General features: G+C 44.0%; 10 protein-coding genes and 1 long non-coding RNA gene across 26 annotated transcripts; 7 read left to right on the top strand and 4 right to left on the bottom strand.

Moving 5' to 3' along the window:
* The first annotated feature begins 1,937 nt into the window (after positions 1 to 1,937).
* On the top strand, positions 1,938 to 33,429 carry KNL1 (kinetochore scaffold 1). Its single transcript, XM_083453272.1, has 26 exons — positions 1,938 to 2,364; positions 4,156 to 4,207; positions 4,485 to 4,524; positions 6,565 to 6,624; positions 8,432 to 8,493; positions 10,011 to 10,057; positions 10,167 to 10,203; positions 11,046 to 11,083; positions 12,830 to 12,882; positions 14,219 to 17,812; positions 18,163 to 18,301; positions 19,885 to 19,952; positions 20,277 to 20,372; positions 20,801 to 20,916; positions 22,892 to 22,982; positions 24,370 to 24,486; positions 25,457 to 25,544; positions 26,199 to 26,282; positions 26,754 to 26,793; positions 26,907 to 27,008; positions 27,741 to 27,841; positions 28,943 to 29,011; positions 29,347 to 29,456; positions 30,466 to 30,584; positions 32,340 to 32,462; positions 32,569 to 33,429. The coding sequence occupies exons 2-26, from the start codon at positions 4,173 to 4,175 to the stop codon at positions 32,681 to 32,683; spliced, it is 5,544 nt and encodes a 1,847-aa protein (XP_083309398.1). The 5' UTR covers positions 1,938 to 2,364; positions 4,156 to 4,172; the 3' UTR covers positions 32,684 to 33,429.
* A 3,736-nt stretch (positions 33,430 to 37,165) lies between these two features.
* On the top strand, positions 37,166 to 48,543 carry RAD51 (RAD51 recombinase). Of its 4 annotated transcripts, none has more exons than XM_083450924.1 (10): positions 37,166 to 37,305; positions 37,974 to 38,087; positions 38,587 to 38,724; positions 38,952 to 39,069; positions 39,747 to 39,838; positions 40,827 to 40,921; positions 41,794 to 41,907; positions 44,658 to 44,787; positions 44,948 to 45,069; positions 47,723 to 48,543. In XM_083450924.1, exons 2-10 carry the CDS (start codon positions 37,986 to 37,988, stop codon positions 47,844 to 47,846), a joined length of 1,035 nt encoding a protein of 344 aa, XP_083307050.1. In that variant the 5' UTR covers positions 37,166 to 37,305; positions 37,974 to 37,985; the 3' UTR covers positions 47,847 to 48,543. The 4 variants fall into 4 exon arrangements, with proteins under 4 accessions (XP_083307050.1, XP_083307053.1, XP_083307052.1 ...); XM_083450927.1 differs by having other exon boundaries at positions 37,170 to 37,305; positions 37,955 to 38,087; XM_083450926.1 differs by having other exon boundaries at positions 37,173 to 37,305; positions 37,977 to 38,087.
* A 44,689-nt stretch (positions 48,544 to 93,232) lies between these two features.
* On the top strand, positions 93,233 to 102,843 carry LOC310682125 (cytochrome P450 1B1-like). The gene has a single exon (XM_083450541.1). The coding sequence runs from the start codon at positions 94,855 to 94,857 to the stop codon at positions 96,460 to 96,462; it is 1,608 nt and encodes a 535-aa protein (XP_083306667.1). The 5' UTR covers positions 93,233 to 94,854; the 3' UTR covers positions 96,463 to 102,843.
* A 4,624-nt stretch (positions 102,844 to 107,467) lies between these two features.
* On the bottom strand, positions 107,468 to 137,374 carry RMDN3 (regulator of microtubule dynamics 3). 5 transcript variants are annotated; one of them, XM_083450631.1, is made up of 13 exons: positions 137,253 to 137,373; positions 135,450 to 135,652; positions 134,510 to 134,705; positions 133,307 to 133,453; positions 129,374 to 129,638; positions 127,703 to 127,805; positions 126,475 to 126,535; positions 118,558 to 118,633; positions 117,694 to 117,771; positions 114,652 to 114,750; positions 113,669 to 113,722; positions 111,380 to 111,460; positions 107,468 to 107,653 (listed from the first exon to the last, which is right to left on the bottom strand). In XM_083450631.1, exons 1-13 carry the CDS (start codon positions 137,282 to 137,284, stop codon positions 107,600 to 107,602), a joined length of 1,449 nt encoding a protein of 482 aa, XP_083306757.1. In that variant the 5' UTR covers positions 137,285 to 137,373; the 3' UTR covers positions 107,468 to 107,599. The 5 variants fall into 5 exon arrangements, with proteins under 5 accessions (XP_083306757.1, XP_083306758.1, XP_083306760.1 ...); XM_083450632.1 differs by having other exon boundaries at positions 137,176 to 137,320; XM_083450634.1 differs by lacking the exon at positions 137,253 to 137,373 and adding an exon at positions 136,870 to 136,942.
* An 8,287-nt stretch (positions 137,375 to 145,661) lies between these two features.
* On the top strand, positions 145,662 to 158,327 carry GCHFR (GTP cyclohydrolase I feedback regulator). The gene is made up of 3 exons (XM_083451351.1): positions 145,662 to 146,051; positions 152,870 to 152,964; positions 157,560 to 158,327. Exons 1-3 carry the CDS (start codon positions 146,016 to 146,018, stop codon positions 157,738 to 157,740), a joined length of 312 nt encoding a protein of 103 aa, XP_083307477.1. The 5' UTR covers positions 145,662 to 146,015; the 3' UTR covers positions 157,741 to 158,327.
* Positions 158,328 to 159,356: 1,029 nt separating this feature from the next.
* Positions 159,357 to 178,264, bottom strand: DNAJC17 (DnaJ heat shock protein family (Hsp40) member C17). Its single transcript, XM_083451033.1, has 11 exons — positions 178,043 to 178,264; positions 175,919 to 175,988; positions 174,920 to 174,978; positions 173,403 to 173,490; positions 172,950 to 173,032; positions 172,238 to 172,334; positions 171,260 to 171,309; positions 170,688 to 170,765; positions 169,868 to 169,948; positions 168,732 to 168,854; positions 159,357 to 159,554 (listed from the first exon to the last, which is right to left on the bottom strand). The coding sequence occupies exons 1-11, from the start codon at positions 178,118 to 178,120 to the stop codon at positions 159,432 to 159,434; spliced, it is 930 nt and encodes a 309-aa protein (XP_083307159.1). The 5' UTR covers positions 178,121 to 178,264; the 3' UTR covers positions 159,357 to 159,431.
* LOC310682420 (uncharacterized protein C15orf62, mitochondrial) lies at positions 159,562 to 163,734 on the top strand. Its single transcript, XM_083451294.1, has 2 exons — positions 159,562 to 161,311; positions 162,501 to 163,734. The coding sequence occupies exon 2, from the start codon at positions 162,616 to 162,618 to the stop codon at positions 163,156 to 163,158; it is 543 nt and encodes a 180-aa protein (XP_083307420.1). The 5' UTR covers positions 159,562 to 161,311; positions 162,501 to 162,615; the 3' UTR covers positions 163,159 to 163,734.
* A 128-nt stretch (positions 178,265 to 178,392) lies between the features above and the next one.
* Positions 178,393 to 199,829, top strand: ZFYVE19 (zinc finger FYVE-type containing 19). Of its 6 annotated transcripts, none has more exons than XM_083450741.1 (12): positions 178,393 to 178,823; positions 179,787 to 179,930; positions 181,168 to 181,289; positions 182,273 to 182,326; positions 184,428 to 184,588; positions 185,827 to 185,972; positions 188,185 to 188,299; positions 192,034 to 192,240; positions 194,225 to 194,304; positions 195,303 to 195,410; positions 197,273 to 197,415; positions 199,418 to 199,829. In XM_083450741.1, the coding sequence occupies exons 2-12, from the start codon at positions 179,874 to 179,876 to the stop codon at positions 199,488 to 199,490; spliced, it is 1,266 nt and encodes a 421-aa protein (XP_083306867.1). In that variant the 5' UTR covers positions 178,393 to 178,823; positions 179,787 to 179,873; the 3' UTR covers positions 199,491 to 199,829. The 6 variants fall into 6 exon arrangements, with proteins under 6 accessions (XP_083306867.1, XP_083306869.1, XP_083306865.1 ...); XM_083450743.1 differs by having other exon boundaries at positions 178,397 to 178,510; positions 192,037 to 192,240; XM_083450739.1 differs by having other exon boundaries at positions 178,397 to 178,510.
* LOC310682549 lies at positions 179,597 to 192,026 on the bottom strand. The gene is made up of 3 exons (XR_014513980.1): positions 189,631 to 192,026; positions 183,133 to 183,213; positions 179,597 to 179,779 (listed from the first exon to the last, which is right to left on the bottom strand). It is a non-coding gene; the product is annotated as an uncharacterized lncRNA (long non-coding RNA).
* A 1,672-nt stretch (positions 199,830 to 201,501) lies between the features above and the next one.
* PPP1R14D (protein phosphatase 1 regulatory inhibitor subunit 14D) lies at positions 201,502 to 215,540 on the bottom strand. Of its 3 annotated transcripts, XR_014513902.1 has the most exons (5): positions 214,872 to 215,540; positions 210,793 to 210,891; positions 210,035 to 210,067; positions 207,576 to 207,668; positions 201,502 to 205,879 (listed from the first exon to the last, which is right to left on the bottom strand). XR_014513902.1 is itself a non-coding variant. In XM_083451317.1 (4 exons), the coding sequence occupies exons 1-4, from the start codon at positions 215,112 to 215,114 to the stop codon at positions 205,849 to 205,851; spliced, it is 393 nt and encodes a 130-aa protein (XP_083307443.1). In that variant the 5' UTR covers positions 215,115 to 215,537; the 3' UTR covers positions 201,502 to 205,848. The 3 variants fall into 3 exon arrangements, 2 of the variants coding, with proteins under 2 accessions (XP_083307443.1, XP_083307442.1); XM_083451317.1 differs by lacking the exon at positions 207,576 to 207,668 and having other exon boundaries at positions 201,502 to 205,866; positions 214,872 to 215,537; XM_083451316.1 differs by lacking the exon at positions 207,576 to 207,668 and having other exon boundaries at positions 214,872 to 215,531.
* A 12,068-nt stretch (positions 215,541 to 227,608) lies between these two features.
* SPINT1 (serine peptidase inhibitor, Kunitz type 1) lies at positions 227,609 to 262,231 on the top strand. Of its 2 annotated transcripts, XM_083450593.1 has the most exons (10): positions 227,616 to 229,457; positions 245,387 to 245,538; positions 250,120 to 250,255; positions 250,469 to 250,639; positions 251,673 to 251,699; positions 252,548 to 252,673; positions 255,085 to 255,135; positions 256,131 to 256,301; positions 257,509 to 257,565; positions 259,584 to 262,231. In XM_083450593.1, exons 1-10 carry the CDS (start codon positions 229,013 to 229,015, stop codon positions 259,790 to 259,792), a joined length of 1,545 nt encoding a protein of 514 aa, XP_083306719.1. In that variant the 5' UTR covers positions 227,616 to 229,012; the 3' UTR covers positions 259,793 to 262,231. The 2 variants fall into 2 exon arrangements, with proteins under 2 accessions (XP_083306720.1, XP_083306719.1); XM_083450594.1 differs by lacking the exon at positions 252,548 to 252,673 and having other exon boundaries at positions 227,609 to 229,457.
* The last annotated feature ends 17,234 nt before the right edge of the window (positions 262,232 to 279,465 follow it).

Here is a 279,465-nt window from a genome sequence, read left to right as displayed (position 1 = left end):
CGTTCACAACCAGAGGTACCACTGTATAGGACTACAGAAGCATTCTGCTTGGATGTGCTTCTACAATTTCCACTGCCCCCAACCCTACCTTCTGTATTTTCCTGAATTCTGTGCAAGACACTCTCATCCATCAAAGTGCACAGTGTGGTCATTGGTGCATGGTGATGAGGAAGTTAGAGTAGACTACCTACCTATTGGAGCAGCTACCTACCTATTGGAGAAATGCACCATCACCCCTTTACAAGGTTTGAGAGAAAGTTTATGGGCATAGCAGGGGCAGGAACTGTATGTTAGGGAATGCTGAGTGATTAAATCTGGGACATCCAACACAGTGCATTCCAGGTTTGCTGGGATTCAGGGGTGCCAACTTGAATAAAATATTTGGGGGGGGGAGCTCTTCTCACCATTTGGGAATTTCCCTCAACTTGGGGGGGAGTCCAGCCCCCTCAAATATTTTATTGTGGGGCAGAAGGGACCTCAGCCCCTAGCTGGTTCCTATGGTGGAATTATTATTATTAATAATAACAATTTATACCTCGCCCATCTGGCTGAGTTTCCCCAGCCACTCTGGGCGGCTCCCAATCGAGTGTTAAAAACAATACAGCATTAAATATTAAAAACTTCCCTAAAGAGGGCTGCCTTCAGATGTCTTTTAAAAATAAGATAGCTGCTTATTATTAGAGCTCCCGTGAGGAGAGCTGCAGTCTCAGACTCACAATGAGGCATCGGACTCAAATAAGGCACCCAAAGTGCTCCTTAGCTACTTAATAAAATATTAAATCTTTAAGATAATCTTTAAATACAATCTTTAAGATAATAGTTTAGTTTTGTGTTACGTTGCTTTGACTGTATACTCTATATTTGACTTTCTTCAGATTGTTTTATGTTTTATCGATTTAACATGCTGTACTGTAAACCGCTTTGAGATTTAGCTTAAAAATACAAAGCGGTATAGAAATTTAAAAAATAAATAAATGAAAATATTTTTTTAAAAATCAGCAGTTGCTATCCTTTCTCTGCAAAGGGTAGTTAGCCTGTTGCAACATAAACAGCTAAGAGATTTGTGCCACCTACATACTTAAGGCTGCCTTATCCAACGCTGGTCATATGCAGCGCAAATCTATTGAAATCAGTTGGCAAATTATGTGGACCCTTAAGTTCAATATGGGACTAACATTGGATGTCACCTTGTCTTCTTTGGGTGGGGGGCGTGAGCTCTTTTGGGGGGCTAGAATGAAGCTCATTCAGCACAGTTGTCATCCTGACTTTTACGATTTCGGGGTAACGCTTCCTAGGAAGAGAGAAAATTGCCTTCCTTCGCATTCAGAAGTTCCGGGGAAAGCTGTGGCCATCCTCCCAAGCACAGTACAATGATAATGATCATAATTGCATTACTGTTGTTTCTTTCCCCCCAATTTTTTTAAATTGATTTTCACAAAATTAAAAACACTAACAAATAAACAAACATAAATCATAACCTTATTAAAACTAATCTTCTTAACATTGTTAAGTGACTTCCTCGTATCCCCCTAGTTGAATTTCAATGCATATCATTTTAACTGTTTTCCAAATGTATTACTATTGTTTCTATTGCACAGCGGCGGTGAAACGGTTTTCCATTTTGCTTCTGAACTGAAGTTTCCCCACCCCAAATAAAGAGTTTTCTGAAGTAAACCTCACTAGTGGATGAATAAGTCGAGATTCAGATTCTCACCCCCGACACACTTGGCTTTGCATTACTGCGTGTCCCGCACATATTAAAGAATTTGCCCGCTTAGTAAATAAAGATCAGAAGCAGCCACGCCGAATTGTTTTACGTTAAACAAAAAACTTCCGACGAGGATGGGATTCGAACCCACGCGTGCAGAGCACAATGGATTAGCAGTCCATCGCCTTAACCACTCGGCCACCTCGTCACAGAAACCTCCACTCTCTCCAAGCCTATAAGGAACTGTTCCAACCGTAAACCTTTCTCTCGCCATCCGCCGGCTAAGATGAATATACCGTCGCCCCTGAGCAAACGCTATGCCGTGTGCGGTACAACGAATGTCCTGAAGAATGACAACAACTCTCCCGAGAAGCCACAGAACGTTTCGTGGGCTCCTGCCTATCCCTTTCCCGGCGGTGGCTCCGTAGGCCTCACTGCACGGAGGCCGCCATGTTGTACGGAACGAGGGCGCTGCCGCGACGCCAATCCGCAACCGCCATTTAGGCCTTGAAGCGAGGTTGGCACTTGGAGGCGCATGCGCGCGGTCTGGCGGTTATTTTGAATCCCGCCGTCGGAGCCTAGTCGGGCGCTGTGCCTTCAGTCGCGGGGAGGCCTCAAAGGAGACGGGTGTGCGGCTGAAGACCGGACCCGGGAAGGTGAGCGGGGAGCGAGGGCGTCGCGCCAGAAGCGTCGGCGTGAGAAGGGAGCGAGGCTTAATCTGGCAAGTGGGGCGGGGGGGCGCTTCGCGGCCTCCCCAAATCTCCTTCCTCGCGTGGCTCTGGGCTCGGCGCTGGCGATCCTGAAGCGGCTGCTCCCTCCCTCGCCCGCCTGCTCTCCACCCCCGCCGAGTTGCTTTAACCCTGGTTTCTTTTTCTTTTTAAAAATTATTTAATTTTCACCTTTTGAAATTTACAACCAACTAAAATAAAATGAGATTTCCATGCATTCCCCTGAACTTTCTCTCCTCCCCTTTGTGTATGTTACCTTTTCCCTCCTGTATCTTCTCTATTAAATCTCCATGACAACCGTTAAACTACAAGTCTCATTCTAATCCTACTAATATTTTTCATTGTTTGCAATGATTTTTAAGGTAAATTATATATTTTTCCCTATTCCTTATTTGGTCTTCCTGGTTTCTAATTCTTCCGGTCATTTTTGCTATTTCGGCATAATCCATCCGTTTAATCTGCCACTCTCCTCTCTGGTAGGAATTGTGTCTTCTTTCAATCTCTGGTCTAACAACATCTGAGCAGCTTTCCCCTAATTTCTTTCCCGCCTTGACCCATTTCTAGCGCGCGACGTTGACTTAAGTGGGGCTTACTTCCGAGTAAACCGTGCACTGCGGGGCAACCTCGAGTTAGCGCATTTCTGCTGGCCCCTTTGTTGGAAGTAAGGAAAAGGCAAGCGAGGTAACTTATATAGTACTGCCAGATGTTCCTGCTTCTGGCTCGCTAGATTTAGGCTGGAGGCCCACTTTCCTGGGAGTAAGCTCCCTTGCTTTTGAGTAGACGTTTATAGGAGTGTGCTGCTAAAGGCCCAGTTTAAAGAGTCATTTGTGATAATTGAATTACATCATGGTGGTTCCCCCCCCCCCCCGAGATGCGCTTTGAAGAAGGAATACTTTAAAACTAACTCACCTGATCATGGGGGGGTGGTAGAAAAAACTAAATGACAGCAGAAACTGGAGAAGTTTACTGGAAAGATGACAGCTGGCTTAAGATTTTATGTTGTGAACCATGGTATATACTACTACTACTATTTTTTATTATTATTTATACCCCGCCCATCTGGCTGGGTTTCCCTAGCCACTCTGGGCGGCTTCCAACAAACTATTAAAAATACAATCAAACATTAAAAACGTCCCTAAACAGGGCAGCCTTCAGATGTCTTCTAAAAGTCAGATAGTTGTTTCTTTAAATACAAATTCAATAAATAAATAATAATAAAGACTAGGGGGGGGAGCGGTCCTGTGAAGTTAAGTGGGTGGCTAAATTGGAAGTTATGGAATAGCTTCTCCAGAGAGGCTAGCCTGGCATCTTCTTTATGGTCTTCCCACCAATTGAAGATCATTTTATTCACTCACACTTATGAATTTGTGTTTTAAAACCAATCCAAGTCTTTCAGTATTTAAATGTGGTTATAACTAAACTATACACTTTTGCTCCTTCAGTATGATTTTTATTCTGGCCTGCAAATTGTGTTATTCTGTAGTAGAAGGAACATCTTATTGTTTTTATTGGGTTCTTTTTTAAAATTACTGTATTTTTTAGGTTTAATATTTTATAATGTGTGGTTTTGCTTTATAAGCTGTCTAGAGTTTTATTGATGGTAGCCAAATACTGTAGTGTCCATCATTTTTCATTTAATTTTGTCTCAAAAAACACCTGTGGTAGCTTGTTGTACTGTGCTTTCACACAGTTTTAAGACTAATTTTGCACTTGTTGTAGGAAACGAGTCTCCCAAAATGGACAAGATTTATTCCGAAATGAGTGATGAAAAGTAAGTTGTGCTTTCAGTGCATGCCTTTTCTATGATGACAATTTGTTGTTTTTTATTTGCTGATTGTTATGTCTATTAGCTGATGGCCTGTGAGATTACAATGCGTGTGCTTTGTATTTGAGTAATGACTGTTTACTTTCATAAAAGTTCTGAAATTTTAAACCCGTATTTTACTTTTCAGAAAGTTCCTTGCTTTTCACTGTAAACAATTTTGCATAAGGTGTGTTGAGGAGGATTGAGGTTTAACTTTCACAGAGTTTTACTTTTTCTTTTTTAGTGACTTCACAGAGGGCAGAAAGAAAAGAAGGATTTCCTCAGTAAGTGTAACTTTGAATAAGATCTATATATATATATATTTTATTTTAGAAGAAATGTAGCAATTGACTAGGCCAGTCAAATGACCACGCAGCAGTCAGAGAAATAAAGCAAGAAAGTTTTAATTATTTGCCGTCAGCAAGCAATGGTGCAGAGGAATAAGTTCCAAGTCCGGCCCCTCCAAACAGGGGAGGCTTCCCTTTATACGGTACATTCTTAAATCAGGTCTTTATCCAATCAAAAGTTACAGCATTACACATACTGTACAGTACTCAGATAGATACATTAGGTTCCGCCTGGAGACAAGAACTGCTTTGCCTAGAGATTGTGTTCCAGATGGATACATTAGGTTCTGCCTAGAGTTAAGGCATGAGGAGTTGGACATTCATGTCTTCCATGTCCTTATGTGGTAATCTTTATCAGCCTATCTCTGTGTGTCTCTGGGTAGTGGATGTCTGAGTGTATTTACTGGATATGGGGGCCTGGCCAGATCAACAGAATGGCTTCCTTGCTTAACATTTTAACTCAAAATGGCTTCCCTGAGCACGTTGCCACAGTAGATAGTAGTAATCCTGACTTCACTCGCTTGTACAGAGAGAAATTAGTTCATTGGTCTTATCCTCCTGTTAGTGATTTTGTATTTGTTGTGCTAACGATTATAGTTGGCCTGATTACATCCTACATTTTGTCATTTTATTGTGTAACCCACCTGATGAACAGTGGGAAATAAATGAATAAAATAAATAAAATGAAAACAAATGCAATGCAAAACCTTTGCAATTATCTATGTATTATCCACATTATTCCTGTCCTAGGGATAACTTTATTCCTGACCTGCAGCTACATACATACATAATTTTATTTGTGTGCCACCTTTCCGCAGTTAAAACCATGCTCAAGGTGGCTTACAACATGAAAAATAAATAATTACAAATATAACAAAAGTAGTCATAAAGAATAAAACATCAAAAGGTATACAACCAAATTGAAACAATTTCTGCATAAATCATAACATCCAACATAAAGATACAAAAAATTAATAACAGCAACACCCCTGCTTCCAAAATGGTGTCCCCGCCCCCAAATAATGTAGCAGCTGGAGTCAATCAGGTCCGCACTCTCCTAGGCCAGGTAGAAAAAGGCCTGCAAGGCAGTGAGCCGGACTTCCCAAACTCAAAGAACGTATCATAATGAAATTCTGAATATTCTGTTCTGCAATCAAGACTCTAAACATTACATATATATTGTGCCTCTTTCTGTAATGGTGGCAAAAAAGAGAGAGCTAATTTTCTGATACCAAATGTACTCTGCTCTTAGAGAGCTTCATGATCTAAAACTCTGCATTTTGTGACAATTCTGTCAATAATTGGCTAAAACTTATTTTTTTAACAATAGTTTAAGCTGTCATGTGAACCTATATTTAATACATATGCCAGGTTTCCTGCTTTCTGAGTTATCGTGCAAAGTGAAACTTCTAGAACAATCTGTAGACTGAATCTTAAGCCATTTGTGCGTAGGGAAGGGGAAAAGCCTCAGCCAGATTTTATAGAAATTCTTGCTACTGCAGCTCTGCAGACAAAAATGCAAGCAACTGTTTAGTTCCAAGTGTCTTGCAGTGTTATCTATGGAAATAATGCTACAACAGTGTATGAAGTTCATTTCCATACATGAAAATGTTTATTTGGATTGCAGACATAGTAAATACATTTGGTAATTTTCTTTAGGACAGTTCCATTCTTCTTTTCAGTTGGAGTGTGTTCATCTGCCTTTGACTTGAAATATTCAGACTGCCAGTCTTGGTTATTAAAAATTACAAGGATAGTAAGGAATGAATTACTATCCTGAGTGACAATTTAGAAATCTGCTTTAAGTGCATTAGTGCATCTTGGAGATATATGCATACAGTACTACTATTTTGAATAGCAGAAGTTGTTCCACAAACCAGAAATCTGTTTACTGTGTAATATGCAATGTTGCTTTAATAAATAGTTTTGTAGCTGCTTCAGAAATTGTTTTCTCAATGATGCCTATTTCCTTTGTAGATTTTAAAAGCTCCCCAGACCCCTCTCCGTGACTTAGGGAGTGGAAATGAATTAACTCAGGTAGGCATTACATTACATGGAGTGAGGTCATCTCCAAATGTAAGTCAGTGTCTGTAACCTACCACTGGTTAATTTTTTTAAAAAAAGATGTCTTGGTTGACCACAAACTTGACATGAGCCAACAGTGTGACGCGGCAGCTAAAAAAGCCAATGCAATTCTGGGCTGCATCAATAGGAGTATAGCATCTAGATCAAGGGAAGTTATAGTGCCACTGTATTCTGCTCTGGTCAGACCTCACCTGGAGTACTGTGTCCAGTTCTGGGCACCACAGTTCAAGAAGGACACTGACAAACTGGAACGTGTCCAGAGGAGGGCAACCAAAATGGTCAAAGGCCTGGAAACAATGCCTTATGAGGATCGGCTAAGGGAGCTGGGCATGTTTAGCCTGGAGAAGAGGAGGTTAAGGGGTGATATGATAGCCATGTTCAAATATATAAAAGGATGTCACATAGAGGAGGGAGAAAGGTTGTTTTCTGCTGCTCCAGAGAAGCGGACACGGAGCAATGGATACAAACTACAAGAAAGAAGATTCCACCTAAACATTAGGAAGAACTTCCTGACAGTAAGAGCTGTTCGACAGTGGAATTTGCTGCCAAGGAGTGTGGTGGAGTCTCCTTCTTTGGAGGTCTTTAAGCAGAGGCTTGACAACCATATGTCAGGAGTGCTCTGATGGTGTTTCCTGCTTGGCAGGGGGTTGGACTCGATGACCCTTGTGGTCTCTTCCAACTCTATGATTCTATTCTATTCTATGTCTATATTTTAAAAAGTGTATAACTTCTTGACATATTTATTTTGAAGTAGCCTTGTCTCAAGTTAGTGGGTGAACCTCACTGCTGCCATCCCACTTGAGGAGCAGCTTTCAATGCAGTGGAGTAGCCTGGTAATGTAATGTTGGGGAACCTCTGGTCTGCATGCCTAATTAAGCCTGTTAGGGGACCTAATTTGGCCAATAAGGCCCAGCCTACCAGTGCTACATCTGACATCATATACTACCTTCTCGGTAGTGGCGCCCGCCCTGTGGAACGCCCTCCCATCAGGTGTCAAAGAGATAAAAAACTACCTGAAATTTAGAAGACATCTGAAGGCAGCCCTGTTTAGGGAAGTTTTTAATGTGTGACATTTTAATGTATTTTTAATCTTTGTTGGAAGCCGCCCAGAGTGGCTGGGGAAACCCAGCCAGATGGGTGGGGTGCAAATAAATTATTATTATTATTATTATTATTAATATTATTATTATTATTATTATTATTATTATTATTATTATATGCCTGTGCAAGAGCCATCTATCAGTTTATTGGCTTCAGTGAAGAAGCCCACTTCCTTTGCCCATAAAGTTTGATTTCATTTCCAGTGGACAAAAGAAAATGGCATGTTGGAGGAGGTTTCTTCCACTTCCCCATTCCTGCTACAGCTCCTTAAATCTGCTTGGGGAACCTTTCAAAGCAGCATGAAAAATGTGTGGATGTGTTGCAAAGGGACCAAGGAATCAGAGAAAATTGCCTCCCTTCATTTTACATTTGCAGATTGCTGTGCTGGATCAAAAGCATTGGATTTCACCCAACGGGTTAATTTGCATGTATGGGTGCAATCCAAACTGTCTATGCCACTGGGTGACTTGAAAACCAGCTCCATGAGCATTGGATATTTAGCATGTTTGCAATTTAAATGTGTTCAGGTACCATAGATATATAAGTCTGTTCCTAAAGGTTAATTTTCAATAATAACACTTAATATCAGGTATCCTGGTTGAAAGCTTTCATATAAAAGTTGCTGCCTATGCATTTAATTTCTGTGTTGCATATTCAGGACTGCAATGTTGAAAAACGTCAGAGAAACTCCAGGCGTGTCAGTTTTGCAGCTACTATCAGGTAAGCTTATTCTTAAAGTAGCAGATCTATAAAACTGGTCTTGAATGCAAACAGCCCCAAACTCCACACTAAAAAGCTATAGATCCTTATCAGCTGTCTACATTCTCTCTTAGATTGATGAGTGAAATGCTTGTTAAGGCAAGATTTAAAAATATCAATTTAGCTGCTCTTTACTTAATGGAATATGGGGTATTTAAAAATCCCAGCATACTGTTCTGACGGTCCTAAACAATATGCACTGTTATTCTACAGACTAATATTACCACTTTTTAACACATTTGGAAACAAGTTTGGAAGATGGATCATTGCTTGTGGTGTGTACTGACATCCCATTTGGTCTCATTGCATTGCAGATTTTTTGCTATTGTCAGAATATACTAAATACAGTGGTGCCTCGCAAGATGAAAAGAATCCGTTCCGTGAGTCTCTTCGTCTAGCGGCTTTTTTCGTCTTGCGAAGCAAGCCCATTAGTGGATTAGCGCTATTAGCGGTTTAGCGGCTATTAGCGGCTATTAAAGGCTTAAGGGATTAGCGGATTAGCTGCTAAAAGGCTATTAGCAGCTTAGTGCCTTAGAAAAAGGGGGTGGGGAGCAGAAAAAAACCCCCAGGAATCGCAAGACATTTTCGTCTTGCAAAGCAAGCCCATAGAGAAATTCGTCTTGCGAAGCACCTCCAAAACGGAAAACCCTTTCGTCTAGCGGGTTTTCCGTCTTGCGAGGCATTCGTCTTGCGGGGCACCACTGTAGTGCTATTTGTGGAATGGAGACAGTTTCTAAGCACAAAAATAGAAACACAATTTTATTATTTTATGCTAGCATGGCTTAGTGATTAGGGTCAGCCTAGGACTGGGAGACCCAGGTTCATACTGTGCCATTCATTCTCGCGTTTAGCATGATCCATCTCCCAGGGTTGTGAGAAGCAAGGGGAGAGAACTGTTTTTAATTATTTAAAACATTTATGTACTGCTCTTCATTTAAATCATAACAGACCAGTTCACAATATATGAATATAATGCATTTTAATATGTGGATTGTAGTGTAAGAAAACACACCAAGATACAAATGACTGAATCCAACAATACATTACAACCAAGCTAGGAATTAAAAGCAAATGAATGGATACGTTTTAAGAAAGGGCCAAAAACTCAGCCTGTCAATTATAAAAGGTTAAATCAAGTTTTAAAACTTTTATGTTATAAAAGCTAACTGCTCTATCCACAATTAACTTGTGCACTCTCCCAATAGCATACTTTAGTTCCAACTTTGCATGAATGCAAGGGACTCCTTGTATCCTGAGCTGTGACAAAATCAAAGTCGGTGCACATATAGGGTTTTATTTAGGGTGGTTTTTTTTATTGGGTTGTTGTATTTTGATTTTATGTATTTGAACTGCCCTGAGACCTTCGGGTATAGGACGGTATAGAAATTAAATAAATAAATAATATGAATGTTTGTTTTCTTTACAGCAAATATTTCCAAGTTAGTAAAATTGTAATTCCCTTTGTCTGTGTGTTTTAGCATCTTCCCATCAGATCCTCCAACCACTGAGGTATCGGACCATACCGGTGAGAACTTTTGATCATTTTTATGTTTTGGGATGATAACGAGAGCCTTATTACATTCACCAACATCAATGTTGATGTTTCTTTCATGATGTTTTTTGTTTAATTTTAGGAACAGCAACAGCGAAGAACCAAGACACATTTAATCAGTAAGCCTGAAATGAATTGCCTAATTGAACAGATTTCTCCGTTTTAAAGTACAGTGGTACCTTGGTTTAAGAACAGCTTAGTTTATGAACAACTTGGATTAAGAACACTGCAAACCCGGAAGTAGGTGTTTTGGTTTGTGAACTTTGCCTTGGAATAAGAACGTTTCGCTTCCTGTTGAGTGTGTTCGATTTGTAAATTGAGTCCCCTGCTGGTATGGGAAAGCACGCCTTGGTTTAAGAACACTTTGGTTTAAGAACGGACTTCCGGAACGGATTAAGTTTAAGTACCAAGGTACCACTGTAGTCTGAGACATGATTTCCAGTCATATAATACTTCTACCAGTGTTGATTGCTTAATGCAGTGTATCCTAAACTTCTGGTAAATGGGAAATCATTTTTCATGGACTGAAATTCCACCTGATAGGGTTTGTTCCTAGAGTGTGCAAGATGGCAATAGTCAGCCTCCTCTGAGGGCGTAAATTCTACCTCTGGAGTGATTGGGCTACTCAGTCTATTGCTTTCTCATGGCATGCTGGTATATTCCAATAGACAATGTGAGAATGATTGACTTGACAATGTGAGAAGGATTGACTCCTACTGCATAGGAAACTTTATTACATGCCTTTAGAGCTGGAAGAGTGATTTAACTGATAACTACATTTGTAATTGATCTTAATGGTGCCTTGGATTTCAATTAAAGTGCATGTAACAGGGTCATAGTATAATAGAAGTAGTGCTATAATTCCAGCAGTTATAGTTCTGTTAATTGCTAGTTTTCCTGTTGAGATAATCTTTGATATAAATTAAATCAAGTTATGATTTATTGTTACTGCCTTTTTAAGGAATGCAGAACTGGAGGCTGACCTGTGTAATATCACTGGTACGTATGAAAACAGCAATTACCTTTAAATATCCGCTGCTTTTTAATAATATATTAAAATTTTGTATGATATGGTTTTGTAAATATATTTGCTACTTGGAAGTGACATAGATCGTACTTAATTTGTGCAGTAAAGCCTCAGATCCCATGTGGTGACATAGAAAGTTTGATTGCTGGGAGAACTAAACAGTCCAGCTGCTGTGAAGGATGAAGACATTGTCGATTTTGGATTAGAACAGCAATCCAACACCAGTGCCCCTTTTACCAGACTGTGAAAGATTTGGATTGGGTGGAAGTGTACCTTCGCTACTGGCAGTATCCCTGTTGGTGGGGGCCAGCAGAAAGTCTCAAAACCAGATAGTCTGAGAGAGAAGGTGGGTTTGACCTGGCCCAGGTTCCAATGGGTCCTGAGCTGGTTTTGCTGCCATCATGTGATGGCATTGGGCCTGATAAGACCTTACTGATGCACAAGCCTGGAGCTGACACAAGGATCAGACCTGATCCTGCCCTTCCTTTCACCATGGCCACTGAGAGCAGACTAGGTGGGTGTGGATGCAGCAGTGACTCTACTTCTCTGTAAAACCACACCAGTGGGAAGTTGGTTTGCACCCTGAAGCAGTGGTTTTCAACCTTTTTGAGTCCACAGCTCCCTTGACCACCTTCTTTCTGCAGCTCTCCTGTGTGTGATACAAGTGAGTCCTCATTTATGTGGGGGTTCCATTCTGGACCACTGTTCACATCACCTAAACACATAAGTGGGGATTCCCCTGTTCTGCTCCTGCCCCGCAGCTGAGCAAGTCCCGATGTCCCTGCTGCTTGCGAGCAGGAGGGACCTCAGGGCTTCTTTGCGAGGCTTAGCTGGGGGGTGGCAGGGCCCTCCAGCTGAGTGAGCTCCACGCCTCTCCAGCTCGCACTGGGGCTCACTCAGCTGGGGGGGGGGGTGCGATAGCAGCCCAAAGAAGCCGAGAAAGGAACAAGCTGTATTGTCCCAGTGATACTCCTTTCTCTGCAGTGTGAGGGGCAGAGCGATGGCAGCTTCACCTGGCAGTATATCACAGGTGAAACTGCAGCTGCTTGAGTCCCTCTGCTACCAGCGGCCGAATGTTGAAAGCGGTGCTGGTAGCAGAGGGACTCAGAAGTGGTGTCAGTGTCACCCGCAATATACTGCTGGGTAAAGCAGTAAAAAGCCATCACAGTCTGCTCCTCATACCAGTCCTGCTCAATGTATCTCTACATCGCCCAGGCCTAGGCAGACATGAAGTAGCTGGGAGGGGCGTGTTAGGGCTACTAGGGCTAACCTTTTCCAGGTCATGGTAAATTCTCCAAGGGCCAAAGTGAAAATGGCCAGTTTTTACTTTGCGCAAAGTTTTTGTGATCTTTTTCATCAGTAAAAGAAATATTTTTTTAAAAAAATGGACGAAATTATGTGGCTCTGAGGTAGAGTTAGGCCAAAAAAAGTTTGGATTCACAGCATGGGAATAATTGGTTCTTTAAAAAAAATGGACAAACCTTGATGGAGGCACACACAAGATCTCTTGGTCAGCCACCCCAGTCTGGAGTCTGATAGAATAATTGTGGCAGTTATGGCTCCTATGACCTAGCAACCCCCAGGTGGCAAGAAAAGCCAGGAAGCATGGTAGGTCTGAAATTCATGCATTAATTTGAACTAACCAGCCAATACTTTGGCTTCAGAATGTCTGTTGCGCAAATAAACAATTTTTTGATATTTTTTTTCCTTCTCAAAAGGGATGAACACCTTACTTCATGCTCCCATCAGGACACCTTTGCAACAATTGGAGGTAAAAATACATTTGTTCCTCTAACATAATACCATATATACTCGAGTATAAGCTGATCCGAATATAAGCCGAGGCACCTAATTTTAGCACAAAAAACTGGGAAAACTTAATGACTCGAGTATAAGCTGGTTCACCACACCACAAACCTGGTGGTGGCGGCGGCAGTGGCAGAGGAAGAACAAGCAGCCCAAAGGGGCTGCTTTCAGGCTGCTCGTTTCTCCACCACCACCTCTGCCGCTCGCAAGGGCAGGCATAGGAGCCGCGGTTGAGAGCACCACAGTGTCCTTGTGAGAAGCGGGCGGTGGCAGGGGGACCAGCAGCGAGAAAGGGCTCCTTTCAGGCCTGTCATGCCGCCGCCCGCCTCACTCAAGTATAAAATTCTGTATGCTAGCTTTCATCAATCAGATGTTCTTGGGCCTGCCCACCCCCCATGTTGTTCAACTACAACTTCAATGATGCCATGGTGGCTGAGGTTGATGGGCCTTCTGGTCTAACATCTGGAGGACACCAGGTTGGCAAAGACTGCTGTTAGCAAAATGAAGAGCAACACACTGAAGAATACAGTGGATGCGAACGGGGTCTGTTCCAGAGCCCCGTTTGCATCCTGAAGCGAACGCAGCCCATGGGTCGCGATTCGCTGCTTCCGTGCATGCACGTGATGTCATTTTGAGCGTCTGCACGAGCGGCAAAACCAGGAAGTAACACGGTCCGTTACTTCCGGGTCGCCGCGGAGCGCAACCTGAAAATACTTATCCCGAAGCTACTTCAACCTGAGGTATGACTGTGCTTATTTACTTTAGAAGACCTGGTTCCTCCCTGCCCCCAATCTTTGCATTGTTTGTTTAACTAGTCAGTAGTGTAAGCTGGCCTTACCATTTTGGTATCTGAAAGTTAGGTTAAATGTGCTTAGAAGTTAAATACAGTGGTACCTCGGGTTACATACGCTTCAGGTTACAGACTCCGCTAACCCAGAAATAGTGCTTCAGGTTAAGAACTTTGCTTCAGGATGAGAACAGAAATTGTGCTCCGGCGGCGCAGCAGCAGCAGGAGGCCCCATTAGCTAAAGTGGTGCTTCAGGTTAAGAACGGACCTCCGGAACGAATTGAGTACTTAACCTGAGGTACCACTGTATAGGCAGCAACCATTTTGCATGGGGGCTTCATTCCTGGCCCCCACACCCATCAGTGGAACATGCATAAGCCCGTTCCACCCCCATTCCTCCCCTCCAAAAGGATGTGCGTTTTGGCAGTCACATGTCAGTTGGACGTGCCTAAAGTGGTCACTGCCTGTACATCAGTTTCAGTAAACAGTTTGTTTCTTTTTCTTTTTTTTATAGGATAACGTAAACAACAAGCAAGAATGGAGCAAAATGGATAGGACGCTCCTCTTCTCAGATGAAAATGAAATGGATATGACGTCTGGTCACACTATAATAATTAAGCATGCCACTGAATTGAAACAAGAAGTTATACAAATGAATGATCTCAGTTTTAATAGCTGCGCTACAAAGGGGAATGAGTCCTGTTTGTCTCAACAGAAGACAAACACTGAAAACACAAACAAAATAAATTTTGATGATTTCTTGAAAAGCTTGAAGTCCACTAAACTATTTCCTTCACCCATTGCTTCAGAGGCTTCAGAAAGAAATGTGTGCCCTTCAAAGGAGAATGTATATACCTACTTAGAAGGTGGAAATAGCAAGAACACAGATTTTGGAAGACCCGCTAACAGGCAGAACTATGCAAACGTTAATGAAGGAGGTGTTAGCATAAAAAATGCTAGCAGTGATGCCTCAGTGTCTTGTTATCAGGGAACTATTCCATTTTCTATGCCCTTTGGATCTGTTACTTCTATGCCTGTTCTGCATGGTAACACTAATAGAAAAAGTGGGGTTTTAAACAATGCAGCATCCTTAAATTCTGCAGATAAAACTTCTATATTTGGATTTGGTGAGGACATGGAAATAACTAAACCCACATACTTAATAGATAATCCTACAAATGCTGCTGGATTCCAAGATATGCCATCTCAAGAAATGGGAATTGGTAAGAAAGGTATAACTCTATTAGATAAGACAGTTTTATTTTCCCTGAGTGAAGACAATGAAATGGAGTTTACCAAGAGCTGTACAGTAGCAGCGCAGTATGATATACAGCAGTGTGAAAGAACATCTCAAGTGCCCTCCTTACAACCTTTGGATAAAACTGTTTATCATAACAACATGGATGAGACTAAAGCCATAACAACCATAATAGATCAACCTGTAAAAGCTGCTGGTGCCCAAGCTATGCAAAAACAAAGTGAGGAGGGATCAACTAATGTAACCGGACCAGCTTGTGACAAAACTCTTGTATTTCCCCAGAGTGAAGACAATGAAATGGAGTTTACCAAGAGCCTTACAATGGCAGTAGAGGAAGCTCCTCTAGTACAATCACGGATACCTGCAGGGAGTACCAACATGTCTGTATTTAGCAGTAACATGGCAATAAGCAAGTCCACAGCTTTTCCAGAAGGTAAAACGATTATGTATATGCACAATGACGGCATGGAAGTAACTAAGCCTATAAGTCACATAATCAGTACATCTCAAGAAGATACTGGTTTCAACCCTTTGCGGTTGAAGAAAAAAGAGATGGACAAGGTGATTCGATCAAGTTCAGCCAAGGAAGAGACCATGTGTTGCTTGGATAAAGACAATGAGATGACGTTTATGAGGAGCCATACAGTGTCAGTAAATAGTGATATTATTATCCCATGGGCCAAGGTAGCTACTCAAGTACTGTCCTCAGCTCCGGTAGATAAAAACAGTATGTCCACACACAGCAGTGATGCAGCAATAACGAAATCCACTACTTTTGTTCCTGCAAATAAAACGATAATGTGTAATAACTCAATGGAAATAACAAAACCCATATCGAGTGCATTTTTAAACAGATGTTTCAAGTCTTTGCCGCAGCAAGAGATGAGCAATACCACAATACCGGGCTCAGTTACAGATAATACTGTTCTTGCCCTACATGATAATGAAATGGAGATGACAAAGTGCCATACAATAACTGTAAATGTTGATAACATCTCCCAGTCAGAAAACTCCCCCCATGTACAATTTCATCAGGATGATATGAACATTGCAGGATCTTATGCCATTACTAAAAACCCTAAGGGAAACTTGCCTTGGAATGTGATGAAGCTGGAAATGGATGCTGGAAGGGAACCCTCGTCAGATCAAATTGCAACATTAGGTGTGGCTGGCACAGAAATGATTAAAAGGCAGACAATGCCATTTGACAGCAGAACATCCATGTACTGCCAGCCAGCTAGCCAAGCTAAGCTCTTAGGCCATCCCAATAAGACTGATGCATTTGCATTTTACCAGGATGGCACAGAAGTCACAATCCTGCCACCTAGTGCTGTTAATGGGAGCCTGGAGGCACCTGAGAAACAAGAAATGCTAACTAAAAACTTAAGACAGAATTTAGGTAATGTACCTTTCCCTACATGTAGGGGGACATTGCAAGATATAGAAGCTACTAGAAATCAAGCAGTTATCACTTACGACCCTAACTATCCATGTGATGCTGAGAAACAAAGACCAAAGTCCTCCACAAGGTCAGAAGAAAAGGCTTTTGGATTTTTAGGCAGTGAGAACATGGAGGTGAATGGTGTTAAAAATCAATGTTTTCATTCTCGGACAAAATCTAGCTCTGAATTTCCCCATTTCAGTTATGGGGGGAAACACGATGCCCAAATTGACAATGATATCTCTCAAAAATGCAATTCACCTGCCAGTGTGACGTTACCTATAGCTCTGGAAATTGACCCAGAACAGCAGAACTTTTTGAAAACCCAAGAGAAACAGCTGGAATCCCGCACATTTAACGCTGATTTTGCAAAAGAATCTACACTGAATGATGGATATTGTGAAAAAAATGATTTTACATTTCCAGTTAAAATGTCTGCGTCATATACAAAGTTACATGAGGAAACTGCTGTTGAATCAAACACAGAGAGAATGTGCATGTCAACTGCTGAATTCAAGAGCCTGAATGATGATCCAAGAAAGTTGTCTCAGTCAAGACAGGTTGGTAGGTTTGCTGGAGAAACAGAGGCTTTTCCAGTTGATAAAATAACTAAAAAATGTGATACTGTGTTGTATGACTGGAGTAGCACTGCAAAAGATAATAACATGGACCCTCCTCCCATCAATAACGTTACTTCAGAGGAGGAACCAATCCTTCTGTCTAAACTATCTGATGTTGTCAGTGATTGTTCAAAGCTTAATGATAATGGGAAGAAGTCTGAACTTTTCCTACCCTCTCAAGACATTGGGAAAGAATTGCCCCAAATGGCAGTGAAGCCAGCTGATCATTTGGAGTTGAGAGAAGATGTAAAAAAAGTATCTAATATTCCTACTGCTTCTAATGAGTGGACCAACAATGATTTTACAGATGTTGCTCCTCTCTCTGTGCCCTTAAATGCCATGTGGAACGATAGCTGTAAGATGAAAAAATCAGCCCTGGGTATCTTCCCACCTAAACTGCCAAATAAAAGGAAGCCTACTGTTTCTAATGTAGAATATATTGGTGCCAGATCAGAAGAGAAGGTAGAAACTCAAGGTTCAAAAATCACTCAGTTTCTCAGGAGATCCCTGGACAAAGTTACCCCCAACTTGAGTCCATCTCATTATATAGATGAAGAACTGCTTCCTGCATGTGTAGGTGAAATGGATTTTGATGAGTCTTTAGGTTGTGAAGTGCCAGAAAAGCTGATGAATGAAAAGGAGCTTGCTGATAATGAGGGCTGTCTGCTTGGAGTATTTGAAACAAGTAACAGGAAGAGAAGATCTTGGAATCAAGATGATGAGAAACTTCAGCAGGAAAAGAAGCGCAAGACGGACGAGGGCTGGAATGATGCAGTAGAGTTAAAGCAGGTGGGTTTAAGATGATTCTTTGGCACTTGGTCACATTTTCTTGAGTCTGTAAAATCACCTATGAATTAATGAACAAAGTACATATTTAACAGTGGGTTTTATCCTAAAGGAAGCTGAAATGGTATAGTAGCTATAAATTCATTAAGTGGCTTGGGGCAACTGATTATTCTTTCAGTTGTAGTGCTGTGCTCCTGAAGGGTGGGTAAGAAATAACATTTTTAAAAAATCAGCTGGTCTTTCAAATATTTGGTGATCCACAGCAAACAAAGAAATAGTTGAGTTGCTGTATCAACAAAATAATCTTGCTAATTTAACTTTTATTGAATAATTTTTTTTAATTATTATTTTAGCCCCTCTCCAGCACAATGTTAGCTCATGAAACACAGGAAGGTGAAAATGTTGCCCACCTATTAGCTACAAATATGGAAAAGAAGCAAAGCATCAACAGCAGCTCTTTGGATTCGGTTAAGGCTGATACAGACTTCTCTAGTAAGAATTCCTTCTTATCTGATTATATTGATTTCAACTAATTCAATCAGTAAAGAACACTACAGTATCTTGTATGTAATAGAGGTATTCAGGAATGAATGACTTCACAAGCACACCTATGCAAATAGGATAGATAAGCGTCTAAATGAGACACTTTTTTGTATTTAGTGTCATCTAAGGGTTTCAATGGAATTTCTCAAAATAACTTGTCAAAAGATTATACCTGATTTGTGCCCATATGCATAGTCTTGCTTCTTCAGGTTACTGTTCTACTTTTGCAAGTCCAGGTAGACTCTCCCCCCCCCCCCCCCCCGCATTTCAACAATATCTTAGAGCAAGAAGCTGCTGGAGGAAAGGACAGTGAATTGAGGTCTACTTAGTTTGGGGCAATTTTCCTTTCTCAGCAGCCCTGTATCCCTGCCCCACCCACTCCAACCCTCTGGTGAAACTTTTGAGTGGGTGCAGATAGCTGTCGTGGTGAATTAAGCCAGTAAAAAAATATCCTGTAAACTTACTTAACCTACTTGGAATCCAAACCATCACCTCTGATTAGAGTCTCCTCTGAGATGCTTCTTCAAGGTGGGAAGCTGTAATTGAAAAAAGTGCCAGGTCCTCTGCTCTCATACAGTTTTCAGTCATGCTCTTACCACAATTTACCCTTTCTTCCTATGGCACTGCTAAGAAGACAGTTGCCTTGCTGACTAAGACTAGAAGTCCATCTCCTTCAGTGTTCTGTTTTCAAAAAGAGCCAGCAAGCCCACACACAGGGTATGATGAATATAGATAGGCTATTTGCCCCAGTATTTATGGAAGTCTATTGACACTAATAAGAAGCTTATGTTCTTAGCTTTTAGGGTTAATCACTATTGATAGATTGATCCTTAACTGATGGTTGATCCACCCTAAACTTGTCCGGTGCTGTTGAAAACTCTCTGGCATTGCTGCATATTGTTTTGGTAAACTCTAGAAGATACCCATGTATTAAACTGTCTGCAGAAGGCTATTGGATGGTGCCTCCTCTCTCTGCCAGGAGGAACATAATGGCAAGGGGGAAACTAGCCTGGCTCTGGCTATTGGTCAGAAATGAGCAACTGCAAAGAGCTGCTCTTCTCTCCCCTCCCCCGGAAAAAACTGTTCCAACTGCCAATTGCCCTGAGATTTAGAACCAAAGGAAAAGGCACCCTGTTCTCAGCATTGGTCAGAGCATCAGGAGCTGCTGCGTGTAATCTGCCTTCAATAGTATTTGAATCATCTAAAGATTTTACATAACATTTTTAATGCTTCTAGTATTTTGAGAACAGCATTTTGTTATTAACTACACTATTTGTATTTTTTTTATTTTATAAACCTCCATATTTTGAATTGGGGGTGCAGATCTACTCGGTTACAGGCACTTCATTATTAAGATCTCAAAGATCACCAGGACTTGATCTAACAAAGATCACAATCCTAAATCAAATATAATAAATCACTTCAGACCACTAGTCTAGACTGAAGTGGCCTTTACTTAACATTGATATGTTGTGGGTTCTGTATATAATTGGGACAAAATTTCTTGTTTAGCATGTCTGTTTTTCTCCTAGTTCAGCAAAATAGTGAAATGGAGATTCCGCTTCTCACGAACATTATTTGTGACCAAAATTTGAAGGAGGTATGTAAGAAGCTTAAAGCCCTTTAATTCTCTTTTCTGTGAACATTGTGTTTATTGCTGCAGTTATAGAATAACACCCCTAGTGAGATCCAGCTGGCTTCCATTTTAGATGTGTAATTTAAGACATATTCAGATAGTCTTATCTCCATTACCAGACGCCTCTGAATGTTACTGCTGTTTGTTGTGTTTGTGTTGTTTCTGCTGAGGCTGCTTTTTATTTATCATTTTAATCTTGGCATTATGATTTGTGTTTGTTTTTGATCTAGAACCTCAGGCAATACTAAGACTATTTTAAGTAGCTATGTGTGAACACTTCATTTTCAGAAACTGCAGGATGGTACTATCACAGTCGGTGAATTTTTCACACTCCTCCAAGTTGATGTGATACACTCTCCTCACCAGAGTTTGGTCTCGCCCAAAGTAAGTATACAAACATACAGATCTACATTTAATGACATATGTAAAATATGTGGTTGGAAATTGTTACAAGACCCACACTATATAGACTCATCAACTCTTCTTGACTTTTTGCTTCAGTTTCAGAATGAGCTTGGTGATGACTTGTACCATATGTTAACTGAGATCCATTAGTACTTGTATGTGCGTTTGTAACTCTTCATACAACCGTTACAGTCGGCGACAGCTTCATTAACCATGAGCTTGGCCAAAGTTTGCTTTTGTCTTTCTTGCTCTTGGGCAATTTAAAAAGCCTCTGGTCTTTTCAGAACCCCTGCAGCAATAAAGACACACTTAACAACTGGCTGTAATTCTTCTATTTGAATATACGTCATGTCTTTTGGACTCTTAAATATATGAACCCCTGTTGACTTTTATTTTCCTCTCTATAGCATGCAGTTAACACAGCTCTTACCCCGGAAGATGAGTTTTTGAACGAGTACATTTACTGTCCCAAGTTCCAAATTTACAAAGAAGATTGCCAAGCTCTCTACAAGATAATAGAAGAGTAAGATGCTTGCAAATTTTGTTCATAGAGTATATTTTTGATTACTGCAACTTCTGTCAGATGTGTGTTATCATTGATATAAGCTGATCTCTTCAATAGGGTTTGCATGACATTTTTGCTGGGAATTTCACAAGCTCTTTTAAATGCGGATATTGAAGTTGTCTGTGCGCCTTACAAGTATGCTGGAGAATGCAAGCACATTTTTGCATGACATTTTTGCTCTTCCATATTTAGCCTTTCCTCCCTCCCACCCTTTGTTCCCAATTTTCTGGGATACAGTGGCCATATGTGTTATCTGAACCCTCTTATTAACTGGAAGAGATTGAAATTGGTGATAAAAAACCAGGCAACTATAAATGGTTATCTCCCCGCCCGCCCGCCCCAGTAGAAACGCTTCCACAATTGTTTTATTGTTTACATATGTATACAGAAAAGAAGTGAATGAAGAACGATGTGATCTAGGTAGAGATGCTGGAGGATTTAATTTACTCTACCTTTTAGAACAAACTTGGCTGATTCACTATACTTCAAGAAATGCTCTAAGAAGCAACTGAATGTCATTCATTAAATGTTGCCTCTTCCAGGGTAATTGTACAGAAAAAAGGAGGCTGTCAACATTGGTACCACTGTTACACTTACACGCACACGCGCGCACACACACACACACACACACCACTACAATTATTTAGGAATAATTATACACATAATAATATATGGCTGCTTCCTGGAGCATTTTCACAAATATTTTCAACCTGTGTAGAAGGAGCTGTGTTTTCTAGCTGTTCAAATTAGAATAAAACTGAACAAGAAAAGAACTAAGAGGCATCCCTCAGTTCACCATATTACAAACCTAACATTTGTTTATTTACTAAAATGTTGTTGTTTTTAGTTATGAAACAAATTAAGGTTTTAAATTTTCACGGAAATGGGGCTTAATGGTGAACATGTGCAGAACAAAGACAGATGTGATAAAGTACATTACTTCCATCTCTAGATATAAGGTGCCTTTGATTATGATGAAGGGAGCCCAGTAGTTAAATATGATTGGAGGTCAAAGTGAGCTGAATTAAATGTAGGTGAAATATGTGGCTAGGTAGTAGATCATCATGTTCTACAGCAGCTAAACCTCATTGAGGTATATTTTCCTGTAAGAGCTTGTAAGGGTTCATACAGATAGCTCAAAAACCCTTAAGCAGTGAGAGTGAAAGGCCCATATGAGGTGCTGCTACGTCTGCATTAGGGCACCTCAGGCCCCTTTTTAGAGACACCTGAAAACCCTCCAGTGACCTCTGACACAGCAGAATTAGCTGGAGTCAGAAAAAGAAACAGAGGATATCCAAGTGACACAGATGGGGCTTTTTGGATCCTAGCCAATGTGTTCCTGCGTAGTTTAAAGTTCTGGATTGGATTGGATGCTGTCAACAGCATACTGTACTCCAGTGCACATAATCTCTAAATAGGACAAATCCTGCTGGATGAGACAAAAGGACCATCTAGTCCAGTATTCTGTCGCTAAAGTGTCGAGGAGTTCATAGAATCATAGAGTTGGAAGAGGCCACAAGGGCCATCGAGTCCAACCCCCTGCCAAGCAGGAAACACCAAGTTGGTCACAAGTGCTTGCCCAATGAAATTATGTTCTCAGAAATGTTAGCTTAGAATAGTTTCAACATTAAAATCTATGAAGAGCAGAATATATTCCATGCCAGAATCACAGGTCATTTGAAGGCGCTGCTTATTCTCTTAAGATAGAAGCACATCAGAATGCTAATATTATAATATATTAAAATGTTATATATAACCAGGGCTTTTTTTCAAGCCGGAACTCACTCGAACTCAGTTCTGGCACCTCTTAGGTGGGCACCATTGCCATTCTAAGAGAACAAGGGAGGCATTCATGGTGAGTTCTGGCACCTCTTTTTCTAGAAAAATTGCACAATATAATTATTACAATCATTATTTATAATTAATATTTCAGATTAAAATTGTATGCAGAATACCAGCATAAACTTCTGGTGAATGTGAACAAAAGTCTATGGGGAGTAATGAGAACCTGTTCGGATGAGGAGGTATGGGAAGCTGACTCATTCTGAATAATTAAATGTTTGCTTGTTTGTTTGTTTGTTTGTTTGTTTGTTTGTTTAGAAAGCACAGACTTCTAATGCATTTGCATCTCTCATGGCAGTTTGCAACAATTAAAAATAACAATCCCATACAGTGGTACCTCGGTTCTCAAACGTAATCTGTTTAGGAAGTTCAACTTCGAAAACTGAGGCACAAAGGGCTGGCTGCAAGTTCAATTGGAAAAATTGGGAAACATGCAGTGGAAGCCGTTCAACTTCCGAGGTGCATTTGAAAACAGAAGCAATTACTTCCGGGTTTTTGGCATTCGAAAACTGAAATGTTCGGCTTCTGAGACCCTCGAAAACTGAGGTACCACTGCACAGTGGTACCTCGGGTTACATACGCTTCAGGTTACAGACGCTACAGGTTACAGACTCTGCTAACCCAGAAATAGTACCTCGGGTTAAGAACTTTGCTTCAGGATGAGAACAGAAATCGGGCGGCGGCAGGAGGCCCCATTAGCTAAAGTGGTGCTTCAGGTTCAGAAAGGACCTCCGGAACGAATTAAGTACTTAACCCGACGTACAACTGTAATAGAAATAAAACAATGTAAAGGCAGAAGCAGGCTTGGCAGATCAAAACATTACAAAATGAAAGACCAATGGTTGCCAGAAAAGTAAACTTTCAGTCAGTTAGTGGAAAGGAGCCAATTGGATCTCACAGGAAGGGTATACCACAATTTGGGCATTGGAAGCTGCTCTTTTGTCTCATCAACCATACCGTGGTCACCAGTGGGATACAGTATAGGCCTCTGCAATATATTGTACAAAGTGGTCAGGCTAATGTAAGAGGAGATGGTATAGGCCTCTGCAATATATTGTACAAAGTGGTCAGGCTAATGTAAGAGGAGATGGTTTCTCAGTGATGTTTCTAAATCAGTATAATAAAACACTGAAAAAATGGCTGTTTAGTTGGTGGAGGGAGGAATAATGCAATAAAATCTAGATCTGTGGCATTGAAGAGTACTTTTAATCAAATGGGGTGTTGTCTGCATAAACTAGTTTTGTGGTATATTCTTATACAAATAATGAGCACACACAGAGAGAGATCTGTTGCAGACATGCACCAAGGGCCAAACTACACATTGCAAATGAAGGGTGAATCAACTTACTCTAGGGACACCTCCATAAAGAACTTAAATTTGCAGTTGGTGAACAGACAAGCAACACATGAGGGTGGGGAAAGAAGGTGTTTCCTGGGACAACTTGCCTTTGAGGTGCTTCCCACTGCCAACCAAGGTGCACTTGAGGTTCTGTCATTAAAAAATAAAATAAAACTATCATGTTCACTTCCAGTTCCCTTATTCTGCTAATGTATTCCATTTCACTGCAGCTGAAACGCTTTGGAGAAGGGCTACGCGAAATGAAATCCAGTTTCCTCAAGAAGAGTAAAGTTCTTGCTCACAAAGGAAAAGCAACATTATATAGAAAACTGGTGCAAAATGGACAGGTAAATTTTTGAGGTAACCAGTGAGGTAATACTTGGCTGCCTTTCCATGTATAGAGATGTCTTCCTTTTTGCATCCTGCTCTCCTTCCAATGAGTTCTGGGCATTCTACAAAGGACTATCCTGATTTTTTTCCTCACAACAACTATGAGATATGTTAGGCTGAGAGATGAGGGCTCGCCCAAGGTGAGCTTCATGCCTAAACAAGGATTTGTACCAAAGTGTCTCTGTTTAAAAGTCCAACACTGTAACTGCTGCATATGAGAGAGGTTGTCTTATTTCCTCATGTCCTTAAACACAGTTTGGTTCCTGGATTTAGCTTCACATTTATATTATGGAATAAAATGGGGAAATAGCATGGGTGCTAGAGGAGTTGTGTATCTTAGTTTGGAAAGCAGCGGGAAAAGATAGTTTCAATGTAACTTTTAGCTCTATGGCTAAAACATATAATCCTGTTCGGTGGATCTGCTTGTTTGTAGTATTCTTTATAATTCTTATTTTTGTTTACTAACGTATAGGTTTAGACTTTGAGATAAAGGCTACATAGTGAGCGGATTCCCTACTTGAACAAGACCCTGCATCAAAATATAGCAGTTCATCTAGTGTACTAAACTGTCTCTATTCTAGTCCTTCTCCCCTACAAATCAGTAAAAAGGCATAGTCACTCTGGTGTTCTCTCCTGCGTGTTTTAATCTGATACTGTAAACTGATTTCATTTGGGGCCCAATAAAAAGTCTGGGATACCTACTTTTGTCATGTTGCTGAAACAGCTTCTGTGGGCCAGAGCCCATCCTTTGGTGAAAAGACCATTAGGAAATATATGTAATAGATAAATGTTTTTTAAAAAACTGGTTTTATTTAGTAGCCAGAAATGCCCTTTAATAATATTTGCTTGCTAAAATAGAATCTAACCATATTTTACATATTATATTACTACTAATAATAAACAATTAACCACATTTTTACCTTTAAGCTTCAGTGGGAAAAACTACAGTCAAGACTGGCTAAAGTAGAAGAACTTATAAAGGAAATGGACAGCTGTCTTCTTGCTCTGGAAACAGGTACAGTCTCAAAAATTACTTTTCCAGTTAAGCCGATTTCTTTGCAGACTAAAGAAAGCAAAAAATAAAAAACAACACCCCTGTTGACATAATTTGGGCATACTTTGGTGTCAAAAAGAAATCAACATTCTTATACACATTAAGATCATAGGACTAATAAGCTAAGAGCCATGCAGAGAAACAGGCGACTTAGAAGAAGTCCTCTTAGACAATGGAAATTATTTGGCTTCTGAAGCTTTTGTGGATACAGTCAGCATGTTATTAGTCTATATGTAAATGGATGAACTGCTTTTTTTAGAAAATTGAGCCTCACAGGAAGTAAAATGTTCTACTGTGGTGATTTACAATGTCCACTGGCCTTTGTTGTAGGATGTCTGTAGAAAGATAACTAATATAGAGTTTTCTCTTTTTCTCACTATCCTGTCAAATCAGTGAGCATGACTTGAAACAATAAGTCTTTGAATGTTCTCAACTGTGTACCAAAAGCGTAGAGCAAAGCCAATCTCAAACCACAAATATATCATTTTTGGGAATATACCTGAAACTCAAAGTTGGGAGCATAATTTCAAAGGTTGTATTTCCTGCTAAGTTGACCGGAGTATATGTATAGCATTTTTGAAGTGAATGTTCTTATAAAACACTGCTTAATTTTAGAAACTTCTGCATTGGAAGAGTCTGAGCCAGATGTCAATGGTGCCATGGCAGAATACAAGTCTAAGATGAGAGACACTGAGAGAGGTACTGGAGCTGTTTTGAGCTGCATGATACAGAAGGCTGTTAGGACACTGAAATTGCTGTGGCTGTGTTTATTATATAGTCTCCAGATCTTTTTACTAACCTGAGTTGTAGAATGCATCTTTCCGCCCTGCCATTTCTGACAGATATTTTCCTGTACTTGGGGCTGTTTTGACTGATCTACTACATGTATGAGCTCTGGAAAGCTTTGATTGGCTGCATCTTTTCAGTGCATGTACTGTACATGCTGTGAACGGAACACCTATAGGTTCTTCATATACAATATCCTATATGTAGAATTCACTCAATCCTATACAAATTACATCCACGTAGGAATTTCATAGAACACCATTTGGCCTTGGAGAATAAACCTAATAGCGTGTTGAGGACTAGACCTGCTTAATCAGACAGAATAAACAGTTAATGCTTTTCATCAACATTTTGACTCTTACTGTGTATTTTCTCATTTCTTAGAGCTGGAAAACTACAGAGCCAAAGAGGAGGCACTTCAAAGGTAGAATTAAGCATTAGTGTTTGACATGTATTTATGTGTTATGAAAAACTCTTGGCTTTAATACTATTCAGGGTATTTAGCAAATGCGTTGCACTTTTGTTGTACTCCTTCAGAGAGCAATCGAATATCAGAGATAAAAAGAAACAGAGAGCTTCTGAAATAAGCCATCTCAAGGAGTATGCAAACAGATGTCAGGAACTTATGAAGAAATACAAGTAAGTAAATTCAGTCAATTAATATCTTGCTGTGAAGGGAATCCAATTCAAGTAATATATTGTCTATGTTTATGTGACATCAGTGGTATCTTCTAATTTTGTCCCCATGAGCTGGCAATCAGAGCAGGAGTGGGAAAACCATGGTTTCCAGATGCTGGCCATGTTGGTTGGGGCTGATGAGAGTTGTAGTCCCAGAAAATCTGGAGGGCCACAGGTTTCCTATCCTTGCTCTAGAGTATAACCAAATTGTTTCAACATTCCTTTTCACCTTCAAACAGGATAGCATGGTCCTTATAGGAATGACTGCTTGGGGAAAGCATTTACAAGTAATTACATTTAACATCTATATTCTAAGTAAAAAGAACAAGTGGGCACACACAAGCATAGTTTCCCCCTTTCCTTCTTTAATCCTTTGTTGCGTATGGTCTGTGTGGCTCAAAAAGATTAAGAAATGGGTCCCTAAATACATGTTTTGTTTAAAAGTGGGTCCGAGGTCTGAAAAGGTTGAAGGTACCTGCTCTAGTCAGCTTAGTGTGAGAGGGAAAAATATATAGGTTTTTCAACTTGCAAAGGGGACAGATGTTTTAGATAAAGTAGTTCATGACTACTGAACCCCAATTAAAAAAAAATAATTAAGGTAGTATTCTTACGAAGTGCCCAATAACTGTACATGCACTATCCTTCCCATTGTCTTTTGGTGAATTCATTTTTTATAACTTTTTCTGTTTGTAGTTTCTCTGAGTGGGCAATAAAAGAGTGGAATGATCACCAGGCTGTTTTCACCTTCCTTTATGATTCTGTTGAGCTCACTCTCAGCCTTGGGTGCCCTGTAGGTGAGTTGCAAAAATACTAAAAACTGTATCTGCTATATGAAGCACTATAAAAGCACCACTACCTACTCTAGATGTGTTTTTTGATATTTTACTCCTGCCAAGAGGTCCCAAAAGAACTCAGGTCTGCTCACAAACATCATAACGTGATTTTTTTTAAAAGCTAGAAAAACACTAAAGCAGACTACAGGCAAAACTGATTAATTTGATAAGAACTGAGCTGTAAAAAAAAAAGCATGCAGACTGAAAAGGCATTTGGTCTTCAATTTTATCGAGTGACATAAATTTAGCTCTCTAAAGTGGTAAACCAGTGTTTGGGCTACCTAGATTACAGGTATTTAATATTTATTACAATTATTCCTACAACTATTCAGGATCCAAATTCTTCCAAGCCAGTTTACAACATAACAAAATTTAAATATTAAAATAAATCTGATTCCTTCCCACAGTTGGTGGTAGATAACCAAGTGAAGCACAGTAGGGAGTATAGTGTAGAAGGAACAGACAGTGATCTCTTCACTAGCTTCTGTCCCTTGTCTGAAATCCTCCATACAGAGCTGCTGGCTCTAATCACCTTACAAAATTGTGTTACCATTCACTGCTCCAAATTTGGGTCAGTAACTCTTTGCCATGTCACTGTACAGGGAACTTTCCTCAATGTTTGAGGAGTTTGCAGGGGTAGAGCTTGGGAGCAGGACCTCATATAGATGACTAGGGGTCACTAGGTCTCATCCTAGCAGTTCCCACTCTTGGTGACTGCAAAATCAGATCATCAAGCAGATCAGTGAGAAATGGAGCGTGGATCTTTGCACAAAAGTCTGCAGAATTGTATCTTCGGTACAATGGTATTGTAAGCAGCAGGGAGGGACTTGCATGGTTGAATATTCCACTATACAAAAAAGTATTTATATATATACATCTCCCCACACTGAATCCTGCACATCATGGCAAAGGCTGGACCCTGACATGCAGGTTTTTTGTGCAGAATGATTTATTTATTTGAATTCTGACCTATATGAAGACACAGGTTGACCATCTCAGTGAAAACTAGACATCATTCTGAAATAGAATCATAGAACTTATATTGCGTCTGCTTTCTCACAGATGGTGCTGTTTTCAGCAACAGGTTCTGCGTGAATATTGTTGGTGTGAACCTCGAATCACTGTTGGATGGTAAGGCTTTGAAGCATTTTGCTTCTGTGATATTTTTTTTCTGGAAGGAGATCTGCATTTTCCAGCTTCTCTTGTGAAAAGTATTGCTAAACTTCAAGAAAATATGGAAAGCAGTCTTCTGTGAAGAACCTTCCTTTTTCTCAAATAAAATTTTCAACTAACAATGAAATTCCCAGTGTGAAGCAAAAAGCAAAGCAATTAAATCAAACTAAGCATCAAATGCCTTCAAGATTTTGAAGGCATTCAAAATCATCCATGAGTTGAATAGAATGAAATGACTTGAATATAACTTAAACCTAAGACAGAGTTTGTTGTTTCTTTGTTGTCCTATACAGAAGCAAAGGCTTTGCCATCTTCAAAACTAGTACATAGACTCATCTTCCAGTTTATAAACAGTCAGAGTTCATTGAAGGAAAAATGCTCAACAGTGCATCATCTTTATCAGGTAACTTAACAATGAAAAGCAAAAAAGGTTTTTTAAAATGTTGCTATAATTTGTTCTATGCTGCTTTTATTGCTTGGAAGAGTCAACAAAGAAGATCCAGAAGTACAGGAAAGTCTATACATTTTGGAGCAATTCTAGGTGGAAGTAGCTTCCCAGCAGAACTTTTTCACCTGCTTTAGTGACACTGTAGTGACACTTAATGGAGGCTGTGAAGAATGAATGGAATTCAGCACCACACTCTTCCAATCATTGCAGCTTGCCAGATGGAACAATCCCCCCCTCCTCCCCCTGTGCGCAGTTCTGGGAGTTCTCCCAACCCCTCCCCACAAGCCAATTGCGGAGGAAGAAGGGGGAAGCCCTGTTGTGTAAGCAAAAGTCCTTGCAGAGTTTCCACTGATAAGGCTGATTAGGTGAATCGTGCCCAAAGAATTTGTGTTGTGATTTGCTTTATTGTTTTTCTGCATTTGATGGCCCTTTTCTAGGGTAGAAAAGCAATTTATAAAGTGATTACATTGAGTGTAACTTTAAAAGTATAGGAATGCAAATAAATGACAAAATTATAGAATAGGTAAAAGTCAATGGTCTAGTTCAGGGGTAGGCAGCCTAAGGCCCGGGGGCCATATGCAGCCCAATCACCTTCTCAATCCGGCCTGTGTACGGTCCGGGAATCAGTGTGTTTTTACATGAGTAGAATGTGTCCTTTTATTTAAAATGTATCTCTGGGTTATTTGTGGGGCATAGGAATTCGTTCACCACCACCACCACCCCAAAAAAAAATGGTCTGGCCCCACCACATGGTCTGAGGGACAGTGGATTGGCCCACAGCTGGAAAAGGTTGCTGACCCCTGGTCTAGTTAATGTTGCTTTGTGTCCGGAGAAGGTTTGCACACATCCTCCTTCTTGCTGCAAAGAAAATGTAGAAGAGGAGTGGCATACCTTTCTTCCCATCCTATCTCAGGAAATCTGGGACCTAAGTTGTCATCATTACTTACTCTAATTCTCCAATCAGGTGCTGCGTGACATTTCTCTTGTGGTGAGTCGTTGTGAACTTCTAGGAGAAGAGATCGATTATCTAAACAGATGGGGTGGAAAATTCAATCTGCTGAAGACAGATGTGAACGATACAAAGTAAATGCTTAAAAAAGTCTATTCTAGTTCTCTAAATGTATTTCTTTGGTGTACAAGTTAGGATTGGTGTAAAAGTTAGGATTGGTAGAGGGTGTGTTACAATCCTTCCAAAATCTTTCTGGCAAGAATTTAATACTTATAGCACAAAATTCTGGTGTGTTTCACCTCAGCAGGATTTTAAAAAGCCATTTCCCCCTATATAGTACTCAAGATAGCAAGCAAGGAATGAAGTATCTTAAAATATACAGTGCAGTGGTACCTCTGGTTGTGAACAGGATTCATTCCGGAGGCCCGTTCACAACATGAGCAGAACGCAACCCGCAGCGGCACGTCTGCGCAGGCGCAGGTTGCGATTCGCTGCACATGCGTGCGCAGCGAAACCCGAAAGTAACCGGGTCGCCGTGGGACACAACCTGAAAAAACGTATCATGAAGCAAATGTAACATGAGGTATGACTGTATTTAAAATGCATTGCATGAACAGCAGTTCAGCTAAAACATGATAAATAAAAGAGCAGAACCAAATTAAAACATTGTACTTCCAGAGCGAAAGATGAAACAAAACCAAGTTAAAGCAACTTCTAAACAAAAAAGAGCCTTGTCAAAACAAGATGGGCTGCCTGACACCTAAAAGATAACAAGAAAGAGTGGATCTCCCTGACAGGGGGTTCTGCAGGCTGGGTGCAATCATAAAAAGGGTCCCCTCTGTAGTAGCTAGCCACCTAATCTCAGAGGGCAGGGGTACCCAGAAAATGGCCTTAAATGAAGGTAGATTCACGGAGGGAGCAAACAGTCATCCAGGTGGCTTGGACTAGGTGTTTTAGGCCTTTACAAGTCAAAACCCAGCTGCTTCAATTGGCCTTGGCAGCAAGCAGGGGCTCTATGAAGGTCTTTAAGAGCTGATGTAATGTTTGCAATGGAAGGTCCCTGTTCACAATCTAGCTGCTGTATTCTGGACCACTTAAAGTTCTGAAGACTTTTCAAAGTCAGCCTGAATTGTTACTAATCAAGCCTGAATTTTTATTGAAGCATAGGTAGATAGGAAGGTCGTTTTATTCCAGGAGGCGGCACAGGCATAATCTGGAATTGGAAAAAGGAAGTCAAAGGCAAAACTATCGCATTGTGATCCCAACAGCAAAGCTGGATTCAAATACTGTATATCCCTGAGTTACCAACCTGAATGCCTCCACCATGGTCCATTCCATCTACCCACAGTACTTCAACCCTGTCTGTGTTCATCATCAGTTTATTAGCTCTCACTGTGCCCTTTAAATAACTGTTTAAATATCAGTGCATCACCTAGATTTGATGAAAGGGAGAAATAGAACATAAATATCATGCAAACTGATTACCTCTCCCAACTGTTTCATGTAGAATACTTATGTGTGCATGCACACGAAAGCTTATACCCAGAGCAAACTTAGCTGGTCTCTGAGGTGCTACTGGACAATTTTTTAAAACATTCAACAGTTACTGAGGCACAACACAAATAATTCTTTGGACAGTGGAACCTCGTGTTATGCACGGGATCCATTCTGGAGGCCTGTCCGTAACATGGAACTGACGTAAGCCGAAGTGCCGCATCTGCGCACATGCACAGTGCGATTTAGTGCTTCTGTGCATGCGCGAGTGGCGAAACCTGGAAGTAACCCGTTCTGGTACTTCCGGGTTGCTGCGGGACGCAACACGAAAACATGTAACTTGAAGCGGATGCAACATGAGGTATGACTGTATCTATATTTTGTTTTCTACGTAGAGTGAAGCTCTTATTCTCCAGTTCTGTATCATTTGCAAAGTTTGAAGTTGAACTGTCTTTATCTGCCAGCTATCCTTCGTCCCCAATAGCTTTCACCATTCCAAAATGCACCGGCAAACTTAAGTGAGTAAAATAAAACAGAAGGTGTGAGAGCAATAATTTTTACTATAGTTTTATGGGAAGGTTTTCCTTTATTTGATCCTCATATGTATGCATTTTCTCTTCACAGCCAAGAGGAAATTTCTGTTGTTTTATCCAGTGTTCCAGTGGGAGCCAACTACTTGAAGAGAATGGTCAATCACATTCATCGTAATCTGCTCCAGGGTCCTTCAGTCCAAAGATAGCAGAGCAGCGGGGAGGTGGGGTGGAATGAGCAATCATTCAGTAGTCAAATCTTTGCTTATTTTCTTAGTAAGGATCACCACTTAGTCCTTTTTGCCTACTGAAAAGTGTATAGCTAAGGGATATTGCATAGTTCTGTTGTTGTTTTCTAGCACTTTTTAAGGCTACTCTTAATTTCTGATAAATTAATTTTACTGCAAAACTGATGTTGTAATTCTGCTGCAGTCGTTAGTTCAATTTCATAGGTCAAGTACTGCAGTGATGTGTATCTTCCAAGGCCTACATGTGTATTAATGGCTAGCAGTAGCTTTTGACCCCTACAAAAATAAAGAAGTTCTATTTTTAGAAAGTTGCTCCAAGATTGATTAATTACAACTACAAAAATTAAAACATTTCACATAGAAAAGTAGGTGTGCCACCCAATGTTTCGGACTTGTAATGAAGTGAGTATTGGTGCATCCATGCTTCTGTTGACTGAATTATTTGGCTGCCATCGTCACTAGTCCAGTCTGACTGTTAAGATTTTTAAATTATTCAGATAGATGTGGTTGAATCTCATATCTACAAAGCTTATATTATTATAATAAGGCATTCATATTTTCTCCACTGTGATCTCTAGTTTCTGGACGATGTATGTATATGTGTAAAGTATAGCATTTTTATTGCTTTTTGAATTGTTTAGGTTTTTTAATTTTGTTACTCTTTGTTAATGGGGGAAGTATAATAAACCCACCTACACTAAAAAAAATTGTCTTAGTGGTGACTTGTAAGTTAAAGTAATGCTGCCAACACTAAATCCACTATTTACTTTGGTGTTGTGTGTGTGTGTTTTAAATCCTTTAAACTGTTGGGACAATTTTGTTTTTGCTGTTTGTCTTTCCTCTCCTTCAAAAATGGTTTCATATAAAAAGACTGAAAAAACAAATTACTCATTAGAAAACATCAATGGAATAAATGCAAAATATTACACATTCAGTTCTAAGAAGATTTCTAAAAAGATTGTAAGTTATATTAATCATGGTATTGTGCTCATTTCTCCCTGCTTTTCCTTTCTATAATGTGGTGGTTGTGGTAAAATAACTTGTTTTGACAACCTATTCCTTGTTTAACTTTCTAGAACTGTTTCAGAAAAATTCTGAATTTTTTGGATGAAAAGATTCATTCTACTCTCCCTTTCAATTTAATAACCTCACAAAATAAGAAAAATAAATGTTATTTCACAGACAAGATGAGGCCAAAGTGTATGCTTAAAAAGAACAGCATGCAGTGGTACTTCAGGTTAAGTACTTAATTCGTTCTGGAGGTCCGTTCTTAACCTGACACTGTTCTTAACCTGAAGCACCACTTTAGCTAATGGGGCCTCCTGCTGCCGCTGCGCCGCCGGAGCACGATTTCTGTTCTTATCCTGAAGCAAAGTTCTTAACCTGAAGCACTATTTCTGGGTTAGCGGAGTCTGTAACCTGAAGCGTATGTAACCTGAGGTACCACTGTATACCATTTTATACTGCCCATTAACAATTAGGTATCTGAACACCATAAACCAGACTAGCAACCACTTGCTCAAGCTCCTTGCTCAGAAAGGAGAGGTTAGCAACCAGCTATCATTTATATTTTCTGGGTCCAGCTAGGTTTTTTTAGGAGTGCTTAATTACCATTTTGTTTAAGGAGGTTAACACCACTTCTCTGAAGGAGGTGCTTACAACTCTTGGCCAGACATCCCCTTCTTATTAGATGAAATAAGCTGCAAATGCCTGGTTTTTGACAGGTGGTCAGCTGGTGTTTGCCAAGCACCTTGTCTGCATCCTTGGTCTTCAGCAACTGAAAGTTGCCCTGTTGCTCTGTATACCTCTACTAGCACAAAGGCATTAATTGTGGAGTCCAAGTCATGACTGTTCCAACTGACAATCAACTGAGGCTGCAAAACCAAAGAGAAGCAGACCAGCCTCTAACCAGCTAGGGATCACTGGAATATTACACTGCTTGCCTCCCAGAGACAAGCCAAAGCAACTGCACCTTCTGGTCCTCTGCTTTCTTGACTACTGAGCCTTGCTGGGGTTGCACTGGGCTGAGCAGATGAAAGGGGGGTTCCTGGCTCTGCCTCATTAATTTCTGCATCTATCAAATTTACTCAATCAGTAATCACTTGATAACATTTATTAATGAAAGTAGAACAGATATCTCGTTGCTTCAGTTCATTTTTAAAGAAGTTTGCAGTTGATTAATAATTGCCTCAAGTTAGCACTATGCTGTTATAAAAGTTCCCCAACCTGTAGCTGCTTTTTCAGTGCTATAGTGGCTGTTCTACGTAGTTAGCTTTTTCTGACGAAACAATTACTATTGGTAGAAGAGCCATGTAGAATTGAATAAAGCAAATGCCAACCACCTTAGGCCCATGGGTTCACTGAGATTTTTGAGCGAGTGCTCTTGGTACCACCTCCTCTGGTTCCTTCTTGTGTCACTCCCATGGATCAGCCCCCTACTCGGAAGGTAGAGAGTACATGCATACACTATTGCACAGATCCCTTAGGAAAGCAAATGTCATTGGGAGGGCCTTAGAGGCTTCTTGTGCACCAGGATAAGACATAAAGGGTTCCTATGGGGGTTACATGGGACTAGGAAACCCTACTGTTTTGATGTTATGGCTGTGCTTCACCGTCAGAGGGCACTCCTGCTGCAAGTTTTTGACAGCTTTCAAATTCCCATTTGTTTTACTGGCTAATTAAAATGGAAAGTTGTTGGTTGGAACTGTAGTGTATATTTGTTTATTAGAGTAGCCCATTGCATCTGCTTGGCTATCTGTTCCAGATGATAGCAGGGTGGATTGGTTTAAATTGGCAGTTTAAAAAAATCCAGTGTAAATCAAGTTTCCCGTTAATAAAAAGGTAAAGGTACCCCTGCCCGTATGGGCCAGTCTTGACAGACTCTAGGGTTGTGCGCCCATCTCACTCAAAGAGGCCGGGGGCCAGCGCTGTCCGAAGACACTTCCGGGTCACGTGGCCAGCGTGATATCGCTGCTCTGGCGAGCCAGAGCCGCACACGGAAACGCCGTTTACCTTCCCGCTAGTAAGCGGTCCCTATTTATCTACTTGCACCCGAGAGTGCTTTCGAACTGCTAGGTTGGCAGGCGCTGGGACCGAACAACGGGAGCGCACCCCGCCGCGGGGATTCGAACCGCCGACCTTTCGATCGGCAAGCCCTAGGCGCTGAGGCTTTAACCCACAGCGCCACCCATGTCCCATTAATAAGTCTCTCTATATACCCTCACTGCAAAATTTGGATCTCACAGCAATCCCACCACCATTGTTGTCACCTGGCAAGAGTCGATCAGGATGAATGTTGGCATCCATTTGTCTGGAAAGACAATGGAGTGTGTCTCTGGGGGTGAAGTCAAACTGCTGTATTAGCAGCACCGAAGTGACTTCCCCAGGGCGCAAGCCTGGGCAATGCATACAGAGGTCCTGGGCTGCTCATACAAGACCCCCATTCTCAGCCTGTCTTCACATGCAGGGAAGTCTAACTAACTGAGGTTTTGATACCCATTGGCTACTCTCACCTGGTTTAGCTGGCCAGTCGAAGCCATTCTGAGGTGTGGGTGCTATCTATCCCATGCTGACAGCATCTAGGATGCACATCTGCATCTAGATGAATGCAGGGTCGGGACCAAAGGTGGACAAACTCATAGGAGCCAACTCCTAGGGGCCGAGGGGTCTTTGCCCCACAATAAAAAATATCAGAGGGAGCTGGGCCTCCCAACGTTGATGGGTATTGCCATTCAAATCATAGCTGTTAACGTTTCCCTTTTTTAAAGGGAAATTCCCTTATTCTGAATAGGATTCCTTGCAAGAAAAGGGAAAAGTTGACAGCTATGATTCAAATGGTGTGCATGCACTGCATCGTGTGATTATGTAGGGCAGGGCTTACCTCCCCCCCATATTTTGTTCAAGATGGCCCTCCTAGACAAATTACCCCAGAAGGAGCATGATGTGTGCCCCACCAGAGGTGCTACCCCTCCTTTAACACCCCATATACTATATTTTAAAGCCACGTGTGCATGCATGCGCCTGTGCGTCAACATTCCAAGAGTGAATTGTGTGAGGAGAAATGACCAGGGGTAGTGTTTGAGTTTCAAGTTCCTCTCTTCCCCAATATGTGTTCCGCAGATGCGGCCACCAAGTCCAAACCTCTTCAGCCTGCTGTGAATACAAGGTCTAGACTACTACCCTGAGTGGACCACCACCCCGCCCCTTGAAATCTACCAACACCCCCAGATGATGTTGGACTACAACTCCCATCATCCCTGAGCTCTGGCCTTGCTAGCTAGGGTTGATGGGAGTTGTAGTTCAACAACATCTGGCGACCCACAGGTTGAGAAAGGCTGCCTCAGAACTTTTGAAGGGAGCGGGGCGTGGCATAAGAGGAAGGCACGCGTAGGCCCCGCCCCGCTACAATCCGCTAACGAACCCCAGCCGACGGACGAGGCCAAATCCGGGAAAGGGAGCATGCGCGCTGGAGGCCTCCGCCCTTACGGGACGTCGCTGCGCGCGTGCGCGTCGGTTGCGTCACGCAGTGGCGGGCTCGTCTGAATCCGGAACGGGGACGGAGGGACCGGAGTGGGTGAGCGGAGGTGAGTCCGTGGGCCGCTCGTCTCGTCCTCCTCCCGTTCGCCCTCGCGGGACGTGGAGACGGCCCTTCTCCGCCATCCCGCTTCCGAATGGCGTCCGTCGTTGCTGGGTCACTGAAAGGCCCAGGGAGCGGGTCGAGAGTTGGTCTCGGGCTTCCCGGCCTACCTGAGAGAGAGGGAGAGGCTAAGGAATAAGGAGCTGCTCGCTAGGACTCTGTTCTTGCGGTCTCCGTATGCTTTGCCTCTGCTGTTTGCTTATTGCGGTTTATACGCCGCCTTTCTTCCCCGAGCAGCCCAGGGAAAGCGCAGTTAGAAAAGCAAAAACACCCTGAAAAGGTTTAGGCGCTCTAAAAACAGAGGCAAGGTTAAAAACAAACACGTGAAAGCAGTTACGTGGCAGTTCGCCAAAAACAGAGGCAAGGTTAAAAACAAACACGTGAAAACTCTTACGTGGCAGTTCGCCAATAAAATGTGAATACAAAATGGGGGGAGGTGAGTTAAGCGCAAGCCCACTCCAAAGCGAGTGAGCGAACCTCTTTGTTGTTACAGTAGTGGTGGTAGCGTCCTGTGTGACCATAAGGTTGTAGCAGTAAGATGAAATCGTTGTTTACCAAAAAATTACATCACTGAAATTGCATAACTCCTGCATTAGGTACTTCCTATTTTGATAGGAGCATTGACTGATGTGCGCCATGGCCATGCAATTGCAACGTGAGGAAGATGAAAGTCTAGAAACATCAACAGAGGAGGGACGCTTTGGTCCTCAGCCCATTTCACGGCTAGAGGTATGTGACCAATGGGGAACTTAAGGTTATAAAATGTATGCTTGCGATTAAATGTCTAAAGTGGCCCAAACTTTCTGTAACTCAATCTTTAAAATGTTAAAGTACAAGATTCATGGCAATTGCTCATATCATTTTTAATAAAATATACACAGGCACAGATATACACAGCAATATGTACCTCAGAGACCTGCTTTTTGCCAGTGACAGCTTTATTAAAACTTTACTGAAAGTTGTTTATCTGATCAGTCTTTGAAGGAATGAAAATATAGCAATTTTAAAATCAATTATATCCAACTCTAAAATGTAATGTTTTTAGAAGCAATATTTTGCATGAAGTGAGATCGCTAACACTTAAAGCAGAACCCCATGTGTGTCTACTGCACCAGTTGAGTTCAATGCTACTTACTGCCAGAGAAGTACAAAATTATGTTAAATTTGATAAGCTGCAACTGAAGTGATTTGTTTAAGAATCTAATGTAATATATATTGTTTTGTATAGCAATGTGGTATTAATGCCAATGATGTGAAGAAGTTAGAAGAAGCTGGATTTCACACAGTTGAAGCTGTTGCCTATGCACCAAAGAAGGAATTGCTCAATATTAAAGGCATAAGTGAAGCTAAAGCAGATAAAATCCTGGTAATTATACTTAACTCTGTTATAATATATATTTATTATTTTCAAGAGGCTATGGGAATACAATGCTCTTTGAAAGTTTTTCAAGTAAGAGATGAATGCATACTTTTTCTAAGTCTTATTATAGTATAGTTTGGAATAAACAATCCTAGCAACAAAAAGAGTGGGAGTTTTAATATAGGGATGCAGCTGTTTATTACTCAGTCTTTTGATCTTACCGTGTTTCTCAGGCAGAAGCAGCAAAATTGGTACCAATGGGATTCACCACAGCAACAGAGTTTCACCAGCAGAGGTCAGAGATCATTCAAATCACGACTGGGTCCAAAGAACTTGATAAGCTGCTTCAAGGTATATAACTTGGTGTAATCCTTGATTTTTTTAACGTAATTTTGTCACGTGTTATAAATACAAAACCAAATATGGAATAGTTGCTATAGGGGTACATATAAAATGCATATTTAAGTGTTTAAGGGCTGCCTTTCAAGGCATAGCCTTCATAAGTTGATGTAGAGAGCTAGCTAATATATATAAAGGTTCATTATAAAGATCATAACAAACGCTCAGGCAGCAGCTTATAAAGTAAGATATGCACATAGCTCACTTATATAGCTTCAAAGTGCTATGTAGGCTGGATCCTTATAGATACTTCACCTGAGAGTATGTCCTGTTGAAATCAATTGAATTTCTGAGTAAACATACCTCCTTAAAGACTAGGGTGATCTGTATCCCTGCTTCACAAAACATTTTTAATTTGTTCATCATACATCACATTCCATAGCTGGGAAACCAGTTCAAAAATAATTTCAATAGTAACTTCACAAAGAAATGTACATTTAGTTGTTGAATAGTACTAAATACTTTTTCTTCCCATTTTATTATTAAAAAGTGGCTGTTATATAATTTACTTGTCATTTAAGAACTTTAATCTAAATTCTGTCCTCAAGAGTTCTGTGATATTCTGATATCTGCTGTTTATATGATTATTGATAAGAATCTGAAGTATGTTGCATTTCTTTCTTGTAAAGGAGGAATAGAAACTGGGTCTATTACGGAGATGTTTGGGGAATTCCGCACGGGAAAGACTCAATTGTGTCTCACACTGGCAGTAACCTGCCAGGTAAGTGGCTTACATAAGTACTGGACAAAAAAATTAACACACACACCCCGTTTCATGCATTTTTTAATGAATTGAAGTATAATTTGCACAATTAGAAAGACAGTGCATGAGATCTTGTGATACCGAAGGCTGAGCTAGACATTTAGCAGACCTAGATTTGAAACTTTAGGCACCCCTGAGCAAAGGCACCCTGCAAAGAGGATAGGAGGATGTGCAGTCTGCAGAAAGAGAATGCTTGATTAACTCTTCTTAAAACTTCTGTTCACTGTGATGTGGCAAATGCATCCAGCACACTTTTAGATAAAGCAGCTGATAGGAATGAGGATTATTGGGGGGGGGGGGGTTTCCAGGGTGCAAAACACACCCTTCCCTCACTTCCTTGCAGTGTTTCCTAATCACAGAAACTTCCAGGTCTTGATCTTTCTTCAAATGGATAGTTCAGCTTTCAACTTCCAGGATAAGCACACCCTAACACTATTCCTATCCCCTGGAGATGATACCTCTCAAATAAGGGTTGTGGAGCAGGGCTTCTTAACCAATGTTAATCAATGTGTGAGTTTACCTGGTTAAGTCTGTCCCATAAGTTTTGTTAAATAGCTTATTTAAGGTTGAAAATTGACTGTTCATATATTGGGTTTATTTTTTATTTGCAGCTTTGTCGTCCTCTAATCAATGTTTCCCTTAGACCTGCCTCTCATATGCGTTCATCTTCTAATATACCTTTTTCCTCACTATCTTTCTCACTGTCCTTGTAAAAAATAAAAAAAATCTAAGCATTGCTGGCAAAATCACCAATCTTTACTTTTGTCTCCCAGATGTTCTAGAATTGCAGACATGTTTTTTCCCTGTTCCTGCATGATCCTGAGATAATACGTTAATTAAACATATTAAGCTGTATGCACATTATAGAAAGATGCTCTTAGGTTTAAGTTTCCCAGAGATCAAAAGGTTGTTGTGACTAACTGGATTCCCACCCTTTTTTTGTTAGCTCCCTGTTGATCGAGGCGGTGCTGAAGGGAAAGCCATGTACATTGACACAGAGGGCACATTTCGTCCAGAACGATTGCTTGCTGTGGCTGAAAGGTCTGTAGTTGGAATAATTGAGGTTGCATCCAGGGTTCTGTAGAAGATTGTATAACAATACTGCCATCTACTGACAGTTGATGAAATAAATGCCTGGTACTCGGTATCAAGTCCGTAGTGAACTTGATTTATTGTTCAACATTTCCCACTGAAAGTGACATACCATTTGCTCCGGTCAAGCCTGTTTAATAGATTTTTGTTCCATTTTTCAGATGAATCTCATCACAAAGGGACAAGCATAACACTAACAATACAAAAGCACAATTCAAACCTTTTAAAACACCTCAGAACATTACAAATAGCCACTACATTAAAACCACAGTCTACCAAGCACAGTCATATAAACAGAATTAATTAGATTAAATGTGAGACTATGCTATTTGAAAAGAAAACACAGGGCATCAGATTTGGCTACATGCTTCTACAAAAATGGACTTGGAGAAGTGATAGTTAATTATTAATTAACATGACAGTTACATTGCTCCCTGGGCAAACTTCAAAAGCTTGAGTTTTCTTTAAAAGGGATTGAATGAAAGTGCACATTGTAAGCTTGAATGCAACAAAGCAGAGAAATCTGACAAAATTATCTCTGGTACGTCACTTGCAGAGAGCAGCAGGAAGGGTAATAAAGAAAAGCTATTCAATAGAAATGGAACATATAACATGGGCGTACTTTTTTTAAAAGCAAAGTTTGCTTTATTAAGAGTTCTTTTTATCCAAAGTACAATATGGTGGAAATGGTGTGGGGGAGAAGTAGGAATAGATACTCTTTGTCAAGCAAGCTTTGATTAGATTTATTTAAAAGGTGTCTTATAATGCCTCCCACTTTGTTAGACAGAATCACATTCTCTTTTGTTTGGTTTATTTCCTAGGTATGGCTTATCCGGCAGTGATGTGCTTGATAATGTGGCATACGCACGAGGATTTAACACAGACCATCAGACCCAGCTTCTTTACCAAGCATCTGCTATGATGACTGAATCAAGGTAACCTCAGTAGAGGGGACTTTATTCTTTAAGAAAGTGTATCCGCTAAGCCGAACTCCAACTGACAGAGCAGAAGAATACCATGGTAAAGGCAATGACCAATTTACTTGCAACTGCACACATCGCGGCAACCCGGATATGGCCAGAAGAGGGGGTGGGGTGGGCTTATGTGTCCTGCCAACACACACAGGGCTCAGGAATGTAACCCCCATGCAAATTCACCATTGCCTGTAGTATCAGAAGCTGCTGATTGGGGCTGAACTAATAGTGTTGAGTAGAACTAATAGAATTGCACTCTCACCATCCAGATGCAGTCATGTACCAGAGGCACTCAAGGTTGTGTTTCTATTTTAAAACAGGGTAGGGTCCAGACTAGAATGGGTCTGAGGCAGAGGTTTTCAACCTTTTTGAGTCCACAGCTCCCTTGACCAACTACATTTGTTCTGTGGCGCCCCAGTGGGGCTCAAGAACCCACTTATATCAAGCCTTGCCTGCAGAGCTAGCAGACCCTCACCGCTTTTCAAACACCCTCTCTTGTGGAGTGTTGCTTCTCCTTGGGAGTCCTCCGGGCAGTCACTGCTGTCCTCCCCCCCACCCCGCCCCAAAGAGAGGTGCTTCCTCACACTGCCCCACAGGGGCTTGGGACTTCGTCTGTCCATTCCCAACAGCAAGGGCTGGCGGACTGGCTGGCTGGGCTCCCTAGTCTGCTTGCTTGCTTACTCCGAGGCTACCTCAGCTCCTGGCAACCAGCACTTCAACCAGCCCCAGAGGCACCATTCACCTGGGGGGCTTGTAGCCAGGGCTGCTGCAACAAACAGCTGTGCAAGCCTTTGGGAGGCAGAGACGTGATAGGGCATCAGAGGGAAGGAAAGAGGGACTGAGGCCATTGTTACCCACAGCACCCCTGACCATCATTCAAGGCATCCCAAGGTGCAGTGGGATACTGGTTGAAAACCACTGGTCTAAGAAATCAGTTGAGGACCCTCTGGAACAGCATAGAAAGTAGTACTGGGGGCTGCATGAGGAAAGGGGGAGAATTGGCAAAATCCATTTGGATAACCAATTTTCTTCACAAATGAAAGAAGTTGTGTATTATCCAATAACAAAATTAACTGGCAAACAAAACTTTTAGAATAACTAAGAACCAAAGCAGTTTCTAGTAAATAAGATTATTGAAGGCATACTTTGGTGGAGACACACAGTTACTGAACTCCCTCTCCCTAAAATGGAGTTCCACAAGTGTTCTTCTCCTCTGCCCCCATTTTTCTTTGACATGTAACTGCATCTATTTTTTAAGCTGGCTTTTAAGATCTGATCTGCATTTCTTCTTAAACCTAGTGTATTTGTTGTATTTTTATTGCCCTGATTTATTATTATTGTTTCCATTTTTAATTAAATGATTTTTACTCTGGTTTTATTGTATTTTTGTTATAAGATTCTTTAGTTATAAATAGAAGAGTTCAGTCTGCATTAAATAAGGGTAAATACAAAGTTAGAAAGCTGTTTTTATGGGGGTTAATACTTAATAACACTTACATTTGCTTTCTAAATAACTATTTTAACTAAGTGGCTCACTTGCACGAAAAACCTCTTCTCATGCAAATGTGATTCCCCTTACTCCCCCCCCCCCCTCCATCACCACCTCACCTTTTCCAGAGGGTTGGGGGACTCGGGAGCAAATTGCTGGGGGAGAAAGAGGAAGTCCCAACACATCCATTAGTGTGGCACTGGATCTCACAGGACGTACTGTATTTGGTTAAAATAGTTATTTAGTTAAGCGGGAGGCAGTGGAAGATAGAAGTGCCTGGCGTGCTCTGGTCCATGGGGTCACGAAGAGTCGGACACGACTAAACAACAACAAAGTTATTTAGAACGTTGCCAGCTGATTTGTCAGTAAACCACATTCTAAGCAGCAAAATAGATAACACCCCTTACTACCACTGACAAGATGAATTCCAAGTTGGCCGTTTCCTTCTCTCCCAAATATTTCATGGAACAATGATACCTTTTTTACAGAAAGAAAACTACAGTGGTGCCTCGCAAGACGAAAAGAATCCGTTCCGCGAGTCTTTTCGTCTTGCGGTTTTTTCGTCTTGCGAAGCAAGCCCATTGGCGGATTATTGGCAGTTTAAGGGTTAAAAACGGCTTTTTAAGGCTTAAGGGATTAGCGGTTTTGCTGCTAAAATGCTTTTAGCAGCTTAGCGCTTCAGAAAAAGGGGTTTTGGAGCGGGGAAAAAAAAATCAAAATTTTTCGTCAATTTTCGTCTTGCGAAGCAAGCCCATAGGGAAATTCGTCTTGCGAAGCGCCTCTGCAAACGGAAAACCCTTTCGTCTTGCGGACTTTCCGTCTTGCAAGGCATTCGTCTTGCGGGGCACCTATGTACAGGTACTGATCCTGGTATTGCTTAGCCAATTACAAGAACTTGTTTCATGTTTTATAGTTTTAAAGTAGTATTACCGTGAGGGAAGATGATGGGTTGTCATCAGTAAGAATTTCTGCCAAACAGTAAGGTTTTAGAATTTAGTGAATACAAAGAGAGAAAACCAGATGGCATTTGAGCTTGAGTTTGTTTCAACCAAATAGGTAAAGATTTGTGTGGTTACAGATACATCTTTTCTGTGAAAGATAATTAGTTGTTCAATTGAATTTGCTTAAGACAGGCCAAGCTGCACACAAAAGTAAGATTAATCTCTTCCAGCCAGGAGTAGAAGTCTATGCATAGTAATGCCCACCTGTTGCCTTCTTTCAGGTATGCATTGCTGATAGTGGACAGTGCTACAGCCCTTTACCGGACAGATTACTCTGGCCGTGGTGAACTGTCAGCCAGACAGATGCATTTGGCCAGATTTCTACGTATGTTGCTTCGAATTGCAGATGAGGTAAATTAATAATCTGACCTACCTGTCATTTTTGTTCCAGTTGCAAAGTTCAGGGCAAGTGTTTCTGGACACGCTTATACTGGTGAAAGGGACAGACCACTGGAAAATATTTTTACATCAAAGAAATTAAAAATGATCACATGTTTCTTTTCTATGGCAGTTTGGTGTGGCAGTAGTAATCACGAACCAGGTGGTAGCACAAGTAGATGGAGCTGCAATGTTTGCTGCAGATCCCAAGAAACCTATTGGAGGAAACATCATTGCACATGCTTCAACAACTAGGTAAAATGTCAGATTATTTGTCTCTTGTCTGCATTACTTTTTCAGGTCATCCTTTGACCAGGTGTGAAATGTTTATATGGTTGGAGGTCTATATGTGGAGCTTAGTAGTTTCATTCTTGGAGCAAGAACAGATTTTGTTCTTCAGACAGCATTCGAAGGTTGATATGCTCATCATTTTCAGTTTGTGCCGTAGCTCAAAGCAGCTGACAGCTTTAACAAAATGTAAGATACATTGAAACATGATGGCTTAAAGGTATAAAGATACAAATTCCTAAAAATGGCCAGATTTGTATCACGTGTACCTTAAAAAAATAAGTTCCCAAGCTCAAGGATAGCCAGAATTGAGTGACTTTGTGCCAACCAGCCATCTCAATAGGTTTATAGAGGATATCAGCTGAGAACTGGTTGATGGACAGTTATGATAGGAAAATAAGGGAGCGGCACACTCTTCAAACAGTGTTGAAGAAGAAGAAGAGGAGTTTGGATTTGATATCCCACCTTTCACTCCCTTTAAGGAGTCTCAAAGTGGCTCACATTCTCCTTTCCCTTCCTCCCCCACAACAAACACTCTGTGAGGTGAGTGGGGCTGAGAGACTTCAGAGAAGTGTGACTGGCCCAAGGTCACCCAGCAGCTGCATGTGGAGGAGCGGAGACGCAAACCCGGTTCCCCAGATTGTGAGACTACCACTCTTAACCACTACACCACACTGGCTCTGTTAAACTGATTTATGATGAAACTTGATGGTAGGGATTGTGAATAGTAGTAGAAAGATGCAGTGCAAACTAGAAGCACTGGCAGTCATGTGCTTCCAGTAACCCTTTCTCATCAGTAGGTGGCCTGTGTTAGTCTTTTCTCACTATGTCTCTAAAACAGCTTTCAGAGAGCACTTTGCAGATATAGCCTCAAGATTATGTAGACAGAAAAGCAGTTGCGGAGTGTGAATGGGATAGAAAGGCCTCACAGTTGATACCGCATTGCCAGGTGGTATTGGTGAAGGCGTTTATGAGAAATTAATATACACATAAATGCAATTATCACTAGGAAGTTGCTCCACCATGCCACCTGATGCAAGCTAGGGTGGTCCTATGATTTGGAAGCAAACAGGGCCACCCAAAATGAAGGTAGTGGTTTTTGCATTCTTGAGGCAACTCCCTAAGTATGCAGAAGTATATTTGCCAATTAAAAGAAATATTTGTAAACATAAACCAATGAACAGTTTTTAGGGCCTATAGAATGTTGAGGGCAATTGAATTATGAAAGTGACCATTGAAATGCAGTGGTACCTCGGGTTAAGTACTTAATTCGTTCCGGATGTCCGTTCTTAACCTGAAACTGTTCTTAACCTGAAGCACCACTTTAGTTAATGGGGTCTCCTGGTGCTGCTGCGCCGCCGGAGCACAATTTCTGTTCTCATCCTGAAGCAAAGTTCTTAACCTGAAGCACTATTTCTGGGTTAGCGGAGTCTGTAACCTGAAGCGTATGTAACCTGAGGTACCACTGTAGATACAAGTAAAAGAAATATGGAGGGAAGGAATTGATCTGCTTCAGCCCTTAGGACTGCAGGAGGAGAATATATGTCATGTCATTCTTGCACTAAAAGGGGAAGCAAGGCAAAAGAACATCTACACCACACCCCGCCAATCTCATTCCCCAGAACCCCTCAGCAATAAAACACTGGTTTCATGCTGGCTGCCAGCCTTGAACCAGAGTTCTTCAGCACATTATAGCGCAACAAGAGAAGGTTTCAGAAAAGTGGAGGAGAAAAAAAGTGTCCTTTTTCCTTTTACACATCATGAAAGCCTCCAACCGGCCACCCTAAAGCACTATGAGGTTCCTGTTCCAGGCTGAAGGAGTTCTCCTGTAAGTGGCTGGAGATGCACTGTAACAGTCTACTGTGAATCCCCATTTGCGTGTCTGAGGTTGGGAGGAGCTACCTTTCATGGTCTCCTTAACTGTCCTGTTCCAAAATAACTTCTGATTAAGTTATTATGAAGCAGGCTAGCTGACCAGGGAGCAGTGAGACACAAACTGCTGTGGATTATTGAATATGATAAAACTGCACAGTTGGATGCTGCGTCATATATCAATCTCTACTTGAAAGATAAAATTTGCTTGTTGAATGTACATGCCTGCAAATTGCCCCTCACCTAACTGCCTGTGGAAAGAAAGAATTGTCCCCCGTTCTGTTTTCTAGCCTTAAGTTCTAGAAGACTGTACATCAGGTTGCTTCTCCCTCTCAAAGCGGAAAGAAATAGACCTGAGTATATAGACCTCAAGTCCTGTTGTTCCTCTGTGAGAGAGTACTGCTCAGTTGGGGGGGCGGGGGGGGGGAAGAGGAGGAAGGAAGTAGAGAACAAGGAATCCTCACAACTCAGCAGGTGAGTTGTTATATTAATAGTCATACCTGTTGGTTTGCCTGCCTGCTTGCCTTCCCACTCAGAAAGGAATGCTGCAACCATTTTCAACCTGCTGTGAGAATAAGCTCTTTGCCTCACTTACCCATTCTCACCCCCTTAATTCACAATAATTTATCACAGGTGGGGAGAATTAACTTGTAGATAATTGATCTGGAGTCGCATGGCTGCTAAGTATTTTTACTTTAAATAGATAAACAGTTGCAATTGAATAAATGCATTAATTTCTTCCTGCCAGGCTGTACTTGAGAAAAGGTCGGGGTGAAACTAGAATATGCAAAATCTATGATTCGCCTTGCCTCCCTGAAGCAGAAGCCATGTTTGCTATTAATCCTGATGGAATAGGAGATGCTAAAGACTGAAGAATACCATATTTCAATTTGCAAGAAGAGAGTGGTCAAAAAAGGCTCGCCTTTCCATATGATCCTTCAAGATGATTCTTCCACCATAGCTTTAGGCTTCAGACTGCCAGAGAAAGCTTCCATACACTATACTTGGACTGACTACTCCTGCTGGTGTTGCTGCAACTAGTTGCAAAACAAACCTCAAGGACTGTTTGTCCTGCTGACCCACATCTGATGTTTGTCGGCGTGATGGATCCCTCCATTGTTTAATACAGTAATGTGGTGAGAAACAACTTAAACATTTACAAAATGTGTGCAAAGCTTATGGATACAGAAAGTATGAAATACTGAACGTTTCCTGGTTATAGTGACTGATGCCAAAGCAGAATGGAACAAGTATGTTCAGTAAAGGAGATTTGCTTATCCTAAAATTCAGGCAGCTGCCAGTTCAGATTAGAGGCTTTTTAATAAAGGCATTAGCAGAGAACCTGTTTGAACTGATAGCTCTACATCTTTAGAACAGAAACTGAAATTAATGTTTTTTTTATTACTCTGTTTGCACTGCTGTAAATTGAGATGTTATTTGCATCAACCCAGAAAAGCTTGGCATCTTTCTATGTAACAGCATTGCTGAGATGTGCTCTGCATCTTTATCTTCTGCCTGTAAATACTTTCTAGACAATTTGATTTAATTAAAGTTAATCATATACATCTAGCAGTTTGACTTTAGCAATGGGTGCCTGTTGTGTTCTTACTCTTATTCATTGCTCTGTGGCAAACACAAATGTACAGGAAAGCATATTTAAACTCCTGTAAGCCCCAACTAATATGGCCTAACAGTCAGGGAAGATGGGAAGTGTAGTTCAACAGTATCTGGAGAGCACCATGTTGGCAACCTCTGACATAGATTACATGTGGATCCCAATGAAAGAATAATGTAGGCAGAGTTTGCTATGCTTTGCAACAGAAAAATCAAAATTCTAATGCAGACATTTCATTTGTATGCTTTGGATTAGAAATGTTGGAAGCTACTTTATACTGAGTCAAACCATTGGTCCCTCTAGCTCAGTATTGTCTACACAATACTGAGCTAGAGCTTTGGACATAGAGTCTCTCTTAGATGCCAGGGGTTGAACCCAGGCACATCTGCATGCAAAACAAATGCTCTGCTCCAGAGCTCTCATCTTTCCCTGGAGCACTGAGTTGCATTGTTTTAGCTTCTACAAATTCAGTGGATTTTCACAAAGGTCTAGTGGGTGAAAAGCAAGCAAGGTAGACATGAGCTGCCCAGAGCACAAACAAAAGCCCATTTAGCATTATTTACCAGAGCTTTAAACAAGCACTTAAGATTCATATCTCCTCCCTACAAGAATGACACTTTTGCTGAGGTGCTTGTATCATTAAAAATGCTGTTACATAATGGGTAAGCAAAATGTCAATACTGCAATATGCATAGCATATAAGCACATAAGACTTGCATTTTTGTTATTGCTTCTCACATTGGTTTTTTTTTTCTTACTTGCATCTTAAAAACAGAGGAAAACAACCACAGTGTTAATGAGAGCCTTAGTAAAACAGCACACAAAGTTCTTCCTGAGCTTCTCTACTATCTGTGCAATAACAACTACACATCTAAGTGTTCCAGCCAATACCCTACACCTGTTTTAAGCATGCAGGCATTCACAGAGTAGTGTAAAAGAGAGACTGACTCATTAATAACACTAACTTTTAGAATCTCATGTGAACTGCATTACTACACCTAGTGAACACCAACCCTATCATAACTAATTGCATCAGTAAAGAGTTTGTTGAAACAACTGGCTTTCTTTTAAAAAACTGAATTCAAAGGTTTACACAATTCATACAACACTATCTCCAGTCTTATAAGGTCTAGCTGAAATACTGTGGCAATGTAAACAAATGATAAATGCAGCAGTAAATTAAAGCTTTGCTGGAATTTTCAGGTACAGAAAGCATGTAGAATGGAAAGGGAATGACATTTTTTATTTCCTAAAATGGTGTTAAGCAAATTCTATGTTGTATGCCAGTGGGCCTGTTTTGACTATTTAAGTTTTAAGTTACATTCAAGTTTCATATATTTCAGTGGGCCATGTTTTCAGGGGTCAAATATGTTTGCAGTTCATCTGATGCCAACTAGCTAAATACTACATAATGTGCATTTTATCTCTGCTTATCACAGGGTTGTACAGCCATGTGCCTGCACTGTAGATGAAGGCAATCACAAAGACAACAGAAGCTTCCCTTGGGTGCCTCCTAGAGGCATCCGGTTCGCTATTCGATGAGAAACGGAAGCTAGAGTAGATGGGTCTTTAGTCTTAATCCTCTTCTTACATTACGTTCCTCTGTACCACATTGTTTTTGTCTTTTGGAAAACTTATTTCCTATGCTTCCAGTTTAGTGCCGAGTCTCCTATCACATGGCAAGGTGATCAGCAGTTGAATTGCTCACTATTTTTCTGCCCCATGTGCCTGATTATGGGCAAAGGCTACACAATGTGCAGGTAGTGCTTTTTAATGGCAACTCAGATATTTCACTAGAACCTAAACGGATGTTTAGATGTAACTTACTTTAAAAATCAGAAATTCGCCGATATACAAATAGTCTGAAACCCTAAATGTATTGTACCAGTTCTTAAGGACTGCACGGGTTTTAAAGAAATTTGACTAATCAAAACTCCATGTGTTGAACATGAGTTTCTGGTTTTGTGTTTTTCTCCCGAGGATGGTTTGACAGCTGGAGAAGAGGCTAGGCATCCTGCTGCCTAAACTGACCCAAACTGTTTGAGTACACTGGTTTAGTTACCAGTCACGAACATCCTGCTGCCACTCTTTGGAGGTCTAACACATCTGCTCTACATATCCAAGAAAACTGGCAACACCATGGGGTATACAATTAGCATGTTGTACACAAATTAAACTGCTGCCTAATATATGTGAGATGTCGAGGAACCACAGAGCCAGAGGAACTGAGCCAGCATCTCCGTTGGATGAAGAAATAGGGAGTTAGCGTTGAGAAATCTGTTCTATAATTTCTGGAAAGAAAATCCACATCTTGTAACAAGTTTGCGGGCAGAGAGCTGGCTGAATTTGACACTGTGTGTGGTCAGAGAAGTCTAGTTCTTTGCCCAGCTTTTCAGAAGCATATGATAATTTTTTCCATATGTTGGCTTAATTGGCCTAAAAATAGGGAGATTGATGGCATGAATTAGAAATCTCTTAATTTTTGCGAACATTTTTATATAAGCAGTACCCAGTATTAGGGATACTCCGAGAAGACCCAATGAAATCAATGGGCTTAGTTACTTAAGCTCACTGACTTCAGTTGGTCTAGTCTTGAGTGTGACTTACCATGTGAGATGTCACCAATGCATTATACAGTAGTTGCATGCTACACCCACTATGAATATTGATTTCCAGGGCACAGATGTATCTTTGAAATGTAGTGTGGGTGATAGAAGTATCCAGTTAAATAGCACAATGGAAGTGGTGGCACCTTCTGTTAATCTACCTGGAAAAAAATGCAGGCTGAAGGGGATGATCCTGCAACCTTTCCTTCCATATTCTGTGCACATGTTTCTCCCGGTGAAAGTACGGTTGGTGCCTACCTGAAGCAACACTTTCCACGACCCTCAGTTGATTGAAAGGGAGTTGGGTTCAGATCTCAGTGTCTGAAGTGATGGAGGTGGGTGCTAAGAGATTCCATTTCAGTAACACGGCCAATCCCAGAGAAGCCAGCAGGAGCCCCTGGGAGAGTTTTCTTTGTGAAGGTCAGGGTTGCCCTGGAATGGGTTCGCCCAGAGAGAGAGGTCCGAGCCTTGGAAAGCAGCATGGTTACAGCAGTGTCCGGCAAGATCTCAGTGGCCCTTGAAAATCTGAGGGAGAGGGTCTAAATCTCGTACCCATAGCCACAGCAAGTCTCCAAGGTGAACAGCCTCTGGCATGGTAAGAATTTATACAACTTGATGTTGGCAGGGGTCCTGCTAAATGAAATAGCTTTGTGCAGTAGTCTATATTATGATAGTTTGCGAAACTTTTCTTTCCTGTGCGGACAAACTGAGAACTTCAATATTGTGCTGTTGGGTTCAGCTGTCACTAACAGGACAATCCTTTCTCAATTGTCTTCCTTGTCATAACTGCACCTGCTTTGTTGTTGGCATCCGTCTGTCTCGAGAGACAATGGAGTGTGCAGCTCCAAAGTGACCTCCTAGGACGCAAGCCTGGGCAGTGTATATGGAGGTCCTGGGCTGCCCAGTCGAAAAGACTCCCACTCTCAGCCTCACTGATGTGGTCCATAGGAAAGCAGAGCAATACATTCGGCACTGGTGTGGCTGCAGGAGTTGCTGGAAGGAGGCTTACAAGGAGCCATCCAACCATCTTAGGGACTCCACTCCAGATTTGTGTAGAGTTTACTCCTTAGCCTTTTCTTCTCCCAAAGATATCCCACAAGGCAGCAGAGGTTTAGGATCAGTTTTTCTTCTCCTAGATGGGCTACCTTCTCAGGTTGACGAACCCTACCTGCCATTGGACTCACTATTGGTCTCATCCATTCAATCTACCTGTATTCACATGCAGAAGAAGTTCTTAACTTACTGAGGGTTGAGACCCATTGGTTACCCTCACCTGGTTTAGCTAGCCAGCTGAAGCTGTTTCCAGGGGTGTGGCTGCTGTTGGATGCTGACAGCTTCTGGGGGCCACAGGTGAGAGCTGGGTACGGGGAGGGGTGGACAAACTACCCAGAAGGAGCATGACATGTTCCCCAGCAGAGGTACTACCCCTCCCCTAACACCCCATTCCCCCACAACTGCTTTGTAGTACTAAATAAAATACAACAGTTGCTCTGGAAGAATCATTGTCCAAGAACTATAGATTTCATTCGCTTTTTAATGGAAATGTGTCTTTATTTATTTCACAAGATTTATATACCACTTGATTGTAAGAAAACTTCAAAGTGGTTTGTGAAAAGAATAAACCTACAAAATTATCAATAAAAACAAGTTAAAAATCAGCAATAAGCTAAAAACCAGACTGAAACACATGTTAACATTCTACATGTCTGGTTAGGTTTGCCTAAACAAAAATGTTTTTGGCAGGTACCAAAATGAGTAGTGAAGGTGCCTGCCGGATGTCATTAAGTAGGGAGTTGACATCTTACAAATGCTGAACAAGTGTTATGTAGCACCTATCTTGCGTCTCAGGAAAAGTGAGTTGGTTTCACATTGTTAAGTTAACTGTAATCTTCCAGTATAGTCAGTATCTATAAATGCACATATGGATATCATACCTGTACAAAGGAAAACATATAGTTATCCATGCATGCACACATTATTTGCACAGCATATGATCTGCACCTAGCATAGGGTGGGAGTTATGCTCTGAGAGAGTTCTACACTGCAAATACTTAGGGTGGTATTCAGCTAAGTTTTACTCAGATTAAATGTGTCGAATTCAATAAACATGGCCCATTCCAGTGGATCTACTCGAGTACAACTCAGTTGACTATCACCCATTCTCTCAAGAGTTTGTGGTCCTTGGAGGTTCCATATTACATAAGAACATACAGAGAGTCTGCTGGATTAGGCCAATGGCCCATTTTATCCAGCATCCTATTCTCACAGTGGCCAGCCAGATGCTTGTGGGAAGCAGACAAGCAGAACCTGAGTGTAATGGCCCTCTGCCCACCTGCCATTCCCAGCAATGCATTCAGAGGTATGTGGCCTCTGGCGAGGGAAAGTGGAACATGGCTATTGTGGCCTTTGGTAGCCTCATCCTCCATGAATTTGTCTAATCCTCTTTTAAAGCCATCCAGGTTGACGGCCGCCTCTGCCTCTTGTGGGAGCGAGTTTATATGCTAGGTGAAAAAGTACTTTTGCTTTTATCTGCCCTGAGTCTCCCAACATTCAGCTTAATTTTCAGCTTTTGTGCCTCATTTTATAAACTCCCATCGTGTCTTACTTGCCTTTCCACTAAACTGAAAAATCCCAAATGCTGCAACCTTTCCTCCTAGGAGAGTCGATCAGGGGAGGCCTGGTGGGCTTTCTGGGGCTGACGGCAGGCAGCGTTTCCCTTCGGCCCTCCGCCCTCCCTCCACAATCTTGTGGATGGGAAATGAAGAGTTAAGGGGAGGCTGTCACAAGGTGAAAGCGGCTGGAAGGGAGAAGGGAGGCAGTCACGCAATGAAAACAGCGCTTGCTCAAAGGGGGCAGGGTTCTCACGCATTGCCGTGTAACCCTGTCATCTATCTTGTCACGGTCCAGGCCCTCCTGTCAGCATTAATCCACCCCGACAGTGGATTAATCTTCCCCTCACACACACTTCCCTCCCAAGGGTGAGACGGGGAGGGGGGCCGAGTTGAGAGAGAGTCTGTTCTTCGGCCAAGAAGCCTCCACTCCTCTGGCTCGCACCCGTCCTGAAATAACAGCTAGTTAGGGAGAGCGGTGATTATGTCTCGATTTTGCACGCCAGAAGGAACTTTTTCATTTCAATTCCTCCTTTTCATTGGCAAGATATCCTGACAGCTAGCCCTCCCTCCCTCCCTCTCACCGCCCCCCTCCCTCCACTAAGCACACAAACATACTGAGGGGAATTCATTAGAGGAATGGAAGGCCCATTATTATATTCCAGGCAGAAGCCTTCTTCCATCAGACTTAGGTGCAGGTGCTCAGGGTCGGGCAGGGAAAACCCCCCAAAAATACTCTCTGCCATTCTTTGTACATTAAATGTAAGCTGGAATGGGACGAGAACAGTGTTTGAGCAAAGCACTTGGATAACCTTTGCCTGTTGGTTTAACCTGGAATGTATACAGAGGCACTTGTGCTTCTGAAATATTTGACAGAAAGTAACGGGGCAGAAGGAACTCTTCTTGAATCTTGGCTGGAGTAGGTTTGCTGCAAAATGTTACTAGGTCTCCCACACTGCATGTGGATTTGGAAAATCTGTTTGGAATATGGCTCTGCAAACACTACAGTGGAAGCCCAGTGCAAATACGACATTCACTTTAAGAAGGATTGGCCTGGTTGCTTATTCCCTTGCTGGCATGAATGTCATGTTTCCCGCTTGAATGGTGTATTTAAAATCATATGAATATTTGGCATCTAACAATATTTGAGGTTTCATATTGCTTATTATTCAATAATGATACGCAATGGTATTTAATGCCTGACTGTGTGAGAGTTCTGATGTATGGTGGCATTTGCTATTGGACAACTATTGGCAGAAAACCAACAGTAAGTTACTGTTGATAGCATTGGTATTTGATATTTTAAATTTAAATTGAGGTTAAATTTCAATAGACTGGTGGTCAGAGGGAGTGAAGGGCTGGATGTGGGACAATAAACTGAATTCTGAAATAACCGAGGCATTATGTGTCCCGAGTTCTCAAGTCTGGGAGGTGGGGAGACAATCTGTCTTGGATGAGGCTGCACTCCCCTTGAAGCAGCAGACCCACAACTTGGGAGTATTCCTACATTCAACATTGTCACTGGAGGCTCAGTGGCTAGAATGGCTAGGAGTCCCTTTTCCCAGCTCTGTCTACTTTGCCAACCACAGTCTCTTTTGGACAAAATTGACTTGTACTTCCAGGTTGGATTATTCCAGTACGTTCTGTGTGGGGCTGCCCTGGAGGACGACTTGGAAACTTAAATCGGTCCAAAATGCAGTGGCTGGGGTTCCATTTAGATCTCATGTAAGTTCTGATTTAAAACAGCTTCATTGGTTGCCACTTTGTTTCCGGGCCCAAATTCTGGGTTCATGTTAGTGTTTAAAACCCTAAATGACTTAGGCTCCAAAAACCTGCCTCCTTCCCTACAGATCCTCTCAGTAGTTGGGTCGTTTTGATACTTCTGACCCCCTCAGAAGTGTTTTTTTTTTTTTGAGGGGGAGGTCCCAGGTGAGGGCACTCTGTGGTGGCCAGTAAGTTGTGGAACTCTCTCCCCACAGAAGTATCTCTAACACCTTCACTGTACAGTTTTTGGTGAATGCTGAAGATGCACGTTAAGTCCCTTTGATCTGAGATGCGTATTTTCAGGACTCACTTTGTGACTCTGATTTGTTTTAAACTGTGTTCAATGTTCTGCTTTCAATTTTTGTGACCCACCCTGGGACACTAGGGTGAGGGGCAGGTATCCATTCAGATTTTTGTTGATAATGATGATTTCTTACATTTCAAAAAGTTGGATTGTTTTGATTCCCCCCCCAAAAAAAAGATTCTCTTCTTGCCTGCTTCTCATATGGTGCATTCCTAATCCTTTATTATTGCACTCAGTACAACCTTGAGCACAAAGAGGTTTGTGATGGACAAAATTCTATGTTTTCTCTTTCATAATTTGAGATGAGCCCCACACTGTGCCAAGCAACAAGAAAGCCATACACATCATGCTAATGGATCTTTTACGAGCTGCTGAGGTCATGGGTAAGAAAAAGTTCAGTGGTGAGGATGGGGGAGTAGGGGAAGACAGGTAAGGAGTTCAGGTTTAGTTAGTAGAGCAGAAGCAGTTCACCAGAGGAAAAATTAGAGAATGGAAAAGGCACTGAATCAGCTACAGGAAAATGCAAGGTAACACAGAGTACAGTTATTCATTCAGTTCCCTTCTGACTTGTAAAATGGTAGCTGCTTGCATTTTACATTTACATCTCCCCTTTTTCTCCATGGAACTCATGGTAGCCAACTTCCTCCTCACTTAATCCCCACAAGAAATCTAGTTAAGGCACATCCTGACTCACAATATGCAACACACACATCCCAATACGTCTCACACTCAAAATCCATCCTGTGTCTGCACAAATCATACCATAACTTGCTGTGCAACCCATTCTACTCACACACATCCACCAATTGCTCCTTTCACTCTACTGAAAACACCAGGAGACAATGAAACCATTTTCACCGAATCATGGCAATTTTGTGTGGAATTAAGTTTCACCGAACTCAGTGGGACTTTATTTTGCACTAAATGCCTGGCTAAAGTGCCAGACAGGACAATAACAAATCAACAGGACTTAATTCAGATATGTAATGTAAGGGAGTTCCAAAACATAGGTGCTGCCATACTTAAACATTGAATGGGAAAGACTTTCCATTCAGTATACAAAGCACAAAATTATATTTTAAGCATTGTGGTCCTTGGCTGTATAAAGCTTTGTATACTAGTACCAAGACCTTGAACTTCACCCAACAGTTAATTAGCAGCCAGTGCAATTATTTCAGCAGCGGTATAACATGACAGTGATTTTCTGCCCTACTGAGCAGTCAAACCACCACATTTTGCATTAGCTGCAGCTCCCAGGTCAACCTCGAGGGCAGTCCTACATAGAGCACATTGCAGTAGTCCAGGAAGTCACCAGAGGATGAACAACAGTAGTCAAGCTGTTCCAGTCCAGAAACTGTTCTGGCAATTTTACCAGAGAAGCTGATAGAAGGCACTCCTAGCCACTGAGGTCACCTGGACTTTAAACAGTATGAAAAGTTTTAGCAATAAATTACTTTGGCTCAGCTTATTTTGAAAATACGAAAAGTAAAGGTGAAGCAAGTTATGGCTAAAACCTAGAAACTCCCATAAGGCTTGGAGACACTATATAGCTACCAAGAATGGAAAAATTATAACTGGAAGCATCTGCAGAGAGGAATCTCTCCTCACTGGCCAGAGTTTACCCAGGAGAACTGCTGCTTCATTCACCCTGCTGCATTGACAGCAAAAAGGTCAAGAAATTCCTCCAAATGTTACCTGAACCTAGAGTGTTCTTTAGTTGTTAAATGTCAGCTGCTCTTTGGGTTGTTGATGGAGTGGAAAATCTGTACATGATGGGGATGAAATAATCATGAAATCGTATCCATCCAATTACACAGTTCATTTATGATCCTGGCTGTATGACAGAACTGCGTGCAACAGGGGACATGTTTGGGACAGAGAACAAGAAGCCGAGAGTGAAACACACACTCAGCTATTCCTGCTGAAAAGGAGCTTGACGCTTTAGCAGAAATAGTAGTTAGTAAATGTAAGTAACTATACATAGGCACATACACACACAGAGAGTTTTTATAACAGTTTGAGTTAAGCATACTTAACAAAACATCTTAAGTCTTCTTAGGATCACTACAGAAGTGAGGCTGCTTGAGTATTTATTTATTATCCCGTCCCCAACTACCAAAGGATCCCACTGTGTGTGTGTGCTAAGCTTGGGCAGCAAAAGAGCATAAATAAGAATTCTCAGTGGGTCCCCCACAATGGCCCATTTAAAGTAATTCATTTAAAACTGCCTGTTCTCTCAAAGGAAACCCTCCCACCCGCATTCCCTCTTCCTATCCTTCTCTCTAAAACCCCAGGAAACACACACTACAGGGTGGCCAACATCAAAGTCCTGATTCCTGAAGCTTCTTGGATTCAGTTTCGTAAAGGGAAATCCAGCTGTTTTCAGCGCTCAACAACCTGCGGCTCAAAGCTAGTGCAGTGGCTTCTAGGGGCCCTGTGTCAAGAGGCCAAAGGAAGAGAGCTCTTTTAAGATGCAGCGTCATCATGTCAAAGACCACTTTGGCCAAAATTTGAGTGAGCATCTTTGTCAGTGGTCTGGCTGCATAGAAACATGAAAGATGGCCTGGTTGGAAGCAATATGGTACAGTGGTACCTCGGGTTAAGTACTTAATTCGTTCTGAAGCTCCGTTCTTAACCTGAAACTGTTCTTAACCTGAAGCACCACTTTAGCTAATGGGGTCTCCTGCCGCCGCCGCACTGCCGGAGCACAATTTCTGTTCTCATCCTGAAGCAAAGTTCTTAACCCGAGGTACTATTTCTGGGTTAGTGGAGTCTGTAACCTGAAGCGTATGTAACCTGAGGTACCACTGTACAAAGAACATTGGGGATGTTTGTTAATTAGACAAACTTCTGAGTTGCAGGAAATAGCTTGGGGAGGGGATTGGACACAGCGAATAGCAGGTGGGAAAGGGTTAAGTGCACACACATGCACACTGTTCCTTCTTTGTTCATAGTCACTCTCAGCTGAAGTGGCTGTAGGTGTAAAAAGGACCATGGGGTTAAAGATACACAGTGTGGTCCTCTGTGCTTTGCCCACTGGAGTGCCTTTTCCACTTAAAATAATCACAGCCGGCCGAGGAGGAAAATACTTCTCCCTGGTACTCTGGGGGTGGGGTTCTGCTGGTGGGGTTAGCTAGTCTTGGGCTCAATTAATAAAAGGCCTGACTCTCAATATAAGGCCATTTTCTATGTCTGCTTTCTTTGCATTTCCAGTTTCTGAATTTTACCCCGTCAAACTAGCTCCTCTTTAAAGAGTCACGTTTACATAAGAAGAGGCTTCTGGATCAGGCCAGTGGCCCATCTAGTCCAGCATCCTGTTTTCACAGTGGCCGGCCACATGCCTGTGGGAAGCCTGCAAGCTGGGCATGAGCACGAGAGCACTCTGTCCACCTGCGATTCCCAGCAACTGGTATTGAGAGGCGTTTCACAGCAAACTTGGATCTAGATCACACCCTCTGTCTGCTTTCGTTTCTGCTGCAGGGCTCATATGACATTAATTTCACCAAAGTTTTAATGGGTTCTTGCTTGCAGTTTGGGCAAGGTCTAAAGAAAAATTGGAAAGCGTGAAATATAGCTTCCATTTCCCCTGTGTGCTGGAAGCACTGAATATTGCCTCTTAAGTTTATATAACAGACACAAATACATATTTACACTGTCAGCTAACTTTGTTTTTCCTTCTAGTCTTGTTGAAATGGTTTTGTTTTCATCTGTCCTGGTTTAGCCACAGATTCCCGAATCACTCAGCACTTGCAAAACGATGAAGTATTTCTGTGTATCTTCTATACAGTGTATGGAAGAGAGGCGACAATCCTCCTAACTCTGGAGTAATTTATATGTAACAAAATAGATGGGATGTGGGAGTTCCAGGGCTGGATTACCCAACCCTTTATAAACAAAAACCTTTAAAACAGATGCACTGCAGGGCATCTGATTTTGATTGAAGTAGATGCACTGAAGGATTTGTTTATGTGCTCTAAACTAGTCCTCCTTAAAGCTGTTAAGGCTACTAGCTCTTGCTGAAGAAAACCACAGGCACTTTGTAGTGCAGAGGCAGCCAAGGTGGAATATCCTCCAGATATTGTCAGACTACAACACCCATCATCCCTGACCATTGACAATGCTGGCTGAGGCTGATGGGAGTTGGAGTCCCCTGGCATAGTGCTTCTATATATTCCCTCACCCTCAGTTTGACAAACAGCAGCTTCGAGGAGGGAGGACAGTTAGATAGCAAAAGGGTCAAACAGTTCCTCCCTCAGACCCACTTTAAAACATAAAAGCATCCCTTGGACTAGGCACATTTACATATAAAATGGGCCTTCATGGTAAAACTGAGGCAGAGAAGAGGTGGGAGTGCTTAACCCTTCTTCTGCCAACCATTCCCCCCCCCCCCAAAAAAGCTCCCTCCCATTGGATGGTGCAGTTAGCCAACTCTGGACTTAATGGTATTATGGGGGGGGGGGGAGAGAACCATCTTTGTGTTTTACTTCACTCACTTCAAAATGTGGTGAGCTGGCCCTTGCTGCATTTGGGAGCCCCCCTCCTCATTCTGCTGTGTGTGTGTGTGTGCACGCATGTGTGTGTCGTGGAAAGTCCTGCCCCCAAAACACTGCTCCTACCATCACCCAGGGGCTTCTTCTCAACCCTCAAGTGTTTTGGACCAATATTTACCTCACAAACATGGGTTGATGAGGTGCAACCGTATGTGGGGTTGACAGGAAGCCCTTTTCTGATGCCACACACCCTTCATGTGGGCACTTCACAATGGAGAAAGAGTTGTTGGGTTAACAGTGGCTGTGCAACGTTGCTTATTCCTGAATGGGATTTTGGAAGCTAGGGATCTCCATCCAGCCCCAACCAGCATTCTGCTTACTGAATTAAGTTATACACATGTAATGAAAGAACCCATATTTGAACCACAGCAGAAAATTCCTTATTATCCCAAATTACTCAGTCCCAAACTTTAGTTTACCAGGACAGTGGAGAATGTCAACCTGACGCCATTTGGCCACAATAACTTGTACTGGATGGTATGTTCTTTCTGTGTCGAACTCACATGTTGTGTATTTAATATTACACATGGCATGAGCTATTGCAAAAGACTTCTAATAACTGAGCATTATAGGAGCCATACGTTCAGAACTGAGAAAATGCTGTCTGGCGTACTTTCAGTTTACTCACCATATGCTTGTTCCTGGCTGATTCAACATGTAGATTCATAGCCAGTTATAACCACATTGTTTTATTACTTGCACACACGGGAACATGTCTAAAAGTATTCCCCCCCCCCCCACCTTGAAGAAGAATGTGTCTGTTTATGTGTCTTATTGCTTATAGCAAATCTGTGTTTCTTTTCCATTCATCATGCTAGCTGTGTTCATATAAATTTTTTGCTTCTGTATCCTTGCAGATCTGGGGCAAATGAGTTTAATGCTGCTGTGGTAACAATGTTCACCATTGCGCAGGTTCCCATTTAGAATAAATAATATGGGTTAATTGTTGTTGTTGTTTAGTTGTTTAGTCGTGTCCGACTCTTCATGACCCCATGGACCAGAGCACGCCAGGCACTCCTGATTTCCACGGGTTAATTGTATCCAGTGTGAAACGTACACAGAATAGACCCACTAAAATTAATCAGCATGACAACTTAGGCCCGTTACTTTCCATAGGTCCTTCGTAAACTTTGCTGGAAACAACTCAGTATCTCTTCCTGAGATGAAAAGAAAATTTAACAATGTTCCCCATGCTGACTTGGCTTTATGAATTGATAAATTAAGGTTGCAGGGGCAAAAAGGCACTTGAGATCACATCCACATTCCTTGATTCCCCCCTCTCCTGAAATGCCTATAAGGAGAGCCCGGTGTCTCCTGAAGCATGAGCTTCAAGTACCTCACTTGCCCTCACAGTTACGCATTACCTCAAACTGACTTTTTCCTTTTACATGCACTAAGCAACCGAATTTGTGCAGGTCTCTGAGGAAATAGCTGTGAGAGTTTCTATGAGGGAAATAAACGCAGGCCAGAATTTTGCTGCCATTATAAAACATTTTAGCTCTCTTGAAACTGGCTCTTGTCTGGGGGTTTTGTGAGACAATGCAGGCCTTACACAAGTAAATTAAAGCCATCTGTGCTGGAAAAGAGTGCATCTTGAATACCTCTTTCCAGGCCCTGGTCATGACCCAGAGCTTAGAAATTTAGCATTGATTTAGTTGAGAATAATTATTACTGTGTTTTAAAGCTCAGCATTGGAGAAGCAGCCAGGTTTACAACCCTGGAGATAATCTATTCTCAGGTGTTCTCAGGATAAACACCCACACAAGCCTCGGTCCTGATTCTAGCACTGACTCTGGAGGCAAGTGAATTGTTCCTGAATCCCACTCTGAATTCTATGCTGCCTTTTATTACAAAAGTGCAAGAACAAAGCTGAAGATGAGAGCAAATGAAGTATTTTGTCTCTAAGACTGGGACTATGTGAAGAAAACAATCATGAGGTTGCCATAAACTGGCAACGCTAATGTAGGTATATTGGGGGGGGGGGGGAGGCATTTGCAGGAGATAATCAGTAGCTGAGGAATGCCCTTTTCCTACCCATTGCCCCCCCAAAAAAACACACAGACAGCTCCTTCCCTAGCATTCCACTTTCAAAAGGTTTTTATCTGTAGCCAAGCTGCAAGAACCTCCTGATTTGAAGTGGGGAGAATGCTCTGGAGAGTGAAGGCAGAGGGAAAACAATGGATTTGGGAAGGGGTTAGGTCATCGCTGTCAACCTTCCCTTTTTTTGCGGGAAATTCCCTTATTCCAGTGCTGCTTCCTGCTGCTATCCCTGATTGTTAGATATCCCATAGACTGTCCCCGGGACAGGTGAGGCTGCTGATCCCTTATTTTCCAATCTGAAAGTTGACAGCTATGGGTTAAGTACCTTCCCCTTTCATCCACTGATTCTCCTCTGCCATCTCCCCCCTCTACATAAGGGTTGCGCAGCAGATGCCTGTTTACCAAGATGGCATGTAGTTCCAGTGTAAGCCACCACCACCAAGAGAAATGCTGCTTGCTTTGAATGTGTTAATTCTTCGCTTGTAGGTGCTGTTAGCCACATCCTTCCTTCCTTGGCGGAAACAGTAATTCCCCATGAGCAACCAGATGCAAAACAGCACCTGCCCACGCCCCTGTATAGGCTAAGTAGGCTGAAAGGGATGCGGGTGGCGCTGTGGGTTAAACCACAGAGCCTAGGGCTTGCCGATCAGAAGGTCAGCAGTTCGAATCCCTGCAACGGGGTGAGCTCCCATTGCTCAGTCCCAGCTCCTGCCTACCTAGCAGTTCAAAAGCATGCCAAAGTGCAAGTAGATAAATAGGTACCGCTCCAGCGGGAAGGTAAACGGCGTTTCCGTGCGCTGCTCTGGTTCGCCAGAAGCAGCTTAGTCATCCTGGCCACATGACCCGGAAGCTGTACACCGGTTCCCTCAGCCAATAAAGCAAGATGAGTGCCGCAACCCCAGAGTCGGCCATGACTGGACCTGATGGTCAGGGGTCCCTTTACCTTTACCTTAAGTAGGCTGAAGCCTAGGGCCTCTAAATCTAGGGCGCCTCCCTAGCCCGCCCAACCCCTCAGCGGGCAGTCTCCCCTCTGCCAAAATTGCAAACCCAAGACTTCATGCGAGGGCAGGACAATTCGGACCCAGCAACTATAAGACTCAGAGCCAGCCAGTGGGGCCCAATTTGAAACTATGGGGCCCAACTTGAACTATTTTTGTGGGGCCCCAGTTCACAGCCAAAGTCTGCAGAATCTCAGGGATATAAATAAAATCCATCTAGATTGCCCTGCTGCAGGGGGCCCCTTAGGAGTGGCCCACGGGGCCCAATTTGGCCAAATTGCTCCAATTGCCTTAAGGCCATCCCTGATGAGACTGTGCAGGGGTTGGACTGACAAGCCCTGCCCCTCTTAGATCCCTGGTTTTTCCACCCAACCTATGATGCTCTTTCTCCTCTCTGCTTATAGCTCAGAAGTTGAGGACAGGCTATAGGTGCCCCAGACTATCACTGTTTTATGGGAAGGATTCAAGGGTTGTTTGCAACAACAACATTTGTGCCCCACCCATGTGACTGTGTTGCCCCAGCCACTCTGGGTGACTTCCAACACAGTGAGACATCAAGCGTTAAAACAGGCCCTCCAGATGTTTTTGGCCTACAACTCCCATGATCCCTAGCTAGCAGGATCAGTGGTCAGGGATGGTGGGAATTGTTGTCTCAAAACATCTGGAGGGCCGAGGTTGATGAAACCTGCATTAAAAACTTCCCTGTACAGGGCTGCCTTCAGATGCCTTCTAAAAGTCGTCCTGTTGTTTATTTCCATCTGATGGGAGGGTGTTCCACAGGGTGGGTGCCACTACTGATAAGGCCTTCTGCCTGGTCCCCCGTAACCTCACCTTTTGCAGCGAGGCAATCACCAGAAGGCCCTAGAAGCTGGACCTCGGTTTTCAGGCTGAATGATGGGGGTGGAGATGCTTCAGATGTTCAGAGCCAAAGCTGTTTAGGGCTTTAAAGGTCAGCACCAACACTGAATTGTGCTCAGAAATGTACGGGGAGCCAATGCAGGCCCATGAAAGTGAATTAAAAGGCTGTGTTGCAAATCCAGTTTTAAAAATGAATTGGAGTTTTCTGCCATTGGTTTGGGAAATGATAGGGGAATGCATTGAAAAGTGCGGGATGAATGGCTGATGAATGGGAAGAGGTATAAACACACTGCAAGAAATAAGGGTGAATGCAGGGTAAATGTTCCATAACACAAACACACCACCTCATGCAAATCAGAACAAATGCTCATTAAATACTGGATATACGGTACTCTAACTTCTGCACAAGCTTTGTGCAAGCAAATCTGGATGATTGCTCAACAGACTGGTCCCTTGGAGGGGCTCAAGTTAGGATGGCTGAGCTTGGCTTGTGCCCCTAGCTGTGAGTAGCTGCTCTCTTTTCTTTCTCAAGCCTCCTTGCTTTCAGCGACTGGAGGACAGTAGTGTTAGGTTTGTTTATGCAAAGGCTTCTTGAGAACAAGTTGATGATTGAGGGAACTTATTAAAAGACTGCGCACTTGGCAACAGAGGGAAGCAACAGACTTGGCAACAGACTGCAGGACTTTGGAGCCTTGAGCCTGACAGCTTGCTTATAAGCTATCTTTATCCCTCTCCATCCCTCACTTTCACTATTCTGGACTCAGACTGAAGGGAGAGGGGAACGGTTAATCATTAATATTATCTACACATAGTAAATTCCGGCACTCTGCTAGGATGGTTACACAAGCTCAAACCCAAAAATGCAGTTATTTGCAAAGTCTAAATCAGACAGGTCAGGAGGCCGTTTCCTGTCTAACCAGCTATCTGAAACTGCTGATGTTAGTTACAGGTCAGAAGGTCGTTTCCTGCCTAGCCAAAAACTGCTGTCAACTAAAAACCACTAGCAAGATGTTTCCTGCTTTGCTTCTGCTTTAAGTAATGCAAGATAAGAAGAGATACGAAGGGAATGCTTAGCTAGCAAAAGAATACACGTGTACAAGGAGGTGGGAGGGGGTGCTTACTGAGCAGAGAAAATGCTTAACCAGCAGAAGAAGTGCTTAGCTAGCAGCCTTAGCCAGCAAATATAGATGTGCCATATAAGGAATAAGTTGGAAACTTGCCAGCTGATTGGGGAAGTTTTGGGGGGAGGTCTGGGAGGTGGGTAAATACTCTAAAGTATAAGAAGGCTTGCAGATGCGTATTGCTGGACAGTCAGATTTCAGAAACTATATTCTGCTGACTGTCTCTGTGCACAGATTTGCAATAAAACTCTTTTCTCCAAAGAAGAAACTTTCCTGGAATTTTTTTATTCTCTTCTCGGTCCTGGGGACGCGGGTAAGCAATTCTCTGGCAAAGTAAAGGGCATAAGCCTACAGCTTGGTGCGTTGGCCGGGAATTGCCCCACCCCAAGGGGGCCGGGAAGAGCCAGGCTCGACCAGGTGAACAGCTCGGACCGGAGTTTGCAGGCTTCAGCGCGCACCCTACTGATTCGTGGGGGAAACCGGCCACACCGCTCCTGAGTAGGGACCTCGGTCGAGGGAGGAAAGAGGACTGGCCAGGAGGGAATCCGCAGCGGAAAACGGTAAGCCCAAGGGACAGGGCGTGGGCCCCAAGGAAAAGGGGGGCGAGGTCTGATCAAGCCTCACCTGGTTGTGCAGAGGGCCGCCAGTAAGGTTGGGTACAAGGGAAACAGAGGGGAGAACTGGCCGATTGCAGTAGTTTGCCGCCAGTAAGGTTGGGTAAAAGGGAAACAGAGGGGAAGTTGTATTGGTGTGTTTTGTGTGTTGCATGTTGAAATTATAATGGTGTGATTTGTATGTTATATGTTGCATGTCAGATACTCCAGTGACTGAATTGTTGTCAAGTGTGGGTCGGGGCCTAGCGTTCCCCTTGGCCGAGCGATTGCAGGGTTGTGCGTTTTCTGCCAGGGCGACCTCGTGCAGACCACAATCTGTATCGTGTGAACTGTGAAAGAATTTACAGCCCAGTCAGGTGCGGAGTATCTGAAAAAAAAAAAAAAAAAAAAAAAAAAAATGGGGTCTGGGGCAAGCCAATGTAGTCCTCTGGAATGTTTTTTAAAGAACTGGAAAGCGGCCACAAAGCATGATGATTGGGGAATCAGATTGCGAAAACAGAGAATGAGGACATTATGTGAAGTTGACTGGCCCGCACAAACTAATTGGCCGTCAGGAGGAAGCTTTGATTTGCAACTAATCAGCCCATTATACCAGAACATATTGAATGTCCACCCCGACCAAATCCCTTACATTTCTACTTGGAAAACCAATGTAGAAAAGAATCCACCGTGGTTGAAAGCCTGCCAAGGCGACGCCCCACGAAATACAATTTGTACAGTTCGACCGGCAGGGAAGGCAGAAAAGCCCCCGGTGATACCAGACCCAGAAGATGAGGAGGGGGGAATCATCAAACCGCCACCACCCTATGCTCCACCAACTGCCCCTCTAGCAATTCCCCCAGGCCCAGGTCCCCAAGCACCGGGAGGAGCTAGCCCCCAGCCTGAACCCCCCAAGGCTGATGAATCAGAAGAGGAAGAAGAGGATGATGAGGAATTTGTAAAGGGATTGGTTGAGTTAGCAAAGAAGGGAAGAGAGTGGACTCAGTACCAGTCTTTGAGATTGCAACAGTATGTACAACCCTATGCGGAAAAAGTGGATGTTAGCCCCCACGTGTTGGCTGCAGCAGGATGCTCCTCAACACAAGGGAAGAAATGGCAGAAGGAATGGATAGAAGCAGCAACCAGGGCAGCCTTCCATAAGTCCCATGAGGCACAGAAAAAGGGTGGGGTCGGAGTAATGCCCCTCCGAAGGGTTTATGACCCACCGGGACCTCCAGGGCCTGGTGGGGCGGAGGCACCACGGACCTACACGGTCCAGCATATACCCTTTTCAAGTGCAGATGTTTGTAATTGGAGAAATCAAAATCCTTCCTTTGAGGAGAATCCAGCTAAAATTATAAAATTGTTTGAAGGGATTTTTAAAACCTATAATCCCACTTTTGATGATGTGCAGTATTTGATGGATGCGCTGCTAACCACAGAAGAAACTAGGCGAATCCATGTTGAAGCTCGAGTACACATGAGAGCACAGGGAACACCGGATCCAGACATTATAACAGGATACCCTGATAGTACCCCGAATTGGAATTATCAGACTGCTGATGGCCAGAAAACCCTCACTACCTACCGCCAGAACGTATTAAATGGTATGAGAAGGGCAGCCAGGAAACCCACCAACTTTGTGAAGGTCAGAGAGGTAGTGCAGGGGAATGAAGAGGCCCCAGGGGCTTACCTGGAACGCCTGAAGGAAGCCTACCGTCAGTATACTCCTGTAGACCCAGATGAGGCTGCCAACGCCCTTATTGTGAAGGCTGCTTTTGTAGCTCAGGCAGCGCCCGATGTCCGCCGAAAAATTCAAAAACACGAGGGGTTCATGGGCCACACCCTTGAGTGGATGTTAGAACTGGCTCAAACCACTTACAATCAGAGGGAAGAAGAGGAACAAAAGAAAAAGGAGAAGTATCAAGCAAAGAAGTTGATGGCATTACAGGCCACCGCACCCATCCCTCAGAAAAGAGGAAGTGCCCGGGGAGGAGGGCAAGGCCGCCTGGGGAGGAATCAGTGCGCCATCTGCCGGCAGGAAGGGCACTGGAAAGGAGAATGCCCACAGGCCCACTTAGGAGGGAGAGGACGAGGAGAACGAGCCCCAGGCCCAACCCCCAGGGGACCTGGACAGGAACTGAGACCTTGGTCATCGACAAATGCCAGCAGGGGTAGAGGACGTGGACAGGGACCTCCCTGGTACCCCTCAGCCCAAAGGCAGCCCGGCATGATGAGCCTGAGAGAGGAGGAAGAATACTAGGACAGACCGGGCCCAGCTGCTTTAGGTTCCCGTGAGCCCATGGTCAAAATACAAACAGGGAACCAAACTATCCCCTTTATGGTTGACACAGGAGCCGCCCACTCTGTTTTGCCAGTACCAGTGTCCAAGCCCACCAAGCAAACAATTAACATAATAGGAGCTACAGGCAAATCACAAGGAGCCCCATTCCTGCAATCTGTTGTCTGTCGCCTGGGTGGCCAAGTAGTCCAACACAAGTTTTTATATATACCAGAGTGTCCCATCCCATTATTGGGCCGAGACCTGCTATCAAAATTGCAAGCCCAGATTTCCTTTCAACCGACAGGAGAAGTGACAATGACTACAGGGCAAACAGGAGAGCTTTCCTTAGAAGTACCCTTAAGGGAACACTGGCGCTTAATGATGGTAAAAGAAGAGGAGGGGATTATTCCAGAAGACCTCCTGCAAAAAGTAAACCCTGGTGTATGGGCAGAAGGCAACCCGCCCGGAATGGCAAAGAACATCCCACCTATAATAGTCAAGCCCAAACCATTCGCCAACCCTGTGGCTGTGAACCAGTACCCTATCCCCCGGCGAGCTGCAGAAGGAGTATGGGTACATTTGGAACGGTTACTTCGCCATGGCATCCTGAGGCAGTGTCAATCTCAGTGGAACACCCCACTCTTGCCGGTGAAGAAGGAAGATAACTCGTATCGTCCGGTCCAAGACCTCCGATTGGTCAACCAAGCCGTGGAAACCCTCCACCCCAATGTGCCCAATCCTTACACACTGTTGAGTTTAATACCTCCTACTGCCTGCTATTTCACGGTACTGGACTTGAAGGATGCATTCTTCTGCTGCCGTCTGGCAGAGGAAAGTCAGCCCCTGTTTGCATTTCAATGGATGGATCCAGGAACAGGCACCAAGGTGCAATATACGTGGACAAGGCTTCCACAAGGTTTCAAGAATTCTCCAACCCTTTTTGGGGTAGCATTGGCCTCGGACCTGTCTAGCTTCCCCACCAGCCCACACAGGGTCTTGTTACAGTACGTGGATGACCTTCTTTTGGCCTGCTCAGACGAGGACACGTGTATGAAAGCCACCAAGGATTTGTTGAATCACTTGGCTGAAGCAGGATACCGGGTATCTAAGAAGAAGGCCCAAATATGCCTACCCACTGTAAAATACCTTGGATTTGATATATCCCATCAGCAACGGACCCTTAGAGAAGAAAGGAAGCAAGCCATTATCCAGATTCCAGAGCCAAAGAATCGCAGAGAACTTCGTGGTTTCTTGGGCTCGGCAGGATTCTGTAGAATATGGATCCCTGACTTCAGCACAATTGCCAAGCCTCTGCACGAGTCAACCAGAGGAACTGAAAAGGACCCCTTTGTGTGGGGAGAGGAGCAACGGCAGGCCTTCAAGGATCTGAAAAGGGCATTGCAGCAAGCACCAGCGCTGGGTATCCCAAATCCTGAGAAGCCTTTCTCCCTGTTTGTGGATGAAGACCAGGGAACAGCAAAGGGAGTGCTATGCCAAAAATTGGGAAGCTGGCAGCAGCCCGTGGCATACCTATCTGAGCGCCTGTCGCCTACAGAACAAGGCTTACCGCCGTGCATGAGAGCAGTTGTGGCAGTAGCCACCCTACTGAACAAAGCAGACAAATTTACTTTTGGCCAAGACACTGTTTGTGTGACTCCGCATGCAGTCCCAGCACTGCTTGACATGAAGGGTACCTATTTCCTCTCCCAAGCGAAGATGAGGAAGTGTCAGATGTTATTGTTGCACGCACGTTTGAAGTTCCAGGTCACCACCGCCCTCAACCCAGCTACCCTGTTGCCGGTAGGAGAAGGTGAGGAGCAGACGCACGACTGCATTGAAGTAATGGACGAAGTATATTCCAGCAGGCCTGATCTCAAAGACAAAGCAGACCCCCACTGGCTTTCATGGTTTGTGGATGGAAGCAGCTTTGTCGAGGCTGGGCAGCGAAAAGCAGGCTATGCAGTGGTAGCCCTGGACGACCAGGTGGTCGAAGCAAAGTCACTCCCGCCTGGAACATCGGCCCAGCTGGCAGAACTAACTGCGCTTACCAGAGCCCTGAGCCTGGCAAAGGGACAGAAGATAAACATCTATACCAGGGGTGTCAAACTCAAATTCATCGGGGGCCGCATCAGCAGTTTGGTCACCCTCAAAGGGCCGGTTGTATCGGCCTAAAATATTTGAGCAGGCTGAGACCCCCAAAGTTGATGGGCTTTGACATTTAAATGGGATGTGTGTGGCATGTGATAAATTATGTGAGGTTCGAGCTGGTCTTTGACCCGTAATAAATGATGATGATGATGATGATGATGATGATGATGTGAGGTGGGGCCTACCTGCCCCCCTCAATATTTTATTCAGCCTGACACCCCTGTTATGAAAGATTACTAAAGTCTGCCCCTGTGGTGATGTATCATAACATTGTGCAGGCCCAGTCTGAGGGCACCTTTACTGGACTGCGTCTTGTGGCTGGGGCTTATCTACGCCTTCTCTTCCTTCTCCGCCTGGTGCTGCCTCCTCCCTGTGCCAGGTGCTGGCGGGGGGGGGGGGGGAGATGTGCCGGTTGCAACCCAGTTTCTGACGGGGGCCAATGCTGCTTGTTCTTCCCTCTACTTTTCAACACTGCAATATATCGCTACCGTATCACAACATCACTATCACAATGTTGAAAAGTTGGTATCGTCTGCTTTTAGGGGCTGATGGGCTTACTCAGTACGGACAGGGGCACTCCTAGGAATTTATTGGATTTCAAATCCCTGGATTTCAAATCCCATTGAGGGGGGGCAGGGGCGGACTTTGGTAATATGGCACCCACCCTGAGTGAGGACAAACTTTGGTGCCCCCCCCCCCATAGAATAAATAGGCATCGTTATCATTATTTTGTCCTCCCTTGGCTCGGGGCGGGTAAGGCGCCCGCACGGCCCCAAATCTGGTGCTGGTGGAGGAAGCACATTTCCACAACGGGCCGAGCTGCCCCTGTGGATCCTGCTGCCTGAGGCAGCCGCCTCCCTTGCCCTCCGTGGCAAGCCGAGGCTGAGGGGGACGTTCGCTTGCCCAGGCGCCGGGCTTCCGTCCACTTGCTCCGGTGCGCTCGCTGCAGCCCTGCTGCCAGCTGCCAGCAGCCGTCGGGGAAGGCGGCCGGGCTCCGGGGCTCGGTGGGGCCCGCCGGCAGAGGGCGGCGCTGCGCCTCGCCTGGGCGTGGAAGCCCTGCTGGCACGTTGTCTCCCACGCCGCGCGTTCGCGTCGCGCTCCCGCCTCCATCTCGGCTCGCTCCCTCCCGTTCTCCGCCTCCGCGCCTCGCCTGCCAGACTCGCATCCCTGCCCGGCGGCGGCACAGCGGAGGCCGAGCATGGCACCAGCAGCGGCTTCCGGGGCGCGCGGAGGAGCAGCCTCTCTGCTCACCTCCACCTTCGTGCTGAAAGGCGACGCGGCGCACAACCAGGCGATGGTGCACTGGATGGGCGAGAACAGCAGTGAGAATGGCGGCTACACGGGCCACATGACAACGTCTGGCGGGCCGGATTCGGCCCGCGGGCCTTGTGTTTGACACCTGTGATCTATACTGATTCTAAGTATGCATTCCTGACCTTACACGCCCACGGAGCCTTATGGAAAGAGAGAGGTTTGCTTACCTCCAGAGGAAACCAGGTGGCCCACCCACAAGCTTTGTTGAACCTTCTGGATGCTGTATGGGAGCCTGAAGCGGTAGCGGTTATCCATTGTTATGGACACACAACTGGACCAGGGGAAGTGGCCAGAGGAAATCGATTGGCAGACAAAGTGGCCAAGGAAGCAGCTCGGGAACTAGCCCCCATCCCGGTTATCGGAGCACTAGTCCCAGAAGAGATTTTAAGCACCGCTGACAAGCCAGCTTATACCAAGCAGGAAAAGGACACTGCAGACGCCCAGGAACTGACATTGACCAAAGAAGGATGGTACCTTACCCCTGATGACAGGATATGGATTCCAGAGTCTCTTTCGCGGCAAATAATTCAGAGGTACCATGATTCAACCCACATAGGACCCGATGCTACAACCAAGCAGCTGGAAAAATGCTTCTATATAGCCCACCTCTACCAACTGGCAGCCCAGATTTCCAGGAAATGCCTGCTGTGTCAGAAGAATAATCCCAGAGCCGGACCACTGGCTCCCCCAGGGATTCAGCACAGTGGAACGGCACCTATGGAAGATCTTGTCGTGGACTTTACTGAATTACCCCGTTGTGGACTGCACCGCTACCTGCTGGTAGCAGTGTGCACCTACACCGGATGGGTCGAAGCATGGCCCACAAAGACTGAAAAGGCATTTGAAGTAACCAGGTGCCTGCTTAGGGAAATCATCCCTCGCTATGGATTGCCAAGGTCCATAGGATCTGATAATGGACCAGCATTTGTTCATGCAATCCTACAGGGGCTGGCAAAAGCGCTCCAGATCAACTGGAAGCTGCATACTGCTTATAGACCCCAGAGTTCTGGAAAAGTAGAGAGAATGAACAGAACTCTAAAGAATCAGCTGTCCAAGCTGACACAGGAAACCGGGTCTAATTGGGTGGCCATGTTGCCCTTGGCATTACTCAGGGTCCGCAGTCTTCCGTCAAAACGGACCCACTTGTCATCTTTTGAAGTTCTGTTTGGGAGACCAGTCCCATATGTTAGAATGTTAAATCCGTATGTTAGCCAAGATGTGCAACTGAATAATTATGTACAGTCACTCTCCCGAGTTCTTTCTTATCTCAACAGGTGGACCCAGGCTCGCACCCCATGTGTGTTGACTGAACCGTTCCATCAGTTCGAGCCAGGTGATGAAGTGTGGGTGAAAGACTGGCAGCGAGCCCCCCTACAGCCCTGCTGGAGGGGACCATACACCGTGCTACTCTCTACTCCTACTGCTGTGAAGGTTGCCGGCATCACCCCGTGGGTCCACCATACTCGAGTGAAGAAAGCCATCTCGGATTGGACAGTAACACCAGATCCAGAGAACTCCCTTCGGCTGACCATCTCCAGACGCCTGGCAGACGACCGCTCTGCTGATATCACACCGGAAGCTGATATCTCAACGCACAGCTGAAGAATTGGATGGGAGGGGCGCCCGCGGGCAGCGTCCCCAACTCCGTGCCAGGACTAACCCAGGAAGCTCACCAGGACATTTAATATTTCCATAGGGACTTTCTCTTTTCTTTTTGTTATCTGCTTTATGTCCCACAGCCCTGACCCCACTGAGCCATACCGCATTTATTGGCCTGATGGACTCTGCTACGACTGGTTCGTCTTACCGGTGGTAAGAGATGGTGTGCTCTATGGCTATTGGAAACTGGGATTTGATGAGATTGCCGTCTTAAAACACCCCACTGCCCCGTTGTGGCTCTTCTCCCACACCACTGTCCGGCATGCGTGGATAGTGCTCATACGGGAAGTTGCAGAGACGCTCGAACTCTATCGAGTTCTGGACCGCTTTTGCTGTTGTGGGAGGGTAGTCAACTGTTATATGGGAGGTAGAGCACTGTACCAACCTCATTTGATAGACCAGGTCCTACTCTTAATGCAGGCGATAGATGGGACGGAACCTATCTTAATGCAAGTATTGCAGGGGTGGGAGCCTTAACCAGGTGTGCATTGAAATTGCTAAACAAGTGGTTCAATCCACCCATCAGGGTTAGCAGAAAAGTTGACCCACGTAGTGGGAGCATCAGCTCACCAGTGGACTCTCATCCTTGAGGCTCAACAGATAGTCGGGCACAAATATCAGTGAGCTCTTCAACAATGAGCACACCCCCTGAATATTGGTGGGAGGAACCATGGAAGGATTGGGGTTGGTGGATAGGGGTTATCTCAACCGCTCTTGTCATATGGATGTGTGTTTTCTTTTGCTGGCATGAGCGTCACCGATTTTGTGGGAGGGAACAACCAGCCCCCATCCCCTTGACCCTTCTGGTACTAGCCCTACTTGGGTTGGGTCTGGGAGATGACTCACATATACGGAAAACCGGCCGGTCAGAGCCCTATCATCAGATTTGGAGTAATAATACCTATGTTAGAGATATAGATCGTTTCTCTTCTATGCTTAATCTTTCTGAATGCTGGGTTTGTATGCATATCCCTCCACAATTTAAGAAGCCTGGCATACTACTGCATAGTATTCCAATAAATGAGTCATTTAGAATTAGTAATCTTATGTCAGATGGTCGCACCTATTCACCCCCAGTGTTTCTGTCACTCATGGAACAAGCACCTCGTTGTCTCCGTTTCAATCATAACAGCAGCAATTTTTTAGGTCACTATCCATATTGCAATTGGACTTATGAGTATATTAACGGATCCTCCTGCTTCCAAAAAGGTACTTCCATTTATGATGCTATGTGTGTCGATTTTTATACTTGGTTTACCTGGATGACGGCGCGCAGCAGATCTAACTGCCTGCTCCAGTCTGATTTGTGGTTGCTCTGCGGCACAAGAGCCTACAAAGAAATCCCCTCTGCCTTTTCTGGAACCTGTACTTTAGGAGTAGTCGTACCCCTGGTGTATAAGATGGATAAGCTCCCAACAGTCCGTCTGCGTAACAAAAGGGACGCGAAATCACCTATTAACCAGTATACCGGCACAGCCATCTCTAGGTCCCTTCTACCCCCTTTGGGTGTAGCCATGAATTACCGGGATCTGCATAGATTGGCAAACTGGACCGAGGCTTTGTTTAACTCCACCATCTCGGCCTTAAAAGCAATTAATAAGGAAATGTCAGAGATAAGGGAGGTAGTCCTTCAAAATCGTTACGCTTTGGATGTAGTCCTTGCCTCTAAGGGCGGAGTTTGTGCCTTAATTCATTCCCATTGCTGCATGTACATTTCAGACCAGTCAGCAAATATTTCAGCCACCATCAACCACATGGAAACAATGATAGCTGCAAACCCGCTGAAAGCCACAGGGAGTGATGCATGGGGTTGGATGTATTCCTGGCTCCCTGATGGCAGTTGGCTCAGGAATGTTATAGTATTATTAGCAGGACCGCTATTAATCCTTTTGCTTCTTTGCCTCTGTATCCCCTGCTTATTGCAATGCTTGCAGCAAATGATGCAAAGACTCCTGTCACGGAAGCTAGGACCCACAGTCATCGCTGTGATGAGGGAGTATAGGCCCATACCCCAGAACGAACCTAAGTATTAGGTTGTTCAGAAGAAGAGGAGGGAGTGAAGGGAGAGGGGAACGGTTAATCATTAATATTATCTACACATAGTAAATTCCGGCACTCTGCTAGGATGGTTACACAAGCTCAAACCCAAAAATGCAGTTATTTGCAAAGTCTAAATCAGACAGGTCAGGAGGCCGTTTCCTGTCTAACCAGCTATCTGAAACTGCTGATGTTAGTTACAGGTCAGAAGGTCGTTTCCTGCCTAGCCAAAAACTGCTGTCAACTAAAAACCACTAGCAAGATGTTTCCTGCTTTGCTTCTGCTTTAAGTAATGCAAGATAAGAAGAGATACGAAGGGAATGCTTAGCTAGCAAAAGAATACACGTGTACAAGGAGGTGGGAGGGGGTGCTTACTGAGCAGAGAAAATGCTTAACCAGCAGAAGAAGTGCTTAGCTAGCAGCCTTAGCCAGCAAATATAGATGTGCCATATAAGGAATAAGTTGGAAACTTGCCAGCTGATTGGGGAAGTTTTGGGGGGAGGTCTGGGAGGTGGGTAAATACTCTAAAGTATAAGAAGGCTTGCAGATGCGTATTGCTGGACAGTCAGATTTCAGAAACTATATTCTGCTGACTGTCTCTGTGCACAGATTTGCAATAAAACTCTTTTCTCCAAAGAAGAAACTTTCCTGGAATTTTTTTATTCTCTTCTCGGTCCTGGGGACGCGGGTAAGCAATTCTCTGGCAAAGTAAAGGGCATAAGCCTACAAGACAGTGCACCACAAGTGATCCAGCAGGAATGTCCTCCACTCCTGCGTTGATTCAGGGCTTTGGGTCGGCTCAGCATGAATTCGGGCTTGTAGCTGCTCTTAGAGCAGCAGTTTCCATTTGAGTTGCCAACTAGGTGTTGCCACCCGTTGTTCATCTTTGTGTTGGAGGACCAAACTGGACGAATGGGGCACTGGGGAGGAGAGCAAAACCCAGCCCCCTCCCTTGAAAACCAGCCATTTAGTGAAGTCCACAAGGAGCAAGAGCAACCTATTTTGCTGCTTGCTTGGAGCTACAAAAGCAGCAGGGTGTGTTGGTATGTAATCCAGCTGCCAGCAGGTAACAGTACATGGTTGATGGGCTGAATCTAGTTTGGTGAATCAGAAGTTGCACTGGCCTTTATTCACACAGCATTCATTAGTTTACTCCCCTCCAACCTGTTTGCTGAATATTTGTCCTAATGTGTTTGCAGGAAAGCTGAACTCTGTTAAGGCAAGCAAGCATTATCCCACACTTCCCAGTGTCTTTTCCTGTCACTCCCTTTATTGCAGAAAGTGTGATTTGGGGTGCGGGAATGGGGTAAGCGGGTTTGTTGTGCAAAACCTCCAGATCAACTTCAGTGGCGCAACCTGAATTTGCTAGTATGCAGTTGAATCCCACTTGAAAATAGCAAGAATCTGGAAGCCACCCCAGCAGCAATACTCCCAGAGTAGCATTTAAATCCTCAAACATGGGGAGGATTAAAGTATCAGAACAGCTGGTGGGCCAGTGGGACTTGGGTTAAGTGGACTGTCTTGATGAAGAGAGGAATCAAGGACTGGGTGAGAAAGGGATGGAACTTTTCTTGTAGCTTGCCAGCTTATAAATTGCACTGCTTTGAAAATATCCAATGCTTTGTGTTCATATGCGTAAGAGTTGTTGGGTTTCTAATTTGGACCCTTTACTTGATAAGCAGACAGTAGCAGCAGCAGGCTAGAAAGTGCCCTCCTTCCTGCTCTCATAACTAGCAACAAACAACATTCCTACAGAGTCCAAGCCAGCAACATTATTCTGGAATTGAATCTAAGGTGTGGAAGCATCTTGCTGAACTTAACGGCAATTGCACAAACGCCCAATGGGATGAGCTGGAAATTTAAGGAGACAAGGAGGGCTGAGACCACCAGAATGAGTGGCATGCTTTGGTATGCAGACCCAAAACTAAGGAGTGGGAAAGAGTTTCTGGGGGTTTTGCACCAAGAGAGAGCAACCCTGGAAGTAGAGAGAGCTGCATTTGAGACTTTACATTCTTGTTGGAAAAGTTAATGTAGCTGTTTTCTTTAAGTGAAATTTACAGGAATACAGTGTTCCCTTCTGCCTGCCACACTTCAAAAAGGATGTTGTGGAGCTGGAAAAGAGTCAGAAAAGGGCAACAGAAAGGTTAGAACATTTGGGGTTCTTTCTTCTTTAAAGAAAAAAAAAGACAAGCAGGGGAAACATGATAGAAATGTACAAAATTATGCGAGAAATTTTGTTTTTCTTCCCCATCATAATACGAGAACCCAGGATAACCCAATGAAGCTGAATGTTAGGAGATTCAGGCCACACGGAAGAAAATACTTCTTCAAACATTGCATAGCCAAAATATGGAATCCACTATAGCTAGCTATAGTAATGGGCGTGGGCACCAACTTGGATGGCTTAAAAAAAAGGGTTAGGCAAATTTATGAAGGATAAGGCTATCAGTGGCTTCTAGCCAAGGCAACTGTGTACTTACCACCTTCAGGGTTGGAAGCTGATACTGGCAGAGGAAGAGGAGTGCGGGGGCAGCGCACCACCCCCGGCAGCGCAATGCCGGTGGGGTGCCATGGTGGCTGCCACCCTGCCTGCGCTGGGTGCCACGCCCCTGCAAGTGGCGTGCCCTGCCCCCAGGATGCATGTCCCGCCCCCACCTGCTCTCCACCCCCCGGTACCAGAGCATGAAGCTCCACCACTGGAAGCAGTACAGTGGTACCTTGGGTTAAGAACTTAATTCATTCCGGAGGTCCGTTCTTAACCTGAAACTGTTCTTAACCTGAGATACCCCTGCTGCTGCTGAGCGAGTTCTGTTCTCATTCTGAAGCAAAGTTCTTAACCCGAGGTACTATTTCTGGGTTAGCAGAGTCTGTAACCTGAAGTGTCTGTAACCTGAAGCGTCTGTAACCCGATGTACCACTGTATGCCTTGGAATACCCATGGCTGGGGAGCAGAAGTGGGGAGACTGCTGTTGTGGTTTCATCTTCTGTGTGTAGACTCCCCGCAGGGATGTGGTTGACCGCTGGAAGAACAAAATGCTGAAGCCTTGGTTTGCCCCAGGAGGGATGCTCTCATGTTCTTATATTCACTTTGGAAAACAATGGCAGTGGGTTTTGTTTCATTTTTAAATGGAATGTAGTGAAATGAATTCAAGGGGGGAACTGTGAATAGCGGTTGACTTATTCTTAATTAAGCAAATGCTTTTTATAAAGTGTAAGGATGAAAAATGCATTTAAAAGAATCCACCCAGTGCAAAATTCTCAGAGAATTTCAGCCCAGAGATCTTAGGGTCCCCACCAGGGCTTTTTACCCAGCCAGGACTCACCGGATCTCTGTTCCGGCAAGGGAGAAGTTCACAGTGAACTCTGACACCTATTTTTCTAGAAAAATAGCACTGGTCCACCCCGCCAGACATCCATTCAATTGTGCATTCATATGTGTGGTTATGCATGAACCCAGAACCCATGTTCAATACTGTTTGACCCTGCTAAAGTTTTGTGGGTGGACAGACTGCTTTGCTTCCAATTCATGCATGTTTCCTAATATCCTGCTGAATTGTTGATGGGGGTGGGGGATCCAACCTTTGTTGCACTACAACACAAGAGTGCCCTCCAGATAGCAGTAAGGTAGTAGCACTGGGGAAATATTGCAGAACAATTATTAAAGTGAAGTGGTATTTGGTCAGTTCAGTATAATCTTGCAGAATATACCTGGAAAAAAGCAAAACAAGTCTGGAGGAGGTAGATCTTATCACGTTCAAGATGAGGCAGGCACCTTAATTTCCATTCAAGATAATTCAGTTCTTCCTCTGAAAATCATGGAGAGTAGGTCTTGGGTTATGTATTAGAAGCCTCTCAAGCGGTAGCAGGTTTCTTTGAATAAACGAATAGCTATTAACTTGGAACAGCCCATTATAAAAGGTCCCCAGAGGACATTTTCAAGACAGCTGTTTAATTTAAACCTGACTGGTTCAATATGTGTTCTTTCATCTCACTGGCTGTATGTAAAAATAAAATAAGGGAGGACAACAAAGATGGAAACCAACTGTCTTGTAATTCCTCAGTCGTTTACATGGCTGTATGATGGCAAAAGTAGGATAAATGCTTATGCATCCTGTGTGTGTGTGTGTGTGTGTGTGTGTGTGTGTGTGTGTGTTGTAAAAATGTTCTTAATGTTTCATTTTAAATTGTTGTAACCCACCCTAGGACCTTAAGGTGAAGGTGGAGGAGGAGGAGGAGGATTCTCAGTATAAAGCAGAAGCATTAAAAACTTCCCTGTACAGGGCTGCCTTCAGATGCCTTATAAAAGTTGTGTTGTTGTTTATAGGGTGTTCCACAGGTTGGGTGCCACTACCAATAAGGCCTTCTGCCTGGTTCCCTGTAACCTCACCTTTTGCAGCGAGGGAAACACCAGAAGGAGGAAGAAGAAGAAGGAGGAGGAGGAGAATACAGTATAAATTAGAAGCCTGGTTTAGCAGCTGACAAATCCCTATGGAGTAGCAAAACATTGCTAAAACAATAAAAATGGCAAATGTATCCCCCCCCCCTTTTAAAAGTTAGTGGTTTGGGTGGGCAATGCTCTTCTGAGAACTGAAAGCAAAGCTTGGAGTCCTCCAATGAAATGCAGTGCTATAAAGTTGAGGCTAGAGGAGCTTAGAAGACTTCATGGAGGAGAGCCCATTCGCCAGCTTTAACACAAATTGCTAAACGGAACCTCAATGTGCCGAGGCACTATACCTCTGCACATCAGCCAGTGAGAGGTGTGCTGAGCATGTAGGAAATATCTACAGGTAAGCAGAAATTTCAAAATCCCCTCTCCAATTAATATTCGTCTCTTTGTGGTGTAAACATTTGCTTTTTAAAATAATATGAGTTTGTTGCCACAGGGAATTCCTGACCAGCTACTATCCTTTTGTGTTGAAATTGCAGATGTTATAAGAATTTTAAGGTCATATATATAGAAATTAAATGTTCATAACTGTATATATAAACCACACGTCTGAAACCCCACAGAAAAGGGCCTGAACAAATTGACCTCAAATATTTCTCTGCAAGGTCAAAGTGGGAAACCTCCCCATTGTCTCTTTCCTCACAAATCCTGTCGTCACAAATCTTGTCTTAAGGGCACATTCAAGATATGAACAGGGTGTGAGCCTGTGACCTATGACCTAGATTCAGGAATTAAGTAGTTATAATAACAAAAGAGTGGCCCAAACCCAGATAATGCAATCAGGTAACTTGCCAGACAGGAGGTAAACAATGCACTCAGATTTCTGTTGTAGATGGCCTTTTCTGTGATGTAGGTATGGTGTATCTGGGAGGTGGTCTTGGGCTACGCCCCTTCTGTGATGTATGTATGATGTTTTTGGGGATGGTCTTGGACTCCAGGGCGGGCAATTTAAAATGTCTATATAAGGGCTTGCGCGCATGGCTCAGGGTCCTCCTCCTCTCTCCTGCGTAAAAATAGAAACTTATGCTGTTAATCCCAACAGGAACTGGTCCGACTGTGGCAACAGTGTTATTTCAAATCCACCTGCCTCCAGTTCTAGACCACTTGCTTTCTGTCCAATTGCAAAGACCAGAGCCAATGCATGACCTTCCAAATGCATTGAACCAGTGATGTCGTGAGACAGCCCCACGGTTGTCATGGCAACCATGAAGCTGCCATTTCCGCTGCCACCCAAGCATCCCTGCCGTGGATGCTAAAGTCTTCTAACACCAACGCCAGTGGGGTCTCCAGTACCCAACGCTTTTTTTATGTGAGCATACTCATCAGTTTGGATTACTGGGACCTCTTTTTTTGCCTGCTAATGGCAGCCATTTTGTGCTGGCAATGTGCCGGCCTCATGTTTCGCCAGAATGAAAGCTGCTATAGCACAGGTGTCAAACACAAGGCCCGCGGGCCGAATCCGGCCCGCCAGACGTTGTCATGTGGCCCGTGTAGCCGCCATTCTCACTGCTGTTCTCGCCCATCCAGTGCACCATCGCCTGGTTGTGCGCCGCGTCGCCTTTCAGCACGAAGGTGGAGGTGAGCAGAGAGGCTGCTCCTCCGCGCGCCCCGGAAGCCGCTGCTGGTGCCATGCTCGGCCTCCGCTGTGCCGCCGCCGGGCAGGGATGCGAGTCTGGCAGGCGAGGCGCGGAGGCGGAGAACGGGAGGGAGCGAGCCGAGATGGAGGCGGGAGCGCGACGCGAACGCGCGGCGTGGGAGACAACGTGCCAGCAGGGCTTCCACGCCCAGGCGAGGCGCAGCGCCGCCCTCTGCCGGCGGGCCCCACCGAGCCCCGGAGCCCGGCCGCCTTCCCCGACGGCTGCTGGCAGCTGGCAGCAGGGCTGCAGCGAGCGCACCGGAGCAAGTGGACGGAAGCCCGGCGCCTGGGCAAGCGAACGTCCCCCTCAGCCTCGGCTTGCCACGGAGGGCAAGGGAGGCGGCTGCCTCAGGCAGCAGGATCCACAGGGGCAGCTCGGCCCGTTGTGGAAATGTGCTTCCTCCACCAGCACCAGATTTGGGGCCGTGCGGGCGCCTTACCCGCCCCGAGCCAAGGGAGGACAAAATAATGATAACGATGCCTATTTATTCTATGGGGGGGGGGGCACCAAAGTTTGTCCTCACTCAGGGTGGGTGCCATATTACCAAAGTCCGCCCCTGCCCCCCCTCAATGGGATTTGAAATCCAGGGATTTGAAATCCAATAAATTCCTAGGAGTGCCCCTGTCCGTACTGAGTAAGCCCATCAGCCCCTAAAAGCAGACGATACCAACTTTTCAACATTGTGATAGTGATGTTGTGATACGGTAGCGATATATTGCAGTGTTGAAAAGTAGAGGGAAGAACAAGCAGCATTGGCCCCCGTCAGAAACTGGGTTGCAACCGGCACATCTCCCCCCCCCCCCCCCGCCAGCACCTGGCACAGGGAGGAGGCAGCACCAGGCGGAGAAGGAAGAGAAGGCGTAGATAAGCCCCAGCCACAAGACGCAGTCCAGTAAAGGTGCCCTCAGACTGGGCCTGCACAATGTTATGATACATCACCACAGGGGCAGACTTTAGTAATCTTTCATAACAGGGGTGTCAGGCTGAATAAAATATTGAGGGGGGCAGGTAGGCCCCACCTCACATCATCATCATCATCATCATCATCATCATCATTTATTACGGGTCAAAGACCAGCTCGAACCTCACATAATTTATCACATGCCACACACATCCCATTTAAATGTCAAAGCCCATCAACTTTGGGGGTCTCAGCCTGCTCAAATATTTTAGGCCGATACAACCGGCCCTTTGAGGGTGACCAAACTGCTGATGCGGCCCCCGATGAATTTGAGTTTGACACCCCTGTGCTATAGCCTCGTGATGCTGCAATATTACTTTGTTTGTATTGTAGTGTAATAGGGCCTAACCCTAACACTATATTACAGCAACTGCTCATTTTTTTAAAAAAATGATTTTAAAAAACTTTCTGATGGGTTAAATTCCCCTATAAATCGATATCTGGGAGGTTCAGAGAGACATCCTGTAAGATTGTTCAAAAATGGTACTTGACACCAATGAGACTGGAAACGTCTACAGCAATGTGTGGGAGATGCTGTGATGATGAAGTAGGGTTATTCACTCACATGTGGTGGGAATGCAATAAAGTTTCCAAACACAGTGGTACCTCTGGTTACGTACTTAATTTGTTCCGGAGGTCCGTTCTTAACCTGAAACTGTTCTTAACCTGAAGCACCACTTTAGCTAATGGGGCCTCCCACTGCACCATGCCCCCGCCGCGCAATTTCTGTTCTCATCCTGAAGCAAAGTTCTTAACCCAAGGTACTATTTCTGGGTTGGCGGAGTCTGTAACCTGAAGCGTATGTAACCCGAGGTATCACTGTATTGGGATCTAATTTTCTGGAAAATCTCAAAGAAGCACCAACCCCTAAAATGAACAACTTCATTGAGGCCCTCAGAATGAGATTGAGGTGGGAGAGCTACCATAATCAGATCTGGCCTCCCTATTAAAGTTAGTGAAGGGGATGTCTAAGGAACTGGTGTTTGGATGCTATTAAGCACTGGCCAATTATCAGTTATTTAAAGTGGGTTAAAGCCTCAGTGCCTAGGGCTTGCCGATCGAAAGGTCGGCGGTTCGAATCCCCGCGGCGGGGTGCGCTCCCGTCGTTCGGTCCCAGCGCCTGCCAACCTAGCAGTTTGAAAGCACTCCCGGGTGCAAGTAGATAAATAGGGACCGCTTACCAGCGGGAAGGTAAACGGCATTTCCGTGTGCGGCTCTGGCTCGCCAGATGCAGCTTGTCACGCTGGCCACGTGACCCGGAAGTGTCTGAGGACAGGGCTGGCTCCCGGCCTCTAGAGTGAGATGAGCGCACAACCCTAGAGTCTGTCAAGACTGGCCCGTACGGGCAGGGGTACCTTTACCTTTACCTTTATTGTAAAGGGAGGCAAAATATTCTGACCATAAGGGCAATCCTGCACTCCCTCCAGTTCAAGGCAACAGTGTCTTGAGTCGCAATCCACTGAGCGAAATTAGAGAAATGGGAGATGCCAACCAACACATCTTTTTCCCAAGCCCTGCTACCTTGAGGCCTGTGAGTATTGGCAGAACTAGGAAGACAAAGAGACAAACAAGAGCTCACCCACCAATTTTCAGCCCAAAGGCTGAAGCCTCTTCTTTTAAGGGCGATGACTACAGTTTGTCTTGGGCTGGCAAGGTGCACTGAGATGGGGGAGCCCAGCAAACCCTTCCCTAGCAGCCTTACTGACTTTAAGTCTTGTCAGAACCGGGAAGAAGAGGAGAAAAATACTAGCTGTGGCTTATTGACTTTCAGCCCAGAGCTTTTGCTCTGTTGCTGTGGGAAAAGAGGGCGAGAGGTTTCCGCTGTGGATGCTTGTGGGCAACAATTTATGCCACTCGGGGCGAGAGCCTGGGTGGTTTGAGGTGGAGGGATGGAGGCTGCTGAGGGAGGAACTGTTGGAACAGAGCGGGGCTCTCTTTGTGAGACACGGGGGGGGGGGGGCAGCCCTGAAGGAGAGATGGGAGGGAACTGTTAATCAGGCCATTTGGCAGTTTCATCTGGTTGGATATAGTATCTTCTTTGCCCAGATATTTGGTTAAATTGGAAATTCTAATGGTTGTCTTTACTGGAATTTAGTTTTGTTTGTCTTATGATAGAGCTCTTAATTTGGTTGCTATTTATTGGACTACTTCTTACGGATTCTTTAAATTTTATAAATTATCTCTCCCTCCTGTGTCTTTTTATTTTATGTCATTGTTCCCCAGTCTGGTGCTTAAATGCTTGATAAATGCACAGAGATAAAATTAAATTGGGCAGCCTTTGCTTAAATAAAGGCACTAGTGCAAAGATCAACACTAGCACAAGGGGAGTCCCCCGCTCTCATCCCACTGCATAAGTGCCCTGTGCCATCCCCAAATCTGCTCTGGGCAACCTGCATTGCAGATTTAGGGGGTGCACAGGGGCATGGGAGAGGAGAACATCCCATTGCCTTCCATGGGATATTCTCCTTAGCACTATGCTGAACACAACCTATTGAATTCATTAGGTTGGAACCAAACATGCCATTTTGTGAAGGGAAAAGGCCGAAGATCCAGAAGAAGCTCCCACTTTGCGGGGAGGGGGAGGTAAAGAGACAATTACCACCAATTTCCCCACCCCCTAGCAACCCCCAGTGCCATTTTGGATCCTGTTCTGAGGAGGGTCCCTGCTTGCAAAAGTACTGAAAGAATATCATTTAAATTTTTTTAACTGCAGCCTCTGAAAACATTATTATATATTTTCTCAAGACACATTAGGAATATTTTCCTGGACAAATAGCCCTGCTGTCAGGCTAAAAGAGGCAAAGGCAGTTTTCTTGGCATAAACAAAAAAATTCCTTGTGGGCCAAGCTACTTCATTCATTTCCATGTCAGCTTTGTGCGCACTGCAAAATCCCTTAATAAGTGCTATTGAGTTCTTCAGGCTCATGCCAGGTCAGAATGCCAGACCCTTGAGACCAAATGTTGGAGCAGAGCTCAGGTTCGTGCTCGATTTAATTGGATCCTGGCTCCACCCTGCTGTTCTCACAGCATGTTCCTACTGGCCATTCCATAAAACCACTTCCAATGTCTAAATAAGTTGACAATGCTTCAAGGTTTTACAAATATATATATATATATATATATATATATATATATAGGGACTTCCAGAACTTTTTAGAAAGCCACAAACAATTTTTTGGAATGATAAAACTCTTCAAATTAAAATGAACTCAATGGTCTTATCCCTAGATGTGTTTTATCGGTGTTCATAACTTTATGTATTTTTTTACATTAACAATGTGGTATAGTGGTTAAGAGCGGTAGACTCATAATCTGGTGAACCGGGTTCGCTTCCCCGCTCCTCCACATGCAGCTGCTGGGTGACCTTGGGCTAGTCACACTTCTTGAAGTCTCTCAGCCCCACTCACCTCACAGAGTGTTTGTTGTGGGGGAGGAAGGGAAAGGAGAATGTTAGCTGCTTTGAGACTCCTTTGGGTAGCGATAAAGCAGGATATCAAATCCAAACTCTCCTTCTTCTTCTTCTTCTTCTTCTTCTTCTTCTTCTTCTTCTTCTTCTTCTTCACTGATAACAACCACATTTTGGAACCGGTCAGCAATCCTGTTGCACGGTGCCATCGTATGATGCATTGCACTGAATTGGAGCTTTTTTCCCCAGTAGCAAACAACTCGGCTTCAGAGGGTACAAGGCTCTCTACCACTACCACCCTGCCACCCCTTTCAGGGACCTGGCTGTAACTGGGAGGAACTTTTCCACCCTTGTATGGAGCTTGAAGTGGCTGGGCTTAAACCAGTCACAAAAGTACCTAGTGACTAGTAGTGGGAAAGCACCAACACTAGTTTTGCAACTACTCCAAGGTATTTGGAGCTGCTTGTATTCAGCTGCCTGCAGTACAGCTGTGGGGATGAGAGCCCAAGAGCAGGTTGTTGAGGAGAATAAGGGAAGGGTCATAGCTCTGTTGGAGAGCATGTGTATATACATACATACCCAGATTCAATGCTTGGCAAGTGGCGTAGCATGGGTTGCCATTAGCCAAGGCTGCATGGAGGGAGGGAAATGGACGTAGTACACTGATGCGTAGTTTGTCTTTCTGTACATTCCTTTCTCACCACCCTGGCACCATCCTGGAATGTTGCATCCTAACCTTCTTATCTATCTGTATACATCCTCTCCTTATCACCCTGGAATGTTAAGTGCACTCTGTACGTTCTCTGAGTCTCACTACATCAATCACTATAGATTGTTTACTAAGGAAGTCTTCTGCCTGTCTAACTCTGTGTTCCCTTTATCTAATGGTGATTAATGTCTTATACGCAACCCTTGTAACCCATGTAATGCACCATGTGTAACCAATCAGCAGCAAGCACATACGAGGCAATGCTGTAATATTCAATAAAAGGGACTCTCCGAGACATGCTCGAGGAGATGCCTCCCAGATGACACCCACTACTCGTCTGTCGTTTATTTCAACCCAACAGTACACATGTGAGTTCATCTGCCTAATGAAGCCCACGTTACCCAGGAGATTGCAGCCACAGAGATAAGAAAAGAAGAGTCATTCTGTTATCTGGAGAGGACATTTCCTGGTTCGCATGGAGAAGCTGTTTTCAATGGAGCCCAGCAATGGAAGTACACAGCTGTATTGAGGCAGCACCAGCTGTTGAAATTTTGCACCACCTAACAATTTTGTAGCTGGGACAACCTCCTCTGTGCCAGCCCCACACTACCCCATTGTGCTGGGCATCTTCAGGTAGGGCTGGGGGAGATGCTTGCCTGAAACCCTGGAGAGCCACTGCCACTCTGTGCTGAGCTAGACGGACCAGTGGCCTGGCTTGGCTTTAGTAAGGCCACATCCCAGGAGAAGTTCTGATTCATGTCCTTAAAAGCCATCAGCTTGAGGAAAGTGCATATGTGCCTTCCCGTTTTATTATTATTATTTATTAAAATTGTATACCACTCTCCATCCATACATCTCAGGGTGGTTTCTGAGGGGAAGTAGAGTGTTTGTCCCCTTGTAAGTTTTTTTTTTTTGGGCCAAGCTAGGAGGTTTCTACAACTGTAAAGGTCCTATCCATACAGCCCAACTTGTGTCATCTTTGATATCCACACAGAGACTTGGGAGGTGACAGATACACACATTTTTCTATCATATTTGTCATCTTCTGCCTTTGAAATGTCAATCTGTTCTTTGATTAAGACTCATTTAAATTAAAAGAAGGTGAACATCTTTGTATTGCTGTGTCAGGCACCCTAGGAGTCATTATGGGGCTCCATGACAGTATAGACATTTTTTTAAATGAAGATTTTATCACTGCTCTTCTAGAGTTGAGATGAGAATGAGCAGCAAGCCTAGGCATGTTGGTGCATGCTGGTGCCTAAACATAGCTTCAAAATAGTGACTGTCTGCGGACCACTCCACATATGAATAAGTTCCTACATGAAAGGGACTGCAAGCATTTCACATTTAATTGACCCAACTGTATGTCTGTGTGCGTGTGCATGCACATGCGTGTACGAGGTGGAATCACACCCATGCATGCCATGATGTGTGACAATTGAATGCATATATGTCTTATTGTGTGTACAAACATTGGGAAGCCATGGAAGAAGAAGAAGAAGAAGAAGAAGAAGAAGAAGAAGAAGAAGAAGAAGAAGAAGAAGAGTAGTAGTAGTAGTAGTAGTAGTAGTAGTAGTTTGGATTTGATATCCCGCTTTATCACTACCCTAAGGAATCTCAAAGCAGCTAACAATCTCCTTTCCCTTCCTTCCCCACAACCAACACTCTGTGAGGTGAGTGGGGCTGAGAGACTTCAGAGAAGTGTGACTAGCCCAAGGTCACCCAGCAGCTGCATGTGGAGGAGCGGAGACGTGAACCCGGTTCACCAGATTACGTGTCCACTGCTCTTAACCACTACACCACACTGGCTCCCATTGGAATTCTCAAGCTGTATGGACCCAGTGAAATAGATGCTATGCTAAATCTCCCGTATGTTTTACACAGATTTCAGCCTCCCACCCACTTCATTTGTAACTCCTTGGGCCAGCTGAAAACTTTTTAAAAGGAGAAAAAGGGGAAGTTGGATTTGTCTGGGAAGCATCCACATGGGAGTCAGCGTCCCAGTTTCGCAATCAGAGTTCCGCTTGCTAACCGTCTGTCAGTCTGCATGTCATGTAATTCAATCCAATCCAGGCTACAAAGCATTGTTATTCATAATCATTGCCAGCTCTGCTGGCGAGCAAAGGGAGGGAGGGCTAAGAAAAAGTGTGTGTTTGTGTGTGCGTACATGTGTTGGAGTTCAGCTTCCTGCCTCCCTGTACCTCTTCAGGGGATATAGGCCTTTGCAGGAGCTCTTCCTCTCTCCAAGCATTAGATGCAGAGGTGTAGCTAGTCACTCGGGTGCCTGGTGCGGCCCACACATCCTGCAGCCGGGGACGGGGTGAGATGTCCATGGGCGTGGGGCGAGCCAAGGCAGGGCGTGCTGCGTGGAGCCTATCTGCAGCCTCCCCCTCAGCTGTAGGGCAGCTGAGGCGGTGGGCAGACATAAGCAGCACGGAGCTTGCAGGCAGTCCGCCCACCACCTCCCCCTCAGGAGACACGTGTGGCTCAGGCACGCTGTAGGCCCCGCGGTGTGGCACCCAGTGCCCCCCACCTCACCTAGCTGCCAGTGGCATAGGAATGGGGTGCAGGAGTTGTTGTTGTTGTTGTTGTTGTTATTATTATTATTATTAGTGTTGTGAGCTCAATTTTTTTATTTTAATTTTAAAAACACATATTTTTGCCATTTTGTCACCCCCCTCCATGATGACAACAGGGGCACCCCGCACCCCCCCTTCCTACGTCACTGATTAGATGTAGGTTTTGTTGCATGTCCCCCCAATCTCCAAGAGGTGTTAGATTCCAGGGGTTCCAGCAGTGGCGTAGCGTGGGGGGTGCAGGGGGGGCTGGCCGCACCGGGCGCAACATCTGGGGGGGCGCTCGCACTCGCAGCTCTCTGCCCCTACCTGGCTCACTCACTCTCACTGCAGTGCTGGCTGTGCGAATCCGATCCGAGCCGCCAGGTTGCCACCCACTGTGGAGGGGAGGGTGCCAGGCATGCGGTGCGGTGCGGAGAGAGAGCAAGGGACTATCTGGGGGAGGGACAGTGCAGCGGGGAGGCACAAATTACTTGCCTTGCCCCGGGTGCTGACAACCCACGCTACGCCACTGGGTTCCAGGCGCTTACCCAGGCTTCGTGTTTCCATTGAGAAATGAGACACAGCAGAGACGGTGGTGTCTTTGCGATATATGATTTACACATATATGCAACCTGAGCCTGTGATGGAGGGTTTCACAGCATCAACGCCCCAGAAGGGTCTTGTTTCTCCTGTAGCCACAGCCTTGGATTCAAACAGAACTCAAACATCTCTCCAGCTTGGTGCTTGCTGCATGTTTTCCTGTTGCATTCTTTTTACGCTTGGGAAATAAGTATGCAGTTAAAGTCTCCACCGCCATGAACCCAGAGTAATGAGGCACGGAGGAGGGAGCCCGCTCTGTCTCTGCATGCCTCTAGATTAAGTGGGGTGGCATGTAAAACGCATGCCTCTTCTGGGCCTCCTTCCTTCTAGATCAGAAGACACACCCAGCTCAGTGACTCATGATGAAGAGCAGAATAGCCTCTTTTGACAGTAGGCAATTTGGGGCAGGATTCAACCACCAAGTCCCATCCATCAGTGGAAGGTGTGAAAACGGTTCCCTAGCGAGTAAAATAGCTTATGTTACCACGTTGTTTGGTACTGAATCATCTACAATGTGGTAAGGTAAACACGGAACTTAAATGATTTCCCTTGAAAATTGCAGAATACGTGCAAAAGGCAGTTTTCAAATGTTGGCAGATTGGATGGTTTTAATTAAAACAAATACCAAAAACCACTGCTGAACAACTTTCTTTAAAAAGAAAGCTGACTTTGAATCCATAGAACAAAACACACATTTTAATCCAGCAGCTATTGTTTCTCATTCATGCAGACATGGTCAGATTAATGACTAAAACGTTGTCCTGAAGTTCTGCAACTATGTGTATATATATTGTTGTGCACGTCCCAGTCTCCAAGTAGTCAGAGAACCCACAAGTTCCAGCTCTTAACCAGGGCTCTGCTTTCCTTGGTCAGAGGAGACTGCACTAAAACGAATGGAGGCTTTAAAACTTGCAGGTGTCTTTGATACTTTTCCAAACTTGATCCTGCGCAGGTTCTGGGCAGTCCACATCACTGCAAGGGACCAGCCAGGAATTATTCATCAGCTGCAACAATCATCTGCTGAAATCGTGTTGCCGTTTCAAGGCAGGAAGCAGAGACTTGCCCTGTACTACCACTTTTGTGCTACCGTTCAAAGCTGTTGGGGTGGGGGCATTAGATAATTGTTTCAGTCTCAAATGCAACTAATTAATAGGCTACACAGCACCTTCTGAGCACACGCAATGACAGTGTACAGTGGTACCTCAGGTTACAGATGCTTCAGGTTACAGACTCCGTTAACCCAGAAATAGTACCACAGGTTAAGAACTTTGCTTCAGGATGAGAACAGAAATTGTCTGGTGGCGGCGCAGCGGCAGCAGGAGGCCCCATTAGCTAAAGTGGTACCTCAGGTTAAGAACTGTTTCAGGTTAAGAACGGACCTCCGGAACGACTTAAGTTCTTAACCCGAGGTACCACTGTAGTACACATGTTTAGCACAGTGTCTCTTTCACCTGTGTAGTAAAAAAAAGTTTCTGAAAAGGTCTACAGTAGAATCTTGTTAACATTCATCTCATACTTTGGAATGTGTTTTTCTGGAATTTCATGCCAGCTTATTTAGAATCATTGACCCATAGAACTGTAGAGTTGAAAATGACCCCAAGGGTCATCTAGTCCAACCCCCTGCAATGCAAAAATATTCACTAAAGCACCCATGTCTGATGGCCATCCAACCTCTGCTTAAAAACCTCCAAGGAAGGAGAGTCCACTACGTTCTGAGGGACTCTGTTCCACTGTTGAATAGCTCTTTCCATCAGGTGGTGTTTTTTTTATACTTAGTCAGAATCTCCTTTCTTGTAACTTGAAGCCACTGGTTCGGGTCCTAGCCTCCAGAACAGGAGAAAACAAGCTTGCTAAAAGAAAGTGCTTCAATTTTTAAAAAGTGCACTCCCAGAAAGTCTAGTGAAATGAGTTTTCCCATCTTCAGTTTGCTACCAGCTTCCCCTTTGGGCAATAGGCTCGTCTAAAAAACTACCGAAACGCATACTTTTCAGAAATCCACGCGAATACTTCATGTGGTCACAATTATTCTGTATTGGAAACGTCCCTCGCAGAGACCCTTCAGCAACAGACGGGCTCAATTTGGCACCGCGGCCGTGAGTGACATGTTGATAGTGCAAACTGTCAATTTATAATGCGACAGTATTTCCTTCCTCCCCAGGAATGTTAGGGGGATACACCGGAAAACGTTTGAAGTCGCAAAGGACTTAAAACGATATCGCATCATCTCAGACAGCAACAATAAAGCTTAATCTTATTTTACAACAGAAAGTTTGCAAAAAGTTTGGCTCCAGTCAGGCTCTCCGGAGCGGCAGCTTCTCTGCTCCACTAAAACATGACCTGCGGATGCTCCCTCTTCAACATGCTCTGCCAACAGCTATGATTACTCACAGCTACCCCATTAAGCACATTCTCTGACACTCTGAGGCTGCCTAGCTCCGTCAAGGTGATCTCTAAGTGGCACGCCACCAACAGCCCCTGATAACTAGAAGCTCCCTTTGCTGCTTAAGAGACCAGTCCAATGTACATTAACCTCTTGCTTTGGGTTTGTGTCCTTTCTTATGCCCTCCCTGTGTATAATTTTGGCACCAAAGGACATGCAACTCATCATTATTTTAGTGAACCTATCTATTCTGTAATTGTAGGGGGCTGGATTGGATGACCCTCAGGGTCCCAACTCTGCAATTCTATGGAAGGGTTCTGCAAAGATTGGTACTCATCAGTGTGGCTCAGCAGTTTGCACAGTGGATTTGTGTTTAGGCAACTTGGAGATCAATGTCCACTCAGTCGCAGGCTGACTGGCAGAGGTCTCCTTCTCCCAGGCTCAGTTCCCTTTTTGTAAAATGCGAATAATGACTTATTTCTAAGAAGACATATGGGAGAAGGATTATATTGGCAGCTCCTTTGCACTCTGATTGATTTTACAGCCCTATTGATATGTGTGCACATTTTTGTTCAGGGCTGAGACAGAACCTAGGAAGCTGACTTATAGGGAGCCAAACCACTGGTTCATCTATCTCACTATTGTCTACACTGGCTGCCAGGAGATGCCAGGGACTGAACCTAGGCATTCTGCATGCCAACCATGTGATCTGCCCAAGCTCAAGGAAGTAGAGCACACAAGGATATTCCATGGAATTCAGCTTCAAGAGAAGCTCAGAGTACAACTCAATGTACAGGCTTTAAGTCAGTGGTTCCCAATTTTTTTGGGGGGGGGGCACTGCCTTCTTGGTTCCATAAACATTCCCCAGGGCACGGGTGTAGCCAGGATTTTTCTTACAAAGGTCAGAACCTCAGATTTGTATTGATTTTAATTGATTTAGGGGGTGGCAGCAGCCTCCCTTGGCCAGGTCCCAGGGCCTCCTACTCTATAGGAAGCATTATTCAAAATGGCAGCTTCCACAACTACTAAGGAAAATAACACCACAGTAAAATCCATTCAGAAAACAGAAATGGCACATTTATTCAAACTCCAGTTCAAACTATGTAGTTTAATTAATTCCAACCAAACTGATGAGCTTGATCCACCGATATGAGCTTTCCAAAGTCCGATAGTCATTTATATATCACATGTGCCAAATTGGATAAGCATCCCTACAGAGTCCTCATCCCCATATATCAGATGGGGAACTGAGGTTATGAGACTGAGGTTATGGCTGAAGAGGTATTTGAACTGAGGACAATCTCTGCAGTGCAAGCAAATGGTAGGAAATGCAGTGGGGCGGACTAGGAGACTTGGAACATGGACAAGGCACTTGCAGGAGCAGCAACAGGTTTGGCGTCAGTGGGGCGGTGGGGGCAGGGAGTAGGAGACTTGTAGTAAAATTCACAAGCCCCATCAATTCACTCCCCACTCTCATTTTAGCCAAGCTATCTTCCCCCATAGCCTTATGAAAACAGTAACTTATGCAGCAGCAAAGCTGAGGTCCTATGTGCTCTCCCATCTTTGAGCACGACGTGGGAATGGGGCTGAGGTGTGTGTTGTGGGGATATGTCGGTGATTAAAGAAAGAGCTGGCAGGGGATTTGGGAAGCTGTGCAGAGAATTGGATGGCTTTCAGACGCCCAATGATGGCCGAGATGGCAAGCATTTCCAATAAAGCTGTAACTTTATTAGAAACAACACTGTCTCAGAGGAGCAAGTATCTGAGCTACCCCTTTGCAGGAATAGAACAATTGTGTTTCCTTTATTGATGCATTGCAACCTTTTCAAAAGTATCCCCCTCTGGATAACCAAAAGTCTTTCCGGGTCACCCACTCCATTTTGTATTAAGCCCCACAACCAACCGTGCCACTTCTGGGGCATGATAAACAGCTGAGATGTTTTTGCAAATAAAAAGAAAGAAAAAAGTCAAGTTGTCTATATCTTAATCCAAAGGCAAGGAAGGTCAGGTTGCCAGTCGAGTAACTGCTGTCTCCTGACAGTCCCCTCCACCAGGCTTTGCTGAAGTGTCCTGACAAAGCAGAGGCACCAAATGCTCGCTGCCGCCCTTCCCTTCGGACTGGACTGGCATTCGCATCCCTCGCGGTCTGGGGCAGCGGCAGCCGCAGCGTCGCTGGCCAGTTTGTCTCCAGTCACGAAAGCAGCAGCCTTTCCAAGGCAGCCAAAGGTGCCTGGCAGAGTTCAGTAGCTCTCACACTCCGCTCCCCTCCCGCTTCTCCGGCTCCTGCTGCGAGGATCAGGCTGTCTTTGGCAGGAGGAAGACCTTGGAAAGTTGCACACATTCCTGGTGCGAGGGATCAATCTGCTGCTTCCATTCTCTCTCTCGGAGGAAAGCACGGAATGGCTGCGCACGGGGGACTCTGGGACCACCGCGAGGGGAGGAGGGAAGCTCAGCCCCCTTCCCAGACGGCTATAAAGCCGCGACGGGCATCCTGCGAACTCCTCAGAGCAGAGCCAGGAGGCATCTGGCAGAGGGAGGGGGCAGTTCACCGACGGGACGAAGCGTCTGGGGCGATAAAGTCCCCACCCGACGAGCTCGGTCGGGGCTGAGGTCCCCGACGGCTTCCCGCGTCTCTCCACAAAGAAACCGGTTTCTTAGGAGTCCCACGGGCGTGCGCCCCCCATGGCGGAAGACGGGAGCCACGACGGGGCGCCCGGCGCGCTCCTCAAGAGCGCCGTCCAGCCGGCGCTGCTGCTTTCTTGCGTCCTGCTGCTGTACCTGTGGGCGAGGAGGAGCCCCCGGCCGGCGGGCAAGAGCCTCCCCGGCCCCGTCGGGTGGCCGCTGCTGGGCAACGTGCTGCAACTGGGCCGCCTGCCGCACCTCACCTTCGGTGAGCTGGCGCGGCGCTACGGCGACATCTTCCAGCTGCGCCTGGGCCGGCGCGCCATCGTGGTGCTCAACGGGGAGGCGGCCATCCGACAGGCGCTGGTGCAGCAGGCCGTGCCCTTCGCGGACCGGCCCGACTTCCTCTCCTTCGGCCTGGTGTCCGGAGGCAAGAGCATGGCCTTCGGGCGCTACAGCGAGCGCTGGCGGGCGCAGCGGCGGGTGGCGCACGCCACGCTGCGCGCCTTCTCGACGGCCAACACGCCCAGCAAGCAGCTCTTCGAGCAGCACGTGGCGGCCGAGGCGCAGGAGCTGATCGACGGCCTGCTGCGGCTGAGCCAGGGTGGCGCTTACGTCGACCCTTCGCCGCTCTTCGTCGTGGCCAATGCCAACGTGCTGTGCGCCCTCTGCTTCGGGCAGCGCTACAGCCACGCCGACGGCGAGTTTCGCGCGCTGCTGAGCAGGAACCACCGCTTCGGGCAGACGGTGGCGGCGGGCAGCTTGGTGGACGTGCTGCCCTGGCTGCAGGCCTTTCCCAACCCGGTGCGCAGCGTCTTCCGAGACTTCCAGGCGGTCAGCCGCGAGCTGTACGACTTCGTGTGCGCCAAGGTAGCGCAGCACCGCAGCACCTTCCAGGCCGGCGCCCCTCCGCGCCACATCAGCGACGCCATCCTGGAGTGCATGGAGCACGGCCCCGGGGCGCAGCAGGGCCTGGGCGGAGACTACGTCGAGGCCACGCTGGCTGACTTGTTCGGCGCAGGTCAGGACACCACCTCCACCGCCCTCACGTGGGTGCTGCTGCTCCTCCTCAAGCACCCGCACCTTCGACGGCAGCTGCAGGCGGACCTCGACCGGGTGGTGGGCCGCTCCCGGCTTCCGACGGGGGACGACCGCGCCTCCTTGCCTCGCCTGGAAGCCTTCCTCCACGAGACGCTCCGCTACAGCAGCTTCGTGCCCGTCACCATCCCTCACGCCACGGCCGCCGACGTGCTGCTCGACGGCTTCCACATCCCCGCGGGCACGGTGGTCTTCGTCAACCAGTGGTCCGTCAACCACGACCCGCTGCGCTGGAAGGACCCGCACGTCTTCGACCCGACGCGCTTCCTGGACGCCCGGCAGGAGAACGTCGACCGGGACCTCACGTCCCGGGTCATGATCTTCTCGACGGGCAAGAGGCGCTGCATCGGCGACCAGCTTGCCAAGCTGCAGCTCTTCCTCTTCACCGCCATCCTGCTGCAGCAGTGCGAGGTGGAAGCCAACCCGGCCGAGGAGCTCACCTTGGATTACGTCTACGGGCTGGCGCTCAAGCCCTTGCCTTACACGGTGTCCGTTTCCCCGCGAAGCGCTCTCCCTAGCGGAGAGGAGGAGGGAGGGAACCTCGGAGGGACCGTCGAGGGCGCCTCTTAGCAATGGCGCTTCCTTCCCCACCAGCAAGTTCTCCATAGCCCCTGCTGGCTTTTCAGAGCTGCCCTCTGCCAGAGGAAGTTGATGTTCCCCCCCACCAGCCCCTCCCCCTAACTTTCAGAAGCTCATGGCTTCAGACGGTGCCTTTCATACAGGGATGGGGAACCTGCCGCCCTCCCAGATGATGGTGGCTTGGCCTGAAGCTCCCATCCGCCACAGCTAGGATGGCCAGTGGTCAGCCAGGATGGGAGTTCTAGTCCAGCAACATCTGGAGAGAGCCAAAGGTTCCTCATCCAGCTTAAACCTGCTGGGGGGTGGGTTTCTGAGCCTGCTCTGCTCACCTGGGTGACCCATCCAGAGTCCTCCAATCAAACATCTTAAATCTGAGATACATTGAGACTATTGTGACTGGGGGGCGGGGGGGGGGGAGAAACACGTTATTGTGGTGGTGTGGGAAATTGGCATCAGTTACTTCCTTTGGGACTGTGAACTTTTGTAATAAATGCCTCTTTGAAGCAGGCACCCATGCAGACAGAAAAGGTCTCCTGGATTCTCCCAGCTCCCCCCTCCCCACAAAAATTGTGTCAAGAAGTTTGTCACTTAACAATACTGTTGATCAAAAAAAAGGAGGTAAGGTTGTGTTATGTGGAAAGCATTTTTATAGGAAGCATTTACTTGGAAATAATGTGTAGTCAGTGTGAAGAGTATCACAGCGACAATGCCTTTAACTGCAGGTCCTTCAGCTGGGAAATGACACATGGGGTGGCCCAGCACTTAGTTATTATGTGTACATGTGCACAGTTGTCACCTGGGACAATCCCCATGCAGTTTTGCGTCCCTCCCACACTTGTCATATTTGAAGCAGAACAAGAAGAGAGATACTTCCTACCTGTGGCAGCCAGGAGCAAGTAATCTGTGCTCTGACTTTGCTAAAAATTAACCCTGTGGCTCCATCCCATCTCATAGGGCGAGTCATATATAGAGTTATCTTTCATTAAAAAAAAAAGACATGGGGGAAACCTTTGGTTGGTTAGTGGTGCTAAATATGGGCCAAATTATTCCTGTAGCAACCTCTCCCACTGCCACTAAAGTAGGTACAGGGAATCTGTAGCCCTCAAGATGTTGATTAACTACAATTCCCATACTCCCTGAATATTAGCCATGCTGGCTGCAAACAACACCTGGAGGGCCACAGTGCCCCATCAAAGGAGAAGCAGTTTCAGCAAAGCGGCAGCAGTGGAGGGGACCACAACCCTTTTCTGTTCCACTGGCTTTCTGCTGAAGTTCCTCCACTCTCTCGGGTTGAGATACATGCCTGTGACAGTTATGGTTGGAACACTGCCAGCTGTGGGAGGGAGCCACACAGAACATAAGAATAGCCAATGGCAAAATCAAGCTCAGAATCCTGTTCTCACAGCCAGATGCCTGTGGGAAACTTGCAAGCACGACTCCACGCACCAGAGCACTCTCCCCTCCTGTGGTTCCAGCAGTTGGTGTTCAGAAACATTACTGCCTCCAACTTCGGAGGAAGAGCACAGCCATCATGCTAGCAGCCGCTGGAAAAATGGCAGGCAGGGGAAGGGTTAAGCAACTCTGATGCTTCTCTCAAAACTTGCTTTTTCTTAGAAGCACCTGGCAGCAGAAGCTTGCCACTTGTAGACCTAGTGCTCCTGCTCTGTTCTTGACCAAGCCTCTTCAGTATCCATTAGTGGATTACTCAAGTTGCAGCACAGATGTGGCACGTCTTGGCAGCTTTGTCACTTCCAGTTGGAGCAGAAATGTAAATGAAAATCTCCTTGTATAGTGTGCACACTCAGCTGGCTTGCCTCCTCCTAGCCAGGGAACAGGAAATACTTTGGCTGCATTTTTCTGCATTGGGTTGCGGGACAAACTGTTCTTTTTCTGTTATCTATCAGTGGTTCCTACCTTGAAATTCAACTCGGAACCTACCAACTGTTTTTAATAAACGTTGCCAGATGATTGATTAGAAATAGCATCTAGACCATTACGCTTTAACGTGGTATGAAATCAAGACACTTAAATTTCCTCGTTTGCCAGTACTCCATTGGGGATTGCATTTTTGCTGTGTGCCAGACCTCATAATGGAGAGCCTCTTTTCTCTCCCACCTTCTTCCCATTTCCTTCCTCTTTGCCACTCACATGAAATTGGACCAGGGCCACAGATTGTCCACACACACACACACACACACACACAAGCCTTCCAGGTTTTCCCACCCCCAAAACCCGGTCATGAGGCTGCAGCTATGGTGGACAAAATACTCAGTCCTCAAAGCCAGTTACTGTAGAGTTGTTCCACTGCCAGCACTGGAGCTGCTCTGGAGGAAGGAGTTTGAGATGCAGACTGTTTTGCACCTGCTTGGCTTTCTGTCTGCAGAGGGGCATGTTCATAAGCAATTGGGTGCATGTGAAGTTGACGAAGAAGAGCACCAGCCTAACACACTCCCCCACTTTACTGCATAGAAGTTAAGCACATGAAGGTCTTGCAAAGAGTAACCTGTGAAGAGCCATATGCTTTGGGAGAAGCAAGGAGAACTGAACTCTTCTTAGTACAATGATGGTGACCCAACTGTACATTGCGTTGCATAGTTGTCTGTTATCAGGGTGATCAAGGATAAATAGGAGTTGAGAGTCCAAAAACACCCAGAAGTTTCCCATCCCTGTTTTAAACATAAGTTGAATCTGCACTTGTTTGCTTTTTGCTGAAAATCAAGGAGTTAACTTGCGTAGCTGTTTCTTCTTTCCAGCAGCCTTTATATTTGTCTAGTAAGCCACATATTCAGGAAAGGTTTTGAAATGCATAAGTAATATAGCCTATTTTTGAATCTACCATTAGGCGTTTCCTTATTCCTATGTTTGGGTGAAGACCATAAGTAGCACTTTTAAAAATATTCTTTTGTATTAAACATTACTTGAGTGTTATTTAACATTTTAAAAAATGTGACTATTATTACCTCCGAATAAAGATGCTGTCACAATTGTTTGTCTTCTTGCAGCAAGGGATTAAAGAAATAGAGAGATATCCTACACAAAGTAGAAGTTTCAGATGAGCGCAAATAGCAAGCACTTTGGCAAAGCCACATGGTCAGGAAAGCTGCCATCCAACATTATTTCTCCAGCACCAGTAAGGTCACCATCAGTGGTAGTCAGAAACATTTTTCATGAATCCTCTCCTTTGAAGTAACTAAAAGTAAAAATGCTGTTAATACCTATGAAAGTTAGCTGGATGGTGCTGCTCTCATACCATTATACTTGTAAAAACTCTGCTTTGTTAACACCTGTCAGAAAAGTTTGAGAGTCTCAAACATTCCTGTCCTAACTTAGTGGGTAGAAAAAGGATTGGAAGTGGGGGGAGAGATAGTAACACTGGGCACCTTTGAGGGGTAGCAGGAAAAAAGCTAGCTAAGTGAGAGTCTACAATGGTCGAAATGTCGCAGAATATCACTATATGAGCCTGCTGTTTTCTGGGGCCAATCTAGGAACAATCCTCTAAGCCAAAACATATTAAATTTCGAAGTCTTTCCAGCCAGTAGGGGAGAAAACGATATCTCCCGTGGGTGGGTGTTGTCCCCATACATGCAATAGTTAGGAGCCAGCTCTTCATAGCTACCACTGGAGAGAACATCTGTGCCCTTTTCACAGCTAAGAAATGTGCAGATTTTATTTAACACATTAGTCAGCAAAAGCCTTCTTTTAAAGATGATTATTGGGTGACAGTCGAGAAGTCATAATGCAACCAAGGAACTTGGGGAATCTGGCAGGCAATCACAGCCTTTCAAGGGAAGATCTCAACATTTCCTCACGTAGCGCAGGATTTGAACATAGTGGTGCAGAGGTCTAAAGAAATTTTAAATGTGTTCTTCCAAAATACAGAATCACATATTGTCTGGGTTTTACAAACAGGGATCTTTTGTGGGCATCCGTCTGTCTCAAGAGACAATGGAGTGTGCCTTCGGGGGTGAAGCCAAATTGCTCTGTGAGCAGCACCAAAGTGGCCACCCTGGGGTGCAGGTCTGGCAGCGTGCATGGGACAAGACCCACCCCCCTCGGCCTCACTGATGTGCTCCAAAGGAAAGCAGGGATCACAGGAATAATAAATGATACAAATAAATAGACCAAGTCTTCTCATGTCACATGGGCACCATAAAAATAGTATATATTTGCTGTAATATCTGTAACATGTTTAATTATAAGTGGTCAATGTGCAAGTTATTGGTTCATGGAGTGGTTTAAATAAAAACAATAACAAAGGATAAACAGGCAAGAACAATGTTACAGATAACATCCAACACTGCATAGCTAAAATGCCTAATCAGCTAACACTTGTTTTCTGAAAGCTGAACGCTTATTATTTGTTTTTCCCCACCCCCCCAAAATTGAAGTGGAACTTGACTTTATTGGTAAAAGGAAAAAGGTAAGGTAAAGGACCCCTGGATGGTTAAGTCCAGTCAAAGGCAACTATGGGGTTGCTGCGCTCATCTTGCTTTCAGGCCAAGGAAGCTGGCGTTCATCCACAGCTAGCTTTCTGGGTCATGTGGCCAGCATGACTAAAGTTACGAGCCTTGCAGAAGTCAGGGTGGAAGCTGATAGAACTCTTTACTATAATTTAAAACCATCCTGCAGTCAGCACATCTAGGCAAAGGTGATGCCACCAGAACCATCATAGCAGTTATGACCGCCAAACACACATACTTGACCCAGGCTCACGTGGCAAATGGGAGCAGGGAATCTGTTTTTTTTAATCAATCCATAGGAAGATAATTCAACCAAAATGATCAAGGGGATGGAGCAACTCCCCTATTAGGAAAGGTTGCAGCATTCAGAACTTGAGAAAAGGCAAGTCACATGATAGAAATTTATAAAATTATGCGTGGCATGTAGAAAGTGGATAGAGAATTATTATTTTTTAAATAACACTAGAACTCATGGATATCTAATGAAGCTGCATGTTGGAAGATTCAGGACAGAGGAAAGTACTTATTCATGCCGTGGAACACACTTCCACAGTGATGATCACCAACTTGGATAGCTTTAAAGAGGAGTAGGAGAGGGTTATCATCACCTGCTAGCCAGGATGATGATGTTCCATCTCCACTGTCAGGCAGTAAGAGTCTGAATACTGTACCAGTTGCTGGAAATCACAGGCAAGCAGTGCTGTTGCACTTATGTCCTGATTGTGGGCTTCCCACAGGCATCCAAGCAGCAGTGTGGTGTAGTGGTTAGAGTTCAAATCCCTGCTGGACTAGATGGGTCATTGGCCTGATCCAGGAGGCTCTTCTTATGATTGTCTACAGAAGGAAATCATGAGCCCCTAATAAAGTCCATCAAGACTTCCCCATTGGCTAAGCCATGCCTATTTGCCCTACGCTAACATATGACATCAGGAGTGGGGCAGGTAATGCCACAGCTGGGCTAAAGCTGCAAGTCTTAACTTTGTGTGGCCTTTTCCTTTATTAAAATAATTCCTGTAATTTTAAGGAACCAGTTATTGACTAGAGTCACCAATACAATGTTTGTTAATGTTTGTGACAGTCTATGTCACAATACACTTCTTGAGAAGTCTGGAACCAGATTTGGGTTTCAATTTTTATCCCTTCAGCCAAGTTATTCCTGGAAGAGGCTCTCCAGCCCCGCTGGAGCAGCTTTTCAGAGCACTGCAGGGGGAAGTATGAATCAGTAAACGTCACCTCCCTGCACTTCCTCCTGGGAGAAGTCCTATGAGAAGAGTTTTGCTCTGGATACAAGCCACAGTCATATAAAAAGAATGCAGATATTTTTATTTCAGAACTGTTACATACTCATCATTAGGCAGTGTTGTCACTTTTATTTCAAATAAAGTTGAAGTTAAAACCACCCAGTTTTACAATTAACTCTTGTATTAGCTTGATTTTTAAAAACAAATATACAGCTGCATGAAAATAATTGTCTTTTGTTCCCTGTAAAATAGATATTGGAAATAAGTTTTGTCAGTAATGCAAACTGCCTTTTTGAACTACCTCTTGTCCATCAGACTTTTAAGTACTTAGTGACCCTCTGGGAGGGCTGCAGTGCAGTCATAAAAGTTTTTCACCTTTATATTCACAGTTTAGTCAACAAAACCTATGCAACTTTAAAAAAAACAACCACCACCACACACACATAAATCATTTCTACCTAAGGCTGCTAAAGTGCACCTCCTTCTAAATGAAAAGAACCACTTTCCCCAAACCTCAGAGATTACTCTTCTCCAAAATACTGATCTCAAGGTATACCATCTACCATGCTCAAAATGATATTGCCTTGATTACTTAACCAATTTCAGAAAGCTATTCTGTTTTCAACACATGATTCTATGGTGTTAGTGGTAACAGCAATCTCCTGAAAAGGGAACAAAAGGAGGCAGGCAGGCAGAGAGGCAGAGTTCTCTCTCCAGCTCCTTAGACGAAGGGCAAGGCACACATACATAGCCAGAGGATCTTGTCCGGCCTATCAAAGCTTTTTCCTCCCAGCCTGCAAAATCCCACACAGTGCTCCCATGTGGCAATTCATTCATGGAGTGGGGTGGGGGTGGTGCAGGGAGAGACGTTAGTCAGATATGGAATGCAGTTAAAGGACCATTCTTGTGCTACTGCAATCATACTAAAGACCTTGCTTTGGTCAAGTGCATTAAGATACTCGCTGCTTTGCGGGCCCTAAAATGATCACACAGTGCAATTTTACATAGGGCACCACAACATGACTATGTCTGTACTTGAATGAAAGGTTGATATCATGCGAGGTTACTGAAGGGTCCCTTTCTTCGTTTACCTCATTGGCATTTTAGTCAGGTTCGTCAGGCTTACTTGCAGAAGCACAATCAGATCAGTTACTTAATTCATCCATCTCACATAAAAATAAATGTGCTTGCAATTGACATCATTTCTCTGTGGTATCAGAATATCACACGTGGAAATTTAAAGCTTTAAACACATTAGGAAATGGATAGTGAAAGCAAACACTCAATCACCAAAGGTCTTATAAATAAGCATGTGGAATGTCAAAATTGTGGGGAGGGGGACGGGGACAACAACAGAAAAGTGTACTCAATAGTGCAATCCTATCACATCTACTCAGAAGTATGTCAGTTCAGTGGGGCCTACTCCCAGGTAAGCAAGTACAGAATTGCAGCCTCAGTTACAGTTCTCCATCTTCTGTAAATGCTTTCAGGGCATAGTTTTTAAAAGCAGCACTCATAGAAAATACTTTGGTCACTGTCTAATAATTCTTACGGCTCTCCCAAGCATTTCAATTAGTTCTTTCATTGGAATAATAAATAATTTGGTCAGGCACAGAAATCGAATGAATTTTTAACTTTAGAAAAATGTAAGTACTTCTGAATGCAACTATATGGACTCGTCCTTTTCAAGTAATACTCGAGAGCCTCAAGGCCAGATGGGTGGGGTATAAATAATAAAAGGTTGTTATTGTTAGTCACTCCAATTTTCACTCAAACAAAATGTCCAATATCCAGATGCACATTTTGATTAGCGGTTTTAGACAGTGGCGTAGCGTGGGTTGTCAGCACCCGGGGCAAGGCAAGTAATTTGCGCCCCCCTAACTCGTGGATTTGCGCCCCTAACCCTAACCCCCAGATGTTGCGCCCGGTGCGGCCGGCCCCCCTGCACCCCCCACGCTACGCCACTGGTTTTAGAACAGGATGGGGAACCTTTCTGACTCCACCAGCCAGATCCCATATCAGTGCTGTGGACCAAATGTGACTGGTGTTTTTTCCTTCGTTTTAGCAGCAGCTTCCAATGCAAAGCGCTCCCTGAATCATGAAGGGATTTGAATGGAATCCTGCTGAACTGATTTATTTTAATTTAACGTCTCCATCAGCCATCCCTTGCAAGGAAGAGGTGCACACAGCCAACTCAGGTTTTAACTCTGCCCTCACACCCATCAGATCACACTACAAGTGAAAAACAACTGACTGTTTGATGGAAATGGCCCACAGATCTAAGCTGAAGATACAATTTGTACTTCACTTGAATGAAGTTTGGAGTAAGTATTAGAGTAGGACATTGTTTAGATTGTGTAAAATCTAAATTCGCAAGGGGCATGAACTAAGCTGATTGCGAGGTAATGTTATTACAGTAAATTAGCAAGGGCAACAAGGATTGATCCAAGGACTTAATGTATTTAAAACAAGTATTATTTCAGGCATTTATACAAACCTTTAAATATCGGGAAACTTTCACTATGTTGAGTTAACTTGAGGAACCCTTCACTGAACATTTTATGGCCAGTCAGTTTGAACATGCAAGGAACTACCCTAGTGATTTAGTAGTTGGCAGTATGTTCTCATCCAAACCACATGGTCACAAGAATACATACATAACACTGCCACCTACTCAAAGGGCAGTATGCAATACTTCTCTTACTCGGAGTTCAGCCACTGAAGTTAATGCGCACGACTAATGTAGGTTAATTTATTTCAGTGGGTCTACTCTGAGTACAACTTAAGTTGAATACAACCCACATTTCTGATTTTGCAATCTTAACCGAGTTGCATTTCCTTGTGAGCACAGTAAAAATAGGGCTATAAAAGTACTTGCTTCTCTGAACGTTTATAGGACTAGGGTGAAGCCTATCTAATGTTTTTAGAAGAAGAAGAAGAAGAAGAAGAAGAAGAAGAAGAAGAAGAAGAAGAAGAAGAAGAGGAGGAGGAGGAGTTTGGATTTGATATCCCGCCTTTCACTCCCTTTAAGGAGTCTCAAAGCGGCTAACATTCTCCTTTCCCTTCCTCCCCCACAACAAACACTCTGTGAGGTGAGTGGGGCTGAGAGACTTCAAAGAAGTGTGACTGGCCCAAGGTCACCCAGCAGCTGCATGTGGAGGAGCGGAGACGCGAACCCGGTTCCCCAGATTATGAGACTACCGCTCTTAACCACTACACCACACTGGCTCTCCACTGGCTTTTAGATATAAATATGAATTAAGAAACAGGAAAATGCGCACAAGGAAAATCTTTGGACAGAAATATTTCTTGTCTTCCAACTTGATTTGCTGTAATGTCAAAAAGAAATTCTAGTGTAATGTTATATACATATTTGGGTGAATAGATTAGATGATTTTTATATAAAATATTCTCTCTAATTGTGTTTTCTAGAAAAAACGTGCATTCCATAAAAATCATTAATTATCCAGCTAAAGTGAGCTGTAAATTAGGTTTCAAGGGGACTGAGAAATCCCACTTGAATTCCTGGCAAAAATTACAACACACAGAAAACAGAATTATTCTGCGCTCTGGAAGTAGTAAGATTGTTTGGTTTACAACAGGCTGAAACTAACTGGTAATTTAATTCCACCTCTTAGGCATTGCATATTCTGTACAACTCAGTGACAGCTCTGGAAAATAGAGCTTGGTTCTCTTTCAGAACCAAGAATTTCCCCCTATGCTGTATTCTACAGTAGGCAGGTAATGCTCATGGCTGAAGAGAAGGAATGAAAGATAATTTTAAAAATATATCTTGGAATATACTGTTAAAGGCCAGCAGATGAAGAAAACTCTTTGTTTTCATTCCTTAAACTTAAAACAGATTTTAATTGCCCTTTGCAGCAGTGATGTTAGTTCTTTCAAACACCTCCAAAAACTGAAGGCAAATTATTTGGTCCCCCAACATTAAGGTTTTTCTAAGTTTTTCTGCTGGGTGCTCCTCGTGGCTTTAATGAATGGCAGTGCCAGTTATAGCGTACTGTGCGGAAGAAGTGGAGTACTCCAAAAGGAACACAAAGTCCACAAGCAGCTAGTTGAATATGCATATAGCTTACAAGGTGCATGTGTTGGACACAATAAATATTTTCAGAGTTATTTGTAAGGGCTCAAACAGAAGTCTAGCTTGTGGAATATTGTATTTGCACCCAATGTTTTCCTATCAATCCCCACTTGGATATTAACAATGGGGGCAGTGTAAAGTGACAGTACTACGCTGCCTTGAGTAAAAACGGCCAAGTCAACAATATTTATCATGTGCAGTGAACAGAGTGTCATGCGTCCACGGATTAAGCATTAATTTATTTGCCAGAGGAAGCCGTGATCTGTAATTCTACCTTATACATCCAGTTCAAACTAGATGCAACACAGGGGAATACAGAAAACAAGATCTGTTGCCATTTTCCATTTAGATCAAAGCAGTAATTGGGTTTGGGCTGAGGCTGTGGGCCAGTAGAGCAGTGTTGTTTACCTGGCTTCCTAATGTGAAGTCACTGCCAATAGCAGAGAAGGAAAGGAGCAAAGTGACATGGATTGATGCAGATACAGCATTGGGAATACTGGATTGGTCCTGCCATTGTACCTGCACAACACCAACCTCCCTGTTGCCTTGCCCCTCCCCTTCCTATTTACCAGCAGCAGCCTCTATGCTGGGAAGCCAGGTAAGCAATGCCACCTTGCTCTGCTGATCACTACAAGTGTGGGGTATTAGAAAAGGGGACAATTAAAGCTTTCCCATAAACCTTATTCCCAGATTTACTCCCCCCACCCACCCAGTTCAAGCTATTTGTCTTATGGCAAATAAACTGGAAAACATAAAGGTATTGGGTATATACCTAACATATAGCTGGGGAGATTCTAAATGGGAAACTGTTTTTAAATGAGAAACCTTTTAAAAACCCTCCCCAGGTCTGCTTTAACCTAAAAACTATGGGAGATATTGTGCCTAATTCTGCCATCACATCTAATATAGGCCTTCTTTTTACTGATTAATTTCTAATGTATTATGAAAACAGGATTAACACACAAAGTGCCATGTTGATCACATCACAGTTAAGGAAGTGTGCAATTAATGTGTCTTGGAAATGTCTGGCTGGTGAATATGCAAAACACAAGCATGAAAAAATAATCAACTTGGTAACTTCTGTTTTGAGGACACTTGAGCATACTGATTTAGCAATCAAGGGATATGAGCTGAATCACTTTTCTTTGACTATCATGCCAGCCTAATTCTTTGAAAAAGGACTGCTGAAACCACAGTTTGATTTTTCATTTTCATTCTGCGGCATGTTCATGAAGCCCAGCGAGGATAATAATGACTGTGAAACCTTTTAGACTGGAACTTTCACTGCATTTGCACAACTATTATGCAGACAAGAGCTTTCAACTTGCTTAGCCTTCTGAATTTGCTTCCATCTCTTCCATCTCTCTACTGCTTTCAGCGTCCTGGAGGAATGAAAAGGAACAAAGTAAATTTGTGGCTAGCTGGCTTGAACTAATCCCATCTGCAAAATTATACAATCAGGATGATCAACATGCTATTCTTCTCCCAACCTCCTAGGGAGAAAAGGAAACAAACAACCCTGACTGGCTCTTCTTCCTTTTCCATACTGTTTATACTTCAAAACAGCGGTGGAAACCTTTCGCTCGTGGCCCTAATTTGGCCTAGCAGGGGCCCTAATTTAACCTGTCAGGCTGTTTTCCCCAAACCATGTCTACCTACTAAAGACACAACGGCAGATGAACTGCTTAAACGTCTTCTCCCAATGTTTCCTTGGAAAGCCAGGCTCAGTGATGGTCAGCTGATCAGTGCTGACAGCAATACCCCCTGAAGTCCATTTGCAGGCACAGTTTGAATCCAGCTGGGGAACCTCAAACATTCCCTCTCCCTGCCCTCCTTTAAACACAAAGCCTATATTATACAATTACCAGAAGTGGACAGCAAGGAGGAGGAGCTAAAAACACAATCCCTGCTACAATCCTGTAGCTCACCAAGTCAAAGATATCCAGTAGTACAGTAGTAAAACAGCCACAGGTAGAGCAGCGCAGTCCTTTGCGCTGAAAGTAAATACCCAGCCTATCAGATCTATCTAGGGCAGGGGTGTCAAACTCAAATTCATCGGGGGCCGCATCAGCAGTTTGGTCACCCTCAAAGGGCCGGTTGTATCGGCCTAAAATATTTGAGCAGGCTGAGACCCCCAAAGTTGATGGGCTTTGACATTTAAATGGGATGTGTGTGGCATGTGATAAATTATGTGAGGTTCGAGCTGGTCTTTGACCCGTAATAAATGATGATGATGATGATGATGATGATGATGATGTGAGGTGGGGCCTACCTGCCCCCCTCAATATTTTATTCAGCCTGACACCCCTGTTATGAAAGATTACTAAAGTCTGCCCCTGTGGTGATGTATCATAACATTGTGCAGGCCCAGTCTGAGGGCACCTTTACTGGACTGCGTCTTGTGGCTGGGGCTTATCTACGCCTTCTCTTCCTTCTCCGCCTGGTGCTGCCTCCTCCCTGTGCCAGGTGCTGGCGGGGGGGGGGGGGGAGATGTGCCGGTTGCAACCCAGTTTCTGACGGGGGCCAATGCTGCTTGTTCTTCCCTCTACTTTTCAACACTGCAATATATCGCTACCGTATCACAACATCACTATCACAATGTTGAAAAGTTGGTATCGTCTGCTTTTAGGGGCTGATGGGCTTACTCAGTACGGACAGGGGCACTCCTAGGAATTTATTGGATTTCAAATCCCTGGATTTCAAATCCCATTGAGGGGGGGCAGGGGCGGACTTTGGTAATATGGCACCCACCCTGAGTGAGGACAAACTTTGGTGCCCCCCCCCCCATAGAATAAATAGGCATCGTTATCATTATTTTGTCCTCCCTTGGCTCGGGGCGGGTAAGGCGCCCGCACGGCCCCAAATCTGGTGCTGGTGGAGGAAGCACATTTCCACAACGGGCCGAGCTGCCCCTGTGGATCCTGCTGCCTGAGGCAGCCGCCTCCCTTGCCCTCCGTGGCAAGCCGAGGCTGAGGGGGACGTTCGCTTGCCCAGGCGCCGGGCTTCCGTCCACTTGCTCCGGTGCGCTCGCTGCAGCCCTGCTGCCAGCTGCCAGCAGCCGTCGGGGAAGGCGGCCGGGCTCCGGGGCTCGGTGGGGCCCGCCGGCAGAGGGCGGCGCTGCGCCTCGCCTGGGCGTGGAAGCCCTGCTGGCACGTTGTCTCCCACGCCGCGCGTTCGCGTCGCGCTCCCGCCTCCATCTCGGCTCGCTCCCTCCCGTTCTCCGCCTCCGCGCCTCGCCTGCCAGACTCGCATCCCTGCCCGGCGGCGGCACAGCGGAGGCCGAGCATGGCACCAGCAGCGGCTTCCGGGGCGCGCGGAGGAGCAGCCTCTCTGCTCACCTCCACCTTCGTGCTGAAAGGCGACGCGGCGCACAACCAGGCGATGGTGCACTGGATGGGCGAGAACAGCAGTGAGAATGGCGGCTACACGGGCCACATGACAACGTCTGGCGGGCCGGATTCGGCCCGCGGGCCTTGTGTTTGACACCTGTGATCTAGGGCATATCACAACCTAATCTCCTTGCGTAAGTCAAGCATAATCAGCAGAAGCAGCTACCCATCCTAGTCCTAGGCTCTCACCCAGAGCCATCCACTTCCAGTCCTGTTTCTCACTTTGGGGGAAGAAATACTGGACAAGATCACCAGCACCTGGCCTCTCACCCCAGACTCCCATTCAACAAAACTCAGTATCCCCCATGCTGTAATATCACTGGCTGACGCTTGCCCTGATTCTGAAATGGTGACCGTGCCCCTTCCGACTCCACTGGGGGATGCCTTGCCACTTGTGGCCAGCCTGGTCTTTATGGCCATTAGATGTTCATTCTCCACTTTTGACACTCAATTCTGATTTATATAGATGCACACTCCCCCTACAGCGTGCAACTTGTTTTCCTAAAATGCCTGGTTAGCAAAAGTCTTCCCCTAGCCAAGTCTGACAGGTTTTTGCTGCCTGAATTGATGGATCTAACCTTTTCTTGATCTCTGAAATTTCCTGTTCAGTGACTGGAATTCTTAAGTTTGACATCTGGTTTCCCTAAGCTTGGCAGCCTGCAGTAGAAGATTTGCTAGTGCAATACTAGATATTGTTCTGGAGGTGGCAGTAACACCAGTTTCGCATATTATAAAATAGCAAGCAAAATTCAGTATATCCATAGTCCAAAAGTCAGTTAAAGAGCTGTGCAACAAAAGATAAAACCCCTTTCAAGTGAAAATTTTTAAAAGAAAGAAGATCCTCAAAACAACTGCAGGCATTATAGCCTAGAATGAATATTCCAGTTTAAAAACACCTGACAGGGTCCATGAAAATCTCACCTCTAGTTCAACAGAGCAAGTTCAATGCAACCAGTTTCATCTTATTTAACTGCAATATTAATATTATATTAGTGGCCTGTTACCTAAACTATATCCAAGCAACATTACAGAATAGAAAATTCATATCAAATGTTAACATTCCATCCAACATTTATAAAAAACAGCTTCGCCATAACAGCGATAGAAAAATTACTTATCACCACTTACCACTTACTTCCAAGATTTGCATGGCCTACCAAGATGCGCCAGGCAGCCACTTTGTTGCTCCAAGGTCATTTTGCTGCTGAGCTGCACTGAATTCAAACCATGGTTTCGCTTTGTGTGGTGTCCAAACCTGGGTTGTGGTTTAGTGCTCTCCATACTAACCATGAGCTGCAAACTGGGAAAGCTAGACTGCAAGCCAGAGTTCATGTAATATAAACCATGGCTTAACTTGGCAAAGCACAATGGCTAGAGAGCAACAAAGCGGTGGTGATCTTTTCTGCCAGAGCCTGGCTAAGTCACGGTTTGGCTTAGCATGACATATGAATCAGATCAGTAGGATTCAGCAGTTTGAATATTTAGGTTCACCTACTACCTATTTAAAACGACATTAAAGTTAACATATTTTTATTTTAAAAATTACTCAGGAATAGGTTTAGAAAACTGCTCAAAAAGGAAGGAGGATAAAATAAAAACTAAAGTATAGATTTAATAGGCTGTCTATCTCTGAAGACAGATACAACTAAATACGAGATGGCATATTATTTGGATCTGTTAAATCATCATCTTCACACATGAATGACACTCAAACACTACCTCTTTTGTGATGACTGGCAACTCTGAAGCCAAACTCAGCCAGTGAGCAGCTGCCGAGTTATCTCCTAGTTCCTTGTAGCACTGCAAGAGAGAGTGGGGAGTGAAAGCAAAATTAAAACAAGATAGAACATTTTATGAGGATGTGTATTCCATTAATAAAAAAATATAATTTATATTTTCAAACACTGAAACCCATAGAGAACAGAAGAGGAGACGCCTGGAGAAAGCACTTTCCTAAGAGAGAGGCATCAGAATGGGTGACATCAACAGTCCATGTACAAACCCATTAAGCTGTACTATTCACTTCAGAATGATGTTCAAGAGACGGGGCAATAGCGACTGCCATAGGTAAGGTGTTCTTCACATGCACATCCAAGAGGATGTTGTGAGCCGGTGACGCAAGAGTGAATGTGAGGTTACATTCAGCACTGCTGACTGCATAGAGCTGAGGCTGCCACACCCCTGGGGGGCAGGCATGGGGCTGACACCCACCTCACAGGCCCATTTAGCAGAATTTGTCTAACCATCTTGGGACATATTTTACCCTAGGCTTTCACAGAATCACCAGTGGAATCAAAATACCCTGATTCGCCTCCGAAAGGCGCACTCTTCCATTGTCTCCCGAGTCAGACGGATGCCAACAAAATTATGTACAACAGATCATTTTCTTGGAATATAAGAATTTAGTCATTTAGTCGTGTCCGACTCTTTGTGACCCCATGGACCAGAGCACACCAGGCACTCCTGTCTTCAAACACTAGCTAGATATATATAAAAGTCCTACTGTCAGACTGTGAAACCCTATGCATATTTACTCGTGTTAATCCCACCATGGCATGGCCAAACTCGGCCCTCCAGCTGTTTTGGGACTACAATTCCCATCATCCCTGCCCACTGGTCCTGTTAGCTAGGGATGATGGGAGTTGTAGTCCCAAAACCGCTGGAGGGCCAAGTTTGAGTGTATGTAAGATTGCAGCCTTAATTAAAATGGAACATTAAGGTGAGTGATTTTCAAGTGACTCAGATAAGTTATTTTGCTAAGAGGTATAGGATAGTCCAAATACAACTACTAAAAAGTGTTTAAAATATTATTTGTTTAATAAAATTTTTACACCATTTGATTGTAAAAAACCCCAAAGCAACTTACAAAAGATAAAACAGTAAAATCAAGAAAAATTCACAACCATATATACAAAAACTAAAATACTAAAACAGATCAAAATTACCTCAGCTTTCTAAGCATCTGTGGGTAGGCTTGTCTAAACAAGAATGTTTTTAGCTAAAGAGTGACCATGTGTATCATCATGGTGTGGTTTAATGATATCAGAATCCCAATTCACACTTCAACTGTATCATATGCAACACTGATATTTAGAATAGTAACTTTCCTATTTTATTAAAAGCAATTTTTTCTTGAAATGGAAGAATGATGAAGAAATGATAATTAAAATGAACTTAGATCTAGGCTTCTTAGACATATATAAAAAACATTTCATGGTGGGGAAATTCTTATAGTCCTGTACTTATAACTAAAGATTATATTCATTTGACATCCTAGTCATGTATGAGGTACACAACGGCCCACAGTGTAGTAAAACAAGTAAACAAAGTAACCTGCGCAAAGATTTCTGCATTTTGTTGACTTCTTTTTTAAGTTTATTACCACCTTCCAGTTTTTACAGAAGACTGTCAAAGCAAGTAAAACTTGTGACAACTTCAAATTCGAATATATTCCAAGCCAGGAACAGAATCTTAAAAACTTGTACACTACTCAACATAAAATGAGGTTGTTTGGGACTTGGGGAACAGAGTGATTTTACAGGGAGCAAATCCCTCTACACTCTTGCTTGGCTTCTCCTCTGGCTATTGTAGCAAAAGCCATTTGGCATTAAAACTTTCATGGGCTCCAACTGGAGGTCACAGAAACAGGACAATGCAGCTCCAGAAAAAAATCATTCAGTTTGTGCGAACAAGAACATATTTCAAATCCTTTGTGGAACCAAACCGAACGATTTCCACGTAAATCACAACACGATCTACAATATAGATACAAAAATCCAACAGCAACAGCCACTACCCAGTTGGAACCATATATACTAGGGGCTAGAAAGCCTAATGATCATATTCAGTGACGCAGACCATTGGAAGGGTGTAGCATAGTTTTTCTAAGTAAATAATGGTCTGACTCTGCATTAGGCAGTTTCATGCGTTCAAACCAAGCAGTCTAGTTCTGAACGTCTAATGTACGCAAACACACAACTTTTGTGGCCCAAGCAAACATACACTTACCTTGGCAATGTATATTCTTCCCACTTTTGAAAAACCAGCACTCAGGTCTTCGGCCTACAACGAATATGAAGAATTAAAGATGATTCAGAGAGATTAGACTTTAGCTCAGGCTATGCAGGTTCTACACTGTTCATCAGACAGAAACTGTCTGCACTCTAATGGGTCAAGAAAATGGGGAGGGGGCCTATTAGAAACTTCTGCTACGCTCAGAACATTTTAAGAAGCAGGGCTTTCAGATAATTCTGTATGTAGCCCATGTGAGTCAGTTACCCTTGCCCATCAAAATACATGACCTGTACACCTAACGAAACATCTGGAGGAGCAGTCGTATTAGTCTGTTGCATCAAAAAGACCACAAAAATCTTGGAAGCTTATCTCATGGTGATTATTTTAGCCTTTAATGCAAGGGTGGGGAACTTCTGGCCTAGGGTCTGCATGCAGCCTTCCAGACCTATCTGACTCTCAGTGGTCCTGAATTATACTCGTCAGCCTGGCTGAAATGTGTCCTTGAACTGTGATAATTGTCTCACATTTGACTGGATGGAAGCTGGGAAAAGATGTGTGTTTACGTGTGTAAAGTTTATTATTTATTGCACTTATTAGTCACTTTTCTTTTACAAAAGGTTTACAAAATAGTACAAAGATTAAAACCATCATAAAACCAAAATAGATCCATACATCTAAAAGGTAGGTCCTAACATATTCCACTCACTGAAAGAGGCCACAAATATCTAAACCCCTCCAAATTAAGGGGCAAAAACCTGGCTAAGAGAAATGTTTTTGCCTGGCACCTAAAAGTAGATAGTGATGGAATAAATAGGGAGCTGCCACCAAAAAGGCCCATTCTAGTGTTTAAGAAGCTTCATAGCTTCTTTTGCTGTTGTTCAAATATGCTTGGAAATGCTGAACTTTAGCTGCTTCTGTTGGTGGTTTGTGCACAACTAATAACTAGCCATCTTAGTGCTTTGCTCAACTGTTAGTACCTTTAAGAAATTCTGCAGTGCATCCTGAACAGTGGCTGTGGGGGGTTCTTCATACAAGGCAGCAGCAGTTTTCCTTTCCAACCATCCCAGATGAGAGACCTGCATAAAAACAAAGAGGGGAACATAATCTTCCTACTATAACTTGGCAGCCAACACATAACGACCTAGTTCATATGTCTATCTCACCAGTGATTTCATTTGTATGGCAGAGGAACAGGATAGCATGCATCCATCCTTCCAAGAATAATGTAATGCAGGTGCTCTACAGAGCCCAGGGTATACCAGACAAGAGGTATTAACATGAATATTTACCATCAAAATAAGATGGTGGTGGCCTCCATGTGTTGCAATCATGTGGGATGTCACTTAAAATGTGCAGTAATAGGGAGGGCACCTACTCCCTCACCAGCAACTACAGAAAAGAATTGCTACATGGATTAAGAACCAATTAATCTAGTGTTAAAGCTATGGTTTTCCCAGTAGTGATGTATAGAAGTGAGAGCTGGACCATAAAGAAGGCTGATCGCCAAAGAATTGATGCTTTTGAATTATGGTGCTGGAGGAGACTCTTGAGAGTCCCATGGACTGCAAGAAGATCAAACCTATCCATTCTTAAGGAAATCAGCCCTGAGTGCTCACTGGAAGGACAGAGCCTGAAGCTGAGGCTCCAATACTTTGGCCACTTCATGAGAAGAGAAGACTCCCTGAAAAAGACCCTGAGGTTGGGAAAGATGGAGGGCACAAGGAGAAGGGGACGACAGAGAACGAGATGGTTGGACAGTGTTTTCAAAGCTACCAGCATAAGTTTGACCAAACTGCGGGAGGCAGTGGAAGACAGGAGTGCCTGGCGTGCTCTGGTCCATGGGGTCACGAAGAGTCGGACACGACTAAACAACTAAACAAGAACAATCTAGTGTCTCCTCCCACCAGTATTCCTTAGTTTTTGAGATAAAATATTAGAGAAGTAGAGGTTGCTACTCCCCACTGCCATTCAATATTTAAATGACCATTTGCTTGTAATGACACTCTAGTTGATATTCTGTTTTGTTATCCAACACTGCTAGCAGTGGAAGAGCAAGCTAGCAGTCCCATTACCTGGGCATCTTTTTTGGATGCCTCATAGTCACTGTACTAAATAAACTTAGCTCAGTCCAGTTTTTTTCAATAAGTGAATGAATTGCCCTCAATTCATTCCTTTCTTTACACCATTGAAAAATATAAAGCACGTGATACAGTTTTTTAAATACCTGCAACCGTTTCTGATAAGAGCAGCAGAAGAAAAACACATGCTAAGCATTATACAAATACACTGTATGCAGGAGCCCTGGAGTGCTCCAAAACATCCTTAATCACATCCATGTGTGTTCAAAAGAGGGAAGTGTGATTGTTTTTACTGGAGTAAAATTATGGGGAAAGTGAAAGCATGCATTTGCCTGCAACTAATGCTTTTCTTTCACTATCCCTTTGTGTCCACTTCCCTTGCCCCCTCCAATGAACAAAGCACTAAATCAGGATCTTAAAACTACCTAGGATCTTGAGTTTCTTACAACTTGGAACTGCTTTCAGCATAATAGCGTTTTCCCCTCTAGAGGAAGAGGAAAGAAAGAAAACAGATCCAGGTAATAAATCACGAAGATAATGTTGCTAATCTAGAACATGAACAATATATAGAGACAGCAAATAATTTAAAGCCATCTACTGGTGCATATAATAGTAACGTTTCAAATAGAAGGTACAATAGGTTTTTTACAAAATTATTCAACCCAATTCTAACTTGTTCAATTAAAAAAGGATCACTTTTTAAATATACCTCATACTCATAAAACAAAGCATGAACAGATTTTATACAAATGCATGTTGCCAAAAAGAAGCCAGCATCAGTTTGACACTAACTCACAAGATAAATATCTTAACAGCTTTCTTATACTCACTACCCAGCAAACACAGGTATAAATCAGTAATCAGGATTAACAGTAGCAGCAGATGATCACACTACAAATCTCTGCAGTCAGACACATTACACTCCCATCTAAAACTACTTGCCATATGACACTTGTGGGAATCCAATAGTACTTTTTGCTCATTAGTGGTTGTTTTGTGCATGTTGCCTATTCATGCATTTTAAAACAGTGCTGGCTCTCTATATCAGCAGCTTTTAAGCTGGCCAACCCACATTACCTGGGAAACTCCATTTTGGTCAACTATTAGATTCTAGTGTAAATGTCTTGAAGACCAGTGAATTAGTTAGCAGCCACTAGCCTTGTGTGTGTGTGCACGTTTGAGAGAGGGACAGAAAGAGAGTGTGTGCATCACAAGGCCATAACACTCCATGCAAATTCCATCCCACTGCAAAGATCTAATTGAGCTTATGTTGCCTCAAACAAGTGATGCATCGACACTCAATTGCCAAATATAGGAAGAAGTGGAGAAAGGAGCTGTGGGACAGATTTCAACATTTTAAATCAGGAACTCTGTACCACAACAGAATTTTGAAGCATCACAAAACATTACAATTGCATCCATCTGCAATAAATGCAATAAAACTGAGTCGCTGAACCAAATCAATGAAGCAGACTATTTTTGTGAAGATCTTATCGGCAGCTGAAATTGCATAAAAGAATCCAGACAGTTAAACACAGAAAAACCCTAAGGCATTCAACAGATGTATTTTATTTCCTATTCTACGCTGGCTTGGTCATGTCCACAGAATGGAAGATGGTTGGATCCCCAAGGACGTGCTCTATGGGGAGCTGGCTTCAGGCACCAGACCCATTGGCACACCAACTCCGCGTTACAAAGGTGTCTGCAAATGTGACAGAATGGCTGGCAACATTAACTCCTCCATGTGGGAATCCCTTGCAGACGACCGCATCACCTAGAGATTGGTTGTGCATCCACAGGACTGACCAGAGGAGGAATAGGACACACTCTTTCATTGTCTCCCGAGACAGGCGGGTGCCAACAACAACCAACAATATACACAAAATAATTTAGCATGATGTCTTGTGACCTCAGAAATACATATTAAAGAAAATGATTTACCTGGTAACACCACCGGCCCAGGAGATAGTAAGATTTAGGGTCATCTGGTTTCAGAGCAATTGCTTTGTCTACATGTTTCTAAAGAGATGTACAGCAAAGACATTTCTCATTCATGAAGCACAATTTTAAGATTACACTCATTTTGAGATAAATCTATAATTCCACTAAAAACATGTTTCCTATGTAACAATGACCGAAAGCAGTAAACTATCAAAAAGCTGGTAATTTAGTACTTGCTAATACCAGAGTCTATACCAAAGACAAGACTCTCTGCAACTTATTTAAGTCATTTCTTAAAATCTGTTAAAGGGCACAATTGACATGTCCTCTTTTATGTCAACCACACATTTTAAAATCCTCCTCCTACACGCACTCATAGTGGATGCTTTCCCACTGTGGGATCCTACAGCACTGGAGACTGTTATGCTAAACAAACAAAAACATGGGAGGAACCAATTGTAGGGTTCAACTGAAGCAGAGACCCATTAAATTAACTGGCCCTATCTTCATGAATGTTTACTTCACACAGTCCTCTGAAGTACAGAACAGCACCATGGAAGAGCAGCACCCACACTGCATGTACATGTGTGTGTTATATGAGAAAGGGTGAGAGAGACAAAAGGGTGCCAGAAATGTATGGTGCAGAGTACCGGCTGAAATAAAAGTCAGAATAAACCTCAGCCATAAATTTGTTGGGTAGCTTTATGCAGACCATGGTTATAATCAGTTGCGAATCTTACTTGCAGCTTAGTCTTATAATGTATTTGGTGTCCTTCCTATCATGTTCTCAGGCCTTTTCAACACAATATCCCATTTTACTCCATTGCGATAAATGTCTTTTTAAAAGAGAAAAAGTCATCTTACCTTAAAAGTGTGCCCTGCTTGTATGCGTTTTTGTATACCTTCGTGTTCTGAAGCCTGGCCACATAAAATGGCATACCTGGAAATTACAGTAAGCCTGAGCATTAGTGTATTGCTCCAAAATCTGTTTTTTTAGCATGGTGTTGTGGTTGTGTTCTGGGGTAGGAAAATATCAAATGCTCTGTTGTCCAGAGAAGCCATGTACAAAGAAAACAGAGGGCAAGTAATTAGCAACAGTTTACAAACACAAAGTTTTATACCTTGTCACACACCCTGAATTGGTCCCCAAGGCTCAGGTGAGTCGCTATCTCCTCTCAGGACTGCTTTACAGCCCTGGCATTAGGTTGTTCTCAGAGGGCTCATATTCAAACTTATCCCTGGCCAAGTTGAACTCCACCTGACAAACACCATCTATGCCACTTGCTAAGTGGGATTTTGATGCCAGCCTTTGATACATGGAAAGTAGCTTGTGCAGGAGAAGGTTTTTTTCTAGACTCTCTAGAATCACGATAAGCTTGGTTAACATAAATCAAACAGAAACCAATCTGATCATGTCCGTAGAAATCGGGACCCAATCCAGCATTTTGTTCAAGCAGGCAAGCCAACCAACACATTCAGATCCAGGCTATTTCATTTGAGCTTATAAAAGGATGTCTAGGAGTAGTTGATGCATGAAAAGAGGCTGCCTACCAATCAAAGAAAAGGTGGGAAGCCATATTATTCAAGTATTACTTCTATACCTATGAAGCAGAATGTCTAAGAAAATGCCAAATGAAATATAATAATCCTGTCTTTTAAAAATGCCAAATGGGGTATAACCATCCCTACATGTTTTGAGTATTCTTCTTCCTTAGGGAATCAGCTGGGGGGAAATAGTGAACAAAATTTAACAAAATGCAAGTTAAATACAAGAAACCCTTTTCTAAAATATTTAATATGAAAGGACAGCTGTGAACATGAACTTATTTTTTAAAAGCTTCAACTTCTTAAGTAACGCAGAAGAAGTTCACAAGTTCAGTCTTCTGTTCTTGGAAGAGCCGCGGACCAATGCATATTGTTAAACAGAGGGATTACCTCAGTGGGAAACAGACTGTGGGGAGAAGCCAAAGTAGAGACTATGGGGCAGGGCAGGTGGGTGAGACAAAGGAAAAATGGATGTTGCGCTCATGGGGACATAAAGTGAAGAAAATACCAGAGGCTTTGACACCGAGTATTAGCTTTCTGCCATTTTTGCATGCACCTAGCTGCAACGTGGCATATTATCAATGAACAACCCCACAATGAAGGGCTGCTGAAAGTTACAGGTCTGAAAGTTCAATGGTTCATATCAGATTCTAATTCAGGCTGCTCAGCAACTCCATAAAACATTAGGATGATCTAATGAAAGTTACTGCAACACTACTAAAAGTTTGTTAGATCTTTAAAACACAATTTTACAAGGTTGTTTAAACAAGAGAAAGCCATATAACCCCCATGTGAACTCGTAGATCTTCAAATAAACACAGTTAATTACCTCCACGCTTGCCCTGAAGCAAGGCACTAGGAAACGCTTCCCAGTAACTGCTTGTAAATCCTGTCATATTTACTTTCAGTTTCTATCGCTGGGGGTAGCAAAAAGAATTTGAACAGCTTAACAAAAGCCTGCCATTAACTTTTGGGGAGTCTAGTATGACCTGAAAGAACATCAGAGCTGCAATCCTGGGCACACTTACTTGGGAGTAAATCCTATTGAGCAAGGTTTATATCCTAGTAAACACACACAGGATCAAGTAGTAACTGTCATCTCTTTTTCCTTCCACCTTTCCTGGTTAACATACTAAGCTGGGCCAGGCCTTCAAAAAGTGTCAAACTGTACAGAAATTCACATTCTGCATAGCAACAGGAATGTCAGGGACAAGAAAATGAATCGGCCCACATAGGGTTGACGAACTCAATACGGCACAATTCTCCCACCAGTTCTGATGCAGCTTCTTTCTTTGGAAAACAAACCGGGGAGTTTTGTCTCAAGTCTCACCTGCTGGTATCCTACAGCTCAAAGACGGCAGATGTTGATGGTTCAGATCTTGGAGCATTGCCATATAACTCAAAACTAAGCAGATTCTCATGAACCTTGGCCAGCTGAAAAAACAGAACCAGCCACCTAGGACTGCAGAGAGATCTGAAATGTCTACCTCACACCCTGCAGTACAATTATATGCCTTGGAGGAGGTGGGGAGATTTATATTCCACCTTTTTTGGTAAACAGGCTTTCCAAAGTGGCTAACAACCCCTGCTAATTTACATTAGTGCTTTTCTTCTTTCCTTTACTCAGTAGATGGGAGGCTGGAAGAACAGCTGCAGCAACTGAAAGTCACCTAATCCATATTAAAAGGACTACACAGTTCCTGTATGCATAAATGTGGCTCAGATAGAACATCCTGGGCTTTGTAAACCTTACAAAGCTGGGAACAAGCATCAGACCTGCATGCTCCCTCCTCAACCCTTACCTTATGCTTCAGATTTTGTGCAGAGATCCTGGTTTGTGATTATTTTTCTGGTTCAGACATAACAGGGTCCTCTTGTACAAAATAAACTTGCATCTTCATACCAAAGCTGATGTGAGCAGGGACGGGAGAAAATACTGTGTAGCCCCAACACCAATTCTTTGTTTAATAAACTATGGTTTGTGAAACCTTACACCCAACTGCGCCATTCTCCAGCTGAACTGCTGAAATTGTAGGCTGCAGGCCAAGGTAATGTGTGATTTTGTCCTCAAAGTGCTTAGCAAACAAGTCGCAATGGGACTTCTATAGTGCTCTAAGACCTTCCTAGAGAAAACGTCACTATATAAAAAGGAAGAAACTAGAAAGATCTCACCCTCCCATCCATATTTCATATAGCAAAGGGACTCCAAGTTTGAGAAAGATCTCAAACTTTGTTTTCATCAACTGAACAATTTGTCACCCACCATCTGCTGAATCTATTGCATACCTCTTAAGGCTCCCACAAGCTATGCAGTACTACTTAAATACTTGCTGTATGAAATTGTCCCTAGCCTCCCTTGTGCAATGAAGTCCAGTTTTATCTCTCTCACACACAGAGAGAGCCATATGGGGTAAAACAGGTTTTTCTTTTACTATAGTTCATCCATCCCTTCTTCTAAGGAGCTCAGAGAGGCATACATGGCTTTTCTCTCCTCTCTGCTCAACTTCGTTTTTACCTTCACAACTAAAGAGATGTGCTAGCCTAAAAGATCATGAGCCCACATTTAACCCTGTGAGTTTTACGGTCAGGTAGGAATTTGAATGCAATTTAGAGCGATGCATGTGTGTGTGTCATCATGTACATGGTTGCAAGGCAACATGCAGTTCTCAAGATGCAGTTACAGGAGCATCAATAAGCTTCTAAACCAATAGTACAAAGCTTTCCAAACTGTGCATCATGACACACTAGTGTGTCAGCTGCAGTGTGTAGGTGTGTCTCATGAACACGCTTCCTGGGACTGCAAAGGGTTAGTTTAGCCTCCAGTTTGCTAGTAAAAATGAATTACTGTGTCGTGAAGTGACGCAAAACTGAATTGCTGTGTCATGAAATGAAGCGAATTCAAAAAGTATGTCACCAACTTGAAAAGTTCGGAAAGCTTTGCGATAGTAGATGGCTTCCAGCTGTCTGAATCTTCCCTAAGATGCTCATATAGGGGGAATGAGAACATGAATAGTGCTAAGATCAGCTCTTCCAACATGGTTATTCTTCTTTTAAAACAGCCGTGGACGGTACCTAATTTGATAGGGGCAGTGGCACTGGGGGGTGGGGATTACTTCTTTCACTCCTGATCATCCTTCGAAGCTGCCATCTGGCATGCAGGAAAGGAAGGTAGGTATCTAGGGAGAATGGGTGCAACTTTATGTCAAGGATCACACCACACATACTGGAGTTTTGCTTTTTTCCATCCTTGGGGTTACAAACCTTTACTGAAGTTTTTTTTGTATTACTGTATTTAACTGCTCTAACATAGAGCAATACTCCACAAAATACTAATGGTTTAAATTTTGAAGCAAGAAAAAAAAGACTGCATTTCTCCTCCTCCCAACTGTATCTTTTATTGCACACCAGCTTTCCCATTAGCTATAAAAAAAAACAGGCTTGCTATTTCATTCCTGCCACAAGGTCAATCAGTGAAGGAAATAATTCAAGCTGACTTTTAGATGAACTGTTTCCTGAAGGGAAATCTGCGGGATACAAGGAAAACACTTTCCTCGAAAATCTTGTCCATACAAAGAGAAACGTCAGGATAAGTTTCACTTAATGAAAATTTACGAAGTTTGAATTCATTCAGCCAGCTAGTTCTTCCCCCTCCTCCAAAAAAGGAGTCTTGTGACACCTTCAAGTCTAAGAGATTTATTGCACAGGAAGATCAGTCATTCACGGGCCATACTAAGGGTCTGCTAAAATTGATTACTATCCAGAGTCAGAAACCAGAGCAATACAGCTGCTGATATGGATACGGCCCTATTTTCCCTTCTGAATAACCACATTTTCAAAACAGTGAACAAAAAGGGAAATAGATGTAAGAAATCTCAGTGACTGCTTTGACATCTGGACTAGAGGTTGCTGTGACTCATTTTTTTAAAAAAATATTCCTAGAAGTTTACCAACTGGTTGTTTTATTGGGCAGCACGGTTTGTATTATAACATAGCAGCACTGAATGAAGGAGACAGCTTCCACCAATAAAAAAACACACATTATGAAACTTGGGTAAAGTAATTCATAGAATTCAACTGTTCAAGCACTGCTGCTTAGTAAAGCATCTACTGTTACCAGAATCAAAAGCAGCCTAGATGATGGATGGGGAAGGAGCTGTGGCTCTCCAAATAATGTTAGACTACAGCTCTCAGCATCCCTGACCAATGCCCATGCTGCCTGGGACTGATGGGCACTGGTCCAACAACCTATGAAGGAGCACAGGCTCCACTTGATGCAAAGAAATTCCTTAGGTATGGTTCCTTTTCTCCCCTATGTTCCATCGTGACCAACAGCTCTAGAGAGTTTCAGTGGCTACTCTGCAAATCTCCCTCTTCCTAATAGCCATCTAAAGGCCAAGCTACTTTCAGGATGCTTTTGAATACCTGCTTCCTCAGCAACAGCCACAAACCTGGGTGCAGTGCACCCCATGAAAGTACTTGCTACATGTCACCCACCAAATCACTGTACAGTGGACCCTCCGGATACAAATTAAATTCGTTCTGGGGGTCCGTACTTAACCCAAAAAGTCCGCAACTGGAGGCGCCGCTTCTGCACATGTGCGCACGGCGAAACCCGGAAGTATACACTTCCGGGTTTGCTGTGTTCGCAACCTGAAAATTACGTCTCCAGAGCGGTATGTAACTTGAGGGTCCACTGTACTGGTAAGTGGAGAAAGTCAGCATCTACCTACCAATGAACTTTTGTTAATAGAGACAACCTGGAACAACTCCAAATTATGTAGCTCTAAATCTAAACATGGCAATTTATCTCAGCAAGTTTTATGGACCTTTTGGGTTATCCCAAAACAACATACATAGAATTCACATCAAGAAGAATGGGCATATTAAGCTTCAAAAACCCATATTTCGTGAACACGCTTTGTTCATAAAAAAACAACAACCTCAGGAACATTTGAGAACTGCAGTTTTTCTGTACACCCCTTTAAAAAATAGAGACAACTCATGTGCCAGAATTCCATTTAGGTCTGGAGGCCTGCCTCACACATCTTGTAATTGACTCTCTATGCTCAGTCTCGAAAGGCAAATAACAAACTTTGACTTCTTAGGATGTCTGTAAATATTTTCAGAACTACTCTAACTGCATAAAGGACTGATAATGCTGCACCTGCACTGTTTCCTCTCCAGAGACTACTCTGAAATCCCCTCCTGCTCTTGCTGTACTTCCAACATTTCTTTCAACAGCAAAGGCAAACAAATGCCAAAGCAAACAAGCAACTCCTCCTCCTGATCCTTAATTCACAGAGTATGTTTTTAAGGAATGCAGAGGCCACAGACATGCTGAAGCAATGGGGGATTTTCAGTTGTTTTTATTTTGCTAGGCCTTCGGGAATTCACATATTGGTGCTGGAGCACACTAGACCGCACACTTTACAGCACACAGAGTTGCCCTAGTTTTTGACAGGGGTGCATATTTTACTCCCTCTACCATGCGATTATATGTTACAGCTAGTTTTGGAAGTCATGGGATAAGCTTGGGACATCCTATTAAAAACAAGGCTGGGTCAGCCACCCATGTTTTCTCACGTATTACATTGCACCAGCAAAACATTATATTTCCAGAAACAATACCTAATGACTCTGAAGCTCACCTCTTACTGCTGGCAGATACAGAACTTTAGTCTCTTCCCTCTAGCAGTAGATGGGAGTTCCAAGAAGAGGCTCCCTTTTACTGCTTGGTAGAAAGGATAATGCAACGAAACCCTTCTCACATTCCCAGGAGACACCAAATTTAGACCACTGTGTGCAAAAATTCAGTATTTTTGTTTTAGCACCCTTGAAAGGCTAGCCGATAGCAGTGGGTCTTCAAACACTTAATTCTGTTCTTACCTTTTGGAAAGTTGAATAATACACCACTCAGCAGAAAGGCGGAATGCTTTTTTTCTGGGGAGACGCAGGGGTATGCATATCTCTAAACATTTTTTGAATCTAAGTTTGGCCTCATTGAGGGGCATTGTTTCAATATGAGTAGGAAAATGAAAGTACCCCTAAACATTTTTTTATGACAAAAAGCACTGGGCACACATGAAAGTTATAGCAGTTCTTCATACTGCACAATCTCAAATCGGCAGAGTATAAGGGGTTGATAACCATAGTATTAAGCTCACCTTATTTACCACCTCAGCTTTCTAGTAGGTTAAACATTATATGTGAGTTTTACAGGCACAGTATATAAAAGGTTCAACACGAACGATGCTTTAAAAGCAGCCCACCTGGCACTTAAGCCCAGGACACTTAAGCAGCAGTGGCCAGCGTGGTGTTGCTCATCTGGCTTCCCAACCCCACACATTACTGCCAATTACCGAGAGGGACAAAGCAGTGGAGACTGTGGTGGAGCCACAGAGGCAGAGGCAATCCAATACTCCTAACTGGGTGCCCATGTTGAACTCCCTGTTGTCATGTCCCTCCCTCTTTCAGTAACCAACAGAGATGCAAGCATTGGGATGCCAGGTGAGCAATGCTGCCTCACCTGCACCACCCCTGATGGCTACTACTGCACTTAACAGAAAAAATATTGACGTTTATGGGACTCCTCTGAAGTCATTGCTATTTTACCTGTAACAATGGCTTATTAGCAGCACCAGGTGGTATCTGTATCATAATTTTACAGTAAGTAGTGTTGTTCTTGGGATTTTAAAATCACAGCTGTATTGCAGCTAAACTGCAGACTTGCAGAAGAAAGAGATTAGGAGCCAGCAAAAGAGGAGCCATTTGTTTTCTTGAAGCAACAGAACTGTCCAAGATATATGCCTAGACTCCATTTTTTTTACAACTCTGGGGAAAAGCAGTAAATTACTAGATGAGGGCTCATAAGACACTGATACGAATCATATTCTCAGAGTCAAAACATACTTATTATTCTAACAGCCAAAAAAAATTTAAAATCCTCTGAGAGAACTGTTCTGAGCCAGTTTGTCATTAGCTGACAAGAGCAAATGGGGAAAACATATTTTGATTAATTGTAAACAGCTCTGTCCATAAACTCAAACTCTTCTGCCAAATGAATAAGTATTTGTGGAAGAAGGATAAATCAAATCTGTACATTTAAGAAGACAGCAGCTCTGTATGTGGACTATACTTCTGAAAAGTTTATGTCTAAAGTGACAACATATAGAAGGCCAATATATAAAACAATTCTCCTCTTTTTGCCTTTTCTTCACAAAGGAAGTAATTACATACCACTGGTGACACTCGGCACTTTGATCTCCCATCTGCAAAGCTGTTTCTGCCTCATCCTTTCCTGCAACAAAAACCAACAAAAACAAACTTATTTGTGTGCCACATTTTAAACACTTAACCCTTCAAATACTTTGAAACTGGAGATTAACAGTATACAATTCCACATATTCAGTAAGCAGATATTCTTCAGAAAACAGCAGCCTAATACAAGGATGGCACATTATGACAGCTGAAGAGCTGCACCTCACCATCTGACACTCTTGGAAATAGAGCCCATAGGTTTTTGGCTCACATGTCCAGAAAACCAGATTAAGGTTGCTGCCTGAGATCAAACTTCACCCCTAATATTTGTGGAGCTGTCACAAAGGGAGAGACAAGGCAGGAACTAGCAAGAATTTAACTACACTTTTAAGAGAGACATGTCACATATGAATATGTTACATATTCAGATGGGAAACTATAGCTTTGAATCTGCCAGCTTCCCAACTCCCATAACAATGTGTTCTCAGGGTGCAGGCTGTAGAACTGCAGCCTTAGAGTTCCAGCATCACAAACAGCCTACTTTTGCCCTATCAGAAAGAGAAGTAGGTGGTTGCTGTCTGACAAGGAGGCAGCAACAGAGGAGGTAAAGGAAAGTGGACAATTCTGAGACAAATATAAGCTCAGGAATTTGAGGAGGAGTAAAGCAGTTTGTAGCAGTGATGTGAATCGAAAGTGTGGGCTGGCGAAAGCTTACAATATAGATGCAGCTATTCAGACTTATTGTACCATGCTATGAAAGTTTTGCATTGCATGATAAAACTAGCAAATGCAATTGCAGCACCTGCCAAGCAGTTCTCAGGGTACAAGTCTGTTTACAAGATTCTTTAACACATGATTTCATTTTAGGAGTAAGAATAATCCACTGGGGAGGGGGGCTGTAATTTTAAATTGAGAGCCAGTGTAGTGCAGTAGTTGGACTAAGACCTGGGAGATCAGGATTCAAATCCTTGCTCTGCCATGAAACTCACTGGTGACCTACCTCATAGGGTTATTAGGAGGACAAAATGAGGAGAGGCAGAGAATCAATGTATACCACCTTGGGCTTCTGGGAGGAAAGGTGAGATATAAATGGAACAAACAAACGTGTGTGTGTAACCCACATTTTTCCAAGGCAGGCAGGTAAATAAATGCCCAATACAACTCACTGGTGAAATGCACCCACCCTTATCTCAAAGTGCCTTCTTACCATCAGACGCATAAGATAATTTCTCATCTGCATCCTCCGTGATTTCATACATATCACTATAACCTCGGGCCAGGCGCCAAAGGAAATCCTGCTTGTCACCATACTGTAGAAAAAACAAATGTTAGTTCACATTTATTAGTTCACCTAATTCTAGATTCAGGTAGATAGCCATGTTGGTCTGACACAGTCAAAATAAATAAAAAAATTGTCCAGTAGCACCTTAGAGACCAACTAAGTATGTTCTGGGTATAAGCTTTCGTGGCCATGCAGCCTGGTATCTGAAGAAGTGTGCATGCACACGAAAGCTTATACCCAGAACATAGTTGATCTCTAAGGTGCTACTGGACATTTTTTTTATTTATTAGTTCACCTGTTTGCTTAAAAGAAAATGGGATTTCCAAGTATAACATACTGCAGGTGTTTTGTTTTGTTTTAAACGTAGCTTGTGAACAATTTGACAAGCAGTGGAATAATGCTCTAGACAAGCAAAACCAACTCAATAATTCATTTAAATCTCTTCACTTGCCTGAATTAGTAAAGTGTAATATGCTTCTCATTCTTGAGATTTTAATAAAGTAACTATAGGATTCAGGTCAGTCAGTCAAACACTTATGTCAAATAGAAACCTTCCTAGAACATGTCCCTGCTCCTGCAAATAAACTGTTCCTCTGCTGGTGTCACACTGGGCTTACTTTGCAAGCAGACAAAGGTGCCAAGCTTAAGCAGCATATAGCATATGTACCACAGCCATGACCACTAGATGGAATACACCAGCCATGTGCACATCATGCATGGCTGAACTGAACAATACTCCCCCTTGTGGGGACAGAACTGGGAACTAGAGACCTGTGTGAGACTTCATAAAATCAAGTTGGCCACTACAGAGCCAATTAATTTGGTACAATGATATATAAAGCATATATATAACTACTGACAAGGCTATAAGTTCCAGGCTCATTAACATAATTTTACCATGGGGCTGGGACAGGGAGAGAAAATGAGGCGATTTCTCAATAACTGGGTGAGTATTAAGGCAGAACAAACAGTTCTTAGATAATACTGCAGATCCAACTTCAAGCATAGCAAGTAGGTTGCAGCAGTTGGGTAGGGCAGCCTTGGAGTGGGAGTAGAAGACTTGAGATAGCATTAGCAACACAAAAGATGTAAGAGACACATTAGAAGAACAGACTGAAAAATGACTGCAAATGAAGATGGGAAAAGTTTGGGTACTGGTAAGCTTGATTTGATTCCCAAACATGTTGCAAACAGCCGACCATCTGACTTGTTGACATGTATATATAAAGCAAGTTTGTATCTACATTTCATGAAACAATTATGCCTAAATCATCACTGTAATAAGTCTGAGGAGAGCTTTGCTATCAACTTCAGAGATGCTGCAGTTCCACTTTTAAACACATTAGGGGATTGAGTTACTGTATGTTTCAATACGCAATAAACAAAACATAATTTAATACTTTTAAGAAGAGGCCAAGTCCCACAGGCTTTGAGGGTTTTAATTTTCTAATGGCAGCATAAGCAATGCTGCATTTGAGATGCCTGGTCTCATTTAGGGTTGTGGTATAGACAAGACCTTGCACAACATCCTGTTCTGCTCTCCCTGCTGGTTAGCTCAGCTCAGTTTTTCTGGGAAATTGCTAGAGTGAACTTTACCACTAGTTTATTGTTAAGCAGCTGTTGGAATCCTTCTCTCTTCTCCTGTTCGCTCCCACAGTGCAAGCGATCTGCTTGCTGGAGCAACTGACCAAGTGCTTCGTCTGCAGCAGGGTCCAAAGTCAGTGTTTCATCCTCATTGACAAGGTCTAAGGAATCCCTCCTCGCCGTTCTCACAGTCTCACAACTTCTTTCATCTTCTCCTTCCTCACTCTCTTTATCAGACTCGCGGTCATAATCAGACTCTGCGTTGGCTGTAGTATAGCTTTAAGACAAATTGCAGAAAATCTGTCATTACATCAACATGACATAACCTAAATTTCGCAATCAAAGCTTTTAAAGTCAATAGATTTCACATCCTAAGAAATAAGAAGTTTGTGCCTGAACTTCGTTAGTGGCAGAAGCTTCTCCCTAAGGGAGTTCCGTTCATCACACTTCCATTATTAGAAAAGAGGGAAGAGGCTAACTTTTGCTGGTTTGTTTTTCCTTCTGCAACCTTCAAATATCTGCTCAAGAGGATGGGGAGACTCTCCAGAACAGTGTTGGTGGGGGTATAAACAAATATCCTCTTCTGCCCTCCCACTAATGAGATACCTCTTCTGGATCAGAAGTGGACCGAAGGAGCCCTTCTATTGAGGGAAATTTGGATCCAACTCTATGAACAGAATGCTAATATGGGGGGGGGGAATCCTAAACTTCCTGCTATGCAACAGCTTTTAGTATCAGCAGCAGATTCAACATACAATACAATACAACAGAATGGGCTAATGGCCTCAAAGTCTGGAAGTGAAAAACAAAGCCAAAATTCCTGACCAACAAACCACAGCACACATGCATGGGCCATCAGTCTAATTCCCAACTGAGTGGGTTGTAGCCAATGCTAGTCCTACTCAGAGCAGACCCATTGAAATTGATAGGATTAATGTAGGGCCATTATTTCAACAGGTCTACTAAAACTTAGATACGATGCACTATGTGTCCCAGCTCCATCGGAAAAATACTACATTTTCTAAAAATAATATTTTAAGGAATTTTTAATAAGTAGTAAACTAGAATAAAAGTAGAACTATACAACCAAAAACCATGCTGATCTTGCAATATATTTCACAACACTGTCAAGAACTGTGAATCTACATCCTACAGAATGATAATTACTTGACAATCTTCTATCAATAAGTCATGGCAGGGATGCCAACATACTGTGCTTTAGTTGGTATAAGTGTTAGCTTATTTCTACATCTTCCTACATCATCCCTCCACGCGTTCTTCAGTGCACTTCTAAAAATTATTCCCACTCCTGCAGCTGAGTTACCCACTACATTTTTATTTACTTTCCTTACACAGTTTACATTTTTGGAGTGCTACCTCTGATGTAGGACATAATATGTCACTCCAAACATTCAATTATTTGCAGTACTCAGACGAGAACCTTCATATGATTTTATATTGCCACTTAAAATACAGGAAGTATCCGAAGTGGTATCAAGCTGTATGAAAACCCTGCTTGTACCTTCTATTTCACATAATCATGTAACTTGATGTTGCAATCACTTAGAGATAAGTATGCGTGTGCAAAGTCACACAGTCAAAAGCTCTGGAGTATATGCAGGATGTGTGTGTTTTACCTCCTTTTTCAAAGGACCAAACTCCGTGTGCAATTGTATGGGTCCAGAGTACAGTGGTTAGCATGTTTGACTAGGACTAGCAACCCAGGTTCAAATTCCACTCAGTCATGGGGTCACCAACGGCCCTTCTCAGAGTGCCAGCACCAAGTACAGTGGTACCTTGGGTTAAGTACTTAATTCGTTCTGGAGGTCTGTTCTTAACCTGAAACTGTTCTTAACCTGAAGCACCACATTAGCTAATGGGGCCTCCTGCTGCCGCCGTGCTGCCGGAGCCCGATTTCTGTTCTTATCCTGAAGCACTATTTCTGGGTTAGCGGAGTGTGTAACCTGAAGTGTATGTAACCAGAAGCGTATGTAACCCGAGGTACCACTGTACTCTGTTTTGGGGCTACAGAGTGTGCTGCCTCAGTGATAGTACTCCAGTTGTGGAATTTCCTCTCCACTGCGGCTCCCCTGCCACCAAATATTTGTACTTTGTATTCCTTGTGGCATCAGGAAAAGACTTTATTCTCCAATGCTTTTTAGGGTACCTTTTTAGGGCTTTAAAGGACTTTGAAACTCTGGTTTGTTAAATGTTTTAAGGCCTGCATTCGCCACACTTCTCTGAAGTGTGATGTGTTTTACTGTGATTTTATTTATATTGCTTCTATTGTATTTTAATGATGTTTAGGTATGTCATCCATAACTTTGGTTATGAGGAAGCATAGTAATATTGTCCATAAAGAAATAAAAGATGGCAATCCCTGGGTGACTCTCTCTCAATCTAACCAACCTCACAGAGTCAGTCTGAGGACAAAAAATAGGGTGGGTGGGGATGAGAGAACCATGTACCACACTGGAGTTCCTTGGGGGAAAGGTGAGATATAAATACAGCAGATAAATAAATGCTCTCAGGCTAAGACCATTCAGCAGTTTATTAGCTTAGCAAGAGTTATTTCTCCACAATCGCCACTACCAAAGGATTAATATCCCAAATCAAATACAAGCCACGGGGAAAGAAATGGTTGTGGTTTTCATTTATCAATATGATTAGATCTGTTAACTTGTATCTAGTCATCCAACTATTATCAAACTGAAGTTTAAATTTACACGAGGTAAAATCAGTAGAACTTTATTTTGGACCCAAACTAAACTATATATCGCATAAACTCAAAATGCCAAATGTTCCTAGCAGATCACAACTCCTTTTTACAACATGCTCCTTCAGAAAACTTTCTGTCTTGGAACAAATCTTGATTGAAATGCCATAGAAATACACGATGAAGAAAATTATAGTAACACCTAAATAATAAAAGCACAAAACAAACTTAATATTCTGAATTTCCCTAATAAGACAACAGCAGATAGAAAGTGTACAAGCGTCATAGTTGTTTGTTTATATTGTCCACTCAGCAGATAAATTACAGACTCATGGTCAGACTTCTCCACATCTCTCCCCAAATTCTTTCCCAAGTACAACACATTCTAGAAATCTATGCAAGGTCATGAAATCGGTTTAAGCCACAAGGACAAATATGGCATTATTTCTGACCCTTCCTTCCAAGACAGCTGAGGAATCTCATTTAATGGGCAACCCTCCTACACAAAGTTAGATAAGAACTGCTCATATTGACTTTCAGATGCCTTTGCACTCTTTCACAGTTTGTTTTATGTTCTGATGATGAAAAGCGGGATATAATTTTTTTATTAATAAATATTTTTTAGAAAGCGAAGGTCATTCTAGCTCTCTCTTTTTCAAAATCCTTATAACAAGGTAGTTAAAAAGGAACGTAAGGGAAATCTTATAAAATACAGGCACCTCCACACTCGTGTGAGATCAGTAAATGTGTGGTCGCTGACAGGCGCACTGTTTTTGGCACCCAAAGAGGGTGGGGCGGAATGGGGTGGAGTGGAATGGACTTGGGCATGTCACACTTACATGTCTGGCAGCCAGAAATGGAACCCTCATGTAAGCAGTGATTCCCCTGTAGGGCTATTGTAGAAATTGCTACAGTTGATCTGACTATCTCAGGGGTGCCCAAACTTTTTTCAAAGAGGGCCAGATGAAGTGAACATGCGCGAGGGCAGACCGAAGTTGTTGAGCTTTTTAAAGGATTTTTTAGGATTGAAGTTGTTGAACTTTTTTTTACAATTATTTACCCCAAAATTGTTTACTCCAGGATTAAACTGACCTGGGCTGGATTAGGCCCCCCCAAAACGGACTTTGGACATGCCTGGTCTATCTGAAGGGATGCACCACGCAATCTCTGCTTAAAAGCTTTTGAACTGAGGTCTAGCTCCAAACTCTTTCCATATAGAACTCACTTACCCTCCCTCACTTTCACCATCAGTAGTGTAGGCAGCTCCAGAGCTGGCTGTGAAATATATAGAGCTTGAGCCTGTGGAATCACTCCTTTCTCTGGGATATACATTACGCCTCCGCCGAATAACCTTCTGGCTTTCTTCTAGTTGAGTTCTGCAAGGGGAGATATTAACACAAGAGACACTTACGCTGTTTAATTGTTTGTTTCCCATTAATTGTTTGTTTCCCTTTTCCTTCTCTGATGCACCCACAAACCACCAAAATAATTATTCTAGTCTGCTCAGTATAATTCAGATTAGTCCTACAAAATCAGACCTTATTCAACTATTGTGTCATAGAATATGAAAGTATAACAGACATATACAAATGTTTACACAATAATTTAGCTATATTGCCAATTATAACTAAGAAGGGAAACTTACAAAAGTGCATTCAACTTTATAGATTAGATAGGGCTGTGAAGTCTACAGAGTCTGGGATATCTGTTAGGGGGAAATCATCTAGCCAACTATACTATACTAAGAAGAACTTCCAGGAAAAAATAAATGGTCATCCACTAAGAAGCATAGCAGTGCAATCCTCTGCATGTGTCAGGAAAAAGTCCCATCAAGTTCAATGAAACTTCCCCCAAGGTGTGTATAGGACTGCAGCCTAGACCAGATGTGCTTTCACTGATGCTGCTTTTCTACAGTTGTCAATATTAACATGAATCATTCAAAAGACTTCATCCAAAACCTTCCAGTGGAGTTATTCCAGAAGTTACTCTTCCCACAATACAAACATCAACACATTTCTTAGTTTTGGATTCAATTCTGAACTGCTTGATAAACTGCTTTATACCAGTGTTCTGCTCCAGTATCAATTTTGGGGGCTGACAACCTGTTACAAATGACATTTGACAACAGATACAAAATCAAATGGTTCCAATTTTAAATACTGGTTAGTGTGATAAAGGTTGATGCTTTGTAGATAGCTGGGGGGGGGAAAAGAGAGGAACATGTTGAAATTAAATATCCTTGTAAGGGCATGTGCCTCTAGCATAGCCATAGCTTTTTGCTGAATATCAGTGGAATTACTCTGGAAGAATTACTGTTTTACAAATAGCAGTGACAATTTTAAAAAAGGAAAGCACAATAACAATTTCACCCAAAACATGGTTCATGTAATTTTCAGCAACCTGGAATCTGAAGGAAATAGCTTTATACTAACCTGACTTCTCCAACGATCTCTCCTGCTAAACCCCGCAGGCTATTCCGCAACTCTTCCACTTCATGTCGCAGTTCTATAAGGCTTTTGAGCACAAAGTCCAGACGGTTCAGCACTTCAGCCTGTTCTTCTTGTGTTAGATGAGCTGTATATGGGATGCTGTCACCACCTTCCACTGGTGCTTGTCTCATCCGTGGAACTAGAGAAAGAAAATGAAGCAGCTACAACACAACTAGGCATGGAGAAACTCCCGGCTCAATCCCTGGCATCTCCAGGTTTGAAGGAGAATGTCCCCTGTCAGTAACCCTGGTGAAAGCCACAGCTAGTTAGGTGGACAATACTAAGCTAGATGGATCAAAAGTCTGACTTGGTAGAAGGAAGCTTCTTCCAGAATGGAGAACCCAGGAAAAAGAGATAAAAACCTGCTCTGAGAAAAAATGCAGTCAATTCCCATAGCATTGCACATATCATTGATACAGCGATGCAAACATGCTAGCCATCAACATTTTGCAGATAAATAGTACAAGGGTATATAACCTACACTAATATAACTGCTTTTCCAGTCTGCAGAAAGAGCCTTGTGGATATGCAGACTTGTACACATTAAGCATTTACAACTTAACGTCTAATTGTAATTTGTTAATTTACAGAAAAATTGAATCTTTTAATATATTCCCATTTGGCAAGTTCAGCAGAGTTGTGTCTTTATTTTTAAAGTAATTATAACTTATCAGATACAAACAGAATTCTCAACTAATCTACCCATTCATCTCAGAGCATACTTTCACTGAAATTAAGCAAACAAGAGTAATACTAGGCATGCGAATTCCAAGTTTAATGGTGATAAATTAACCTCACAACCTCTTACCAGTTTGAGTAACTCTAGTCTTAGAAAAAATAAAAGTACAAAAGATAATTTAAAAAATGGAAACCATCTTTGTACCCTGATTATAAGGCTGTAGAATTTGTGTGTGTTCTTTAGTTTCCAGAGCATTATGTTGACTCTGTACGTTTGGTGATTTGGATCTTTGCTGGGGCTTTTTTCTCTTTTGTTTGTAGAAGTAGTAGAAGAGACCTATCCCTGCAGCTGCTCCCAGGACCACACCAAGTCCCACACGGAAGACCACCATTTTGGACATGATGCATCTGAAACAATTCAAGCAGGCCATAATTTGTATTTATGAAATAGACACAACATGAAGGAGAAAGTGCTGTATTATAACACATGGTAAGTGTTACGTGCTTAACAATATTTCAAAATAAAATAAGTCTAAAATATTTACAAGCTAAGCATTTTTAAAATAAAACAAAAACAAAGAGGGTGCAGCAACATAACCGTCAGTTCTTCGATACAAGAGATAGACAGCAACCTACTTCTCAGAATATGTAAAAATAAATACTCTGATGTTCTATCTATATAGGAGGGAAATCCTGATTTGGTGACCTCAATGGCAAATTAATGCTTAGGAGAAACAGAATTTTACACTGAAATATAATCAAATACCAAAAGTCATTCAGTGAGATTTCATTCCACATGATAAAGTTCTGTAGTTGAAGCTATACACATTTGACTCAGGTAATACTCGGATACAGTTCAATCCAGGAGCTCAACAGGTAACAGGGAGGACAAAAGTGATAACCTAGCAACCTTGCCAAAAACACTCCCATTTCAAAGCAGGTCACCGTCTGCATTAGTAGCAATTTCAAAGAACTGAAGCCACATAATCTTCTTCCCAGGTCACTCTTTCCCAATTTAGCTGCCTCTCTCACATACATGCATAAATACATACAGAAATACACAGAAATCTAAACCCACTTACATGTAAATATACCAGGTTCCCCTTAATTCGGTTTGTCAGCACCCTCTACATGATGTGTTTCGAGATAAGAAATACTGAGCCTTAGGGGTCCAAAACCACCAAACAGGCTTTAAACTCTTGTCTACCCAGCTCAGGCGATTTGACAATTGGGCCAAGCCTCTGACCCCGCGATGACACTGCGGTTCTTAAACCACAAACGTTACTGAAAGAAGGAGCATGTAGGGGTCGCCACCCACTGGGTGTGCTCAGAGATAGCGGGAACTGGTGAGCCGCAGAACTGAGGCACACGCCCCTTCCCCACCCGCACCCCGACCCCCACCCATGGGCGACAGGAGGCGCGTTGCCCCAGCATCTCCCGCCGCTCCAGGCGCATGCGCAGAGAAGGCCGAGTTCTAAATTCCGAAGAGCCACATTATTGGTCTGTTTGCAGCAAAACGCTTTGAGAGAGAGATTTGTGGCACCGCAGAGAATTGCGTTGCGCCACAGCGGATCTCTTGGGCTGCATTGACAAGAGATGGAGGGTGCAATCCTGCACTCACTTACATGGGAGTAAGGCCAACTGAACTCAGTGGGGTTTACTCCAGAGTAGGCAAGTATGGGACTTACACCGTCCCTCTTTCAGAAATGAAACTAGACTCGCTCTCCCCCTCTATGTGCAGTTCTACGTGCCCGGGAACTAATGCTTCAACAGGCAAGCGCCCCTTTCTCCTCCTTTCCCTACTCGAAAAGGAGGCCGCGCGCGCGCCCAAAGAGTCAGGAAAGCCGCAAGGCGACGGTTGCGGCGCGCGAGCCGCTTGAGGAGGCTGAGTGAAAACTTCAAAGCTCTCCTTCTCCAGCTATTTAAATTACCGCTGCGCTTCTCGCTGGATATGTCCTCGTGCGGCCACCGTCCGCCGCCCTCCTCGTTCCCCGCGTTTCCCCCTTACCCCGCCGCAGGCCAGTCCTCTCGCCGGCGCATAGAAATGACGTTGGGGCACGACTCATCCCTCCGCCGGTGGAAAGGTGGCGCGGAGAATTGACGGAGCGAAAGGCCACGCCTCTAGAACGTAGAGAGACGCCGTGCCGGATCAGACCAGCGGCCGGGCAAAGCAGGCGTCCCGTTCTCACGGTGGCCAACCAGGCGCCCGTGAGAAGCCTACAAGCAGGAGCGGAGCACAAGTGTTTCTAGGAGCATTACTGCCTCCCACAGTGGAGACTACAATTCCCATCATCCCTGACCACTGGTCCTGTTAGCTAGGGATGATGGGAGTTGTAGTGCCAAAAAACATCTGGAGGGCCGAGTTTGCCTATGCCTGAGCAATAGGGAAACACGGGTGAGGAAAACACCAGACGGGTGGGGGCGGGGTGGAATAAGGAGCGGCGGGGCGCCTACCTAGACGTCTGCCAGCGGTGTGTACTGTACAATTAAAACAGAGGCTGTTCTCTCCCTAACTTGCCGCATTGGGAGATGCCCTGATTCCGAACGGTGCAAGAATCTGAAAGGGCTTGGGGTTGGTTTAGGAGCATCAATGGCTGGGAGCAGTGCCGAATTTACGTGTAAGCTAAACAAGCTATAGCTTAGGACCCCACTCTCTTGGGGACCCCCAAAAAATTAAAGGGAAAAAACTGGATGTACGTTTCCAAAATATAAGATTAAAAAAACACATAAAATAAAGCCAACATACAGCAACCGTGGCAAATGGCTTTAAATACCTATTAGGTCCGTAAATTACCTATAACATATATTCAGCACAAAAAAACCAGCAAAAAATTGTTGTTGACAAAGGACAGCTGGACATATAAAGGGCCCCGTTATCATCATTAGCTTAGGGCCTCATCAAACCTAAATCTGGCCCTGGCTGGGAGTCATGATGGATATGTTCTCCCAGCATGAGAGGCATACGCTGCTAAATGCCAGTTGTTGGGGGAGAACAGTAGGAGAGTACTTTGGGAAACAGGATGCTGGACCATATGGGTATAGTTTTTTGGAAGTGAAGCGGCAGGGAGTTCTCTCTGCCTATGCAGCTCTCAACTCTTTAGGGAAGACTGACAGACGGAAGTTTAGGATCAGTGTTTTCTGTCTCCTAGATGGACTACCTTCCTGGGTTGATGAGCCGGATCTGCCTCTCACTTCCCTCTACAGGACGTGTAGAAACCGCCTTCTTGGCTGTTGGACCTACTATTGGTCTCGTCGGTTCAATGTGCCTTACTTCGCACACAGGCAAAGTCCCTAACTCCCCAAGAGTTTGAGACCGATCGCCTGGTTTAGCTGGCCAGTCAAAGCCGTAGCTGTTCCTGGGGTATGGCTGCTGTTGCATGCTGACAGCTTCTAGTAGCTACAGGTGAGAGCTGAGTGCAGGGTGGGGACCAAAAGTGGACAGACTATCCCAGAAGAAGCATGTCCCCCACCAGAGGTACTACCCCTCTAAAACCCCATACACCCTGGAGGTTATGATACAGGTTTAATAAATGAATAAGACTATCTGCACATTGGGAAATTTGAATCACACATATCTAATCTTACAGCTTCTGCGGCAGCACACTTTCCCCCTGGGGACTTACAACAGCCTCAAAATAACCACATATTTTAAAGTTATCCATTCAATGTAAGCCTGAAAATGTCATTTTATTAATTGGACATCTAGGGTTCACCCTAGGCCAGTGATGGCCCTCCAGCTGTTTTGGGACTACAATTCCCATCACCCTGACCACTGGTCCTGTTAGCTAGGAATGATGGGAGTTGTAGTCCCAAAACAGCTGGAGGGCCAAGTTTGGCCATCAGTGCCCTAGGCCAAAGAATTCCAGGCCAAGCCCAACATTTCTGTCAGGTATTTCTGCTAGTCTTAATATAGCATAGTGGCTACCAGGTCCTGGTTGCTTATAATGGTTATCAGATCACCCCATCTGGATTATTTTTATTTTTCATTTATTAAATTTGTATACTGCCCTTCACCTGAAGATTACAGGGCAGTTCACAACATAAAAATACAAAATGAGAACACAAAATACTTAAGACAAAAACAAACCAATAAACCCCTCCCACAAAAACATTTAAAAAGCCATAGAATGCTTTATCGACCAAAGGCTGATGGAACAATGACCTTGTTCTGTATAAGGCAGCTTCCTATGTTCCAAATGTGGAAGGCAGCAGGGATGCCCACATATGCTCCACTACAATCAGGAACGCTGATAACGCAGGGTCCCTGATTGTGCAAGATAATTCAATTCACGTTCAATTTAAAGTCAATGAAAGCTCCTTGCAGATCTTCCCCTCACAACTTGGGATGGTCTGTTACCGGCTGGGTTGGGAGGAAACATATGAGGATGTTGTGTGCAATATGGGAAGGTCACTGACAAAGTGGGTTTGCCAATGCACATGGGTCAATTGAAAGGTGGGGCTCATACTAAAACATGCCTTATTAGAAGTCACAAAGTTTGGTGATGCAAGACTTGGTTATAAACAATGTATAGTAATCCCATGAGACAAGTTGACATGTTCTAAGTGCTCAGGGATTACACCTGCAAGTCACCAAACTTCCATTTTTTCCAGTAAACAATATTTGGCTTTGCATCATACAGATAATATCAGATCAGGGCATAAGGCAGTCCCTGAAGTCTGTGAGTGTTCCAGCTATATAATACTGTTAGAAATCGCTCTTGGCCTGTCGGGCTGCATTGCTGACGTAAGAGTTTGGGTTGAAAGCAAATGGAATAGATTTCATCTGACAAATCCCTAAGGGTGAATGGAAAAAGGAAACCACGTTGCTGTAAGCCTTCAAATTATTATTCACTATCCGTTTGTTATCAAGGAAGGAATAACAGAGGCTCAAGACAGCGGGAGTTTGAAGTTAGGCCTTTGCGGATATTAAAGATCCTATCTAGACAGTATTATAAATCATAGCTTGGACTGTGTTTATGGGACTTGGCTGTTGTTGGAACATCAGCCTTTGTGAAAGTAATATCAAACTGTTCTCTTTAAACTAAACCCACCATATTCAGAGTCAGACTATGGTAAAAACCCATTAAGCACTGCCATGTTCGTGATCAACACCCTCAGTGTTATCAAATAAGGCAAATTCGGCCAGTTCCTATGCACACTTAAACCAATTTCAATAAGACCTACTTATAAGCGTGGATAGGATTGCAGCTTTAAACAGAAGATGAAAAAATAATGGTAATATTCATCCTTCAAGTCAGAAGTAACAACAAACAGCCTCCAGACATCTGGGATTGGGGACCAGGCTTATAGCCTTCTGGCGGTTCCCTCACTGCGAGAAGCCAAGTTACAGGGAACCAGGCAGAGGGCCTTCTCGGTAGTGGCGCCCTCCCTGTGGAACGCCCTCCCATCAGATGTCAAAGAGAACAACAACTACCAGACTTTTAGAAGACATCTGAAGGCAGCCCTGTTTAGGGAAGCTTTTAATGTTTGATGTATCACAGTATTTTAATATTCTTTTGGAAGCCGCCCAGAGTGGCTAGGGAAACCCAGCCAGATGGGCGGGGTATAAATAATAAATTATTATTATTATTATTATTATTATTATTATTATTATTATTATTGGTGCGAAGGTGTGACTCCCAGGCTGCATTGAGTCCGGCATCTTTGAACTTTCTAGAAATTGCCCACTGTGAAAGACAGGTGTGAGAAAAGGAACTGCCTTGAGTCAGACTTAGCACAGTATTCCCTACTAAGACTGGGAGTTACTTTTCAGGACTTCCAGCTCTGTACCTGAGACCCTTTTCATAACAGATGTCAGGAATTAAGCTTTTCCTACTATTGAGCTATTGCCCTTCTTCTAGACGTGATAGTTATTAAATTAGCCCCATCCTTTTTCAGTTATGCTCTTCTGTGGTCAAAACAAAACCCGACAGTGATTAAGCCAAAGAAATAATGCATATAAGAGATAAGGAAATCCTGAATGGGTCAGCCAGCCCATCTTGTAGCCAGAGTAGCATTGTCGGGATTTAATTTGTTTTTAGTAATTGGGTTAGTACAAAATGTTACTTATTAGAGTTTTCTCTCCCAGATGTTTCTTGTTTTTGATTTTATTTCTTCATGCTAACAGGAAAAGTCCTTAATTCTTTACTCATGACATCAAAATGAAAACCATTGTTCCATCATAAACACACACACAAATCCATGACCTCATTTCATGGAGCAGGATCAAAGGACAGTGACAAGGTAATATTCTAGAGTAAGGTAAGCTTAAATAATTAAGGAGAATACTAGAAAGGAAATGTAATTACTTTAATTAATTTAGTTATGCGCCAAGTTTTAGTAAAAAATTGATTTTTAAAAAAATAATAACTTTCATGTTCCCAGGGCTGGTTATATTTGCACGTGACTTTTCGCTGCAGTGTCAACACGCTGTCAGACTTTTCATCTTGTAATGATCTCTTCAACTCCAGTAAAATGGCGATGGTTGAAAGTTTCTACAAACACAAAAGAGGTTTTCCCAGACAAACAAAGAAACAAAAGGAGTGGGACCCTAGGGATAAAAATGAAGAAGAAAAAATAGAATGGGAAAAAAATAGAATGTGCAAATGATGTTTTTAGTCATCCAAATATATTAAGTACGCATTTCAAGATTATCAAATCAATTCATAGAATCATAGAGTTGGAAGGAACGAACCATGTAACTTTTTGTAATTATTATCTAGATTTGTATTCCGTCTTTTGTCATTTATAGCAATGTCTGTAATTTCCAAAATATCATGAACAATTAAAAATATACACAACTTAAAGCAATAAAAAAGAAACAGAATGGTCTAAAAATACTGAAAATGTGGCCTCACTGGTTCACCCCAAATTCTTGGAAGAATAAGGATGTTTTTACTTGATGGTAGAAACTCATCATGGTCTCCACCATTTGAGCTTCCAGGGTAGGATGTTACATAGTCGGGGAGCCACAACAGAAAACGTTTTTGAATGCACCACTGGTTGCTCAGACTGTGGGCACATTACCATTGACTCAGGCTCCAGTGCATTCCCATCACTGGTACACATACAGTTGCTCTTCTCTTGAAGCATCAGATCCACAGCTTGAGGGTTCTTTCTCAACCCAGCCCTGTTCCTGGATACCTAGGCAGCAGCAGTGACCAGGATGACCTTTGACCTTTTTATCTTTTATGCCACTTGCACCCTTTCCTGGAAAAACCAGACCTGGCCTCAATTTCTCTTGCTCTAATCACTTTCACATTAGATTTCTGTAATGTAATGCACTGCCCTTGAAGATAGTCTGGAAGCTTCAGTGTGCAGAATGTGGATGACAGGCTTGTCTGGAGTTGGTAGATCAGATAACAGAATCATAGAACTGTAAAGTTGGAAGGGACCCTGAGGATTATCTAATCCAATCCCCTGCAATGTGCAGGCAGGAATATGCAGCTGTCCCATACGGGGATCGAACCTGCAAACTTGGCGTTATCAGCCCTACACTCTAACCCACAGAGCTGTGCACAGATCAGATCACACCAATCCTTTATCAGCCAAGTGGATGCTAATTTGATAGACAGACATAGCTTGGACCAAGTATATCTCAAGTATTACCTCTCCCTTTAAGAGCTAGAGAGTGGCCATGGTGCAGCCTCCCAAGAAAGTTTATTTTATTTAGACAAGAAGCAAATACTGTTTTATTTCAGGGAGCTATTTTGGGATCCCCTCCATTTTAAGGATTTTACTGCTACTGCTACTTTTAGCCTTGTTGCAAACTTTGTAAAAGTTGTTTTATTGTTTTTAGCCTTGTTGCAAATCATTGTAATAGTTGCTTTATTGTTTGTAAACTGCCTCGAATATATTTTATACCGAAAGGAAGGATAGAAAAAGGATGTTCACTCTGTGTAGGAAGTTAATTTAACAATGTTGGCTGATCTCAAGAAACTATGAACAATCTTAATAAACTCAAAGATTAGTTGTAGCACTTATAGAGTGAAGAAGAAAGCATTAATTTGAAAAAGCTGTTGCAACAACAGAAAAGGCACACACAAATCTTGCTTTAAAAGCCATTTATCTCTAATATGTAAAGGAACCAAACCATAATTTACGAGGCAGCTAAATCACCTCAAGCCTTCTTAAACGTGAATTGCATGAAAAAGCTCAGAGCACAATTGGTTGCTGTTATGTTCACCCCACTTCTCTGAGTGATGAAAAGTTCTGGGTGCACAGCACACACCTGAATTGGGTTTCCTTTGGATGAAGGTTACTTGAGACTTAGGGTGTTTTCTAATGTTTGAGTTTATTTAAAATTATGCAGACTGAACAAAGATATCCATGAAAGCAACAGTGAAGCAGAAAATGAGATGCTCTGTTAAATTACAAATGAATCATTTCAGTGGTACCTCGGGTTACATACACTTCAGGTTACATACGCTTCAGGTTACAGACTCTGCTAACCCAGAAATAGTGCTTCAGGTTAAGAACTTTGCTTCAGGATGAGAACAGAAATCATGCTCCGGCGGCAGCAGGAGGCACCATTAGCTATAGTGGTGCTTCAGGTTAAGAACAGTTTCAGGTTAAGAACAGACCTCTGGAACGAATTAAGTACTTAACCCAAGGTACCACTGTATTCTATATTTCTTCCATCATGGAGCTCAAGGCAGCATATATGTGGTTTCGGGTACTCACCCACCCTAGCACTGACCCAGATCCAGACCTCATCAGCTTTAGAAAGATGGTGGCCTCATGTGTCCTCAGACTATACCTTGGGACCCTGAGAGGTTTGTGCATTTCCCTTCAAAGATAATAAAATAATAAATACAAGACAAAGGAAATGAATATGTAGAGCCCCACATTTGCTATTCCAATATTATTATTCTGTTGTGCACAGCCCCACCTCCTGGTTCAAAAGCAAAAAAATGAGTGAAAGATTGCTCCCCCAACCTTCAAACTTATTGCTTTATTTAAAGGAAGTCAATGAAGGGTATTGTTACAAGCTACCACAGCCTACACAACAGTGCTAGATTCCAGGGGTCCAGGCACTTACCCAGGATTCGTGTTTCCTTTGGAAATGAGGCACAGCGGAGACCATGGTTTCTTTAAGATAATATGGTTTATTTACACTTATGTACAACCTGAGCCTGCCATGGAGGAGTTCAGAGCACTGCCGCTGCCCCCGCCACCCACAGACATAGTCCTGGATTCAAATAAAAAATTAGACATCCTCAAAAACATGGCCCTCTCTTCAGCTTGCTGTCTTTTAGAAACTGCTGCAAACCTCCACCCTAAATTTCCCTTTTGTCTTTCTAACTAACTGACCATTGAGGGAGGGGTCCGCCATCCCACTTGCCCTCTGGCACACAGCCACTCTTTTTGAGACCACCTGAGCTTCAAGCGACAGCAAAGGATTCAGGAGTACCCCCAAGTTACATGCCTGCTCCTTCAATGAAGGAATGGAAACCCCAGCGAGGGCAGATTAATGTTGCCATGTACTGTGGTAAATATTTTAAATTATATTCAGTGCTTTTTTCTGGGGGGATGCAGGAGTACACATACCACTAAACATTTTGTGAATCTTTGTACTTTTGTCCATTTACTGTACTTATTTTTCCTATAAATGGTGATTTTCTTGAGTCAAAATGAGAGTACCCCTAGACATTTTTTCCAGAAAAATACCCCTAGACATTTTTCCAGAAAAAAGCACTGCCTATATTACATCCTAAACAGCATCTTAAAAAGCAGAGACATCACCTTGCCAACAAGTTAAAGCCATGGTTTTCCCAGTAGTGATGTATGGAAGTGAGAGCTGGACCATAAAGAAAGCTGACCGCCAAAGAATTGATGCTTTTGAATTCTGGTGCTGGAGGAGACTCTTGAGAGTCCCATGGACTGCAAGAAGATCAAACCTCTCCATTCTGAAGGAAATCAGCCCTGAGTGCTCACTGGAAGGACAGATCGTGAAGCTGAGGCTCCAATACTTTGGCCACCTCATGAGAAGAGAAGACTCCCTGGAAAAAACCCTGATGTTGGGAAAGATGGAGGGCACAAGGAGAAGGGGACGACAGAGGACGAGATGGTTGGACAGTGTTCTTGAAACTACCAGCATGAGTTTGACCAAACTGCGGGAGGTAGTGGAAGACAGGAGTGCCTGGCGTGCTCTGGTCCATGGGGTCACGAAGAGTCGGACACGACTAAACAACAACAAACTGAAATGCTTCTCATTCCCATCGATTTCAGCGGGAGAGCCCAAACGAAAGTTTGCAGTCCTACGCATGCCTTATTCTGCGACATGCACTGAAAGATCGGCAGGTGTATCATGCCGTATATTTCACAGAGGGGGTGCCGACGGAGGCTGGTCTATGAGGGCATATGGGGCACCGCCCCACCACCCTCTTGTCTGTCTGCGGCTACAGAAACGCCTGAAGGGAGGAGCAGGAGGAGGCTGGTAGCGGTGCACGGCTGGCGGTGGGGAAGGAAGCCTCTGCCCCCCGCAGCCTTGTGGCTGTGGGGTGACCCACCCGTGTATGCAACGCAGCAGGGGTCGACCCCCTGGCAGTCCAGTTCCGAGCTCAAAAGCTACTGAACGCCGCCGCGCGCCCCTTAAGCCGCCCGAGGCCAAGCAATTCGCGTTCCAGCGCCGCTGCCCGCTCGTCGATTGGCTCCTCGGAGCGAGGGCGTGGCCGCGGATTGGCAGGATGTCACGTGGGCGCTGCGCTGCAAAAGCGGGGCGTGCGGGAGCGGCGGCCACCTTGAGGGCAGCGCTTGGCGGCGGGGCATCATGCCGTACGTCCTCATCAGTACTCAGATCCGCATGGTGAGCAGCTCGGGGGGAGCTCTAGGTGGGCTTGTCGGGATGGTGCTGAGCAGGAGCCCGTCGGTGCCCATGCCCAGGAAGGCGAGGGGCGGCCGCGAACGGGTTGCTGCCCGCCCGTGTCCGCTTGCAGAGGTGGACTGGGGCGCGGGACGGAGTTGATCCCATTTGCCTTGCCGGAGGTGCCGCTGCTTCCAGGCTATAATACGTTCCTGCATTAAACAGCGGGCGGCCCTTGTTTCTCGTTTTGGCCCCTGAGCGTGCATAAGTATTTTCGGATCCCGGTGGGGCTGTCTCTTTCTGTGCTGTTTAGGGCTGGTGGCGGTGTGATTGGCAAAAACCCCCCAGGGTGGCTGTGTGATCTCGGCATGGATCGAAACATACTTGGCTGTTTTCTGGTTGTCTTCCTTTTTCAGGGATGCCACCTGCTAAAGTGTCCAGGTAACTTAGTGCAGCAGTTCTCAACGGATGCTCGACAGGTGGCTTCTTCCGCTGAGCGATGGTCCCGAGGGTGGTCTGTCTGTTAGTGTGAACCTACTGTGGATATATCCCAGTGTATCAGACGGGTGCCAAGTTTTCCTTTTTGATGCTAAAAGTTGCTGTTATTCAGGCTGAGGAAGCAACCAGTGATTCTGTAGAATAGTTGCGTGATAAGACAGTTTGCATGTCCTAGATTACAAACTGATAGCGTTTACTTTTTGTCTCCTTGACAAAAATAACGGACTGAAGTCCAATACCGTATGTTATAGCTTTGCATGACAAGCAGCTTGAGTCTGATGTAAATTTAGACAATGCTGCCAGAAGTTCTGTTACATGTGAATGACTAATACTGCTTATTTATGTAGAAGATTTTAATATTCAAATCAATTTACATATTGGTACATTATTGTTGTAATTCTTATGACAGCTCCACAAGTTAGGGCAGTTTTATTACTCGCATATTGTAGATGGGAGGCTGCTGCTCAAAGAAAGTGGTTAGGTTAATATTATCTATTTTCATGCCTGAGGTAAGATTTGAACCAAGGAATTCCTGATTCCTATATTAGACTGTTAGCTACTGCACTACACTAGCTCATCCTACAAAAAATGGTAGATGGCTACTATTTTGTATATTGTACCTTTTCTCCTAGGAGTTCAAAACAGCATATATAGTCTCCTTCTTTCTATCCTCAAAACAGACCTGTGAGAGGGGCATATATATGTATGTACAGTATGTGTATATGCAGGCATATAAGTATGTATGTATATATGTATTTATGTGTTTGGTGGTTTGTATGTGTATGTGTATATGCCTAGATGGAACCAAATGAGCACATTTAAAGCTGCTTGATGCATTATATTTTATCTGCACACTTAAAAATGTAATGTGACGCCAACCCCAGGGAAAGGACCAGAGCTAAAGTAGTAATGCTTATGCTTTGCATACAGAAGGTTGGGAAACACTCTGAAATTGCATACCCTGTGATATTATTCCAGCACTGCTCAGTCTGTAAATTACAGAGGAAAGATTCTATGCCATGGTAACTCCCATTGTTTGCAATTTGTGTACATAATGCAGATTAGGCATATCTTCACTCACTCTTTCCCATAATTTAGGCTGGAATCCTAAACACATCTGAGATCATGCATCGTTAAACTTACTCCTGAGTGGATATTTATTGGATTGTACTGGGCATGGAAGGGACGAGGCTAGGCATGGAAGCCGCATCTCCTAGCCAACTGAAAATGTCACTTGGCCTTTGCTGAGCACTGCCCCCCCACATTCCAATTTATTTTTGCCCATAAGGACTAGAAGCTTGAGTTAAAAAGCCAAGGGAAAGGAAAGGAAAACTGTAAAGCTGAATTTCTGGTCCCCTTTTGTACTCTATGCTTTTGTGGAATCTCAGAATACCGACAGCTTTGTATGTGGTGGCAGCTTTGTATATGGTGGCACATATACCAGTTCTTTTCTGCTTTACTAAGCACGCATGCCTGGAGCCACCCCTTACTCCTAGGTTTGGCTCTGCTGCTGCACCAGTTCCCCCAACCTGAGGAAAGCTTATGCAGTGATTAAACTGTGACCAGTCTTGGTTGAGCGGTCGCTCTGATTTTCTTATAGGGTGGTTGTATGACTATGATCATTCATCTTGATTTGCTTGCCTTCCCATTATTCAGTCATTTATCCTACATTTCCCAGTGCATTTCCATGTTGCTTTTTGAGCTGCAAAAAGTGTGTTAAGTGAATTTGTTGCATTGCACCAACCTAAATCTCTGATACATGTTTTAATAATAATTTAATAATAATAATAATTACTACGCCACCCATCTGACTGGGTTTCCCCAGCCACTCTTGGGTGGCTTCCAGCACATATAAAAACATAATAAAACATCAAACATTAAAAACCTCCGATACAGGGAAATCCTTTCTGCAAAATAGTGACTGTCGGGAAGCACTTTGAGTCTAGCTTTTTTAATGTGCTAATCTCAACCTGAGTGACTACGGGCAAAGGGGGGCAGGAACTGTGCAGATGTATTGCTCTGTTCTTGCTGGGTAGAGACTCTAGCAGAGTCCCATTATATTCATTGCAGGGGCCTCTGCCTGCCAGCCAGAGTATCAAGCTGCATGGGCTAGGTGTATTGAATGTTAGCAAAGGAAAGAAATGGAGTTACAAAACAACTGGAAGCTGAGTGAAGAGTGGCAAAGGGCAATGTGGAAGAAACTTCCAGTCATTTTGATCTGTAAACAGAAAGGCAGTGTGTCGCAGTGCATAGTGAATCAAATGGGGTTGCACAATCGTGCTTTAAAAATCGAATAAAAGTTAAAAATTCCAGTTCCTCTCTGATACACAAATGGATATTCTTGCCCTCATTTGTTATGAAAAGCTCTATCAAGTTTCACCTTTGCTCCCTTGTGTCTCTGTGTGGTACACTCTACATTGCAGCACATTAAAAAAAAAGTTTTAAGAAATCTGTAGTGGATCATGTGGGATAACAAGCCTCAAATAACCTACATGCTTAGGTCTAATTTATGCATGAAGGGATTAAGACCATAGAGCACAGGTGTCAAACACAAGGCCCGCGGGCCGAATCCGGCCCGCCAGACGTTGTCATGTGGCCCGTGTAGCCGCCATTCTCACTGCTGTTCTCGCCCATCCAGTGCACCATCGCCTGGTTGTGCGCCGCGTCGCCTTTCAGCACGAAGGTGGAGGTGAGCAGAGAGGCTGCTCCTCCGCGCGCCCCGGAAGCCGCTGCTGGTGCCATGCTCGGCCTCCGCTGTGCCGCCGCCGGGCAGGGATGCGAGTCTGGCAGGCGAGGCGCGGAGGCGGAGAACGGGAGGGAGCGAGCCGAGATGGAGGCGGGAGCGCGACGCGAACGCGCGGCGTGGGAGACAACGTGCCAGCAGGGCTTCCACGCCCAGGCGAGGCGCAGCGCCGCCCTCTGCCGGCGGGCCCCACCGAGCCCCGGAGCCCGGCCGCCTTCCCCGACGGCTGCTGGCAGCTGGCAGCAGGGCTGCAGCGAGCGCACCGGAGCAAGTGGACGGAAGCCCGGCGCCTGGGCAAGCGAACGTCCCCCTCAGCCTCGGCTTGCCACGGAGGGCAAGGGAGGCGGCTGCCTCAGGCAGCAGGATCCACAGGGGCAGCTCGGCCCGTTGTGGAAATGTGCTTCCTCCACCAGCACCAGATTTGGGGCCGTGCGGGCGCCTTACCCGCCCCGAGCCAAGGGAGGACAAAATAATGATAACGATGCCTATTTATTCTATGGGGGGGGGGGCACCAAAGTTTGTCCTCACTCAGGGTGGGTGCCATATTACCAAAGTCCGCCCCTGCCCCCCCTCAATGGGATTTGAAATCCAGGGATTTGAAATCCAATAAATTCCTAGGAGTGCCCCTGTCCGTACTGAGTAAGCCCATCAGCCCCTAAAAGCAGACGATACCAACTTTTCAACATTGTGATAGTGATGTTGTGATACGGTAGCGATATATTGCAGTGTTGAAAAGTAGAGGGAAGAACAAGCAGCATTGGCCCCCGTCAGAAACTGGGTTGCAACCGGCACATCTCCCCCCCCCCCCCCGCCAGCACCTGGCACAGGGAGGAGGCAGCACCAGGCGGAGAAGGAAGAGAAGGCGTAGATAAGCCCCAGCCACAAGACGCAGTCCAGTAAAGGTGCCCTCAGACTGGGCCTGCACAATGTTATGATACATCACCACAGGGGCAGACTTTAGTAATCTTTCATAACAGGGGTGTCAGGCTGAATAAAATATTGAGGGGGGCAGGTAGGCCCCACCTCACATCATCATCATCATCATCATCATCATCATCATTTATTACGGGTCAAAGACCAGCTCGAACCTCACATAATTTATCACATGCCACACACATCCCATTTAAATGTCAAAGCCCATCAACTTTGGGGGTCTCAGCCTGCTCAAATATTTTAGGCCGATACAACCGGCCCTTTGAGGGTGACCAAACTGCTGATGCGGCCCCCGATGAATTTGAGTTTGACACCCCTGCCATAGAGTAAGCTGTCTTGCAAGGCTTAGCTCACCTTGGGTGGGACACTAGGTAATCAAGACTTCGTTTCTGTCAGCCTACCTTGGTTGCTCGAAGCTCAGACCACATGACTCTAACAAGCCTTTCTTGAATTCCTATACAAATAATTTAGGAACTTTTACCACTGTAACTAAGTCAGGTTTACTGCCTGCAACTTCTTCTGAATGCTGTGTGGAAAAGCACATGAATATGACCTTTGCAGAGTTTGTAAGTAAACCATTTTTAACTGACCAAATGTGTGGTCTTTTTCTATGATGAGGAAGAAGGTTTTTTTTTTTTTTTGGAATTTACAGGGGGATAATTTAAAGGTCTACCAGCCTATACTTCCATGCTTTACTTTGCTGCATATTTTGTGATGTGAAAACTCTGCTGGGGTTCTCTCACCAAGGAGTACTTGCCCCAGACTTGGATCTTGGCATCTAGAAATTCTCCTTTTTATACCTACAGTATTTTCCCCTTGCCACCAACATATCACACATTTGCTTAAGCAATAAATAGCACAATCCTACTGTTTACTCAGAAGTAAGTTGAGTTCAAGGTGACTTGCTCCCAAATGAATTTGTTTAGGATTACACCCTCAGTATGAATAAATTCTAGCTTTCTATAGGAGTCTGACATTTTTTTATTTGCAATGCATATTTTGTAGGAAATGAAAGGGGAGCGAATTTTGAGAAGCTTTAGAACACTGGCTAGACCATTAACTAATATGAATAAAGAGGGGGGAAACCATAGGGTGACAACATTTTGTTGTCTGCCTACAGCCATTTCAAACAATGCAAGTTTCTCTTTCCCAAATACAGTCCAGGGATGTACAAAGCCTATTCGCCAGTTCCTGCAGCACTCGGTCCCTTTACTCAAAGGGCTTATGAAGCTGGAATGCCAAGTCATTTCCTGGACAAACTGGCCAGGAAACGCTGTTGCACTGAATATGTTTTCTGCTGGACAAGAGGGTTTGCGAGGTCATTTGGCTGTGGCGTGCTCTTGTAGACATTGCTCTGCAGTGCATGCCACAGTGAGCGCGAAAGAGCTCCTTCGTGGTTTCTGAATAAGCTGTGGCAGTTGCACTGTTTTCTTCTTTCCCTTTCCTGAACCGTGGTCTGGTCACACAGTGGACCCTTTTAGCATTGCAGCCTCTTTGTCGCACAGCCATTGTGGGTTCCCTTTGCTGTTTGGCAAGCATCTTGGCCTTTGGGGTAAAAGTTGCTTCTTAGCATATTTTGAGACTCCATGCTCTGAACATTTTAAAGCAGTATATTTGCAAAGTGGCTCCTTTGAGATCTAAGTAAGATTTTGCAAGCATTCAAATGGTTCACCTTTAGCTTGTGGTGAGTAGGAAGTGGCTCCAGGCAATTAGTCAAAGCTGCTGCTGCTGCTGCTTCTTCAGTGGAAAAGAAGTGGAAGTGCTCTCCAGCTCTCTCCTTGCTCCCCTTATAGGTTGATATGACTTGTAAGTTTGGGCAGGCAGGCTAGTAAAAAGTGTGGCTAGTGATCTTGGTTGCAGCTAAGGCTTGTTCAGCTTCCTAAGTGCCTCTAAGTAGCGTAACTGTTTAAACAGTTATTCTTCTAACCCTTCTCTTCTCTCTAGTTAATCTGAATTTAAGCATAATAACTAACTTGGCAGGATAAACGATGCATATGGAAATCCTGGTGTCCCTTGTTCAGCCTGCAGGAGGAGCTCTAGCAGAATGTTTTGTTTTGCATTCCTGCTGTATCCACCTTCCTGGGTCATGTATTTAACAGCATAGAAGTCTCTGAGTCGCTATAAATAATATCATCATTGGAATAAGGAAAAAATAAAAGTAATCAATCAATATCAGGATGGCCACAAGTTCCTGACCCTTGGATTAGATGGATTAGACACTCTTGCTAGATAGACTGAATGAATGCCCTGATCCCAGTGGCGTAGCGTGGGGGGTGCAGGGGGCCCCGGCCGCACCGGGCGCAACATCTGGGGGGGGGGTGCACTCGCACTCGCAGCTCTCTGCCCCTACCTGGCTCACTCACTCTCTCTCACTGCAGTGCTGGCTGTGCGAATCCGATCCGAGCCGCCAGGTCGCCGCCCACTGTGGAGGGGAGGGTGCCAGGCGTGCGGTGCGGTGCGGAGAGCGAGCGAGGGACTATCCGGGGGAGGGACAGTGCAGCGGGGGGGGAGGCGCAAATTACTTGCCTTGCCCCGGGTTAGGGGGCGCAAATTACTTGCCTTGCCCCGGGTGCTGGCAACCCACGCTACGCCACTGCCTGATCCTAATATGATTTTCAGTAATGAAACCGGGTATTTCTCCCTACAGGAGGTTGGGCCCACCATGGTTGGTGATGAGCACTCTGACCCAAACCTGATGCAATACCTTGGGGCCACGAAAAGAAACATGCTGGGGAACCATTTGTAAGTATTTCTGTGGGTATTTGATCTCCCATCTTTTTGCTTCTCCATCCTTTGGTTAACCAGTCAGAGATTTTGAGAGTATAACGTGACTGTCGCCTTTTGATTTTGCATGTGCACTGCAGATTCAATACTTATGGGCAATTCAAATGTCCTTGTGTTCATCACAGGATGCCTGCAGTATCAAATAGCGCCTTGTATGTGTGAATAGGCCATCACAGCTACAGCACTGCAGGCAAGATGTTTCTATCACCTCTCAAACTGGAGGTTTTTCAGTGGATTTCGGTCCACACATCCACTTGCTAGTCTAAATGAAACAAAAATAAAGTAACAAGTGTAGATAAGCCAAGTGAATATGAGAACCAGACTTCAGTTTAGTTTTTAGGCAATACTGAGTTCAATAGACCAGTGGTTTGACCCGTACAGTGTAAGGCAGTTTTTTATATGTTCATATGTGAATTGGAATCTAAAATTTGGAGGCACAGTGAAAAGTCCATTACCAACTCAGTGTCTGCATTTTATGTCAACATGTGGAGGGCACCATGTTGGCTACCCCTGATCTAAGTGGTTAAAAACATTTCCTCACACTGTGCATCTATGGCCAAACCGTGCCCTGCTGGTCACCTTCATCATTCAGCTCTGTGAAAACTCTGTGTATTCTTTAGGATGGATGGAACACTCAACACTGCTGCCGAGATGTTTCCTGGACTTCAGTCCAAAGTAAATGAAAAGAGTCCTCTTCAGGCCTAGCTGGATCCACCCCTTCCATCTCGTCCCCTGCTGGCCCTGCCTCTGCTATCCATGCATTAGGGAGGGGAAAATCTTAAGCAAGAAACCTGCTGTATACTTGTACACTCGCAGGTCAGGCTCCCTGCTTTAGACCTTTCCACTCAATGCATGGGCAATGGGGTTGTGACCAGCAAGTGTGGCCCCACTCTTCCTCTCATGCAGTAAACATTGTGTGAGGGCTTAATGCCAGAGTAGGGTTGGAACAACAGTAAAAAAATAAAATAAAAATGAAGGCCCATTCATGCTGAGAAATTTCAGGAGGAGTGTTCCAGCCACTGTCCCTTGCAGGACTTTCATCTTGCTTCAGCCCCTAAATATTTAGGAAGCTGCCTTGCACTGAGTCAGACCATTGGTCCATCTAGCTCTAAATTCCTGCACTGACTGGCAGCAGCTCTCCAGGATTTCAGGTGGAGCTCTCTCCCAGACCTGCCTGGAGATGCCAGGGATTGGACCTGGGACCTTCCGCATGCAGAGTAAATGTTTTACCACTTCCTCATCATTAGTTCAACTTCTGCCTTGTGCATTTCCCCCTTCCTGTCCTCAGTCTGTTTTCAGTCTGGTGTTCCTTTGACACTCTCTCAAGTATGTCTGAAGCCCTTTTCAGGTGTTATAATCTCCCCCACAAGTAGCATTGTGTGATGAAGAGCACCCAAAGCTTTGGCCCACCATCACTGTTAATGTTGCCCTCCAGTGTTGGAGAGTGAACTTCTGAAGCAGGAAGCCTCCTATACTTGTGGAAGGTCCCCACACAATACAGAATCCTGTAATTACGATTTAAACACACAGTTTTGAAGGTGATACTTTATTGTTTCATAACTATAAGATGAGACTGAAAATCTCTTGAAACAAACAAGTATTTCAGATTTGAAGAGGAGGAAAATTAGGGAACATTTTTCTCCCACATGAATATTACCTCAGAGATAAGAACTAAGAAATGGTGAAGAAGAACTAGCATCCCCCCCTTGTGATTTATTATCATGCCCTTCTTAAAACCACAATGCACTCTTAATGATGTTTTCTGCTCTTTTCCTTCTCATTGTCATATTCCCTGATCGTACAGTTTATACTTGAAAGCAACTATCTTACTAGTAGAGAAAAAGCGATTTAAAGTGTAAAATTGCATTGCTGGAAAATGGCATTTGTTGGAAGCACCAGCTTGTCTTGAGAGGCCCCTAGAATTCTGATCAGCTGCCTTCCTGCAAGTGCCTTCAAGAAGGAGTGAGGACCTTTAAGCCTTGGGTGATGAGTGTGGCCCTCGAGGCCTCTTTGAGACTGTCCCTAGGCCAAGCCCCCTCCAGGTGTGTGCATGTGGGGGGAAACAACCCTCTGGCTTTTGTGTGGACGGAATGTAGCTTCATGTCGAAAGGTAAGAGTCGCATCAATTGCTGCATCCACTTTTACCTCTAACCCCACCCACCACTGGCATGTTTCCCCTGGAAGGTGGTACACTAGAGAATGTGGCCTTTAGACTGAAAAAGAGTCCTTACCCCTGCTGCTGAGTTCTCATTCTCACCAGAGAAGTGTCCTTGTTCATTTCCAGGTGTGTGGCAACTATGTGGTGGGATGTAACAACAACAACTTTATTATTCATACATCAACAACAAAAACAACAACTTTATTATTCATACAACAACAACAACAACAACAACAACTTTATTATTCATACCCCGCCCATCTGGCTGGGTCTCCCCAGCTACTCTGGGCGGCTTTCAGCATATCTGAAAACACAAAACATCAAGCATTAAAAACCTTGATGCGAGAGGAATCCTACCTGAGACCTTGTTTTAGATTTTATATAGACAACATGGTGCCCTCCAGAATTTGTGAATTGCAACTCCCATCAGCCCCAGAAGGCAGGGCCAATGGTCAAGGATGATGGGGTTTGTAATCCAAAACAACTGGAGGGCAGCACGTGGCCTTTCCCTGCTCTAGGGCTTGCTGTGAGAAGTGTCACTCCCTCATGTCAACTTTTGTACTTGTCTCTGGCTGACGTGTCTCCAAACATTGCAAGTTCTAATTCTTACCCCATCCATTTCTAGGATGCAATCAATGTTTAGTCAGTGGATGCTTTTCCTGTCTCCGTTGCCACGGCGAAAAGCTGCGTAGCTTGCCTCCTCCCTTTTGTAATTGAAGAGGAGGAAGAGGGGGGGAAAACAAAAAACAAACCTGCCTTGGTGGAATGTAGGGCTATACTTGGCATCTTTGCTGTGGGTGTGAAAACCTGCATTCCAGGAAGGTTAAGTCAGAGGGATCAGTTCAGAGAACCAAGTAGGAACACAACCAAGGGAGGCCTATTAAAATATCAAGGCAGAGATTGAGCCATACTAATGGAAGATTGCTTTTCTAAGCAATTATGACGCTCTTCAAGTTGTAAACGACTTGTGAAGGGCATATCTACAACACTTAAAGTGTTATAACTAAATGATTATGCAGGTAACCCGCTCTTTCAATAAAATAATTCCTGTTAGTTTCAAAGCAGATGTAGGGAACCTGTGGCTCTCCAGATATTGTTGGATTCTAGCTCCAGCCAGAATGGTCAATGTTGAGGGATGATGGGAGTTCTGGTTCAACTGGAACTGGAAGGTCACACGTTCCCCACCCCTGTTTTAAAGGTGCAAGTGGATGTTTTTTTAATTGAAAAAAGTATTTTGGAGTAAGCCTGGAAATCTTAAAACAAGCATGCATCAGCTGGGATTACAAATGTAATTAACAAGAAAGTACCTAAATAAATGGAGATTGTGTGGCTTGATCTGGGTCATACACAGCCATGGATTTCCCCACGGAGCAAGACGACCTCTCATCTAGCCCAAAATATGTGGCAAGGACCACAGAAATGTGAAAAATGTTTCGGCGGTGTTAATTATCCTTTATTAGTTGGGATGTATCAAGAGCAGAGTCGATTTGGATTCCCTTGTTAATTTCTTCTTATCAGTTACATTCCCAAGTTTTAGGCCGTCCTTCCTATTTCCTCATTATTCAATGGGCATTTTAATGTTTCTGTAAGTGATCCCTAAACTGAAACAAGAAAAGATATGCTGAAGATTCCACAGCCAAGTTCAGCTCCAAACTTGCATTTACAATTGGTTTTGACCTCACTCTGCCATGAAGTGTGTAAGCTTCATGCTAATCCTATCTAGATCACCCAATACTCAAGTTGGCAAGAGCTGATAGAAGTTGTGGTCCAAAACATCTGAAGGGCACCAGATCAGGGTCAGCAACCTTCTTCAGCTGTGGGCCGGTCCACCGTCTCTCAGACGATGTGGTGCGCCAGACTATATTTTGAAGAAAAAAGATGAATGAATTCCTATGCCCCACAAATAACCCAGAGATGCATTTTAAATAAAAGGGCACATTCTACTCATGTAAAAACATGCTGATTCCCGGACCGTCCGCAGGCCGGATTGAGAAGGCAGTTGGGCTGCATCCAGCCCCCGGGCCTTAGGTTGCCTACCCCTGATCTAGATAGTGTGATTGGTCTGTATGGGGTCTACTACTAGCAAATCAGAGGTTAAACTAACCCCTTTCCAGGCCCAGGAGGAGCTGGAAAGAACTACCTTTGGCCCCAAGGCCTGAGGTTTCCCAACCCTGTCCTAAGTCTTCCAAAAAATTGGGATGGCAAAGCCGTAACTGGGCATAACCCTGATCCGCACCACTTTTATTTACACGTCCAGTTACTTTCTAGGTTTACAGATTGCGCTGTCAGAACCTTGATGGAATTTGGTAGCCTTCCCCAAGTGGCAGTTACAGTTCAGTTGACGTTATTTGGGAAACTGCTTCTTCTCATTGTTTCCACATCTTGTTTACAACAGCTGGGAATACTATGTGCACGATGCCCCTCGGATCGTCTTGGACAAGCTGGAGAAGCGTGGTTATCGCGTGATCAGCATGACAGGAGTGGGCCAGACGCTGGTGTGGTGCCTCCACAAAGAAAGTACAGAGAACTCTGATTTTCTCTCTGCCCAAGATATTGCTGTAAATCGCCCAGCATAGTCCTGCCTTCATTTTCCAGCGTGCTACTCGTTTTAAGGCATTATGAAACATAGGTACCACTACCACAAGCGCATCATAGGAAGGTGGCCCAGTTAGGGCTGGCGTTGGCCTGAAGAGATCAATCCTTTTTGAGCATTAATTGGAATGCCAGCCCAGAACTGCCAGTATAGCAGCATTATCCTCATTTGTTCCTGTTGAATGATGAAAAACTGGCATTAAAGTAACTCTCTCAGGCTAGAGTGGCTGGGGGGAGAAAAGGCCAAGCTTATAAGTTTGTTACTTTGCTGAGAAAGGGGAGGATGCTGCTGCAGAACAAGTTGATCACCAGTAAGCACAGCGTATCTCCAAGCTGAAAATAATCTAGGGTGTACTCAAGTTAAAGAGTATGAATAGAATCCTGAATGTGGTTTTTTTAGTTACCCCTTCTATACGCAAACTGGAAAATGGGGGCGAAAGGTCCTGTAAATATTTGAACATCAGTTTTGTAATTGTACCAGTCCATTCATTGCTGGGATTATTTGGAACTGTGTTTATGCAGTAAGCCGTTCTTAAAATAGCTGGCAAAATAAAATAATTTAACAAACAGACTTCACATTGTCCAGAGTTTAATTCCTTTGAAGTAGCAGCGGGCAAGCGTTTTAACTCTTGAATGAATTTCTGAGAAATAATGAGCAGCTGCCGCTAAAAGGCTTTAGAAGAAGTACACAGATAATGACCCTGGATATGGGCCAGTTCCTGCATTGCCAGATAATGAACCAGAGGCCCACAGCCTTAGAATCATCATAGAATTGTAGAGTTGGAAGGGACCACAAGGGTCATCTAGTCCAGCCCCCTGGAATGCAGGAATCTTTTGCCCAATGGGCTCAATCCCACAACCCTGAAGTCTCATGCTCTACCAACCGAGCTATCCCAACTTGTATAGCCTACCATTCTTCAAGAAGCTGTAGGAACATGGCAGTATCATGGGCTATTTACTGATTTAGTAGTGTAGTGCCAAACCATTTACTCCCCTTGTGTTTGAAAATATGGTCATGTACTGTGGCCAACACTGATTATATATAATCTCCATGTTTCCCTGTTAATGAGAGCAGTGAGAAAAGACCAAAAACAGCACCAGTACCTGCCATGATAATTGCTGCAGATTTGAGGGTGCATGCAATGCATTTCAGAACCCTTTTTTTAAAAAAAGCCTTCCATGTGGGAACAGAAGCAATAGGTTTCTCAAAGGTCCATTGCACGACAACCTTCTGGTGACTTCTTCTCAACTAATAAATGCAACCAATGTGTCTATTTATCACATCACCATTTCAGTGTCTTTGAAACTCCCTTTAACACACAGTTTTTTAAACACAGAAGTTGCTGGAGATACCTTGTAAACATGGCAATCATTTATATAACTTATACCCATCTGTGGAGTTGCCAACAGCAGGAACCATTTTCTGGCAGTTTCCATAAGATTAAAACTAGCCCATGGTCTGTCAATGGGAGGAGAAACTTGACTTGGTAGTTTTGACAGTGTGGGCACCCGATATCTAAGCAGAAGCAGAGCCACACACCACCAGATTTATACCCTTATTGAGGATGATCAGTTTATTTTTCAAAGAAAACCACAGCTGTTTTTAAAAAGGATATTTATTGACTTAATTTAAGTATAAGCAAACACACAAGATAATGCTATTTTTCTCCTTGTACTATGTGGAAGGTTCTTCCTCATCTTCCTGTTTCATCTGCTCAATCAGCTTCTGTCTCTCAGCGGCTTGGCGCATCCGCATCATCACGAGGCTTTCGTAATCCCGCTCCGAGACAACTGAACCCTAAAGAAAAAGGGATGGCAGGAAGAGTAAGGTGGAATCCCTGCTAGTTCTTTCAGAAGTCCTAAAATAAACACCACCACAATGGCACAAGAAAAGAGGTCTTCTGGTGCAGAGTACCTTACAGACATTACTAGCTAGTGTTTATTGGCGCTAAAGATTGCTCAAAGTGGGGACAACTCTCATGTAGCCACTCCAAGCAAAATGTCATGCCAGAATAAGTAAGCTCCTCCACTCTCAACTATTACAGTTGTGGCAGTTCTCATTACTACAGGTAATTGTAGCCTAGCTCACAGGGTGGTTGTAAAGGTAAAATGGGTGTGCAAGGGGACAGACCCAAGCTAGCTCCTTACTGAAAAAGTGAAACAGAAATGTAATAAATGATAAATAAATTTCCTTTTGCTACAATATAACAGGAAGTACTAAAGCAGCATCATAAATGTTTTAGGATCAAAATGCTGTCTACTGCCTTAATTTTACAGAAACATAATATCACTTTAATTAAGAATAGGCAAAGCACTGCAAATACTCTTTTGAGGAGGGTTCCAGAATCTTAACTAGTGATTTCTTCCTCAGATTCCAAGAAGAGAACAATACAAATCCCCAAATCTAAAATTGTTGAAAACGAAACATCTTACATTGAGGGGATTCCCCTGGCCTAATATCCTGTAAAACCAGTGGAACCATTATCCTGGAGATTGTGTGTCATTTTATTTCTCAGCACTTTATTAAACAGATTCTATACGTAAACATTTAGTGTTGTTGAGTCTCAAAAGGACTTATAGGTGGCATGGCTCTTTAATACTAACCAACAGCTTTTCACTTTCAGCTTGGAGCTATCCAGTTCATAAACCAGAGTAAAAACAGCAATTTTTGTACATTCCTGATTAGTCAGGCCTTTTTAAAAATTTGAAGGCAATTGGCACCTTATATTTGTGACTTAATTGCTTATGTAACATATAATGGTGTAAGAATACAATATAAAGAATAATAGAATCGTAGAACTGTAGACTTGGAAGGGACCCCGAGGGACATCTAGTTCAACCCCCTGCAATGCAGGAATCACTAAAGCATCCATGGTAGATGACCATCCAACCTCTGCTTAAAAATCTGCTGGACTGGATCAGACCAAGGTCCTCCTGGTTCAGCATCCTGTTTCCAGGAGTGACCACCAGTCAGGTGTCCCTGGACAGCTGTAAGCATAGCGTGATTATTTGCTTCTGTCTCTCCACCACGCCTGATAGTCAGAATCCTACTGCCTCTGACCATGAAGGTGCCATTTGGGGACTGGGAGCGATCCCATCTCCAACCTGAAGTAGAAATGCACGGGTCCCTTGAACTTGCAATTCAGAACAGGGTCTTATTGTATTTCCTTGTCCTCCCCCTCCTCCAGCAGCTACACTGAAAGTTGTTCAAGTAGTATTCCATAGAAGCCCTGTATTCTCTTGAAGCTTTGTATGTGTGGGCTGACACTTCACAGGTCTACACACCTACTTCCTGCAATCTCTGCAATTAACTAATAGTGTAAATCCCAGTTTCTGATGTAACTGAGTCAGCAAGGGCTTGGCACAGAACACGCACAAAGGAATTGCCACCAGCAAAACACATGAGTGGCTGAGTGAGAAGGGCAAGGAGTAACACCGAAGGAATGGTGTTCTAAAGGTAGAGCTGAGAAGATACAGTGGACTTTTAAACATGGACACAGGTATGCTGTGCCCTGGGCTGGAAGGACTTCCTTCAAAATTCCCCTCTGTCTCACAGTAAGTAGCAACTCTACATTTCATTTTCTTCAGTGTTAAGCTCTGCAACTTATTAAGCTCTAGAAATCATTCATGAATATAGTTTTGCTAATTCTCGGCTCTGCTAATCCAGTAATGAGAGACTGATAATGACTTTTCTGTCATGCAACATTCAACAATTCCACCATATGGATGCTGCTTTGTGCTCTAGAATCTGGGTAAATTTGTTGAGATGATGATATGTATATACAGCCCTTTATTTGGCAGCCCCATAATTCCTTTGTGTGGTAAGGATTTAAAATGGGCTAAAAGGGGCAAGTGGAGTTTGGTGACCTTGAGGTGGCAGATAAAGTTAGTACGTCCTGACACATTACTGCTTTCAATCTGCATTAGATCGTACCTCATTTTGCCTAACAACTAAGGAAGGAAATGAGGTAGGGAAAGTAGCAGATCAAGTGAAACAAAGGCAGGGTAGGTCAGAAAAGACTCTTTTGGAAATAATTTGGTCTTAAAGAGAGCTCTAGAGAAAGAAAGGAAAGTGGCCTGATAAATGGAAAATGGAAAGACCATCGCAGGTAGAAGGAAGAAAAAAAAAGGAGTGAGATGTGGATTTGTACAAAAAGCTGTGGAAAACTGTGTTAATGGGGGTGACAGATAAGGAAACATAGGAATGAAGAATACCAGGGAGGTGTTCTAAGGGACCACTGGATAAGAAGGTGATTTGAAGCAGGGAGGCAGGGAAGAAGGCTGCTGCTGCTGATGGAGATAGGTCAGTAACTCACTCTCAAATAGTACTATACTGGTTGCCACTGTCCTGAATAAAGGCTACTGCAGAAGCATGGCAGAGTCAAGCAGCAGAAGAATAAGAAGGGTCAAGCCCCATCCTGTACACTGCAATAACTCATCTGCTGCATCTCAGCCAGCTGGGATGACAGAGCCTCAACTACAAATGCTTTAAACCACAACTATTTACACACTAAGAGTTATGATTGGCTTTCAAGTTCACTGTACTTGAAGTGCTTTTTATATGTCTACTTAACATTTTCTTTGAAATACTGATAACTTGGACAGTTCTACAGTTCTAATACGGTCATGAAAGTCATGTTGGTAGAACTCTTTCCCAGTGATTTCTTTAGTGGAAGTGAGGGTTAACAGTCAAGTATTGCCTTCTCTGGGAAGCCAGCTTGTTAGGTTTTCTTTTTTCTTCCAGAAATTAGAAGAAAGAAGCTCCCCACTGACTCAGAAAGCCTCAATTAAGCTCAACACGGAGGCCTCTGGCCTCCTTCATCCCACAGTTGGGAGCCTTTTTTATTGCTTCCCTCACCATGGACACTTGGCGGAGAGGATCCATCAGATCCTCTGGTTTCTTCAAGCGCCTCTCATTCAGGAGGCATAAGAAGCTGGGCAATCAAGTCACGATCTGGAATCATAACAGCCAAACAATAGACACCAGTGGACAACAGTACAACAAAAGGGAGCTCCCAAGAGACTTGACGGGAAAGTCGGACTATTTATCGTGTCAGAGCGAGCAAAACCTACTCAGCAAGCCACTGCCACCTCCCAAACCACCTCGGCTATATCTGGACAGTGCCAGCTGCCCCAATATAATAAACCACACTGATTCTCCCTCTACAGACATTTCTTTCCCAAGCACTTCACGTCATTTCCACAAGGCCACTCAAACGCAGCCAGACCTATTTTATAGGAACCAAGCCACAAACTGGTGGCTCTCTGAAACCACCTCCTGCTACAGAAATCCTATTCGTGATCCATTAGACCCCTTTTTTTCTTTCACATTGGATTTGGGGCCCTCACTCCTTGATGATGTTTTGCAGACACTCAGAAACCAGAATTTACTGTCAGATTAGCTAGACTTGCAAATAAAAGCAGAGGAATTAATTACACCGAACCACTGGCTCATCTTCACTGCCTATACGCAACTGAGGCTGCTTTTTGTTTTTCTCAATGAACTGAGAACAGCAGACCAGCTAGCAGTTGAACACAGTATCTACTTGGAATTTACTAGGATTACTGTATTTCCATTCATCACACATTCCCAAGAACTCCTACTCAGAGTACTTCATTATGACAAGATGCTTCCTACATTTGGACCGTATCAGAGATTCTACAACTAATGTGTGTCTGGAAAGGGTGGGTGGTTGTAACATGAAGGAACTATAAGGAACTCATGGATATACAAGAGCCTTGAACTATACATGACTGAAGTTCATCTTCCTTTATGCTGGTGCATATTTTCCTCATTAATGGGTATATTTAAGCTATTAGAAAGCCAGACCATTATTGGAAAGCAATTATTTTTCTTTCTATTTGTCACAGGGGAAAGGAAGTGTATAACTATTGCTTCCACAATAAGCTATGAATAATCCATTGTAAAATGTGAAAGAGAATATATATTTTAGACCTTATTAAAAGTATTTCCTGTACTTCATTTCTGTCTCCTTTAATTTCCATTGGCAAGCACTCATGTAACAGTGTGACTGGGGAAAACCCTGTTACATCAAACTCTAGAAAGAGCAGGGAAGGGGCCACTGAAAGGAAAACCAAACAGCTACTGCTCTCCTAAGCATATCCAAACCACCTAAGACCCCCTTGTAAGAAATATCATGTCCCAAGGCTTGTTTATGCAATCATGTGGCTCCAGGGCCATGTCAAAATAATTTATTGAGTTACTGCTCTGAATAAACACTTACAATGTGTAGATGGATTCACAGTCATACTCCCTTGTTTGCTATTGCAGGTCAGTCTCAGGACCAAAACACAAGTGTTATTTTTTTGTGTTCTTATTTTTATTATGCATTTTGTCTTTTTTATATTGTTGTGAACCATCCTGAGATCTATGGATGAAGGGTGGTATACAAACCAACAACAACAATTCCATGTTTAAACAAGAATACAAAACCTCACAGCTTTTATTTCAGAGAGAAAACAACCACCTCATATAGCTTTCCTGTGGAAAACTGCCGCATCACTGGCTGTTATTTACCTCCAAAGGTGCAATTTACTATCTGTACTGCCGATTGGAACCCTATGGCTGCTGTTGCTTCAATATAACAACAGCCAGGCTGTGCATATTTGTTTGTAAAGCATGACTAACATCACATGTAGTTTTGCCCTCTGTAAAACTAACACTTGAATTGAATTATGAACTCCACCCATTTTTGCATACTTGCCATAATGACTGTGCCATCAAGATAAAGCTGCAGCATGCCAAGAGTTCCTAAGTAACCAGGGACTCTTACCCTTGTTTCTGAATCTGGCTTCACATTATAAGCAAGTCAAGAGTCAGAACTGAGCTTAAAGTGATTTCCTCAGGTTAGCAGCATGGCCTTGTGAGAAACGCACGGCATGCTATACTCTAAGCAGGGGTGGGAAACCTCTGGCCCATGGTCCTCATTAGGGCCAACACAAGTCCCAGTTTGGCCAGTGAGACAGTTTTTCCCAAACCATGCCAACTGCAGCCATAGGTGACATCAAGTGTGGGGCAGGTGGAGATGTGGATGCCACTGCACAACTAGGAATCTTTAAGTACACTCCCAGTTGTGTGCTGTCACTAATCCAATCAGCTGACTGGCAGCGAGAGCAAGTCTATTCACTGACAGGGGGTGACTTCAAGCCTGTTTTTCCTTTTCTAGCAGGGAACATGTCACTCGATGTCAAATTGACAGGTGGGTAGGGCCCTGCCCACCTGTCAAAGTGGCCTACCAGGGTTAGCAGAACCCAGGATCTGGCCCGCTGAATGGATCTAGTTCCCACCCCTGCTCTACAGCAATGTATATTGGCATAACTTTTCAGCTAGCATGCCAGACAATTCCCACTCCAGCACAAAAAGTGATGCTTACTCAGATGCTTAAAAAGTTGAGGTAATTTTAATGTTTTAGTATTTTAACTTTTGTATGTTTTAAAGTATGGCTGTGGGTTTTTCTTGATTCTGTTGTTTTATCTTTTTGTAAACAGCTTTGATATTTATTTATTTATTTTTACAATCATGCAGTTTAGAAATGTTATGAAATAAATGAATAGCAGATTTGTCCTGGTGCAAGTGCCAACTAGTGTCTCTGCTGCAAAAAAAGCATCTGCTTTTGAATCATCTTTGCAGATAACATATAATTTTTCTAACAAAAAAATACATTAAGCATGCAACATCACATAACTCAAGGAGCAAGCCAACAAACAGGTTAATGCCGCAAGAGGTTTCCTTTTAGAAGCAAGATGACAGCACAGACAAAACAAGCACTGTGTGGGTATACAGTCTACATGCTTAATGGATTTTACAATATTTCAGGAGGAGGGCACCTAAGTTAAGTATTTATTGGAAGGCTAGTAAACATGAATAGGATAGTAAAAAGAGCCTCAGGGCAGACAGAAGTCAAGAGATAAGTGCTGAAGTAAATTAGTCATTAAAATTCAAGAACTTTTTTTTAGCATGTAAATACAGACAGAAGTGGAAGAGGATCCCAAAATATAAAGAGGCATTAAAGATGTCGCTTAAAATTGGGAAGAGAATGAATAGAGCAAGTTACAAGCATTCATATTCAAGTACTGCCAAACAAAATAAGTTGTGGGAAGTTTCTGTAGAAAGGATGTAAGGAATCAGTGATGTCACCTCAGGAGTAATTATACAAAAAGAGGAAGGAAGGTGATCACCGCAGGCATGGCACAAGCAACAGGAAAAAGTTTGCATATCAAAGTGAAGTTTACTGGAACTTCACTTGTCAAAGGCTAAGGATGCAAAATATAAGTAAACTTTTCACAGGTTTAATATTTTTGTGTAATTGTAAAAATTCTAAAAGCAATTTTAAAGTCTCCTGATTAAGAATATTACCATATTTTGTATTGTAATGTATGGATGTTTATTTCATTTAGGTAATTTACACAGGTTGCAGGATCCAGCTTTTTCTGTACTGAATTTAGGTTACAGTACAGAAGTTTACTATCTTTTCAAGTAAAAAATCAGTATCCGCCTACTGCATTTTTTAATAAAAAAAATACATTAGGATCAAACACAATCCTGCTATTTTAGGCAACCATCCCAGTTCTTATGAAAACTGATTCATAAAAACTGGCAGGCCAGTTAGCTTAGGTGCAAACTATTACTTCAGGGGGGAGGGGAGGGGAAGTACTGGAGTTCATCTCCAACCTGAAAGACATACCAGTTGTATCCCTTCTAGATGGAAACCGACTGAAAAACCAGGAATTACATGAATTGCAATTACATCCCACTGAAAGGTGCTGTTATGTGTCCAAAGACAAAACTTGCTAAGGTATCATCTAAGAAAGAGGTCAGAATAGCACAATCCCAATGTCTGCACTCCAGCAAGTAGCTGGAAGGCCTCTGTATCAGAGCATCTATCACTTCCGCAGAGCTATGAACTCAGTCACAGCTCCCAGCTTGGGTTCATACACATTAATCCTGTGCAGCAGGCAGAATATATGGGCTCCCAGTAAGAAACATATGGAACGGAAACAAGCCAAGATAAACTCACGTCATAAGCCAGAGGCTTCATAAGAAGCAATAAGCTAACTTGAAAACCAACAAGAGCTTCTGTTTGGAGACAACTGTTGCTCTTCAGTCCTGAGAAAACAACTTTTATAGGCATTGTTTGTGATAAGAATGTAAGAGTCTGATGGATCAGGCTGGTGACCAATCTAGTCCAGCATCCTGTTTTCACAATGGCCAACCCTCAAGCAGGACCCAACCACAACAGCACTCTCCCCTCCTGTGGTTTCCTGGTATTGAGAAGCACTACTGCCTCTGGCTGGGGAGGCAGGGCATAGCTATCATGCCCAGTAGCTTCACCTATATTGCGCAAGGGAGAAAAACATCTATTGGCCCCAAACAACCTGAAAGTACTGCTGGATTCCACCTAGTTCAGCACAACCAGCCACAGCATTTGTTCCCCACTGCACTCCAGGCAAGACTATTTGCGGCCATAAACACACAGCCCTGTGGAGTCGGGCAGGAAAGTCACTCTTTGAAAAGAGCTGAAAGTGCTCCCTAGATGGAGCCAACCAGGCGCAAGCAAAACCTCAGGGAGGCTGAGAGGCAGTTTCTCAGGAACTACTACTTGGAATTAAACACAAAGTAACCGGCTAGCAAAACAAAGGAAGACACAAATAACAGCCTCACCTGAGAAACTACCAGAATACCTGCTCATTAAGTAGACAGCTGCTACTTTTCCACCCACACACTATTGAAAAAGCTATTCAAGCCACGTGCACAGAGAAAAGGAGGGCAGACTTTGGCTCAGAGTTCTCTTTGCTTTTGCTTTTAAAGAATATCTGCATATGCAGAACGAATAGCTGGGCATTCCCATCTCACATATCTATAATAGATACAGTCCAAATCAAGATAATAAAGTGGTATTTACATGTTCCCACTTCCCTCCATCACCCATTTATCTAGTCTGTTTTGTCCTTAACACATGAAGACTCTTATTTCATTTATGACTAACAATAGGTGCTCTGATTCAAGACACGGCAAGCAATAAATGAAAAAGTAAAAACAAATGAAGCTTCAAATATAAAATGGAAGCTCAGATGAACTTGCACTCTACAGCACCGATTCCCCTGCCTTCAACAGAGTAGGGGAAGTTCTAGAAACATTAGAACAGTCTTTATAAATGTAATATTGAAATGGTGCAATAAAGCAAATCCACATTTGGGGATGTGAGGAACCTATAGCTTAGATCTGCTTTCAAAGAGATCACAGAGGTTTATTTTATCTAGCAGATTTGCAGACAGTGCATCACGTTTGTAGGCCTCTTTCCAATGATGGGACTTTCTCAACAAACAGAAGAGAACGTATACTCTAAAGCAGGGGTGGGGAACTGGATCTGTCCCCACATCCCCTCCCCACAAAATTGACAGGTGGCTGGCAAAGACGCAGTGCACAAAGTGGTGATGATCTGCTTACTGCCTGGTCTTGCAAAGCGCTGTGCACAGGGCTTTGCAAGACCTGACCATCAGCTGATGCTGCTCTAAAACCATGAGTTTCATCAGTAAAACAAGCCTTTCCTTTTGTGGGAGAATTATCTGCCCCAATCTAGTTTCTCAGAAGAGATCGCTTCCCAAGGCTCATCTTTCATCAGCTGTGCATGTACTTCTTCAGCCCAACCCTAAACACAGCAAACATCACATGGGATCCTCTCTATTACTCCATTTAGCAACAGCCCAATTAGTGCCGCAGCAGATCATATCTATACAAGCTCAACATCAAGCCAGATTTATACCTGCTTTCATTAGAACAAGTTCATAAATGAAAAACTTTAAATGGCTTACAGTTGCTCAGTGAATGCTTCCCAAGGCAAAAGCACAAAGATGAACGGAATATTTTTGCTAGTGCCCATACCAGGTGTATGCAGAGTTCAAACAGATTTTAAGAACCACCAAATACACAAGTAGCAGCTTGTATTGGTCCTACCTTGGATATCTGTGGCAGGCTGGTGCCATCAGCAAACACAGGATTGCTCTGTGGTTGGCCCTCTAGCCAGGAGATTTTTAGAGGATTGCTTATCAGGCCAACTTCATTCTTCACTGCCATCTCCTAATGAATAAAAACAGCCTCTTCATTTCATGCTTCCCATACTAAGCCCAGAATAACAGAATAGCCACAGGTCAATTGATTACACGATCATGCTAGATCAGCATTCTCCAACCTGGTGCCCTCCAGGTGTTTTGGACTATAATTCCCATTATCCCCAACCACTGATTATGCTGGGCTGATGCAAGTTGGAGTCCAAAACATCTCAAGGGCATCAGGTTGGGGAAGGTTGTGCTAGTTGGAGCTGAAAACCCCTCCATGCTTATATATCAGCCCCTCCCAGTCCCTGATTAGCCCATCCCATTTCCATCAGTAGGTTTATGTGTGCACATTAATGTGAGAGAGTGTGTGCCAGCGCCACAAGGATGCACCATGTGATAGGGGAGAGCTTGTGGGAAAAGTAAAACAAATCCAGCTTGCTTAAAGCAAACCACACTAAATGTATTGTATGGAAGGATGAAAAGTAAAATAGTCAGATAATCTAATGGGAGGAAAATTCCTTCCTAACTTCATTAAGGTTTTCTTCTGCATCTAAGGCTCATCATAATATGGAGAGAAGCATCCTAGTAACAATAACAAAATCAGATGTAACATTTTAGGGTTTACTGGTAACTATCTTGATAGTGGTATTTGCATACTGATGGGAGAAGGTTTTACCATGATAGTTTTGTTACTCAGGGGCTATAAGAGTGGGTGTTTAAAGTAACAAGAAACTATTCACATAAATTACTTATCTATATAGAAATACTTAAGTATGGTTGCCTAAACTGCAATAAATGCTTTCCCTTTGTTTTGGTGAAGTTTCTCAGAGCCTCCCACCCCTCTCTAAACACCCACCCGTTGCTGAAAGATGGGGAACTGGCCCTGCTTTCTGCGCCAGTCATAAGGGTTGGGTGGGGGAAGCCCAGTTGATGTAGAAGAGTCATAGAAAGACTTCTAATGATACCTTCTTCCATAAAGGTCAATGTATACCACCATAAAGGTGAACTGAGAAATTCCCAAGTCGAAAAACTTACAGCAGCTTTCACCGTGGCAAATTCCACAACTGCACTCCCAGTCTTCTTGCTAGAGATTAGCAAATTCAGAACCTCGCCATACTGCCAGAATCAATAAGAAATGTAAAGTCAAGACATAGGTCTAGGGGAGAAACCGTATGTTCTAAAATGTGATATATGACAGCTCTTGCCAAAGTCTCCATAAATAACAAATGGAAAAAGGACTGCAGTAGGATGAGATACAATACTGGTGAAGAGTACATTTTGTAATGAGATATACTGTGCATAATCATGTCAAAATGCTAGTTAAAAGAGTTTTTAGCGATATTACAATAGTAGTCATTGATTTGAGGCCAAGGTCATCATAACAAGCTTGAAATGCAACACAGTCATAAGTCAGTTCACAGATCACACTCTCCCAGCAAAACCCCATAGAACATCATCATCATGTGATGTAATGAATGAGGTTATTGTTCCAGCCTAGTTCTGAATTAATTGTTCACCAAAAAAAAAATAGAGGGAATAAGCCCAAGCTAGTCAAATCTGCCTAGCAGTTGCTGAAGTACAAATAGGGATGAAGGAAAGATCACATGTTAAACCACACCATCAAATTATTTACGAGTCATACCACAGGGATATATTAGTTGTATTAAATATTAGCTGACAAGTTAATAAATTCCTTATGGTGTCCTCCTGTACCAACAAAAAGGAATGGAATGATTTATAATTACCATGGGAGGGCCTCATTAGTTTATGAAGATATCAACTTTCTTTGCTTATTCTTACAGTTTGCTAGGCAAAACCAACCAACCAAGGTGAAAGGAGCATTTTGGAACAGGACCTTTTGTAGGATTTGCAGAAGAACTTCTTTTGAGTAGCCTCCTTTAGTTTCATCTTCTTTCTTGCACTTCCAGCGTAGCTGATGAGGAAAAGTTAGAAATTAATTTCACACTCTTTAGTGTACTGGATGCAATATATAGCAGAATCTAGCATTTGGTTTTACATCTGTGATGCTATAGAGGCAACGGATTCAGATGTTAAAATTGGTAGACATACTAAAAGGAATGTCCACACTGCACAGGAACAGATATACGTAGTCTTAGGCACAGGGAAAACTTCACATTTAGAAGATCTGAAAATTACTACATACATCAAGCAGCATCTGGCAACCTGTCAATATCCCAAGTCACAGAGACTTAACTTCTAATTACCTTCATCCTAGTGCCTAGATTCTAGATTAAAGTGCAAGGAACACATTAAGATGAAGTAAGTGACAATTCCAGTAAGCAGCGAGGATGCCAGAGACAGTCCAGCATTCTGTGTGGCCAGAGGCGATCCATGTGGCTTCTACTGATGGAATGATAAGTTAGTTGCTCATCTCTCTTCATAGCTCAATTTTTGGGAATGTCTTACTTTGAGCTTGGGTGTTCCTTTGCCCTCCTCTCCATACCCATCATGTTTGCCTCAAAGAAGAAAAGAAAAAGAAAATGAAAACTACACTGACATTTAATGAATGAAAATACTCAAGAAAGTCTATGTTCTGCATATCCTTAGCTTGATTTAAACTCCACCACAGGGGATTTGGGTGTAGGTTGGCAATTATCCTGATAACTATGCAAGTTAAAAGGGGGTTCTATTTTGACTCTTGTTTCTTCCAGAAGTGGGGCTCCAATGACAGTGAGATTGGAAAATTTCACTCAGCCATGAAGTTCACTGGGTGACCTTGGATCAGTCACCATCTCTTAGCCTAACCTACCTCACAAGGTGGTTGTGAGAATGAAATGGGCGGGGGACGACGACACACCATGTACACCAACTTCAGATTATTGGAAGATAAAGGTGGTATATAAATGTAATAAATAAAAGAATAAATAAATAAATTTGGGGTAGGAGGATAAAAATAGCACTGAATGTTCATAAACCAATCTCACATGCCAACTGGTACTGAAAAATCTGTAACAAATATTGCAAAGTTCTTTGCAAACATTCATTAAAATAATCGTCAATACCCTCCTCATTTCCACATCTGCCTGGGGTGAAAAAGGAAATAAGTGGAACAGCTTAGAAGAGACCAGAGCTGCAATCCTACACACACTGACCTGGGAGAAGGTCCCCCTGAACTCAATTTACTTCTGAGTAGACATGAATAGGAGTGTGCTGTACATCTCCCAATTTAACTCTTCTTGTTTGGCCCTTCTACTTAATAAAAGAATATTCTGCCACTAAGCTCCACAACAAGAGATGCAGCAAAGAAAAGGCTATTTTTCTACAGGCATATACTCATTAACAACAAAAGCAAAGTGGCTTTGAGCACCCATGGGCATTTTTTGAAGAGAATCGAGGCAAGACAACTTTGTGGCAGTCAGAGGCTCTGACCTTGCCTGGCCTTACCTCGTACTCGCTGTTCTTTCTCAAGTCGTATTTGTTCCTGGATAAGTTTTTGTTGTTCCTCCAGCTGGCGGGATCCCTCCTCACGTAACCGTAGGATCTGGGGAAAGAGGCAGAAGGCAAAAAAATGGTGGCCATGTTGCCAAGAAAAGTGGCTGTTACAAAACAATCTACTCTTTAACTTGTTAGTATGAAGAAAGTGTCACAAGGAATAGACCAGCAGTCTATTTATCTCCTGTCTAGCAACAACAGCCAAATTGAAAAGTGTTTTTGTTTTTTTTAAGGAGAAGAATAGATACACAGGAAGGAGCCTTATATAAAGTTAGACTCTCTCTCTCTCTACAGGTTTTTTTTTAGAAAGGAGTCTTACCTGGAGATGCCAAGGATCAATACCTAGGACCTTTTGCATGTGAAGCACACTCTACCACTGAACTATGCCCCTCAAGTTTATAATCCCTTTATGCCATGTTTTCACACAGCCTGAACCTCAATGTTGTTACTCATAGGAGTAGCAACATTGAGGTTCAGGCTGTGTGAAAACATGGCATAAAGGGATTATAAACTTGAGGGGCATAGTTCAGTGGTAGAGTGTGCTGCCAGCATAATTTATCTTTCAATACTATTAACTTTCTGCTCTTCACAATGGCTGTGCACATAAAGGATCCCATCCTCATTGCTGATATCAAATAAAATTTTGTTTGGTTGCTACCCTTACCTCTTGCTCTAATGTTCTAGTTATCTGGATCTCTTCCTCCTTGCTAACCTGGGACTGGGCTTGTTTTTCCCGGGCTTCAAGATCTATAGCAAAAGAAGAAGTCCACAAGTTGGTAGAGCAGGAGACTCTTAATCTCAGGATCGTGGGTTCAAACCCCACATTGAGCAAAAGATTACTGTGTTGCAGGAGGTTGGACTAGATGGCCCTCATGGTCCCTTCCAACTCTACAATTCTATGACTCCAAGATAGGACAAACCCAAACAGATTGGTTTTTACTGAGATTCATTTCTAACAGGATGAATCTCTGCTCATAGTACAGTATATTTAAGAGCACCTACTGATACCGCCTCAAATTTTAATGAAAACAAATGAATTGCAGTCATGAACAAATGGTAAGGATCCTGCAACCTGGCATTTACTCCATATGCAAAAGAATATTCTAGATTTACATACCAAGTTTGACTTTTTTCCTCCTTTCATCAAGTTTCTGAGTCCTTTCTGCTGCCTGTTTCTTTGCTTTCCTCACTTTATCATATGCTGCCTGCAGTAGTGAGAGGACAAGAAAAAATAATAAATCAAAACAAAATGAAAGTTTCAATCACATATCTAGAAATATTAAAATTAAAACAAAACAAAGATCTGCAAGTGTCATGGACATTCAGATTGTGTTTAACAAGGATAAAAATTTTAATAATTCGAGACTTCTCAGTAACTAACATTAGTAATGTCCACAAACAGAGGAAAGATGGACCAGAATATGTGAAATCAAGAAAGATACAAATGTTTGAAAGTATTCTGAAGTATACATCTTACTTATAATGTCTGTATGAGATCACTAGCCCAGTTTAATGCTAGCACTGTAGGGCCAGCATAGTCTGAAACATACTGACAACAGGTGTTGACAACAGGTATAGTTTTGCTTGCAGCTTTTAACAGGAATCCAAAGAATGGGCAAGAACAATGGAATTGCAAGAGCTCTACCTGCTTTCATGTCACAACAGTTCCAAATACAGGAGAAAACCAATTTAAAAAGCAGTTACATTTTTCAGTAATAAGAGCTGTTGCAGCAAACAAGTTTAAAGCTGAGCATATAGTTGTCCCTCTATCTCTCTCACGTTTTTTTTAATTCCATCTTATTTCTTTATATGAAGTATTATTTACTCGGGTAAGTGGAACCCAGCTCATTTTAGAACCTAAATACTTGATCATAATGCCAAAAATCTCTTCCATCCCAAGCTATCACCAATTTAGAAAGTATGCAGAGATCAGTTTGAAATGAAGAATTCATATCGAGCCTCCAAGGCAAGAATAAATTAGTTTTAACCTTCCCCAAGGTCAATGAACACATTTACACTATGAGGTGCCACAGGGCACTATATTGTTCCCAATGATATTCAACATCTATATGAAGCCACGGGAAGCAGTCATTTGGAGTTTTGGAGCAAGGTGTTGCCCTGATGAAACTCAACTTTATTTCTCCATTACAACTGAGTGTGGAGCAAGATGCAGTGCTGGCCTGGATCAGAGTCAATAAACTGAGCTTGAATCCTGGAAAGACGGAGGTCTTGTGACTGGATAGCTCCTGTTTCTGGGAGATAGGCCACTTGTCTGTTCTGGATTGGGTAGCACTTCTTCAGAAGGAGCAGGTGTGCAGTCTGGGAGTATTCTTTGATCCATCTCTGTCACTGGAGGCTCAAATGACCTCTGATGGTCATAGAGTTCTCCCTCCATGCAAGTATGACCCAGCCTCAGCCACTCACGGTTTAGAATAGGAGTCTATTGCTGAGAGAAGTAGGGAATTTCTGTACATAAGCTATCCAGAGATATGTAAGGAAACAGCCAGAAACAACTTGTTGGCTTGTACTGGCCTGAAATAAGTTTCTGACTGCACTTTTCTTTTCCAAGTATTCATGTCTAACAGCAGAGCCAGAAAATGCTTGGAGTTCTAACAGAGCATTAAAATAACTCACCCTTGCTGCTGCATCTGTTAGAACTGCCAAAGCTTGAGACAACTGATGGAAGAGCTCAGCTAAGAAACAGAAAAAAATGAAACAGCAATAAGAGAATGCATACAATTCCTAGATATAGAACTGAGTAAATGATTGTCTGAAATTTGTCTGAGTAAATCATTTCCGAGAACACAACAAAGCTTCTTACAGTATTTGAAAATCAATCCTCACCATAACTTCAGAACTTCAGTTTGCTCCATTTAAAATACAGTTTGTCCCTTATGCAAGGATCAGTGCTTTATTCTTAATATCTTATTTCTAAACTTACAGGTGATTCCTAGTAACTTATATTTACTAGTAACCTTGGACAGTGAAAGCAGAACTTAGCCATCATGTATGAAAATACATTTTATTTTGTCTGTCCTGAATCTCAAACAATTAGCCCCCTTCTGAATACAAAATATTGCTGAGTCATCATTTAATTGAATATATTTATATTCCCCCAGATAAACTTATGAACACTGTAAGGCAGATTGCAGCAATAAATATAATATATTGAGCAATTACAGAATTAACAGAAATCAGTAAATTAAACATCTAGAATAGCAGCAGCTAAAAGATGAAGCCCACATAAAACCATCAACAAAAGCTTAGAAGAATAAAAATCTCAAATCTGCTTAAGACTCAACAATGGGGGTTCACACACAATTTCTGAGGGAGCCTCAAATATCGGGGGCTACCACAAAAAAAGCTCTGTCTGTGGTACCTGCCAATCCTATGGCTCTTGGTAGCAGGTCTAAAAACTGCACCATTTGTCAACCAATGGACCTGGTACACAATAGGCTTAATGTGATTAAAGGGTCACATAAATAATCAAGCCTAGACACTGATATCCAGAACATTCCATCTATTACCAATAAAACACACCAGTGTAATTCTGGATAAATCTAGCCACTTCTAGTGATCACACAGGGAAAACAGTCAATAAAAGCTAAGAGTGTCTATGAATACTTTCCATACCTGCTTTGGGGTTGTCTGGATTTTTATCTGGATGGCAGGACAAGGCCTTCTGTCTGTAGGCTTTCTTAATCTGTAAATGACAGAGCAAAAACAATGCAATGAACAGTGTGATTAGCAGATTAAGGCAGTATTCAGTTATGTAGAAGATAGGAGAGCAGGCAACTAAAAGTAAATAGTAAAAGTTTTAAAATTAGCTCATTCTTTTAAGAGATTTGTTTTGCTGCCAGAGGTTATCTGCCCAATGCAGGCCTACCTTATACCAAGCAAACCTGGTATAACACTGCTGTAGATATGACAAACACACCTGCTGCCTACTGCATCCTCAATGCTTGGACTGCAGTTGCTCAGGTAAATAAAAATATTTTATTTGTCAAAGTAACTGTTTCGCTGATTCCATCCAATGGCAACAACCTGGCCTGATAGGAACTGAACATGTGCTGACACTTGGCCAGAAGCTACAAAATACTACATGAGTTCCATGTTGGCCAGCCCCGATTGTTCTTACTGTTTCTGCCTGTGAATCAAAAGTGCGCTCCAGAAGCCTCAACCCATCCTTGCAAATGCACATTTGATGGGTTGTTCAGTAGTGCTGGAAAAACTGTATTACTGATCTTCTCAGTGAGGGACCTTTGAGTTCTCTGGCACATTGAAAATCCGCGTGAGACTGTTAAGACACTGAATCTTTCTTCTGTTCAGGTTGCTGGATCAGATGTTGTTAGCATCTTTCCAGCTGTACAATTCTGTCACAACAGAGATACTATGAAGTATAGATCACATGCATTCATTTTAACATTAATACTCCTTATCAGAAACATTTTCATATGCAAAGCAGTGTCTTATTATTCTAAGATAACTACCCTAAAAAGTTCTGTCAATATACAGTACGCATAGACTAAAAACATCTGGTATTTAGGCACCACCTAGTGGACCAAATGAGTACTAAAAAGACAACTTGAAGCTATTGATCCTTAAACTTAAAGCAAAATATTAACACAATAATATATGACAACACTATTTGATTACTCAAAGTGCTTAATACCCATTATTGCAGAAACTGTTACAAACATGCTTTCAAGAAGCTTCTAAAATGCTTGCCTGTAACAAGGAAATATCACCTCTAGGAAGGAAAACATGTTAAAATTTGGCTTTTAAAAAAATGCCTCAAATGGGGGTGAGGGGATCAGGATAACAAATAAAAATAAGTCTTCTAGCAACTTTTGAGGAACATACTTGCAAGGTTGCCACAATGTTTGCCCACACAAGGTAAGACGGCATTATTATCAATTTATGCCAGATGGAGAGACTGAAAGAATTGTGGCCAAGATCGGATGCAAACCAAGGGCTTCCTAGTTCACAGTTCACCTCCCCCATCATTATACTCATCCCCTCAAGCATCCAAAGCAAACCCAAGAAGCCATCTCAAATCACAGTTCATTCATGCAGCTCAGTACCACACACTTGAAAAGCCTCTCATAAACAGATTCCCACGAGAGGTGGTGGACAGTCCTTCCTCGGAGGTTTTTAAGATGGGGCTCGATGGCCACCTGTCATGGATGATCTAGTTGAGATTCCCGCATTGCATGGGGGGGGGGTTGGACTAGATGACTCTCGGGGGTCCCTTCCAACTCTACCATTCTATGAGAGAGAGTTCGGTTGGCAGAGCACGAGACTTAAATTCCACGGTCGAGGCTTCGAGCCTCACGTTGGACAAAAGGCTCCTGCACTGCAGGTTTGAACTAGATGACCGTCGTGGTCATATATATAATGACTATGAGAAAACAGTATTATGATCGCATTTGAAGAAGGCGCGACTTTCGCGCAGGGCTGCACCCCGGCGCATCTCAGATTTACTGGGGAACTCAGAAGGGGGACCCACCGAGTACAGTGCCAAGTGGCCCCTAGGAAAGTGTGTGCAGTATCGCCTCAATACTTCAGGCCATGGGCCCTTGAACTCAGCAGCTCGAGGGCCCTGAGGTCTTGTCCCGTAAGGAGCGGCGGGGACAGAGCCCCCTGCTATAATTCTGGCCCTCGGGGGCCTGCGAGGGTCCGGCTAGGCCCTGAGGGATCTCCAGCGGCCGCCGCCGCCGCCTCCTCTCCCTCCCCTCAGCCCGAGGCCTTGCCGACCTCTTTATCCGACGCCTTCTCGCCAACTCCCAGAAGCGCGTACAAGTCCAACTCCAGCAGCTCCTTATCCACCGCCATTTCTCTTCCCGCTCCGACCCGCTTCTTTACGGGGCCAAAAAGGCTGTTATTCCCTCGACTTGCCCGACAGAGCTTGCCTTTCCTCAGCTAGGCTACCCTCGCCCGCCGCCCCAACAGCGACTCGCGCTGCCCTGAGGCTGCTGGGAAACGTAGTCTTTGCCTCCTCAGCAGTTCCCCTTCCCGGGTGTGGCCAGAACTACGATTCCCGACATTCCTCGGACCTAGAAAGGCTGGAGCTCCCAGGAGACACCGCGCAAGGGAAAGTGGGGGCGGGGAGGCCCCGTGGGCTCTTGGGAAATGTAGTTCTTCCCCTTCCTGTCTTGCCGAAGAAGAGCTGTCCGGGGTGATGGGAGTGGGACTCTCGCCGCACCGCGCGTTTCTTGCACTATAGTGAGTATTACCGAGCCGGGCCAGTGGACGTTGCCATTAGTGAGGTTCTGCTCGTGGTTGTCTGGCGGGGAGGCGGAGGCGGCTTCTGCCTCGCTTCGCTTCCAGCCTCCTCGCCCTCCCGGCGCCCAGAGGCTGTGTCGTGTTGTGCAGCTGGGTGTTGGATTTCCAGATTTGGGACCGAGGTGTGTGCCTGGCGGGTTGTTGTTTTGCTCTTCTATGGTAAAACGGCCGTCGAGTTCCGCGCTGGTAGAGCATTTGCCTTCGACTGCTGGGTCGTGTGAATCGGCTGGATGACGCCCCGGGTCAGCCTAAGGTGGGTTGCTCCACAGCTTTCTCCATCATCGTTTCCATTTTCCATTTTTTGCCTTTTTTGTTTTAACGAGGGAGTGAGAGGAAGGGGGGGGGGCGGAGAAGGCGGAGGAAGACGGAAGGAGAGATACCTGAAATATGTGGGTTGTTCAGTACATACATACATAAATGTGGGTGCCATGAATAAGGTGGGGGCTGGCATTCCTGGTCTTCAAAAAAGACTGAAATGTTTTGCTGTTGCAAGATGAGTACCAGGTGGGAAATCTCTCCGGATGTTTGCTTGTCCATGTGTCAGCCCAGCCGCATCTGCAATTTACAGTACATACAGTACAGTATTGCGGAAATAAGTGGATCTATAGCTGTTCTGTGATCCTCTTTAAAAGCCTTGGAGCATGGCAGGAGAGTGTAACCTCTTCTTATTTTTAAAGGTTGCTTGTAGGATGCTACCTTTAGGTGGTGGGTAATGTGCTAGCGGCCTGCGAAAGTGATGAGTCACTCCTCTTCAAAAATGTACATTGCCAGCCACCTTTCCCACATAAATCGGTGCATTGTAGATGGTTGTGTTTGCCATCTGTGATGATGATAATAATGGGAACTTATGGGGTGGGTGACCCATTACACACAGACTTTGGGGTCACTGCTTTCATCTGAAACTGATAGTGCTGAAATCTAGAATTCTGCCTTCTAGGAGACCCAATGATTTTCTCCTTTAAATTTGGAGGGGTCACCAGGATGGTCACCTCAGAAAGGATATTTATATAAGAAGTGTAGTGTCTGTTTTCCTTTCCTTTGATTTAATGATGTAAGAACATTTCACTGGCAACCATTGCTGTTAAGGACCAGATCCCTCACATTTTCTTCAGACTGCATGAACCTCAGGTTCCATAGCATGGCATGTTTTCAGTGGTCCATTGCTAACATTCCATAACTGTACCGTCTCTCTTATTGTCTGGTCTCTCTCTGAAAGAGGAAGAAAGTTGAGGTAGCAGACAGAATAGAATCATGTGTCTCCATTTGTACATTTTTGAAGACTGAGTGTGCCACCTCACCTGACATGATGGATAGCAGATGTTACGGCTGTGCATCGAAGTTTACCGTCTTCAAGAAACAGGTATGGTTTTCTCCACTAATCGTCTTTGTCATGAGAAAGGAGAGCTTGAAGAGTAGAACTTGGAACTATTATTCCAAAATGTTCCACTAGAACTTTCAATCAGGCTTTCAGTCGTTTGTGACAGGTGCGCTTGCTCAGATTTTACATATTTTAATGATGTGCCAGTTGTTTAATCGTCTCCTGTCATTAATTTACTGGATGAGGTAGGTCTTAACCAAATCACTTTCTTTTGTCCCAATTTTCTGTTTTGCATAGCTGTAAAGTGTATAGGTGCTAAGATAGACAGAGGGGGCTCTCTTGCTAATTCCTCCACCCTCAGAAGTTTGGGGTGTGGTGTGAAGGGGTGAAAATGTTATTTCTATGTTAGCTTTGCAAAGTAAGAATTAGGACTGATTAATACATTATGCTTTTTATACACCTTTTCAATACAGTCTTGTATTGTTTTACTTTCATTGTTTATATAATAAAATATTTTGTAAACCACTTAGAGAGTATTCTTGCATTAAATGGAATATAAATATATAAAATAAAACAAATATCCAATATCTGCAAAACTGTGTACAGTTACATGGGAGTAAGCATCACTGTGGGAAATTTCTGAATGAGTAGGCATGTTCTGTGTAGTGTGCACTTAAAAATGTAAGGTGTGGGTGAAGCATTTGGAATATTGTATGTATAAAAAGAACATTCACCAGAGACCCAGGATTCTCTTTTGGTCATTGAGTTTGGTGGCAAAGGTCTGCAGCTACATAATGTGTGGAATGGCTGAAATTAAGATTGATATCTTTGAGTACAGATTTAGTAAACAAAGGTTCATTTAATGTGTTTTATGGGAAGTATTTATGTTATGCTATTTATTTATTTAGAAAAAGTATAAGCAAAAGCAACAACCCAGGTTCAGTCATAAAGCATAATGTTTAGTCATAAAGCAAAACTAAAATTTACAAACCAGTTAAAAACCCATCATTAAAATCAGGAAAACATTTAAAATAAATATCACTAAACCATGTGTCCGGTTTGGCGTGCTGAAATACTGTTAGCAAACACTTTCTGCATTCACATAAATTCTTTTGCTTTCAAAAGGTAGAAAATGGTCGAAGGCGGCTATAATGTTTTGATGTGGAAGCATCCCCTTTGTGAACCCTTTCCAAGAAGGAGTCATTCAGACTTCTTGGAATCATTTGCAGCTGGGTGTTAAGAGCACTTCCTTCCTTTTCCTCTTCCCTTCCTCTCTCAGTGTGGATGCAAGAAATGCGGGCGAGCGTTTTGCTCAGGCTGCCTGGGATTCAGTGCTGTCGTCCCCCATTGTGGAAACACCCAGCAGAAGGTCTGCAAGCAATGCCATGGGGAATTAACAAGGTAAGAAACCAGAGCTGTGGTTCTGATTGAGGGGTTCTCACGCTTTCCTTTTATGAAGGCAACACAGGACATTTCCTGCAGGGATTTGTCACTCCAGCACTTCTACAGGCTAGGTGGGCATTCTCCACAACAATCTATATGATGCTGCAAGGAAGGAACGACGGAAGTTTTTCAGGCTGTTTTTCAGCCTGAAGGCTGCATTCTCTCATAGGTAACTGGGCAGGGGCTGCATGCCTGCAAAGGGGGAGGGGGCAGAGGCAAAAGTAGTTGGCGCAACATACGTGCCTCTTAACTCTGTACAGTAGGCTACATTCCAGTAATGCAAAAATCAGAAACTTCTACATCCCTCCCTGTCTCTCCAACTGTGCAAGCTAGCAGCATTATTCCATTTGAGGGACATGTTCTATCCAGGCAAAAGCATTCACGGAGGAAATGGAGCATGGCCAGTGAGGGCTACGTTTTGTCCCTGGGGCTGAGGTTCCTCAGTGAAATTGCTGAACTTGTTAGAAAACTGGCATGTCAGGCTGAAGTTTAGGCTGGGACCTTTCTCCTTCGCATCTAGTTTTCTGTGTACTTTGATGGAAGATTGTTGCGGGGGTGCCTTCAGTCAGGCAATTCTTCATATGCAAGCCAGAGGTCAACAAACAGCCTTGCCATCTCCCCTGCTGCTTTTGAGGCATAGGGTGAAATAGATTGGTGTTATACCCAGGACTTCTCAAGGATTGAAGGCAAAGCAAGATGGGGTTCTGTCTGAGGGCATGTCCTGCCATGACTAAGAAGGGATTTATGTTCTAGAATAACATTTGTTGATAAACCAGAGAGAGGAGCTGAGGGAAGTCGGGGGGGGGGGGGAATGGGGGGGCAATTAAGGATGATATGTTTTTTGATAAAATGTTTTGTTGAAATCCCTAATTTAAAAAAATTAAAGAAAAAAGAAGGGATTTATGTTCTGCCATTGTGACATTTCTCCTTTTGCTTTACAGCGGCTCACCTCAGTCAAACGCAGCTAAATGGTCTCCACCAGAGAACTATAAAAAGTGAGTTCTATCTAATCTATCTATCTATATATTATCTATTAAATTTGTATACTGCTGTTCATCTGAAGATCACAGGATGATTCATAGCATAAAAAGACAAAGTGAGAACACAAAATACATAATAAAAACGAGAGCAAAAACAAACCAATAACCCCATCCCACAAATGCATTTAAAAGGATGCCAAAGCCAAAGATGGCAAAGACCTGGTTAAAGAGAAATGTTTTCGCCTGGTCCCTAAATATATGTAATGAAGACGCCAGGCGAGCCTCCCTGGGGAGAGCATTTGCAAGCAAGGAGCCACCACAGGAAAGGCCTGTTCTTGTGTTGCTACCCTCTGGACATCTAGTGAAGGAGGCACACGAAGAAGGGCCAACGATTATGACCACAGGGTCCACATTGGTTCATGTGAGGAATGGCGTTCCTTGAGGTGTTGCGGTCCTGAGCCATTTAAGACTTTATAGGTCAAAAACAGCATTTTGAATTGGGCCCCCAAATTGTCAGCCAGTGCAGTTGGGTCAGGATTGGTGTAATATGCTCAAACCATCTTTCCCCAGTGATCAACCAGCTGAAGTTTTTGAACCGTCTTCAGAGGCCTCCCTCTGCATTGCAGTAATCTAACCTAGAGGTTTCCAGAGCATAGATGACTGAAGTTAGGCTATTCCTGTCCAGAAGGGGGAGCTGTGGATCCAGAAATACCCCATGCTATGTACCTGCTCCTGCAGAGGAAGCGTAACCCCATAATAAGGAGGCAACCTCACATCCATTTAGTCTAGGGAATAGCCCACTAACAGTGTCTCAATGTTACCTGGATTGAGCTTCAGTTCATTGGCTTTCATCCAGTTTGTGACCAAGGCGAGACATTGGTCCAGCTCTTCCACTGCCACACCTGCCGATGTGAATGAGAAGTAGACCTGTGTGTCATCAGCATATTGCTGACAATGTACTGCAAAACTCCAGATAATCCTATTCAGTAGTTTCATGCAGATGTTAATTTATTACCATCATTAAAAGGTTTATACCGCCCTTCATCCACAAGTCCCGAGGCCGTTCACCACACAAAAATACAAGATATAAAACACCAAATACGTAATAAAAACAAGGACAAAAACAATCTAATAACTCCCTTCCCCTCACCCCCTCTCACAACACATTTAAAAGGGTATCAGATGTTAATCAGCCAAAGGCCTTGAAGAGAATTGTTTTCACCTGGCGCCTAAAGGTGTATAATGAAGGCGCCAGCCGAACCTCCCTGGGGAGGGCATTCCACAAACAGGGAGCTACTGTCCTTGTCTCTCTCCTGACAGATGTCATCACACAGGGCGACCAAAGCAATTTCTGTGCCAAAACCAGGCCTAAACCCCAACTGAAATAGATATAGAAAATCAGTTTCCCCCAAGAGCACCTGGATCTGGTATGCAAATAACAATCTAGCTGGTTTTATTCCATATCCTTGGTGTAAGTTGCAAACAAGGGTGTATACATTTGCTCATTTTACAGATCATTTGCTCATTTTACAGATCCAAGTCTTTGTTCTGAACTGCCACCATTAGCTCTAGGTATTAATCAGCCACCTGTAATGTTCTCGTTCTCTAGTTTGTGTCAGGATTCAAAGCCCTAATGTAAAGGGTGGGAAGTCAAAATTGTTTTCTTAACCTCATCTAGCACTGCTTTGCTGTTGAAATGGTAGTTCTTCTTTCTTATTGGAGTAGCTGTGATTTTCACTCATATGATGAGAGAAGGCAGTTTTCCATAGTCGTTGCATAACCTTCATCCAAAATTACCCGTTGCTTAGGACCGATTCACTCATTCCTATGTACTTCTTGATTGCTCAGCACTTGATTGCTCAACATTTCACGGCTCTGGCTGAACATGTGAATGCGCTTGGGAAACAGGACTGTGTTTTACTTGGTGGGGTGATTCCATCTGTAGTGTTAGTTTTGTGCATGCAAGTAGTCAGCTGATGCTCCAATGATTAAATGGTGTGGGTGGGTGTGAACAAACCCCTAGAGAAGCACAAGGAATATGATTTTAAAATTATTATTTCCCCTTTAAAAAAACCCCAAACCCTGCTGTAAGTCCTCCTGGTTGCTCTTTCTTCAGGCGTGTAGCAGCCCTTGAAGCCAAGCAGAACTGGCCGCAGGGACTCCAGAAGGGTTTGTTGAAGTCCCAAAGCCAAGCAGGCTCCAGATATCAAGGTCTATCAAAAGAGGATCGAGCTCTAGCAGAGAGACTGGAGAGGCTCAAGAAGGAAACAAAACCCAGTAAGCTGCGTACTATTTTTGGAGTGATTCGCTCTTATCACCCCTGGAAAGCCTGCTTAAAACAGAACTTAAAAAATGAATTCCCAGCCTTGCAAATGGAGGGGAAGGCTTGTCCTTAGCTTTAAGGCAACATGTGCTTGCAGCAGTGTGGAAAAAACCAACGATGGCAAGGTTACCTTCACTGTTTATTTGCACAATAGATCTGCCACACACTGATCCAGTTTGCACATAATGCTACGCTAAACCATGGCTTAGTGTGAACACACACTGGTTCCTGGAGAGGAGATTGTAGCCACTTTGCTCTTCCTCCGATCCTCCTGCAGTGCTGCAAACTAAGCCACAGTTTGTTGTACAAGCCTGGCCTTGTGATTTGTTTTCCTTTGGACAAGCTGTAACCTGAGCTGTAACCTAGGTTTGCTCTAGGTTTACAGCTCATGGTTTGTCTTGAGCAAAAACAGAACTTACTTTTCAGGCAATACTTATGGAACTGCACAGTTGATATATTGCTATATGCTCTGGGTTGATGACCTCTGTAGCATATACATCTTTGACGCTTCCTTTTGCAGGCCGTTGCGCTGCTGCTGGAAGCTGCTTTAGATACCTTCCAATTGAAGGTACTGAAGGGAAGGCACCAGACAATGGTCTGAATTCAGCTTGCATCTGTGTGATACTTAGGCAGGGCTATGTATAATTAGTGTGTCCCTGGGATTGCTACACAAGGCAAGCATCTGACATTTGGTAGGCATTATAAATATTCTTGTGGGCGGTTGAAAGGAACGTCTATTCATTGTTTAGTTTCTGGCGATTGAGGTCTCTGAAACAGCATTGCTTGAGATATGAACAATGTCTCATGGAAACCTCAGACTGAATGGGAAGGCCCTCCAGTGGTCAGCAGGTGGAGTTTCTGTGTCCTGAATAGCTCTTTGTCCTGCCTGCAGAGATAGCACACAGTGCATCAATTGTTGTCTGTTACTTAAGCTTTATTCAAACAGCAGGATTTGGGGTTTGCAGGGCACTGAATGCGCACAGGTTTGGGAATGATGCGGTGGGGGTGGAGAAGGGAAATGTTTTGTTCCAGTATCACAGGTGGGTCTCAGTATCCTCTGGGTCTAGTCAATATGATGGCTGGAGTGGGGGTGGAGGTGGGAAATACTTGCCTATCTGTTTTAATGCAAGGCACGAAAGTTACAAAAGCCTCTTGGGCTCTCAGTAAAACAAGATTGTTTTTAATTGAACAGAGTCCATTCCATCTCAGGCTGAGATAGAGTCTAGGCTGGCAGCACTGAAAGATGACCCTGCAAGACCCATTCCATCAGCCCAGGAGATGGAAAACCGGCTGGCAGCCTTGCAGGGCAGAACCCTCCCCTCTCCAGCTCCAAAACCAGTAAGCTTTCTCTCTCTCTCTCTCTCTATATATATATGTACACAGTGGTCCCTTGGTTTAAGAACAGCTTAGTTTATGAACAACTTGGTTTAAGAACACTGCAAACCCGGAAGTAGGTGTTTTGGTTTGTGAACTTTGCCTTGGAAACAGAACATGTTCCGCTTCCTGTTGGTTGTGTTCCATTTGTAAATTGAGTTCCCCGGTGCTATGGGAAAGCATGCCTTGGTTTAAGAACGCTTTGGTTTAAGAACGGACTCCCAGGATGGATTAAGTTCGTAAACCAAGGTACCACTATATATAATTTCCAAGGGATAAGGAACTGATGGCCCTCAAGATGTTATTGACCTCTAGTTTCCATCAGCCCAAGCCAGCATGGTAGTGAATAGGGATGCTGGGAATTGTAGTCCAACAATATCTGGAGGGCCACAGGTTCCGCTCTTTTCCAGATTCTGTTTCTAGCTGCCACATGAATATTGTCATGGGACATGGGTGGTGCTGTGGTCTAACACATAACTGTGAGATAGGCTATGTGGAGAAATTAATTTGGCCGAGGCTACTGGTCTAAACCACTGAGCCTCTTGGTTGGCAGTTCGAATCCGTACAACGGGGTGAGCTCCCATTGCTCTGTCCCAGCTCCTACCAATCTAGCAGTTTGAAAGCACGCCAGTGCAAGTAGATAAATAGGTACCACTGCGGCGGGAAGGTAAACAGCGTTTCTGTGCACTCTGGTTTCTGTCACAGTTTTCCATTGCACCAGAAGTGGTTTACTCATGCTGGCCACATGGCCTGGAAAGCTGTCTGTGGACAAACACCAGCTCCCTCGGCCTGAAAGCGAGATGAGCACCGCAACCCCATAGTCGCCTTTGACTGGACTTAACTGTCCAGGGGCCCTATACCTTTTTACCTATTATCATTCTCTTACTAATAGGGTTTTGAAGTTTTATGAAGTACAGAATCCACCAGAGACATTCTGGTACCTACTAGTGTTTCAAGTTCTCAGCTGTGTTCGAAGGCTGAGGGAGAGCAGGTGTTGGTTTTCACTATGCTATCGCTGTCCGAGGCTGTTTGCCTCAGACAGGCTATATCTGTTGTCTGGCCCCCTGAAAATAAGATTGGGTGTATTAGGTTGGTGTGAAAGAATAGAAATGTCCCTGGGCCCCTTGAGACATTTGGGAAGTTCTTGTGGCTGGGCCCCTTGTTCTTTCTTTTAGTTTTGAACCTCTGGGCTCCTTCCATTGATTGTATAACTTAGGTTTTCTCAGAGTGGTCAGCATTGACCCTCTGGGGCTGATGGGACTGTGCAGGGGTGAATAAAGATCTGGGGGTCCAAAAGGGCTTGGGGTGGAAAAGGAATTTATAAGGTACAATGTGAAAAATAAATGTAATTACAAACTATTGAGCAAGGGCGTGGGACGCGGGTGGCGCTGTGGGTAAAAGCCTCAGCGCCTAGGGCTTGCCGATCGAAAGGTCGGTGGTTTGAATCCCTGCGGCGGGGTGCGCTCCCGACGCTCGGTCCCAGCGCCTGCCAACCTAGCAGTTCGAAAGCACCCCTGGGTGCAAGTAGATAAATAGGGACCGCTTACTAGCGGGAAGGTAAACGGCGTTCCGTGTGCTGCGCTGGCTCGCCAGAGCAGCGATGTCACACTGGCCACGTGACCCGGAAGTGTCTGCGGACAGCGCTGGCCCCTGGCTCTTGAGTGAGATGGGCGCACAACCCTAGAGTCTGTCAAGACTGGCCCGTATGGGCAGGGGTACCTTTACCTTTTATTGAGCAAGGGCATGTTCAGAGAGCCAATGAATGCCCTTGCCATTGAGGAACCTCTGTATTTAACAACATGATTCCGCAATGCAACAGGATTCTCAGACCATGCTCTTCTGTTCTTTTGCAAAAAAAAAAATATATGTATGTAAGTGCAAAGTTTCACTTGTAAAATATTATTTTTTACAGTGTTAAAAGACTAATGATAACACTCCTCAACCAAATATATAAAAGCAAGCTGCCTTTGGGAAAATTCAGTGAGTCTTTTAAAAAACCTCACTTTTCTTCAGGGCTCTGCTTAGCCGCTTCCCAAGGCCACCTCTTTATTTCCTAAGAATTCGGGTAGAGGTCGATGGCAACTTTCTGAACTCATCCAGTGGTCAGTGAACTTGAAGGTTTGGGGATTCCGATGTAACTTGTGCAATCCCTTTCTGTTTTCCTTTCTCTTGTTAGGTACACGAGGCCCCTAATGCCAGGACGCAAACGGAGCAGTCAGATGACCTGCTGAAGCAGATGTCTGAGGAAGTTGCCATCGATGAGAGCGGTGGCTCAGGAGTTACGCCACAAGGTCCTTGTCTTGTTTTAAATTTGCTCAGTCTCTCTCCCCCCCCCCCCCCCAAGTTGATTTAAAATGGAGGAACAAGCAGATACACCTCAAGACCTCAAAGGGCACCACTGCTATAGATCAGTATATCCGTTACAGTATAATCACTCGCTCAAGCACATCACCCAACATTTACTCCTTGCTGCAGGTCCCGGTTAAATAATGTACGGTATATACAGTGGTACCTCGGGTTACATACGCTTCAGGTTACAGACTCCGCTAACCCAGAAATAGTACCTCGGGTTAAGAACTTTGCTTCAGGATGAGAACAGAAATCGTGCAGCAGCGGCACGGCAGCAGCAGGAGGCCCCATTAGCTAAAGTGGTGCTTCAGGTTAAGAACAGTTTCAGGTTAAGAACGGACCTCCGGAACGAATTAAGTACTTAACCCGAGGTACCACTGTATACATCTTTGTTTGCTATGATCTCTTTAGTTACAGTTCGAGAGCAGTATGAGTACTTTGATCAGAGTCATGGTGCACATTGTCATTCTTTGGCTGACATGTTTTTATTCATTTTACAGTGGTACCTTGGTTCTCAAACTTAATCCATTCCGGGAGTCAGTTCAACTCCCGAAACCGTTCGAAAACCAAGGCACGGCTTCCGATTGGCTGCAGGAGCTTCCTGCACTTAAGCAGAAGCTGCATTGGATGTTCAGCTTCCGAAAAACGTTTGCAAATCGGAACACTTACTTCTGGGGTCATGGTGTTCGGGAGCCGATTTGTTCGGAAACCAAGTCGTTCGGGAACCAAGGTTCCACTGTATTTATTTCAAAAAAATTTATAAGCTACTCATTATAAAATATCAAGAGTGGGGTACAGAAAACAAAAAATAAACATAAAATATGCAGTAGCGATAATAGTTAAAAATTTCAGTACAAGACCAGGAGATGATCAGTGGACAATAATAAAACAGAACTTAAGTATGCCTCTGGAAGAGACCGCTCCTGATTCAGATGTTATAGAGCAAGAAAGCTGAGTGTCTTCAGCATACTGAAAGCATTGTGTTGCAGATGTCCTAATGACTACTCCCAATGCTTCATTTAGGCATTAAATAGGATTGGGGAGAAAATAGTGCCCTAGCAGCATAACTGTTAGGGGACCAAGGTTGCTTTCCGAAATTGATAGATACAGAACCACTGCAGAAGTGCGCCTCTAACCCTCAGAGGAAATCCTGGAGGATATCACAATCAATAGCATCAAACCTCTCTTTCATAAATAACTCCTGCAAAGATGCACCCCCCCCCCCAAAAAAATTGAAAGTATACAGGGAAGTCTTACTTTTTATCATACCCACCAGAAATTTGACTCCCCTCCTCCTATGTATATAGCAGGTGTGGGGACCCTCAATCCCAGGGGCTGAATGTGGCCCTCCACCCTTCTCTATCTGGCCCCCAGGACTCTCATGGAGCAGGAAGGGCCAGCATGTTAGGTCGGTGCTATGGAGCTGTCTCACCAGTGTCCTCTGCAGAATGGTGGCAGCAGGGATAGGGTTCTAGCAGGCACACACTAGTGGGAATGCAGACTTGACTCCTCTGGTGCATCCACACAACTGTGATGTCAGCCTGCTCAACCCCCAGACCGACCCAGAAAGCATCAGTGACACTACTGTCCAGAGGGCTCCATGCTGCCTGCTCCTGTTCTTTAGTGTTGTTGTTTTCCCCAGTCCTTAAACTGTGATGATGTCTTCTACTTGCCTGGAAGGGAGAGTAGGTGGGAGGTGCAGAAACCTCTGGTTTTTGTGGGGCTAGAATGTACCTGCTGCGCAAAGGTGAAAGTCACATTGATTGTTCCGCCCATGTCTGCCTCTGGCCCAACCCTCTGCTGGCATTTGGGCCTTGGGAGGTTCCCTGAGAGCAGAACTCTCTAGGCTGAAGGCAAACCTAACATTTGAAGAGAAATGGTAGCGGGTTATTTGCTGTTAATTTCCACTAGGTGGGGAGAATAATTATTCACGCCCTGCGGTGTGAACCTGGCCGGGCAATTTGCAGAGCAGATTCACATACCAGAAATTCAAAATCTGCATCATCTTCCAGCCTCACCCCACCCTCTCTTTGTGCTTCAGGAGGGCTTTTCCTCTTTTATGGGTTTTTTTTGTTTGTTATTATTTTTTAGAAGTGCCGCGTGTAAATTTACGCTTACTTTACTTAGCAATTGCAAACGTACGAATAAATAGAAAGGGGATGGAAGATCCTTGCTTTTCAGGCTTTAGAGGCTCTCATGAGATCTTGTAGGGCTTTGCAAGATCTCAAACAGCTGGGGGAGTTCCAGCGGTTGTTTTGACTTTGCACGATTTGGCCTTTGCACATGAACCCCCAGAACGTAACCCAAGTCAAGATCGACCAGTGTTACTAATTAATCACTGTTTTTTAAAGAAAGCATTTTGAAAAATTAGTGCAAAACTATTCTGGGAGGGAGCAGAGCTTTTTTGATGTCGCAGGTGCCAGCCAACCGCACTATCCACAGCTGGGTCCTGCTGCAAACTAGCCAAACTCTTCCGCTGCATCAGGCCACAGTTTTCCTGGGCACGGAAACTTACCATGAAAATTCGCTTTGAACACCACACACTACTGGCATGAAAATATATCCTTCAGTGTTATGTCTCCAAGCGTCTTGAACTTTAGCTGCATTTCCAGGAAGATCAGCCCCATCATATCAGGCCTTCAAAAAGGCACCAAAGGCTTTAATTGTTTTCCGTCATGTTGTCTTAAACAGAATTGCATGGGGTTGTTGAATCTTCAATACCCTTCTAGCTTTAGTGATTTATTGGTTAGTTATTTTATTGGGATTGATGCAGCAGTGCCCAGTGGGACAATCCTATATTGCTGACCTGGCTCCTTGATGCCGCACATTGCGAGTGGCTACTGAGAGGGGAGGCAAGGCAGCAGAGAGCTTGCCGCAGGGTAGGCACAGCAGCAGGAGTGTCACGTTGGCTCCAGCGCTTTGCCTGCATCACACCCAACTCCCTGCTGCCTTGCGCCTCCCCATCCCCCAGCTTGGTAGCTATCAGTGGTGCTTGACACTGGGAATGCAGCCTCACTGGCTGCTGCCGATTGGATGGAGGAACATGGGTGGCGCTGTGGTCTAAACCACTGAGCCTCTTGGGCTTGCCAGTCAGAATGTCAGTGGTTTGAATCCCCGCGATGGAGTGAGCTCCCATTGCTCTGCCCCAGCTCCTACCAACCTAGCAGTTCGAAAGCACACCAGTGCAAGTAGATAAATAGGTACTGCTGCAGCAGGAAGATAAATGGTGTTTCCGTGCACTCTGGTTTCCATCACGGTGTTCCATTGCACCAGAAGCAGTTTAGTCATGCTGGCCACATGACCCGGAAAGCCGTCTGTGGACAAATGCTGGCTCCCTCAGCCTGAAAGCGAGATGAGTGCCGCAACCCCATAGTCACCTTTGACTGGACTTAACAGTCCAGGGGTCCTTTACCTTTGTCTTTACCAATTGGATGTGTTTTATTTGCTGGGTGCTGGTTCTTATTTGTTCTTGCAGTAATCACAATCCTTTTCATGGGGTGATAGACATTGCAGACTGAGATAGTATTGTGTTTATGGTGATGTGGGAGCCAAATAATAAATGTTCCATCTGCCGCATTTGGTCTGTGAGGTTTGTGCTGCATGCATCATTTAAGGTTGCAGTCATCGTGCAATGGTCATATATTTCTGAATTAACCCTAAGTCTCTGCTTTTCCAGAAGTTAGGACCCAAACTTTAAATGACTTAAATCGAGCCGACAGCATTGGCGGCATTGGTGATATGGATCCCAAACAGTTGGAGGAGGAGAAGAATAGATTGCTGGCATCGGCGGCGACTGAGCTGAGGGAAGACAACACCAGGCAGGAGAAGATTCTAGAAGTAGCCAAGCGATTGGCCGCACTAAAAGGCCAAGATCCTGAGAAAGGTGTGTAACATGGGATATTAAAGTAAGCAGAAAAACAGCCACTCTATTTCCTTAAGAGGAGTCGTTCTCAACAGCAGGAGAGTGTGCCAGTGCTCTTGGGAGCCAGTGTGGTGTAGTGGTTAAGAGCGGTAGTCTCGTAATCTGGGGAACCGGATTTGCGTCTCCGCTCCTCCACATGCAGCTGCTGGGTGACCTTGGGCCAGTCACACTTCTCTGAAGTCTCTCAGCCTCACTCACCTCACAGAGTGTTTGTTGTGGGGGAGGAAGGGAAAGGAGAATGTTAGCCGCTTTGAGACTCCTTAAAGGGAGTGAAAGGTGGGATATCAAATCCAAACTCTTCTGAAGGGTTCTCCGTGGAATACAGTCAAACGTCAGTTGTCAAACGTAATCCGTTCCAAAAGACTGTTTGACTTCAGAAACGTTTGACAACCGAGGCGCAGCTTCTGATTGGTTGCAAGAGCTTCTTGCACTCAAGTGGAAGCCATGTTGGACGTTCAATTTCTGAAAAATGTTTGAAAACCGGAGCATTTACTTCTAGGTTTTCGGCATTCAGGAGCCAAAACATTCGAAAACGGAGCTGTTCAAGAACTGAGGTTTGACTGTATTTGGTTGGCCACTGTAAGAACAGGATGTGGGACTAGATGAACCACTGGCCTGATCCAGCAGACCCTTCTTAAGTTCTTACATTTTCTTTGTTTGCTGGTGGGAATGGGCCTGAGAAACAATTGCTGGAAAAAATTACTGTTTCCTGGTGCTGGGATTCTGGTTTTTTAAGGAACAAGTAATTGGTATCGGTGGATAGCTCGGAGCTAACTTGTAACAAAAACCCTTCGTTTCCTTCACAAGCGAAACTGTTTAAACAAAGCCCGATTTGCACATAGACAGGCCTGTAGAAAAATTCAGTACTTAGCCTTGGGCATTTGCCAGGGGCCTGGTCTTCTCTCATATTTCCTCACCCCTGGGTGCCTAGCGTTGCTCAGGAATTTGAAGGAACAAAAATATCAGTGCCACTTTGAAAGGTTTGGTCTTCCATTTTCCCCGAACCATAGATTAAAAACCTGCTCCTTGATCTCAGGAACCCCCATTCAAAATGTGATTTATGATACTTTAAGAGGTGTCCAAATGTGTATCAAACAGAGAAATACCTTTGCAGAGCATTATTAAAATAAAATAAAATAAAATATACACACTATTCCTTCAAGTAATCCCAAGTGTTAGAAAATATTGCAGCCTGTGCAACTGGGTCAGCTTCATGCTCCCTCTGTAATCAATAACTGCATTCTCACATTGACTGCTAGGGTTCCCATCTAACTGAAGGAAAGGCAATACCTTGGCCTAATCTTTTGCCTTTGATATTACCTTGATATGCAAGAGTGAGTGTGTGGAACTTTTCTACCTAAAAAGTATCCGCTGCTAATTCTGCAAACAAAGCTGCTGTCAAAGTGACCTCTCATCCATTAGCAGCTCCATTTGCCACAGCTAGAGTTAGCCTTGCCTACACTGATGATGGGAGAAGGAGGATCCTGGATGTCTTTAGAAATCCTACTGACTGGAACCAGAAGTAACATGTTCCTCCTGGGACTCTACCATAAAGAGTGATCAGCCTAGAGAACCTGGGCTGAACAAGAAGGAAGGATTGGCTGCTAGGGAAACAAGGCCACATTAGGAAGAGGGTGGATTGCTAGCTTCCTTGAGCCCAAATGCATCTGATGATGGAATGGAAGTGACCAGGGAACAGCCTTTAGTCTTCTAAGAATACATGCGTCTGGGGTGTATTAGTGGTACATGCTATTAGGTGGTCCTTTATTCTCTCTCCAGCTTTACAGGGATCAGAAATACGCTAAAGAATGCGAACCAAAATAAAAACCTATCTTCCCATAGGGAGGGCAAATCTGCAAAGGAGGGCAAGAAACATAAGATGATGATGGGCCGTCTTGATGAATTGCATCTTTAGCTCCTCAGTTTCCTCTTCTTTCTCTTGCAGTGACTTTGGATGACTACAGATTCCCCAATAGTGACGAAGAAATAGAAGAAGAAGAAGCCATTCAGAGAGTTTTGAAACAGGTCCATAGTAATTGGAATTAAGTTTTGCATTTGTTAAACCTCTTGCTTTTGTCTTGCTGCAAAGACAAGATTTCTGCTATGCCCAACCTCTTATCTTTGTTGTAAATCCATCCTCAGAGTGTGCTCCTAATGGTTTTCCCAAATTAGTCCATAAGCCTTGTAGAGTACTATGTAGAGCTTTCACTCAATTAAAGAAATTGTGTAATGCAGTTCCTGTGCATGTCAGCTTAGAGTTAAAATGAAACTTACTCCCATTAAAATATGTATACAACAGCCACTGTAGTCAATTAAGTGTAGGAGTTGTGTAGTGCAATTTTATTTATCTGTAAATAGCCCATCCAAGTCAGCTTACAGCATCATAAAAACCAATACCATCTAAAACTCACAATGGCAGCCGTTCAGCAATTGGATGCATGTTTACTCAAAAGTAAAGCATTCTGTAATCAGTGGGCTCTTCCTGCAGGCTCACAATATCAGAGAAACAAGGGGAGGGGAATAGGAAGTATGTAGTAAGATGAACAAATTTTTGCTATTCAGTGGAAGCAATGAAAGAATGATGAAACGAAGATAGATGTAAGAAAAATAATAAAAATCAAAGCTGTCATGTTTGAGACTTTTGAAAAGGGTTTTGAGAGGCAGAAAGACAAGCCATGCAAATGTCTGAAGGGAAGAGCATCCATATTATTGATTTTGTTACATAATTTCTAGCCAGAGGAGCTACCCACAACAACCTGTGAGGTAGGTTAGAGATATTAATTAGCTGAGTAGGAATTTTAACCCAGGTGCTCTCTTGAGTATTTGATGACTAGTAATAGTATTTTTGGTCATAAATGCCCTTTGTAAAGCTGCTTTCTTTCCTGTCCAATAGTTAATCTGGTGGCTGCATGTTTGTTTACTAAAGCAAAGATTAAGGAAGTAGTAGAAGAAAGACGCTTCTGAGAGGAAGGTTTGTGTGAAGAAAAGTCTTTTGTTTCAACTGCTGTTGTTTCTGCCTTCAGCTTACTGAGGAGGCGGCTCTGGATGAAGCAAGCGGCTTCAATATTTCTCCAGATCGATCCACCCAACCAGCGACAGCCCAACAGAAACCAGCCAGGAAACCCGAGCAAGTAAGCAGCCAATTCAATCCTATATTCAGTGCTTTTTTCCCTAAAAAAATGTTTGGGGGTACTCTCATTTTGACACAAGAAAATCAGTGTTTTATAGCTCAAATCAGGAAAAATAAATACAGTAAATGGGCAAAAGTACAAAGATTCACAAAATGTTTAGGGGTATGCGTACCCCCAGAAAAAAGCACTGCCTATATGTGTGGCATTCTCTGACTTTGCTGTGCTCAGTGCAGTGTCAGGCTGATCCCAGCAAGGCCCTTTTTAGTTTAGGTGTCATCCCATCGTGCTAAATAGCACCTAAACAGAAACAACAACAAAATGCCCATGGGCCTAATGGTTAAGCTGAGAAGCAAAAGACAAAATGACTCCTCGAAGGCCAGCTAATTCTGAGCCACATTCTGTGTCCTAGTTCTGTGTTATGGCAAACAATTCAAAGCCCTCCAGCTGTAGGCAAAATTGATAGGTGTCCTCTTCTAGAACAATAGGTTTTGATGTCTGTGTGAGCAAGAAGAGATGCCCAAAGTTGTGTGTGCACTTTAAAGTAAATAACAATCAAGCATGACTGGTGCTGATGTGGGAAATAACAAACAGTTCTTCCACATGCTTCCTCTGTGACTTTACAAAACTCACGTCAAGGCCTCATCGCTTCAGATGCGTCCTTCCTGTACCAAGCAAAAGCAGTCGTTCCTTTATTGCTTGGGCTGTTCTGCATTGTCTTCAGGTGTCCAATATTGCGCAGGGTTAGAAGTGTATTCTGGGGCCTGCAGCAGAGTTCGTAGCAGCTCAGTTTTATTCTATTTTTTGAGTTTCTGGTCCTTGTGGCTGTAAGATTTTAATACTTCACATTTATGCAGACATTTCAGGTGTCTCAAACGTTTCATGTATATTCCCAGTATATTCCTTAAAACAGCCCTGTAACATGGGGTAACACCATGAGCATCGTATTGTACATGGTGGTGAGGAGGAGGGAATGTAGGCCTAGAATGAAAGAAGAACTGTCTCAGGTAAGATGAGGCCTGAAGCAGGAAATTGATGGTTCATATTAATAACACAGTGGTTATCTCAAATCTTCAAAAAAAAAGAATGTGTATACAGTAGTACCTCTGGTTAAGAACTTAATTCGTTCCGGAGCTCTGTTCTTAACCTGAAACCGTTCTTAACCTGAGGTACCACTTTAGCTAATGGGGCCTCCCGCTGCCACTGCGCTGCCGGTGCATGATTTCTGTTCTCATCCTGAGGTAAAGTTCTTAACCTGAGGTACTAACTCCAGGTTTGCGGAGTCTGTAACCTGAAGCATTTGTAACCCAAAGCGTTTGTAACCCGAGGGACCACTGTATATGTAGATGTGTGCATAGCATATATTTAAAATGCTGTGATCTTCAGGAAACAGAGTCCTGCGCCCTATCTAGTTCAGTTTCTTACCTGCTGGACTCCAGTCTTAGGTGGGACCTTGGTGGTCATGCAGTCCAACCCATGGCTGAGTGTGGGATCTGCGGTCCAGGAAACAACTACAGCATCCCTTCTATGTGCTCTGACTGCCAATCACATCTTTCCTCTTACACTCATGTGGCTTCCTGACCTCCCCAAAAACAAATAATGCATAGGCAAGGCGTGTGTTTGTTTTTAATTTTTAAAAACTGGAATTAAAAAAAATTGAAATGAGAACATTACATGATATATGTAGAAATATTGCACTGATTTAGATAAGTGGGTTTGGGTTTTTAATTGGTGCAAAGTTGTAGTGGGAGGAATTTTGCAGAATGCAAACAGTGAAGGCAATGTCACGCAGCTCCCCATTCACACCAGAAGGTACTCTTGGAGTTTCTGTTGCAACATCTATGCATATTACCCTTTCCCTTTAGGGAAAAGCTCCAGCGGTTGCTAAACCTCTCGTCTTACCGGACAGCGATGAGGAAGAGCTGCCCTGGTGCTGCATCTGCAACGAGGATGCTGTCCTACGCTGCCACGCTTGTGATGACGACCTCTACTGCCAGCGATGCTTCCGGTAATGGCAAGAACCTCGGGGCGGAGGGTGGAAATCCCAGCATTCCATGCAGCTTGTGTAGCGTGGTCGTGTGCTGCATGTTTTTCTAGAGTGTGCAGGAAGAACTGTGTGCCAGAAAGGCTGAAACAAAGCTCCTGAGCTGCAAGGCAGAAAGTGGTTAGCACTGAACGTCCAATCCCCATGACTTGGACCCTAAGGGGAGGGGACTATCCCACTTCCTCTATCCTGCTGCAACTTCCTGCTTTCCCTAAAATGGGTGGAGGAATCATGTGGGACAGGAGTTGAGGGCTGTTTTTGGAGAGGGAAATTGGTGGAAAACGCTCCGCTCACCTCAGCAGCAGTGCCTCCTGCAAGGACCACACAACTGGTGTCGGGCCTAAAGGCAGCTTTTCTCAGGCCCAGACCATGACCACATTCACACTGTCTATTTAAAACACTATGTTGCCACTTTAAACATGGCTTACCCCAGAGAAGCTGTAGTTTGCGAAGGGTGCTGAGAGTTGTTAGGAGACCCCGCTGTTCCCTCACAGAGATATAATTCCTACAGTTCCTTGGGAAGAGGGGTTGATGGGTAAACCACTTGGAACCGTAGCTCCATGAGGGAAGCAGGGGTCTCCTAACAACTCTCAGCACTACAGGATTTCTTTGAGTGGGGAGCCATGGCTGTCTAAAGTGGTCGCATGAGTTTGTGTATATTGCCTTTTCTTAAATAGTTACAGGCTTGGGGGAAGCCTGGTTCTTACTGCAAAGGCAGAGCCTGAGGAGGAGAGGTTCTCTCTTCATATTCACATCCCACAGCTGGAATGGAGATCAGGCCCTCTGTGCTGCTGAGAGCCTTAGATAAAAAATCCTCATTGGTACCAGTGGGAACTTATTTTTCTAGCTGCATTTGGGGAAGGGAAGGAATCTCCATTCCAATCAAAGTGGGAGAGAGAAGAGAGAAGCTTCCCCTCTCTATGAGCTGTATTTACATTAAGAACCAGGAACTCTCATGCCTCCAATTATTTAAGGGGAAATAAGTAGCTCTATAGGGACGCGGGTGGCGCTGTGGGTAAAACCTCAGTGCCTAGGACCTGCCGATCGTATGGTCGGCGGTTCAAATCCCCGCGGCGGGGTGAGCTCCCGTCTTCGGTCCCAGCTCCTGCCCACCTAGCAGCTCGAAAGCACAATTAAGTGCAAGTAGATAAATAGGTACCGCTTTATAGCGGGAAGGTAAACGGCGTTTCCGTGTGCTGCGCTGGTGCTGGCTTGGCAGAGCAGCTTCGTCACGCTGGCCACGTGACCCGGAAGTTTCTCCGGACAGCGCTGGCCTCCGGCCTCTTAAGTGAGATGGGCGCACAACCCTAGAGTCGGACACGACTGGCCCGTACGGGCAGGGGTACCTTTACCTTTACTTAAGTAGCTCTATGCTGCGTACCTAAGTGAACATGTAGTTTGTCCCAAAGTTCAAGTCCATCACTTGGCTTATTAAATACCCCACTGGCTCTCTGCAGTTCTCTTCTTGTAGGGCAGGAAGGGAGAAATATGTCATTCAGACTATGGTGCCAAAGCTTAAAACACTCCACAGTGTGTGAGCACATACATAAAACAGAGTAATTTATTTGCAGGTGATGACCGTGATGTGTACTCACATAGTTCTGGTTCCTTCCATTGAGCTTGTGCAAGACGATCCTGTTAGTGGATTGGGCCCTTCTCTGCGGCTCACAATCCTGCAGAGGATGCACCCCCACCCCTGTAGTGCAGTTTCAGAGTTGGATCTGAAGGAACAGCTGGAGGCCTCCTGTTTGTCAGCCATGCTTAGTAACCTAAATTTTCATACTAGTAATTCATAGACTTTTGACTATGCCTGCAAAACCTTGTGCCTCAGATCACTGGAGGGCTTGTGATCTCCTCTTACCTCCATGAATGAGTGAGAGTCGCCATCACTTCTGCAGGATATTCTAGTTAGCATGACAGTAGACTCTTAGTAAACACTGCCTGCACTTCCTGTTTTGGTTTTCAGGGAAAGCCATGATGAATTTGATCGGAGGGAGCACCGAACGTCTAGCTATTGTCGTCCTCGAAAGCAAAAATGAGCCTATGGAGCGCGAGAAGAAAAGGGGAGGAAGGTGAAATGGGAGGGGATAAAAGAGAAGATGTCCATAACGGTTTGCTATTTCAGCAAAAGCTGGCAGACTCTGAAAGGCAGCTCTGAGAAGCTTGGAGGGCAAATGGTTGTGCCCGGCAAAATCAAGGCAGCCACTGTGGAGCTTGTAGTACGCTGAAGGTGGTTTGCCATGTGAGTAAGCTGTTAATTCAGTGAGAATGAAGACTGGCATGCTTGAAAAGGTGGGTTATTTTGCAGAGATTTGCCATTGACCTGGATGAGATGTTCATAGGAAATATTGCAAAGATAATAAATTATATGAAGAGAAGTTTGTGGTGATTTTTCTCCCCCCCCCCCCCGTAGATGTCCACTGTTGCATTCTACAAACTGAGAACTCGTCTCAAGGTCTCTTAAAACTACACCGTCCTTAATGCAAGCAGTAGTGTTGCCTCAACAGCAAAGTTCTTCACAAAAATGGAACCAGTTTTATAGTAAATTCCAAGTAGGCTTGGATCATAACCAAGGCCTTTCCTCTGAAATCAGGAAAACATTCAATTCCTATCTTTCCATTCTCTTTGGTCAGTTTTCCCCCTTACAAAAGGAACTAGATTTAGGTTTCATATGTCTTGTTTTTAATTACTAAATTTTCAGAATAGCATCCTTTCTGTTCTCACTTCACAATAGTGAATTCCAAAACCGTTATGAGGTGAATGTTTTTAGTAAGTCAACTTGAGTGTTCCAAACAGACATGTATTGGCGTTGCACCAAAGTCCCTTGAAATGCACAACAGCAAATTCTAGAAATGGAACCCCGTTTCTCAGTTCTGTGTTCATTCATAGGCAAAACACATGGATTTATTGACCACTTCACCCCTTACATTGCTTCTTTTAGAAGTGGCTGGGGCAGATATTGTGGGAAGGCTAGTGAAGTGCAAAGGCATGGGACCCAATCCAGCACTCCTGCCGGTATGTTTGTACTGTGCTGACCTACCCTCCGCTCTGCATGTTGTCCCTTTCTCTCATTGTAAGCAACAGTGAGACACACACACACATTGCAAAACTAGCATTATGGCTCCACTCCATCCAGCAAACTGCTTTTGGCTACTTTTATGCTTCAAGTGTATGCTATTTTATCTTCTCTGTGCTAGGTTTTGCTAGAACTATCGCTTCTGGAGAGTGTGGCAGACAGAAGTTTGCCCACTGTATTTTTATTCATTCCGGTCACACTTCCCTTGTATCAGAGCATATCCCACCCCTACAAGGAACTGGGGGAGGAGGAGGAGGCAGGCTGGTGCAGCCAGTCACTTCGTCTGCCCTGCTTGTCCTAGTCGGCCATGTTGTAGGGTTTGCCGAAGACATTTGGCATCTGAAGTGGAAAATCCAAGTGGTGAGGTAAATGAAATTATAAACAATGGGGTTGCATCCAATGAAGTCATCCTGCAAGGACTTTTGCAGTGGAACTTGCCCTCCCTCTCATTTCCCCATGTCGCAGTAATAATAATATAATAATTTATTATTTATATCCTGCCCATCTGGCTGGGTTTCCCCAGACACTCTGGGCAGCTTCCAACAAAATATTAAAAATACTGTAAAACACCAGTCATTAAAAACTTCCCTAAACAGGGCTGCCTTCAGATGTCTTCTAAAAGTCAGATAGTTGTTTATTTCCTTGACATCTGATGGGAGGGCATTCCACAGGGCGGGTGCCACTACAGAGAAGGCCCTCTGCCTGGTTCCCTGTAACTTCGCTTCTTGCAGTGAGGGAACTGCCAGCATTGGCAAAGCCCCAGAACAGGAGAGAAAAGGGAAGTTCCATTGTGGAAGTCCTTTTGTGAACGGGATGGCGCCACTGGATGCGAAGCAATGTTCTTCATTGGCTCTTACTGGTGTCCAGATCTTCTGCTTTCCTCTAACTCAAGGAAATGGCATTCTCGGACATGTGAACCAAGGTGACTGAAGGACTCTGCATGTCTGAACTGAAGGCAGTAAAAACATGGTGGGCATGGGTTCCTGATGCATCTCTCCTCTAAACAATTTAAATAGCCAGAGGAGGTTGGGCATAAAGCTGTGTTCTGTAGCAGCTGGTTTGCAATTGCAACACACTCTTGGGTGGATTGGTGGCCTTTTCTGCGTGTTTCTATCTAGGGTGAACAGAAGGGCAGTCTACCTGGGAAGCCAGGCACTTGGCAGGAGTCTGGATGGGCAGGTGTGAGCTGACAAAGAAGCACATACAGACCATTTCCTTTCCGTGTGAATGGTGGTAATTACTCTGAATAGAGCAAGTAATACCCGGACAATGACTAGTGCTAGAGTAACATGCCCATCATCGGATCTGGACACCGCCCAAAGAGAAAACAAAGTGTTTTAACAAGAAGATGGGTTGAAATAAACGGAAGCACTTTAGCATAACCCCCCCCCCCCCATGCTCAGATGCATGGCTTGTATCCACCAGGAGTTGTGCATTCAGTAATTTGTGATGGACTGCCCCACTCAGAGGTCTGTGGCTGCAGAGGCTTGAATGTCAGGATTTCCCCTAAAAAGGATCAGCATCCCATATTAGCATTATGTCTACAGTGAAGCAGAAGTGTGCCTGATGCAGAATCCAGATGCATAATCATGGGGGCTGGATGGCTGTTAGGGGGCAGGATAAGAATTTTAAAGGCAGTCTCACTTTCATAGAAACAATTAGTAGCTGAACCACAACATTTATAGTTGTAGTGTCTAGTCATGCACTGTCAGCTCGGATTTGCTTAGTACGGACGGCAGGTTTCAGACAGAGCAGTTTTTGCTGCTGTGTTTGTGGTTAGCATATTTGGACCGTGTTGAAGAAGACAGGATGGGGAAAAAGGGAGGAGCAGTCTGCCTGCTCAGAGGTGACAATCTATGTGACATTCAGCTTATTCTCCCTTGAATTGTTCCAGTAACCAGTCTGCCAGGTTTTATTTTTAACCACTATGGGCCCTGCCCTTGGATCGAAGCTTTCTTCATGTTGGTCTTTGTGTGTGTGTCCTTTTTTTCAGACTATCTGCTGAAAGGGAAGGAAAGGGGATTGAACCAAGACAGCTATAGAGCAGGTGGGGAATACGAACTGGCCCAGAAGCACATAGTCACTTTCTCCCCACAGAGATTTCAGTTCCTACAAATTCTGAAGTCAGTGACAGGCTTTCTTTACAATGCCTTCTGTGGCATGTTGTGCTTAAACGCATTCCTGCAAAAAGATGCATGAAACTGCCTGCTGGAGAGGGAAGCATCGGTTTTAGTTCCTTGATGCTGTATTTTTCCACAAATATAATTTCTACTTCAACCTCAGTTTGACCCTTTGTGTATGTTGTTTGCCGTTCTCGAGTGTGTTTTATGGACTTGAGCAACTTGCCCAGCAAGTACTGCAAAGAAAACGCATGTAGGAAAGAGAGGGAAACAGACACAACATTTCTAATATGAGGCTCAGTGCACTGTGATCAGTTTGTTAGGAGGGCTGAGCTAGCCAGGCGGTTTGAAGAATGGTGAAATGAGTGTTTTCCTTCAGGTGGTGTGTTTGTAATGCATGTGAGCATAGTCTGCGAGCAGAAGATGTTGCCTGGAAGCATGTTGCAGTGCAGTACAGTCATACCTTAGAAGTTGAACAGAATCTGTTCCAGAAGTGTGTTCAACTTCCAAAACCAAATTGCAGCTTCTGATCAGAAGCCGCGGTAGCCCTGTTGGGTGTTTGACTTCCAAAAATAGTTCACAAACTGGAACAGTCACTTCTGGGTTTGCGACATTCGGGAACTAAGCTGTTCGAAAACCAAGGTACCACTGTACATGCTGCTCTCCTCTTACACTATCCATGGCATGTTTCAGTTTCAGAAGTAACCTAACATTGGATCTCTTGCAGACAGACAGAGAAATTGGCCTGAAACCCGAACTATATGTGTAGCCCAGTAGACAGAGATATGAGACCAAGCTCTAGATCTCAAGGCAGGTGAGAGAGCCAGGCACATAGTCCAAGCTTTCTGCCACAACAGTGGCAGACTTTGGGCTTTCAAATTTCAGCAGTGCCCCCTGTCTCTCATCTGTTCGACGTCATAGTTGTGGGGGCCCCTGCAGCCCAGTGGGGGCAAGCTGGTCACGCTCCCCGAAATCTACCTCTGCCCAGAGACCCGCTTGCTCTGGTCCAGGAATGGCACAGACCTGTGTTCCTTGTGCCATTTACAGCACCCATGCCACAGATTAGCTACCAAGCATTATACAGTCACCTCCATTCACAATGTGGCAAGGGAAATACACCTGGAGATGGGGGTGTGGGAATTGTGACATTGGAAAGACCACACCGAGGCCATAGAAAATGTACCTCTTAAACATGATGATGACGACGAAGACATTGTACAAAGCGATTGAAATGAAAGGCAAAAATACATTTTTGATAACTCCTTATGCATCCCAAACTATCACATGCTCGAGGTGTTTGTGCTGAAACACAATATTTGAAAGGGGGGGGGGAGCAACAGTGAACACATTTTTTTGCTACGGATGCAGCCCTGGTGCCTGAAAGAGCATAGATCTTTTGGTGAAGTCATTCCCATTGCTCAGAAGAATGAACGATCTCAACATCGCCTTAGTCACCAGTGTGTATTCCTCAGAATAGGAAATAAAAAGGACAGGAAACCCCACCTTGTAATTACATGAATGGACATGTGTTACTCAAGAAAACTCACAGATCTGCAGCAGCTCAGGTATTTCATCTCCCACCTCCTTCACGTTTAGCTGCTAGAAACTCCCATGCCTCAGTATTTTTGGATTCTAGACTCTGGTAGCTAAGCCACGTGCAATTACTTAAGAGCATTTACCCATGAAAGAGAGAAATAATCAAGGGCTGAGCTAAATCCACTTTCCCCTCTTTCAGTCACTGAAAACTTGACTTCCATGCTTCCCATTTTTGGCATTCTGTCAGTTTTCTGCGTTTTGAATGGTGCATAGGTATGTAACAAAGATAGGATGCACCAATTTTAAACCCCCATCATGATGTCGTTCTTCACTGTATGACTGTTTCCTGTGCCTTACCTTCTCAGCTGTGTCGTTGATGGAAGTAAAAGCTGGAAATCACTTTAGGCAGGAAAAATGTTTTTAAAGACTGATCTCAGAGGTGATGTCAATGAAAACTGGGGAGTCTGATAAATTCGAATAAATGCTTCTCTTAGGCTATGCACACACCATACATTTATAATACATTTTTAAATCCAAAAAAGATCCACGGAACTGTAGAATGCCCCTCACAGAGCTACAATTTCCACTACCCTTACAAAATGCAGTTCCCAGGATTTATGAGGAAACTGTGTGCTTTAAATGTCTGGTGCATACATTCATATTAAGAAGCACAAAAATATTCAACTGAAAATTATTATTCTTTGCAAATGCCATCATACAAACAGATAACCTGTACCGCTTGAGGGACTTGTCCTGTCCCCCATGCTCTAATTCAGGGGCAAAGAATCTGCTGTTGCTGTCTTCTGACTCCCACCAAACCCTGCCAGCATCAGGGATGATGGAAGGCGGAGTCCAACAACAAGAGCCCCAGGTTCCCCATCCCTCAAAAACATGACACAATGGGTGGGGGGCAACAAGGGATTTACGTATTTCGTGTTTGTATTTTTATGTTGTGAGCTGCCCTGTGATCCTCAGATGAAGGGCAGTATACACATTTAATTATAATAACAACGATCTGGTGGCCCTCTGGTTTTCATGCTGGCTTAAGCTAAGATGGGAGCCCAGCAACATCTGCAGGACCAAAGGTTCCCCTCCCTGATTTAACGCAAAGAGGAAAGAGATGCTTCCCTCCCATAACAGCTGTTCCCTCCCCACCCTGCTCTCCAGCACCCTTGAGCAAAGGCCACACTGGGAGGAGTCGATGGGGGCTGGAATCCAGCAACATCTGGGGAGACGCAGCCTCCCTGTCCCTGTTCTTAAAGACCTAGCTTGATTCTCACAGTCCGAGCATTGGCTTATCTAGTTCCATGTTACCTCTCCGGAGCTTTGAGCAGAGATCTTTCCCAGCCCTGCTCCAGAAGTGTTTTTCAGATGGAGATGTCAGGAACTGAAACTGGGAGCTTTGACCAGCAATGCATCTGATCTGCCCCCTGAGCTATGTATGGCCTCTCCTCCCTGCACACAAGCTACTGCTTGCAGATAGAAATCCAAGGGGCGAATGAAGATGGATGCTTTGGAATCAGATGTGTACGATATCAGGCAGCGCTGGAATTCCATCCCTGTGTCTTCTAATAATTCTCTTCCACGGGATGATGCATTTTGTGTTACAGGTTTTTGTCATCGCGGTTCATTTCTTTTGATTGTTGGCCATTCTCCTGAGACCTTTCAATCGATCGAGCAGTTCTGTAACAAAGTCCTGAATCAAAATCCATTAAAACAAGGTTTTAATTCATACAGTTAACTCACCCTCCACCAAATTAAAGTAGCTGGATCTTTACAACCTCCTGGCATGCTCCTCTTGCAAAGCATTAAGAAGCAGCTAAGCCATAATTAATTAATTAATTAAGCCATAATCCATGTGCTGTGCTGGTGCAGGCTCGCCAGAGCAGCTTCGTCATGCTGGCCACGTGACCCGGAAGTGTCTCCGGACAGCGCTGGCCCCCGGCCTCTTAAGTGAGATGGGCGCACAACCCTAGAGTAGGTCATGACTGGCCCGTACGGGCACGGGTACCTTTACCTTTACAAGCCATAATTAAAAGACCATCCCCCTCCGGGCTAAAATAGGGTAAGATTAAGGTTTTCAGGCAATCAGGGTAGAGTTTTGTTTAGGGTTGTTGCTGTGGCTGAGACGTTGTGCTGTTATGTTCTTGTATTTTTATTGCTAGGCCTTTATTAGGAATTACCAGCAGATTGTTTAATTTTATTATAGTTTCATTATAATGAGATGTTTTCATAGGCACATTGCTTATATGACTACATTTTGTTATGTCGTATAATTGCTAGTGAATTATCTTATGTAAACTTTGATATGAGCTGCTTTGGGTATGGTTTTCCATGGATAAGTGGCATGCAAATAAACAATGGTGCAGTAGCTGTGTAGAAGAGAAAACTTGGTGGGTGTAGCTTCCTTAACTAGCTCAGAACAAACAGCAATTTGAGTTTTCTGCAGATTGCCATTTGCTGTGATTCAGAGGCAAAGAGCGAGTTTTCACTGCAAAAGCCTTAGACACTTTAAGGCACAGGTCTGTTCCTAGAAATGCAGCACAAAAAGAAGTCTGGATGAGCCTGGAGTTGACATGACAGACTTGCTGAAACTCCTTCTTTCAAGCTATTAAAGATTCAGAAGCCCTGACCCTCGCTGGCCTGAGCCAGCCTGTTTGACACGGTGGCTTTGGGACACAAGGAGACAAAACGTCTTCTGCGCCATTACCAATTGCAAAGTTATTTTGTTAAGTAAGTAAATAGCAAGTGCAGGGCCCCCAGTCTGGATAGGGATCTTGGCGTGGCCCACATTGCAGTTCTGGGGATCTATGTCCCCGGACCCACTTTTTGCATTGGAATAGAAGCTCCTGTTCACAGCAATGGAGCTGTTCTTTTAATGCAGATGGTAGGCCTTCCTCCTTTCTGTTACCCTACAAAGCAGTTTTTAGTTCACACCAGTTCTCCAGGCCAAATGAAGACATATAGCGCTGACACCCAGGTCTCGTCCCCTCCCCTCTTCCCCTGCCCCCAGGCTGGATCAGGACTGCAGCAGGGGCAAAAGGTTAAAGGCCCTCTCCCACCAGTACCAGGGTTCCAGTCTGGACTGGGGTCCCCATACTTGCTATGTGCTTTGTGAAAAGCCATTCATGCAATGGAGATCTTAGCAGACAGGTGGGAGAAGAATCGCCATGTATTTTTAAAAAACAGAATCAACTACATGACAGATTCTTCTCCCCGCTATCTTCTAAGATCACCATAAGGGGATTTATTTAAATATAAACCAAATGCCAACCAATTTATAAATATAAATTGAAATCTATTCTTGGGGGACTTCAACCATTCTACCCTGGAGTGCAAGTAGAATGGAGAGACTCGGCTGATCAAACAAATTAAATGTAAGTCATGAATACCAAAAGCACAGCAATTGAGGTTCTGGACTGTACCACTTCAGACTGCAGGTGGCAACTCTTATGTCTGAATACTCATCTACACGAAAATAGTTCCTGCTTAGAAAACAGGTATGTCAAGAAGAAGCATTCTAGCTTAGCCTATTTCCTGACTCTCAGTTTTTTTGGCCTTTTTTTTTGTCTGGAGGAACATGTATTTGTTCATTAATTTGTTAAATGTACTGCAGATTCCGGCGTATTAGGCAAGTGGGCATATTAGATGACCCCCCAAATTGGCAGCTGCAATTTGGGGGTTCGTCTTATAAGCCCACTTGCCTAATACGCTGGGCAGCTCTGCACCGAGAGAAAGCCGCCCGGTGCAGAGTGGACCCAACCACCCGCTGCTTCAGCAGCCGGGGGGCTGGGCTCCGCACCAGGAGAAAGCTGCCCAGAGCGGAGCGCAGCCTGCAGCCCCTGCTGCTGCTTCAGAAGCAGCACAAGGGGCAGGCTCCGCGCCAGGCGGCTTTCTCCTGGCACGGAGCGGAGCCGCTGCAGCAGCAGGAGGGGATGGATACCCGGCGTATAAGATGACCCCCGACTTTTTAACATCTTTTCGGGGGTTAAAAAGTCGTCTTATACGCCGGAATTTACGGTATATCCCGGCCTCCCACCAAACGCTGCTGTGGGCACCATTCAGCCATGTAAGCCTCCACTTGCCCTTTAGTAACTGAAGGTTACTGCTGCTATTTTCTAACAGAAAGAGAGAGACGCAGTCCTGAAGCTAGATCACATATTGCCCTTCATCCCACTTGAGTTACACATCTAGAAGCCGCCTTCCATGTGCTTATACCCCGCTAGCTGTACAGGTGGTGACTATTTTGCACACATCCAATTGTACCAAGTGATGGACTTTGTGTGTTACCTCTTGTAATGCTTCAAGCTAGCACTGTCATTGGTGGGTTTCCCTTTCTACCCAGCCACATCTGAGTGCTATCTTATTGTTCACAAGTAAATCATTCACCAACCCTGCTTGTTGTGTCACCTTTGAACAACTTCTACAAGGATTGGTCAAGTTACCATGGAGATCAGCAATGGTGAGTCAAGAAGTTCAACTGCCACTAGTTGTGGAGAAGGAAAATCTCGCCTCCTTCAGCTTTAGCACACAATATAGTTCAGAGTCCTATTTCAATAGATAACCCGATTGATTTCCCTTCCAAACATAATTACAGGGTGGTGGTATGCAAGTAATTTTCTCTGAGCAGACCGATTGAAATGAAGGAAAACGAGTGGTGTCCTTTGCATAACAACACAGTCGCTTAGCTCATGTGCAGCTCTCTGCATGAGGGATGGGTGTTAACCTTGAAGGGAAAGCTGATGATAGTGACTCCATGGATGAACCAACGCAGGTCGAAGGAAGAGGAATGAATGTCATGAGAACTGAGTAGTTCTCTTAGGGCCAAACTGATGTCTGCCTGATATTAAACCTTATCAAGTTTTCCCTTCCTTAAGTACAGGTGCAGGTGTGTGTGTGTGTGTGTGTGTGTGATCCTTGCAAGGAAAGTTGAACATCCCTTGTGTGATCAGAGCCAAAATCATCCTCCCCTTCCAGCATCTAATACTAAAGAAAACTTACCATTGCTATCAATGGGAATTTTTTTCCTTAAGCGTTTTAGCTGCACAAGGAAGCCAATTTTGGCTCTGATTGCACTGGAGAGGGAAGAAATAAGCCCCCACTAACTTCCCTGTAATAATTTCTTCCCCATATGCTTCTAGTTAAGGAAAATGAGACTTGATACGTAGCTGCACCTTAAGAGTAGCATATAGTTTGAACATAGGATAGCTGCCTTATAGCATGTCAGGCCATTGTCCATCTAGTTCAGCATTGTCTGGCTGGCCATAGCTCTCCAGGCTTTCACACAGGGGGACATATCCAGACCTATCTGGAGATGGTAGGAACCTTCTACCTTCTACCACTGAGCTACAGCCCTTCCTAAGTGAGTTTGGCTCTACTGCATTCAAAACAAATATATTTAGAAGGAGAACTTCCATCTTGGCCACCCACCACATTCAACCCTAGTAGTTTTGTGCTATTTGGAGAAAATAAACTGCACTCCTGTTTATCCAGATTTTTGCATTATCCAAACCTTTTGGTTGAGCCACAAACCGTTTGGGATAAAATAATTTATACCTGTGTTAAGGATGGCTGAAAAATGAAAGCATGAGCAATGCACACTAAACATAGCTTCAAAACATCTGTAGAACTGGCTGTCCAGCTGTTCCTAGAGCACACACTGTGATATTAAAGCATCACCAGTGCTTTTTCTTCTTCTAGAAAAATAGGTGCCAGTACTCACCATGAAGTTGTTAGAGTAAGTGCCACAATTTTTAACAACAACAAAAAAGGTGCCGGTACTGCGTACACTTGATTACTTCCTGGAAAAATAAAAAATAAAGCACTGACAGTTGCCTTGCTCTATGCTCACCTCTGTAGGTCTGGAACACTCCTGGAGAATTTCCTACAAGATAAGATAAAACATTTATGCATGTATTTGAATTATATATCTCTATATATCTTCCTCTACATTTTACCCCCAGGGACAAGGAAGCAAAATCTCTTTGGTTGGCAGCCAAAAGAACACAGGAAGCTGCCTTATAGCGAGTCAGATGATTGGTCCAACTAGCTCAGTATAGTCCACCCTGATTGGCAGTTCTCCAGGGTTCCAGGCAGGGGCCTCTCCCAGCCCTAACTGGAAATACTGGGGATTGACCCTGGGACTTTCTGTCGGCAAAGCAAATGCTCTCGCACTGAACCATCGCCTTTCGCTAATCTGCAATAGGAGTATACCACACTGGGCCACATGAGCCAATCATCTGACTCTGTATTAAGCAGACTCATATGTTGAAAACTGATGTACTTTATGGACAGTCTCTCAAAACACTCCCAAGTCGGAAATGGCCTGCCTGCTTTGAATCAATCTCAGAATTCAACCACATGCAAAAACGGTACACAGAGCTTGCACCCCATGCCACCCCGCCCTGCAATTCCAGTTATTTAGTTGTGGAGGACTCTGTTCTCAGGCACCACATCAAAAAATGGGGCAGGTGGTTTTGCCTCATTGAGTCACGCTGTGTTCAACAGTTCACGGAGAACCTCCTTTCATGATGACTAACATGGCAACGTTGGAAAAGGCTCCTTTGGTCCCCACAAACCGTCTAAATAGGCAGTTAAACTCTGTCCAACCTGCAGTTTAGATTTCTGCTCCTCGTTAGAGACGTCAAGAAGATCCTCAATGTCGATTTCCGGCTCTGGAGCGGCTGTGGCTTCTGTCTCCTCCTGCAACTGGAGCAGAATCACCAATGCTCAAATTACACAGGCGCTGCCCTTCGTGTTTTGGAGTTGCCCCCTTCTCTATTGCTTTTAAGAAGGCACTGGAACCATCGTCTCTTTCCTCCCCACCTCAATCTCTAATCAGATGCCACCACCATCCTGCCTGGGCTTCTCCAGCTCCACCATGTCTACCAGTCTGGTTGAAGCTGGCCAACTGGCCCCCGGCCAGGCATAGCTCTGTTTATTCAGGCAGAACCACTCCTGTTACGTCCCCAGGCAGAATCTTTCTTTAGCTAGTGCCTGGCACTCTGTTTGATCAGATACTTCCACCTGCCAATCAAGAGCCTCCTGCCATGCTCCAACGGCTCCAGTGGCCTAACAAGTGTCAGTGAGACGTGACTTTAAGCACATTTTTAAAATTGAGGGCTCTTAACTAGCCACACCTTTCTTAGCAGCTGCAGGAGGGCCCCAATCTGAATCAGGATTGTGGGGTGAGGGGGTTTCCCTGTGCTGTTTATCCCCTGGGGGGGAAAAACTACCCCAACCTCTCATTTCCACCCAGCTGTAATGAATTATTACTATGGATTTGGTGACGATAATAAATACTGTAGCATCTCATATAGGGCTGCTACCCAGGTAGGGTGATTCTGTTTCATTCAGGTGTATGTGTGTGCACACTTAATGAGGCACATAACACCTTCAGTTTTTGTTTCTTCATCTGGCCCACCCATTGCTACTCTGAAGGTAAACTTTATATATACATAAATTTGATTGACTGAAGCAAATTTCAAATGGTTTACTCCTCTACCTTTCTAAGACCTCTGCCAGTGACACATGCACACAGTCATATTTTAGTTCCATATTACACAGACAGGTCAGCAAATGTCTTGATTACAGTGCTTAACAACCTCCTTTCAATAAGGTTGAATAATAATCCTCACCTTTACCTGCCTTTGAGAAGCAGGGATAAGGCTGCTGGAAAGTAAAGCATCAGCAAAACCGTGTCGGGAAAACAACCTTTGGAATGGAGATAAGAGGGCAGGGCTTTTACATGCTGCCTGTACAGAAACAGGCTTGAAATACTCTTCTCAATGACCCAAATTGTGAAAGATAGCCCACAATTAGTTTGTTTGTTAATACGCTCCCTCAACCTCCTTCATCCCCCACAAAGGATCCCAATAAGCTAATTCCACCTTGATTGGCAGAACTGGCAATATTACAGATGCCACATAACACTCATTCAGCCTTTATAAGAACACAATAGTGTGTCAGCATCTACACTTTGGAACTCCCTGCCAATTGATATCAAGCAGCTATCTTCACTATATTCTTCTTGGCACTTGTTAAAAACATTGTTTAGGCAAGCCTACCCAGATGCTTAGAAATGCTGGTGTGAATTTTAATCTGTTTTAATCGTTTAGCTTTTTGTATATTTAAAAGTGGGTAAAAAAAATACAATCAAGTGGTGCATGCATTTCATGAAACAAACAACCTTATTTTAGGTACAATCAAATTACTGAATGGTCTTCTGAACTTAGAAATTTAGTAGTGCTATTGAGGGACCCTGCTGAGACCTCATTTAGAGTATTATGTTGAGTTTTAAGTTCCATAGTTCAAGAGCTGACAAGATGGAAGAGGACTCTACAAACATAGGTAAAGATCTCAGGTGTTTCCAGGTGTGGATAATTAATCAGGACACAATAATTGCTGTCCTGCTTTAGGCTGCAAGTGGAATGGCAACTCTGTTTTCAGACTTATTGTCTTTAGGATTCAACGTGTACCCAGGTGGGTAGCCCCCCCCCCAAGAAAAACAGCCTCAAATGCTGAGGTGTCATGACCCATGACGTGGGAACCTTGCAGTGCATTGTTCAGATGAAGTTCAAGCTACTCATTAGAGGAAGAACAAACAGTGCCTTAACGCAGGGCTAGCAGGCGCAGTCCTGCCACTATCTTCTGACTTAAAAGGTGAGTCCCCTGCATTACTTCTGTCTCTCAAGCCTTGTAGAACCCAGAAACTACAAAATAAGGCAAGGGACCTTTAACTAGCAGATGAGCTCTTCCAGGGCAGTGGAATCTGCCACACTTTAGGCTTGGTTAGACTAAATGACTAAACAACAACAAAGCCTATATAAGGCTTCAATTGGCTATAGCTCCCTGCTGCAACAGCTGCTCTTGTGGTTGTTTCAGAGGGGGGCTTTTTGGAGCTGTCCAAGGTCCTGGATGCTCTCTGCTTGGCTTTTGACTACTAGGCAGTGGCTTCAAGTCTCAAGTGTCCATGGGGAGGAAGAGAATTCTCACTTCAGCAAGGGCATGGAGGAAAGGGTTAAATGTCTCCCCCTTTCCTCCACTTGCTGCAGTCTTGATCATAGTTACCCCCCTTTGGTGTGATGTATGGGGAGAGTAGAATAGAAATGAATATAAATGCAAAGCTATTTGAGAAGGGAAGGGTTAAAGTAATATATCTGATTCATAGATAGGAGAGATGGATCATAGGGAAGGAAATTGTTAGTGCAATCTATACAATCCATAACTTGCCCAACAACCTAATAAACAGCCGCCTGATAGGTCATCTACCTCTTGGGAAATTGAGCTTTGGAAACGGATGGAAGTTGAAGAAGATAATCATGGGAGGATGTTTTGACAACGGCATCACACAGATTCCCCATAAAGGTGAGTGAACAGAGGGTAGGTGTTCTACAGAAAATGCCCAGTGTGAAAGTAGGCACAGAAAGTAAACGTGGATTAAATGGTTCAAGTGAGTTTGGAAATGGAAAACATTTATTCAAGTTCATGCTACAAAACTCATTGGGATGACTATGGACAGATTTCTCAATCTCTCCCAGCTGATCATCTCCACAAAGGGATGTTGTGAAATTAAAATGCCCTTGCAAATTGGGCAGGACACACATGCCATAAATCAAGAATGTGTAACAAAAATGTCTGCAAATGTGATCTGAGGTTGGCAACATCAACCCCGCTGTGTGGGAATCCTTTGTAGACAAGCACAGTGTCTGGAGACATGCAGTCAAGTTGTGTATCCATAGCAATGACCCAAGGAGGAATGACCACCGGGAGAAGAAAACCCATGGTGCATCTGCAACAGCACAACTTGACGCCTTCATCTGCCCCCTCTGCAACAAAGCATGTCTCTCCCGCATTGGTCTCTACAGACCCAACAGGTGCTGTAACTTCCCAACAGTTTGACTTCACACATACACCCAACGCAAACCCCTTCGTTGTCTCCTGAGACAGACGGATGCCAATCAAAGTCAACCTTCCCCACCCTGATCCACCCTGGATATTTTAGATTCAGGTTCCCAGCAGCCCCAGCCATCAGGACAATGGTCAGGGGTGATGGGAGGGTACTAAACTGGGGAAGGCTGCCCTAAATAAAAAAGCAAATCCTTTGAGGCCAGTCAAAAACATCCAGAAATTCTGTAAGGTACCCAGACATGCGCCAAACATTTTTAGAGATATTGGAAAATAAAAGGGAAACAGTCACCCATTCTTTCAACTTGCATTCAGGACAACAAACAATGGCTTTTAGTTGCAGGAAGTAGATTTAAATTCAAGATTAGGACAAACTTCCTGATCATGGGAGCATTCTCACAACTGAAAAAGCTACTTAAGTTTGTGAGGTGTCCTGCTTGGAAATTTCCAAGGTAAGAGCAGAAAGGTGTCTGCCAGGAATGTTTTTTGGATATAAGATGTCTTTGCCTCAGGGTGGAGAGTTGGATGAGCTGATCCTTTCCAGGCAGACGTTTTGTGGCTCTACCATTAAGCCCCAGTCTAATCTCACACAGTAATCCATGCAGAATGGGAGTGGGAGAATTTAACAAGTTAATGAGTGTGACAGTGAATCACATTCCTTTATCACCAAAACAGATGTCCATTCCATTCCAAGCCATACATTGTGCTACAGACAGTCCTGGCATAGGTAAAATTCTTTGGTCTTATGTGTGATGTCTTTATCCAGTCAAATAGTCACCCACCTGGTACTGATACAGCTCTTGCAACTGGGCATCAATCCACTCCTCCAGATCTAGCCATCTCTGAAGATCTTTTCGGTTATACTTGATGGTTAATTTGCCCAGCCTTCTGTGGGACGTTTCCTCTTCTGGTTTCTCTGGAGCATTAAAAGTGACCCGAGGAAGGGAACTTGGGCCCTGGGCTATGCTCACTAACTGTCCCACCTCCTCTGTACTCTCCGGGGACAATGCTCTCTCTTCCAGCATGTTTCTTCCCCCTACCCTCCTCCTCCTTCAAAAAATTGCCATTGATTATTTTCAAAGAGCAGAAGAAACTGCCTGTGGTGTCCCAGAGCAAGTCGCTAGATGAAAGAGAGAGAGAGAGAGAGAGAGAGAGAGAGAGAGAGAGAGAGAGAAGCCGCAGGAGAAGCAATCAATCAGCTGCTCTAGGAAAAAGCTGATTTGGTTTCACTGTTAGTGACACTGACAAAAGCAATGTGGGAGGGAGAGTAGTTGTAATAACATCTGTTGTTAGAAGAGGCTGAGCGATCATAGACCGGGCAGACAGAGTCCATTAATGTTTTATGCAATCCACTTCCTGAGGAGAATGAGCTAAGTGGGGGTAATTGAGAGCGAGGAGAGGGAAGGCAGGCAATATTAAATTGCATGTTTCTGAAATATGCAAAAAAACAACCACCACACATCTCTCTGATGCATTTCTGATCAATACATTTTGTGCTTTAAATATGCTATTTCCTTTTAATAGTCTAACTCTAATACCCTTACGGTAAGGAGGCCTCTTTCTGATACAGTATCTATCTATCATCTATCTATCTATCTATCTATCTATCTATCTATCTATCTATCTATCTATCTATCTATCATCTATCTATCATCTGCTATCTATTGTTGTTGTTGCCACTGCTAGTGTTGTTTTATTAAATTTGTATACCACCATATATCCCCAGGTCTCGGGGCAGTTCACAATACACACACACACACACACACACACACACACACACACACAGCTGTGTTGAGTCAATATTGTCATAGAAAAGCAGGATATATATTTTACCCCCACATATCTATCTATCTATCTATCTATCTATCTATCTATCTATCTATCTATCATCTATCTATCTATCTAACTATCTAATCTATCATCTATTTATTTATTTGTGGCATTTCCTTATAGGAAAAGGTAAAAAGGTAAAGGACCCCTTGATGGTTAAGTACAGTCAAAGGCGACTCTGGGGTTTGGCACTCATCTCACTTTTCAAGCCAAGAGAGCCAGCGTTTGTCAACAGACAGTTTTTTGGTTCATGTGACCAGCATGACTAAATGGCTTCTGGCACAATGGGACACCGTGATGGAAACCAGAGTGCACGGAAATGCCATTTACCTTCCTACCACATTAGTACCTATCTATCTACTTGCACTGGTGTGCTTTTTGAACTACTAGGTTGGCAGGAGCTGGGAAAGAGCAGCAGGAGCTCACCCCGTCGTGTGGATTTGAAATGCCAACCTTCCAATCAACAAGCCCAAGAGGCTCAGTGGTTTAGACCACAGCGCCACCCACGTCCTTTAGTTGAAAAGGCTTTTAGAACAGCTTACAAAAATCCATACCGAGGCAGTCCCTGTCTTCAGGTCTGTAATCTAAAAATACATGACACATGAGGAAAAAGGAATGGAAGGGAGGAGGGGTAAGTAAGCTCAAGTCCAAGTTCTTCATGTTCTTATAATGCAGTTCTATAGGTTATGGCTGTCCTCCCCTCATTAAAAAGGAAGTCTATCTTGGAAGCACTCTTCACTCCCAGATCAGATCCAGAAGCTGAGCAGGTGTTAATGTCCAGACCAGGAAGACCAAGCAGCTCCTGTTATAAAGGTCTTTCCTCAGAAAGATTACTTGATCTATACATCTTGCCCTTCCCAGACCAGAGAAGGGTGTGCTCAGAGATCCATGCCTCGTAGACTCTAGGACTGAATTAAAGATTTAGATCTCTCTCCAGGAAGCTTCACTTGGGCTTGAGGCCTTAAGACTTGTCAGCCAGCAACAATGTCATTGCTTTGTAATAGAGCCTTAAAGTTACTACATGTGGGGGAGGAGGAGGTGAATTTCTGAAATAAAAATAAAAATAAAAATATTCTGAAATACCAGTTTGAACTTAGTTTGAATACCTGGCTAAGAAAGAAATTTAAAAAACAAGTCCACTTTCTGAATTAGACTCGATAGTGGAAGCCAACAAAATCCCCTAAGTGATAGTTACTCTGATTCAATGCATTATTTCATATTTTGGTACATGAAATTAAACCTGAAAAACAAATTTGCAAATATTTTTTCAGTTGGCAACACCAATTTCACCAAAGTTTAATGTGACATTTCAAATTTATACTCTGCATGTGAAATTTTACCTCAAGTCTTTAGACTTGTTGACATCTCCTGTCACGGACTGGTTGCAGACCTTTCTCATAAAAGTCAACGTTCGTATAGGTCACTGTACTAAGAAAAGAAATAAGAGGAGACATGTACAGACACATGTCCATTAAAGTCCATTATAGTCTTAGCCAGGATCCGCATTCCATTCAGGCAGAGAATGAAACATATTACAGTTGTTCCTCAGGCAGTTAGAAGAGAGATGTTTCTGTTCTGGAACCAATTAAGCTACATCCTCTTCCAGTAGCATCTATCCATCTCTCTGTCAAAACTAACAACTGGTGCACACACTAAACAATTCAGAAGCCATTTCTACAAGGAGCCAGGCCGTTGTAATCTCCTCGTGTCCTACTGCAGAGTGGGAAGCCACATTGCAAAACCCACAGGGTGATGGTCCAACATTTGTCAGAGTAGCAGGCCCATTGAAATCAACTGACAGGTCTTATAGATTTCACTGTGTGCAGTCTGAATATGACCGAGTTTGTTATCGCCCATATGGACTAACTTCATTATTTCCCAATATTTAAGGTATATTGCCACTTCTTCCAAAACCAGGAACCAACAGCAACAAGACTTGTTAGGGAAGAAGATTCATACTGGGTATGAAAGGAAGCTATGAATCCATTAGTGCCAGGTTTAATCCCTGACGTCTCCAGTTAGGGCCGGGAAAGTCCCTCCCCTGCCAGTGTAGCCAATATTGAGCTAGATGAACCGATGGGCTGTCTCCATATAAGGCTGCTTCCTATTTCCCTATGGCCTGGGCTGGATCTAGACACATCAAAGGAGCATTTCAGTTTAAAGCGTTTGTAAATTTAAACAGGGAAAACAAGTAGTGAAAAACAGGACTCCACGTCACCATCTGATGGCACAATGTTATATCGCACATACAACACATATAAATCGCTTTTTGTTTAGCTGTCTAGCCGAGTCCCAGGACTGCTCAGTCAGTAGGTGTGACATTTTTCCTAGGCAGTGGAACTTCAGGGGCAATATTAATTACTTGTGTTTTCTTGCAGTTTGGCTCTCCTCATGGTTAATCTTAAAGGCCTGACAAAAGATTACTTAAGTCATTTCAGGGGTTGTGTTCAGTGGGGACAGCTCAGCTTCCATATGTGAAGCAGCAGCCATCATTTGTTTTTGATATGTTGTAAAACATATCTTTTCACCCGTGCTTTCCCTGACCCATAAGACTGAACCCTGTTTTTGTTCGTATAAATTGCCTGAATTCCTGTATTTGTTTTTATACGCATTCATACTACTGTTTCACCGGTTTCATGTTACCTTTTTCTTTTAAAGCTGTTGCTTACTGGATTTATGTTGTATACTGCCTAGATAGGTATTTCTTAAAAATGTATTAAGTGGTTGAAAAATGTTTTAAATAACAAAAGGAATGAACAAATACAACAGGAATGAATTCTGGATGAATTCTGGTAACATACTGCGAGCACAATCCCAAGTGTGCTTCTTCAGAAGTAAGTTCTACCGAGTCCAATGGAATTTACTTTCCAATAAAGGTGCAAAGCACTACAGCTGAACATACTACGGCAAGAGGAACCACAAAGAGGAAAGTGTTGGGCATCCAAACAGTTTCTGGCGTGGAATGTTGGGCTTCTGCTGACAGTAAACAAGGGTTCTGCAAAGCCCTGATAGGTCCCTCCTCACTCACTATAACCAGATAAACCCCAAGTCTATGGGGTTGATGAGCCTTCAGTTGCTCATCTGAAAGCTTATCTAGGGGGCAAATCAGAGAAACACATTGCAAAACGCTGCAGCAGTGTATTTCCTTGTGGACTCAGAGGCCTGTCATTCATTTTTCTGCTCTATTTCACACCACAGCTTAACTTGACGGTTAGTCATGAACTGCCGAACTCTGGAAACCTTCCCCGTCTCCCTTTCCTGCGCTACCTTTCTGTCTTCCCTTAGGTCCACACCTCTTCCTCTTGCCTTGGAAATTTGACACCCAACAACATCAAAGGCAATTAAACTGGTGGGTGGAGATGGAGGAACCAAAAGACAAACAAGCCAATCCTTTTTCAGCTGCCTCTTAAAAGCTGTTTAGAAACAAGGCAGTCGACAGCTAGATGGAACAAGGTGAGAGTTTGCAGAGAGCAATCGGAGCCAAAAATTATTAAGATAAGAGATTGCAGGCCGGAGATTGCATCTTGCAGCAGACCATAAAGCATGCCCTGAACAACAGGAGTGATGTTGACACGTTGCCCAGAGACATCTGGCGTATCTAGGCAACCTGTCAGCATCATTTTTGTTGTCAAAGGAGTGGGTGTTTTACAGTTTGATCCAAAAGGCACTCGTTGACCTCTTTAAGTTTTATGTGAAAGGTCAGGTTGCCTTTGGCTGCAAATGTTTCCTGCAACTTGAGCATCCTTCCATCCTATTGTTGTCTTGTTGTCTCTACCATGCCTTGTTTTTAGACAACTGGAATAATGGGAAGAGATGTCAAAACAAAATGAAGAAATGATCCAAAACAAAACCACTCCACTTCTCTGACTGGTGCAGCCTATTTTCAGGGGCACTGGGGGAGCAAACCTTGGCTCCTCTTTTCTTCCATTAGTGGATACATAAAAGCCTTTCTGTGAGCCTAACCTGGATTCTGCCCTTAAATTTTAAGTTAGAAGAAAAGAATATAAACAGATTGCTGCACATAAACTTCATGTGGGCTAGCTTAACTCTGAGTCATATTTAAGAAATCAGTTCTGATGTAAGCTGTAGCATGTGCTATGCCATATTTGTTTAATAACTATTATTGTACTAGACACACGTCAGATCAATCTGTCCATGCAGACTAATTGATCATTTTAGCACTATAGATCCAAAAGCAGACATTTCTGCTGAGGCTAAAGATGTTTCACAAACATGCTCAGTCAATGTATAATGCCAGAATCACATTTAGACATTACGCTTGGCAATAATCTCCTATCACCCAAATGTATGAGCAGAATGGAATGTGCCATAGTCTGATTTATTTTAGCCTTATCTGAAAAGCGACAGATCCTGAACTATGACTGACAACTCTTTCTGTTAGAAGGAGTTCTGAAAAAATATACCTCTCTCCCTAGTAGAATCTTTTGTATGCAAAATCACAGCATCAGATTAATTTGTGGTGAGTGATTTGTAGTTCCTTTAAGGGAATACAGGCATGGAAGCAAAGCCCCAAGAATTTTGACATGAAGTCAGTCACTACATGGCTAGTGGCAAGCATGCATGTCATTCTGGGGGGCAGGCCTGCTTTGGGGTCCCTGGTGGAGGCTGGCGTTGGTTATCACTTCATGAGACCACAATATATAAGAGTGTAGCCTATTTCCATTATCAAATCCTTACTTTAAAGTGGTTATTTTTGCAGTTGCAAAAATAGGTCATATTGGGATTATACAAAGGACTGATTCACACTGCCTTGTCTCCATGCAATGAGCAGGCATTCAAGAGTCCTTAGGACAGGACTCCACAGTATTGTAGCTCATACTGTCCTACTTTGTTATTATGTCAATCTATTTATACTGGTTCAAATAAGCTACTTTTGAGGAGTCTGGTTTGCGTGCCCCATAAAAGAAATACGAAAAACTTAACTTGAAAATGATCACATTTTACCACCTAGAAAACAGAGTTGGTACATTTAAGGCCCTTGTGTGAAGGGTTGTGTCAATCTTCTGTATGCATAGCACCATTTGATCTATTTCCCAGTGTGTACAAACCTCCACTAGTTTCCAAACAGGATGTCATCTATGAGGGGGCAGGGGGAGCCCCTCAATATGTTCAAGAAAGGGGTAGCCACCCAAAATTCCACAGTGATCCTCAAAAGGATACACCAGGATGAAGATGCCACGTCCTTAGGATGGCCAGGGACGCGGCAGGATAAAGCTTCGTCCCACACTTCCCTTTGGTGGTTGCCAGAGTGCCTTCTGGGGAGGCACGCTGGTGATCGCCACCAGGAATGCGGCAAGGAGTTCCTGTGATCTTTGTTGTAGTCCTGTGCTTCCAGCCATGGCAGAGTTCAGTGGAGAGAGAAGCCAGCCAACCAGCCGAATCTCAGTGGGGTACTTGCCTGGAGGCAGACTCCATATACAAGATTCAGTCCAATCCAAAGGTCACGAGCATCTCAGTTCATGTAGTTAGATGATCCAGGGGGCATGAAATCTGAGGGTCCAAGGTCACGAGAAACGAGAAGCAGCAAGGTCTGACCAGGAACGACAAATGTTGTTTCCAGCAACTGACTGAGGCTGGAAACCTTGCTTAAGAAAGCTGGAGCCAGCTGGTTCTCATCAGGAGCAAGAAGAAGAGCTTGGATTTGATATCCCACTTTATCACTCCCCTTAAGGAGTCTCAAAGCGGCTAACATTCTCCTTTCCCTTCCTCCCCCACAACAAACACTGTGAGGTGAGTGGGGCTGAGAGACTTCAGAGAAGTGTGACTAGCTCAAGGTCACCCAGCAGCTGCATGTGGAGGCGCGGAGACGCGAACCTGGTTCCCCAGATTACGAGTCTACCGCTCTTAACCACTACATCACACTGGCTCTCTGATCAGCAGCAGTTGGAGTCATTTTGCCTTCTGCTCCTTGAGGCTATTGCTCAGCAGGTGAAGCCAACTCCTGGCCCATGACAACCTCTGCCAGGGATGTGTGAGGTGAAGCATCTTTGCCCTGCATGTCCCTTTTGCAAAGGTAAGGCGGCTGACGGTGGTGGGGTGGGGGGTGGGGGGCTGAGTCGGTCTGGTCAGGTTGGGGTGCATGTGTCATGCATGTGATGTCATGCACAAGCAATGGGCCCCTCAACGCTGGGTGCAACTCGGCGCCTATGTTTCCACATACTGTAATTTGCAAGTTTTTTCGACCTTAAACATCCTAGTGAAGTATATACATTCAGTACTAGAGCAAAGTACTGTAACAGTCGAGTTGAAGCATGCTTCAACCATAGCTGCAGTTTAAGTACACATTAAGGTCCTTGGAAATTAAGAATATCCTTTGTTTGAAAGGGTGGTCCATATCATTCTAGAACATCTAGATTTAGATTGAGCCTAATGTCCTCTATTCACATTTCTACCCAGCATAAATGGATACCCTTTTTCAAAAGTGATGCTTAATGGCCTCCTGACTACGGGACACCAAACATTCTTGTCAGTGATATAGAGAAACTGAGACTGCAAAAAGTGAATCCTACTTCTCAAGGGACAGATATATCAATAGCTGATAGTTCAAAGAAAACGACTACCGTAGTTTTCGCTCTATAAGACGCACCAGACCATAAGACGCACCTAGTTTTTGGAGGAGGAAAAAAATATTCTAAATCCCAAAAGTCAGAACAAGAGGGATTGCTGTTCTGGCTTCTGGGATAGCCACGCGAAGCCTCCTCAGGGCAGCGGGATGAAGGCTCATCCTGCCCTGAAGAGGCTTCGCCCGGCTAAGCCAGAAGCTAGAACAGCAAGAGGGAGTGCTGCACAGCGATCCCTCTTGCTGTTCTAGCTTCTGGGATAGCTGTACAGCCTGCATTCACTCCATAAGACGCACACACATTTCCTCTTACTTTTTGGGAGGGAAAAGGTGCGTCTTATAGAGTGAAAAATACAGTATATGGCAATAGGATGAGAGGAATAGCTCAGTCAGTAGAGCATGAGACTCTTAATCTCAGGGTTGTGGGTTTAAGCCCAACAGGCAATATATTTTTGAATTGCAGTGCGTTGGACTAAATGACCATCAGGGCTCTTCGAACTCTACAATTCCTTGTTTCTCTGATTCTATGAAATAAAACAGTTACTCTGTTTTCTAACCACTAGGCAAAACAAAGCCTGTCTGAAGGACAGAGATCAATATGAGAAAAGCAGCATTTTTGTCTGCTCTGAGCAGACAGTTTCCATGGAAAGTCATGCAATGTAATAGGCCCAGTATTTATTCTTGATAAGAATTTGTGGCCTTATGTGGAAACTGCAAACAAATAAAGAGTTAAGAGAAAAAGACAACACACAAATTAGTTGACCTTAGATAAGCCAGCATACTAGACATTCTGAAGCTGCCTATATTTATATTTTGGATTCTGTGTCAGTATGTTTTTCTTAGTGCCCCACTAGTACCAGCAGTGGTATTTTAGAAGAAACCACCTTTTATTTTTTATTATTTAGAATGTTTATTATGTATTCATTATATTTCATAGACCACCCTTTATTGCATCAGTACTATGCAGTTTTCAGCATATCAAACAACTCAATTAGAAATACATTTAAATAAAACAATATCTATATCTATCTATCTATCTATCTATATCTATCTATCTCTATCATCTATCTATCATCTCAAAATATGCTTTTGCTGGCTAGTTTTGTCCTGTTTGTTAGATTAGGATGTTGATTACAATGTACGAGCATAATTCTGATGCAGCCCCTAAGCTATCAGGTGTCTTATGTCACTATTTTCTAATGAGATATAGCTGAATAAACCTGTTGTTGTTGTTGTTGTTTCATGCCAATGGCATGAAAATGTTTTAACTGTACACTATAAGCAATTTTTGAAAGCAATAATAACCTTGGGCTCTGTCTGTCAATCTAACCTACACCATGAGATTATTGTGATGATAAAAAGGGAGGAGAGAATTATGCACTCCATCCAGTGCTCATCTAGGGAAGAACAAGACAAAAAAATTAATTGAACAAACTTTCTTTTTGCAATCTTTCTTTCCCTTTGCCTCAGGGAAGAAAACTGTTCAATCCACTGTCTGAATTACAATTGTCTCATACAAGTCAATGGGATAATGAAACTGACCAGATCGTAAGAAGCGTTTAGAGACCATCAATATCCCCACTAAGCAAAATGCTTTATAAATTGAAAAGTAAGTGTTCCGCAGGGCACTGCTAAATGGAAAAGGTAACATTGCACTGATTTTTCCTTTTAAAGAGTTACTTGTGTATATACTTGAATATGCACCCATCCTTTAACTAATTCTATCTGTTTCTCTAAAACTGTGAATGGAGTTTAAAAAATGCTGAATGTGAGGGGATCAGTCTCATCACAACTGACAGGTGCCAATTGCAGCAAGTGCTGGCAACAATTCTGGGTCCTAGTTTCAGCTCTTCCAGTCTCAGTTTAAACAACGCCATGCAACTGTTTGCAAAAACTTTCCCCCACCAGCCCACTATGTTTCCATGCTTGGAACAGAGGAGGAGGTGCTCTCTGGCATAGCTAGGTAGCATAGCAATGTGGAAGGCTGGCAGAGGATGGATGGAGAAAATCAGTCCCTCGTTTACCAGCCTGCTCACTCACCTGCATGGAATTCCTTGTCGCCTATGTCAACCAGGTGAGCTAATAAATACAAGGCTGAGTTAGCAATTAATCTTTTGATTTATGTTTGATGGTTCTTAGTACATTGTTCTACTAGTATAAAAGGCATGTTTAAATAAAATACAGGCATGCAAATATTACACACGCATTAATGTTTGCCTGCACATGTCTTTAACTGCTGACAAGCTTGACAGAGATTTCTGAGTATCCATTTGCGCAGGATATCCTGTTGCTGGACTAGAACTCCCATCATCTATGACTCTGACCATTGACTATGCTGTTGGGGGCTGATGGGAGTGGGAGTCCTATAGTATCTAGAGGGCCACAGGTTCTCCACATTAGAGCAGGGAGATAAATAGATTTTACTGGCCTTGTGAATTTGGAAATGGTTGTTGTTGCAGGAAGGTAAGCAAAGATGATTACGCCAATAATCAAAATACTCTGGTATTTCCTCAGAAGGTTACTATGCAGCAGATTTAATCAAAATGGGTTTTGTTCCTGCCCCCCACTGAAGAGCATTAATAAAATGCAACCTTTCTCCTTATCCTTATTAAGGCTAATTGTGTAGTAGTTGACCTAGCTGCAGGAGTAAAAATAAGACACAGTCATTCCTGTCTTCACACATTCTGGCACTGGAAAGCAATATGTAGTGGTTCTTCTGAATAGGTAACCACCCTTTTCTGGCAGGGCTCCAGTGACACTAACAACTTCACAAGAAGCAGAGATTCAAATGTAACAGGCCTCCTCTGCATTACTAGATCTTGATGCTGAGATAAAGTTTCACCTGTAAGGTTTTGCCTATTATGCACCGAAAGAGATTGGCAGCTGTCTTGTGCCCAATTCAAGGTGCTCACATTAGTGTTTAAATGACCCAGGCCCCAAATATCTGAAAGACCCCCTCCTACCATATAGTCCTTCTCAGGTGTTCAGATCTGCAAAGGGAGCCCTTTTGGTTGTTCCACCAGCCTCAGAAACTCAGGGTGGTGGTGCTCCAGAAGAGAACATTCTCCATGGCTAGACTTCAGCCGCAAAATTCCCTCCCCACAAAGGTGCATCTACCACCTTCACCATACAACTCACAGTGAACGCTGAAGATGCCCCTCTTTGTCCTGTCTTTTGACCTTTGGGATGTATATTTTTAGGACCCAGCTTATTTCTGTGATTGTAAGTTGTTTCAAACGGATTTTAATATTGTGCTTTAATTGTTGTAACCCATTGCTGGGACCTCAGGGTTAAGGGCAGGAAAAAATACCGTATTTTTCGCTCTATAAGACGCACCAGACCACAAGACGCACCTAGTTTTTGGAGGAGAAAACAAGAAAAAAAAAATTCTGAATCTCAGAAGCCAGAACAGCAAGAGGGATCGCTGCGCATGAAAGCAGCAATCCCTCTTGCTGTTCTGGATTCTGGGATAGCTGTGCAGCCTGCATTCGTTCCATAAGACGCATACACATTTCCCCTTACTTTTTAGGAGGGAAAAAGTTTGTCTTATAGAGCAAAAAATACGGTAATTGGCAAGCCCAAGAGGCTCAGAGGTTTAGACCACAGTGCCACCCGCTACTCAGGTACCCCTTTAAACCACCCCTGGTACACAGGCTGCTTGACGGGTGACAAAAGCCAGTCTTCTCTTCCCTGACTTTTCAAACAATGTTGATTTTTATGTGATTACCCTAAAGTGGTTTTTAAGAGGTTCTTCAATTTAGTTTTTTTTTTTTTTGGTGGGTGGCAGGAGGAGGGGGAGTAAGCACTGTGGCAGCTATTGAGGAAGCATAATGCGGAAGTGTCCTTCATCACTTTCAACCAGCCAAACCGTGCAGTTTTGCTTTGTTTTAAATCACTTCTACATCGAATCCAAATAAAGTCTCGAGACAAAATCTGCAGAAACTGTTGACATCATTTTCCTGTTATAAGAGCCTGGGGCTATTGGTAAGGGGATGGGCAATGCCTTGAATCTTCTGCTGCATCACACTCACAATCTGGGGACTGCAATTCTCCTGCTACCACACTGCCATTCAGCTGAGGGTGGGGAGCGCCAAGTACCTAGCGCATGGCAGAGGATGGAGGGTTTTGCCAGGGTGGCTCATATCTGCCTTGCAGGCTCCCACCTGCTAGGATGCATCAACTCTGATTCTTCCCATTGTTAAGCTAAAGCAACAGAGAGAAAAGCCAGCTTTGGTCTCCAGCATCAGAAAACTGGATCAAGATAAGTTTCATCTAGTCTAGGATTCTGTTTCTTGCAGTAGCTAACCAGATGCCCTTGGAAAGCCCATAGAATCAGGACATGAGGATAAGAGCCCCCTCCCCCTCTGTTGACTCACTCCAAATGCTCTTCAATGGAATTCTGACTCTGAATGTGAACCTACAGTTTAGTTATGTTGGCAATGAATCTAGGGGTTTCCCCATACTTCAGCAGGGCAGGCCCTACGGATGAAGAGGCAGGGGGAATTTTATTCTCCCCACCTGCCTTTCTGAATCACAGACATGATCCAAAGTTGACTTTATCAGAGCAAAGTGAAGGTTATGGCTAAGGCAGGTGTGACGAAGCTTTGCCTTTTGGGATGTTTCTGGACTACAACTCCCATCATGCCTGGCCACTGGAGCTGATGGGTTTTGTAGTTCAGCAACATCTGGTGGGACGAAGATTCCTCACGTCTGATCTGATGTCCGCTGGCCTGCAGCACACATCTAGCTCCTTAAAGGATTTATACATGGAACAAAGAATATGCTTTTCTTGTGATCTTGCTTTTTTTTTTTTTTTTTAAGAAAAATGAATTACAGCCCTCCCCAGGGAAACACATCTGACGTGCCATTCTGGAAAGCTTTTAGGCACCTCTATGCTCAGGATTTGGGTTGTTAACTTGGATTGTACAGTGGTACTATTTCTGGCATATTGCTGGGTGAGCGGGAGCCTCTCCCAGTCTCACATTGAATGTAACAGATCTGTAGAAAAGATATCATGACCTGGGGGAAAAAGAGACCATGCACATACTTCTGTAACCTAAGAAAATCTTTAATTAAATTTGTTTGTTTTAAAAATGTATTACATAACTAGACGAAATAAATAATTCTACAGTGTATAATATTGTGCACTTCAACCAGTGTGGTGCAGTGGTTTGAGTGCTGGACTAGGATCCAGGAGATCAGAGTTCAAATCCCCACTCAGCCCTGAAGCTCACTGGGTGACGTAGGGCCCATAATAGTCTCTCAGCCAAACCCACCTCATAGGGTTGTTGTGAGGTACATGATGGGAGAGAATCATGTACGCCTCCTAAAGCTCCTTGGCAGATATTAAGTAAATAAATAATAAATATGTTTGTTCAATGTAACACATTTCACTGTGTGGGGATATTTGAAGATTCACGGATGAAATGCCCCATGTAAGTCATATTTAGATTTGAAATCAATGGGGGAGGAAACCACAGTGGAACATCTTATTTTTATTTTTGATTGTATCCCGCCCCTCATCGATATATCTCAGGAAGGTTCACAACATAAAACTACAATATAAAATATATATGATAAAATTAAGAACAACAAACCCATAATCCCTTTCCCAGAATATCGGATGTCAATCAGCCAAAGGCTGCCGTTTTCGCCTGGTGTTTTCCACAGGGAAGAGCGGGCACTAAAAAATGGGCAATATTTCCATTTCACATTCTCCCCCTGGCCTGAAAGGGCTTCCAAATACTTTCAGGTCTTCCCGTCCTCTTCCCTTTCACAGGAGGCGGCTGGGGGGAAAGGCGCGCCTCTAAGCATCCTCCCCTTTCCCTTCCCTCTTTCCTGCTCAAAGTAAATAGGAAGGGCTGGGTGTCCAGGCGTTGAATTTCACTTCCTGTCACCTGGAGTCTTTTGTCTCTCCCTGAGCTCTTGCTAAAGGGCGCACCTTGAAGTTCAGGCGGCGGGGAAGGAGTTAATCCGAGATCCGCGGAAGGGAAACACCCCTCCTGGGCTGCAGCGTAGCCCGTGAGTCAGTTTCACCTGAAACCAGTCGGCAGGTAGTGGAAAAAAAAACCCGAAAAGGGAAACAGATCGCAGAGGTCCGAGGGAGGAAGTCGTCGCACAAAACCGAAGGGACGGCGCCCAGGGAACTTCACTCTTCCGATCCCCGGACACGCGCCCGCCGCCCGCAGTTTTCTCCGAGGAGGAACCGAAAGGAAGAGTCGCCGTCGCGCATCGGCAGTTGGACTTTTTGGGAACAGGCGAGCCAGAGTTTAAAAAAGAAGAAAAAATCTTGGGGGGAAAGCTGTTTAAAGAAATGCTCTTTGGGCTAAAGAGCCACAAGTAGAGGGGAGGGGAAACAACTCCCTTTCAGCTGTCCTAGTCGACGGCGCGGTCGACTCTCCTTGGCGAGCCCTTCTGCGCTTTGCCTGCTTTCCGCTCCTCTAAGCGCGCCGCCCTCCCTCGGCTAGGGAGATCCACCGCCTGCGAGGTAGAAGGGGCTCCGCCTGCGTCACGATGCTCCCCCGTCGGATTCACGTCCAGGCTGGGCTGCTGCTTCAGCTCGTCGCGGCTGCCTTGGTAGCCGTCGGGCAGGAAGAGGCGGCGGAAGGAGAGTCCTTCGGAGACAGGTGCCAGGCCCATTTCACGGCCGGCTTGCCCGAGTTCGTCCTGGACACGGACGCCTCGGTGGAAAACGGAGCCACCTTCCTGTCCTCGCCGTCGGTGGAGAGGGGCCGCGACTGCGTGCGGGCTTGCTGCAAGCACCCGCAGTGCAACCTGGCCCTGGTGGAGAAGGTCCCCGGAGGGGACGAGGAAGACGGCATCCACAGCTGCTTCCTCCTCGACTGCCTCTACGAGCAGGCCTTCGTCTGCAAGTTTGCCCGGAAGGATGGCTTCCTCAACTATGTCAAGAAGGACGTGTACGAGGCCTATGTGGCCATGCGGGGGAAAGGCCATCGGGGTAAGGAGATGTGTGTGGCGTGTGTTGTGGTTGGAGTGTCTTGTGGGAAGTGTCGAGATTTGCCCTACTATGGACTGGAGAGAAGTATCCCCCCCCCCCCAAATACTAGAATTCCAGAGAGACCCAAACAAAGCTGACTGGAAGGTGGTGGCAAAGAGAAGAAGTAGGACTTAGTTAGGAGCTGGTTTTTGAAAAAAGGATTAGACCAGGGGTCGCCAACATTTAGGGGCCTTGAGTTTATTCACAAACTGGAGGAAATGTGGTAGGTAACACAACACCCCCCCCCCCAAATCCTGGGAACTGTAGTTCACCCCTCTTGGGTTCAGTTCTCAGCACAAACTGCAATTCCTGTAAGACACGGTCATGTCTGGTTTTCAACAATGCTGAGCATTGCAATATACTAATATATCACGAAGTCTGAATTAAGGATGAAAGTATGTAGAAGCGAACCCAGGTTTCTTTCTTTTTTGCCCTTTAAGTTTAAATGTGTTTATACAGCTGCTGCCACCCTCACAACCAAGTACACACCACAACCTGTTCAGTTGGCTACAGCTAAATGCTTCCTTCAAGCCTAATTTCAGCAGTGGGAGGAGCAGGCACCCTGTGGGTGTCAAGGGTGCATGTGTGCCAAGAGGTGCTACATTGGAGACCCCTGGATTAGGCAAGTGAATGGAGTGTAGGTCTATCAAAGCAGTTTTAACTACTGAGTTGAGCCCCCAGGTCCAGGAGCAGTTTATACCTCTTGGGCACAAATGGCAGGAGAAAGCGACCACCTTCATGCCTTGATCATGAGTAACCAGAGGCATCTGCTGCCCCTGGAAACTGAATAGTGGAACCAGTTGACCTTGGTCTGATCTGGAAAAAGTTAATATGCTTTTGTGAGAGAGACTCTGGCCAAGCATTGTTTTGAAAATTCATAAATCCAGAATCTTTAACAGGAGGAAGGGAAAGCGCATATATTACAAAGGCTGAAATCTAAGCACAGGGAGGAAATCTCATTGGAAAAACCCACCAGGGAGCAAATCCCATTGAATTTAGTGGGATTTAATTGTGAGAAAAAGATGCTCAGATTATGCTGCATAACTGGAATGTGTAAATGAAAGCTTAAGAACTTTTCACTGTGTGATCCTGGCTGAATAATTTAACTGGACGTGTTATAGGGGTGAAGGGCAAGGGTCTGTAGTTTGTTGTTATTGCCTCTCTATAATGGCAGCCTTCCAGTAGAATGTCTACATAAAGATCTTTCAAAATACATGCAGCAGTTTCTAACAAAACAAATAGGAGGAGTGGCAGGCAGGCAGGCTCTTCATCAATAACATAGTTCTGTACTTTTTCCTGGAAAAGTGCAATATTACAGGAATGTTCCAGTTTACTTTAACTATGGAACTTTTCCACATTGTGGCTTCTTGTGTGCGTATGCAAATTGTGACCGTGTAAAGCATCTATCCCACATCCCCATGCAACATGGATTATGACGCAGGGTAGCCCTTTAACAAAAAGAATGGTAAACTCATTGGGAAATGCCACTAAAGGCCTTTCTGCACATGTTGATCTCTAACACTACAAATGTACATGTGCTGCCCATTATTTGTGTGCTGCCTGTGTATCCTTCCTCAAGACTGGGCTTTTGTTTCAGGGTGATTGCATTTCCCACCCACTAAATGTTATATTTTATAGTATTTTGCAGCCAAGGTGGCCTTTGGCTGCATACTAACTCTAGCAAAGAGTGCCTTGTTCAATTTTTTAGTAACTTGAGTCTTTAAAAATTCATTTTATAGCTTGCTTCAAAATTTTCATCTGTGATTTATCATTATTACTCGAGACAGTAAATCTGCACAAATGTATCTGATCATCATTGGTCAAGCACATACCATTTGAGTGCTCCTGATCTTAAAAACATTCCTGCAAATAGCTCCTTCCCCCAAACACACAAACAATGCAGTATTAGGCATGCAGGTGAGTATTGCCAGATTTACAAGAAAAGATGATCTGCTTGTACTATTTGATTCCTCTATTTCCTTGCGTGCCTAGGTAGGAAACTACATCCCATTCCACAACAGTGCATCTATGGTTGTTGTGATTAGCTTCAGGTTGTGTTATGGGCAACTCCTGGATGTAGTCAGTGGTGTAATTTTATCAGTTGTCACTAACTAACCAGCCTGCATATCAGCTTGACTATCACTTACCCCAGTGGTTTTCACCCAGTGTGCCGTGGCACCCTGGGGTGCCTTGAATGATGGTCGGGGTGCCATGGGCAACACTAGCCTCTGTCCCTCTTTCTTTCGCTCCCTCGCTCCCTTTGATGCCCTCTCATGTCTCTGCTGCCCAAAGGCTTGCACAGCTGCTTATTGCAGCAGTCCTGGCTATAAGTTCTGCAGGTGTCTCTGGAAGGCACCTCTCTTTGGGGTAGGGTGGGGGGCAGCAAGAATGGCGGCAGCAGGAGAAGAGGAGGCCGAGGGAACACTCCACAAAGGAGGATGTTCGAAAAGGAGTGAGTGGCAGCCATCTGTGTGGGCACGGGGTGACCTAACTGGACTCCTGAGCCCCACAGGGGTGCCGCAGAAAGAAGGTAGTTACTTAAGGGAGCCGTGGACTCAAAAAGGTTGAAAATCTCTGACTTACCCAACAAGAATAATTCCCCTGCAACAACCCATGATGTGATGCTGTACTTCTTACACTCAATCAAGGCTGTTGGAATGCCCTGTCTCATAACTGGTTGGACATTCCCAATGAGGACATGACTTGGACTTGTGCAGGATTTGGACCAGGGAAACTTTGTTCCTAATCCCTACTCAGGTTCCTTGTTGTAGTGATAAACCTTTTAGCCCTGTTGACTGCAGACATGAACTTCTGGGGGAATATTAAGGAGTATATCAACAAATAAGAACAGCGCATGCACAGTCATTGAAATGGCATTCAAAGTCCTGCACTACTCTAGTAGAGTCTGTAAGAAGGGATTCTACCACATTTCACTGGGGACAGAAGCACGGTGCCAGGCCATAGGGAACATTTTGAATATGCACAACCCCAGACCTTACTCAGGTCATCTGCAGATACAATGTTGAAGGGTCAAGCGAATGTGATGTACCAATCCATACCCATAGTCTATCATTTTTTCCTTTGGCCTAAATGTGCTTTGACTCCTGAATGTCCAGAGACTTGTGGGAGAGAAACGGGAGTTTCAGATCTTGGATTACTTAAGAGAGCTTTGAGTAAAAGCTCATTGTGCACCCATCAAAATATCTTTGCAGGTCCAAACGTTTTTAAGGTGCCGCTTTCAGCATTTAATTGCATGGAAAGATGTGCCTTCCATGAAGCATTTTTTCCATTTCTCTTCTCTAACTATTTGCGGCCTGGCAACAGAAGTACCAGTCTTCAAAGAAATCTAAACCTAGGCCTAGCAAGGAGTCTCATGGGGATTAGGTCTGAGCCTTCCTGGAACCTAATTGCCGCATGCTGAAGCAGGAATGCTTTGATGGAGGAGAAGAATACAGTGCAAGGTCCTGTATTTGGAGGTGGAACTTCAGCTTCCTGGCATCTTGAGTTTAAAAAGGCTCAGGCAGCAGGTGGTGTGCATGAAACTCTGGAGAGCCACTGCCAAAGGTCGCATCCACAGCATACATTTAAAGCACTGTTATATTATTTTGACAGTCATGGAGAATCCTGGGGACTGTAGTTTGTTTTGGCTGCTGACCCACACAGAACTACAGTTCCCAGGATTCCCCATGAGTGTTAAAGTGGCATAACAGTGCTATAATAATAATAATAATAATGATAATAATAATAAATATTTTATTTGTATCCTGGCCGAGGCCAGGCTCAGAGCGGCTAACATCATAAAAACAAGACAATATGCAAGACAATATGTCATACAAGGACCTGTGAGCGGGTTGGGGGCCTCCTTTGGGCTTGTTTTATACAAAGGAAAGTAAGTCAAACTGCATCCTGCCCAAAGGCCTGGCGGAACAGCTCCGTCTTTAAATATATAGCCTGGAGGTGATCCAAGCTGGGCTAGAAAGATCAATGGGCAAAGGTTTGATCTGATGTAAGGCAACTTCCTATGTTTATATAGGAGGTCTCAGCACCTATTTACCAGTTGTATGCACCAATTTACTGTAAAAGCATAAATAAAACATTAAAAAAGGAGGTCTTGTCACAGGAAGACCTTTTATTTTTGCTTCCTCTTCTGTTCAGAATGTTTCATGCTTTTCTGTTACTGGAAAGAGGAGGAGGTTAACATGATAGTGATGTTGGGTATTTTTGAAAGGTTTTGTCCTGTGTGCATGATGCCATCAATAACAGGTCTTGTTTGTGGGCTTTTTATAGGCATCTTGTTATCTGCTGTGAGAACAGGATGTTGGACTAGGTGGGCCTGATCCAGCACTCTCTTCTGATGTTCCTGAACAATCCACCACATTTTTAAAAAATGTAGCTGTTGTAGTTGATGATAGATATACAGTATATGAAAACACTAGTTTCCTACTTTCTATACTTTATGCTAGGCATGGCAAATATATGGGCATGGGTGGTTTTGAAGGCTGTGAGAGCAATTTGCCCTGCACTCATTACACATTTCCCTGTTCAAAATTGCTGCAGGATTTCTCAATAGTAACCAAAGCAAATTTAATGCTTTATCTGTTAGTGGGGGCAGTTCCAAAAAAAGTAAGGAATGTAGATGTTTGTGTAAATAGACCCTGTCCGTATACTGAAACATATGTGTGTGTGTGTGTGTGTGTGTGTGTGTGTTAGGTAAAAGTTTGACGTTATTGAAGCTTAACCTTCACCACCCAATTATTATAAGGGAGCTGAAAAACTGTTTCAAGCCAGGAGATGGGAAGATTGGTGAACAAAAAACTAGCTCACAAAAATTGAATGAGTTGGAGACTGTACGCAGTACAGTGGTACCTCTGGTTACATACACTTCAGGTTACATACGCTTCAGGCTACACACTCCACTAAGCCAGAAATAGTGCTTCAGGTTAAGAACTTTGCTTCAGGATGAGAACAGAAATCGTGCTCCGGCGGCGCAGTGGCAGCAGGAGGCCCCGTTAGCTAAAGTGGTGCTTCAGGTTAGGAACAGTTTCAGGTTAAGGACAGACCTCCGGAACGAATTAAGTGCTTAACCCAAGGTACCGCTGTAATACCAATTTGGCTTTCTCCTGTATAAACTTCTCCTTGTGATGAGGGCATATTCTGAGGCGCCTTCTCTGAATGACTTATCATCGACGCTTGCTGGTCTCTCCAGGTTATGGAATGCCTTTCCGGGAAGGTTTGCTTGGTGCCTGTTCTTCATTTTGACCCAGGATTGTAAATTCTATCCAGATGGGCTTTTGGAGATAAGCTAAACGCTTAGTCTTTTGTCTACTGCAGCTTTAATTTGCTTCGTTCCCGCTTTGTTTTTGTGTGTGGCTTTAAAAACCTCTGGATGTTTATGATTGCTGGGGGCTGATTTGTGGGATTGAGATATTTGAAAATGAAGTGCAATTGAAGCCGCTGACAAGGAATGGTGGTGGGATCGGAGCCAGAAAACAAATGTATTCTGTAGCTATGACATATGAACTAGGTCAGGAGGTGGGGAATCCCGTGGGGAAGGGAAGGCTTGTTCGAACAGGACAAGGGAGTGCATCATTTCCGTTGGGTGCCCGGGAAGAGTGAGGTTACTATAGGTGTGTTTCTAGGAGACCGGATTAACAAAGCCCCTGAGCAGTGAGGTGACTTACCTACCTGGCAGATACTTTTTCGTTTACGTCACTTTCTCTCTCTGACCTGCCTGAGACTTCTGCTGCGCTGGAGGGAATGTAAGAGACAAAACACAGAAGTTTGCCTCCAGTCTGTGCATATCATTAAAATTAGTTTTGGCAGTCAAGGCTGTGTGGTTGTCTGACTTAGGCAATGCATATGACCCCACCCAAAGAGTAAGGAAAAGAGACCGCCGAGAATGTGTAGAATAGCATCCCGGTCGTAATGAACCCTGCATGCAGTCTCAAGAGGAACAGGTCAGCTATACATGTTGTCCACTCCGCTTGATCAGTTCTCCAAGCTTTTTCTCTGGATGTGTTTAGGTTATTGTAAATGTGAAGGGATATGTAGAGTCAAAAAGGGAGAGGGGATAGCAAAAATGTAGGAGAGTTGACTGTTCAAATAGTATAGTTTAGCACAGTGTTTCTCAAACTTGGGTCTCCATAGTTTCCAACTCCCATAATCCCTAGCTAGTAGGACCAGTGGTCAAGGATGATGGGAGTTGTAGTCCAACAACAGCTGGAGACCCCAGTTTGAGAAACACTGGTTTAGCAGTTTTGCACCCCTGCAGCATGCAGTGCATAAGTAATGTGTGCCTAGCTCTCACGTTATTGGCCCAAAGAGCAATATAGCGGTCAGAAGTGCAGTAGTAAATAAGCTACATGAGTAATAGAGGAGGCTAGGCCAGAATATAAATCAAGCGTGACCTGAAGGATAGCTCAGTCAGTAGAGCACGAGGCTCTTAGTCATGGGTTCAAGCCCCACGTTGGCCAAGAGATTGCTATATTGCAGGGGGTTGGACTAGATGATGCTTGGGTCCCTTCCAACTCTACGATTCTCTGTTTTTATGTGTTCTCCAGATGGTACTATGCTCCTAGAGTAGGGATGGAAATGTGTATCCCTCTAGATGCTGCTGGACTTCAATAGCCACCATCCATGACCATTGGTCATGTTGCAGGGAACCAATGTCCCCACTGTGGAAGGACGTGTGGGTCCACAATTGGCCTCCACAGTCACTTACAAACTCACTGATAAAACTGTGTTTATGGAAGACAGTCTTACTCGGCTACGAGTGATTGCCAAAGAAGAAGAGGACTGTGCTCCCAGAATAGGAATGGAAACCTGTAGCCCTCTAGATGCTGCTGGACTGCAATAGTCATCATCCATGACGATTGGCCATGTTGGCTGCTGCTGGTGATGGGGGCTGGTGTCCAACATCTGGAGGGCCACATGTCCTCTCCTCTGTGCTGGTGGATCATTGGGTTGGATTGAGACCTGTGGGAGCTGACTTCAGAAATGCATCGGGGCAGGGTTCCTTTCTTGCATCCTCAGTTCCTCATCAATAAAATGGGAACAGGGCTGCTGCTAGGATAAATCTGATCATGACTGCAAAGCATTTGGAGCCCTAAAGAGTACCTTAGAGATAATTTCTAAGAATTGGTACATGCCACTTCCCAAAGTGTTAGTCTGGCGAAACATTAAGGGTAATAATGGGCAAATTCCATAATGTCAAAATAAGGATGGGCAGTTGGGCCATGCTACTTCCTCTTTGTCATCCTGTAGGCCAAATGCCCCAACTGGTATGTCCAGTATAATTCCAGTATGATTTCTCCAGAGCCTTGCCCAGTTATGGTGGCAAACTTCACCCTCTTGTACAGCCTCGTGATGATCGGCTCACCAAGCACTGCCAATACGGTCACATTAGCTTTTATTTGTTAGCTGTCAAATGCAACCACAGCAAACACAACTGAGGTTGCAACGTAACATTGCCATGCTCTTCCTTATCCAACAGCCCAAGCTCGATATGTGCCTTGGCTCGCATGGGTGGCCTGTTAATTTCTGTAGAAGCTCTGTTCCATCCCACAGAACAGAGTGAGGAACCTGTGGCCCCTCCAGAGATTGTTGGACTAGAACTCCCTTCATCCCTCATCACCATTCTGGTTGGGGCTGATGGGAGTGGGAATCCAACATCCTCTGGAAAGCCCATAAGCTCCCCTTCCCTACTGAAATAGATTTGCTTCCTTCACTGAGATTAGCCTTCTTCCCTCTCTTGTGGTGCTGGTGAAAGATCTATGATGATTCTTTTGATCAGCACACATAAGATTTTATATACCAGAATAAAAATGGATGTGCAAAAACAGCTCTGGGGTGAAAAAAGGTGTGTGTGGAGGGGAGGCATTAGCTCAGTTGGTAGTTAGAGCATGGTGCTGATAATGGCAAGGTTGCATGTTTGGTCCCAGTATGGGGCAACTGCATATTCCTGCATTGTAGAGGGTTGGACTAGATGATCCTCAGGGTCCCTTCCAACTCTACAAATCTATGATTCTATGTGCCTAAACACTTTCTGCTCAAATGAGAAAACTGCTTTTAGGAATAGATGGGTATTTGAGTACTTGTTTGCTGACCACTTAAAAAAAAAAATAGTCAAAGGAAGATGATACATGATTGTGCTGAAGCTGAGCAAGAATGGAAATAAAAGCATTTGTCTGGAATCTTAAGACCCTTCTCCTTGTTTGTAATTCTTGAGCAGTTCTGGTGCCCCCTCAGCTCTTGCCACTTGTTTTGGCTGTTAAGGATTGTTTTTGTTAAGGGTTGTTTTGGCTGCTAAGAATTAAGGAATAATGCTGTTCATCATAAACTGTATTCTTGGGTGCCTGCTGTTTGACTCTTTAGTGATGCTGCTGCGCTCGTTCTGTTTTCTCCATAAAATGGGAATCCTGTGTTTTCCTTACGTGGAAGGGCAGGACCCAAAGATGTTTACTGGCAACAATCTAGAGCCTGCTATTTAAGTTATGACTTCATAGGTTTATTCTGGGTCTAGGCAAACCAGTTCAGTGGGAGTGGAACAATAACCTCCTCAAACTTCTGCCTATGTTTAGAACAGCAACTTCTCCTAATACTGCGAAATACTTGCAAACACAGCCTGCCTCCAGTTTTTCAGTTTATTGGGTGGGAAGAAGTGTCTCCAGAACTGTCACCACCCCAGAAGCAACTGCTGGTGACTTTTGGACTTTGATCCTAGGCACTTGCATGCAGGGAAGTGGCTTTTATTGAGAGAGATGGGGATTTCCTTCCAAGGTGTTTTTGCAGTGGAGCCCAGCAATTTGCAGTTTGTTTTCCCAACAGACTTTGCCATCCAGCCTAACCTACCTTGCAGGCTTGTCGTAAAGTACTTTAGCCCCTTCACATTTACCAGAAGAATAAATGGTGGGACACAGAAATTCCTCTTTTCAATTGATTGCTTGCACCCGCTAGTAGCAAGTGTGAATGTTGCTGGACAAAAGTGTGAATCCTGGCTTGGTCTGGATTTAATTTTGATTTAGCAACACTCACTAGGCCTGGGCGATATATCAATATACAGTGGTACCTCCGGTTGCATACGCTTCAGGTTACAGACTCCGCTAAGCCAGAAATAGTACTTCGGGTTAAGAACCTTGCTTCAGGATGAGAACAGAAACCGTGCAGCTGCGTCGCAGCGGCAGCAGGAGGCCCCATTAGCTAAAGTGGTGTTTCAGGTTAAGAACAGACCTCCAGAACGAATTAAGTTCTTAACCTGAGGTACCACTGTATAGCCCCGGACCAGTATGAGGCGCAGACCGTGATGTCGGCTTCACTCACCAGTATATCGCTGGTGAAACCACCACCACTCCTGAGTCCCTCTGCTAGCGACTTCCTCTAGCGAGTGTTGCTCTACCCCAGGGGCCTGCAAAGTTTTTGTGGCTTGGGCCGGTTCACGGTCTCACAGACGCCGTGGTGGGCCGGAGTGTGTGTGTGTGTGTGTGTGCGCACATGCATGCACAAATGCTCCTTCTGGGGCGGAGGAGGTGTGCACAGCTTCCCATTGGCTGCAGGAGCTTCCTGCAGCCAATGGGAACCCGCCAGCGTCATGGAAGGCGGTCCCCGCTCTGCTCTGTGCCAGATTAGCGTGGTGCACAGGAGCTGACCAAGCAGAAAGCGGGGTTCCCTGAGCGGGTGGTGGGGGTCCATGGGCTGGTTAAATGACCACCATGGGCTGCTTGTGGCCCATGGGCCTTAGGTTGCTGACCCCTGCTCTACCCTCATACTGTGCAGAGGGAGAAAAAAGCTACACCGGCGAAGTGCCCATGCAGCTTGTTCCCCCCACTGCATTTTTTAACTGCTCAGCTGAGGAGTGTGCGGTTACTGCTCCCCTCAGAGTCCCCCAGCCTGGCACTGGCTCCAGGCAAGGGATCCCCACTGCTCTCCCTGCTCATCCGCAAGCTGGGGGAGCACCGGGGATGGCTCAACTGGGGATGGGGAGCCTTCCCGTACCCCAGCCGAGCTGTACAAACAAGCTGCCTTGTCCCAGCCCGCTAGGCGCCAGGGTGAAACCGCCTCAGCTCCTGCGGTGAGAGCTGTGGCAATTTCACCCGGTGCCTCGCAGCCAGTGCAGCTTGTTTGTTCAATATCACGGTACATCGCCAGACCACGACGTTTGGCTGGCGATATACTGCGATGCTGCAAAGCTGATATCGCCCAGCCCCAACACTCACCGTGACATAGTTGGCTGCTGCTTTAGATTAATATGAAGTGTTCTGATACCTTTGCCAGTGTTTTTGCAGGAAAGCTTAAAGCCACTCATTGCGATGGCACAGAACTCATACTGGCCAACATCACTTTCACAGCAGTCAAAAAAAATTGAGTGTCATGTGGCCGCTGGATTTGTTTGGATTTGCTGAAGAGAATGTGATACTGTTTGCCTTAAAACAAGGGAAGCGAAACCCCTGAAAATCCAAAGTGGTACAGACTAAACAGAGTTGCAGTGCTTAAAGTCGGAAGGTATTTGTCATGTATACAGTGCTAAAGAAAGTACGAAGAACTGGACGATGCTGAACTTTGATCTGTGTTTATGATAGGCAAATGCTTACTTGAATCAAAGTTCGCAGATAAACGAAGTTAGACCAGGATTATGTATCGAGGCGGGGTTAGTTTTTGTATAGTGTAGGTCATGATAAAGAGAGAAAGGACTTCTTTGAAACTCTGGTGTTGAAAGAGGCTGCATCTCCAGGGGCAGAGTACATGTTGATGCAGAAGGCCCAATTTGAATCTCCAGCTAAAAGGATCTTGGATAGCAGAACTGCAAAAGGCAGAGACTTTAGAATATTGCTGCGTCTCAGAGCAAAAACCAAGCTGGTTCAAATGTTCTCGTCTGTAGAGGGGTTTGCCGGTGGCGTCTTGGCTACAGATTTTACCCAGTCTAACTGTTTTGGATCCTTTCCCCAACACAAACTTGGGAATTATAGTTCTGGGTTCAAACCAGGGCTCTTTCATAAAACTGATTCTTGCTACAAAAGCAACAACTGCTTTGTGTTTTGGACATTAACTGGTCCTAATAACATTTATTACCGTATTTTTTGCTCTATAAGACGCACCAGACCACAAGACGCACCTACTTTTTGGAGGAGGAAAACAAGGGAAAAAAATATTCTGAATCTCAGAAACCAGAACAGCAAGAGGGATTGATGCGCAGTGAAAGCAGCAATCCCTCTTGCTGTTCTGGCTTCTGGGATAGCTGCGCAGCCTGCATTCGCTTCATAAGACGCACACACATTTCCCCTTACTTTTTAGGAGGGAAAAAGTGAGTCTTATAGAGCAAAAAATACGGTATTTCGACTGACTGACTCTACATACTCCTCCCTGGACTTATACAACTACCAAAATATTGATCTAAGCTTGTACAGTAGTACAATTATGTCCTTCAGTTCATTTAATTTCAGTGTTGGGGGGGGGGGGGAAGTTCCAGGTCGAGCAAAGGTCCTAGTGTTTGTGTGTGTGTGTGTGTGTGCTTGTTGTCTTTCTCTATAAAGGTGAATGGCTCAGGCTTGAATGCTTTAATCTCTTAAAGACCAGACTCACCTTTAGAATCTGTCTTCTCTTTTCAAATAGGAATTTTATTGGTATGAGTTTTGTTTGTTTTTCTTCATGTGTACCTTGAGTGAAATCTTTTGTCTGGAATAAAGTAGGCAAGTCCTGTTGAGGCAGATTCCAGGGATGGCTGCAACACAATACAATGTGCAGCAGGGCTTGCGGAGTTTTGAAACTGAACTACAGATGAGGCCTACAGGAGTCCTCCTTGCTGGTCAAAATTCCTTTTTTCCCCATTCCCTCTTCTCCACCCAGTTTCCCATCCCCCCCCCCCTTCCAACACTCAGACAGCAAGCATTTCATGGCCACTAAGCATGCTCAGCCATAGCTGTTTTGGGGGTTATGCCATGGTCTGGGTTCACTCTCTCTTTTTTTGGTACTTCTACAAACCTAGAGGTTCTCCCAAGCCTGCTGAGATTTACAGGTATATGATTAGAAAAAGTCTGTGGAACTCTTATTTCAATATATGATCACAGCATCAAGACTTTTACATGCACAAAGAAGGAAAAATTCATCATTGTCTACAGTGGAGGAATGGTTGTTAGAATTACTGGACTTGGCTGAGATAGTGAAATTGACATGTTTAATCAGAGAAAAACCATTGTCAACATTTACTAAAGATTGGAAACTTTCTATGGGTTTTTTGCCTGAAAAAGAAATGTACTTATGATATCTCGGTTTGAGGATTGAAGATAATGTTAGTTTATAAAAGGTGGATTTGTTGAGTGTTGTCTTGGAGTACATTTGTTGAACAATTCTGTTTATATAGCTGACAGATAAAGAATCAGAAGTTCTCTTTTCTATTTCTCTCCATTTCCCTCTTTTTCTTTTACCCCATTCATCTTTCTTCTGTTTCTGCTCTGCGTTTTTATTTAGATTAGTGTTTTCGTCTTGATAAAAATATATCTGATATTGATCTTTATTTTTTCCCCATATTTCAATAAAAGGAAAGAACCTTCAAGATACTTGAAAACAAAAACATATTTCCTGTTTTAATTGCTTGGCCTGAGCAGCCTCCTGGCCTAGGTAGAGTTGGCACAACAGATCAGCTTCTTCCTGGGGTCAGGGCAAGGTGCAGTTGGGGACTTCAGCTGGAAGGCCCAGGTGCTGTTAACAGTGCAAGAATAAAATTTTATTTTAAACACCTTGGAGGAAGGTTGAAGTACTACAGTAAATGAAACTGACCCAGCTACAGTTCCCAAAAGCTCACCCAGAGCAACTGTGTGCAATGTGCATGAACTACGGAGGCATCATGTCAGTGATACAAATGAATGATGGCTTCCAGCCTGGGCATGGAGCAGTGGTGCTCTGAAAGAGACAAGATCTCACCATCACGTCCCACGTCAGGCAATTGCTTAAGCACACACCCTATGTAGAGCTTGGATAGGTATATTTTCAAGCCCTGGTTTTAGTGTGGAGATTAGCAGGGCTCCCCCCCCCCAGGTGTAAATCACTGGAACTAGGTTCTGACATGTCTCCGGTGGGCGCCATAGCCGTCCTAAGAGAACGAGGGAAGTGTTCATGGTGAGTTCTGGCACCTCTTTTTCTAGAAAAATAGCACTGGAGATTGGGAAGTATGCTCACACATGTCTTGCAGTGAAGTACTCCCTGGAGCAATTATAAACCTTTCTGGGATGTTTCTGGAAGGAGTACCTCACTGTGAAACTTACAATTTATGTAATCAAATGCCAAGTAAGTGCACTTGTCATGGTGATATTCTAGTAAAAACCTATGGGGACTTTGATGTGATCCTAACCATACTGCTTAGAGTATAACAAGGGCCTGGGTCCTCTGTGATCTATAGGGAGCTAACGATTTTCTTATTTCATAACACTTCATGCATCATGCAGGTCGGTTTTCACAAATAAGTAATTTGAGTTGAGGCAGTATGAAAATACACACAAAATATATATAACATAGTAACAAACAAACAAACAAACAAACACAATCATGTAAATAACCAATTAATGCCTAAATAGGCCCACTGTAACTGTTTCAGATATACATGAAAGGGCTTTGTGGTCCAGTGTATGTGTGTGGGGGGGTAGTACATCAAGTAGAATAGTAATACTTTTATAAATAAACATAAATTAGATACAGTACAGTGGTACCTCGGGTTACATACGCTTCGGGTTACATACGCTTCGGGTTACATACGCTTCAGGTTACATACGCTTCAGGTTACAGACTCCGCTAACTCAGAAATAGTACCTCGGGTTAAGAACTTTGCTTCAGGATGAGAACAGAAATCATGCTCTGGCGGCGCGGCAGCAGCAGGAGGCCCCATTCGCTAAAGTGGTGCTTCAGGTTAAGAACAGTTCCAGGTTAAGAACGGACCTCCGGAACGAATTAAGTACTTAATCTGAGATAGCAGTACTTTCAGAATGTAATTTTTTATTTTTTGTTATGTGCTATTTCTATTTTGTAAGGGATGTTTTGTGTTTAAATGCTGTGTAATATATACATATATATATCACTGCAGAAGGAGGTAGTTATCATTTCCCTGCAGGCTATTTTTGTGATCAGTGCCCCACCCCTATTGCTTTTCATGGGGTAAGGGAAACACACGAAGAAAAATGCTGGGGAGTTTTATAATTGATCTTCCAGGTTCTTAAGTTGTTTGAACCTCTGTGTAAAGCACCTTTATGTTAGATTTTCTCCCTTTGTGACATGAGAAGAGCCTGTCGCTATGGAGAAACTGATCTAATGAGCTTCAGGGGAGAAGAGGTGGCATAATAAACATACTCAGGGGGCTATTCATTTATTAAGTCATGTTTGCTCTAATTTGAAAACATCTGAGGCATGTGTCTGATCTGTCATATATATGTCTGAATGCACACCCACAGTGCAGCACCATGCGTATTGTTGTTGAAACGGGATGGGTGTGAGTGCATCAGAATCCCCTGCTATAAAATGGAGAGTTTTCTTCCATTGGCTTACCAGAGGATTCCATGGAAACAATGCCTGTGTTTTAGAAGGAAGTAGTCTCTATCCATTCAGTTCCTTGCATCTCCAGGTAAAAGGGTCAGGTAGCAGAAGCTATGAAAAACCTTTAACTGCCTGAGATCTTGGAGAGCCACTGCCAGTTTCCTATGCATTGGCAATCCATGTGGGGAAACGACCTTGGGGAAAGGATGGGAACAGTGTGCTTGCATGGGTATAACCTAATGTCATCCTTTGGGTGTGTCCTGAGCATTTGCTGGTCTTTGCCTGTTGTTTAAAAAGTCTTGCTGTTCCGGCCACTTTCTGTAATGACGTTTAGGTAGCTGATTGAAAACTCTGGCATAACTGGCTGCACTTCATTCTAGTTTAAGGTCACTGGAAACTTCCCAGTACATTTCCATTTGACGTCAAATGTCTTTGCCTGCAGCTTACTAGATTTGGCCCTTTCCCTCCAGATGAACAGCCCTTATTGCTAATGATAAATTGGAAAGGAAAGCTGGAGTGAACTTTCTGGGGTAAAAGATTACGGTAGTCCCGCTTCTTCGGCAACCGTCTCAAGGGCCTGTTTGTTGAGTTAGTAGGATCAAGTAGTAATACCACTCTTTCACTGGAGGTTTTTAAGTAGAGGTTGGATGGACACCTGTAACAGGTGGAGCGAGAACCAAAGAGAGGTAGAGCCGACAGATTCTGGTTTTGCCCTCATCCTCCACTGTGGCTGAGTTGTACAGTGGCAACACTGAGAGGAAGGAGGACAAAAAAGACCATCAATGGGCTTTATAAAGTATGAAGACAGGCAGGTGGGGGCTGGATAAAGGCAGACTGAGGTTAGTGGGGCAGTGCTCCACTTGCCCTGCTGGATGAGCCTCCCCTGTTTATTCTTCTATTTGCATATAAGAATGGGCACAGGCAAGGAAGTAGACAAGATGGCGGCAACAGCCACTGAGTCAACAATATGCGACAAAAGTGCTACTTGACTTCATCCCTTACTGTCCTTAAAGCTACTTGTCTTCTACCACTTTGAAAAAATGTCTAATAATTTTTTAATATAAACTGCTAATGTAGCATTTTAATCACCAGCGATACCTGTCCTTGGACATCCATTTTTTTAAAAATCTCCTGCAGGTTGTGGGGTGCATTTGCAGCTGTCATGTCATTTTAGTCATGTGTTTGTTCCCTTCATTTTTCAGAGTTGGAGCCAAGCATTCTGTCATCCTTTGTTAATCCTTTCGCTTTACTGATTTTTAAAAAATGATTTTATTCAGTTTATATTATTATTGGTTAGCTGTGCATGGTGCTGTATGTAGATTGGCAGGATATATTTTGAATTAATACATAAACATGTTGTTGCTTCTCCCCATTGTCAGATGATCGGCCGCCCGTGGCCCGTGCATGGATGGAGATGAAAGTGCAGCCTAACGAGCCGGTGACGCTGAGGGGTTCAGAAAGTTTTGATGACCATGGTATTGTGAATTATGAATGGACTCTTCTCTCTGGCGATGACTCTCTGGTGATGGAGGTAAGGAAGGCCAATTGTTTGGCTTAGGTTTGCTTCCACAATAGCTTGCCAGTCTACACTTATCAGCATTCAGATTATCATATCTCTGCTTAATAAGCTGAGACAGAATGAACTGCCTGCACATGAAACCCCTTCTCTCCTTCCTCTGTGTCAGCCATGATTAAACAAGGGAATCTCTTTGTAAACATTGTTTTTCATTTCATTCGAACCAAGAAACTATGGTTAGTAGTTTCAGAATCAAGGTATGATATTCAACCATAGGCCATAGTTTAAGATTGATTAAAAGCTTTAGAACAAGCCTGAATCTTAAACTATGGCCTATGGTTGAATATCATACCTTGATTCTGAAACTACTAACCATAGTTTCTTGGTACGGATGAAATGGGAAACTATGTTTGATTCAGGGATTCCCTGATTTAATTGTGGCTCCTATTAAGAGAGGAGCGAAGGGGCTGCATGCTGTGGCAAAAAGGTGGTTTATGTCTTGGCTTATTAAGTCAACATATCATCTGAATTGAGCCAGTGAATCATTTTGTCATGACGTCAGCAGTATGGTTCAATTAAGTTGTTACTCAGCATACGCCTCCTTTCTTTAAGCAAATTATTGGAGATGTTATGCAAAGAAACAAGCTCTGTGAGAATAGCCATCAGCTTTGCATCTGATATTCGTTTACTCCCTTCTCCCTCTAACACCTTTGCTTTCCTCTCCTACTAAATGACCTTTTTTATTTCGTTGAAATCCTTAATAGATGAGTTAATGCATTTTTTTTATATTTAATGATATGGCATTGTTGAACTTTGCACAAAGATAAAAGACAATGAGATTAGCATTCAGTACTATTAATCCCAGAATATCGTTTAAGGGCATATGGTTTTCTTACATTATACGTAAGATCAAAGCAGGTCTGAGCCTGGTCAGTGTCTGGATTAGGAGACTGCCTGAAAGCCAGATCTGTAAGCTGTACTTAGTGTAAGTTTGATTATGTAAGGCATGCCTCAGTTCAAAGCTTGAACCTGTCCTGGGTTCGCGTATTCTAGATGTGTGCTACATACAATCCCTTGCTTGCTACTGAGTAAGTAAATCCAGTTTAGGCAGATTCCAGCAATGACTGCAAGGGAGGCAGGGCTCCAGCAGTTTGACATTCTGCCTTTCAGCAATCTTTAATGAGTTCAAAAACAAGAGGCAGGTCCTTTGCCACTACGAGTGCTGGGTCAGATCATCTGCCTTTTCTGGCCCAAGGAGATGGGCAGCGAACGACCTTTTCCCAGGGCAAGGGAGAGTCTTGGGGATTGTGACTGGGTGAATATCCTCATGTTCCTCAGTCACAGAACGCAGTGGTGTTCAATCTGCCTTTCAGACATGGCAGGTGGTAGCATTTGAGGCGGGCTTCGATCTAAGAATTGCCGCTCTATCCTTCATTGGGGAAACGGGGGCCTGACAGCATCACTTGCTTGTAATGGGCACTGTAGGTACCTTCCACTGGTGGGGAGGTATACAATAGCCACATCAGACCTGGCAGCTGCCACCTGAGTTGCATGTGAGAGGGAGGACCAGTCACAGGGACAAATCACTACTGCTTTGAAGGAAAGGGAGGGGTCTGTGGCTGGAGGCTGGGTGTCCCAAGAGAAATGCCATTCAAAAAACAGGCTTCAAGTGAAACTAGGCCTTTATGTGGTACAAGCATATTCAGGGGCAGCCTTCATGAAAAATCAGTGAAGGACTATAACATGGTATAATTGCATAGAGCTGGCATGGCCAAACTTGGCCCTCCAGCTGTTTTGAGACTACGATTCCCATCATCCCTGACCACTGGTCCTCTTAGCTAGGGATGATGGGAGTTGTAGTCCCAAAACAGCTGGAGGGCCAAGTTTGGCCATGCCTGGCATAGAGCTTTCATACACTTCTGTATTACACACGTGGTTACTATTAACCAATCATATGACTGCAATAAATTTCCTATAACCCACTTTCATCACTCCAAACCAATTGGGAATCCTTTCGCTCCTTTGACTAGCCCTCCCAGCCTTCTCATTAAAATATGTAATTATGTATAGCTATTCTGCTCTGTCTTTCGTTGTTAACCTTTGACTAATTATTCTGTTCGTTAGCTATCCACCAGCATCCTCTTTTATTTATTTGTGATTAGTATTTTCATTCTTCTACTGACTTCAAGATTAAATTCAGTCACTTGTTCCACCTAGCCAATTTCCTTCAATCATTGCTTATGGTACTTGTCTTCAGAGATTAATGGTGCATTCTTTCAGTATACCAAGGTACAGGTATTTCACACTTCCAATCTAAAAATGGTGTTTGTGTGTGTGTGATTTTTTTAAACTAGGCAGGGATAGTGAGATTTCATGGTTTTGCTAGGCCACAAGCTACCAGGAAAATGGAGTCTTGGCTACAAAAATGGATTCAAACAAAACAAGAAGATGCAGATTTCAAACAGGACAAGGAAATTTGAGTTTTCTGCTTCAGGGGAGATGGTGGGAGATGGGAAAGGGAGAAACCTGATCCCAGGCTAGAGGTTGCTAGCTTCCCTTGTGGGTCACCTGAGGTCAAATGTAAATTCTAGCTTGTGGGACTAGTCTGGCAACCTTATTATGTCCAGTGCCTTTGCTTCCTGCTCTAAATTGTTGTATAATGTCATGCCATCTACATGCCCCATAAATTGTTACTGTCTACTTCATGACGCAAGAGTGAATATAAAGCACTCATTTTATGTTGGACAAATGTGAGGTGCCAGGTTACAGTGCCATCTTGGTATCTGAGTCTGTGTTCATATCTTGCAGTGTTTAAGGCTTGGTGCGTGTTTTTTCAAAACCAATGTATGGCTTCTAAACACAATTTTGAAAAGCTTTTCCAAGGTTGCCTTGAACTCTTCATTAGGTTACATTGGGTTTTTTTTAAAAGTTGAGGGATGGGGATGCAGGAGAGTTGGCTAATGTTCAAAGCCATCTGTGTCTACGTCTGGCAAGTGTGGCCTTTTCTTCCTAGGAGCGGAAAACACATAATAGCAGATGCCCCATCTCTGCAAGTACAAATAGCTTTTACAAAGTTCTGTCTCTTTCTCCTTAGGCCACTCACTGTATCACTGTGTGGCATTTTGGTTGGCGTAATAAAGGGATTGCCCTAATATGGCTTTCAGATTTATTCTTACAGCCAACATGACTTCCTTCTACTCTTTGTAGTAGAAAGGGTTAGTCTTTGGTCCTTCTAGTTGATGTAATCAGGAAGGGACAGCTTTGATTGGAGGTCCTGTGACTTTTTCAAATGCTTTATTACAACTTTCTCAGTTATCCTAATAATACTGTGTGTTCTGTAACATTTTGTTGTCTTTCTGCAAGACTGGTCTACTAAAACATTTCCAGTGCTGGGATCCATTGTTTGATTGTTTGAAATGTCCTGTGGGGCAGTCCCAATTGTCCTTGGCTCTCAGTGTATCAGTGTATGGACATTAATAATAATAATAATAATAATAATAATAATAATAATAATAATAATAATTTTATTTATACCCCACCCTCCCCAGCCAACGCCGGGCTCAGAGCGGCTTACAAGCAATAATAAAAACAAGATGAATGATTACAACTTAAAAATAAAAGTAAAATACAACATTAAAATAATGGAACATTAAAATATTAAAATGTAGCCTCATCGCAGGAGGAGAAGGAAAAGAAAAAAGAAAGAGAGGGAGGGAGGGAATCAAATTGGCTCCAAGCCAAAGGCCAGGCGGAACAACTCTGTCTTACAGGCCCTGCGGTCTCATGAGGTCTCATGAGGCAGAGCGTTCCACCAGGCCGGAGCCAGAGTTGAAAAGGCCCTGGCTCTGGTTGAAGCCAATCTAACTTCCTTAGGGCCTGGGACCACTAGGGTGTTGTTATTTATGGACCTTGAGACTCTCCGTGGGGCATACCGGGAGAGGCGGTCCCGTAGGTACGAGGGTCCTAGGCCGTGAAGGGCTTTAAAGGTCAAAAGCAGCACCTTAAATCTGACCCTGTACTCCACCGGGAGCCAGTGCAGCTTGAAAAGCACTGGGTGAATATGCTCCCATGGCAGAGACCCCGTGAGGAGCCTCGTTGAAAAACGTCCCTCACAATTCCTGCGGCAGTTTGCCAAAGTAGGGAACCTCCAAATTTGCCTTGATGCTTTAGGTCATGGCTGTGGAACCCATGGCATCTCGAGATGATGCTGGACTCCAGCTCCCATCATTTCCAGAACATGGCCATTGACCAGTGATGATGGGAGTTGTAGTCCAGCAGCACTGGTGTGGTGGTGGTGGACAAGTTCTCCATCCTGACTTTAGGTCAGGCATCCCCAAACTCGGCCCTCCAGCTGTTTTGGGACTACAGCTCCCATCATCCCTGACCACTGGTCCTGTTAGCTAGGGATGGTCGGAGTTGTAGTCCCAAAACAGCTGGAGGGCCAAGTTTGGGGATGCCTACTTTAGGTGAAGTTCTGTGGCAACCACCACGATTACATTTCTTGAACCAAGATGAGAGAATGCTGAAGCTCTTGCTAAAGCTTATGTTATAATGCCTTCTGAAAGGACCTCTCTTCTTTACATTTTCCATCTTCAGAAAGAGACAGATCATGTGGTGCTCACCAACCTGCAAGAAGGGACTTACATCTTCCAGCTGACTGTGACGGATACTTCTGGACAGAAGGGCTCTACCAACATCACCGTCACTGTGCTAAATGCTGAGCAGACTGTAGGTGGGTCATTGCTGGCTGTACCTTTCAAAGATAGAGTCTAGAACTGGAACCCTGGCTGATACTAGTCTTAGGGACGCACTGGGGAACAGAGTCACATGCTGGGAGCTTCCAACTAGTAATATTGTAAGATCAGGGGAATAAGCTAAACCTAAACCTAACCAGTGCTTTCTAACCAGTGTTTTCTCTGATACTTACTGTGTGTGTTTCTTCTAGAGCACTGCTTGGCTCCTTATAAGGTGGGACGTTGCCGGGCTAGCTTTCCTCGCTGGTACTACAATCCAGAAACGCAGCAGTGTCAGGAATTCACCTTTGGGGGTTGCAAACCCAACAAGAACAATTACATACGAGAAGAAGAATGTAAACTTGCCTGCAAGAATGTCCAAGGTTGGTCTCCTTTGAGAAAATCCCTCCTTTCTGGATTTCAGAGATTCAAGTGAGAAAACATTTGTCATTTGATAGATGCCACTGAGAATTAATTTTTGAAGGGGTGGAGGAAGAACCTGTCTACCAAGTCTCGATGTGATGTGCTCAGGCTTTTTGAGGGGAGATTAAAAATCTCCATAAATTTGGAAGCAATAATTAGCCTGGGACTTGTTCCAACATCTTGAATGCTGAACTGATCATAAATTGTGGCAGTTCCTGCAAAGCATTTATTTTAAAGATTGATGAGGACCGGCTATTCTAGCCAAGCAACATGGGATTTTCCCCATCTCTCTAGTCAGAGCTCATCATCGCATGCGAGAAATGCATTCAGTTAAAAATTGAACATTGCTGGCATCCGTCTGTCTTGAGAGACAATGGAAGAGTGTGCCATTGGGGGGGTAAAGTCAAGCTGCTGGAGAGTTACAGTGCCTGCTATGGCTGTAGAGGCCAATAACAGAGTGGGTCTGCCAACAGGCCTGGTACCTGAAGCCAGCTCTCTGTAAATCACTTCCTTGGGGAAATTCACCTTCAATTTTGTGGTCAAACTGCCTGCAATCCTTTCAGGACATAACCTCGGAATGCTGAGTTTTGCAACACACAAGTCATGTTCTTTCCCATACTTCTGCCCCCTGGCATTGGCTGAATCTTAATAGCTTTAAATGCAGTGAGTTCACTGAGTCTCTGTAACCTGTGACTTTTTGTACTTTGCTAAAAGCTAGCTAGGTTTTGGAATCGGGAATGACTGACAGCTGTTTCACTAATTCTAGAAGGGTGTTGTTGGGAAACCACATTAAAAAAACTCTTTTTCTCCTGTGGCCCCTCCAACACAGTAGTGTAGCTGGAAATGAATTGTGTGCATGACAGCATTTAAAAGGAGGGGAAATCTTTTAACAGATAAAGCAGTATTGTTTTGTCTGAATTTTTAGATGAGAACCAATGACTTGCATGTAAATTTCTGAAAAACAGCAATCTCTCCCCCTCCTAATCTCTCTAGGTGCTGTTGAAAAGCGAAATGAGCCTGGTAAGCATTTCAGTGGCCTGGTTTGTCCAGAACACTAAGCCAAGTCTGGGCTTAGGAGATGGCCCATATGTGCAGATTCCTAGAGTGGAACCTGCAGCCACTCTGCTCTTCCCTGGTGCTTTCTGTTGCCATGCTGTACTCAGCTGAGCCAAGGATTGGCTTAACATTCTGCCTGCAGGTGGGCTCGCAGTTAAGCAGAGGTGGATTTAGGGCAGCAGGACTGGTTCTGCCACACTGGGTGCTGGGGCTAGGGGGCGCCACAGAGCATCACAACTACGGTGTCATAAATTGAGCAGAACGGAAGGCGAGAGACAAGCTGGGGGTGCTGAAATTAGACCTTGCGCAGGACGTCGCTGAAATTTGAAAAGCCACAGTCTGTCCCTGAGTCAAGTTCTCTCCTCACTAACCATGAGCAGTAACACACCTTGGTTACAGTTCATGGTTAGCGAGGAGAGAACTTAACCCCGAGCCCAGATCTTGACAATACGTTAAGACAAACCGTGGCCCGGCACAGCACATTGCAACACTTTTGTGCTCTCTCCCTAAGCTAAGGTTTGGCTTTGCGGGTTCTGCCTGTATATCTGCATGACTCCACCCTTTCTCACTTTCTTGCTGACTTGAGCCTCAGTGGCAAATACTGGTGACTGGTCTCTGGCCTCTGTGCTTGCCGTGTTGCAAAGAGGTAGCTTTCTTGGCATGGTGAAGCTCTTGTCTTTACTGCTCTCACTGGCACAATCTTTAGTCCTGGTCTGCCCTAAGGATGATTGATCTGAAGCAAATGTCCCCGTCCGGAAGGGGGCACTGTCTTTGCTGAGAACCAAAAGGTCTGGTTTGTATTTCCCCTATAGTGTGCAATGAAAACTGCCTGCCCTACTCTTTCAAATGTGACGATGGCTGCTGTATTGACAGCTTCCTGGAATGTGATGAAACTGCAGATTGTTCAGATGGGTCAGACGAGAAGTTATGTGATTCGTGTAAGTAGGTGTTGCTGTGACGTCTTTGAAAATGGGCATAATCATACCACACATCCAGAAGAATGCAGGCCTTGGCATCTCCAGGGAAATTATATCTGGAGTCAAAAGGCCAGAAACACTCTAGCTGTTTTCCTGGCACTTCCTCCCTTAGAGAGATACCTGGGGGTGGACCATGGCAGGTGGAAGCAGCCACCCTCTGGTGGCAAACATGGTCCTTTTCTCTCCCCACCCCAGGAGAGGAAGTCATGTTCTGTTCTCATTTTTTGTGTTTGTACAATTTTGGGACAGACCACTGAAGCTGCTATCAGATCTACTATCTCTTCTGCTACAACCGTTTCCACAAGTTCACAGAACTGAAGCTGGAAAGGGCGGGATGGTAGTCTTCTCTTTCCCTCTCTTTCACCACCAAAGATGGATCATACCTTATTTCATTTTAATCAGTCCAATACAGAAATCACAGTCCCCTCTGAAATCTAAAAATGCGTAAGGACTGCTTCACTCGTGCAAATCAGGCATTTCTCTCCCCTCCACACACTGTTACATGAACCCTCCTCTTTCTCTCCAGGATCTTGTGTGGAGAAATGTAAGCAAACAGGGCTGAATAGAGGCACCATCAATATATTTCCACCTATTGCAATCGCCAGCATCATTGCCGACTACTGATTGTAGCAGTGTATTGCCTTGTTCGTGCTGATGTTGTACCGCAGGACTCTGTATTTGGATTGAGTGAGGAGAGATTTTATGATGAGCTAGTATGCATGTATGCTAGTATGCTAGAAGCAGCCAGCTGGCATGTGTGAACTAGCTTTTAATGGCAACGTCCTGCATTTCCCTTTGCGAATGTTCCCGTTGCTCTTGTTTGTATTTCTGGTCAAAGTGTCCGTTGCAATTTCACAGGACTGCAAAATGTGGCTTATTGAGAACATTGATTTTTTTATTTCTTGTTCATTAAATTGGGGGGGGGGGGGACTAAAGGAAAATGTTGCTGCGTAGAGTGCACTGTTTAGGATCCCAGCCATTCCATTTAGTTTCCCTGTGCTCCAGTTTTCTCTATTCTGCACATGTACACACCCCAACAATCAATCAGCAGTCTGTGGCCACGGAGAATACCCAGTCTTTATTGAATTGTTATTCTCTGTCATTCTCTCTCTCTCTCTCTCTCTCTCTCTCTCTCTCACACACACACACACACACACACACACAATCAAAGGTAAAAGGTACCCCTGCCCGTACGGGCCAGTCTTGACAGACTTTAGGGTTGTGCGCCCATCTCACTCAAGAGGCCGGGGGCCAGCGCTGTCCGGAGACACTTCCGGGTCACGTGGCCAGCGTGACATCGCTGCTCTGGCGAGCCAGAGCCGCACACAGAACGCCGTTTACCTTCCCGCTTGTAAGCGGTCCCTATTTATCTACTTGCCCCCGGGAGTGCTTTCGAACTGCTAGGTTGGCAGGCACTGGGACCGAACAACGGGAGCGCACCCCGCCACGGGGATTCGAACCGCTGACCTTTCGATCAGCAAGCCCTAGGTGCTGAGGCTTTTACCCACAGCGCCACCCACTTCCCACACACACACACACACACACACTTTTTGTGTAGTGTTCTGTTTTGTTTAACAAAATGTCTTGCAAACCTTGGGTTTTCCCCTAAGCCTGCTGATACCTCCCTCTTGTGGGTGGTACTGTTTGGGCTACAGAAGCAACAGCACTCACAGTTGCTGTTGAAAAGTATGTGGGCAACGTCTACTAAAATCTCAGAAACCAGAGAGGAAATCTTCCAGCCAACAGGTTTAATACTTTAAAAATTGCCAGATACATTTTGCAAAATGAGAACATACAAATCTGTTCCATTTCCCAGAATTAGTTTTATTTCAGCTTTTCTTGCTTTTCAGTTAAATAAATGCAAAAATGTTATTGTGGTGTTTTGGTTTTAAAGTAGGCCATACATACAGGTCTACTTATTACTATCTAGTACAGGGGTCAGCAGCCTTTTTCAGCTGTGGGCCGGTCCACCACCCCTCGGACCATGTGGTGGGCCTGACTATATTTTGAAAAATCGTAACAATAATGAACGAATTCCTATGCCCCACAAATAACCCAGAGATGCATGTTAAATAAAAGCACACATTCTACTAATGTAAAAACACGTGGGCCGGATTGAGAAGGCGATTGGGCCTCATCCGGCCCCTGGGCCTTAGGTTGCCTACCCCTGGTCTGGTATGTCTAAAATTGATAACAGAAACAAATAAGGAGGTGAATGGGGAAGATCAGAGAACTACTAACAAAACAACAGGGATAAACTATTTAAATAAGAGGTCAGGGAGTTTCTGACTTTCATGCTGATTATTTGCACTGTCATCACACCGAAAGAACCATTATGTGAACTATCCCTTCCCCTTTTGTGTTTCTTCCAGATGTGCAAGGGTTCAATCGATTACGTAATATCAATGTTACCAGCAGCCAAAGTAAGTATATCCTGAATGCCTGTGGAGTGGGGTCTACTTTGGATGAATGTGCTAATAACCAATTTGATTACTTACATTTGCATCTCTCCAAGTGTAATTGGGGTTGGAAAGGGTGGCTGTTCCAGAAGGACTGGAGATGGATTGCAGTTACCTTGCTCAAATTAAAAGAATAAACTGTACCAAAGGCTTTCCTGCAAAGGGACAGTAGCACTTCTCAGCTCCTTAGTATATGCATCATTTTGATGAACACTAAAGTTAGGCATTTTCAAGTAGTGTTCAAGTATTTTAAATGCATTAATTTTTATTCAAAGAACAAAAATATATCTTAATCTTCAACTGGTTTGAAAAACCAGCAAAAGTTGTATGGCACCTTAAAGAGTAACCAATTTCTTTTGGCATATAAAGTATGACCGCACCCATGTTTTGTCCAATGCTAGTTCTGCCCAGGGTAGACCCATTGAAATGAATGGGCATGACCAATTTAGGCTCATTAATTTCAATAGGTCTAACACTGAGCAGGACTTAGTTGACTACAACTCTTGGTTACTGTGAAACAATGAAACTTTTGCAAAAATGCAATTGAAACTTTTAACAATGTGAGGTAAGGATTCCATAAATGTGAATCATTCACTGAACGAGTTCATTTTGTTTTTTATCCTCAAATACCTGGGCCAGCCTTGCCCAAGCTAGTGCCCTTCAGATACAGCTACATTACTGCAACACACATTGGCCCCAGCTAGCGTGGCCAACTGTCAGCCATGATGAGGTGGAAGCTTAATATCTGGAGGGGGTCAGGCTAAGGAAAACTGGACTACAGTTGCCAAAAAAAGTTAGAACAGAAATAAAGTGAAGCAACAAGTGGTTATGGGGAAAGTCAGTTTTTGAAGGCAGTTGTGCTAAGAAAGCAGTAGGCCAATTTAAATAATTTTTATCAGATGATCAGGTATTAACGAATGTCCTGATACAAAACCATTTCAATAATATTTTTTTGGCAGGTCACTGTGTGGATATGCCAGATACTGGGAGATGTGACGATAGCATACCTCGCTGGTATTACAACCCGTTTGCTCAAAAATGCCGTCGCTTCACCTATGGAGGCTGTGAAGGCAACAAGAATAATTTTGAGGAGGAGGAAGTGTGTATGAAATCTTGCGAAGGTGTCACAAGTAAGTAGAAAAAGGACCTAAAGAGGTGGGCAAGGAGATGTGGGGCATCTTTTCCTTAGTAAATGTTTTTTGAGTAAATTCTTGGCACCATGCAGACCAGAGGTCAGCAGAATATGGAGTCACAGACCCTTCTCCTGTTGTGTCTGTTCTAGCATGAAAGGTTTTAACAGATTGGTGTTTAGCAGCCAGAGGTTGACATATTTATACCTCTCAGTACTAGATGGTGGGAACTAACAAATAATGGTGCTTATCATGACCTGCTTCTGAACTTCTCTGTGGCATCTATCTGGTTGTTATTAAAAGACAGAATGCTTAAATGCTCTTGATTTGACCCAACGTAGCATTTCTGTATTCTTGTGAGAAGCTGCCTGAGTCCAAACAAGGCCAGTGGTTCATCTAGCTCAGGCATAGGCGAACTCGGCCCTCCCGATGTTTTGGGACTACAACTCCCATCATCCCTGACCACTGGTCCTGTTAGCTAGGGATGATGGGAGTTGTAGTCCCAAAACATCTGGAGAGCTGAGTTCGCCTATGCCTGATCTAGCTCAGTAATAGACTGCTGGCTGACAGCAACTGCTGATTCTGGTCCCTGGAAGAACCTGGTTTGTGACTGGCCTCCCAATCGTGGCTTGGTAGGAAGCATTTAACCCCGATCCCTTCTTCAGGTGTAACAGAAAGCCAGCTTCCTAGTTTGTTTATTCCACTTGCACCAGGGGATAAGCAAAGCGGGAGCAATCAGCCACTTCTTCCTGTGATCTTTGGATAAAGGGCAGTATACAAATTTAATAAACAATAAAATAAATATACCACAATAAGCCATAAAGTCCGGCTTATTGCATGATCATCGCCTGTGAGTATCCTTGCATCCCCAAAAGAACTGTTGGCCTCATAAACCTTTTTCATTGTCACCATCTTCTTTTTCCTCCCACACTCCCTTCTTTTTCTTTCTGGTTTCTGGTTTCTTTTTTAATTGTTCATCCAGCTGTTGGAAAGCAGAGAAAGGCGGTATATAAATCTAAGAAGTAAAATAAAAATAATAAATGAACATATGATTGAACTGTTGGGGTGAAAATATGATATGACTTAAAGGGAAAGTTTTGGGAGAGTTTTAATATGAAAAGTGCACTGTATGAAACTGCCTCAAGGAAGGAGCATCTGCCATGATTCCAAGCATCATTATACAACCCTCTCTTTCTCTCCTCCACAGAGGAAGATCTGATTGGCCAGAGATGGAGCACCTATGAGGCCCGGCAGGCAGGTTTAAGTATGTAAACTGAACTCTACAATGCTCTAGTAGCACACTTATTTCTTTGCTCCTCAGTCTCTGCTGTCTGTCTCTTTTGCTTCGGCTGTAAGCTGCCATGTATTTTAGAAAATATGATAACTGGGAGGAGGCATGGGAAGAATCCTGATACTTCTGTACAAAGAAAGTGATGACGCGTAACTTGTTGCCTTTAGAAACATGCCATCATCACGTATGTGTGTTACATATTCATCCACTGCATTGTTTCTTAAAAGTAATTTATGTTTTTAGTTAGCAAAAAGTATATGCCACTTACTCAATAAAAGACCTAGGCGGCTGACAATTAGTCACACAGCTTATGACTACAAATCACAACAGTGAATTATTTTTTTTTAATGATATTTATTAAAAGTTTTATAATTACAGGAAAAAAAGAAAAAACACAGTATATATATAAAAAAGAGGGGAAAAATAAAAAAATTAAGAAATACATCAAAAAAGCAAAAAAGAAGACAATACCTCCACCCAACCAGAGAAAAAACAAAAACATTTAAAAACACATCCATTTTTCACATCTCTATCCTTCAATAACTTATTTCCTCGACCTCCTCCCACCTCCCTTTTTTGTATTCCAGTTAATAATTAAGTCAGCAAATCCTTTCCATCTTTCACTGCTTACTATCGTTTAATTATCTTAATCTATTTTAACCTTATCTTCCCATCAAAATCTTAAAATTTATCTATACTTCAATCTAAAAAAATCTTAAATCCTTAAATCCTAAAATCTTAAATCCTTATCATATTTCTACTAAAGTCATATAAGTTCATTCCACCATCTCCCAACATTCCTCACAACAGTGAAATTTAAAACCAAAGGTTTTTCAAGCGAGTGCTCTAGAAATAACATGCATTTGACATGCTATCATAGGCACATCTATTCAGAATTGAGTCCTGTTGAGTTCAATGGGATTGATCTGTTGTAAGTATGTATAGGATTGTAGCCTTAGGCTGCAAGTCTGCACACACTTACCATATTTTTCCATGTATGAGACAACATTTTTTCCTTAGAAGTAATAGGCAAAAATTGTGTGTCGTCTTATACACGGATAGCAGAGGTGGGACCGGGCAATTGGTGGCAGCAGCCAGCAGGAGATTGGCAGCGGTGATTGGGTGTGTGATTGGTTGCTGTGGCAGTTGGGCGGGTTATTTACAATAGTGGTGAGGCGTGGCTGCTCCCCCCCCCCCCAAATAGCTTAACAACTCTGGGCAATCTCCCCCCAATTTTTTTTGTTGCGGTCCAGAAAAATAGGGGTCGTCTTATACATGGGGGCATGCTATACACGGAAAAAGATGGTATCTTGGGATTCTGCACCTCCGGGTATCTGCATGTTACATACCTTGATGAGGGAATCGCACCATGGAGTACAGTGGTACCTCGAGTTAAGTACGTAATTCGTTCCGGAAGTCCGTTCTTAACCTGAAACTGTTCTTAACCTGAGGTACCACTTTAGCTAATGGGGCCTTCTGCTGCTGCCATGCCGCCAGAGCACGATTTCTGTTCTCATCCTGAGGCAAAGTTCTTAACCCGAGGTAATATTTCTGGGTTCTCGGAGTCTGTAACCTGAAGCGTATGTAACCTGAAGCATATGTAACCTGAGGTACCACTGTACTTCTGTCAGGAAGTCCTTGTTGCAGAGGGCTCTGGGAAGAGACCCATAATCACCTTTTGCTTATTGTTTGTGAAATGGCTAGGCACCCCACGTTAAAAGTGCATCTTGCATCTCAAGATCAGTGCCTTCAGCCTAGGACACCTACCCAAGTCAGAAGCGGTTCACTGGATGAACCCCGCAAAAAGAGGACAGGTGCCATTTTGAGTGTGGAAAGGCAAGCAGCAAAATCACCAGGGGTGCCTCAGATCCTGGGCTGCTCCAGCCTTTACTGTAAATACGTTAACAGCACCTCCTTCTTAACGCTTGTTAAGGCCCAAATAGCAGCTTTGGTTAACCCTGATTCTCCCCCCCCCCTCAAATCTCTCACAGGTTCTTTCGAAACGGCCATTGCAGTCCTCCTGGCTGTATGCATAATGATAGTGTTGGCAATCCTTGGCTACTTTTTCCTGAAGAACAGAAAGACGTACCGGCGACGGCGCCAGCCAGCCACTGCCGCCAACTCCACTCTCTCCTCTGTGCTCTCCACCACCGAGGACACGGAGCACCTTGTCTACAACAGTACTACGAAGCCTATTTGATCCGGAAGAGCTTCCCTCCACTTCTGGGAGTGGGACAGTTGCCTTGACTGATGATACTTCTGAAACAAAAGCCTGTGGCTGAAGGATGTCCCTCTTCCTCCATGCTTCCTTCCTTAGACTGTCCAATTCCAGCCATCTTACTGCCCCTAGCGATTGTTCTGACTATGTGACAGCTTCTGAGGAAGAGGAAGGACAGTACCCCCCCCCCACTTTTGTAATGACAACAGTGGCTCACTATGCTGTCAGAGGAAGCTGTCACGGAGGGCTTACTGTACCTATTGAAGGAGTCGTGGTTTGATTTTTTTGGTATGGATTTCATCCCTTCGCAAACCTGCTCAAATCTACATTTCGTGTGTGTGTGTGTGTGTGTGTGTGTGTGAACTTCTGCCTAGTTCCTTTTTGTTTCTCTTGAAAGTCCTGCCATCTTAGAGCCACCCTCTCTGTGCTAAGGGTCTAAGTAGTTCAAACCTCATGATACTTCTGAGAGTCCTGAGCAGGTTCTCATACTTGACCATTGTGAACTCAGGGTTGCACATGGCAGTCTTTCTAGCAAGACGATATCAAAAAGAAGCTTGATACACCACCGGAGTGAATCTGGCCTCTTCCCAAATATATTGCAGCCCTTGTTGCATGTTAATCGCTAGGCATGATGCAGTGCACGGAACATAAAATATATAGTATGACCATAAACGTAATTTGAACATATTAAGAAGTGCGGCTGAATTGTTCCTAAATGACTGAAAATCAGGGTCTGCATTCATTCCCCTTGACATTTTCCTTCCTGTTCCTACCTCCCAAGGTTGCCATTTCTGCTTTTAATGTTAAACGACTAGTTCTTGAGTTTGAATATTGCACCTGTATGTATTTATTTTTATAGAATCAAAATGTGACTAGAAAGATGTTAACTAGCTGGTCTCCCAAGTACATAGTGAATCTTGTGGAGCAGTAACTATTCCCCCGCCCTCATGGCCCCAGTTATAGGGAATTCCAATTGTTTATTTGCAAGCCAGTACCACTTACTGATTTCCCATTACATGCTTTCACGAGAGCTTCAGAAGGAGCACTGTGGAAGCTGGAAGACACTGGTTTTTGGTGGACTACAGTAATATATATAGAGGGGGAGAGAGGGAGAGAGAGAAGCAGCTTCTGCTCCAAAGTGAACAGAAATGAACTGGGTGAATGAAGGACATGTATGTTCCGGTTCCTCATTTATCACCTGTCTTAGCTGTCAAAGCATATAATTTATAAATCCAATTGCAATTTACTGTTTTGAAGTTGCTGATGACAAGGCAAGCTATTGTCCTTTTGCTGCTGTTCATTATTGTTCAGTATAACAGATATATTTTTTACACCCCCCCACCCCCCGCTCCATTCTGATGTAGGAGTTGGGATTCCAGCAACATTCAGAGGGCACCATGTTGGCTACCCCTCATTAGTCCTGAGTATTGAATTGATTGTGGTTGTCGAAGCTTGAACAAGATCCATCCTCCATGGGTTTCCCTACATTTTTGCAATGCCCTCCTCAGTATCATGAACCATGGTGTTGTTCTCCCTACCCTCCATATAACAGCTGCTTGTGCGTAGGCATGCCATGTGAATGGGACCTCTGTGGGGGCCACGCTATTCCCCCATGCATACATTCCTCTAGGTATGGAGGATGCTTGTGAAAAGGATTCATGTGATAGGGGTAAGCTGTATGGTGAGCCTAGAGCAGCTATCATTGAGAGTTTCCATGTGACTCCCAGACACTTTCAGGCACAGATACCCTCACAAATGTTTGGGTTAAGTAGATGGGCCCATTCTAGCTAATCAGCCAACTCCCATTTTCACCCTACTAAGAATCCAACAAAACGTTGCTTTAAGAACCAGGACAAAATACCCTCTCTGTGTGGTGGGTAGGTGGGCTGCTGTCTGAGATGAATTTGGTACAGTTCTGTACTGGGAATGCAAATGTATATAGCTCTGTCTGCTGCTTTGGAAATGCCCTCTGCTGTGAAGTTGAGAGAGCGAGCAGAGAATATTTGTGTCTTCTTTTTGTGGTGTTAATGAGGGGTGTGTGTGTGTGTGTGTGTGTGTGTGTGTGTGTGTGTAGAAGGACTTTTTGCACCAGCAAAAATAATTCACTGAGAGAAGGGAACAGCTCTTTCCAAGAGCCAGATTTTGTTAATGCTCAGTGAAGTGGCAGAATGAGAAGATGATGGTGAGGGTCACCAATGTGCCGTGAAGGAATGGGACAGGAGATAATTCATTATTTTCTGTGGTTGGCAGGTTACTCCACCTTTTTAAAATATATTTTATATCTGCTAGTTCTGCCCTCCTTCCATCTGCTCCCTCCCCCCTTGCTCCCTTTCTGCAAACCTCTGCTTCCTGAGCCCTTAAGTTCTGGATTTCTCTCCCTCAGTAGATGTAAATTTTAATAAAATATTTTGTTTGTAGCAACTTCCTTGCTTGGAAAGTTATTTTGTTGTGGTTGACTTGAGAAGGACTCAGGAGTCGCTGTTGTCAAAATGCTTCAGGGAAAGGAAGAGGCAGTCAGACATTTCATAAGACAGCAGCAACTTTGTTAGTCACTATAATGGTAGATCCAGCCCAGCTCTTCAGCCAGGTAGCAAGTAGGTCAGAGGGTTGCTGCTGTGAGGTCACTTCCTGCATGTTAGGACCCAAAACTGACTGAGGAAAAAGGTGTCACCTCAAACTGGGCCTTCAACCAGTCAGACTAGTTTGGAATAAGGAGAAAATGCAACCGGGCATGATCCTGCTTGCTCAAATAAGTCTCCTTGTAACCTATAGCTATGGGGTGGTTTATGAGTGACTGGCCTTTGTTAAAGCCCGAGGCAGCAGACAGTATATAAAACATAATTTTTAAACAATTGGCAGTCACAGCACTCGGCCTAGTAAAATAATAAAATCACAAAAATAAAGGTAAAACGACACCAAAGCTGCGACACCCTGATTATCATGAGAACATAGCAGATACACATTAAAAGTGCATCGACAGAAGTCTAGTGTCCTGATCAAGGGGTGAGCTTAACCGCTTGACTCAGTTTCTGCAGCCCTTTTATACACAAGTTACTTGCCAAATCTGCCCAGTAACAGATAGGAGAGAGACAAAATACCTTCATTGTGGGGAATGAGTCACTTCTGCTGACTGATGGAGAATTAACCCATTAACTACATTCCTTAACTTAGTTGGCTGACTGTTTTGAAGCCTGACTGATCCTGTGGAGCTATCTCTGCAGTTGATCATGGTTTCTTGATTCCAAGGGATTAACATGACTAAGATTGTCAGATTATATTGCCAACACAAGTACATAAGGGCCCTGCTACATAAGTTCAAATGCGTTTCCGAGCACAATTCAAAGTGTTGGTGTTGACCTTTAAAGCCCTAAATTGCCTCGGTCCTGTATACCTGAAGGAGCGTCTCCACCCCCATCGTTCAGCCCGGACACTGAGATCCAGCGCCGAGGGCCTTCTGGCGGTTCCCTCACTGCGAGAAGCAAAGCTACAGGAAACCAGGCAGAGGGCCTTCTCGGTAGTGGTGCCCTCCATGTGGAATGCCCTCCCATCAGATATCTAGGAGATGAAGAAATATACAACTTTTAGAAGATATCTGAAGGCAGCCTTGTTTTGGGAAGTTTTTGATGTTTGATTATGTTTTAATATATGCTGTAAGCCGCCCAGATTGGCTGGGGAAACCCAGCCAGATGGGTGGGGTATAAATAATAAAATTATTATTATCTAGTCCAGTTTTCTTTTCTCACACTGGGCAACCAGATGTCTATAGGAAGCCCATAAGTGCAATGTGAACACAATATGACTCTCCCACTTGTGCTGTTCATCAAGTGATATGCAGATGCATATTGTCCTGTACTTCTAGTGGCACCTTCAGGAGGAAGCAAAGGAGGAGGACATATTTTCCCCTTTCCTGCTTGGAGTTGTATTTGTCTTATCCCAAACTATTGTTTGCTCAAGTTTTAGGCTGGTAGCACAGCACAGCAGGATAAAGCCAGGAGTGAATATGTTCTGTGTCCTCTTCACACATCCCTTTTAGACCTGAACTACATTACAAGGGAAGGGATGCGGGTGGTGCTGTAGGTTAAACCACAGAGCCTAGGACTTGCTGATCAGAAGGTCGGCGGTTCGAATCCCCGCGACGGGGTGAGCTCCCGTTGCTCAGTCCCTGCTCCTGCCAACCTAGCAGTTCGAAAGCACGTCAAAGTGCAAGTAGATAAATAGGTACCGCTCCGGCGGGAAGGTAAACAGCGTTTCCGTGCGCTGCTCTGGTTTGCCAGAAGCGGCTTAGTCATGCTGGCCACATGACCCGGAAGCTGTACACCGGCTCCCTCTGGCAATAAAGCGAGATGAGCGCCGCAACCCCAGTGTCGGCCACAACTGGACCTAATGGTCAGGGGTCCCTTTACCTTTTTACATTACAAGGGTCCTGTGCACGGCTCCTTGGCACTACGGTCTGTTCCCCTTTTAAGACACTCTGAATTATTGGGAACAAGAAGTATAATGGCTTAGTGGTAGAGCACAATGCTATGCATGCAAAAGGTGTTAGGCTCAATGCCCATCATCTTCTGTTGGGGTCGGGAGAGACCCATTTGAAACCAGGGAAAACTGCTGCCAGGCAGTATAAAAGGCAGCCTCCTATGTTCCTAAATCACTGGTGCATTTGCAACAAGCCTCGCGCATGGTGCAATATGGATTTTGTTTTTGCTGCCGTGCCATGATTCTCAATCTACCTATCTACAAAGTAGCTGCCTTATTACAAAAGAATTTCAGAAATAGACTGGAAAGAGAAGTTGCTGAATTGCAACTTATTACCAAACTTAAAAACATGGAGAGACCTGGTCTGAATAGAGACATTGGATTCTTATCTCATGATACATGATAAAGCTATTTTTAGCCATCTCACCCCTTGCTTTCTTCTGTAAGACCAATTGCAGTCGTTAACAGTCATCAACAGGTTTACCACAGCTATCAGCCAATCACCCATTCCCACCACCCTTCTAAGTAATATCCGTCCCCACCCTCTCACTATATATAAAGGTCTGGTGACTTCTGTTTCACTGTATCTGAAGAAGTGTGCATGCACACGAAAGCTCGTACCAATAACTAACTTAGTTGATCTCTAAGGTGCTACTGGAAGGAATTATTTTATTTTATTTTGTTTTGTTTTACCTATCTACCTGTTTCAGGCTATTTGGAGCAGCCCTAAAAACTAGCACCTCTCTCAAGAAATAAGATATGCTGCAACAGTGCGTCGCAGGTCCCACTTATTAGACGTAATTGTCAGCCTTGTCAAGGAACTGAAGTTCTTGAATGGACCACATGGTGGCACTAGTGCGCTTTGGCTGCATATATATGTATATATGTATATATATTTGAAAACAAATGTAGAGTCTCGTAGCGCCTGAAAGACTAAACAAATTTATTGTGACATAAGCAACCATGGACCAGAATCCATTGCATAATATGCTGCATCATCATTGGGTGATTCTTTGTCTGTTCTTCAACAAATACAGTGAACCCTCTGGAAGTTATTAGCTTAAATTAGACAACAGCAGTTGCTCTGTTATTTTCTCTTCCAAGTATTCTCTCTGCTTGAATCAGGGATTCCGGTGCAGATCTATGCATCTCCTACATGCTTCAGAGATAGGCAGTTTGTTTTTTAAAAAGATAAAAAGCATGGCATATATGCAGCTTGGGTTTTTTTTCTAAAAAATCTTTTAGGGGTACTCTCATTTTCCTACTCATATTGAAGTACTGCCCCTCAATGAGGCCAAACTTAGATTCACAAAAGAAAAAAGCACTGCATATATGTGTGTTCAATTAAATGGCTGTGTGTGTGTAATCAGGGCTGTTTCCCCGCCCCCACCTCGCCACAACGTCATTTCAATGGCTGCCACATAGACCAAAATCCTGCCAGTCTGAATATCCTAGTTAACTGGGTGGCCTGGATAGATCCCTTTGCTGAGTCCATGGTGAGACACTTCAGCAGCCCCAATGCCACCCGTCACATGCTAGGAGAATCCTAAGAACTGTAATTCATCAAGCATACTGCGAATTATAGCTCTGTAAGGGGTCACTTCCCTTAACAAACATTCTCCACAAACTGGTGTAATAGTGCTTTAAATAGTGCTCCAAATAGTGCAGGTGTGCTGTTGTCAAGTGAACATTCCAGCCGGGAAAAGGGTTTGGAGCAGGAGCAGCGGGGGGGGGGGGACGATTCGAGAGAGACAGGGCCAGGCAAGGAGATCTGGTGGTCTGCATTCAATCACCAGGCCTGGGGTTCCTCATCCTTGGCCTAAAGTATCTCACAGGGTTCTTGGGATGATAAAATGGGCCGAACCTTAGGTGGGTAGATAAGGTGACATGGAAATCAACGAATCCCAAGTTTTCACACAAATACTTTGAAAGTGACTTAGTATAAGCCTATTGTACAATGAAAGGTTTCCACAGCATCATAGAGTTGGAAGGGATTCCAAAGGCCATCTAGCCCAGTCGCCTGTCAAAGCCACAACATTCTTGATTGGTGAACATCCAGCTTCTGCTTAAAAATAATGGGGGCATGATCTAAGGCTTTTGTCTACTTTAAGGGCTTTCCTCCTTAATTTCAGCCTTCAATTCATAAGGGGACATAGTTTCATACTCTGAATCTCAATTAAAGTTGCTATAATAATATTTTTGAATATTTTGATCTGACCACTTTAGTTCCTAACAGAGAAAAAAACACAGTATTTGTAACCCACTTCCTGAATTAGCTCCCAGTTCCACTGTTGTGGTTTGGGGGCTTTGCTTGGAATAGACAGGCTCAGTGATAAGTTATCTGCATGGAGGAGGTTCCAAGTTCAATCCTGGGAATCTTCAAGTAAGGTTGAGCTAGAACAGTTATAGGCAAACTCGGCCCTCCAGATGTTTTGGGAGTACAGCTCCCATGATCCCTAGCTAGCAGGACCAGTGGTCAGGGATGATGGGAATTGTAGTCCCAAAACGTCTGGAGACCCAAGTTTGCCTATGCCTGAGCTAGAACTCTGCCCCAAACCCCAAAGAGCCACTTCCAGTCAGACAGTACTGAGCTAGATGGCCAATGCTCTGACTTAGAGCCCCTCCAGATCACCTATTTATTGAGCATTTATCTTGATTTGCTTACAGAGATATTGCACAAAGGTTAGATTTCATCCAGATTTTATTGAGCATCTGTTCTGATTTGTTTGCAAGGAGGTTATCCAACAAGGAACATTCATCCTGATTTGCTTGCAGAGTGTTTGCAAGTCTTCCTGTTAGTCATTCATTCATGCCACAGTTTTCAGTGCATTTCCCCGACACTTCCCAACCTGCAAAGTGTATTGTTGCTTCTTTAAAGCAAATTTGCTCTGCTACAATGACCGGGCACTTTCAATGCGCAAACCTAAAGCTCAAATATGCGATTGAATTGAATCCCACAAAACACTGACAGTCTGGAGACAGCCTTAGCACAAGGCAGCTTTCTATGTTCATAAACTGCATGCAGCAAAAGCATTTTTCTTTCTCGGCTTCCCATGACGAGGCTTTTCAAGTTCTCCTGTGCTGTGACATAGATGTGAAGAGTAAACAGTTCTTTTCTTAATTGGGTTTGTTGCCAGGGCAGACTCCTCAGCTACAAGTCCCTTGGGCTGCAAGGTGATTAATGGGCTCATCATCACAACTGTTGTGTTAGCCAGCTCAGCTTGACAGTGTCACAGCTCAGCACATTAGCCTAATCCTGGGCCACTCCAGTTCTTATTGCACTGTCTGTATAGACTCAAAGATGGCCACACCTAGGACAAAAGGCATGCCTGGACTTGGTCAAAGTAAAACGCTTCCTGTCGTTTGTTTGTGCCCCCATCTATCTGTTGATGGATGGCCATTCTGACTCGGCCCCAGACACACTGATCAGATGCTTGGAAGCTGCGGCTGGATGGTTACGTGGGAGCCGATTGAAGTTAAATCCTTCGAAGACAGAGGTCCTTTGGCTGGGTCGGGACGATATGGGATGGGGGGGGGCAACTCCCATCTCTTGCGGGGGCGCAATTAGTGCCAGCACCATCCATTAAGAGTTTGGGTGTAATCTTCGATACCTCCCTCTCCATGGAGGCGCAGATTGCAGCTATAACAAAGGTGGTGTTTTTTCATCTCTGTCAAGCTAAGCAGTTGGCTCCTTACATCTCCCGCCCTGACCTGGCCACAGCGATCCACACAACTGTCACCTGCAGGCTTGATTATTGTAACTCACTCTACGTGGGGCTGCCCTTGAGACTGACCCAGAAACTCCAGCAGGTACAGAATGCCACAGTGAGACTCCTTACGGGGTCTTCGCTGCGAGATCACATTCACCCGGTGCTATACCAGCTGAACTGTCTCCCGGTGGAGTACAGGATCAGGTTTAAGGTGCTGGTTTTAACCTTTAAAGCCCTATACGGCCTAGGACCCTAGGCCTAGGACCCTCGTACTTATGGGACCGCCTCTCCTGGTATGTCCCACGGAGGATCTTACAGTCTTCAAACAAAAACATCTTGGAGGTCTCGGGCCACAGGGAGGTTAGGCTGGCCTCAACCAGAGCCAGGGCTTTTTCCTGATCTGGTGGAACACAAGAGACTAGGGCCCTGTGGGACTTGACATCTTTCTGCAGGGCCTGCAAGACAGAGCTGTTCCACCAAGACAGAGCTGTTTTGTTTTATGCTGGTTTTAAACTATCTGTTATTTATTTATTATTGTAAGTTGCTGTGAGTTACTTTTGCTTTAAAAAAGGGACTAATAAGTATAATAAATATGAATAATGCATTTATTTATTTTATTTATGTTGTACCTTTCTCCCAGTATGGGATCCAAGGCGGCTCACAGCATAAAATTAAGACAAATACAACTAAGAGCACAAATAAATGTAAGTATTAAAGTTAAGTATTACGTTCAACAAGTGTAGTTATTTTTGGAGGTGCTGATGCACGCGTTGAATTCCTGTTATACACCTCTGTCAAAAAGAAATATCGTCATGCTGCTGTTTTCAATGGAGATGTGCCAAAGCCCACCAGATGAGCTGCATTCTTCTTTGTGAGAGGAAATTTTCTCCTCAAATGTTTTTCTTCTTCTTTTTCATTCTCCCTGGGGGAAATGGTGCATAGAATATGCCTGCTTTTGGTTTGGCTCCATTAAGGATAAATACAGTCACAATAGCAGCTTCCAGCTATTGATGACTCATGCAGTGGCAGCCTGAGGGTTGCTGTGAGCAGAGAGAAGCAAGTAGTTGAAGGCATGGAACTTTTTCACTTGAAACAGTAGAATACAAGATTCCACCATGTCTCTGTTCACTAAAGTTGTTACCTGTCTTGAATCTGATCAGAGTTCGCATTAAAAAAATTGGATGGCGTTCAGCTAAGTTTTACTCAGAAGAGACCCACTGAAATTAATGATCTTGTTGTTGTCGTTGTTGTTTAGTCGTGTCCGACTCTTCGTGACCCCATGGACCAGAGCACACCAGGCACTCCTGTCTTCCACTGCCTCCCGCAGCTTGGTCAAACGCATGTTAGTAGCTTCGAGAACACTGTCCAATGATCTTAGTCATGTTCATTAATATCACTGGATTCTCAGAGTAAAACACTCATGATCTTACTCGGTCTCACAGTATATCTGTGAAATAGCTGGCTGATAGTGGAAGTTAAGGCTTGGCTGGTTCTAGATGTCCCAACTGGAAGTGTCCAAGCTACCATCTCTGCCATCTGTATTCCCCCAGCAACTAGAGTGGCAATCCTACTGCAGAACCAGAAGTGGGAGTGATCAAGTGGGGGTTCCTACCAGCATAGTGGTTTGCACCAAGGACAACCAACATGGTACCCTCCAGAATAATATTGTGAACAAAAAAAATCCCCTCCTTTTGGCTTGGCATGACCAATTGACCACAATGATGGAAGTTGTAGTTCATGGCACCAGGAGGGATGACACATTTGCCACCTCTGGTACACACCTTCCAATGCTGAACATTGTTCTGTTGGGATACTTAAAGGGAGACATAGTGATCACCAAGTTAAAATCTAATACTCCAACATTTGCTGAAACCATACATATAGTATGTAAAGCAATGAGGTAGATATGAACTCACAGATTTACATAGTCTGAAGGGATGTTGTGCAGGACATTGAGTCAAACCTTCTTCCCACTGCTGGATCTTCAGTCATGAAAGATGACTTAGTCTCATAAATACTATTCTTACGTAAAGGTAAAAAGGTAAAGGACCCCTGGACGGTTAAGTCCAGTCAAGGGTGACTATGGGCTTGTGGCGCTCATCTCGCTTTCAGGCCGAGGGAGCTGGCGTTTGTCCACAGACAGCTTTCCAGGTCATGTGGCCAGCAGGACTAAACTCTCTTCTTGCTGCTGAGGCCGCCGTGTGGTGATTTTGAGGTGAATTCATCAAGACTGAGAATTTAAGCACAGAAGAAGAGCCTGCTGGATCAGGGCACATCAAGACCAGCATCCTGTTCTCACAGTGGTCAACAGGGGTGCCAATTTGAATAAAATATTGGGGGGACGCCGGTAAACCCCACCCCACATAATCAATCACATGACACGGCACATGAACACCATTTGAATGGCAATGCCCATTAACTTTGGGGATCCCAGCCCCCTCAAATATTTTATTTGGGGGTGCTGAAGGACCTCAGGCACTAGGAGTTGGCTCCTATGGTGTCTGTCAGATGCTTGTGGGAAGCTTGCAAGCAAGGCCTGAGCACAGTACTTCTCTCGCCTCCTGAGGTTTATTGCATGTGCCTCACATGGGCGTAGCCAGGATTTTTATTAGTGGGTTGTTATTATTATTATTACTACTACTGATTTAGGGGGGCAGCTGCCCCTTCTTGCCCCCCTTGGCTACGCCCATGGTGCCTCTCATGTTCTTTTTTAAGCATCCCTTACTGTCTGCCTGCACTTCCTTTTTCAGCCAAGGTTTGTGTTCCTTTTTGTTCTCTTCATTTGAACAAGACTTCCATTCTTTGAAGGAGGTATTCTTGCCTCTAATGGGTTTTTTTGACTATGTTTGTTAACTATGCTAGCATCGATTGCACTTTGGTGAGATAGTTCTGCATTTTCAGTGCACCACACATGTGTGGACTGGGCAAAAGGGTTCTTATGCAAAAACAAGTACCTTTTCTTGCAGGCTCCAAGTGAAATTCTTGCCATGCACAGATCTAGTTGCTGGGTGGAGTTGTTGATTGGCAGGCGCATTCCTGGGAGCATCAGGATTGAGGTGGTCAGATGCATGTTTATTCAGTGGCGTAGCGTGGGGGGTGCAGGGGGGCCGGCCGCACCGGGCGCAACATCGGGGGGGGGGGGCGTGCTCACACTCGCAGTTCTCTGCCCCTACCTGGCTCACTCACTCTCTCTCACTGCAGTGCTGGCTGTGCGAATCCGATCCGAGCCGCCGGGTCACCGCCCACTGTGGGCAGTGGGGGGGTGCCAGGCGTGTGGTGTGGTGCGGAGAGAGAGTGAGGGACTATCTGGGGGAGGGACAGTGCAGCGGGGGGCGCAAATTACTTGCCTTGCCCCGGGTTAGGGGGCGCAAATTACTTGCCTTGCCCCGGGTGCTGACAACCCACGCTACGCCACTGTGTTTATTCCCTTCAAAATGCTTCCTAAATTGAGAAACCCTAATACACCTTGCATAATGATTAACCAAGACCTACAGAACACAATGGCCTCCTCAACTGTACAGCATTAAGCACCTAATCCAATTGTATTGAATTTCAATAAGTGTCTGGAATTATTTGGTTTATGTCTTACAGAAACATTTCCTCTCTCTCTCTCTCTCTCTGAATACAGTTAATTCATTTGAAGAGGTGTGAAACGTTTGTCCCCTAATTGACTGCATTTCCTCCTGGCACAGTTCTGGAAGGTTTTTAAACATAGATCCCTTGCGGTTATTAAAGGCTTTTGAAGTATCATGTGAAATCTGCCCTGTGAGTGCTGACTGTGACTGAAGCCCTGGGAGAGTCTCGCCAACTCTTTCTCTTCTCTCAGGAGTCTATTCCCATGAAAATGATGATCTCAGGTGTGTGGTGCGTCATTGTACTGCCTGAGGCACCTGTCGACTCATGGAGGTGGCGGGTGGTAAGGTGAAAGCACAGTTCAGACAGTCCTTCTGACCATACTTAGAGATTGGAGAACTACAAGCCTGATTGCAAAATGTTCCTGCCTCTTCCTCAGGTGTGGGACACAGACAGACACACACTCCTCTCCAGCCAGATGTGACTTTCAGTGAGCATAAGAGGAGAAACTTTTAGTTTAAACTTGTCTCACAAACTAACCCAGCAATGCCCCTAGGTATTGCCTCACCTGATATATTTCTTCCACAGTTTCTCATGGTAAGTTCTCCATTTCAATAAAGTGAAACTCCACGATAACTGAATAGCCAGTGTATCTCGTACCTCGTCCAAATATGTCCTATGCCACTGCTATGATTATTGAAATCAGGTTGGGAAGTATAGAAATATATCTGTTTTGTTCATTTTTTCCTCACCGCTTTGATTCTCCTCTGTGTTCTCAGGGATGCATTCCTGTGAATGCTGTCTGATAGGAACTTTGATTAAGTTACCTAGAGTTTAAAGGAAGTTAGGCATCTTAAATATACAGTGGTACCTCGGGTTACATGGTGAATGATGTTCATAGAAGTCACTTCACCTTTCTAGTTTATAATGTTCTGCCCAAATTTAAGATCTTCCTGTTTTGCTTGATTCTTTGTTTGAGGAACAATCAACACTCTATGTGGTAGTTGCATTTGCTGCCCATAAACACCTGCATTGTCACCTATGCACACACAAAATGAAGAGAGGATATGCTTCTCTAAGCCCTTGAGAACTTCTCACTGACCTTGTGTGTGTCCACTGTGCATTTGCAGATGGGTTTCTCCATTCACATTTTATAGGGATGGGTGTTAAAACCAGTGGTATCTGATGAAGGTGGCGATCCCTTTCATTCACCACTAGGTGATGGGAACATTGGTGGATAAAAAGGAAGACAGGGCCTCACAGTTCCTCTTCTAGGACCATGGTTGTCAACTTGCATCGTTGTCCCTGAAGACTTTAGCAACCTACACCAGGGGGCAACTATTCATTCAGAAACCACCTGGTCCTGACTGAGGCATTACCTATCTCCTTTCCTAAAAGGTAAAGATGGGAATTCTGTTTCCCTTGTGCACCGCATAGTGGCTGCTGATTACAGGTAGGTAGCCGGGTTGGTCTGACGTAGTAAAAAATAAATAAATAAAAAATCCTTCCAGTAGCACCTTAGAGACCAACTAAGTTTGTTACTGGTATGAGCTTTCGTGTGCATGCACCCTTCTTCAGATTGTTTCACCTGGCAAACAGCACCCATTGCCAACCACCTAAGGCTAAACACCTGTGTACAGGTGGCAAAACTGACTACCATGCAATGTGTGAAATAGCTGTAGGAGCACTGGAACATAGGAAACTGCCGTATACAGATTCAGGTAGGTAGCCATGTTGGTCTGACGCAGTCAAAATATACCAAAAAAAAAAAAATTGTCCAGTAGCACCTTAGAGACCAACTAAGTTTGTTCTTGGTATAAGCTTTCATGTGCATGTTGGCTTTTCGCAGTGTAGAAACGCTGCAGAGAGCTTGCTGGGGAGACCATGCATTAGAAAAAGAAGGGACTCAAGAAATAACTCAAACAAGGTTTTAATAAGAAAAACAAAAACTCCTTAAACACCAAATACATCAACAACCAAACCAGACCCAACCACCAACCCATCCCCCAGGGTGAAAGGCAGAGCTAGGTGCTGCCCCTTATATACTGCAGCCAATTCCCGACACAGCTTAATCAATGCAACTCAGCAGCACCTGCTATGCTTCACAGCTGCAAAGCTGGATCTCGTTAGTTTACTCTGGCCCTTGCTTTGGCCCCTTAAAGGTATACACAACGGGTGAAACAATGATGAACCTTTAGATTTAAAGAAACAGTTCAACAGTGCATGCACATATCTGAAGAAGTGTGCATGCACACAAAAGCTTATACCAAGAACAAACTTAGTTGGTCTCTAAGGTGCTACTTGCCTGCCAACCTAGCAGTTTGAAAGCACTCTCGGGTGCAAGTAGATAAATAGGGACCGCTTACTAGCGGGAAGGTAAACAGTGTTTCCGTGTGCGGCTCTGGCTCGCCAGAGCAGCGATGTCACGCTGGCCACGTGACCCGGAAGTGTCTTCGGACAGCGCTGGCCCCCGGTCTCTTTGAGTGAGATGGGCGCACAACCCTAGAGTCTGTCAAGACTGGCCCGTACGGGCAGGGGTACCTTTACCTTTACCTTTAAGGTGCTACTGGACAATTATTTTTTTTTTATATGGCATCTACAGAGTCAGGCCATTGGTTTGTCTAGCGGTGGCTCCCTAGAGGTCTTCCTCAGCCTCTGCCAAGAGACACCAGGGACTGAATCGAGACCTTCACATGCAAGGCACTGACCTATGGTCCTTCCCCCTCAGTCTAACCCACTAGTGGATTCAGTTTTGTAGGCTGAAATGACTTGACTCACAGAGCAGGGGGTTTTTTTGTACCCTTTATAACGAGTGGACTGAGGCAGCCATTTTCCCACATGTTCATTCCACAGATCTATATCGGTTATGTGGAAAAAAATCTACTTGCCACTTGGTGGGATGCTTCAAATAGCCTCTACAAATGGTTTAGCACAGTGGGGTGAGTTCTCCCCCCCCTCCCAATTGTTCATCCTATCCAATGATAAGAATCTGAGTAAACATGAGCTACAAATGTGTGGCATTGGCCTCAGGCAGCTGATTTTGAATGTCACCAAAGGCAGCACATTATTAATTAGTAGTTATTGTTGTGTTTTTCATCTGCCAGGTTGTGGGAGAGGTGCTTGTTGGATTTTCTGCCTCAGATGCCAAAATCACTAGACTGGTCTGGCCTTGGTGCCTTGCAGGAGGGGCATCTACTATTCCACCTCAGACTTACAAATATCTCCAGGCTGGTCCTAAGGAAAATGGTTCCTTAGGCGCAAAAGTGGCTATATCAATACAGTCGTACCTCTGGTTAAGAACTTAATTCGTTCTGGAGGTTTGTTCTTAACCTAAAACTGTTCTTAACCTGAGGTACCAGTTTAGCTAATGGGTCCTCCCGCTGCCGCTGCGCTGCTGCTGTGCAATTTCTGTTCTCATCCTGAAGCAAAGTTCTTAACCCGAGGTACTATTTCTGAGTTAGCGGAGTCTGTAACCTGAAGCGTCTGTAACCCAAGGTACCACTGTATCTTGTTAAGCAACTATTTGCACAACAGCCAGTTGTATCCAACTTACTCTAAAACAAGGCATGCTTCTTTAAGAGGAGTGATGAGTCTTTAAGGGTGAAATCCAAGCCTGAACTCCCAGAGGTGAGGATCTGTGGAGTGGCATCTTTAGCCCAGCTATCCACAGCAGCTGCAGCAAAAGGTGGGAGCAGGACAATAATTTGGTCTCAATCAATTCACAGTGATTGAGTCCAACAAAGCCTCTCCTCCTCCCAGAGGGGAGGGGTTGTGAGTGGGACCCGCCTCCCACGGGGAGCAGGGAGCAGTGTTAGGCTCCCTGCCCCCGATTGGTTCTGCTGCCGCGGCCAAGCCTCCCAGCCAACCAATAGGACCAGCTGGTGGGCGGGGCTAAATGCATTTAAACAGCCGCGGCAGCCCACTTCTCTCATTCTGTTCCTGCTTCCTTCGGATCTCCCGCCCTCCCTCCCTGTTAGGTCAGCTTCTTTTGCGTATTGACCTTGCTATGGACTTTGTTTGGTTGCCTTGGTTGCCCAAGGGGCCTGGTAGGACTTTTTTATCCATTTGGCAAATTGGCACCAGCCTCTTGGTATTTTTCCCCGCCTACCTCGTAGCAATTTGTCACAACTTTCTGGTACTGGCGGTTAGGCATTGGAATATGTGTGTTGTGCTGGAGGATTGGGTATGTGCCATCATCTACCCCTCCTCTTATGGGTATTCCGTTAAAGGAATCCGGCGGTCGTGGATCCTGTCCGATGCCCTGCTAGTGGCTAGGGCCATGACACGACCCCCAGTGATGTCATGGGGTTGCTTCCAGTTGTATTTGCATCAACAAGCTCCTCCCATTGGTTGTTAACCCTGATATGACTTCTGGCTGTGTGGGGTGGAGTCTTGTATTGCTATTTCATCCAATGCCTAAGCCAATACTACTCACATGCTGTAACCAATAAAAGTTGTGGCCCAATTTTGCCCATTAACCTAAAATAACGTGTCTGCGTGTCTTATTATAATCCTATGCGGGTGGAGGGTCCTCGACTCACAACAGTCTCCTTGCAACAACAGCAAGACTGGCCTGGACTTCAGAGGATCCTGGCCTGGCTCAGTGGTCCCTGGCTCAGGGATCCCACCAGCCCAGATAACTGGCAGCCAGTGGGAGGTTGGCTGAGCAGTGAGATACCTCTACTCAATCCAACTCCCCCTAGCTGAGCGTAAGGGGAATTGGGATTGCTCTGTCCATCAGGGGACTGCTGACTGCTCTTACTTTGGGAGTTCTTCACCGTGCCCCAACGTGTGATTGGATATAGGTATTTAATAGGTTTATCCTCTTTGCCAAAAACCCAGTATCGCCTTCATATTCCCAGTCCTTCTTGAGAAAACCCAGCAAGGGAGATTTACAGTAACTCCTGGGAAGCCCTTCATTTTCATTGTGTTTCGATTTTAATAGATTGCCTGCCCCGCCCAGGATTATCTCATGGGAAAGAAAAGCCTGGCTTGGTGACATGTGGCGAAACTTGTTTGGGAGCCAGATTTCACACACCCGATGATCCTCAGTCAGAGGGACAAAGGAAAAAAAACCCTCTCATGCAGCACTTCAGGTTCACAACACAGCCTCACGTGGGGTGGTGGTGTCAGTGGAAGAAGAGACAGGGCCCTGCAGCTGATCTTTCCCTTCCAAGACTGGTTAGACCAGTTTAGAGCATTGCAAGCTCTCTCACACACAGCGCAAAGGGCACAGTGTCAGCCTGGGAACCAGCATCACATGATGCAAAGGATGAGACTTGTCTCAGGGTTGAGCTTGAATCATTTCCCTCCTCCCCCCACCCCTTTCTTCACCCGCTTGCACAATGGACCTTCACAAGGGCAAAACAATACTGCACTTATCATTGTGCTGGGAACTTTTTGTCTAGCGCAGGAGGGACTGCAGTTTACATGATTCAGCAGGTTTCATTTAGGAGGCCCCAAGAGCAGGATAAGATGGCTTTCCGACATCCTCGCCTCCGGCCTTATCCTTACTGGAATCAAAGCCACGCTACAAATTGTACAGAAGGAGGAGCTTGTTGCCTGTGGGCCTCTCGCAACATTTGAGGAGGCAGTCTGTACTCCATGGCCTGAGTCAGTGCTGTCCACTGGGATGATTATTGAATGCTGAGCTCAAGTCCAATTCAGCCAAAGATTTTCACCAACACCCACCTTCCTTCTCCTGCTATAAACTGAACTTTGGACTCCTCCTATTTGACCCACATCCATCCCCACACCACATACAGGCTTTTGATACCTGTCTTAAACCAAGCTGAGTCACACTGACTGGCTGCTTCCATTCCCCTTCTGATCACAGTGTTACCACCTCTGGCCCAGTCACCTGATCTTGAAAATGCTATCAATTCTGCCCCAGACCTGATTCTACTGTCTCCTTGATCCACCACACCATTTGAAATGTGCCATATTTGTTGACAATTAAGAAGCCGATGAAGCCGATAGGGAGGGGGTACTGAAACACCAGATCCCAGGTGTCCCCACCTGTGAAATGGGTAGACTTGGTGGCTGCCCTCCCTCAAGCAAGTCACTGTGCCTAACTTAAGAGTTGGTTCGTATGTTCCTTGACTCACTCTGTGTAATTCCCTTATTTTCTGCTGTTGTATGTGAAGTGAGACTCAAGGCGCTCACCTTTAGTGAAAATCTTAAGGTGCAACTTTGTGACTGAGTGGAAAGGGAATGTGAATGTACATGTGCTTGCAAACTGAATGAACAAATAAAGAAAAATGAGATCCAGAAATCATCTTCATTCTGTTTCCCCATAGATGACATGTCACACACCTATGAAAAATAAAGAGTTTGTTGGCTTGCTTGCTTCTATAGTTTATATCTTACCAGGGTGGCTTATGAAAGAATACAAATACACACACACACACACACACACACACACACACACACACACACACACACCCCCACACCAGCCACAAAGCACAGATAAAAGAACAAGACAGGTAATGCTGTTACTTATGGACAGTAACAAAAGCACAATCCACTAAAATATCACAAAGAAGCAAGAAGCTTCCGAATTCATCAAAACTTTTCATCAGGCGGGAAGTTAAGCAAGCAAATTGAACAATGAAGAAAAAGCCAGGGATTAAAGGATGTTGGGGTGAAATGAAAACGCCCAAGTTAGTTCCTTAGAGTTTTGTGTAGATCATGAAATAAAAATGGTAAGATAATGAGCAGACTAATCCTTTTATTATTTGAACGCATTATAGTATAATTGCCTGTTCCTTGAATTTTGTTTATAAGGGGGAAATACCCCCCAGGCTTCTGGGGGAAGTGAAGGACCATCCCAGTTGCATGTTATCTTAAAAGGCCCCCATAATTAGCACGGTTAAGTTAAGTTCCCTGTGGTCTCATCAGCATTTTTAACTGAAAGAGGCTGGCTAAAGGACTCACTTCATCACCACCAACCAACGTCTACATTTCGCCATGCATTGTAAATAAGACTTGGAAGAAAAACAGCAGGAAGGGGGGAATCTTTTGGAAGTTCTCAAAGCCTGGCCACACCCCACTTTAGGAAGAGGAACCCCACTGAACTGAACAATACTTGGTGTCCCAGGGCTTAATTTGCAGCCTGGGATCAGGAGGGGGAATAGGGTAGCTGTCCCAGCAGGAAGCTGATGAGGTGAAGCCAAGCCTTTTAAGGGATGCATTCTTTTGTAGTGAAACAAATGGGCGACTGCCTAAGGTAAGCAAGGCATTTGCTGTGGTTTTTCCCCACACTGCAATGCTAGCATGGTAAAACCGATACCCTCCTGTGAATAGCCCTGCAGATTGCCATCCCTGAATAAATTAGGTTTGCTATCAGCTGGGATTTATGAGGAATATTACTTAGCAGTCAGCTGCAGGACGCTGCCATTCACATGGGTCTCACATTGGTGGGAGATTTTCAGCAAAAAATTCATAGCATAAAGACTGCTCTTTTTATGGAGCCAAGAGAAGGGGTTTCAAGTGAGCTAAGTTGCATAGTTTCTGCTGTCGTCTGCTAACTATAAAGCTGTGGAAAGAATGCAGCCAGTATCTGGTATAATCTGGAAAGAGTGTGCCCAGACTGAAACTGGCCCTTACTCTGTGCCTTCTGCACCATGGTTCAGCTGCATCGCATGGTTTAGCATGATTTGAAGAAGAGTCAATGGATGGGTGGCTTTATGCTGCAGGCAGAAAATCAGCTTAAAACGCACACATAAAACTGGATCTCTCTGGAGGTATTGCTGACGAGTGGCTGCCATAACGAGAAATCTATAGATTCAAGTCTTTTTTAACAAGCCATTATTGTTTGCTCAGTTTCCACACTCCCATCTGCAATATGGAGACAATTAATTATTCTGACCTAGTTTGTTAAGGATTATAGAGATAAAG

This window comes from Podarcis tiliguerta (assembly GCF_965153285.1).
Source record: "Podarcis tiliguerta genome assembly, chromosome: 1".
Taxonomy (NCBI): Eukaryota; Metazoa; Chordata; class Lepidosauria; order Squamata; family Lacertidae; genus Podarcis; species Podarcis tiliguerta.
The sequence above is the reverse complement of the archived record's forward strand: the minus strand, read 5'-3'. Positions and strand labels throughout refer to the sequence as shown.

Bases quoted from the DNA above. Each gene is read 5' to 3' on its own strand.
- KNL1 (XM_083453272.1), top strand. From the start codon at position 4,173: ATGGACAAGATTTATTCCGAAATGAGTGATGAAAA. The intron at 20,917-22,891 runs GTAAGATGCTTG...TTAATATTTCAG, and splicing joins CTCTACAAGATAATAGAAGA to ATTAAAATTGTATGCAGAAT. The intron at 26,283-26,753 runs GTACTGGAGCTG...CTCATTTCTTAG, and splicing joins GATGAGAGACACTGAGAGAG to AGCTGGAAAACTACAGAGCC.
- SPINT1 (XM_083450593.1), top strand. From the start codon at position 229,013: ATGCTCCCCCGTCGGATTCACGTCCAGGCTGGGCTGCTGCTTCAGCTC. The intron at 229,458-245,386 runs GTAAGGAGATGT...CCCCATTGTCAG, and splicing joins GCGGGGGAAAGGCCATCGGG to ATGATCGGCCGCCCGTGGCC. The intron at 251,700-252,547 runs GTAAGCATTTCA...TTTCCCCTATAG, and splicing joins TGAAAAGCGAAATGAGCCTG to TGTGCAATGAAAACTGCCTG.
- LOC310682420 (XM_083451294.1), top strand. From the start codon at position 162,616: ATGGACACTTGGCGGAGAGGATCCATCAGATCCTCTGGTTTCTTCAAG.
- PPP1R14D (XM_083451316.1), bottom strand. From the start codon at position 215,114: ATGCTGGAAGAGAGAGCATTGTCCCCGGAGAGTACAGAGGAGGTGGGA. The intron at 210,892-214,871 runs GTGGGTGACTAT...ATTCTGCTCCAG, and splicing joins AAGAGCTGTATCAGTACCAG to TTGCAGGAGGAGACAGAAGC. The intron at 205,880-210,034 runs GTGAGCATAGAG...ATTTTGATTCAG, and splicing joins AGTGTTCCAGACCTACAGAG to GACTTTGTTACAGAACTGCT.
- GCHFR (XM_083451351.1), top strand. From the start codon at position 146,016: ATGCCGTACGTCCTCATCAGTACTCAGATCCGCATG. The intron at 146,052-152,869 runs GTGAGCAGCTCG...TTCTCCCTACAG, and splicing joins TCAGTACTCAGATCCGCATG to GAGGTTGGGCCCACCATGGT. The intron at 152,965-157,559 runs GTAAGTATTTCT...TGTTTACAACAG, and splicing joins AACATGCTGGGGAACCATTT to CTGGGAATACTATGTGCACG.
- LOC310682125 (XM_083450541.1), top strand. From the start codon at position 94,855: ATGGCGGAAGACGGGAGCCACGACGGGGCGCCCGGCGCGCTCCTCAAG.
- RAD51 (XM_083450924.1), top strand. From the start codon at position 37,986: ATGTGCGCCATGGCCATGCAATTGCAACGTGAGGAAGATGAAAGTCTA. The intron at 38,725-38,951 runs GTAATTATACTT...CGTGTTTCTCAG, and splicing joins CTAAAGCAGATAAAATCCTG to GCAGAAGCAGCAAAATTGGT. The intron at 40,922-41,793 runs GTCTGTAGTTGG...TTTATTTCCTAG, and splicing joins TTGCTTGCTGTGGCTGAAAG to GTATGGCTTATCCGGCAGTG.
- DNAJC17 (XM_083451033.1), bottom strand. From the start codon at position 178,120: ATGGCGGTGGATAAGGAGCTGCTGGAGTTGGACTTGTACGCGCTTCTG. The intron at 171,310-172,237 runs GTAAGGCCAGGC...TTCTTCTTTGAG, and splicing joins GAAAGAACAGCGAGTACGAG to GCAAACATGATGGGTATGGA. The intron at 159,555-168,731 runs GTAGGACCAATA...CTTTTTCTTTAG, and splicing joins GCCTGCCACAGATATCCAAG to GGTTCAGTTGTCTCGGAGCG.
- ZFYVE19 (XM_083450741.1), top strand. From the start codon at position 179,874: ATGATGGATAGCAGATGTTACGGCTGTGCATCGAAGTTTACCGTCTTC. The intron at 179,931-181,167 runs GTATGGTTTTCT...TTCCTCTCTCAG, and splicing joins TTACCGTCTTCAAGAAACAG to TGTGGATGCAAGAAATGCGG. The intron at 197,416-199,417 runs GTAATGGCAAGA...TTTGGTTTTCAG, and splicing joins TACTGCCAGCGATGCTTCCG to GGAAAGCCATGATGAATTTG.
- RMDN3 (XM_083450631.1), bottom strand. From the start codon at position 137,284: ATGCGCCGGCGAGAGGACTGGCCTGCGGCGGG. The intron at 114,751-117,693 runs GTAAATCATTTT...GTTTTTATGCAG, and splicing joins TGGGCCGGTGGTGTTACCAG to GTCTCTCATCTGGGATGGTT. The intron at 111,461-113,668 runs GTAAGTGTATGT...TCTCTCTTGCAG, and splicing joins GAAGAATATACATTGCCAAG to TGCTACAAGGAACTAGGAGA.